The 281,006-nt window shown below is 51.9% G+C and overlaps 5 protein-coding genes and 2 long non-coding RNA genes across 15 annotated transcripts; 4 read left to right on the forward strand and 3 right to left on the reverse strand.

The window, feature by feature from the left end:
* Positions 1 to 1,023: 1,023 nt before the first annotated feature.
* ZAP70 (zeta chain of T cell receptor associated protein kinase 70) lies at positions 1,024 to 21,149 on the reverse strand. Its single transcript, XM_073324035.1, has 12 exons — positions 20,748 to 21,149; positions 15,821 to 15,981; positions 15,122 to 15,260; positions 13,571 to 13,652; positions 11,730 to 11,770; positions 10,292 to 10,346; positions 9,354 to 9,534; positions 8,193 to 8,399; positions 7,300 to 7,492; positions 4,372 to 4,512; positions 3,722 to 3,834; positions 1,024 to 2,138 (listed from the first exon to the last, which is right to left on the reverse strand). The coding sequence occupies exons 1-12, from the start codon at positions 21,147 to 21,149 to the stop codon at positions 2,009 to 2,011; spliced, it is 1,845 nt and encodes a 614-aa protein (XP_073180136.1). The 3' UTR covers positions 1,024 to 2,008.
* Positions 21,150 to 21,169: 20 nt separating this feature from the next.
* Positions 21,170 to 48,355, reverse strand: LOC140903168 (uncharacterized). Its single transcript, XR_012156173.1, has 3 exons — positions 48,218 to 48,355; positions 22,414 to 22,539; positions 21,170 to 21,203 (listed from the first exon to the last, which is right to left on the reverse strand). It is a non-coding gene; the product is annotated as an uncharacterized lncRNA (long non-coding RNA).
* Positions 23,390 to 157,691, forward strand: ADAMTS10 (ADAM metallopeptidase with thrombospondin type 1 motif 10). 2 transcript variants are annotated; one of them, XM_073324036.1, is made up of 26 exons: positions 23,390 to 23,440; positions 55,012 to 55,289; positions 73,155 to 73,612; positions 87,104 to 87,468; positions 94,440 to 94,599; positions 100,847 to 101,064; positions 103,121 to 103,204; positions 103,806 to 103,951; positions 108,376 to 108,419; positions 109,956 to 110,061; positions 113,419 to 113,565; positions 117,423 to 117,564; positions 123,413 to 123,520; positions 126,988 to 127,133; positions 127,298 to 127,361; positions 129,740 to 129,842; positions 142,021 to 142,154; positions 143,595 to 143,718; positions 144,192 to 144,272; positions 146,283 to 146,446; positions 146,924 to 147,050; positions 147,966 to 148,095; positions 149,524 to 149,728; positions 153,638 to 153,814; positions 155,159 to 155,315; positions 155,819 to 157,691. In XM_073324036.1, the coding sequence occupies exons 3-26, from the start codon at positions 73,492 to 73,494 to the stop codon at positions 155,926 to 155,928; spliced, it is 3,363 nt and encodes a 1,120-aa protein (XP_073180137.1). In that variant the 5' UTR covers positions 23,390 to 23,440; positions 55,012 to 55,289; positions 73,155 to 73,491; the 3' UTR covers positions 155,929 to 157,691. The 2 variants fall into 2 exon arrangements, with proteins under 2 accessions (XP_073180137.1, XP_073180138.1); XM_073324037.1 differs by lacking the exons at positions 23,390 to 23,440; positions 55,012 to 55,289; positions 87,104 to 87,468 and having other exon boundaries at positions 73,532 to 73,612.
* Positions 157,692 to 164,247: 6,556 nt separating this feature from the next.
* Positions 164,248 to 211,474, forward strand: MYO1F (myosin IF). Its single transcript, XM_073323651.1, has 28 exons — positions 164,248 to 164,408; positions 176,814 to 176,951; positions 186,201 to 186,290; positions 187,241 to 187,335; positions 189,557 to 189,644; positions 190,294 to 190,383; positions 191,258 to 191,389; positions 191,844 to 191,978; positions 193,694 to 193,826; positions 194,373 to 194,569; positions 195,616 to 195,696; positions 196,393 to 196,479; positions 197,002 to 197,088; positions 197,512 to 197,679; positions 198,619 to 198,704; positions 199,441 to 199,522; positions 199,611 to 199,717; positions 200,593 to 200,691; positions 200,900 to 201,044; positions 201,837 to 201,951; positions 203,256 to 203,425; positions 203,947 to 204,092; positions 204,698 to 204,844; positions 205,314 to 205,462; positions 205,997 to 206,080; positions 206,913 to 207,114; positions 207,717 to 207,883; positions 211,183 to 211,474. Exons 1-28 carry the CDS (start codon positions 164,406 to 164,408, stop codon positions 211,257 to 211,259), a joined length of 3,300 nt encoding a protein of 1,099 aa, XP_073179752.1. The 5' UTR covers positions 164,248 to 164,405; the 3' UTR covers positions 211,260 to 211,474.
* Positions 211,475 to 222,819: 11,345 nt separating this feature from the next.
* Positions 222,820 to 253,689, forward strand: ZNF414 (zinc finger protein 414). Of its 5 annotated transcripts, none has more exons than XM_073324278.1 (9): positions 222,820 to 222,966; positions 236,263 to 236,416; positions 238,133 to 238,243; positions 239,245 to 239,352; positions 240,465 to 240,570; positions 241,241 to 241,779; positions 242,815 to 242,865; positions 244,179 to 244,337; positions 245,177 to 253,689. In XM_073324278.1, exons 1-9 carry the CDS (start codon positions 222,964 to 222,966, stop codon positions 245,251 to 245,253), a joined length of 1,308 nt encoding a protein of 435 aa, XP_073180379.1. In that variant the 5' UTR covers positions 222,820 to 222,963; the 3' UTR covers positions 245,254 to 253,689. The 5 variants fall into 5 exon arrangements, with proteins under 5 accessions (XP_073180379.1, XP_073180380.1, XP_073180382.1 ...); XM_073324279.1 differs by having other exon boundaries at positions 238,136 to 238,243; positions 245,177 to 248,704; XM_073324281.1 differs by having other exon boundaries at positions 244,179 to 244,357; positions 245,177 to 245,264.
* On the reverse strand, positions 252,554 to 266,606 carry LOC140903275 (acidic leucine-rich nuclear phosphoprotein 32 family member B-like). Of its 3 annotated transcripts, none has more exons than XM_073324286.1 (7): positions 266,457 to 266,606; positions 259,850 to 259,999; positions 257,874 to 257,996; positions 257,132 to 257,333; positions 256,629 to 256,747; positions 256,082 to 256,118; positions 252,554 to 254,510 (listed from the first exon to the last, which is right to left on the reverse strand). In XM_073324286.1, exons 1-7 carry the CDS (start codon positions 266,508 to 266,510, stop codon positions 254,422 to 254,424), a joined length of 774 nt encoding a protein of 257 aa, XP_073180387.1. In that variant the 5' UTR covers positions 266,511 to 266,606; the 3' UTR covers positions 252,554 to 254,421. The 3 variants fall into 3 exon arrangements, with proteins under 3 accessions (XP_073180387.1, XP_073180385.1, XP_073180384.1); XM_073324284.1 differs by having other exon boundaries at positions 256,073 to 256,118; positions 256,629 to 256,744; positions 266,457 to 266,605; XM_073324283.1 differs by having other exon boundaries at positions 256,073 to 256,118; positions 266,457 to 266,604.
* Positions 257,874 to 263,315, forward strand: LOC140903276 (uncharacterized). 2 transcript variants are annotated; one of them, XR_012156206.1, is made up of 2 exons: positions 257,874 to 258,050; positions 263,105 to 263,315. It is a non-coding gene; the product is annotated as an uncharacterized lncRNA (long non-coding RNA). The 2 variants fall into 2 exon arrangements; XR_012156207.1 differs by having other exon boundaries at positions 258,003 to 258,871.
* Positions 266,607 to 281,006: the final 14,400 nt, after the last annotated feature.

The raw sequence follows: 281,006 nt of genomic DNA on the forward strand, positions 1-281,006 counted from the left end.
ACTGGGCCACTGCTCAGGAGTAACAGGGAGAGTGCTTGGGGCACGGTGGGGAAGCAGCTGGGGGAGCCTGCCTTAGCACGGGGGGGGGGCGGGGGGGTAAAGAGTTTTTTAAAAACCAAGTGTTTCAAGTGAGCTCTTTCTCCAGCTGGATGTCCACCACTCCCTGCCCCCAGGCCCTGCAATGGATTGCTCCTGAAAGTTCCTTATTCCTCCACTGAACAACTGATCCTCCCCCAAGTCCCCCGTCCCCTCCACGGCTGGCCCTGTGCCCAAAGGACGCCACACGGCTCCTCTACGGCTGGTGGATGGTACAAAATTGTCGGGCAGGCCCCCCAACCGAAACTGCTGGCTCTGATGTGGCACCCTTGAGGGGTGGGATTAAAGCCAGAGGCTAGCCAGCTCCAGAACTGGAGCAGTGAAGTCATGGCAGGCGGGATGACCAGATGTCCTGATTTTATAGGGCCAGTCCCAATATTTGGGACTTTGTCTTGTACACCACCACCTCCTGTCCCGGTTTTTCACACTCTCTGGTCACCCTAATGGCTTCAGCACTACCCAGCTGTCCTGGGACCCTGGAGGTTAGCTGGCGCTGAAGTGTAACCTGTTGCAGCTGCAAGCCCTAAGCTTGCTAAATTACACAAGCTCAGGGAGGCCTACTCAAACTGCAGTCTCACCCTGTGATTCCAGTACAGACCTACCCACTGTGACCCTGACACTAAATAATCCGTCTGCCTTTGATGGTGAGGGATTGGCAAAGGAGGTGCAAAGTCGTGGGGCTGAAATGACACAGACGAAACCTGCCACCCCACTGGAAACTTGCGCATTTTATTATGACGAGCAGACTAGAGCTCCCTGAACCTTAAACTCATCCAGGCCTCCCTGAGGTCTGAATGAGTCACCAAGGCCCTAGAGCTCTGCGATGCTACCGGCTGAATGGGGGCTGGCCAGACGCCTCACGCGTGACAGTCTGCTAGAAGAATCAGAATCCAAGGCCAATAGCAAGGCCCTGTGGACGTGCCTGGGTGCGAACAGCTGCCAACGTTTGCAGTAGTTGAATAGTCTGAGATGGGTTTCAGGGTAAGAACGAGCCTGGTTTATTTATAGGGTCAGCAGATCTTCCAGCTGAGAAAGAGCAACACTCGTCATGGTGGGGCGTGTACCAGGGTAGGGGCCGGAGGGGAGCACAGGGAGCTAAGGGGTTTAGCTGGTGGAAAAAGGTTTCACAGGCCTGGCCACAGACACTCTGGCCAGCCCTGGTGGAGGTGCCGGCCCTGCAGAGGCTGTGGCAGGCATGGGGGAGTGGGCTCCCGGGCAGTTCCCACCCCTTCCACGGAATGGGAGCAGTGCACGCTTCCCCAGCACCCACCTCCCAGTGCTGCTAGCAGGTGTGGAAGGAGCAGGTGTGGAAGTGGCTGGCAGCCCGTCCCCCAACCAGGCTCCTTTGGGGCATACAACAGCTCATTCTGTGCTCTGGGAGTGCAATATGCCAGCAGCCTCCTGCCCAGCTGCATGGGGCAGGGGCTGCGGTTCCCTGTCTTCTGCCCCCCACCCCTGTGCGCCCTTCACTGGAAAGGCCATAATCAGCCCAATAACAAATCGGGGGAGTTAGGGGACATGCAATGTGCAGCTGGAGGCGGGAGCCAAAGCGGGGAACCCCGGGGGAGCACAGGGCAGGGCTGAGGGCCGAGAGCCAGGGACGGTGGTTAGGTGGTGTGCAGGAGGGGGCTGCCGTACTGTTCTGCCCAGTCCCTCAGGTGGCACAAGCAAAGGCTGTAAATCATGGCCGAGAGATTGAACGATGGCTGAGTTCCCTTGGGAGCCTCCTCTTTGCCATGCCAGTCCAGCCAGCACCGTTCTTTCCGAAGGGCTCAGTTCCGTGACTCCCCAAGAAGCACCAGCAGGAGAAAACCAAACCCAAACTAGCCAGGGCATCTCCAGCTCCCTTCCCGAAAGACCAAGACTAGAGCGCGCACGTGCCGAGGACGCCTCTGGGCACAGAGAGGAAGACTCAGGGGAAAGCTGCTGTTGCCTTGTCCTCCTCCGTCTCCTCTGGCCCCTTTTCTGTCTTGGCGGCGATACTGTAGTAATAGGAACGGATTATGGTTTCCACCGCTGCAAACCCTGGGCGATCTTCCCACCTGGAAGAGAAGGGCGGTACTGAAGAAAGATCAGCAAGAAGGAGCAACGCAAATGGGCCAGGATGGGGGGACAGCCCAGGCGCTCCCCGAGAGGGCCCAGTGTCGGTGTCAGGAGTAAGACCTTCAGCTGCACCTGCTCAGGATGCCTGACGCCCTAACGAGCCAGCCACGGCGCCTCATGGCCCGCCCAGCCTGATTGGCTGAGGAAGCCAGCAGGCCGGTTCTTAAACCTAGCAGCGGCCACAGCTCGCTGGCTGCTCAATGCCCATGGACTCTGCCTCCCTGTGCTCGCCTTTGCAAGCCCTGCTCCACTCCTCCACAGCTCCAGCCAGACCCTGCCCTGCACCCCATCTTGTTCCCATCCTGTTCCAGCCACAGAACCAGCCCTGCTCCTAAGTTCCCTGACTCCTGGTAATCCGGCTCCGACCCTCGGCTCTGGCATTCGGCTCTGACTCCTGATATTGACTCTGTCTCGCCCCTGGGCTCTGGCATTCAGACTCTGACCACTAGGCCTGACCGCCTACGACCCAGTCCACTGACAGTGGGGCAGGGAGAGAGGGGGATGTGGGAAGAGTTCCTGGCACCACGTTTGCACCGGGGCTTGAGAGGAGAGTTTGGCCACCGTGGTCTATTAATCGTTAGCCTCTCTGCTGAGTCTGCAGGCAAGGAAGCCAGTTGTGCTAACGGGTCTGGGATGTGGACTCTGCGCTGAGAAGGCAGATGCCTGTCACGTCTGACCTGGCCTGGACTCAGCTCAGCGACAGGCTCTGTGTCCCGTGGTAGGAGACATCCAGCAGCACCCCAAGAAGAATCCAGGAATGGGCCCAAGCTGCAGAAGTTGGCGGAGTGGGAAAGCCACTGCTGGACTGTGGGAAACCACTGACTACTTTGGCTGTGAGCATTGATTCTGCTGCGTTGCCAGGCTACTGGGAAAGGGACCCTCATGGGTAGGGGTGCCCGCCCTGGGAGTTACCACCCCTGCTGCTTAGCACCCTGGTAAGAAAGACCAACAAGGCCAGTAACTGACTAGACCAGGCAGAGCAGAGCAAAGGGACCCTCCTTCACATGTCAGTGGCAAAGGGAGATGCCCTTCCAATTGCTCGGAAACCCCAGGAGGAGCAGAGAGGTGAGTCACCGAGAGGGGCTAGCCCTGAGGAGCTGCTATGTTAAATCTAGAGTTGCCCAAGCCTGTTTTGCTTTGCATCGTGGTACCTAATGACTGATCAGCTAAAACCCTGTCACAAACATCCGGCTCTTGTCAGTTTCATTTAGGGTCATCCCCAGGCACCTGCTGACCACAGATGCTGCAGCCTGGCATGGTGGCCTCCTTGGAGAGGCTGAGACTGTTTCTGAGACAGAGAGCCCCAGAGGGGCTCCAATCTTGTCCAGGGGAACTGCAGGCCAGGGGAGGGGAAGAACAAAAAGGAAATCATCACTCATTACAGACCCTGCAGCCCTCGCCAGAGGGAGATCAGGACAGGAGACACCCCCCCACACACCCGTCACCCTCCTGCAGACAATGTGCCCAGTCCCAAAGGGGCCTGCTCCAGTCAGCTGGGAGATTAGCCGGGGGAAAGCCTTACTTGTAGGTCCAACACTGCAGCATCAGCTTGTACATCTCTGCCGGGCAGTCTGCTGGGCACTCCATGCGCTTCCCTTGGTCTATGAAACTGATCACCTCGGGGCCTTTCATTTTCTAGGGTGAGTAGGGAAGTCTGTTAATGACCCTGCCCTCCCCATCAAGCACAGGAGCCGACAGCGCAGCTGAGAGAGGGCAGGTTAGACACCTCCACCCCCCAGGGCCCTTTTCACTGAGTGTGTAAGGAGCTAATGGCACTGGGTGTGGCCAACCTCCTGTGATGATGCTGTCAGTAATCACAGCACCTTGCGTTAGTATCTCATACCTGCCCTGGTACAGGTCTGACCCCCGTAACCCGGCCAGCATCCTGCTTTTTGGCAATGTAGGGTGGACCCCCTCACCATAACTGGGTGATTACTTTGGCTGGCCTCCTTCTCCCTGTCCTGGGAGGAAAGACATCCCAGAGTTCATTGCCCACGTACAGCTCTGTCCGCCTGCCCTCTGGGTACTCTCTCTACTATCGGACTGCTACCTGGGATGCACTGAAACAGCGGGGATGGGGGTGGGAGCACAAACTCGGCTGGGACGGCCAAGGAGCTGCCCTGGGTCAGTAAAGCGGACTCTGATTCAGCAGTGCGCCCTTGCTCTGCTCACCTTGTACGGTTTCTGCCCGTAGGTGAAGGCCTCCCACATGGTCACACCGTAACTCCACACGTCACTCTTGCTGGAGAACTTGTGGTACAGGATACACTCTGGCGCGTACCATTTCAGGGGCCACTTGCCAGCCGTCCTGGCCTGCAGCAAAGAGACAGAAAGAAGAGCGTGGCTTACCCAGAAACTGTCCGACACACTCCCATGCCCTGAGCCGGAGCCTGTTGTCTTGGGTCTGCGTTGCCGTATCTGTCAGTCCAATGAGCTCAAGACCTCTCGAGTGAGGGTTCACTGCCAAAGGCAGATTCAAAGGGCCTAGCCCCAAATCCTGGATCTGAGCAACCCCAGCAGGTCAGGGAAGCAGTGGGTCACGACCGGAACCAATATCCAATTTATAGAATAGAAGATTAGGGTTGGAAGAGCCCTCAGGAGGTCATCTAGTCCAACCCCCTGCTCAAAGCAGGACCAACCCCAACTAAATCATCCCAGCCAGGGCTTTGTCAAGATGGGCCTTAAAAACCATTAAGGACGGAGATTCCACCACCTCCCTAGGTAACCCATTCCAGTGCTTCACCACTCTCCTAGTGAAATAGTTTTTCCTAATATCCAACCTAGACCTCCCCCACTGCAACCCATTCCAGTGCTTCACCACTCTCCTAGTGAAATAGTTTTTCCTAATATCCAACCTAGACCTCCCCCACTGCAACTTGAGATGCCCATGTATAAGTAGGGGCATAGTGAGCAGATCGAGGGACGTGATCGTCCCCCTCTATTCGACATTGGTGAGGCCTCATCTGAAGTACTGTGTCCAGTTTTGGGCCCCACACTACAAGAAGGATATGGATAAATTGGAGAGAGTTCAGGGAAGGGCAACAAAAATGATTAGGGGTCTGGAATACATGACTTATGAAGAGAGGCTGAGGGAACTGGGATTGTTTAGTCTGCAGAAGAGAAGAATGAGGGGGGATTTGATAGCTGCTTTCAACTACCTGAGAGGTAGTTCCAGAGAGGATGGTTCTAGACTATTCTCAGTGGTGGAAAAGGACAGGACAAGGAGTAATGGTCTCAAGTTGCAGTGGGGGAGGTTTAGGTTGGATATTAGGAAAAACTTTTTCACTAGGAGGGTGGTGAAACACTGGAATGCGTTGCCTAGGGAGGTGGTGGAATCTCCTTCCTTAGAAGTTTTTAAGGTCAGGCTTGACAAAGCCTTGGCTGGGATGATTTAATTGGGGATGGGTCCTGCTTTTGAGCAGGGGGTTGGACTAGATGACCTCCTGAGGTCCCTTCCAACCCTGATATTCTATGATTCTATGATTCTATGAGACCATTGCTCCTTGTTCTGTCATCTGCCACCACTGAGAACAGTCTAGATCCATCCTCTTTGGAACTCCCCTTCAGGTAGTTGAAGGCTGCTATCAATTTATGAGTTGTCCGCTATCACTATACTGGGATGAACCAAAAGCCCAGGGCTGGAAACCCCTGCAGTTTGGGCTGTTTGGATCCGGATTGGAGTCCACATGGTGCACTGAGTCCATCGCTAATTCAAAGCTGAGCTATCGGCGCAGGGTCCTACTAGCCACCTCCTTTCTGGCTCTCCAGGGGAACAAGGGAGAGGGCTTTGTTTGCCAGAATGGATGGAGGATGAAAGTAAGAGGAAGTTCTGTCCCTGTCTGAAACGGAGCCTGGGAGCAGCCTGTCCTCCATGTGACTAATGAGCCGTTTACAGAGCCCCAGGGTGTCCTCTGGGGCCCCTGAATGCAGAATCCAATCCAGATATGTATTTCTCCCAGAAGGTGGGCTCTGGAGGCAGTGTTCCAGCCAGGAGCCACGCCTGTTCGTGATCCATAGCGCCCATCTCAGGATGGGTGGAACAACAGCTAATCCAGAGGACACGGTCTCCTGCGCGGCCTCTTGGACGCGTTCCAGATTCTGTGGTGTCACCTGGCAGATGCATGTGCCACTGGGTTAAAACATGACAAAACACACACACACACACTCAGAAATGAAACTGGGGCCTAAGCTGTGTCTGGAGAGATCACTGTGCGAATGGTGCCATCGTGTGGCAGGCACATCCGGCTATGTTGGCAATTGTTGTTACTTACTGTCTCTACTGTGGGATCACCTGGGGGCCCCACTTGGGGAATGGGGCTCCTTGTGCTGGGCACTCTACAGACCCAGAACAGAAAGCTGGTCCCTGCCCTGACAAGCTTCCAATCAACTCAGCATCGCTCCTTCTTCCCCTCGCTCTCTGGCTTCTCTGCTTCGCTCCTCACTTCTCCACATGGCTGCAGTGACAATAACCTTCTTCTCCCACAGCTCCACCACATCACCCACCGCCCCTGCCCCCCGTTTGGTTCCCTCCTCCCTTTGTCCATGTGTATTTCGAGCCCCTTGTCACCCTCAAGGCTCAGCAAAGCTCCCGGCTGCCAGCATCTCAGCTCTTGTTTCTTGCTTCACCCTCCTCCAGCCATTCCTGATACATACCTAGCCCCCCTCCCTCTTTCAGATCCCTTCACAGAACTCTCCTCTGGTGTGTGTCTTTCCTCTCCAGCATTATGCATCTTCATTCTTACCCCTGACCCTTAGCCTTCCATTGTATCTGTCTGTGTTGGACTGTAAGTTCCTTGGGGCAGGGACCGGCTTTCTGAACGTTTGCAAAGCCCCTTGTACAGCTATGGTATTATATAAACAACAGGCATGATAAGAACTCGGGGTGATCACAAGACAGAGCTCCTGGGAATGGCTCTAGGTCTCAGCAGCAAGCCAGAAAGGGTCAGGTCACAGGGTGTTCGGGGTGAGCGTCCCAACGGCATGCGTGTGAGATGCATGCATGGTTTCTGCTAACAGGTGGAGTGAAGGGCACAGACTCCATCGGGGCTGACTCTGTAGATGTGCCCCGGTCTGTGATTCCTCGGCTGTGCTTACACTTACCTTGTAATAGCTGTCATCAGCAGCAAGAGCCTTGGAAAGTCCAAAGTCACTGATCTTGGCGTAATGCTGGTTGACGAGCAGGACATTTCTGGCAGCCAGGTCTCTGTGGACGAAGTTTTTCTCCTCCAAGTACTTCATCCCTATAGACACTTGGTGCATCAGCTCTACCACATTGCTCACTGGAATCTCCTCTCTGGGGCAAAGGAAAAAGAGGGCAATACAGCAAGAAATCTCTGGAGAAGTAGGAAACTCATTACCATGGCCCTCGGAGCTTCACAGCCACAGTGAGCAGAGAATTCAGACTCTCCTACTCCAGAAGCATCAGCCCTTACTAACCAAGGTAAAAGAAAATCTCCATTAGCTATTAGCAGTACAGGGCCTGTGACACACAGCTGCATAGTTCTGGTTACACACAATAGAAGACCATGATATGCACACACTAGCAAGTACAATATTTTATTGGGCTGTTGATGGAAAGGCCCAACAGAACATTTTGAGCATTTTGATTCTTCCTTATTATTTGCATTGTGTTAGATGAGATCAGGTCAGAGGGCAGGCAGGCAAATGATACCTGAATGTGCGATATAAACGTCTCAGGAGTCTGAGATGTCGTCTCATCCCTTGAGAGGCAAAAGCTTGAGCGCATTCTGTGGGTCACCTCATATGTGTGCCAAGAACCCATTTGTCTCACCCCACCCGTCCTACATGTGCCACGCCCAGACTAGGCTAGGAATGCTTCAGAGAGCTCCCTAGTGTTTTATTGGGACTATTTTCCACATCCCTCCACCTTCAAAGCAAGTCATCTGCCATTACTGTGAGCCTGATGGGACAGTGCCCAGAAGGGGAGAGGAATCAGCCAGCCATGGCTATTCAATACCCCAAAGAACACTCACCTCTTGGAAGACAAGTACTTGTTGAGAGGCCCGCCCGAGGCCATCTCCATGACCAGCATCAGGGACTCTGCCTCGCAAACCCCGATCATGCGGACGATATAGGGGTTATCCAACTGGTGCATGATCTGTGCCTCCTTCATCATTTCATCCTTCACGGCCTTCTCGTTGTTGCTCTTCAGCACCTTGATGGCAACGTCAATCTGCTTCCTGGCCAGGGGGCGAGAGGAGGGGCACACATGGGGTGGGTTAAGCTGCAGATGATGGAGTGTTTCACAGCCAGTAACGTGAACCCCCGATCAGTGGTACCGTTTAAAGCTGCTGGCTCACTAGGCTGTATCTACAATGCCTGGGGTAATAATGATATTATTAGGGCATCTCGTTCCCAATTATGGTCATGGGCTATAGGTCTGTGAAGCAAGGCGATTGCAGATTAACTCTGGGTGAGGTGCTCCTGCGGCAGTGCCGCTGGGGAACCCTATTCGAGTATGCAAGGACAGGAAACGGTAGCTAGAGAAATAAAATGACAACAATTCTATCTCAGACTGTGCAATCAGGGGCAGTTAGTCTCTTCCCTCCCCCTTCCTAGCACAGTAATAACACGTAGCATTTATAATCTATAGTTCTGAAGGCACCTTACAAAGCAGGGATCAGTATGATTACTGCCATTTCACAGGTGGGGAAACTGAGGCACAGAGAGGGGAGGGACCATTTCCAGGGTCACACAGGGAGTCAGTAGCAGAGCCAGGAATAGAACCCGTCTCCTCCTTCTCAATCCCATACCCCATCTATTGGATCAAGGTGCCTTTCTTAAAACCATGAGCTCCCCCTCTGAATTCACCTCTGGCCAGCAGACACCTCTGGTGCTGGCAGTCAATGTGCGAGTTCCCATCGCTCGCCTCTCCAATGCTCACCACATTCCCCAGTGCACATGAAGTCGCTGTTGCAACTTTCACCAGTAGCTTTCCCATGCACGCGCCCTCCCCTCCCCCTATCAGCACAGACACTCCTGTCTCCATCCCTGTTACCACATCTGCTCTAGAGATGGGTCCGAACCAAAGCCCTGGGCCCAAACACCTCTGACATGGGATGGGTTTGGCCCATCTATATCCTAGGTGCAGTCTGGCCATGCTCCCCTTCTCGTCCCTTTTGGACAGCGCTTACTTCCGCATCTTGTAGACTCCTTTCCTGACACAGCCGAAGTTCCCTGACCCCAGCTCCACCTCGTCAATCATCAGGTGGTCCCTCTTCAGGAAGAGCTTCTTGTCCTTCAGCTCCTCTGGGTCACTGTAGGGACTCTCGTAGACGCTGGTGTCCATGGGCAGGAGGCGTGATTTCCCTGAGCCTTCCACAGGAGAACAAGTTCAGGGATCTGTCACGTGCCCCCTGCCTGTCACTCCCTCAGGAGAATCCAGAGCCTCCCCGTTCCCTCTGGCCACTGTCCTCCCTGCACTGACCTTCCAGCCTCCCTCTCCGTCACCTCTCGGCTTTCCAGCCTGTGCCGGCCCCTCCCACTCCTACTGCTGGGTGGAGTTGCGTATGTCAGTACTCCCACTATCCCGGGCCCTGATCCTAAACACGCTTGCCGTGTGCACGGCTTCTCACACATGAGCAGTGCCTCTGAAGTCGCATTACGCCCACGTTTCAGTGTTTGTGGATTCGAGCCCACAGATAGTAGTGAGGCGGGGGAAGGGGGGGGGCAGGACTGGGCTGGGCTTGGTTTATTCCTGGGAGCGATCGTTTAATTGCATTCATGCAAGTGGTTTGGGGCCCTGTAAAACAAATGGGTCCTTTGGATTGCCCTCGGGTGCCTTGAGTGGATGATTTAGTCGGGGACTGGTCCTGCTTCGAGCAGGGGGTTGGACGAGATACCTTCTGCGGTCCCTTCCAACCCTGATCTCCTATGATTCTATGAAAGCCTTGCAGCGCCTCTCTTAGCCAGACGGTGGTGCTGATGTGCATTGTGTATTGTGTATCGGCGTTGTGTAAACGCTCCCTTGCATTGTTGTAGCTGCAGGTTCACGGGGCATCGCTAGCTTGCGTCCCACAGCTTGGGCTGGATCTGTACCGACAGGCAGAGCCGCCTCTGCGGCGATACTCACCTATGGGCTCCGGGGTGTATCCGTCTGCGTTAAGAGCCCCCAGGTGTCTCTGGGCCTGGGAGAGAAACAGTCATAAAGTCAATGATGCATTTAATAACACAGGAGGGAAACCATCGGCGCCGACTCCGTGGGTGCTCTGGGGCTGGAGCACCCATGGGGGAAAAATAGTGGGTGCTCAGCACCCACCAGCCACAGCTGTTTGGCGGCGCCTCTGATTGGCTGATCAAGGTGCTGCCAAACAGCTGACTGGAGGCACTGCCAAGCGGCTGATTGGCAGCTGGGAGAGGGGCTTGGGGGAGGGTAGAAAGCAGCAAGCGAGTGGGGGCCTCGGGGAGAGGGGTCTCGGGGAGGCCTGGGGTGGGGGTGGGGCCCCGGGGCAAAGCAGGAGTGGAGCACCCCTGGGGAAAAGAAAAACTCAGTGCCCATGAGGGAAACAATTGGGGTGGGGGACAGGGACCCTCCAGAACCAGTGCCTTCCCGTGATCCCTACGGCTCTAGGAGATCACTGGTTCTGTGTGCCCACTCTCTGGCACATATGCAGACCTTTCTAGCTAGCATCATCTACTGGGGCAGCACATATACCCTGCCTGTGCCCCAAGGACACACAGAGAGGGCAGCCCCATCCACCATGCTGTCCCTTCCACCCCACACATCTGTAGACAGAAGGGGGTGGGGAGTAGGGATCCAGGCCACCATCTCAACCCTGGTAAGGAGCTTGCTTTTTCTTCTCCAGGCATGGCTTGTGTGCACCCCTGGGGCAGATCGGCTGGAGCCAGTCTGGGATCCATCAGGTGGCAGATATTCTCCTGCCAATCTGGAGTCCAGCTCTGCCCCCAATAAATCTATAGATCCCGCTCCTAGTGCTGGGGGAAGTGGATATTCCGAGGTGGATTCTTAGGCACAAAACCTGGAAGAAGGGGCAGGCTGTCTGGAGAGTCGAGTGCGCCCTTCTGTGATGAATCATCCTTTATTAGCCAGGCACTGAGACTCATGTACACGAATGCCCAATAGAGCTGGGAGTCCCCTTCCTCAGTCCTCCTGTGTGTCTCTCCCACCCCAGAGTCCTGAGACTCCCTGCAGCACTTTGCAGTCAGAAAGGCAGAGAAGGAGGAGCACAAAGATCGGGCCAAAAGCCAGTGGCTAGGCAGGTCTGCCTGAGTGTTCCCAGCCTCCGCCAGGCAGGCCGGCCTGGGGCTGAGCTTGATTCCCCAAATCATAGGCCCACATGTTGCATGGCGGAAACCAGCTTCCATCTCCAGCTGTATCTGTGCCCAGCCACTACCCCTTCCCCCTCTGCCCCAAAGCGGGAAGGGCCGCAGGGTTAAGCTGCCCATATTACATTCCAGTAAGAGAAAGGCAGGATTTTCTCCCCACGCCTAAAAGGCAAGGATGTGAGAAGCTCTGGAGGGATGGAGAGGAGATACTGCCCCAAACTTACGGTTCCGGAGGGGTGGGCCGGCGGGATTGGTGCCACGGTTGCTGAAAATCAGGAAAGAGAGGTTAGCTAGCTGCCCTGCTCGAAGTTCTGGGCGCAAAGGGGTTTCCATGCACCTCTTTAGCCCAGGCCTAATTCCAGTTCGCACTGCGCTGACAAAGTGGAGTCAATGAGGATGAGGCCCACAGACCTGGTGTGGGTGGGAGGAGACGGGTGCAGGGAACCCCGTGGCTAGCAGCAGGGACAGAGTGTTCTGCTCCTGCCCCAGGAGAAATACTGCAGTCCAGCGAACAGGGCACTGATCTGAGATTGACTAGACATGGTCCTGATTTGGGGGGCCCCGTTTAAGACACCTTAAAGGGGCCTGATTTCCAGGGAGCACTGAGCACCTGCCCTCTGAAAATCAGGCCCCTTTAAGGTGTCTCAAGTGGAGCACCCAAAATCATGAGTCACTTTGGAAAATCTTGCCCTGGGGCTCTCTTCCCAGCTCTGCCACTGTCTCCCAGTGACCTCCGGCAAGCTCCGGAGGCCAACGTTTGCCTAAGTGGCCACTAATTCTTGCCCGACTTGGAACATTGTGGCCCTGATTGTCCGAGGTGCTAAGCGCCCACATTGTGTGTCTCTCCTGACCAGAATGTAGGCATATTGGCTGGGTACGGTGCGGGGGAGCTTACCCTGTTGCTGCTCAGACTGACCCTGCTGTGGGGATAAAAGGCCTTAAGACTCCAGGGCTGTCCATCTGGCAGCACTCCCCAGCAGGAGATACACTCAGCTTAAACAAAAATGGGACTAAAACAGCCAGGGAGAGACAGAAACGAAGCAAATAAAAAATAAACCCTTTCCCTTCCTCTGGACACACAGCCAGAACCATTCAACATGCTTGGTGGTGGATCAGGAATCATGGGGCAGACAGAGCCCCTTGTCCTTCCTCCTTAAACGAGGGCACTGGGTGACTGATACCTCAGTGTGGAAATGAAAACCAGTGGCTGGATTCAATGGTGCTAAACTAATTTACGCCAGCTGAGGCTTTGACCCCCTCTGTCCTATCTCTGGATCTGGCTTCATCATCGCTGTCTTCCCTGTCTTTGCTTATTTCCACGATGTTCAGCTTTGCGCAACGGGCTACCTGTAGGTGCCTTGGAGGGACCAGTTTTGCCTTCATCTGAAATATCAACTCCCTTTCAGTTGCAGGGCACCAGACTGATTCAATCTGGCAGCAGTAGAATTCCAGCCCCGATGGACTAACAGCAGGCCAGACATCGTCCTAGCATGATGCGGGGGCTGGTTTGCTAAGGCAGAAGTTGGATAACAGACCAGAGCAGTGCTTAATGTGCAGTGAAACAGTCAGGAGAGCTCTCCCCGCAGCCACGGGAGAGGAGGGGAGCTGTCTCAGTGTGGAGTGCAGGCCTGGGAGCTGAGCTCCTACCTTGTTAGCCCTTATCATAGCCCTTGGCCAAGACGAAGTGACACTACGCTGTGGTTTAGCAAGAGCCAGGATAGGCCAATGCCGGAACCTGCTATGAAACACGCACACATTGCAATTTCTGTCCCGAGCCGATGAAGGGCCTTTCGCCCAGTATCCTCTGTCCAACACTGGCCATTGCCTGATTCTTCAGAGAGAGATGTGCAAAAATCCCAGAAAGAGACAGGGCGGGCAGGAGGCAGGATACTAAATGAAATGGTCCCAATGATCTGGTCTAATATGGCAGGAAGCAAGAGAACAGCTGAGCAGATCCACCAGAAAACTGAAAGAACCCCGGAGCTAAGGTAGATCCCCAGTATGAAGGCGAGGTTAGGTGTTCGCAGCCAAAGATGGCTGGTCCTGCCCTTAAGATTCAACTCACCTGCCGGCATATTGGGATTTTGGCAGCTTTCCTTCAGGAAATATATCAGTCCGTCTGGCTTGAGTTTCAAGTACTCCACCAGCTGGGGGAGGAATCGGGAAAAAGAGGAAAATCACCGCTTTGTTTTACAGGCAACATTTGTGGTTTATGGTATCTCTTTCTCTTAGGTTTGTGGCGGACAGGCCCCCATTAGCCCATTAGTTCCTCTCATCTGTCTACGTACTCGGGACCCTCTTTGCTCTGTATTTACAAACCCCACTGGCTGGGAGAGCTGGGGAGAGGGACTTGGGTTGTTACTACACAAAGGGAAAGAGAACAAGGAGAAAAGGAAAGTCTGTAGGAGTAGAACCGGTTGGAACATTTCCAGTTAAATGAAACGGGATTGAAGCCAAAACAGTTCACAGAGAGGTGTTGGTTCCCGTGATTGTGAGTAAGACTCTCATTTCACCCTATAGCCTGGTGGCTGGGCACGTCCCTGAGACACTAGGTCCAGGTGCCTGATTCCAAGTGGAGTTTCTCATCCCCCATCACTGGCTCATGCAGAACCAGGACTTGAACCTGGGTCTCCCAAGCTGGTGCTACAGCATATGAGAAGTTTCTCTGTCGCTCCACCCCCCCAGCAATGGGCAGTCAACACAATTCCATCTGTGTGAAAACATTTTGTTTTCGTTCAAATGCGGAATGAAAACACGTTAAAAACCCTCAAGACTCGCTCTGAAACGGAATGGTCGTCCTCTGGACAGCTCTGTCCAGGAGAGAGCATGGTGTGTGTCTTCTGTGCAGCAGACTGCAGCAGTTCTGAGACCAAAATGGCTGCTGTCTATGCACACGAGAGAGATCTTTGAAAAATAAAGGTGGCATTCACAGAAGGCAAAAGGAAAGGAGGACTTGTGGCACCTTAGAGACTAACAAATTTATACTCCTGTTCTTTTTGCGAATACGGCTGCTCCTCTGAAAGAAGACAAAAGGCATCTGAGTTCCCTGGCTACAGACACATCACAGCAGCAGGAGGTGGCTCACAGTAGGAGGGAGGGACAGGGGATAAGCAGGTGAGTCAGGCCTCATAGGCAGGAATCTCTAGCGTTATGTGGGCTGATCCTGTGGCTCGGTATGTGATGTATGCCCATAGAGTACAGGCTTAGTTAACAGGGCCACCTCGAGGTTCCTGACCATGAAAGTGTCGTGGCCAGGGGGCTAGAAATAAAGGGCATTGTTCCTCTCGGTTCCTTTAGAAACACAATGTGGTGGTGTCCTTCCAAGAAGTGCCCAGGGTGCAGCAAGGCAAGGGTTATTTCAGAGAGGCCGTGTTCAGATCTACAGCAGAGAGTGCTCCTATTATTGCACAGAACTGACTGGGGGATGGATATAGGAAGCAGGAAACTGAGGTCTAAAGGGTTAATGCTGCCTCTGGAGAGAGAGCTCTTCTCTCCTGGTCTGGCTGCACAAGGCTTCTGAAGCTTAGGCTCTATCCCCCAAGACAGAGACAAGAGAACTTTCCTCCTCCTGACTGGGGGCAGGGAGGGCTGGGGAGAGCGTCCCACAGTATCATACCTGCCACAGCGTGTCAAACTTGGTCCCCTCGGGGATGGAGTACTTGCCGGACTTGTCCTGGTCGATGCGGTAGTGATACACTGTTTTCCCATAGACGAGAGACAGTGCGTAGGTGCCATTTTCCTTCCTTTCTCGCAGTCTGGGTGGAAAGGAGGAGGGGGTCAGAGGGGCTGGCTTTGGGGCTCACCCCGTGAAATTACCGTGCGTCCTCACGAGGCTCCTGTACCAGAGCTCTGGGAAGGGTCACCCCTTCCCACCTGGGCCGCATCTTTCCATGGGGAGGTTGGATTTGCTCCCCGTGGAACAGGCCAGAAGCCTGGTTTCCAAATCCTGGGGCTCTCACATCTCCTGGATGGGTACTAATCTCAATGCAGAGATCTGGCGCGCCACACTGGCCCTGTCCTCGCCAATCTCCCTGCACGCACTTCACAGCAGCACTGTTCTGGTCCTTTCTGGGCCCACGTCTAAGTGTCAAGGGGAGCTGCTCCTGGGCCTCGAGCTCCCCCGTGGAGCTCCACAAGGTTCATTCCTCTGCCCCCCACCTCTTGAAATGTGGGGAATTGGGACACGGGCTCAGCTGCTGGCCCTGACCTGACAACACCCTCTCTACGTCGCCTCGGAAACAAGCAGATGGGGCGGAACGGGGTTGGGGGGTCACAGTAATAGGAGCAGGTATCTCCCAGCGCTTTGGATACTCACAGAAATTTCCCATCAGGCTGTGCTCCGGAATAGAGCCTGCGTTCAGCCTCCTCCCGGGAGACGTTGCCGTGGTACCAGGGCATCTTCTCATGGGCAGTGGTGGCAATGAGTTTCTCGACCTGAGGGGCCTGGCTTATGATGGCCTGTTCGAGGGCATCACCCTGCAAGGAAGCAAGAAGGGAGACCATTCTACCCAGCTACTGCTAGGCACCATGCCAGCTGCTGCAGGGCAGCGCTGGTTTTTATTGCACCCTCTTGGGCAGGTGATAGCGAACTCTCAGGAGACCTCAGAATCCCTCTCTTGGTAGCCGATAAAGCTCTGGATGCCCACACCATGGGAGTGATACTGGGCTGAATTCTGCTCCCGTCTAAATCCAGAGTGACTCCATCGTCCAAAGGTGTCCCTGTCCCTCCCGCCCCTCGCTACCCATTGTGGGGAAGGGAAGGGATCTCACCAACTTGCAGGTGAGAGAAGCAGAAGGTCATGGTGGCCTTTAGAAGAGGACTATTGTTAGAGCTGGTCACAAGCCTTGGGGTCTGTCTTCCATTGTCAAACCAGAGGCCTTTTAAAATCTCTCCTGGCTGCTCTGTCTCCCTTTACTTTGCTCCCTACTCCCTGTTAAGAGCAATGTAATCTTGAAGCCATTCACAGTGCACGGCAAGTTTATGACTTTATGATATGTGGACTATTACATTTTCTTATTTGCCTGTAGATGGCACACTTTATATTAACAACCTGGTCTTGTATGTAAGCACCTATATCTCCTTTGTGTCTGAGGGGCTTGTCTACACTACCGTCCGGATTGACGGGCAGCGATCAATCTAGCGGGGGTCGATTTATTGTGTCTAGTATAGATGCGATAAATCGACTGCCGATCACTCTAGCGTCGACTCCGATACTCCACCTCAACGAGACGCGCAAGGGGAATTGACGGGAGACACACGCCGCAGTGAAGACACTGCAGTGAGTAGATCTAAGTACATCGACTTCAACTATGTTATTCACATAGCTGAAGTTGCGTAACTTAGATTGATCCTCCCCGTAGTGTAGACCAGCCCAAACAGCCCAGCATGTGGATGATGCCCATCCTGCCAAGCCTCTCTATGACCCCTCTCGGATTGCACCTGGCGGCTACAAGAACACCAGGTAAGAACCTGTGGAGCACTCCAGTATTTCCCAGCCACCTTTGAGATTTATTGATTTCTGATGGGCAATGGGTACCCAAATCTCCTAGGTGATTTTGCCACCCCACCCTCAAAGGATGTCTTGTCATTCTTAGCACAATGGAGTCCTGGTCCAGGACTGGGGATCAGGCTCCTAGGTGCTCTTTTAATACTATTAATAACATAGACAAGCCATTGATTTGGTGATGCCTTTCTGTTGCAAGGCAGGGTTGCCAATTTTGGTTGGACGTATTCCTGGAGGTTTCATCACATGATATAATCTTTAATTAAAGATTGATCTTTAATTCCTGGAGACTCCAGTACAATCCTAGAAGGTTGGCAACCCTATTGCAAGGGCTTATTTCTTTTAGAACGGTGAGTGGGACCATATTAACCATTTGAGGCCGTATTTTGCTCTCACACCGCAATAGACCATGGAGTTACTGCATTGAAATCTATACATTACACCAGTGGAAACGGGCAAGGAATTTCAGAGGGAAATGGGAAACACAATAGCAGATGAAATTCATTGTTGACAAAGGCAAAGTAATGGCCATTGGAGGGAATAATATGAACTGGGTTCTTAATTGACTGTATCAGCTAGGAGAAAGGACCCTGGCATTGTTATGGACAGTTCAGTGAAGACTTTGCTCAATGTGGACCAGAGGCTGACAAAGCAAAACTTGTAGGATGCATAAAGAAGGGGAGGGAGCCTGATATTGAAATTACTGTAATACCACATATATATACAATATACAAATCAATGGTGCATCTGGCTCTGAACTACTATGTGCAGATCTGGTCACTCTGTGACATTCTGTACCTTGCGGGAATACCCTGTAACCCCCATATTCCTCATTTATATGTGATTGTGATCTTACATATAAAGCATGCCTTGTAAGGTATCAAGAGAAAGGTTATGACCTGCTGAAAGTCATTTCTCCATTCATATGTGTATATCATTAATGCATATGAAGTTATGAGAATTGTGTTGTATGGTGGTCACTAAGACATGCTGTAAGTTGGAGAATCAGCCAGACATTAGCTCCCCAGAGGCAACAGCAAGGAAAGTAGCCAGCACCCAGGTGGGGTGTCAAACCATCCATCAACAACCATTGTCCAGCAAGGGAGCTACGATACAATGACTCACCTGCATGAGGCCACATGAGGGGAATTTCTCAGCCTTGCCTAGAGACTCAGCAAGGCCCACCCAGACATGCCTGGACTTGTGTTTTCCAAGCATATGGACTGGGGGTATAAAACAGATAAAGTGGACACATACTGGGACTTTTCTCCTGCCCCAACCTACGCTACAAGCAACTAAGACAGTGAGAAGAAGACAAGACTCCAACAGAGGAAATAGGACCAGGTTTAAGGAACAATCCTGTATATTAAGGACTGCAATATCCAGTGGGGTGATAAAAACTGCTTAATCTAGTTGTTGCCCAGTCTAATAGGGTTGAGAGGTTAGACTGTATGCTTATATTTTATTTCTTTTGGTAACTAACTTTGACTTGTTGCCTTATCACTTAATATCACTTTAAATCTACCTTTTATAGTCAATACATTTGTTTATCTTTACCAGTGAATTTGTATGAAGTGTGGGGCAAATCTGCTCAGGTTTGACAAAGGCTGATGTATATCCATTTTCCACTGATGAAGTGGTGAACCAATTAATAAATTTGCACTGCCCATCTTGAGCAGTGCAATACGGTATATTCCTGGGGTACAGTGCTGGGAGCTGGGGGGATTCGGCTGGTGCCTTTCTCTGTGTGATTCATGAGTGGCTCTGGGAGCATTCATGCAATATAGCTAGGTGTGGGACTCCACATGTGGTTGTGCTGAGTGATCACAGCGCCTGGAGGGGTTTGCTGCTGGTCACTAGCAAGGCATTGTGAGAGACAGCCCAGGCTGGAGTGAGTCCAGGGGACACAGCAGTCCCACAATCCCAGGCTGCACCCCAGGGAACCCGTCACACACCCCATCTAAAAATAAGATATTGCAGAATTAGAGGAGGTTTGGAAATGGGCAACATGTTTAGGGGCGTGGAATAGTCTAATATGAAGAGAGATTGTAAAGTTTGGGACTATTTTCCTTAGAGAGGAGGTGAATAAGATGGGACGTAATAACATATACAAAGTATTGGATAATAAACAGAAGGTAGAGAGGAAACTTCTAATCATCCTCTCTTGGTATACAAGAACAAGGGGATGTTCAATGAAACAAAGTGTCAAATTTAAAACTGATAAAAGGCAGTATGTCTTCACACAATTATAATTAGCCTGCGGAACCTTCTGCCACAATATCTCATTCAGGCCAAGAGCATAGCAGATTTCAAAAAAGGATTGGAAATTTCTATGGATAACAAGTACATCCACCATTACATTAGACAGAGGGTAAAATTGTGTAACGGACATATGTTATAAGTCATTAGCCAATCAGTCTGCCTGGGGACTGGGAGAAATTTCCCATGTGAGCAGGTTATTTGATAATTGTCCATTATGGAGTTTACTGCATCTGCTCTTGCAGAGGATCTGGTACCAGTCACTGTTAGAAACAGGACACTGGATCAGATGGGTCATACTAATAATTAATATAAAACTTCTTAACTAGCATTTTTCATCCATACAACTCAAAGCACTTTACAAAGGAGGGCAGTATCATTATCCCATTTTACAAATGAGGAAACTGAGGCACAGAGCTGTGAAGTGACTTGCTCACAGCAAGCAGCTGGCAAGCATAGCTGGAACTAGAACCTAAGTCTCCAGATCCCAGTCTGGGGCTCGGTCCACGAGGCCACACTGCCTCTCTCATAGATAGGTCGTATGACCTATAAAGCCCTAAATGGCCTAGGACCTCCTCTCTCCCAGTACCATACTGCCGCAGCTGCAGTCAGCAGGGGCCTGCGAGCTGAATCTCCCTGACAGAGAGGGCCTAGAGATTTTAGAATGTGCTTTCCCCTTTGGTCTGAATTAGCCTGAACTTTTGGTGACCTTGTTGATGTGCTGCAAAAGCTGCCTGTTTGCGAGGGTTTGGGGAGAAGGCTGGCGGTGTGCTTCCCAGAGGAGGAAGGGCAGAAAGGAGTTCTGTGCAGGGCTGGCTGAGCCCTCGCTGACCTGATCAGATTAATGCTGCCGAGATCTAAATTGCATGCACTGTTGTCTGGTACATTGCCTAGAGCCTTGGACAGGTGTTATTCTAGTTTTTTCATAATGGGAATAAACAGACACATAGCTAGCTCTGTTTCGATGTACCAACTCCTGCGTCCACAAGAAAAACTCCCCGTGACTTCAGTGATGGAAGAACCAAGGAAAAGCGGAATCAGCATCTCAGGGTCTGGCTCTGTACAAGTCCTGTACAGCACCCCTGAAGCACAGCCAGCTTGGGCTGAGTACCCAAACAGTAGCACCTACCCTGCTGTAGCCAGGCTAAGGACACTGGGGCTAGCCCCCCTCTCTTATGCTGTGAGCTCTGCAATGGCCACGGAGGACAGACAGGACCTATCTTGTTAAGCCGGAGCAGAGGGAGAGAGGAATTTGAAGGCACAGGCAAAGGCTCAGAGCTATGTCTGCAGCGGGAACTGGAAAAGGGAGGAAGGTTCAGGGAGGCTTTTCCAAATGGCAGGAGCCCCAGTTGTGCTGAGCGTGTGGAAAGGGCTCGAGAAGAGTCGGTGTAAGACGAACGGAGGGAGGAGGAGTTGAGGGACAGTGTGACCAGCGGCAGCAAGACTGAAGACAGCCTTTGCCTTGGGACCAGCCAGTACCTCCAATTTCCACGTCTGCCGGACATACTCGCGCACCATGTTGTCCCGCATGTTGTCGAAGACGCCGGGCTGGAGCTCCACGCTGCTGGGGCGGTTGCAGGGCTTGCGGAGGGTGCAGCAGAGCCCGTCGGCGTCCTTGGAGTAGAATTCGCAGAGCTCCTCCGGCCCGCAGTGGGCCTTGCCCCCCGCGATGGCGTACGTGCCGTTCAGCTGGCGCTCGATGGGGTAGTGGTAGAACTGGAGGTTGTGGACCATGGAGAGGACGTAGCCCCCGAGGCTACGCAGGCACTGACGTAGGAGGAAGAGGCCGTCCGACATGCCGGCCAGTTTGAGGTACTCCTCGGCCTCCGACCGAGAAATGCTGCCGTAGAAGAAGGGCAGGTGGCTGGCTGCATCCGGCATCTCGTACGCTGACCGGGGCTCCTCGGACCTGCTCAGACGCTCTGGGTGCTGGGCCTAGGGAACGGAAGCAGAATTCCTCATTGAGACATCGCATGGCAACGCTGCCACAGAAAAAGGGAAGCTGTTGGCAGAGGACCCCTTGGGACTGCAGGGCCCGCGTCGCCATCTCCATCCATCTGCCCACAAGCCATTACCGCAGGGTCAATTAGTAGAATCTAAGGCCAAAAGGGACTATTCTGGTCATCTAATCTCCTTTCCTGCGTAACGGGCTAGATAATTCCACCCTGTGGTTCCTGCATCACGCCCCTAACTGCTGACTGAGCCAGAATGTGGTTTTTAGAAAGACACCTGGACTGGAGTTAGAGATTTCAGGTGATGGAGAATCCACCGCATTCCCCTAGTGAGCTGTTCCAATGGTTAATTATCCTCACTGTTAAAAAATTGCAGCCTGACATTGTCATTTGCCCTAGTTATGCCATTATTGTCTACATTAAAAAGCCCCCTGCTACCCAAAATCTTCTCTCCAGAGAGGTCCCTGTAGATCATGATAATAGGAAATACCGTTTTTTGCAATGCATCATTAACCTCTGGAACTCGCTACCTCAACATACTGTTACGGCCAAGAGATTAGCAGGCCTCAAAAAAAGGACTAGACAGTTCTATGGGTAATCAGAACATTGACATTTCCACTAGATAGGATACAAGTTTATAAGGGATATAAAACCCTTATGCTTCTAGGCATAATCCAACCGCCAAGTGGCAAGGGCAAAGAAGAACCTTTCCCTATCTGTTGCTGAATTTTTTGCATCTTCCGCCAGAGTATCTGGCAGTGGCCCCTGTCAAAGATTGTCCATTAGACGGACCAGTGGTCTGAGCCAGTTTGGCTGGTCCTCTGTGCCTGTCAACCCAGAGAAAGCTGTGACTTCAGTGTGACAATCCATCATTGCAGGTTGGATTCTGTGCGATTCTCCCACCCTTTTCCAACTGGAATCTGCAGATGTCCCCAGAGGCCCCTAGACTCACGACAGAGTAATAAGAGAAAGGGACTTACCGCCTATCCCGGTAGAGCCAGCTGTCAATAGGAACCCAATGCACCATGTCACGCTGCTGGCTGAGCCTGTGACGAGTCTCCTCCACCAATGAGCTGTTATCTGTGCTCTTGGTTTTGGTATCTAAATCCCACCCACAGACCCCGGCCAGTTTCCGTTAATTAATGGAAACACCAGTGAACTCCAGGGGGTACATTGGCTCCCTGGGCGCTGACCTTTGATGGGGATGTAGCGTGACGTGAGAAGAGCTGAGCTGGCGTCTCCTTTTCACAGACGTGTCGGTCACATTCAGAATACAGTCAACCCGACTCCTTGGGTTGCGGTGTCTGGTCTCCGTGCTTCTGCACACATTTTTAATTCATTATTAGTAGTAGTCATAGTATCATAGTGCCCAGGAGCCCTCATCAGAGATCAGGACCCAATGGTGCTAGGGGCTGTACAAACCCGGAACAAAAAGGACAGTCCCTGCCTGACAGAGCTGACAGTCGATCAGACGAAGATGGACACAGACAGACCAACAAGATTTTAAATTGTCCCAACGGCCAGGCCTCTTGGTCGACTGAGGGACAGACCTATTGCACACTAAAGGCCAGCACAGAAAGGACCAGGCCTTAGACGGTCATATGGCATTCTGAGCTGGGCTGGCCATACCCTGGTAGTGTGTGGGCTAGGCAGGGACTGTCTTTTTGTTCCGTGTTTTTACAGTGCCAAGCCCAGTTGGGGTCCTGATCCGTGACTGGAGCTCCTACGTGCTACCATAATACAAATAATCAATCATGATAATAAGCGTTGACCTTATAGATGATATACACTAGTGCAGTGGTTTTCAAACTGCGGGTCACGACCCAGTACTGGGTCACGGAATGGAAGGAGATGGGTCGTGGCGGCTCTGGTCAGCACCGCCAACTGAGCCATTAAAAGTCCCGTGGTTCCTACCTGTTCTGACACCACACTGCGCCCTGGAAGTGGCCAGCAGCAGGTCCGGCTCCTAGGCAGGGGGGCCATGGGGCTCCACGCACTGCCCCTGCCCCGAGAACCAGTTCTGCACTCCCATTGGCCAGTTTCTGGCCAATGGGAGCTGAGGGGGGCGGTGCCTGCGGGCGAGAGCCACTTGCACACCTCGGCCTAGGAGCTGGACCCGCTGCTGGCCGCTTCCGGGGCACAGTGTGGTCCATGGTGCCAGGACAGGCAGGGAGCCTGGCTTAGCACCCCCGCTGCGCCACTGACCAGGAGCCGCCCCAGGTAAGCCCACACCGCAATCCCCTGCCCCAGCCCTGAGCCCCCCCCAAAACCAGAGCCCCTTCCTCCACCCCAAACTCCTCATCCCCAGCCCCACCCCAGAGCGCGCACCCCCAGCCCAGAGCCCTGACCCCCCTGCACCCCAACCCCCTGCCCCATCCCAGAGCCTCCTCCCACACCCTGAGCCCCTCATTCCCGGCCCCACCCCACAGCCCTCACCCCCATGCCCCAACCCTCAGCCCTGAGCCCCTCCCACACCCCTCATCCCCAGCTCCTTTGGGTTGCGGGCATCAACAATTTTCTTCAATTGGGTCACCAGAAAAAAAGTTTGAAAACCACTGGCCTAGTGTATGTGAGATGGGGATGGAGGGGGATTGCTGGAGAGACGCCATCCTGCCATAACTCCCCCGCTTTGCTCAGGAGCAAGGCAAGGAGGTGCCTGCACAGGGAGCTGGATTTATGGCCACCAGCTTTTTTTGCCGGATTTGTTTTTTAACTGCCTGAAGCCCAGAAAGGGCCATCCGATAACTGAAAGCAGGCTGAGCAGTGGAGGCGTTTTACTATTGCAGGAAACCACGGCCGGAAACAGTCAGGGAGGTTTGCAACTTGGGTACAAGTCGTAGATTAAACTGTGTCAGACTCAGCAAAATTCAGCCTGCGTTGTGAAGCCCCTTTAATCAAATGCATGAAATGGGAGGATACGGAGACCAAATGGGCCAGCAAGCAGGATTGCAGGGGCAGGAGACCTGAGTTCGGAACATAGGAATTGCTGGACTGGATCAGACCAGGGGTCCAACTAGCCCAGTATGCTGTTACCAACAGTGGCTGATACTAGTTGTTTCAGAGGAAAGTGCAAGAAACCCTGAAGGAAACAATTATGGAGTAACTAGTCCCCCCGTTAAATTTACTTCCTGACCACTGATATTTAGGGAGTGGTTTAGGCCCTGACACATGTGGGTTTATATCCCTTCCAAAGTTTGTGTTTAATCTTGACTATTATAATACAACTATGGAAACTGTGGTATGCAGTGGTGTTGTTGCCATGTTGGTCCCAGGATATGGGAAATGTTTGTTATCTATATACATCTCTGGTCCTTTTCTGAATCCTGCTAAGCACTTGGCCGCAAAGATATTGTGCAGTAATGAGTTCTGTTCCTTACACTGCCACTTGCCTCACCGTGTGACCCAGAGCAACTCTCTTAGCTGCTGTGTACCTCAGTTTGCCTCTCTGTGAAATAGGCACAGCATTATTGTCCCCATCTTGCAACCATGTTGTGAGGCCTATATGGTGCTATGCATCTTCAGCTCCCCCCGATTGCTAAAATCAGGCCCTGATTTTTCAAGCTGCCTCTAAATGTTGGGTGGCAGTCGGGGCCTGAATTTCCAGAGGGGCTGAGAATCTCCACATGCCCAAAGTGTCTCAAGTCAAGCAACCAAAAACCAGAAGCACCCAAAATCAGTGGCCACTTTAGGACATGTTGGCCTTCATGTGTGAAGTCATAGAATCTCATTGGAGACCTCAGGAGGTCATCTAGTTCAACCCCCTGCTCAAGGCAGGACCAAGCCCCAATATTTGCCCCAGATCCCAAATGGCCCCCTCAAGGATTGAGCTCACAACCCTGGGTTTAGCAGGCCAATGCTCAAACCACTGAGCTATCCCTCCGGCCAAAGTTGCACTGAGAAAGGCCTCTCCCACACTTAATTAGGTCTGATCAAAACTGCAACCACATTTAGGTGGGCACGACAAACAGAAAGATCTCTGAGATATCTGTCATTTACAGCTATCTATAGCCAGCCACAGACCTCGGCATGGGAGAAAACTGCCAGCAACGGTGTATCGCTTCCTGACATCTAAACACAACAGGCTGGGCCAAATTCTGCTGTCTGTGACACTCGTGCAAATCAATCAGAGTCAGTGGGGTTGGATCCGTGATGCAGGGAGAAGTATGGAGCCTGTCATGAGGGCTGTTTATGTCTTCCTATTATTATTGTTGGCGATATTATTATTAGGATTTATGATTAACCTGGTCACAACAAACCCCAGTAATGTAGCTCTCACAGTGTGAGCTAGCCCTTTAAGATGGATGAGGTTCAGCATCACCTGTGCCAGGTGTAGCCTGCCTCCCCAGGTGAAGGGAATGGAGAGGGGCCGGGGCAAGGGAATGGGAGCGTGTGACTCAGCCCTAGGCCTGCTGAGGAATATAAGGCCAGTGGTAACTCTCTGGTGTGCTTGAGCAGAAGCTGCAGGGAGCCAGGCCAGGCCAGGCCAGGCCAGGCCAGGCAAGGCAAGGCAAGGCAAGGCAAGGCAAGGCAAGGCAAGGCAAGGCAAGGCAGGAAGAGGGTTAGTGGAGCCAGCACTAAGAATGCTGCCCCAAGGGTGTGAGCCAGCTAGGTGGGTTGAGTTGTGGGGAGATTTGTGAGTGTTTGACTGCCACCTTAGTAAACCAGGCTCCTGGAAAGAGGAGGCGTGTTCAGCAGACACCAACAATAGGGTGATGGAGATGGGAGAATGGAGATGTGCCTGAAGCCACATGAGGAAGGCCTGCTGCAGCAGCTCCAGGGCTGGTGTTGCCTTGAGGAAAGGCGATGAGGGTGAAAGAGAAATAATCCCCTTGACTGTTCTCTTGTTAGTGCCTCTTGCTGAGTCTGGGCTTGGCCCTATAGACTCCCTGTGAGTGCCTGTTCTCATCCCAGGAAATGCAGCAGGGATGAGGGTGATATTGGTGAAGATGATGCCTGCCTTCCCCAGAGCTCAGCTGTGTCTCTCTGGAAAGCCAGTAATGCTGGGGGGCGGGGGGGGTATTTTCTTGCCCCATTGCTTTTGATTTTCCTACCCTCCCTGCTGGAACATTCCTCCTTGGGTGACCAGATAGCAAGTATGAAAAATCGGGACCGAGTGTGGGGGGTAATAGGCACCTAGAAAGAAAAATCCCCAAATAGCGGGACTGTCCCTATAAAATTTGGACATCTGGTGACTCTAATTCCTTCAGAGCCCTAGTGGGGATGATACCATGAGGGAGTACCACTGGTAAAACGCCACTGGCTACAGTGGCCCCGGGCCCTGGGGAAGGCAAACAAGCCCCAGCCTGGCCATGGGCTTGAGGCAAAGGCCAGGAATGACGTGTGATCGCACTTGAGCGCAAGGAGGGGCTGTTTGAAGGGGCAGGTGCTTAAGGAGGAGAGACATGGTGGCAGAGCAGTGAGAGCGACCCGGGGAGGGAGGTGGAGACATGAGGCTGGAGAAGGGGGAGCAAGAACAGGGATGCAGATGGGGGGGCCCCTGTAATGAGGCACGAGGAGCTAGTCTGAGGGGAGCTTTTGGTCCATCTCCAGACCGCTTCCCTCCACCTCTGTGTTTGCTTACCAGGAGGCAGTGCCCTTGGAAGCCTGACATGGCCACATACCGGACTTGCTGAGCCTTTTCCCAGCAGTGACCGGGGTGAGTGGGGTAGGGCTGGCTCGTTCCAGGGTAGAAACTCTCCCCTGCTTGCCAGGCTCCCAACCGACGGCCGCGGCTTGCAACTGCCATGGAACCTTCCTGCTAGGCCCCGTGAGGAACTGCCTCGCCCTTGCCCCTGCAGCCGCGTGCACGGCTCTGCCATAGCCCTGGCCTTGCAGGGTTTGCACCAATAGGGGCGTTGCTGTTATCAGCTATTGCCAGGCCTTGGAAAGGGGTCCCTTGGATCATAGAATCATAGAATCATAGAATATCAGGGTTGGAAGGGACCCCAGAAGGTCATCTAGTCCAACCCCCTGCTCAAAGCAGGACCAATTCCCAGTTAAATCATCCCAGCCAGGGCTTTGTCAAGCCTGACCTTAAAAACCTCTAAGGAAGGAGATTCTACCACCTCCCTAGGTAACGCATTCCAGTGTTTCACCACCCTCTTAGTGAAAAAGTTTTTCCTAATATCCAATCTAAACCTCCCCCACTGCAACTTGAGACCATTACTCCTCGTTCTGTCATCTGCTACCATTGAGAACAGTCTAGAGCCATCCTCTTTGGAACCCCCTTTCAGGTAGTTGAAAGCAGCTATCAAATCCCCCCTCATTCTTCTCTTCTGCAGGCTAAACAATCCCAGCTCCCTCAGCCTCTCCTCATAACTCATGTGTTCCAGTCCCCTAATCATTTTTGTTGCCCTTCGCTGGACTCTCTCCAATTTATCCACATCCTTCTTGAAGTGTGGGGCCCAAAACTGGACACAGTACTCCAGATGAGGCCTCACCAATGTCGAATAGAGGGGAACGATCACGTCCCTCGATCTGCTCGCTATGCCCCTACTTATACATCCCAAAATGCCATTGGCCTTCTTGGCAACAAGGGCACACTGCTGACTCATATCCAGCTTCTCGTCCACTGTCACCCCTAGGTCCTTTTCTGCAGAACTGCTGCCTAGCCATTCGGTCCCTAGTCTGTAGCTGTGCATTGGGTTCTTCCGTCCTAAGTGCAGGACCCTGCACTTATCCTTATTGAACCTCATCAGATTCCTTTTGGCCCAATCTTCCAATTGGTCTAGGTCCTTCTGTATCCTATCCCTCCCCTCCAGCGTATCTACCACTCCTCCCAGTTTAGTATCATCCGCAAATTTGCTGAGAGTGCAATCCACACCATCCTCCAGATCATTTATGAAGATATTGAATAAAACCGGCCCCAGGACCGACCCTTGGGGCACTCCACTTGATACCGGCTGCCAACTAGACATGGAGCCATTGATCACTACCCGTTGAGCCCGACAATTTAGCCAGCTTTCTACCCACCTTATAGTGCATTCATCCAGCCCATACTTCCTTAACTTGCTGACAAGAATACTATGGGAGACCGTGTCAAAAGCTTTGCTAAAGTCAAGAAACAATACATCCACTGCTTTCCCTTCATCCACAGAACCAGTAATCTCATCATAAAAGGCGATTAGATTAGTCAGGCATGACCTTCCCTTGGTGAATCCATGCTGGCTGTTCCTGATCACTTTCCTCTCATGCAAGTGCTTCAGGATTGATTCTTTGAGGACCTGCTCCATGATTTTTCCAGGGACTGAGGTGAGGCTGACTGGCCTGTAGTTCCCAGGATCTTCCTTCTTCCCTTTTTTAAAGATAACTTACCAAGGCCATTCTTTCTAACCAAGCGGCTTCCTTTAGCGCAAGGGGCAGTGACCCCTGCTTTTTAGAGCGTTTAGAGGTCCCTGGTTCACTCCTGGCCCTCCTGCTGACACAAGCCAGTCAGGGTAGATAGCTTGCGTGTATGGCTGAGTAGCATTTCAGGGGCATGCTCAGCAACTGGGCCCTATTCTGCACAAACAAGAGCAGCACTTTAAGCTAGAGAACTGAAATATCGGCTAAGGAGCTGGCTTCGCTGACCTGCTAACTACGTAGGGCCGGATTCTCCACTGCCTCTCCTTTGGACTCTATTGGCTGTAATACCTGGCCCTGTCACTTGTATCCGGGCAAAGGGGGCATACGTTGCTACCATTCTGCACTCCCTCTGCCCTAACATAAGTAACAGGGGGATCGGGCTCAGCATCTTACACTGGGCATGGTCGTGCTTCGTGTCAAGGGTCTGCTTACAAAAGCCTAATAAGGAATACTTCCTAGCTATTGTAGGGCCTTTCGTCAGTGGGTCTCAACGTACTTTACAAAAGTGGTCAATATCGTTATCCCCATTTTTGTGGAAGGGGAAACTGTGGCACACAAGATGGATAAATATGAGCATGTTACAGTCATGAATAGTACGTTATACAGGGTTATAAGCGCATCCGTCAAAGGTGGTGTAGGTGGTTATAAGCTGTCTATTGATCAATTGGACTGCGTAACAATTGATTAACCTCTCATTAAAACATCTAACACTTGAAGCTTTCTGAGCTCCTGATAAATAGAACATTAGTATACAGTGTGGGCTCATTTACATTTTGCTTCTGTTTTTTTTTCAGTTCACAAGTCAAATACAGTTGAATAGATATTGCTAAGAGGAGTCATTTCTCCCTGGAAGAGGGTTTTATTCAGGCTTAGTCATTTCACTTAGGTCTGTGTTCATGTTTACAGAAACCCCTCAGAACAGATGTTGAGAGGCTTGTTCTCCAGGTTTTCTTTTGGAAACCTGCACCACTCGGGCTTCAGCTGGGACCTGGTCTTCGCTCATCTAAGGAAGTGAGCTGGTAAGGTTATTAACTTGGAGGATAGTACTTGGCTGTGTGTTTAAAAGGGTAAATAATAACTAAAGTCTGAGGTCTCTTTCATCTCTATGGATCCCAGACTGTGCAATTTGAGATCTTTCATCCACCATTGAAATGCAGCCACTTCTGGTGTGGAACATGGTGACCATTTTGTCCTAGTAATAATGCACCATTTTTAGGAAGTAAAGTGTAGAATAATTTCTCTGATACCATGGGAGGGAGGTTAGGAAAATACTATTCTAGGCAGGAAAATGAGGAGAAATCAGGGTTCAGTAAATATCCTCTCCTTCTCAGCTGTCATTGAAACAGGATCACTCTTCTGGGTACAGGGAAGGGTCTGTGGCAGGCAGCTGCTTCTGTGTCCTTGTCTGTATTGCCCACGTTCTACTTAGAGGATGTCTACACTGGAGCTGGAAGCGAGCCTCCCAGCCCGGGCAGACAGGCTCCAAAGCTGCAGCAAGCCTTCCCTGAAGAGCCGCAGCAGATCCCTGAGGGGCCTGTATCCATTGGGAGCTGAGCCAAATCACAAGCCCCCAACTAAATCCCCGATCATGGTGCCCAGACCCCTCAATTACCAGGATTTTATTTGTTCAATAAATGGAACTTTTGCCCAACGCGCTGACAGCCTGGGCCTTTGCTCCCTGTGGCACTGCTGACTGACCCACCGACTGCTCAGCACCTTATCGTCCCTTATGCCTCTTTCCATCTGTGATCTGGTAGCTCTGGCTAGCAAGGCTCTGTCTCGCCTGCACTGACCCCCTCTCCCCCACCCCAGCAGCTGCTGAGTTTACTTGCAGCTGGATGGGTAGTTGATGACTGAGGGGAAGCTTGTCACATTTGTGAGGGGGGAGGAAACTCACGAACCTTTATGCAAAGTGCACCCCTACACACAGACACCCCCCCCCATCTGCTCCCCCAGGCTCAGGAATTGCCACCTGCACACTTCAGTCCCGTCCTGCCCTTTCATCACGATTCATTCACTTTCTGCCCGTGCTTTGACACAGCCGCTCTGAGCTGGCAAGAGCCCCCTGATTCCGCTCGAAGGAGAGATCAGGTGATAAAGAATGGAAAAATAATGACACATTTGATCGGCGCTGTCAGATGGCAGTGAAGGCCTAAGCTTGCTCATATCCTGCTGGGGACTTTTTCTCTCTCTGTGGTTATTTGTCAAATGCTAATGAGCGGAAGCAATTAGCTCCCATTGCTGTGTGGGGAGGGAGGCAGGCCACCTGCATGGGGGGGGGAGGCGGCCTGGTGGGCATGGCTTAGTCGGCAGTTTGAAAGCACAATTCTCAGCCAAGAAAGCTTTGTATCTGAGCTGATTTTTGTGTGTGTATACATGGGTTGAGGCTTTAATGGTGAGGATCTCCTTGTTACAAGGATCAGAGTAACAGCCGTGTTAGTCTGTATTCGCAAAAAGAAAAGGAGGACTTGTGGCACCTTAGAGACTAACCAATTTATTTGAGCATGAGCTTTCGTGAGCTACGATGCAGTGAGCTGTAGCTCACGAAAGCTCATGCTCAAATAAATTGGTTAGTCTCTAAGGTGCCACAAGTCCTCCTTTTCTTGTTACAAGGAAGTTGTCTTCCATTCATAGAGCGCCTTTCATTTTACAAATGGATGTGCCAATTGTATGCCACAGGAATGAGTGGAATGCAGCCACCTCTGGGGTGGAATGTGGCAGCTGATTGGCAGGGCGGAGCAATGCTCCTATCAGCCGGAGGCTAAGGCAAGGACCGTTCTACGGCCAGGTAAATCTGGAGGGCAGTGTGAAGTCACCCAAGCTGGAGTTTGGCCAGTGCTGTGCTGCAAACAGTACCAGGGAGTCTTTAAAGACCCAGCAGTGGTCAGGACTGTCTGAGAAATAGCCACACAGCGTGCACCCACTGACTTGGTGGCAGTGTCCCTTCTTTGTGCTGACCCATCATGAACACCCCTTATTGTTGAGGGCTGCTGGCTGAGCAGGTTCCTATAGAGAGCTCCTTATGCTTTTACTTGTCTCCCTACCTAGCCAGGTATTCCTAGGCCCCCATCCATGTAGTATGGGAGACCCTGCTCAGTAGCACCCTCCTGTTCCTTTTCACAAATGCTCACTAGCTAATTGTCCCCTGTTATGAGGGGGAAGGGGAGGACAGCAGAGTCCACAGACATTAGCTTGATCTCTAAGGGGCTAAGCAGCAATGCAAATTTATTTGAGCATAAGCTTTCGTTCATCCGATGAAGTGAGCTGTAGCTCACGAAAGCTTATGCTCAAATAAATTGGTTAGTCTCTAAGGTGCCACAAGTCCTCCGTTCTTTTTGCGGATACAGACTAACACGGCTGTTACTCTGAAAGCAGCATTGCGTGAAACAGGAGAACTTATGTAACGTGGCTGCTTTCAGGCAGTCACTCTCTGCAGCGGTCAGTGACTGACCACAGAGTGGACCCAAACTTTTTCAATCGGATCCTGACTATTACCAAAAGTGTCTCCACTAAAGTTGCGACTGCAAAATACTGCCGTGGAGTAGCCATATAAGGTCCCTCTCCTGCAGCAGAATCGCCAGGCGATGGACCCTTTATCTCATGTAGGAACAGTAACCTAGGGGATCTCTTTGCAAAATTAAGCATGATTATCTCTCTTAGTATCATTGTCTGTATGACCAAGATAGTCGTTCCCCAGGGTTTTCATTCTGGGGCAAAGTCGTTGCATCTCAGTAAGTGGAGGGTTGGGATTCCTGGGCACAAAGGGAATCATGTCATGTGGCCTGGCCTTTGGCGTGTGATAGCGTGTGGCCATTGCATTTCTAGAGCAGTGTTTTCCCTGAAGTGGTAGGATGACTTCTGTCTCGTGACCCAGTGGTGGGATGCTCCAGATAAAGCTGGCACTGTGTACTTGTGTGCAATGCAACCATAACCTCCTGGGCTGAGTGTCCAAGTGAGTGATGTTCCTCCAGTACAGAGCACTGGGCTCCCAGACAATGGCACGTACTGTGCAAAGGAGAGAGGCCTGACAGAGCAGAAATGAGGTGGAAGGATGGGCCAATGGTTAGGGTGCTAGGCTGGGAGGAGGGAGGCGGGGTGCAATTCCCAGCTTTGCCACAGACTTCCAGTGTGACCTTGGGCAAGTCACTGAGCCTCTTTGGATAAAGGAGGAAAACAGTGCTTCCCACTCACAGCACCACCATAAGGCACTCGGGTATCCTGGTAATGGGGGCCATGTAAGAGCATGAGAGAAATGAGAACTATCTTTCATCTCCCACACTGACCCCAGTTGTTCTGATCATGCATTTAACAAGCTCCTTCTCACACATGGCTGGAGGCATCGCTGCATGCTGAAGAGGCAGCCATCCTTTGCGGGAGACACTTTACACCGCAGCCTCTCACCGACATATATGCCTCATGCTTAAGCAACTGTTAGAAATGTGTGCTTCCAACCACAAAATGACCCCGCCAGAGACCTAATCCTCTGCATGTTACAAGAATTTGGAATATTTTTCTTGTTAAAAAGGGGGATCTTTAAATATCCTGGGGTTGATATTTAATCTTCTAGTTTAGTTTTTTTGTTCGTATGTAGCGCCTAGAGGCTCCAACTGAGATCTAGGTGCTGTATAAACACACAGCAAGGAGCAGTCCCTGCCCTGAAGAGCTTACAGTCAAAACAGATGGCAGAGGGACGTGCCAAGGAGGTCACAGGTGGTCAGTGTCAGCTGCCAATAGATTCAAGGTTTCCTGATTCCTAGTTTGCCAGCCTAGCCACCAGCGCACACCGCCTCTCCTAATGGGACGCTGATCTCAAGTTGCACTGCAGTGCAAATAATACAAAATAATAATAATGCCCCTTTTGTTAATTGCATTCTGTATTGTCCTCCCGGGTTGTGCTCAAACACATGAGCGATACTCGGCTCCTGTCAGCCACATCTTCACCAATCTCTCGGCAAAATGATGCCTCCTTAACTGAACCCTAAGATTTCTAATTCTAGTCAGTCCAGCAAAGGCCAATAGATCATCAGGCTTAAAACGTGTGATAGCTAGAGCTGTGCGAGAACTGTGGGAAATCATGCAGTTCCAGAAAAAAGAAATTGTTCCAAGCTGGACAGAAAAGCTGGAAATGCAATTTTTTTCCACAGACTGGAAATATCTTGGTATTTACTGGTAAGTGGGCTGGGAAGCTGGCCACCCACAGAGCCTGGGACCCTGCCCACCGGCTGGCTGGCTGGCCAGTGGGCTAGCAGGAAATCAGGCTGACTGGCCAGTCTACCCGGCCAGTCTACCCACCTAGTTTCCATTGAAAGTTTCACTGGAATCGACACGGTCACAGAATGTTTCCGTTCCACTGAATCGGCATTTTCCATTTGAAAACTGTTTGTATCAGAAAACTTTTGACCAGCTTGACTGAGAACCCTGAGCTGGCTTCAGTATTTTTGTCATGTCCCTTCTTAATCATCACCTCAATCTGTTTCAGTCCATGCCACCCTACCTCCAAGTCCGCAAACTCCTCCATTCTAGTTATCTTGCTAATCTCCCTATGGTCCATTCCCTTCGGTCTAACTGTATCTGTCCTCCATTCAGGTAGGACAGATTGGAGACTTTATCCCAAGTGCAGTCTGAGAGGAGCTTTACTCCGTGATCACACAATATCCTTACATTTCTGTCTTGTGTCCCTGTGTGATAGAAGCCAACGATCTACTAGCCTTATGTACCGCTGGGACATGTGAAGTTGGGTTTGTCAGTACAGTGGAGCTCCTCCTCTGTCCTTCACTGTATTAACTGCTCTATTTCACTGCAGGGGGGCTGGAACTGTTTGTATAGTGGGGGTGCTGAGAGCCGTTGAACAAACTGTAAACCCTGTATATGATGGAAACCACTTCAAGATGGGGTGCTCCCGCACCCCTCATTCCAGCACCTCTGCTTCACTGCCTTAAGAGCTACTTAGCTTGGATGTCTTCTCCAGATGCATCCCTTTCCACTCATGTTCAGTTTATTCCACCTCTAAATCCATTCACAGCATTTGTCAAGATTAACCCACCAAACAGTCAAGTGCAGTAGACTGACTCAGAGATGCACAAAGATGAGGACTGTCTTTTTGTGTTTGTGCTGTGTTTGGGTAGCCCCTAGCACAACTTGGTCTGGTGGAAATCCACAATCCTGCAAAGGGCAGCAGGAGGTCTAGGCCTTACTTGTGATGCAATAGCCTTGTGTGCTGGTCCTCTCAATTTTACCCATTTGACTTCTAGGAGCAGCTCATTTTAGGACACCTACTTCTGGCTCAGCCCAGTGGAAGTGCTTCTTTCCACTCGCAGGGGGATCCAAATGTGTGTAGCCATTGGCTGGAGAAGTCCATTTTTTTTGGTCGTCGTCCTAATGTGACAGGCAGATAGCATCTTTTGTCAGGAAAGGTCCCAGAGCACTTTGCAAGTTGTTTATATGGATCATTCACCCACCTCTGCAATGTAAAGTTCATGGAGCAGAATGGCTGTGATGTCCCTCGGAGTTGGGCTGCCCCAGCCCTTCTGCTCCTGTGACCTTCCACAAGTGCCTGGGGAAGGGAAGAATACATTCTCCAATTAAAACTGCAGGAGGGGATGTAGAGCAGGCAAACATAATTACCCAAGTTGGAATCTGGCCAGGACATCACAGTTAACATCTCTACTCTTGCAACATGTGCCAAGAGATCTCTAATGATCCCGAGTCGCAAGGCGTTTGTATCCCATTCGAAAGGGCAGTCAAGCGGATCCAGCACATCCAGGCATGACGATACCTTTTATTTAGATAGCTTGTTTGTCACTAAGCAGTGTGCAGTTCGCTTGTAGGAACGCAGATGGTTGAGTGGCTGGAATGGAAGCCATCGCTATCTGGGGCGAAAGCCAGTAGGGCCTGGGGTGCATTCATCAGTTCTCAAACAAAGACAAGTCTTCTTTGTATGAAATAAACCTTTTAAGAAGTTGCTCTTTTAAAAAGAAGTGGACACCTGGCCCCTGATGCAGCTGCCCCGGCAAAGGAAGGAGCAAGGCATCCTGATCCTGCTGTTATTTCAGTTGGTATCTCCATATCAGAAAAATGTCAACAAACTAGCAAAAATTCAGCGAGGAGCAGTAAAACTGCTAAAGGGCTGGCGGGACTGATTTATGAGTATAATTCTCAGGAACTAACTCTGCACATGGTGTGTTGGCCAAGCATGACTGGGGGGAAAACGTGATCGCCAACTCCAAGCGCCTGAAGAGCTTGATCACTCAGGAGAGAGAGGAGGCAGTTTATTAACCTGTTCCAAGGGGGTATTGGTAGGAATGGCCTGATATTAAGCAAAGGAAAATGTAGGCTAATTATCAGGAAACATTTCCATTTGAGCGTGGAACCGTCTTCCCCGAGGGAAGTGGTGGAAGTCCTATTACTTGAGTCATTTGAAACTGGACTAGAAAATATACTATAGGGAATAATCCCACATTGGCAGGCCATGGATGGGATGAGCTAATAGGACTTTCCCATATCTAATTTCTGCAATTCTGCGAGTTCCACTTGGGGAAAATGATTCTCCGGATTTCTCATCTTGGCCTGAGCGTAAGGTCAGGCTCAGCGACTGCTCTTTCGAAAACTCTGGAAAAGGTTTGATGGAGAAATGATCTGCTTCCATAGGTTGGAATTTGGTCGCCTTTTCTGCTGGCTGTTAAAGAGCTTGAACTGACATCCCTGAAGAATGAGCTCCTCTGCCCACACGCAGAATGGGAACAGTGGGGAGAGCAGCAAATACAAGCTTTTCTCACCCCTTTCCTAGAAGGCAGCTCAGGCCTGACCTACAAGTCCGTCACAAGTGGAGAAAACAGAGTTCAGTCTCAGTGGCCTGGTCAGTCCTAGCCTTTGCATGTTCTGTGCTGCTGGTCCCGGGTGTCTGGTTTGAGTTACTCCAGGCCCTTCCTTGCTAGGATATTTATTGACTTGGCTCCAGAATGGCAATCTTCCGAAGCCTTCCCCATGTCCTCGCTGCTTCGCATACTTGGCCCCCTAGGCAAACTCACTGCAACCTTTAGCACATTGTGTTTAGAGGCTAATGTCCCACTGGGACATCTGCTCATAACAGGTCCCAGCCCCATTCTACTGCTGCACAGAGGCTGCTGCTGAGGTCAGCTGCCAAGGGTTAACGTTCTCCCCAGAAAACCCTCAGACCTCTGTCATCTCCAGCCACACCCTTCTGCGGTGCCCAGCAATGTCCAGTTATCTCACCAATGTGCAGGCTGCTCCTTAGATCATCTGGTGGTAATCCATGAAAATGAACTCTCCTGGGGGAACATTATTGCTCAAGGAACTGGGTGTTTGCCACAGAGTCTTTCACCTCCAGGTCACGGGCTTGAAGCCAGTTCTGATGAGAAGTGATTGGCTATTCCAGGCTGACAGCTGTTTGGTAGCCCAGAGGGGAAATGCATGCAATTGTCTTGGTCTGATTCATAGTGGACTAGTGCCCCCATCACAATGATTAGGTTGACACAATGATCTAGTTGACCCCCAACCCCCCCCCCCCCCCCCCCCCACACACACACACACACACACACAGCAGAGTCCAAGAACTGAATTGACTTGGGGGATTGAACTTGCCCTCTGAGGGAATCCTTCCAGGTCACAGTGAAGTGTGTTGCTTGGAGGACATGTGGAAGTTTGCCCTGCTACAGCCAAGTTGTTTTTTGTTTGTGCGTAGAGAGAGGACATTAGAGTAGGATTCTCAAAAGCACTCAGCATTGGCTTAACTCGGCGCCCAGTGAAGTCAATGTTAAAACTCCCACTGAGCACATCTGAAAATCTTTAGCCCTCTCTGGCAAGCCTCAGTCCAAAAGGAGGAAGCTGGACTGGGAGAGAGGGGGATGCGGTTCTCTATGACCATGGGGCCTTTAGCCAGTCTCTTGTCCATTCATGTGCCCGGGCAGTGTCCATTGAATCTGTTCTCAGAGCTCTGGACTTTGACCAGGGTTCTCTGCCCGGGGTCCCCCTCTGCAATGCTTGTTTTGATCCCGTGACCTGCACCCCCATGCCTATTTTGACATTTTGTCCTCCATAATCTGTTGCTTTTTGGACTCTATGGCCCCCTCCCTGATTTGAGGGCAGGTGGGCCAGTTATTTTGGTAGGCTCCACCCATCAACTCAGGGTTCAAGTGGGCTGGCACCTTTTGTCAAATGCCAAATTCACTTAAAAAACAAAGCACACTTTAAATAATTAATAATGATCAAATAGCCATGCTGGCATCTCACCTCTGCTTTCGTGTGTGTGTGTGTGGGTAGGTGATCACAATCTTCCCAGATAAGGAACAGGCCATATATGTGCACCGATACACACACAGTGTTCAGCTTCTCAGCTTTTTCCACACAAACATCTTGGGGGGAGAAGGGTGTAATGACTTTCACTGTGAAGTGTCATGGTGTTGAAATGAGAAATTCTTCTCAGTTTTCCATTTGCCCTAGTGACCCCTCAGAGGCTCCAGTCTGGTCTGCTGGAGAAACGTGCAATCAGAGGCGCTTTAAGCAGAACGACGGGAGGGAGAGGAGGCGGTTGATGGAGTAACAGAAAGGCAGGGAGAATGTGATGAATCTGTCTTTTTAAAAGTGACGCAACTGGCGTCATGCAAAGCTGGGGTGGATGAACCAGTCTGGATAGTCTCTTATGAGACATTGCCTTCATAGCCTCTTGAAGGACTTTGTCAACAACTTTTGGAAAGTCCAAATAACTGTATTCATTCATCAATTTTAAGATCTCATGGGACCTCACCGATCATCTAGTCTCACCGGCTGTCTAACAGAGACCAAAACCTTTCAGGGAGGGTAGAATTGGATCAAGGCCCACCATGTTCATTTCACACGTGCCACCAGATGTTCATTCTGGACCAGTACAGGATTTGAACCCATGCTCACAGCTGAATGGCACCATCCCTGTACCCCACCTGATGAGTCGTTCCTCTCCCCTCTCCTGCTCTTTGTCATCTCGTTCTTCATCCACAATGATTTTGCCACACGCAAAACATTTCTAAGCACTTTGAAATGGTACATTTTTGGCTGAATAATCATTGGTGCTAATTCTCCTGAAAAGTCGAGATTCGTTCACATTTTTCACTAGTGCCCAGCTTGTGGATAGTATAGCTCCAGGAATCCACGAGCTCAGTTGTTTTACCATGCAGCCTACCGAGTTTTGCTTACCCCGAAAGCTGTCTGAATTGGGATCGTTCCAGGAGCCCCTGGAAGAATCCAGCTCATCCTGTAGAATCCATCTCACGACTGGGCCTTGTGGAATTCTTCGAGCAGCCTACCAAGTCTCAGTGTAGATGAAATGGAAGGTGCAAAGTTCTGCTTTGGTTTTAACCCTTGTGACTGAAGGATTTTTCAATGTGCATCAAGGGGAGTGTTAAAATTCCTCTCCTCCTCTTTGTGAAATCTCGCTGTATTTCAGTGCTCCTGGCTGGAGAGCCCTGGAAGGAGCTAGAGAAGAGGGGCCCTTGAGAGCCAGGGGCTCCTTTCCCATTGACTGACAGACTTGCGGTAGATTTTACCTGATACAACGGGAAATTTGTATTTCAGAAACATTCATTCACTGTTTTTCTTGCTGCCTGACAGGTCTGTGTCATGTGGCTGTGTGCTACCTGAGAGGCAGGTGATGTGATTACTCATTCTGCAAAGCCCTTTGGGGTCCTTCAGGATAAAAGGTGCATTTATTTATATAGCAAGAGAGAATAGTAATAATACACTGGGATAGAAAAGACCGGCACTGCCCCAAGGGGCTGCTCCTACTTGCATCCGGCCTGGCCTGTTTATACATAATTATCCCTGCTAAACTAACCCGGTAACAAATTCTACTAAGCCTGTAAACCATTCCCGCTTCCCTTGAGCTCCAGCTTAACCATGTAGTTGCAGTCCACCTGCATCCTAGCAATTGCAAGATCAGGGGTGTAGGTCATGTTACAGCTTGGCACAGCCTTGCATGCATCTGCACTTAATTCTGCTTCCCACTCACACAGCTCTTCCCCCTACTCCTGAGCAATGTACAGCCCTCTACCAGCAGAGTGCCAATGTGGACGTAGAAGTACCAGTATAAGCAGTTTTCCAACAACAATCTCCCAGTGCAACTGTCTCGTCAGCATTGCACTGCCTGGTAAAGGCTTTGAACTCTGCTCCCCAGGGGTGTCAGTGCCCAGAAATACATGTGTAATACTGACAGACCCCAGTCGTCGGCCAACAGGCTTGAACCTGGGGCCGCTGGAGCTTAGTGCCTCAGTCTCTATTGCATGAGCTAAAAGCCACGTGGCTCTTAGCCAAAGTTGTAGCAGACTTATTAATCTCTAGATCAGTTGTTCTCAACCAGAGATATACGTACCCCTGGGGGTACGCAGAGGTCCTCCAGGGGGTACATCAACTCATTTAGGGATTTCCCTCATTTTACAAGAGGCTACATAAAAAGCACTAGCCAAGTCAGTACAAACTAAAATTTCATACAGACAGTGACGTATTTATACTGCTCTAGATACTATACACTAAAGTGTAAGTACAATATTTATATTCCAGCTGATTTATTTTATAATTGTGGTAAATGAGAGAGTTGGCAATTTCTCAGTACTAGTGTGCTGAGACACTTGTGTATTTTTGTGTCGGATTGTGTAAGCAAGTCGTTTGAGTGAGGTGAGACGTGGAGGTCCGCAAGACAAATCAGACTCCTGAAAAGGGTACAGGGGTCCGGAAAGGTGGAGAGCTACTGCTGTAGACCAGGGGTGGCCAACCTGAGCCGCATGTGGTTTCGGAGCCCCAGGTTGGCCACCCCTGCTCTAGATCAGGGGTCTCAAACACATGGTGCACAGGATTATTTCCTGCAGGCTGCCAAGCTCCCCTCCTGCCCTTCCCCCAGCGCACCGTGTCCCCACTCCTCTGCCTACCTCCAGGTGCTTCCCGTCGCCAAACTGCTGTTTGGCGGCTCTCAGCGCTTTCCAGGGAGGAGGTGGAGAAGAGGCGAGGATTTGGGGAAGGGGTTGGAATAGGGGAAGGGAAGGGATGGAAGTTGCAGTGGGGGAGGTTTAGATTGGATATTAGGAAAAACTTTTTCACTAAGAGGGTGGTGAAACACTGGAATGCGTTACCTAGGGAGGTGGTAGAATCTCCTTCCTTAGAGGTTTTTAAGGTCAGGCTTGACAAAGCCCTGGCTGGGATGATTTAACTGGGAATTGGTCCTGCTTCGAGCAGGGGGTTGGACTAGATGACCTTCTGGGGTCCCTTCCAACCCTGATATTCTATGATTCTATGGGAATAGGTGGGGCCTCATGGAAGGCATGGAGCAGGGGAGGGACTTGAGGCAGGATGTCAGTGATGCGGCCCTCGGGCCAATGTACTAGTCCTCATGTGGCCCCCCTGGTGATTTGAGTTTGAGATCCCTGCTCTAGATGGTCTAGGTGCCACTCGAGAGGGACAGAGCACCACATCCAGCAGGCATGGGGTTACACAAGCCTCCCATTTTAGAAGCTCAGTGTGTTGCTGGCAGATATATCTGTTACCAGCTCTATAGGCACTGGAATTTAGGGTGCTCCTGCACCCCTTGGCTTGAAGTGGTTTCCATCATATACGGGGTTTACAGTTTGGTTCAATGGCTTTCAGCACACACACACACCGCCGCCTTATACAAATTGTTCCAGCCCCCCTGCACTCCAGCTGCTTTGCACTGCCCCAGCAGTTATAAATCCATTTGAGCCGGTCAATTCCCCAGGCTGATGGCTCCTTTGTGTCAGCAGAGCACTGTAAAGCCGCCAGCGCATACTGCTGAACGTGACCCTGATTAGTTATGAACCCAAAGAACTCTCCTGCACCTGGTCTGGTGCTTGAAGGATAGGCTTCTCCTAGAGAAATATACATTTAGGCATTTACAGGAAGATTTTTCGAAGGACCTAAGGGTATATCTATGCTACCAAAAAATTGTGCAGCAGGGAGTCTCAGAGCCCAGGTCAACTGACTCGGGCTTGCACTACAGGGTTAAAAATAGTGGCGTAGACCGGGGGTGGCCAACCTGTGGGTCCGGAGCCACATGCGGCTCTTCAGAGGTTAAGATGCGGCTCCTTGTCTAGGCACCGACTCCGGGGCTGGAGCTACAGACGGTAACTTTCCAATGTGCCGGGGGGTGCTCCCTGCTCAACCCCTGGCTCTGCCTCCGGCCCTGCCCCCACTCCACCCCTTCCCGCTCCCTCCTCTGACCCTACTGTGGCCTTGGTCTTCCCCTTTCGAGCCTCCTGCACGCCACGAAACAGATGATCAGGAGGTGCGGGGAGGAAGGGGGAGGTGCTGATCAGCAGGGCTGTCAGTGCATGGGAAGCACTGGGAGCGGGAGAGGTGCTGATGGGGGGGCTGCCAATGTGTTACTGTGGCTCTTTGGCAATGTACATTGGTAAATTCTAGTCTCCTTCCCGGGGTGGCCAATCTGAGCCTGGTGTAGACTTTCCCAATTTGGACTGGAGCCTGGACTATGAAATCCAGGCTCTAAGACTCTCTGTTGTGTTTTTGTTGTATTGTAGACATACCGTAAGCAAACTAGGCACCTGAATCCCACTGAAAGGCAATGGGCCCCTAATTCCCTTCAGCTCATTTGAAATCCCAGCCAGTTGTGAGTGGAACTGGATGAAAAATGGTTTTCCTGTCCTGCGAAAAGTTTCAATCTATCGGAAAAACTTTCCCAACCTGAACTGGGACAAAAAGGCCCAATTTCAAAAATGTCAGCGAACCAAAATCGTGGGGGGTGCGGGAACGTTCAGGTTCATTGAAACGTTTCATTTCAGAGTGAGAGACACAAGGTGGGTGAGGTAATGTCTCACCGACAGAAGTTGGTCCAATAAAAAGTACTGTCTCCCGCACCTTGTCTGTCTTAGCCTGGGACCAACACCACTCCAGCTCCACCGAAGAACATCAGAACGGCCACCCTGGGTCAGCCAGAGGTCCAACTCGCCCAGTGTCCTGTCTTCCGACGGTGGCCAGTGCCAGGTGCCCCAGAGGGAATGAACAGAACAGGGAATCATCAAGTGATCCATCCCCTGACACCCCGCTCCCAGCTTCTGGCAAACAGAAGTCATTTCAATTTTGACCATTTTTTATTTTTTAAAGTGTTAGTTTAGTTTTTAATTTTGAAAGGAAAAGCCATTTTAAACTGGAACTCTAGAAATTTTTGTTTATAAATGTTGAAACCTTGTGTTTTGACCATTGGGAAACTCTTTCTTTCTTTTTGCCTTTTTTTTTTCGAGCAGAAAAATTAGTTGAAACTGGCCCTTTTCCGCAAAAGGTTTCCAATTCAACTCACTGGCGTTTGTCGACCAAAAAACCACTGTTTTGAGAAAGGCCCAGCCAAGTCTATCTGGGAGTGCTCAGCAACCTTGAAAATCAGGCCAATGATTTAGGTGCCCTAACGTGAATGGAAGGACAGGATGGTCACAAAGCCTATGGGAGTTAGGCACCCAGTCCTACTGAAATTGAATAGGAGTTGAATCGGATCTCTTGAAAAATCCTACGCTAGTTGCCTAACATTTGGGGGCTGGGTTTGCAAACAGTGATGCCAGCTTAAGAACAATTAAAGACAGCAGTGAATGTAGGGCTTGACTTTCATTTACACCTTAAGGGGCCTTAATATAAATAAGAATCACACTTCCTGTGCTCAGTCTGCTTTGAAATACTGAGGCTGGTTGTGAGTTACAGAGCAGTGGGGGATGGGCAGTGCACCGAGGAAAGACCTAAAAAGCTTCCATTTTTTTGGTTACGGTTCTAATTGGGGCAAATGAAATAGCAAGCCAGCCCAGACCGAATGATCATCTGGGACTAACAGCAAAAACCGATCAGTTGAGCCGACCGATGTGTCTCCTTGACGAGCCTTAAGTCATACGCTTAATTTATAGTTGATGCACCACTGTATCGGCAGCCCATACAAGTAGTGCAAGATTTGACTAATATTCACATCCGTAGCGAGTGATTGTCAAATGCCTGCTGGACGTGATGCAGGCTGGGACCCCGGTCGGCAGATCCACAGCTGGTGGGAAGGGCTGATTTGCCACATCCGTCTCGTTGCCCTGTGAGTCTGGAGGACAGCATGCCACTAACGCAGTTTTCTAAGCAGAAGGGTTTTTTCCCCTTTCTTGTTAATATCCAAAGATGCGTGTAAAACTCCCATTAACGCACATGCTTAAAAGACCCGTTCATGGGCTCTCTCCTTTTCAGCGGGTAGCATTAAGACACCAGGGGATAAAGATTCAAACTTCGTCAGCTCTGCTGCACTGGTAAAACACCATAGGCGCTGACGTGCAAACGGATGTTTGCGTGAGACCAGCATGCATTTTGTGCAAAGCCGGTGACTCCATGAAAATGGATGTTGGTGTACACTGGTCACTATTTCTTGTGTGAAAGGGTCCGTTCTGAGTGTGCAAATGCACGAGTGATTTTTTGCAGGCGAGGCCCAGTGGTCGTGGAAGTGGCTTGGATGTTGAATTTTGAAATATTGAGTCCTTAACATCCGCTGCATGGCAAAGGCTGAGCAACAAACATTTTTAGCCCTGATTCAGGGAAACAATTAAGCACGTGCTTGCACCCCAGGAAGCCAATCTTACGTGCTGCCTTGAATGGGGATGCTTTCCTATCCACGTTGGCCATCGCTAAGTCCTAGACACAGCTGCTTGTGGACTAAATTCCCATTGCCAATCTGCCCTTTTGCTGCATGTTCTGCACGTACCCAGGGTATATCTACACACAGAGCTGGGGATGTGATTTGCAGCTCGAGGAGACCTGCCGGTGCTAGCTCTCGTCGAACCAATGGGTAGCCACAGCTTCACAAGCAGCGGGAGAGGCTAGCCCTGCTGAGTACGTACCTATGGTCTAGGATGGGGTATCCCAGAGGAATCTCAGATTCCCCCATAGATCCTACCTCCTGTACTGCAAACCACACCCTAGCAGGGAGGATCCCTCTGTGCCCAGACAGCCGACACAGCAGCCTTACCCAGTGGATCTCGGGGCTACTTTGAAATAGTAAAATGCTTTGTGATATTTAATGGTCTGACAGACAAATAACCAGCCTGTCGTACTGCCCAGAAATGACAGCCACTTACGACCCCGTTCCACCCCAGCAGCTAACTGGCGGAAACCCATTAAAAATGGTGGGGATCTTCGAGGACCTAACATTGAGGCTGCTTCTGTTCCGTCTCGTGGGCCCATGCACAGATTGAGGATTGGGCTGTGATTGTTAGACCTCAAAGCTACGTCCCCCCCTGGACTGGGTCAGTACTGGACTGGGAGACTTTTAAGGGACATCGGGCTCGTCATGAACTGGCATTTCCAGTTCACTAGGCACCACTGTTCCCTTTGGATCAGCAGCGAAGCCATGCTCCTCTGGGGCAGTAGGGACACTAGGGGTGTGGACTTTCAGAAAGGGCTTATGGCCCGGGCCATCCTGTGTGGTTATCAAAGATCCATGGCGCTTCCTGCATAAACAGGGGTGTTTAACCACCGTGTATGTGGCAAAATATCCGCTTGGATAAGAACTTTTTTTTTCTGCCTCATTCAGTGGCTGACTTTTGTTCTCTGTTAAGAACGGTTGCTGTTTCACCCCAGAGAGGGCTGCATTTCGTTGGTAGATGAAGCAATCCCAGTGCCAGTGTGTGAGATAAAAGGCATTGAAAGATCAGTCTCACTAGACAATTTATCTTAGGGACTTAGCTGGTCTACATCACTTCACTATCCAAGCACCTCTCAATCTTTAATATGTTTATTTTCACAGCACCCCTCTGAGGTAAAGCAGGGCTGTTCTCCACATTTTTCAGAGGAGAACCAAGACACAGAGAGACCACATGTCTTATATAAGGTCACACAGGACGTTTGGGGTACAGCAGGGAATTGGACCCTGGTCTCCCAAGAACTAGGCTGATGCTCTAACCACTGGTCCATCCTTCTTCTTTAGGACCTGTCCTTTCCAGGAGAGCATCTTGCTTTCCTTCTTTTCTCCCACTGCAGTTAATGAATAAGTGACATGAACCTCGTTCTCCGCTCCCCCGCCCCCCCTACCAGCTGCTTGTATCTACAGTAGAACCTCAGAGTTACAAACACCAGAGTTGCAAACTGACTGGTCAACCACACCCCTCGTTTGGAACCGGAAGTGCACAGTCAGGCAGCAAAAAAAAAAAAAGCCAGTATGGTGCTGTGTAAATGTAAACTACCGAAAAAAACAAGGGAAAGCAGCATTTTAATTCTGCGTAGTAAAGTTTCAAAGCTGAATTAAGCCAGCATTCAGTTGTAAACATTTGTAAACTAATTGGGGGGAGAGCTAGCTCAGTGGTTTGAGCATTGGCCTGCTAAACCCAGCGTTGTGAGTTCAATCCTTGACAGGGCCATTTAGGGATCTGGGGTAAAAATTGGGGATTGGTCCCCCTTTGAGTAGGGGGTTGGGCTAGATGACCTCCTGAGGTCCCTGCCAACCCTGAGATTCTATGAAAGAACAACCATAAGTTTTTGTTCAGTTACAAACAATTCAGAGTTCTGAACAGCCTCCGTTCCCGAGGTGTTCATAACTCTGAGATCTCTACTGTACTTGTTTGTAGTCTAATATTTCGACCATAATCTCTTTAGGTCAGGGCCCAACATTTCCTTCTAGGGATGTACGGTGCCTAGCAAATTGGTCCTCGGACAGGGCCTAGGGATGGTAGTGTAATAGAAATGAAATCATTGGTGATCATTAGCCGGGATGAGCTAAATTTAAAAATACAGATTAATCACTGAGAGGCAGAGAGAACGATCCCGAACAGCCAAATAGAATAGCATGCAGCAGAAGCCATAATGCTGACCCTGTGTGTCGCAGTCTGTCTATTGCTTCGTTATGGTAGCTGGGATTAACAACGGTTCATAGGAAAGCAGGTGATCTACAGCATACGTAGAATTTCAAGTTATTTCATATTGATTCCACGCATTCTGTCTAGAAAGCCACACCTCAGTGGCCCCACGACTGGTGTCCTGCAACATGCTTACAGATTTCTTCACCTAGATGGATAGCAGCAAATACAAGCTTCCCTCCCCCCTGCCCCCGGTAAAATGGTTCAACTCTGACCTACAAGGCCCTCATTCGGGGTGAAAAATGGTTCAGTCTCACTGGCCTGGCCAGTCCCTGATCTCTTTGCTTCCTGTTCTGCTGGCCCCATGTGGCCAAGGTTTGTGTTAGTCAAGACCCATCCTTGCTAAGATATTTATTGCCATTCTTGAGCCAAGTCAATCTTCCCAAACCTTTGCCACTTCGGTGCTGCCTGCCGTACTTGGTACCCGGTGCAAAACGTGACGTGGCCCTTAACCCGTGTCCCACACACATCACGTTTACAGGCTAATTTCCCAGTGGGACATCTGCTCGTAACAGGTCCCAGCCCCATTCTACAGCTGCACAGAGGCTGCAGCAGAGATAGGTAACGAAGGGTTAACATTCTCCCCAGAATACCCAGGCGTTGGCCAATTAAAGGACAAATGTGCCCAGGGTATTGGTTAAAAGACAGGTGCCCAAGGACAGCAGGGACCTTGTCACGTTGCATCTCCTAATTATGGTCTTGGTGGAAAATAACCTTTATAAAATCTCATAAAATCCACTTTACAAATTAACACTTAATGCACTTGTGGCTTCATGCCTATTTGTTTATGAAAGTGTGTATTCAGTTTTGGTGCCAAATCATTTTACAGGAATATCAGCATGGCATACAGGAAGCTGTGCCACTCCCCGACGCGAGTGGAGAAAGGATAATGAATGGAAAAAATACAGAAATCAGACAGGGTTGACACAAACCTGCTGAGATCATCTAGTCCCATCCCCCTGCCAAGATAGGTGCCTTCCCTGTGATCTTTTCTCCAGTTCTTTGTCCTGATCTACTTATAACTGACCCACGTTGATGGGGTTTCCACCGCTTCCCTTGGGAGCTTATTCCACGGTCAAACAAATCTGACTATTAAGAAAGGTTTCCGGAAACTGAACCTCAAATTTCTTTTGTTCCGTTTTGTCCCATTACCAAGCTCGAATTGATGGGATTTTGCGATGTTGCCTGTGTTCACTAGACAAGTGCAGAGCAAGAAGAGATGCGATGACAAAGAAATTAAGGGAAATGGATGAAAAATTGCCAACAGCCTGTCTTGCGGAGTATAGTTTATGTCGATATTTGTAAGTGGAGAGCCTAGGAAGGCCCCCTCTTTATTTAAAGGTGTTTGTGAATAGGTGTCAGGGAATCTCAGCCAGGCTCTCCCTCCCATATTGCTAACTGGGATGAGGAGTTCTGGCTAGATCCCAATTCGATGGGAGAAAAGGCTCTGGAGGCAAGTCCTGGTATGGAAAAGTTTGAGTACCACTGGCTAACAGGATGTCAGGCCATGTTAATCACTACCCCAAGATGGCTAACTCCCCACTGTTTTGAAAAGAAAACTCAGGGACCCTGAAACACTCTAACCTTCTTCCAGTTTTGTTCTGCTGTAATGCTCCTGAAATCAACAGAGTAATCCTAGGGTAAAACTGGAGCCATGCAGCGGTGAATCAGGCTCAGTGCATTTAACAGGCCCCCAGTGCTCGGAGGACGTGTAGACAGACATAAGAGAAGGGAGAGTAGCAGCAGGGTCGCAATAACCCTGGAGCTGCGCACCGTAGCTTACCTGGCTTTGAGGATGGGGCGAGGGTCTCGGCTGGATTTCTTTACATCAAATACGTAGAAAGAAAGTGAACAACATTCCTGGGCATAAAAGCAACGTGATGGTTTCAGAGCAAAAGGGAAACGGGCCAGGTCCCAACCCCTGTGCGGACTGACATTCACAAACCCCCGCCTATAGGTTTCTTTGAAATGTGACCTATTTCCTTGTCGCAAAGACAGGAAAGGAAAGAAGAGAGAAGCTCTGCAGCTCTCAAGGGGTACAGAGTTCTGAGAACAAGCCCGACATGGCTGCATAACTGTCTGTTATGGAGGAAAACAAAATCAAATGAAGAAACTGATGTGCCCTGCCTGGAGAGCAAAGTTTATCCACGGAGCAGATGTCATCTGGGAAATGAGCCCTTTGGCACAAATGCACCTCGCTAACATGCCACAGCCCCTCACTTGGAAATCACTGGGAGGTAGAGCACAGCCGAGTCTCCAGAGGGAATCTGTGTCTGGCCACTCCACTGAGACCGCCAAGAAAGGGCCATTTGCACTGCCCTGCTAATGGCTTTTTGGGATGGGGACACCTGTCCACTAAGAGCTGGGCTGAGATCCACCAAACCCATTTCACGCTAAACAGCCTCGGATGGGAAGGACTCAGGGTTAGCCCTGCGCTGGCTGTAAATCCCTGTCCGAGAGGGGAAAAGATCCACATCCCATTACCCAGCCAGCCATCTCTATGCTATTTGTCAGCAGGCAGACCTTGCCTCCTTCTGAGAAAAGCTATCGAAGTATCTGTGTACCTTCACAGGGCAGTAGCAGTAATAACAGTAGCTCATTGCGAGCACCCAGAAGGCATGTTGGGAGGATCTCACATCCATTCCCTGTCATCCACTCGCAGCTTCTGGCAATCAGAGGCTAGGGACACCCAGAGCATGGGGTTGCATCCCTGACCATCTTGGCTAATAGCTATTGATGGACCTATCCTCCATGACCTTATCTAATTCTTTTTTGAACCCCGTTATACTTTTGGCCTTCACAACATCCCCTGGCAATGAGTTCCACAGGTTGACTGTATATTGTGTGAAGAAGTATTTCCTTTTGTTTGTTTTAAACCTGCTGCCTCTTAATTTCATTGGATGACCCCCTGGCTCTTGTATTATGTTAATGGCTAATAACACTTCCGTATTCACTTTCTCCACATCATTCACGATTCTGTAGACCTCTATGAAAACTCAGTGCCTCTTCCTCCATAGACGCAGAACAGTGACCGAGTTAAAGTCCAGCTTAGCTTTAGCTTTGTCCATCTTCTGTGCTGCTGCGTGGAAAAGACCCATGATAAGTGTCCCAGTCCTTTGGCTCACATAGCCCCTTTCTGCAGTTTCCCTGAGCATGCTGCAGGTATTTCACATCCTGGTTCTCCCAGAGCCTCCTAGGCAATGGCTCCTTGCCTTGGCAATCTTGGTTCTGTGGATGCATTTTGGCCTATCCCGTTCCTCCGTCAGACAGCGTTGTTGAGCCCCCCCCCCCCCCCCCCCGAAAAGACGTGCAGCAAAGGCCCTGTCCACACCACAGTCACAATGTGAGGAACAGAGCTTAGCACCTTTTGCCTCCAAAATCCCAGCCTTTGAGGATGTAGGAGAAGCTGCATTGGCTCTATGTTTTTATTTGGATTTTGGATTCGGTCCTCTTCATAGTCCTCCGGCCATGAGAGGGCAGCACAAGCATGAAAATGGCTCTGATTCAATCTACTAGAAGGCAGTGGTCACACAGCCCCTTCCGCCATACGGAAACCAGCCTGGGCCTCCCAGTGACCGGCATGGTCAAATAACTCCTGGGTTTGGTTTCTGTCTGTTTAAGGAAGGGGGCTGAGATGTTTAGTGGAGGGGTTCTGAACCTAGGAGGGTCACAACCACCCTGCCCTTCTCAGATTGGTCTGAGCTAGATCCCAGCTAGATTTGGAAGGTGATTCCAGGGAGGGTGTCCCGGTATGGAAGAGGGGAGAAAGGTACCAGTATGGAAAATGTTGAGGCATACCAGTCCAGTGGTTAGAGGTTTAATCCACTGATGTTTCTAAAATGTTTTAAGGTCCTCGGACGAGTGAAAGGTGCAATAGAAGATAAAGCAGATGGCAGACCAGCTGCCCGTGAATGTTGCTCCGCCTCTCCCGCCACGGGGTTTTATTGCCAGGTTTCAATCTGGGATTTCTTTTCTTACGTTAAATTCTGTAGCAGCATGAGATTGTAACCACCAACCTATATTCAAGGTTTAACACAAAACACAGGACTGCTACACTGCATACCATCCCCACTCAAAACTTCACAGCCTCAGTAGGGATAGGACCCAGATCTTCCTGGTCCAAGGCCACAGTGCACTTGAGCTCAAGGGAAGCCAGGGGTATCTCTCGGTAGTATAGGACAGTGGCTCTCAACCTTTCCAGACTATTGTACCCCTTTTAGGAGTCTGATTTCTCCTGTGTTGCAAGGCCTAAAATACTATCAGGGGCTCTTTAATTATCCTCTGAGTCAGAGCTGTGGCGCAGGCCCCTGAAAACTCAGGAGCACCCCCCAGATCTGGGGGAATCTGACAACAGTATCCAGCAGCGAAGACTGCCACGTGCATCAGGCTGTATGTGATCCCATTTACCACCTTTCAAGAGGGACGTGATCAGATTCCGTTTGGCAGCTCTGCGGGATCTCCGCGTTTAACTACTGGTGAAAACTAAGTGACCTGGACCTTAGAGCAAAAGTTTCTGTTCAGGCCAAATGCAATGTCACGTGGGGAAAAGATGAGAGGCATAGAGTGCATTTGAAATCTGATGGTAACCTGAATCCTTATAAAAACAACGAGGAGTCCTTGTGGCAGAATCCTTATGTGACTATTGCCAGTCATGGCCACATGAGGGCACAGTGTAACTGAGCATCTGAGTGTGTGCTGTTCCTAATTGCTGATTCTCCGGCTCCAAACGGTGACAGTCCAAACTAGTGAGATTGCAGCAAAGCCAGCGGGGTGGGATTTTGAGTGTCTCCTGGAAACAGGACAGAAATTCTTCATTGCGAGAGTGAGAGAGGCTCCAGAAACAACTGTGTGCGTAGTTAGTTGAATGGCGGGGTTTGCATGCCGGTCCTCCCCGAAATCTTCATTTCATCACCGCTGCCCTCTACTGGAGAGAATCTGAACTGTATAACTGTGTGTCTGCTGCCATGCACTGTTAACAGCTTGATGGAGGTTCTCCGTTTGCGCTAGCAACAAAAGGAGCTGGGTCTGAATTCTATCCCTGCTGTTGTGGATCTCCAAGGGGTCACAAGATGCAGGATAGGCCCAACCAGGAAGCTCCCAGATGTCTCCAGCGTAAGTCACCTTAGGCCTGGCCAGTTCTTAGGTTTGGAGGCACTATTACCAGGGGCAAGAGGGCCTCAGGTTTATGCCAGCCAGGAAACCCACTCCTCTCTCGGGCTGCGAGTGACAGTCAGTGGCCTGCAAGGAGAGGGAGACTGCATGGGCAGAAGATAGTCACCCAGAATGGCTCTGTGCTCGGATGCAGGGCTAGGAGGCTTTGCACTTAAGGCAGACGAGCCTACAACCCTGCCCCCTTGTATGTTACAATATGGTCTCTAGTGGCATCTCTGCAGATCAGTTGAGAAACCACAAAATCCAACCTCCAATACAAGGAGAATCTTTTCCCACAAGGGGAAAAAACAAGTATCGGGGTGGTGGGGGGGAGAGAGAATGCAGGGCAGCAAATTCCTGGGCAGGAAAGATGTATCTTTGAAACCTCCGTTCCTTGTAATCACCCATGAAGTGTGCTTGATGACAAGCTTTAGCAGAGAAGTCATTTGAAAGTCCTTTTGCCTGGCTTCAGGCCACGTTCAATGCAATTAGTGAGTTTTCCCCTGGCCCGAAGCAGTTCCATTCAACAATTAAGCCCCCAAATACTTTGTTTAGCTGCTCTTTTATGCATGTACTTTGGGGCTCATACAATGGCCAAAGCAGCATGAACTATATGGAGAGGAAGGAAGGAAGCCACTCTTCCCACCCACCAAGGGAGCTGGCCAGGAATCCAACCCAACAATTACCTCCTCTATTCAATAAATGGCCCATTCCTTTGGGGTTCTAACCTCTGTAAATGAAAAGGCGTTTTCTTGCCTGACATTTTCTGTGCTCCAGAGTCACATCGTGCAGAGACTCCAGCAGCTCTGGCCTCTGCTGTCTGTGCTTCCAAAGTATCCATGTGTGTGTGACCCACCTGCCGGCCCCCACCCCCCAGAACATCGGCCTGTTGCTGGGGCTTTCAGAATGAAATCATGGCTGCGTTGTATACAGACATCAGAGTCATAGAATACCAGGCTTGGAAGGGACCTCAGGAGGTCATCTAGTCCAACCCCCTGCTCAAAGCAGGACCAATCCCCAATTTTTGCCCCAGATCCCTAAATGGCCCCGTCAAGGATTGAACTCACAATGCTGGGTTTAGCAGGCCAATGCTCCAACCACTGAGCTATCCCTCCCCCCCTTGGCTTGGGTCCTTGGCTGAAGGGTGCATCGGCAGCATTGGGAATAGAACCAGCCAAGCCACTGCTACTTGAATTAAAGGGTGTCTTCCAGCCCCCAGAATAGGGCTTTTATCTTCTATAGCAGAGGCTCTCAACCTTTCCAGATGACTGTACCCTTTTCAGGAGCCTGATTTGTCTTGCAAACCCCAAGCTTCACCTCGTTTAAAAACAACTTGCTTACAAAATCAGACCTAAAAATACAAGTGTCTCAGCGCACTGCTTCTGAGAACTTGCTTTCTTTCCCATTATTACCATGTCATTATCAAGTAAATCAACTGGAATATAAACGCGGCACTTACATTTCAGTGTATAGCATTCAGAGTAGTGTAAACAAGCCCTTGCCTGCATGAAATTTTAGTTGGTACGGACTTCGCTAGTGCTTTTTATGTAGCCTGTTGTAAAACTAGGCAAATACCTAGATGAGCTGATGTACCCACTGGAAGAGCTCTGTGTGCGCCCAGGGGTACATGTACCTCTGGTTGAGAACCGCTAATCTATAGGCTCTTTTGGCCTGTGTGCACACTAAGTCACTGCACCTGATGTCTCTTTTCCAAGATGCCACCCTCTCCGAGTACACGGTTTGAGCTAGGAGTGTGGTGGGCTGCAGGATTTGGGGAGGCATGCAAGGTAACGGGCTGCAGCGCTACATTCCCCAGTTCACCCTCTCTGTCTGCTCCTGCTGGTCCCCAGCAGTCACGAAACCCTGCAGCCTGTGTTTCCAGACTGATAGGGGTAGGCCACGTGGCTAGAGTGACCCCTCGGTGGTCTCCCTGAGGCAATAGGGAAGCAGAAGGCTATTCAGAGCTAACCTTCCCAGGCTAGCGAGTGATTTAAGTACCACTGTCACGCGCAGCAGAGCAGACGTTTGTGCTGGGTCAGCTGGGCCCTGAACTTTTCCAGCAAGCTGGTGGGGGGCACGCACTGCGGACAAGGCTGCACTGAATGGGGGGAGGGACTTATGGGGGGAGGGGGGAGGGACTTATGGGGACTTATGGGGGGAGGGATAGCTCAGTGGTTTGAGCATTGGCCTGCTAAACCCAGGGTTGTGAGTTCAATCCTTGAGGGGGCCATTTGGGATCTGGGGCAAAAATTGGGGATTGGTCCTGCTTTGAGCAGGGGGTTGGACTAGATGACCTCCTGAGGTCCCTTCCAACCCCGGTATTCTATGATTCTATGAAAGGGTGGCAATCCCCCGAATGATGGAATGGCCCTTGCCATCAAACTCAGTGTTTTGTGATTGAACTCCAATGCCTAGTAACATGGAGAAAGGATGTTTTTGTTAAAGAACCAACCCCTCCCCCATCCCTTTTCGTAAAGGTGTGAGAGCTCATGATACATGCCTCGGAATGGTCCAGGGACGGCCAGATTTGATGTTTCTGATATTTCTATGGTTAAATTTTCAGTGGAAAAGAAATACAGACGTTTGGAAGGGCAGGACCTTTTCTTTCTTCATGGTGAAAAAGGAAAGCAGCTCAATTTCTAAAACACCTGTTGCACATCACCTTCCGATCCATTCCTCTAGTTCGGGGGCTCTCCACCTTTCCAGACGACTGTCCCCCTTTCAGGAGTCTGATTTATCTTGTGTACCCCTGAATTTCACCGCACTTAAAAATGACTTGCTTCCAAAAATCAGATATAAACATACAGAAGTGTCGCAGCGCATTGCTACTGAAAAATGGCTGACTTGCTCGTGTTTGCCATAGAATTATAAAATAAATCGACTGGAATATAAATGTTGTACTTGCATGTCAGTGGATAGTATCTAGAGCAGCATAAACACGTCCTTGTCTGACATTTTAGTTTGTACGGACTTCGCTAGTGCTTTTTACATAGCCTGTTGTAAAGCTAGGCAAATCTCTAGATGAGTTGATGGACCCCCCGGAAGACCTCTGCGTACCCCCAGGGATACACGTACTGCTCTAGTTTCCTGGTCATTAATTATTATAATTATTTACCATATGTAATTACGGTGGCCCTTAGGACCGCCAGTCACGGAGCAGAACCCCACCGTGATAGACCCGCTACAAACACAGCGCAAAAAGTTGGTCCCATTAAATCAAGTAAAGGATGGAGTGTTTCCTTTTAGAACAGGGAAACTGAGTAGTTTTATTCTGTAGCAGAAAAGGCCTGCCTTCTTTAGTGATTTCATCAGTCTGGGCAGGGCTTTTATGGCCTTGTGGGGTTTTGACTTTTCTGTGTGTGTGTGTGTGTATCCCTGGCAAAATTCCTGAGCGAGCGGTGATTTTTTTATTTTTTTTTTTAACAGCTCCTATCCATGCTGCCTGCAAGCTGCTCTCTGATTACCGCTCACTTCCTGAAAGGAGACTTTTCAGCAAAGCCTCTCACTCAAGAGCTGCCGACCTCTGACAGAAGAAGGCTATTCTGCTGTGACTTGAGCAAGGGCGACGCACACCCTGGCAGCCTGGAAAGTTTCTGACACACGCAGGAGGGAGAAAGAAGCTTTTGGCTGCTGCTGGGAAAAAGAAGAGATCCTGGCAGACTAGAAGGGGGGAACAGAAGAAAAAGGGGGAAAAGATAGCCAAGGTAATATGCTTTCTTAATAAAGAAATCTTTACAGAGCAAACTCTCAGCGGTTGGGCTTGTGGGGGTTACGGGAGGGGGGTTATGCAGATGTTCTTTGAAATCCAAATGGTCTCCGGTTGAAGGAATGAGGCTGAGGAATACTGCATGCTGGAAAAACATTTATGAGAATGAAAACCATGTTCACCCGTCTCCAACATTCAGAGTTTCCATAAAACCTCTGGGTTGTGTTTCAGAGTGTCTGCAAACAGCGGGAGTCAGGCATTTGCTCTCGCTTGCTCTCTGTCGCTCCCAAACACACCAGTCAACTGCTTTGACTGGGCTAAGCCCTCTGATTGCATGTTTGTTGTTCTAAAATCGGAGTCCCTTTTGCAAAGCGGCTACGGGGTGAAACTCTTAATTACCAAGCCCCAAAGCTGTAATCGTGCTGGAGAATTATATGTTCTTAGCTGCCCTCATTCCTGAGAATAAGCACACATTGCTTTCTCTCTCTCTCTCTCTGACTTCATGCACTGCCAAGGCTTGCTTTCCCTCCTGTACTATGTGGCTTATAAACTGTCTGCCCCCAAAAAGTTACAATGCCGCTAATTTTGTGAGCAGCATCTGGCGTTTGGCAGTTCAGACTGGTCATTTGTTTCTCTGCCTTGATTATATTTTTAAAGGGTTTTTTTTTTTCTAATTTAATCCCCTGGACCATGTTATTTTAAACATCAAGGTAAATATTAGCCATGGAGAAATGCCAGCAGATTATCTCATTAGGGTTTGTTGAGCTGTACTATAAATAGAAAGGAGTTTATAAAATAACCTTGGTGATCCAGTCCAACAAAATAAAATCAAGAGAGGCACTGAATGCTGGGCTGGTCTGAGCGCTGGGGAAGGGCTGCTACCCTCTGCCTTTGGCGCCAGCTAGGGCTGTGCGGCAAGATTTAAATTTTCAAATTGGGGCCAGTTTGGGGGAGGCTGTTCTCAGCAGTGATTTGGTCAAATATCAAAGTGGTTGTAAGCCTTGAGTTTTTCTAATGGCAGCCGCTACCTGTTTACATGGAAGAAGACTCCCTATCCTGCTCGGACACACCAGCCAGATGGGATTTCTGTCCCGGTTTTATCCATTTTTGTCAGTAGCGTTTAGACTTTGACAGCTCAGGGTCTGGCATCAGCTGTGCGGAGGGTCACGAGGGTTCTCGGGGTCTGTGATTTCTGTTGGTCCTTTGGTTTGGATCCAACATAGATGCTTGGAAGCTGTGGGAAAGGGAAATGACTTATTGGGCCATCTAGTCAATTTCCCCAGCCAGCGCAAGATTCCTCCCTACTGTCTGTTCGCCAGTGCTTTTCTCAGTCTAGTTTCAAATGTCTCCATCAGTGATGCTGTCGTCGCTTCTCTTGGGAGACAGTTCCACTGAATTATAGTTTGCAGTGGTGGTGTTGTATCTGTGTGTGTCCCAGCTGGTCCCATGTTTCCAGAAAATTATAGACGGGGGCATCATTTGGTATGGGGCAAGGGGGCAGTTGCTCCCCTAAACCTTGTTTTGCCCCTCTCCGACTTTTATAAGTCTATAGGCTTGATTATGTCTTCCACCCCAACCCCCACTATGACTTTGCATGACATAATATCACATATAATGTTATATTTGCTGACACAACTTTGTCCTGCCCCAGAATTTTTCTGAAATGATCCCCTGATTATAAATCTCACTGTCAGGAAGAGTTCCTTATATTAAACATACCAAGTGTTTCCTTTGCTCCATTTCATCCAATTATTTTCAGTTATACCCCTATTGGACCTCCCTGTACATTCCTTTCCCCTTCTTGATGTTTAAACCTTCCAGACACTTATATTTGGTTCTCTAGCCCTACTCACTCTTAGCCATATGGTCAAAATCACATAGATTTTTGCTCCTGTAATCTTCTGGGTAAACCAACCCCTTTTCCCAGTTCACAAGGACAAGGCATTGGAAGCAGAACACTTGTCATTTGGGCCTGGAATGTCCCAAACAAAACTCAGGATAACGAGAGCTGTTAGATTCAGGGAGGGCTATTGGCTGCCCTGAGGTTTACAGATTCCCCCTCCCATACAAGGAATATAAGTGTGCTTTAAGCAGCCACACTGAATAACCAGCAGTCCTTGACTTCCTGTACTTATAAAGCGTAGAGGTCACGGGTGTTGTCTGTTAGTTTAAGCAGCCGGCCACTAGATGGCAGCACCAAGTGCAAAGAACCAGGGACCCATTGGCCATAAGATGGAACACTGAGCCCCTGACAATGGAGGAATACAATGCTCTGGAGGAGTCGGGTGACCCAGAGGGGAGCATTTATTGCCACTGTCAGTCCTGGCTGCCCACCGGTCCAAGAGATGGTGAGCACTGTGCGGCTCTGAGGCGGCCTCTGCCGATGGGAGAGTCTTTTCATTGACTTCCAGAAGAATTGTATTGGGGCCATCGTGAGCGGAGAACATCAGTCAGTGGGATGGTTCCGTCCGTATCTAAAGCCTATCCAAAGCCCCCTTAACTCTGAAAACCTCCATAGACCAACTCTGAGTTCATGCCAAGCCAGAAATGCCATGGGAAGTGCCTCTCAGCCATTTGTCACTTCCCAGACCAACCGTGTCCAGGAAGCGCAGGGGCAGTGCCAATCGGGTGAAAACCCACAGAAAGCGAACCAGGCTTCCTCAACTTTCAGAAAGGTTCAAGGCGGATTTGGATTGTTATGGCGAAGTTTAGGCTCAGATGTCTGGGTGACACAGGAACCAGAAAGAACACAGCTTGGCTCTCCGATTCCGGGCAAGGTCTGCAGAGCGGCTAGTTCGGAAAACCACCTTCTGGTTTGTAAGCCGATCAGATCTGATGTGGCGTCATTCCTACATAAGAAACATGGGAACCCATGGGGCCATTTTGAGGGTCCGTTTCCAGAGCAGAATCACACTGAAACTCTCTTCAGACCTAATCCAAGGTTAATAGTAACTGAGATGAGAAATCCCTAACTTGATGGGATCCCTCCACAGTCAGCATAACTCCATGGAAGTTAGTGGCACTGCTACTTCAACTGACACGAGCTGAGGATCTGACTATTCTCCAGTGACGTGGGTTGTTTGTTTTTTGGTTTCAGTCAGCATGGGCCGTGAAAACAGATTATTCAGCGGCACCCTTACTAGTCGCTTTCACTTTCTGTTGATTGTCCTAGGCCAAAGCTGTTGCTTTTGGGTTTCCAACACTTCTTCACACAATGCACAGGCAACCTGTGGAACTCCTTGCCAGAGGATGTTGTGAAGGCCAAGACTATAAAAGCGTTCAAAAAAGAACTAGATAAAGTCATGGAAGATGGGTCCATCAATGGCTATTAGCCAGGGATAGTGTCCCTAGTCTCTCTTTGCCAGAAGCTGGGAATGGACGACAGCAGATGGGGGAGGGATAGCTCAATGGTTTGAGCATTGGCCTGCTAAACCCAGGGTTGTGAGTTCAATCCTTGAGGGGGCCATTTGGGCTCTGGGGGAAAAATTGGGGATTGGTCCTGCTTTGAGCAGGGGGTTGGACTAGATGACCTCCTGAGGTCTCTTCCAACCCTGATATTCTATGATTCTATGATCACTTGATGATTACCTGTTCTGTTCATTCCCTCTGAAGCACCTGGCATTGGTCACTGTCAGGAGACAGGATACTGGGCTAGATGGACCTTTGGTCTGACCCAGGATGACTGTTCTTCTGTTCCATTTTCAGTTAATTTTTAAAGAAAAAGAAAGTCACTAACAGGATTCTGCTCCTTTTAGGTTTGCAAAACCCTACTGAATGCAAAATCTTCATCAGTATTGGTCCTAACATGCGTTGAGCTTAGTGCATGCAATACCTAGAGTTTTGCCATGCAATGGCGCCAGGATTTCACCCTTCAGTTGAAACCAGAACAAAAGAACTAGTTCAATCCCCTGTCCGGCTAACAGCCCCAGATTCCAAAGCGATGAACCGCAGTGTCTCGTCAGTGACTAGGCACAGATAGCACGCTGCGTGGCCTTTGAGTTGCAGCTACCTCATTAGAAACCTACACATTTTGGCAAGTCTGCCCTGTCCCATCAAAACTAAATAGTCTGGCTGATATGCTTCCTCCATGGAAGAGCCCACAGATGGGGGAGAAAGGGACGCTTAAATCTCAGCAGGTGAGAGCCATCCGAGCTGACCTCTCATGCTCCCATCTGAAGAGGGATTTGGAGCCCAGAGCCAGAGGCAAGAGACATGACTTGCAAACCCTGTGACTCCATCAGATCCATCTAGAACTCAGGGCCCAGCAATGTGACTCCCATTCCCTCTGCAATGCTTCCTGGGCAGCACTCCTCCTCAGGCCCATACTGTCGCTGGTTCTCCTGCTGCTCCAAGGTACCTTTCCCCTTCCCTCCAGGAGCTTCTTGGGCCAGTGTTAACTCCAGCCTTGATTTCTGCTCACCGATCTATTGGGAGTTGAAGAGCACGGATGTTCCTTCCCTCACGCACCCCTCTTCCTTCAGCTCCCTCTGTCAGACACGCTCCCCCCATGACGTCTGGGACCTTTAGCCACCATCTGTCGGCATCTGACTGGGATGGTGTACGCCTCGGGGTGGTGACCACAGACATTTGCACAGGGCCAAGCTAGAAAAACCAGACTGAGAGTTACAGGGCCGTGGAGAAGGAAGTCCTCAATCAGTCACGCCCACCCTCAACCAGTGAGGCCTGGTTCCACGCAGTGTATTGTCCAGGCCATGTTTAAGTAATGCAAACAATGAAAGCAGTGACCAGTTCCCTCCTGTCAGCCTCGCAGATCTCAGCAGTGGGAAGTTTTTCCTGCTATTTAGTGTAGATTTTTTCCTTTGCTTAATTTCATCCCATAGGTCCTAGAGCGGTGATACTCGCTCAGAATCCCCTAGCCCCCCCACCACCCCCACCACCCCTTGTTATTTTAGGTAGCTAGCGCATCCCACAATAGTCAGAGATTCTAAGGCCAGAAGGGATGGTTGTGATCATCGTCTAGTCTTACCTCCTGCATAACACGGGTCATAGGATGTCCCTGAATTAATTTCTGTTTGAGCAGAGCCTACAGTACAGTCTTGATCCAAAATTTGCCAGGGGTGTTCCAATGGTTACTTACCCTCCTATTAAAAACTCGTACCTTATTTCTAGGCTGTATCTAGATTCTACTTCCAGCCATTGGATCTTGTTCTATCTTGATTGAGGAAACTATGATCAAAGTTCTGTTCGCCAAGCAGGTACTTATGGACTGTGATCAAGGCATCCCTTATCCTTCTCATGGTTAAGCTAAATAGATTGAGCTCCTGGAGTCTCTCAATAGAAGGCCGGTTTTCTCATCCTTCGATGATTCCCGTGGCTCTTCCCTGAACCCAATTTATCACCATCCTTCTTGAATTATGGCCACCCAAACAGGACACGGTATTTCAGCAGCGGTCGCACCGGTGCCAAGAGGTATAATAGCCTTCCTACTCGAGAATGCCCTGTGTATGTATCCAAGGATTGCATTAGCCCTTTTGGCCCCAGCCCTGGGAGCTCCTGTTCGGCTGATTATCCACCGTGACCCCCCCAGAGGTCCGAGTCGCCGCATTCCAGCACATCCCACGTTTTGAGTACAGCTGTGCACCCACTTTAATCCCACGCCACTTGCTGTCTTGGAGTGTCACTGTCCAGCATTAAACACCTGCTGCGCTCCACTCCAGAGAGAGTGAAGTGATTACACGTTCCATCTGTCCCATGTTCTCTCTCTCTCGCACACACACATAGAATCATAGAATATCAGGGTTGGAAGGGACCTCAGGAGGCCATCTGGTCCAACCCCCTGCTCAAAGCAGGACCAATCCCCAATTAAATCATCCCAGCCAGAGCTTTGTCAAGCCTGACCTTAAAAACTTCTAAGGAAGGAGATTCTACCACCTCCCTAGGTAACGCATTCCAGTGTTTCACCACCCTCCTCGTGAAAACACATGTTCCAGCAGACCCATGTTCTCTCTCTCTCTCTCTCTCTCTCTCTCTTTCACACACACACACACGTTCCAGCTGTCCCATGTTCTCTCTCACACGTACATGGAATCACAGAATCGTAGGACTGGAAGGGACCTCGAGGGGTCAGCTAGTCCTGCCATGAGAGCAGGGGGCTGGACTAAGTATTACATACACACGTCAGATAGGCAGGGCTAAATTTTCAAAAGAACTCAGGGTCAGATTCGCTGTATACTTGCGGTTAAAATATGTCGGGACCTTTGGGCATGACAGGTGCTGTGGAGTTGCAAGGCATTGCCGTGTCACTCGACCTGCGTCCCATTGTAGGGCTCAGTACTGAAGTTCTTCCTCTGAAGTAAATCAGTGGGACTTGTGCTTGAAAGAAGAGCTCAAGACTGGCTCTGTGGTGGCCTGGTCACTGTGCCGCCCAGCGAGCCCGTGGGCTTGATTCTCCATGGCCCCGTGCAGGTATTAACACCCGTGGACAGTGGGTGTATGAGGCTTGCACAGGTGTAGTTGGCTGCCCAAGGCTCTAGGCAGTGGGGAATCAGGCCATGAGGTTTTGTGTGTAGGAGGGCCGGGGGGAGGGGGTGGTGTTTCAATGTCTGTGTAGAACCATGAATGCTCCATCCTCTTCCGAGCCTCGACACGCTTATTGCAAGCCAAGTGGAGCCAGCGACGGTGCTGGGTAGCGCGGACGCTGCTGATTGCCAAGGAAAGGGGACGGGGGCAGTAAGAGGAGTGGGAGGGAAGCTGCCTTCACTGACACCCATGAAGGTGGGAAGTCCATATTTCCTGCCCACACCGAACCCCATAAACTGTTCAGAGCATAGTGGGGCTGCTCACAGTTGCACACGAGTGCAGCTTATGTCTGAGGACGGGACGCCGGAGGCGGCGATCCCGCTGAACTGCGAACCATGAAGCAGTCAACGATCCAGTTGACGGGAGAGGGTGCAGGGGCCGCAGAGCTAATGTGGAGGCCCTGAGTGCCAAACGATCAGTCTGCACAGTGGAACGGTAACAACTCAAGCAGGTGTTTGTGGCTCTGGATCCGGTGGAAATAGGGTTTGCTGATTGATTGATTTATTTTATGGTTGTATCCTGAAGCTCTCTTTGTCAGCTGAGACTGTAATAAACGTGTGTGTGTGTGTGTGTGTGTGTGTGTGTGTGTGTGTGTGTGTGGAGTATTACATACACACGTCAGATAGGCAGGGCTAAATTTTCAAAAGAACTCAGGGTCAGATTCGCTGTATACTTGCGGTTAAAATATGTCGGGACCTTTGGGCGTGACAGGCGCTGTGGAGTTGCAAGGCATTGCCGTGTCACTCGACCTGCGTCCCATTGTAGGGCTCAGTACTGAAGTTCTTCCTCTGAAGTAAATCAGTGGGACTTGTGCCACTCTGTCCCGTGTTCTCACACACACGGAATCACAGAATCGTAGGACTGAAAGGGACCTCGAGGGGTCAGCTAATCCAGCCCCCTGCTCTCCTGGCAGGACTAAGTATTACATACACATGTCAGATAGGTAGAGCTAGATTTTCAAAAGAACTCAGGGTCAGATTTTCAAGTGCTCGGCCCCTATAATTTTGTAGCCCCCCCCCCCCCCCCCAGCACAGGTAGCAGACAGGGACCCACATGTAGAGAGATTCATCTGTGTGGATGGAATACATACCTAGTCATTCAGGCGTGGGAGTGGCATACACACGGACAAACACACGTAGGTGGTATACGCCCACAGACATACATGGGCACAGTAATGTAGATGGCGCACATGCTTGTGCATGGATGACACACACACGCAGAGATGGCTCATATCCACGGATGTGTAGACAGCACACACGGACGTACACACTTAGGCATAGATGCATGCACACGTGGATGGCACCCACACACGCCCGAGCCGATGGGTTGATGGCTCGCACGCTTGTACAAAGGTGGCGTGTGCGTGCCCACGCTTCGATGGCATTCGCAGGCGCACGCACGTCGGTGGCAGATACGGTCGCTCAGCGACTGTCTGTTCTTTTTTCCTTGAAGCCAGTGGGGGCCAGCAAGTCTGGATCACATGGAACTGCTCCAAGCCGTTGCATAACTCCTGTCTGAGAGGGGACCTGCCTGGGAACGCTTCGCTTCATCTCCTTAAAGCAAAAGACGTCCCGGGGCCGGTGTCTCCTTCGAGGGCAGGAGCTTCCTGTGTCACTCAGTCCATAGCTGTCTTATCTCTGGCCTAGAGGGTTACCCTGGGTTGTCCAAGGACTAGGGTTCAGACCCAGTGCAGATGCTGCCATGTGAGGCAGGACAGGAGGTGCTGCCCCCATGTCTATAGCACCTCCTGGATCAGGCTCTCAAAGCCTGTACAAGGGAGCTGGGCAAGTAACATGATCCCCATGGGACAGATGAGGAAAGTGAGGCACAGACAGGTCAAGGCATGCCTCCAAGATCACAGAGCAAGTCAGTGGCAGAGCAGGGAAGAGACCCCAGGAATCCCTGACCCCCTGTCTTGGACTCGGCTGCCTCCCACTAAAATGCGGTGCCTTCTGCCCAGGCCCGGGGAAATCAGAGCCCTGCTCTCCTGGCTGGCGTTCTCTCCCCAGTGAGAGCAGGGCTGAGTTCTCAATGACTTCTACATTGGCTCCTTGCTTGAGGCTGTGGGTGGGGGGAGGGAAGTGAAGGGTAACTGTGTTCTCTCTTGTGGAGCCCGAACGGGCCTGCAGAGAGCTTAGGAGAATAAACACAAACGCCCCTGGCTGGCTGGCAGCACCGGAAAACTGAGACTGTCCAGCACTGCCCAGCTTGCGAGCAGCCAAGCGGCTGCAGTTGGGACTCACCAACGCCTTTCGGAGGCAGCTTGGTGTCTTCCTAGAGAGCCAGGAGCGTGCAGAGAGACAGCGGAGCGGGAGCCATGAGAAATGGGATCTGCTTTGAGGGCTTCATTTCAAAGGCAAGCAGGCAGGTTGGTCTTGAGAGGCTTTTTCTAACCCAGGCTTTTTCAAGTCCTTATGCCCTCACTTTGGCAGGCAGGAGACTCTCCAGCTCTGAGCCTGCTGGTGTCTCCTGCAATCCTTCCTCTGTTTCAGCTCCTTCCAGCCTTCCTGCACCCAGAGAGAAACTGATCCCAGTGCAACCAACCGGGCAGCTGTGGCCAGTCCAGGAGCCATGCTGCCCGCTGTAGAATGGACCGGTGTTGAGCCTTTCGTGCGCTGGGGATGTTGCTGTTGATTTTATGGGCCAGGCGTTCAGACACTGCCATGATCAGTGTCAGCAGAAACCCCCAGCTAGACAGCCACCTTCCAAGGGTGTAGTAGACCCCAGGCAGACGCGCACGCCATTCACTTCTGGGGCCGATACTTTGATTTCTCTGGTGTGTGAGTGGCAGGCCGGTTGTCTTGTTCCTCCAACCTGTAACAAACAACTTGCTACATTTGAGGCATGTGAGAACTTCGCAATGAGAGGCAAAGCTACTTGATGGAGTTTGGATGTGGTTAAAACCTCAGAAAAGGGCTCATTTCCCTCAACAAAATAACTAAAACAAAATTCAAGTCAGTTTTAAAATCCCTGTGTTTTATGAATTTTTCACTTCAAAACAGACCTTTCTGGCTGTGCTTCTCATCCAACTGAATGGCCAATCGGGTTCAGGCGCATGGAGCCAGGTGGCCAATCGGGTTCAGGCGCATGGAGCCAGGTGGCCAGTTGGAGTTGGTGACTTGGTGGTATTTCACCATGCGAACAAGCCCACCGGACAGCCTGTTTCTCCTTTCAAAGAGCAGAGAACAAAGATGTGCAGTTGGTCAGTAGGAATGAGTTTCACGTGTCTGGGAAATTAATGTTTAAAATAATGAACATCCTAATAAAGAGAGGCTTGACTAGGGGGTACAGCCCTTGAGGAAGGTGTCCTCTCTGTGGTACCGTGTCACTGATAGCTTAGGGGTGCTGTGCAGGTGGGCCATCAGGAATGAATGAAGGGCTGTCTCTGGAGATCTAGCCATGGCCTACCTTCAGCTACTGCCTGGCAAAGGTAACAGCAGCTCTGGCTTTTGGCTTTCAAGAAATGCCAGTCCCCCGTTAAGCAATTTGGAGTTCTCTTGGTCACAAATTTCTCAACTTTCACATTTTATCTGAATGATCCCTGCAGGTTTGTTCCTTTCATAGGAACACAGAAATCAGACCAATGGCCCAGCTCAGTATCTTATTTCCATCAGGGTGGACAAAACTCCACTCTTCGGGGGGAGGGATAGCTCAGTGGTTTGAGCATTAGCCTGCTAAATCCAGGGTTATGAGTTCAATCCCTGAGGGGGCCATTTGGGATCTGGGGCAAAAATTGGGGATTGGTCCTGTTTTGACCAGGGGGTTGGACTAGATGACCTCCTGAGGTCCCTTCCAACCCTAATATTCTATGATTCAGGGCTGATAATGGACAATTATGCAATAATCCATGATACTGGCCTTGGTTACTATATACCCATGAGCAGAATAACCCAGACTAGGTTTGGGACCGCACTTTGGGATGACATAGAACTACCCTTCCTTCACCTTTTGACTGGATTGGTCCATGTCTGCGAGCCATGTTTCAGCAAAGGCTCCAAACCAGAATTCTCCAGGTCTCCATGCAGCAGCTCTAGCATTTAATGAAAGAGGCTGGTTTTTAGAGAGAAGAGATTAGGATAATCTCAGGATGAGTCTATGACTATTTGGATGAATGCTGAACCTCTCCCGCTGCAAGGTCTTTGCTCTGCAGCAGTCCTGGGTCCTTCCTCAGTTCAGGTCCTTGCTGACCTACAGTGGCATCTTTCTGGTCTTGGTCCATAGCAGTGGTGATAGGAGTGCAGCAGATTGATGGGGCTATTTGGTTTACGGTGATTGTTTAGGATGAGAAATCTTGGCGTAAGGAAACTATCCGGCTGGATGGTGTCTACCTATGGTACTTATGGCCCTGAGCACCTCAATCTTTCATGCATGGATTCTCCGAGCACCCCTGTGTTTTGGGGAAGTGCTATTTTACTGAGGCACAGAGAGACTAAGGCTATGTCTACCCTCGCACTTTTGTCGGTCAGGGGTGTGAAAAACACACTAACATAAGTTTGACCGACAAAAGCACTGGTGTGGACAGCGTTATGTCGGCAGGAGAGGCTGTCCCACCAATACAGCTCCCGCCGCTCGTTGGGGGTGGTCTAATTGTGCCCGCAGGAGAGCACTCGCCTGTTGGCATAGAGCGGCTACACAAGAGACCTTGCAGAGTTACAGCCATGGCGATGCGAGGTCCAGAGTGTAGACATCGCTTGGGTGATTTGCCCCAGGTGACCCAGGAAGTGTGACACAGAACAGGGAATTGGAGCCAAGTCCCACAAGTTCCAACCTAGCACGTTAACCCCCTGGAACCTCCTCCTCCTTTGAGCTGTGTGCTCCTGATCTAATTTGAGGACTTCAATAGCTCAGACATAGGTTAGATAGAGGTTTGTTACAGGTGTGGGTGGGTGAAATTCTGTGGCCTGCATTGTGCAGGTGAGACTAGATGATCATATTGGTCCCTTCTGACCTTAAAGTCTATGATTCTATGATATCAACCACCCGCACTGGATCTGGGCAGCAGACTTGGTGCATTAACTAAGTGCTCTGTGGTTGAGTTCCTCTGGTTTGGAGAGTGTATCCAGCCTGCACGAACTGTTACTACGTTGTGATGGCATAGACAAAGGCCAGGTATTGATTCATTCATTAATTATTTAGCTGAGAGAACAACACCGTCTGGAAGTTCGGATTCCGGAGCTTTATGTTCTCCTTGTTTTCAGCAGCTGGCACTGCACATCAGGAAAGGTGTGTAGGTGGAAGGGGACAGGCTGGCAAGAAGGGCTCGCAAGTATTTCCTCCCACCGGGGTGTGCTGGAAGCAGAAATCTGCGTTTGTCTTTATTTCTCTCTCAAAAAGGGAAAGGGACACCTGAGCTCATAAATTGCAAACGCTGGATGAGAAACCTGGAACCAGCAAGCCCCTGCGTCTTTAAAAGTATTTAAGTTCCTCTCCTCTGCACTAGGAGGCACCTTGAACCTTCCTCTTGGGCCAAATCAGAGCCCATCTGCTTTCTATTACCTTCCCATCCAGCTGCCTCCCGAGCCAAAAAGCCAGGCTTTCAGGGAATTCTGTCTGCAGACCCGATGTTGAAATTAGTAACAGTTGTCCTTTCTGTCTTTCTGTCTTTCTTTCTTTCTGTCTTTCTTTCTTGAGAGCCAGGGATCCAAACAGCCGCCTTGTACTCACGCCACAACCCAAGAGTTCACACAGCGAAAGCCACCTTGGCACAGGCAGCTGGGAGTGTTAGCTATCAGGCAGCGCCCGCCAAGTACAATGAATTCCTAGGAAAGGAGCAAATCGGAACCGACCCAAGTGAGGCAGGCACGAGACCCGGAGAGGTCACGCTGTACCCTGGGCCTCATTACTGCTGGACATGGCCCCGCCTCATAAGAGCCGAAGATTCTGGAGCCCCCCCCCCGGTGCACAGAGCTGGGGGCTTCCTGCCTGTTTGTGCCTGTGTATTATTGACATCCTGAAGGCTAAATCTTGAAACGAACATTCTGGAAAACTTTATACATATTAAAGAAACTGAGGAGCCCACTGGTCTTCCAGCTTCCCTCCTCCTCTGCTCCTTGTTTTGGGTCTTTCCCTCCCAGAATAAAGGCTCATTGGGGGTCTCAGAGGTGGAGTGCTGTGGAAAAGGGGATGCATTTTTACCACCCTGTGCATCAATGCTTGGGCCCTTCCCCCACTGCAGTTCAGGGGAATTTTACAGCCCTAATTCCCAACCTGTGGTGCTAAAAACAGACCTTCCTCCCTGTGAGGTCAAGGGTTGAAGGGTTCTCCTTGCTCTGCAACCTCTCCCAGGCTTTGATGCCTTTGTGGATGAGGGAGCTGCTAACATAAATGAGAGGGGAAGGGGGAGGGAAAGATGGAAGAGGATAGGAGGGAGGTCAGAAGTCATGGCCACTGCAGCTCAGGGTCTTGGAGATGTGGAAGAGCGACAGGAAATAATAACTGCTTTGAGGAAGCTGGTTCAACAACGGAAAAACAACACAAATTAGGAGTGTAAAGCCCAGGGGAAATATACTTCAGCTGAGAGGCTTTCTGTCCAGAAACCTTGGAAGTAGGACAAAGTTTAAAAGCTGGAATCTCAAAGCTTAATAGAGTCTAAAAATGCTGACTTGGGAGAGCAAGCCCATGCTGGGCTTTTGTTTCCCTTCTCCCTTGTGCAGTTTAAATCATGCAGCTTTAAAGGGAATCATGATGGACAAACTCTGAGCTTTTGCGTCGGTTTGGCTGCAGGATTGCACTTGCTGTTCTCTGAAATTTACTCTCCGTTCTCTGGTACGTCTGGAGGTCGTGTTGCGATGTGGCAACGTCACTAGGTTGGACACCACTACGTCACTGCCTCGTGACCCCGTGGCATGGGCCACATCGGCCTTACTTTATTGAGAGGTGGGATCAGGAATAGTCCTGCCTATCAGACCCCCAGATTTCTCTGTTCTTGGTGACCAGAGTAACCCAAGGTCAAGCTTTGGCCAGCTGTTCTGCAGCCATGTACTTACTTCACTGGGGCTATGGCATAATTGGGAGATGATGGTTTCTGCGTAGGATGTGAAGGGCATAGACAATTGTGTTCTATCTGCCTACTCTTGGCATTTGGACCCAGGGTTTCTAATAGTCTTTTCGACATGTGTGAGAAGATAAAACCTTGTAGGACTCCTCCAATGAGAATTTAAGAGAGAGAACTGAAGATACCCATTACAACTCGGTTGGTTTGGACTGAGAGGAGGGCCTGGTGCCAGGAGTACACTTCCCCGCTGTCCATAGCAAAGAAGCAATCATTTAATAACACACCCAAGGTCATCTCTGAGCCATACCTGGCTTACCATTTAAAGGGATACAGAATGTTGATGGCAATCAGGTGTGGTTGGAAGCTTAGCTTCTCATCCACCTAATTTAGAAATGGGAGGTTAGACACCAGCCTGTAGACAGCCATACTGGATAGTTGGCCAAGTTTGTGTCAAGCGATCGTTTCTTAATTACTAGCTGGAGTTTGCAAGGCTTTGAGAGGGAAGACGTCTACATTCATCCAAGGAGCCCAAGAGTTACAGGCTGTCCTTAAGCCAAAAAGGATGTGGGACAAAGTTGAATGTGGTGTCTCTGAGAACTTGCAGTGCTTCCAGGACTTGCATCTGATATGAAGAGTCCAAATCCATGGGGACAGAAATGGAATCACGGGTTCTGTATGTGTCCGTCAGTATACCTGAGGGGTCCTCTTGGATTTTTGTGACCTGATCTGAGATCAACATTCTTTGCAACAAATTGCTTATGCTTCTGTTACCGTCTGTTCACAGTTTTTGTTATTGACCTTCATGCTTCCTTCCTTTCCACAGGTCATCTGAGAGCCATGGGTGTCTATGGAGTGATAGGACAGAGACTTTTGGTACTAAGGTTTCAGTGACAGTGGAAAGTATATGTTCCAAATGTTTGACCAGATCTCCATGCCGTGGCTGCTTATTTGGATGGCCAGTTTCTTTTAGGATGTTCTGAAAGTTGGCTGGCTTCCTGAGTCTATATGGTCAGACTGTTATCAGTAGGGTGAAAGAGCTGACGCTATCCTGGATGAGTTGACTGTCTAACAAGGACTCCCAGTGCCCAAATCCAGGCTAAAGATAATGTCTAGAGTGTGACTGGCCAAACAGCTAGACTGGACACTACCCGGGAAAAGCTCTGGGAGGAGAAGGTTGAGATGAAGCTCCATGCTAGTTTCTCAGAAGAGCTGCTCGGGCATGCACTGAAATCAGGAAGCCTTGGGGACTCCAGCATCATGCCTGGAGAATACTTCTCTCAGTTCTGCCAGGACAGCATTGCTTTTTGGAGATCCCAGACGTTTCTGGATTCACAGGCCAAGTGAATAATGGGCTCAGGGGACATTTTGTTCTTGCTCAAGGGAACCTCTCTTGCATGGAGGTGGGATGGGAATGACACAGCCACCCTGCCCCAGGCTTGTCTTTCTCAGTTGGTAGTGGACAGAGTAACCTGAGAAAACAGGGTGAGCCATGACGGGGTTTGTGATGTCAGCTAGTCAGGCTGCAGTGATGGGGCCAGGGGGGTCTTAAAGAAACTTTGAGACAAATTACACAAATTACAGCAGGCTCTGCACCATCTCCTGTTTTTCCCCCAGATTCCCTCTAGTGTTCACAGATAGATACTGCATCATTCCTTCTCCTGTCCAATTAGTATTTAATATAACAAAATATTAACTATCATAATGTCTGAAGGAACCACTTATGGGACTAAACACAAGATTGTGGTATTTAAATTCTTGGGGGAAATGCCACAAGGAAGCTGTGTCTTTGGTTTATTTTATCTTTCTAAAGCAAAATTAACTCCCCAAACCTAGAAACAGAAGTACAAAACACAGAGCAATTCAGGTTTCTTCCCGTTCTTGCAGAATGCACAACCCTACTGTGAACTGCAGGCCATTCCCTTTACCCATCACCTGCCATCCTCCTGTTAGCATAAAAGCTCTTTCTGTTTGAATTCACGTATTCTTCTACGCAGCCCATCTTCCGCAGCCTTTTGCCGGAGCATTCACACGCTCTATCTGTTTTGTAGCATCCCAGTCTGTCACCCCAGATCTGGCAGTGACATCCCAAATGCTGCATAATGCATCACCATGCTACAGCAGGACCCAGGGAGTGAGGGGTGAGAGGATGGTGGCTCTTGGGCCAAATTCTTGCTTATGATCTGGGTGTAAATGGACAGTGGAGAATCTTAAGATATAAAATAATATAAATAATATTAACTCCATTTTCCAGATGGGGAAACCAAAGGACAGAGAGGTTAATGACCAGTCTGAGACCAAAGAGCGAGTCAGTCAGTGACAGAGATATGAATAGAACCCAAAAGTCCTGACTCCCCAATCCTGTAGTCTATCCACTAGACTATACCTCCCTCCTTTACTAATTAAAAGCATAAGAGGCGTTAAGAATATGGGACAAGACTAGTGGTTAATGATTCAAAATGCTTCATTATTCAAAGTGTTCAGAGGGATGAGTAGTTATTCAGATCTTTCTGGTTAACATAAAAGTCACTCCCATTTGCAGACCCTCAGTCAAAATTCTCACTCGGACCCAAAATAACTATCTTAAGGTTGAAAAAAACACACCTTCTGCATTTCCCATCCAGCAATGGAGTAGGCCATTGCTGGAATTGAGCAAATACTGAAAAACAATGTCCGTGACTACCCGTTCAAATTGAAATCCAGTTTCAATTTGATTGCAGCTTTCACCCTTTTGTGTTCTCTTTCCAGGAACATTTGTGCTTGGTTAGAGATGATACTTGCAAACAGGACATTTAAAGTCAAATATTGTTAGGGAGTACATTTGGAATTCTGTATCCAGTCGGTAAATTTGTGCAGCATTGGTCAGTTGCAAAGGCCATCCAATCAGCAAACAGAAATGAAACCACGCCCCTATATAACCATCCAACCCCATGTGAATTCCTTACATTGCCATTGCGGATAATTGATATTTCTGTGTGGAATTGATCCAGAGGCCAAGACTCTTCACAAATCATTTCAAATAAATACTATCAAGAATCTCCTGATCTACTTAGGAACAGCTCAAAAGGCAAAATGCACTGACTGCATCCTTTAGCTCTGACTGAGTACCCTGACAGAGGTGGCTGTGCTCACAATACTGTGGAACCATTACAGCAGTGACACTCAGACTGAGCCTCGGGAGCCGCAAGTGGCTTTTTAATGCATCTCCTGCGGCTCTTTGCAGCATGTGATATTAAAACCCTGTGTGATTGAATATATAGCAAATCGACAATGAATTCACACGACTGTGGCTCTTTGGGGTAATGATGATTGCTAATTTGGCTGCCGAACCAAAGAGGTTTGAGTATCACTGCATTACAGAGTCAATGTTTCCCACATGATACCATTCATTTGTTTCATCTGTTTCTTGTTCTAAGGACTGAAAATGGTGGTGGCATCTCAGATGCCACTGGGTGGTAAGTGTTGACTTTTTCATAGAGACCACTGGTATTGCCACCTGGAGCCGAATGGAGGATATGCCAAAACTTCCAGCCCCGTTATTTAGACTGAAGATGGCCTGATAAGCATCTGAGCAGTGGGGTGCTCTCTGGACTCCCATGGCCCATGAGCAATTATATTCCCCTCTAGGGGACACATGACATTCTGAGGGGAGACTGCCCTAGGGCGTGGATTTGAACTCAGACCCTTTGCTCCACCTTGTGCCTTCTACTTCTGCTCTGCCCTGTTTCTCTCTCTTGAGATCTCTGCTGCTGAGCCAGCCAGCTCGCTGTGTTGCTGAGGGGATTCTCTGAGCGGCAGCTTCTGAAACATAACCCTTGCGCCTCCTTAAAACGTTTCTGCCAGAGCAGCAGTGTTGTGCCTGCATTGGTCATTTGTTTTGAAGAGATCAAGTAGATCTTGGGCCTGGTGCTCCTTTGCCTGGCACAAAGACAAGAAAGGGGATGGGCCTCGTTTACACTAAGAACGACTGATACCATGTTGGCAGGGCAAAGGGGCCTCAAAGTGGGTGCAAATGGCAGTTGCCATTACTTTAAGGTCCCTTTACATGGCCCAAGCAGTATAAGGGACCTCGGTATAGCTGAGCATTCAGGCCGGCGGGTGCAAAGGGGGTACAGCGCCAGCCAGTGAGAAAGGCAGCCACTCTTCACTGGTATGAATGATGACCCAAAGGGAAGGATCCCGGAGATCAGGCCCCTTGACTAACGGGGCTTTAATATGCTATGAAATGACGGGGTTGATTTAATTTATACCCTTCCCCCGCCCCCACCCCTCTTTTCCTTTCCTTCTCTGACACACTCACTCTTCCCTTCCTGCCCACTCTGCTTTCCCTAGCTTCCCCTGCCTTTTTTTCTCTCTCCTTTCCTTCTCCATTTTTCCCCACCATTCCCTCTCTCTCTCCTTTACTCCGCTTCTCTTTCTCCCACTCCCTCTCCTCACCCTCTCTTCCGCAGAGGCAATGCCGCCGAGAGCCTTTGATTCTAATTAGCACATGTTGAAGCCATTACGCCGGCCCGGGTACAGCGCACTACAAAGACCCTATCGGCTTCGCTGCTTTGGGGAGAGCACGGAGCGGCTGAGGATGTCTGGGAAGAGACCAAGGACTCCTGTCTCTACATAAGCGGTGGCCCAAAGAGAGACATGTTGGGACAGAGCCCTTTAGGCTGGTACAATGCTCCCTGCGCTGAGACGAGCATCGCTAACCATGGCAACAGCTTGGAGGCTTCTGACATGGACTCTCATCTTCACCACAGCGGTGTGCGACTCTCCCGGTTACAAATTCCAGTCACAAGGTAGGGATTTCCCCCAGGGGAGGGGAAGATGGGCTGGAATTGGGGGGCGGGGGGGGGGGGAGAATCCCTAGTGGTGGCTCTAAGGTGGGAAAACCTGCAAGCTAGTCCTGCTGTAGTAGTCTAGTGGTTCTCAACCAGGGGTACATGTACCCTGGGGGTACTCAGAGCTCTTCCAGGCGGTCCATCAACTCATCGAGATATCTGCCTAGTTTTACAACAGGCTACGTCAAAAGCACTAGCGAAGTCCGTACAAACGAAAATTCCATACAGTGACTTGTTTATACTGCTCTGATTGATTTTATAAGGAGAGGGTAAAAATGAGAAAGTCAGCCATTCCTCAGTACTAGCCTGCTGTGACACTTGTATGTTTAGGTCTGGTTTTGTAAGCAAGGGGATTTTAAGTGAGGTGAAACTTGGGGGTACACAAGACAAGTCAGACTCCTGAAAGGGGGACAGTCGTCTGGAAGGGTTGAGAGCCACCGTGCTAGGGAACCCCTGGATCCACCTCTGCTTGGCCTGCAGTAGGGGAATCCCTAGGGCTGGCTCTGTTACACCTGTAACATAGATATAGACCCCTCTCTGCCTGTGAAAAGAGAGATGCTTTGTTGTGGGATTTAATGCTCCTTGATTTTAGGCAGTGCTTAGCCAGCAAATCGATAAGGGCTGTATCAAGCCCCAGGATGACAGCTAGAGAGAGCAAGAGGTAGGTGCCTTTTAGCAAGCAGAATGAGGGTCCTCGCATTGCACTTCAGTGGAGTGGAGCATCCCAGTATGAGTAAGAGCTTTATAGCGAAGAGCCTTATGAAAAGGGAGACGCGTGTGTATGTGCATATCGACGTGTGTGTGTGTTTGCAGGCATTTCTCTGTGTGTGCATGTCTGTATTAGCATATGAATGTCTGTGTCTGTGCAGATGGCTGCAATTGTGTAGGTGATTTTATGGGTTTGAGCGTGCTTGCGTGTGGGTGGTACTTTTGTACCGTCTGTGTACTTTTGTGAACATGTGCGTGTCATCTGGCAGTGACTGTTTGAATGCATTTATGAGTTAGTGTGTGGATACGGATGTGAGTATTGTCGGTCTGTATGCAGTGTGCATGGGTTTAAGTGAACTTGTACAGGTGTTGGATTATCCCCAGGGAATTGTGTGCACTCAGGGTGATGGGGCTAGCTGCAGTCGGGCTAAATTCAATGCTATATTAAGGCCCCTCGCACACATGGCTAATGCCATCAGGCTGTGGTCTGCTTGTTACACAGAGTTCTAACAGAGATGAACAAAGAGAAAGGACAAAGCCACAAAACTATTCTGAGTTCTGAATACAGTCCGAGTGCCACATCTGTGCTCCAAATCCGTGGGACGGCCTCCTCCAGCTGCAGCCTGTGCGGGGGTAAACTAAGAGGTGACTGAAAGCAGAACCACCACTGTTGCTGTGCAGTTCACAGTTTTATAAAGGCAGAAAAGAAATTGAATCGGAAACAAACACAGTTTCTGGTGCTTTTAGCCAAAGGCTCTGGCAATTCCTGTTCTGAATGTTCTGGGCTTCCTGCATCAGTGAGTTCACACCTCGCTCCAGTTGCGTGACCTTATTCACTGCACTAAATAAACTCCAATGAAAACTTACCTACCCCATGCAGTTCTGTCAAAGCACCTCAGTTCTCACCTGGAACACCCCCTGCTGCCAAGCGTTGGCCCCCACTCAGTTCTGTCCATGCATCTCAGTCCAAATCTACAGTACCTGCTGCAGCTTCAGTCCTGGGATCTGGTGCAGTTCATTCAGCGCACCTCACTCCAGAGCCCTGACCTGCAGCACCCACTACTCTTTTAGCCCTGGACTTATGCAGAGCAGAGACTGCCAATTCTGCTACACTGTAGAGTTGTTTTGGTGGCCTGCTGAGATCACCAGAGCCCTGACCACCATTTGACCTGAGCCAGGATTTGAAACCCAGTCTCCAGACTTGAAAAGTTGATGGACTTCTCTGTTGAGTAAATGCCTTTGTGACGACCCCTGGGGTTGGACCCTATGGCGTTTTGAATGGGTATTTGGGATGCGGGGCATCTGAATACCAAATCGTTTGGGAGGTTGCTTGCTAACTCACACTTAAAGAAAAGGAGGACTTGTGGCAGCTTAGAGACTAACCAATTTATCTGAGCATCAGCTTTCGTGAGCTACAGCTCACTTCATTGGATACATTCCCAGTTGAAGTGAACTGTAGCTCACGAAAGCTCATGCTCAAATAAATTGGTTAGTCTCTAAGCTGCCACAAGTCCTCCTTTTCTTTTCGCGAATACAGACTAACACGGCTGCTACTCTGAAACCTAACTCACACTTGGAACAGATATTGTGGATTCCTTTTGTGAAACCAAAGGCAGGTTCTTAATCGTCTTTTCAAGGTCATGTTTCCAATAGGGATGTAAAATATTAAACAGTTGACCGGTCAGCATTAGTCTTACCATTAACCCATCCTAACCATTAACCCCCAGCCCCAAGCCAGCCAGAGCGACCCCAGCCCTGGGCCGGCTAGAGCAGCCCTAGCCCCTCCCCCTTTCATCAGTTAACCAGTTAAACAATATCATTTTAATTGTTTAAATGGTTAACTTTTTAAATGATATTTACATCCCTGGTTTCCAACCTTGTATCAGCCCTGTTATTAAATGGGGCCAGAGACTCCTCAGCCTGTGGCTAGTGGAATATGATTTCTGCACCACTTGAAATAGACGCCAGGGATGGTCTTAGATTTTCATTTTTTGCAGCAGTTGCCAGTAGTAACTACACTTTTTATGAACTAAGAGCTAGGATTTGATCCATGCTCTCTTCAGGGGCTATATAACCCCCTGTTCCGTGGCAAGGTTCTGCAGCAAGGCCCCCTGGTTGTGTGAGGCGCTGGAAATTCAGCGCATTTGGAGCGAATTTGATGTGTCCGTGAAGAGTCAGTCAGGACAACAGCCCCGAGGTTATTGATTTTGATCATCAATTCAGTTTATTTTAAGCTGCCTCAAATGTTTGCTATACCCCAGAGTTGTGCACTGAAAACACACAGCTGCATTGGAGCACTTGTCATGGGCAGCCAGGATTCCCGGTGCTCAGAGCGGCGTGGGAGGAGGTTGAGGCTTGGGGCAGTGGGTGTGTCTCCCCTTCCTCTCTCCTTTTACAGGGCAGAGCACAAGCCAGGTCAGTAGCAGAGCCAGGAACAGAACTCTGTCTCCTCATTCCCAAGCCCGGTGCCCTCTCCACGGGACCACCCAAACCACCTCTTGGTATCAAAATATTTTGATAGGCTGTCTCCCTCTTGTGAATTCTAGGCTCCCTGCTAGGAATAGTAATCCTTAGCATTTAGCTTCACAGCGCTATCCACAGAGGGAGTAAATAATCCTCACAGCAGCCTTGGAAGGGGCAAAGTAGCAGCTTCCCTGTGAGAGGGTGTCCACCTCACACTCACCCTGAAGGGGTTAATGGGGGCCAGGTGGGCCTATTAAGTGGCAGGCTGGGAGAATTAAGGCTGAGAGGAAAGCCCTAACTGGGGGAAGCTCTCCTATGTGGGAACAGGCGGGGCTTCTATAAAGCCAGGGACCTGATAGCAGAAAGGGGCTGCAGGGATTGGAAAGTAGGCTGCAGTCGCTCCCTGAGTGAAGAGACGTGTGTTTGGGGTAATATAGAGGGTAGTCCACAGTTACTCCTTGGGAGGAGAGGAGTTTGGGCTGGCAAACTCAGAAAGGTGGGAAAAGCAGCAAGAGATACGGTAGGGCAGACCCTGGCTGCTGATGAGAAGCCACCTGAGCTGGAACCTGGAGGAGAGGGAGGTCCCAGGTTCCTGTACCAACTGCTGAAGAAGTGGCACCAGCTGGGCAGTGACTGGGAAGACTGCCTGAGCCCATTTGTCAGGAGATACTTTGGTACCCTGTAAGAAGGAAACCTGGCTAGTGAGCTGGCTGGAGGGTCAAGTCAAGAAGAGGAGACTGCAGCTCCCGGAGAGAGCGGGGCCCCAGAGAGACAGCAAGGGTGAGAGTGGCAGAAGGGGGCCTCAGACCAGGAAAGAGCTAACCCCCAGAGCAACCAGGAGGAGGCACCATCCGCAGTGAGTGGATCCCCCGACACTCCCCATTTGGCAGATGTGGAAACTGAGGCACAGGGCAATTAAAAACCAACATTTGCAGGAGCACCCACTAGTTTTGGCCTGTGTGATGTGCCCAAGGCTGCTCAGTTAGTTGGTATCAGAGTAGGATTAGAGCTCTGGATGTCTTGGCTCAGGGTTGTGTGTTTTTCTAAAAGATGTGCTCTAGTTTAAGCAGAAATTATTTCTGAGCAGTTATCTGGCCAGTGTTACACACGAGGTCAGACTAGATGATCAGATTGGTCTCTTCTGCCCTTGGAATCTATAATATCCCTGTGCTCCAGTCACGAAAGCACACTGCCTTTCATTATAGGTGGGACCCACGTGTAAATGCATTTAGCCAGCACTCTCAATTGTGGAACATTATTTTGGTATGATTTTGCTGGACTAGGCATGGTGCCAGAGCAGTAATCTGATCTGATCTGATCCTGGTCTAGAGCAATCCAAGCTGCTGCCCATATTCATGGGATAGACATCCACCAATTTATGGTACCACGGACAGTTCCTGTCACTTCTGCAAACTAGAGGTGGATTGGGGGGCCCAGCTGTTCAGATGCAATCCAACCCATCAGTGGAGGTGTAGATCAATGTCTGTCAAAGGGAGTCAGAATATGACGGGAATAGGCACTATATTACTTCTGTGTTTGTAACCCCTGTGACTGCTACTGGAATACTGTGTGCAGTTTTGGTGTCCACAATTCAAGAAGAATGTTGATGAATTGGGAAGGGTTCAGAGAAGAGCCACGAAAATGATTAAAGGCCTGGAAAACATACCTTTTAGTGATAGCCTCAAGGAACTTGATCTATTTAGCTTCTCAAACAGAAGATTAAAGGTGACTTGATCCCAGTGTCTGAGTACCTACACATGATGAACATTCTAGCAGACAAAGGTATAAAAAGATCTGATATCTAGAAGTTGAAGCTAGACACAGTCAGGATTAGATCATTTATGGACAGACTAGAGAGGAGTGAGGTGAGAAGCAGGAAGCCCAGGATCAGGGACTGCAGTAGTCAGGGTGTGAAACAGTGAAAGCCGTTCTGTGGGAGTATGGAGGAATGGATGCCCTAGAGACAGAAATGGCAGGATTTAGTCAGTGTTGGTGTGAGCAGAGGAAAATAGAAAGCAGTGGGAGATGACTTGAGACACATCACATGCATAGATGAACACGATATGTTGGGGAAGAGTCAACACAACTTTTGTAAAGGGAAATTATGCCTCACCAGTCTATTAGAATTCTTAGAGAGAGTCAACAAGCATGTGTACAAGGGTCATCCAGTGGATATGGTGTACTTGGACTTTCAGAAAGCCTTTGACAAGGTCCCACGCCAAAGCCTCTTAAGCAAAGTAACCAGTCATGGGATAAGAGGGAAGGACCTCTCATGGATCAATAACTGGCTAAAAGATAAGAAAGGGTAGGAACAAATGGTCCATTTTCACATTCGAAAGAGATAAATAGTGCTCTCCCACCAGGATTTGTACTGGGACCCTTGCTTTTCACTATATTCATAAATGATCTGGAAAAGGAGGTGAACAGTGAGGTGGCAAAATGTACAATGATACAGAACGACTTAAGAGAGTTAAGTCCAAAGCTGATTGCAAAGAGTTACAAAGGGCTCTCCGTAAGCTGGGTGATGGGACAACAAATTTGGCAGATGAAATTTAATGTTGACAAATGCAAAGTAGTGCGCATTGGAAAATATAATCCCAACTACACATACAAAACAATTGGCTCTAATTAGCTGTTATCCCTCAAGAAAGAGATCTTGGAGTGAGCGTGGATAGATCTGTGAGAACATCTGCTCAATGTGCAGCGGCAGTCTAAAAAATTAACAGAATGTTAGAGACCATTAGGAAAAGGATTTATAATAAGGCAGAAAATATCATTAATGCCTCTATATAAATCCATGGTATGGCCACACCTTGAATATTGTGTCTAGCTCTGGTTGCCCCGTCTGAAAAAAGATATGTTAGAATTGGAAAAGACACAAAGAAGGGCAACAAAATTGGTTAAGGGGATGGACCCACTTCCATAGGAGGAGAGAGTAAAAAGACTGGCACTGTTCATCTTAGAAAAGAGACGACTAAGAGGGGAGATGATCAAGGTCTATAACATCATGACTGGTGCGGAGAAAGTGAATGAGGATGTGTTATTTACTCCTTCTCATAACACAAGACTATGGGGTCACCCAATTAAATTAATAGGCAGCTGGTTTAAAACAACAAAAGAAAGTATTTCTTCATGCAACTCACAGTCAACCTGTGGAACTCCTTGCCAGGAGATGTTGTGAAGGCCAAAAGTATGACTGGGTTCAAAAAAGAACTAGATAAATTCCTGGAGGATAGGTCCATCAATGGCAATTAGCTAGGATGGGCAGGAATGTAAAACCATGCTCTGAGTAGCCCTAAACCTCTGACTGACGGGTGCGGGGCCTGGATGACTGGGGGTGGATCACTTGATAATGGCTGTTTTGTTTGTTCCCTCTGAAGCACCTGGCACTGGCCACTGTCAGAAGACTGGATACTGGGCTAGATGGACCATTGGTCTGACCCAGTACTGCCATTCTGTGTTGCCAAGCTGACTCAAGGTGTGGGGTCCCAGAGCACATTTTTCTCACCGATCCATTATGAAACGTGTCAGTGGGCTGCTGCCGGGGCTCGTCTCTGCTGTGGTAACAAGGCCAAGGAGGCTGTGGCTTCCTTTAATCCCATAATCCCAGCGGTGACCATGCGGTGGTACGAGGTGCAGGAACTGAGACAAGGTCCTGGGCTATCTGGAAAGAAGGACGCCACTTGGTAGGGAGCTCCTTCCCATCTCCCCTTCCCTGGTCATGCTCACTCTCTTCCCCTCCTTGGGCCGCCTTGGCTCCCTCTTTCCCAGTCCCCCTTCACCTCTTTCCAGCTCCTCCTCACTGTCTCCCTTCCTCCCCACACTCCTACTCTGTGTCTGCTGCTTCCTCTCTGTCTATCTCTGCCCCCCTACCTGGACCCCCTCGCACGCCCTTGCAGATCCATCTTCCCTCTCTAGGTGGGAGGGGAGACCTCGAATGGGGGCTGAGCGTGTTCCTGCCCTCCAGCCTGAACATCCTACCGGGTTCTGTTCCCCCGGGGCTTAGTATGGACTCCCTCTAGTAATGTGCTCGCTGCTAGAGAGCTTGCTGGAAACAGCGGGCGTCTTATCACCTGTGCAAACCTCTTTGGTACAGGTGGGCACAATGCTACGTATGTCTGCCAAGGCCTATTAATACAGCATGAGTGGCTGCAAGGGGAGAGAGAACAGGACTGGATTTCCTGGGAAGAACAGGGCTGGCTAAGGGCCAAACAGGCTAGTTCTCCTGTAACGCTGGGCAAGGGAAGTGGAGGGGCCCCATAACGCCAATAGGTGGGGAAGCCTCCGTTGTCCCCCAGGATAGGAGGGAGCAGGGGAGCCCCTGTAATGCAGCAGGGCAGAGCTGGATAGGGGAGCCCCTACTGTGAAGCAGGCCAGGGGGAGCCCCTGTAATGGAGCGGGGCAGGAGGAGCGGGGGAACCCCTGTAATGGAGCGGGGTAGGAAGAGAGGGGGAGCCCCTGTAATGCTGCAGGGAAGGGAGAAGCACAGGAGCAGGTCCCAGGGGCAGATGTATCTAGAGCTGCTAAACCACTTTCCAACAGACGTGCAGCCTGTGAATGGACAATACCCCTTTAAGAGAGACCACCAGACATCTGATCGCTATTAAGCAGGGCTAGATTCCAACCAGTGGCCTACAGCAGAGAGTCTCTGTGGCCGATTCCCAGCCCCCAGTGTTCTCCAGCCCTCGTTCAACGGGAGCCTTTGGATTGCCTTGCCGGGCGTGAGCTTGCAGCATGTCAGACCAGCCCGTGAAATCCGTTCTCTCCCAGGAACTGGGGGGCAGGTGGAGGTCCCTCTCCTGACACCTACCAGTCCCACTTTTCTAGCTGCTTGAATCTCGGGGGTATAATAGTAACTTTGCCCCTCTTCTAGCTGAGGATCTCAAAGCACTTCCCACACATTAATAAACCCTCATAACCCCCTATCAGGCAGACTGTAATTTTTATCCCCACTTTACAGGCTGATAGAAAGAACCTCTCTGTGTCTGTCAGTCTTCGGTACTTAGATTGTAAGCTGTTCGGGGCAGGATCTGTTCTGTGTTCGTACAACGGTTAGCGCAGTGGGGTGCTGGTCTTTGACGGGCTCCTAGACGCAATAGGAATACATAGCCCCCTATCTAACCACCTCACAATCTTTAATGTATTTATCCTCACAACCTCCCTGCTAGGTAGAGCAATGCTGTTCTCCCTATTTTATTAATAGGAAACTGGGGCACAGAAAGGCAAAGTGACTTGACCACGGTCACACAGAGTGTCTGTGTTGAACCAGGGACTTGAACCTGGGTCTCTCTCAGCCTAAGCTAGTGCCCTAACCAGTGGACAGTGCCATCTCTCTGTTCTGTGATTAGCCTCACACAACAAGTGGGTGGCAGATGTTGTACTTAAAGTACTGCACAGGGTCTTTTCAGGGGGGATAAGTTTATTGGTAATCCATGTATCAATCAACACTGTATCATATGCATATGATATATATTACACTCATGCTCTCTCTCACACACACACGCACACAAGCACACTCTGTCTTGTTGTTACCAACTAGTCTCTCCCCTTAATTTCGCTGGCCAGATGAGTTTGATGGGGGAGGCGTGGAGCCGGGCTTCTGCCGATCCAGATCGATGCTCCGATGTTGACAAGACGAGACCCGGGGTCCTCTGCAAGACACCTCACATTTATAGCAGCTTCCCTCTCACGCAAGTCTATCCCAGATCCAAAATCTGTGTCTGTGTCAATTGGTCATCTGTGGCGTCTCCCTCTGGGTGTTGTCTTAATGCTGCCATATTTACTTTCAGAGAGGGTGTTTTTCAAAAGAAGGTGCTCGTGTCTAACTCTCAAGGCCGTCAATATGTCTGATCTTCTTTAATGAGCCCATTTGACAAGTTTTATTGTTCTTGAGTCTGTCTTCCATCCGCTCTCCAAGGGTTGCAGCTGTCTGGAGGTGCTTGCCTTCCACGCCTTGCTCATTCACACCTCATTCATTCAACAGGGCCACTGATTAAAAAGGGGGGTGATCTTATTCTACTCTTTTAGCAACATTTAGGTATTTTCCACTGCATGCATCCGATGAAGTGAGCTGTAGCTCACAAAAGTTTATGCTCAAATAAATTGGTTCATCTCTAAGGTGCCACAAGTCCTCCTTTTCTTTTCTGAGCAAAAAGACATTTTTCTTCTATCTTATTCTATCCTTAGGGGCTATAACATTATACCAAGGCTCAATACAAAGCTTCTATATAAGGATTTGATACAAAGTTCCCATTTACCAAGGCTCAATACAAAGTTTTCATGAAAACAGCGGTCACACGTGGATAGACCTAATACAAGGTTATTTGAAGAGGCATAATACAAAGTCAAATGAAGTTATGCAAAGATGCTTAATACAGAGATTTATCTACAGAGAGAGCCCAGCTCCTGGCTCCCAGTCCCCTGTTCTCCTAACCAGGCTTCCTTCTGCCCATGTGGCAGGCTCGAGAGGACAAAGAAAAACAAAATGTTTCCGGTAGCAGCAAGTTTCTCCAGGCTTGCAGTCATTCCTTAAGTGGAAATAGCTTTTCTTGTTTGCCCGGCTGCATCGCACAAGATGTGGTCTGATGTGGGGGAAGCCGAGGCAGAAGGAGTGAAAATAAAACCATCGCTTCTGGTTGGTCAGGCCAAAGAATAGATGCCAGAGGTATTTATGGTTTGGAAGGTCGGGACGTAACCCCTAGACCCAGCCAGTGGGAAGGATTGTTCCATTAGCCGTAGCCGAAGAAACCACTCTGTCAAGATCCCACGCTGGAAAATGCATTAGAAGGAAAGTAAACGTTCCAGAACTTGGCATGTGGCGACAGTGTAATTTGGAGTCCAAATTTATGATGGCTTTGAAGATGGGCATTGTGGAGCCAGGCAAAATGCAGCCACGCCAGGGCAGCCTGGCTTCTCCCTGGTTGCTTAGAAAACAGCAAGGAAAAGGATGCAAACAGAACAGCAAGTCCCTTGGACAAAATGTGTGGGTGAGTCCAATCAGGTAGAACTTCTCCTGATCCAGGCCATGAATAGCTCATGCTTCAGGGCATAAGTCAGCCTCTAGCTACTGGGGGTTAGGAGGACATGCCCTGCAGGTAGGTTACCCCAAAACTGGATACTGGGCTCGCTAGAGCACAGGTCTGAACCACTCTGCCAATTCCTGTGATGGTTTGCTAGCTGCACGAGAAGTTTCTCTTGATTTGTTAGTCTCTAAGGTGCCACAAGTACTCCTTTTCCTCTTGAGCAGTGTTTTCCAAACTGTGGGTCATACTGCCGGGAGGGAAGGAGGTCATGAAAGAGCATCAGGAGGTCACAGGATGTGCGTGCTGAATTGCAAGGGCAGCTGCTTGCCCTGCTCCAACTGTCCAGCACTGTCTGGCTGCGCCGTGTGGGGATTGGCACAGCAAGGTGGTGGCAGCCAGCAGGGATGGGGCTTGTAGCCACCACTGTGCCAACCCCATGAGCAGGAGCAAGGGAGCTGACCTAAGCCAAGCCCAAGGGGGTCAGAAGACAACCTGGCCCAACTAGGGTGATTCGTTGGATGGAAATAAGGGGAAACCATGTGAAAAATCTGGGACAACATTTCATTTTTAGGGACATTTTAGGGAAACCCCAGTTCCCGTAGCACAGCATGGATTTGTCACTGAAATGTACATTTCTACTGTCCTTGAGTACATCATGCAATTATCATATGCTTCAATTTCATCTTTAAAATGGTATCCGTCATTATCCATTTTGATACATTTCAATACATTTTAAAATAAGGGACCGGTGGTTAACCTAGATGCAACCCGAACCCAACACGTGTAGTCTGGTCCCAGAGAGTCCCGGTTGGGTTGCAGGGCTCTGTCTCAGACCCTGGGGCCTGGTTAACACAGGTGAGCCCAGAGGGGGTCGTGGTATGAAAAAGTTTGGGAACCAAGGCACTAAAAGTTATCTGGAGCCAATCTCTTTGATGGAGGAAGGTGTTGTGTTCCCCTGCAAGTGCAGTCAGACGTTCTGGACTGTGACCTTGTTAGATCACATGTGATAAGTGGTGTTAGACTGTTTCAGAGACTGAAGTGTCATAGGAGGAGGTGATAGAAGAAGTTGATAAGTTAAAGTGCAACAAGTGGCTGAAGTGGCAGAAGTGCCTAGTGGGTAGAGTACTGGCTGGGGCAGGTTCTATTCTTGATTGTGCCACTAGCCTGTTGTGTGATCTTGAACTCTGGTTTCCCTTCCCTTTGTCTCTCTTATTTTGATTGTAAGATTTTCAAGGCAGGGACCCTCTGAGCATGGTTTTGAATCATGCCTACCACAACGGGGTCCAGATCTCTCTTGGTACTACCGTCATATAAATGATAAGAATAAGAATAAGAACAGCAATGAGTCATCAGGACCAGATGGGACATCCCAAAGTTCTGAAGGAACCTAAGACTGCTTTTAGCTGAGTTGCTAACAGAAATGCACGTAAGCTTTCGTGAGCTACAGCTCACTCACAAAAGCTCATGCTCAAATAAATTGATTAGTCTCTAAGGTGCCACAAGTCCTCCTTTTCTTTTTGCGTATACAGACTAACACGGCTGCTACTCTGAAACCTGTAAAAATGCCCAGTCGCTTATCAGAATCGCTGGCTATGCTGAAGGGTTAGAACAGCAGCTCTCAACCTTTCCAGACTATTGTCCCCCTTTCAGGAGTCTGATTTGTCTTGTGTACCCCCGAGTTACACCTCACTTAAAAACGACTTGCTTCCAAAATCAGGCATAAAAACCCATAAGTGTCACAGCAGGCTATTCCCGAAAAAAAAATGCTCACTTTCACATTTTTACCATATAATTATAAAATGAACCAATTGGAATATAAATACTGTACTTCCATTGTAGTATATAGAGCAGTATAAAGAAGTTATTGCCTGTATGAAATTTTGGTTTGTACGGACTTCGCTAGTGCTTTTTATGTAGCACTGTTGTAAAATAAGGCAAATGTCTGGATGAGTTGTCTTCCAGGGGGGACATCCTGCCTACCCCTGGCCCATACAGCAATATGGGAAAGGCAGCAGGGTGATCGCGATCCCTTGACACCTCTTTGCAAGCCCAGAGCCCCAGGGTATGAACCCCCGATCTAAGAACTTCAGAACTAAATAGCTGTAATTTGCCAAAAGAGAATGTGGCTTTCTCCAAGTACAGCACACTCAAATGCCCCTCTGAATCTATCCTAAAAGATAGATGGGAAAAGCCCTTTATGGTCATTCAGTCCATCCTCTGGCCAGAGCATAGGTGGTTCCTCACAGCGGGCTGTTGTTCAGTCTAGTTTAAATAACGCAAGCAATCAGGCTTCCATCCTTGCCCTGGGGAGATTGATCTGCAAACTAATACAACTGAACTATAAGGAAAATTGGCCCAGTTTCCTTTGCTCGGTTTTAGCCTCTTGTTCCTAAGGTTTGTTGCTCCTCCTCTGCTATTTACACCTTTCAGGAGCTTGTAGGTAGATGTCACCTTCTTCCAGCTTCGTGGTCACCGTCTGGATTAGCTCTGCCTAGTTAGTGCTTTTTAGCCCTCCTTGCCAATCAATCCTCCCGTTCTGCCTTCAGCTTTCCAGCTTACCTGGCTCCCATTCCTGTGGTGTCTGAACACTGGGCAATTTGCAACATATTTATCCTCACAGTGCCCCTCTGATGTAGGGAATTGTCCCCATTTTAGAGATGAGAAACTGAGGCACAGAGAGATTAAGTGACTTGTACATTCTAGCGCTGACTTTGGTATAAGTTAAGTCGCTCAGGGGTGTGGAAAAGCCACCCCTCTCCCCCCGCCCCCCCCGAGCAACGTAAGTTACTCTGACCGAAGCGCTGGTGTGGACAGTGCTATGTTGGCAGGAGACGCTCTCCTGCTGACAGAGCTACCATTGCTCGGGGAGGTGGAGTCGTGATGCCGACGGGAGAGAGCCGCCCATGCAGCTGCGCCGCTGTAGCGATTCTCGTGTAGACTAGCCCTAAGTGACTTGCCCAAGGTCTCACCGGAGTCTGTGGCAGAGCAGGGGATCCTCTGTCTCAGGCTTGTGCCCTAACCGCTCAACCATCCTTCCTGCCTCCACTGGGCCATCCTTGCTATTGAGATGTGCAGCACTGAGTGCATTTCCCTAGCTGCAATCTTGCCAGACCTCCATAGAGAAGGATGGTCCTCTCCCTACTTCTGACATGCCCCTGCAGCTGAGAGCTGCATTAGCTTTTACTATGCCCCTGGGTCTCCTGGCCTCCCTGTCTCTCCAGAACGTGACTGTCACTGTGTTTGCTTTGCCCTCCAGAGGAGTTCCTCTCCAGCCTCGATCACTATGAAATCGCTTTCCCCATCCAAGTGGACCAAAACGGGGACTTCCTCACCTTCGACATGAGAAGCCAGCTGAAGCGGCGTTCCCGGCGCAGCCTGGGCTCCCTGTCCTACGAGGCCGCTGAGCGGCGGGTCTTCTACAAAGTCTCCGCCCACCGCACCCAGTTCCTCCTCAACCTGACCCTGCACTCCAACCTGCTGTCCGAGCACTTCACTGTGGAGTACTGGAAGCGGGACGGGGTGGACTGGCAGCACGACTTCCACGAGGACTGCCACTACGCAGGCCACTTGCAAGATCAGTACCTGAACTCCAAAGTCGCCATCAGCAACTGCAACGGACTGGTGAGCTTCCAAGGGAATCGTAAGACAGGCCCTCCCAGTTTGCCCAGCCAAGGGCGGTATCAATAATTAAGACTGCCCATAAAATGGAGCAGATTGCAGCTTCCCTGATCTTCATTACAGAAGTGCAACCTACTAAGGTTACTGGTCCCAGCATGCAGTGCTCCGTTGTGATATGCTTGGCCAAGCGGGAGGAGCTGAGATGGGTCTCCATTGGCCATATCTCTCTCTTAAAGCTGAGGGTGACCAAAAACTAGGAGAATTCCCCTGGAAGTCAGTCAGTTTCCATTCACATCAATTGGCATGGGATAGGGAGACATTTAGACCACACTTTGGTTACTTGAGCTGTAAGAGACCTCAGCCCTGTGCTCCTTTGTCTCTTCGCCGCGTTCTGCATATACTAGAGAGCCGTGAATTCCAGGAGGTTGCAGGATGCTCAGAGATAAGCACTCAGATGCTTATCCAGACCTGTGTAGTTAATAAATTGTCCTTAGGGATTGCCACCCAGTTGTGTTTTAACTGCTGGAAAAAAAGAACTGCCTAGTGATGCCAGACAGCTGGATTGCCAACCTTGCATCGCTCTGCCCTGACGATGCCTTAATGAGAGGCAAGGTAGTGCTGTCACATTGTGACATTAACGTTGCCGGGCGGGGATGCAGTGTGTAGTCTGAGCGGAGTCACAGAGAGGATATATTGGGCTGTGAGACGGTCCCAGTATCCCCAGTGCCTCCTGCGTGGACGAGGGCTGCGTCCAGCATTTCACTGGTCACGTTAGCATTTACTTTGTCACCTTCTGCTTCTGGTTTCTCTAGGGTTTCCCCACACATGGGGTTTGGTGCTGCCTCCAGAGAATAGCTTGCCAAGTATGATACCCTGTTGCCCCCAGAGAGAGGGATGGAGCAAACATGCCTTTAGTGGGGTAAACATACACAGGAATCGATTCTGTGGGCCTGATTCTCCTTTATGCCAAGGCCCCTCGGGCAGTGTAAAAGGGCATTAACATGGGCATGAATTTATACCGCCTTTAATGCAGCTTTATGTTGCCATTGAAAGGGCCCTAGTGTAATGAGAATCTGGCTCGTTATGTCAAAGATCCTTTTACCATGTTTCCACCCTGCCCCCGCCACCAGGATGCACCTGGATCCTTCCCCCCACCCCTCCCCTGATTGCTGCATCAGAGCGGGCTCTCCAGGTGTCTGGGGGTAAGAGTTCCAGTGATGTCTTAGTGGATTTACTAGGACTCATTGGGTGAGCTGGTGGGTGCGTTGGGCACTGCTGGCTCATAAGGGATCTGGTGTCAATGCCTTTCCCACAGTGGCCCACGCATCTCAGGACACCTGATGGCCAGACAGTACTTTGACCAAGCCCAGCATGTCCCAGGGAAAGGGACGGGGGATGGAGAGATCCCGATGACAGGCTAACGCCCAGCCCCTCCTTGGGAGGGTGCGACAGGGCAGGAAATAAACCCTCTCCAAGCACAGAAATCTCCGCATTACCCGCTGTCCTGACGAGCTTATGGACATCAGTGTGGGGGATGGGGGAAGGGAGTCTAGCTGCTTTGGTGCGGGGAGTCTGGCAACATCCCAGCTGCACCCAGCCACCCCACAGGGCAGCCTTCCGGGGAGCTGACCCCATCAGGCACTGAACACCCCACATCACCCCCTCGGCCGTAGTGCGTCCTCCCCTGGGCCCTCAGAGGGCAGGCAGCTAGGACTGCTTGGCAGAGGAAACAGGATCCTAGATGCCAGAACAGAGCCCAAGAGCTTCTCCCCTTTCCCACTCTGCTGTCTCTCCTCACTGAACAGAACTGTCCAGCTGTCACTCCCAACCGCCCCAGCACCCTCACCCCCCAGTCACCCCCAAACTGACATGACGAGAGAGGGTGAGAAGGGGTAACCTAAATCAGGCCATCCCTTGCTCTCTGAATTTCCCGCTACTCCTCCCCTGTCGTACCCACCACTCCCTCAGCATGTAAGTTACACCAGCTCACGCCCACTTAATGGTGTATAACTCACACTTTATGTCACTTCTGAGTTGGCCCACTGATAATGACATAGCTACACATTGACGCAAATTGCTAGCTACCTGTGTGTACACACACCCTGTACCCTGCTATCTAAACACACACTGAGACATCTACACCACACTCACAATCACAATGATCTGAACACACACGCAGAGCTGAACACATCTATCTATTGTATCCATTGCTACCCACAAAGGCGCACACATCCCAGGACTGAGAGCTCCCTCAAGCAATGTGCTCTTTGCTACGCTTCATTTTGAACAGAATCAAAGTTACCGAGGCTTAAGTTGTCGGAAGCGAAGGGCAGAATGGTCAGGCTTCCAAAACATGCACAGGCTCTTCGCTGCCAGCAAGGAAGGCCGCCAACAAGCCTGCAACGAAAAACAGCTGGAGGTGACAGAAAGCAGCCCCAGCAGCTCTCTCTGCCTGGGCCCTAAAGGGGACCTGAAAACCTTGCATTACACAAAGCAATATTTCAATCCACTGGCTGTTTGGGATCCCCGAGACCCAGGTGCCTGGGAGCACCACAAATAACCTCAGCTCAGAAGGAAAGAGTTGAAAATCACACTTTCCTTCCTTTGCCTCCCGTGACCTGAGTTCACAAGACATCATTCCCCCTGTCGCTGCTAGGGACAAGGAGCAGCGTAGTCTGCTAGTTAGGAAAGTTGGCCTGCAAATCAGGATGCATTCTACTCCCTCCTCTGCTGTTGAATGGCTGCTGGCCTTGGGTAGGTCACTTTGCTTCCCTGTGCCTCAATTTCTCCATCTGTAAAAAGGGGCTAATGCTGCTTACCCTCCTTTGTGAAGTGCTTCGGGAGCTACGAGTGAAAAGGACTGGAGACCGGGTAGGTATTAACATTAATATTCATGGGGAGGCATAGCATGTGGAATTCTGAGCTTTTGACAGGGTTAAAAAACGTTTCAGTTCCTCCTTAACTCTAATTCTTAACGGGTTTGAGAAAGAGTTTGATTTAATTGGTCAGTTATTACTATTATGTGTTGTACTGCAGTAGGGCCTACAGGCCTCCGATCCAAATCAGGACCCCGGTGTGCTGGGGGCTGTACAAACACAGAGTAAAAAGCAGCATCCATTCTTGCCTCTGCCCAAAAGAATTCCATGGTTTATAATCTTGCAGTAGAGATAGGGACCGATAAAACCCTATGATGCAACATGCTATCCCTGTAGACCAATAAATACTGTAGATTGTAAGGTGTTTGGGGCAGGGACTGTCTTTTTGTTCTGTGTTTGTGTAGCACCTAGAATAGTGGAGAGTGGTCCATGACTGAGTCTCTTAAGTGCTACTGCAGTACAAATAATAATAATTAATAAGTACGCTAGTAATTGGAGCTGTGTAAATACTTAAGACAGGCTGTGGGGGCCCTCCTTTGCTGTCAGTTCCAACTGACAGTCAAGGAATATGGAGTTAATTATTGTGCAACAGTTTGATTTTCTTTCTGAATCTTGAATTTTTCAGGCCTTTGCATTTGGAATGAGTAATACTTGGGGTCAAATTCTGCTCTCGCATTGGGGTGAATCAGAGTGATTCTGCTGACTTTGTTGGAATTAACTCTGGTTTTTACACCAAGGGAAGTAAGAGTAGAATCTGGCCCTTTTTATCTGTTGATGTTGGAGGTGGGGATAATTTCCTGATTGCAACATTTTTAATTTCATTAAGACTCAGGGGCTGGGAGGAAAAGACCTTGGAAGTAAAAACATCATTCGCTCTCCATCCGAGTTAGACCCAAGACCTCTGCTCTGGTGAATTTCCCCCCACTTCTGGCATAGTCAAGATCATTATCTGATTTTTCACTACTGGCCCCTGTGTCTAGACTGAGCCTGTCTGTCTTTCTCATTTTTGTAAGGCAGCCCATCCCCCTAGTGTTTGAACCCCTTAGTGCTGTGGCATCTGAGAAACTCAGCCCCCAACTCCAAACTTCCCTGTATTTTGGGAAAGTTTGGATCCAGAGCCTAATCCAGACCTGAAATTTGTGGCTTGGATCCCTCGCGAGACAAAACTCGTAAGAATGACAAATCAAGGCCCAGTCCTCCAAACATAGGTGTGCTAAACTTTACTCATGAAGCTTATATAATAATCCCGAGCTCTTATATAGCACTTTGCATCTGCAGATCTCAAAGCACTTCACAAAGGAGGCAAGTGTCGTTAACAATATCTCGTGTAAGTGTTTGCCGGCTCAGCCCTCAAACCCCCCCAAGCCTGGCGATCAGCGAATGGGATAGACCTGTTCAGAGCCCATCCCTGCTCTGCAGGTGACTTGAGCAAATCGCAGACAGGATATTTCAGCTCATCTCCCCCACAAACCGCAGCTACATCTCAAAGGACTCCGTTCCGCCCCCTTTCAGCCACCAGAGGTCATGTCAGCAACCCAAGCCACCCAGCCTGGCCCATTGCAGAGCAGCTTTTGGACCCCAGAAAGGACAGAGCTTCACACACGCATGGGCAGGAGAGGTGGTGGCATCCCCTGCACGCTAGAAACTCTGCATCGGCCCCAGAGATGATGTCTTGGGCAGATCGGTAGGGTCCTTTTCTAGCAGCACACAATTTCCAGGCCGTTCTGTGCTCTCCCTTCCCGCTGTTCCACCATAAGCCGGCGGTGACCTCCTTCCCCCTGTCCCACAAAGCCAGCAGCCAGCTGGCTTTGCCGGCCGACGCTTGGCTTTCTGTTGGAATCCTCGCCAGGCTAACCTCACACTACCTCGCTTGTGTATGAAAAGGTGGAGCCGGGCCAAGAGCAACAGAGCTTGGTGCAGAAGGAAATCCCCCAGCACTCGGTGGAGATGGGGACTTCGCGGCGCACACACTGCCCTGATTCAGCTTTCCTAGTTGGGGGGGGGGGAGAAGGAGACAGAGAGCCCTATTAAGGAGGCAGCCTAGACCCCCCCCAAAGAATGCTCACCCCAACTTTCCCAGCAATCATTCTTTTACTTACATAGCACCTTCCATGCAAGGATCTCAGGGGGCTTTGTTGATCTCCAGTCTCACTCCACAGAACGAGAAGCTTGGGGTCAGAGGGGTGAAGTGACTTGCCAGAGAACAAGCAGTGGGAGAGCTTGGAAGGGACCCCAAATGTTGCTATTCCCAGGGCTGTGCTCTAATCATTAGCACCGAGAGGAAGGATCACCCAGTGGTTAGGGGATTAGCTGGGGAGACTCAGGTTCAATTCACTGCTCCACCACCAATCTCCTGCGTGACTTTGGAGAAGTCGCTTGGGATTTGTCTACCTGCGCAATTAGTCTGTGGCAAGCCAGGCCGTGAATCTCCCACAGACGGACTGTCTGGACCCATCTGAACAGTTCTTTAATGCACTTTGATCTACTCCTGTTTCAAAAAGGCTCAAAGTGTATTAATGTGCACCAGCAGGGTCCACACAGACAACTGGTCCGCGGCAGGCGACTGCAGGGCAGATTCACACCCTGACTTGCTGGGACCTAAAGGTTTGTGTAGACAAAGCCCTTAGGCTCTTTCTGCCTCCGTTCACCGATTGTGAAATGGGGTTAGCAGCACTTCGTACCTTACAGGGGTGGGGTGAGGATAAAGACATTATCAATTGTGAGGTGCTTGTGTACAAGCATAAGGGTGACCAAATAAGCACGTAAGATAGATAGGCTTCCCCCATACCATGCAGAGCTGAACTGATCATTGAATTTAGGCTGGCAAAAATCCTTTTAGGTCACCGAGACCATTAGTCTGGCCTAACGAGCCGAGCCGGGCAGGCTCTCGGGAAAAGTATTCGCAGGCATACTGCTGGTTCTGAATTGCACGTCGATTGGTCCCCACCCTCTCTTGACTGCTTTTCACAAGGGCAGAGTTTTGCTTGCACACCTGTTTGCAGAAAGCGAATTGTGCACCCAAAGCTGAGATATGTTCAGTCAAGGGGCGGGGGGGAATCAGACGTGGAAGTCAGTCAGTTAATCAGGGACCAGAAGCAATGCCATCGGACTTGGGCCACGTTTACACTACAGCACTCTGTTAGCATTGCTACAGCACCTTAGCTGTGCCGGCATAACCCCAAAGTGTAGATACAGCCTAGACCAACCAAAGGGGTTTGTTGGTGGGGGTAGGGACACCACGTCCACGAGCAACGGTACCTAGGTCGGGGGAAATATTCTTTCATTGACCTAGCTGCGTTTACACTGAGGGTGAGGTCAGCATAGCTCTGTTGCTCAGGGTGTGGATTTTTCATACCTGTGATCAACGTAGCTAAGTTGACCTAAATGTTCAGTGTTGACCAAGCCTTAGCTGGCCAATCACCTAGTGTGAAGGAAGAAACATAATGAGGAGGCTGTGTGGCCTAGTGGGTAGACCCCCCGGCCTGGGACTTTTGAGACCTGGGTTCTATTCCCATCTCTGCTACTGGATTGCTGGGTGACTTTACGCTCAATTTTCAAAGGTATTTAGGTGCCTAGTGATATTTTCAGAAACATTTAAGTCTCTAGTCATCTAAGTACCTTTAAAAAGGAGAGTGGGGCTGAGTTTAGATGATGTTTCAGGGTATTGGGTCTAATGTTAGGGCGGCTGTTTGCAGAGTGGGGCTGAATTTGGAGGATAGTTCAGGGTGTTGGGGCAGCTGTTTGGGGGAGTGGGGCTGAGTTTGGAGGATGGTTCGGGGCATTGGAGCAGCTGTTCGGGGGAATGGGGCTAAGTTTGGAGGATGGTTTGGGCTGTTTGCGGGAGTTGGGCTGAGTTTAGGTGATGGTTCAGGGCATTAAGTCTAACATTGGGGCAGCTGTGGGGTTGACTCTGAGTTTGTGGTGACACTCAGGGAGTTTGTGGTTTAAACTCTGTGTGAAGGTTCAGTTCTGTTCTGATTTCATCCACAGCAGCTGATGCCTCCCTCTTTGTCCCCTGGAGGGTGGAGTTTTGCAGATGGGAGACAGCACCCTGCTTCCCTTTCACTTCCCCCTCCCTCTTCCTCTCGCCTTTTACAGCACGGGGTGATCGTTGCCGACGAGGAAGAGTATTTCATTGAGCCTCTCAGCCTGGGAGCCAACGTGAGCACAGAGAGTGAAGGCGAGGGAAGCCCCCATGTTGTGTACAAGCGATCGTCTCTCCAGCACTCGCACATGGACGCGGCCTGCGGCGTTTTAGGTATCGATGTCGACAGACAAACCCTCAAATCCTCCCCAACGCTGTGATATTCACTTCTGTGTATGCCAGATAATCCCGCTGATAGAGCCAAATTTCTCTCCCGTCCATGAGAACCTGGCGTTGCCGAGCTGGTTTCAGAGAGGCCAGGAATGCTGACTCTGGAAACCAAATGTAAACCAGTCTATCGCACTGTACGTCTGTCCCCTTCTAATGGTTAGGCCCCAAATAAAAGATCACGAGTCAGCTACTGCCTGTAAACTAATGGGATTGGTTCTTTAGCTCAAAGAGATTTTAGATCCAGAGGTCATGAGTTCAATCCAGGCAGATGACTCGACTAGGGACATTGTTCCAAGTGCCCGTACAGGGACTAACTCTGTACACATGCCATAGTCACTACACGAGGATGAAGAGTCCCTTCAGTATCAGCAGGGATTACATGAAGTTATGATAGTTATAGGCAGGGCTGGCAGCACCTGGCTATAATTAAGGTTCCCTGACACTTTTCATTATAAGACCCAGTTTCTTGTAACTTTACATTTCAGCCAACGCAGTTCAGCCTTTTCCGAGAATGGGCGCAGTACAGAATGTATTGCTTTGCTCACGTAAAAAAATTCTGGTGACCGTTTTTCTTTGAGAAGCTTTAGCAACCCCACGCTTTGTAGCAGGGACTTGAAGTTTGGCAGGCGGGTGGCCTTTGTGTCAGGGATGTGGCTTTTGCTGCCCCCATGAAAATCCACCCAAATTTGGCCAAGTTTTAAGCCTTTGAAAAATTCCAGTTTGCACATGCTCGGTGGAGACTTTCATAGAATCATAGAATATCAGGGTTGGAAGGGACCCCAGAAGGTCATCTAGTCCAACCCCCTGCTTGAAGCAGGACCAATTCCCAGTTAAATCATCCCAGCCAGGGCTTTGTCAAGCCTGACCTTAAAAACCTCTAAGGAAGGAGATTCTACCACCTCCCTAGGTAACGCAGGGAGCTTTGGTGTTAAATGCCCTGAAGCTTCCGTCCACACTGAACAGGACTTGCCCTGTAACTGCAGCACTGGGCTGCTCCAGGCTGGGCCAGGTCTTGGTTCGGGCATTGGAATTGAGAGCTGGGAACCAGTCTCAACTCTGGTCTCAATGACCCCCTCCCCCGGCTGAGCCCAGGCACTGGGGAAAAGGAAGCCACCTGACTCAAATACAGACGGGGACAAGAGCTGGAGTTGGGGTTGGGGCCTTAGATTGGGACAAGGAGCTTGGAGGTGTTTAGGGGAAGACTGAGGCCAGAGGATGGTGGGAGGGTGGGGGGAGAGGGAAACTGAAACTGGGTGTTTGGGTGAGGGAGACTGGGAGCCAGTGGGTGCAGGAGAGACTGAGACTGGATGAATAGCATGCAGCGAATAAGGCCTAGGGATCCACATCGAACAATAACAGAAGCTGGATATGAGTCAGCTGTGTGCCCTGGTTGCCAAGGAGGACAACGGCATGTTGGGCTGTGTTAATAGGAGCATTGCCAGCAGATCGAGAGAAGTGATTATAACCCCTCTATTTGGCACTGGTGAGGCCACACCTGGAGTATTGCGTCCAGTTTTGGGCCCCCCACTGTAGAAGGGATGTGGACAAATTGGAGAGAGTCCAGCAGAGGGCAACAAAAACGATTGGGAGGCTGGGGCACATGACTTACAAGGAGAGGCTGAGCGAAGTGGGCTTATTTAGTCCGCAGAAGAGAAGAGTGAGGGGGGATTTGATAGCAGCCTTCAACTACCTGAAGGGGAGTTCCAAAGAGGATGGAGCTCGGCTCTTCTCAGTGGTGGTAGATGACAGAACGAGGAATAATGGTCTCAAGTTGCAGTGGGGGAGGGCTAGGTTGGATATTAGGAAACACTATTTCACTAGGAGGGTGGTGAAGCACTGGAATGGGTTCCCTAGGGAGGCGGAGGAATCTGTATCCTTAGAGGTTTTTAAGACCCGGCTTGACAAAGCCATGGCTAGAATGATTTAGTTGGGGATGTCCTGCTTTGAGCAGGGGGTTGAATTAGATGACCTCCTGAGGTCCCTTCCAACCCTAATCTTCTATGATTCTATAATTCTAATGAGGAGAAAAGAAAACATGGACTAGTTGCTCATTAATTGAGCACCATCCATGCCATGCACTGAGTGAGGCAGGAGTGCTGTGGAAAAATAGCATGTGCTCATGTAATTAAAGGATGCACATGCACAAGGGGGTAATGATTAATAATCTGAAAGTGTGTGTGTGTGATCAAAATATATATAGCTAGGGTTAAAGAAAGGAATCCCTCCTCATCTCATGCCCGCCCCTCGCAGTCTGAGAATGAGCCTCTGAGCTGGTGAGCATGAGTGTCTGTGTGACACCGATACCCCCAAACCATAGACCTGGATCCAGACTTTGCATCTTAGGTGCCATCTTTAGCATGTCCTGTGTGTGCGGGTATCTGTGTATGCCAGTGAGTGTTCGTGGGCCTCTCCGTTCTCTGTGCGTGAGTGGTTGTTGTTATGTTGGGGTGAGCACAGCTGAGAGTGTCTGTACATGGCATGAGGAGAGACTGTAGATTGGTTTCAGAGTAACAGCCGTGTTAGTCTGTATTCGCAAAAAGAAAAGGAGTACTTGTGGCACCTTAGAGACTAACCAATTTATTTGAGCATGAGCTTTCGTGAGCTACAGCTCACTTCATCGGATGCATACTGTGGAAACTGCAGAAGACATTATATACACAGAGACCATGTCTTCTGCAGTTTCCACACTATGCATCTGATGAAGTGAGCTGTAGCTCACGAAAGCTCATGCTCAAATAAATTGGTTAGTCTCTAAGGTGCCACAAGTCCTCCTTTTCTTTTTACTGTAGATTGGGTGATTCTTTGTGTGGGGTTAGGTACAAGGTGGGGGTGTCTTTATAGTACCAGGTGTTTTGGTGATTGGGGGAGCAGTATCTGGGGGGAAGGGGTGCCTGAAAGGGAAGTTCTGAGGGGAGAGAACCTGGGAGGGAGGTTCTGGGGGGAAGGGAGGTTCTGTCGGGAGGGGATCTGGGAGGGAGGTTCTGTCGGGGGAGGCGCGGAGGGGGGATCTGGGCTGGAGGTTCGGGGGGGCGGGGCTGGGAGGGAGGTGCATTGTGTGAGTATCTCTGTGTTGGGAGTAGGGGTCATGTCTCTGTGTGGATGTGTTTGTGTGGGGTGAGGCACTGTCTGTTCGGGTGAGTCTCTGGTGCTGAGTGTGTCTGTGTGTGTCTGTCTGTGTGTGTGTGCGTGGTAGAGGTGTGCTCTGCGTATCAGTGCTTGGTGTCTAGGGGCACACTCAGGGCAGAGGAATGTCAGTCCGTCTGCGGATGGTGCTGCTCCTGGATCTCTGGCCCCGGCTGCAGCTCTGACCTCTGCTCACCATGTGGGCTGAGCCCAAGGCCTGGCCCATGTTCGGGCTAGAGTGTTACGCTTCCCTTTGTCAGTCTGAGTCACATTTGTGTCGCTCGGCTGTAGGATGCTCCATGGATAGGGTGAGAACGCCGGAGCCATTCACAGGAGAGACCACAGCAGCTCCCGAGAGTTACCGTAGGCTCTGGGAGGTATTGGGAAAGGAGGGCAGTTATGTAGTCACCTTCCTCTCTTACCCCTCCACTGGGAGGCCCTCCCACTTTTCCTCCCCATCTGTGTTCTTATGATTGGTGCCCGAGAAGAGCATACGACAGGACTCCTTTAGAGGTGATGAACCCCCATGTACGTATGGCCCAGAGGGTGCCGGCAGAAGTGTCCTTTGCAGCTGCAGAAGCCTTCAACTTATGCCGGCCTCCTTTCTGCAGAACGATGCTGAACCGCAGAGGACAGTCCCCGTTTCGCTATCGTGAATCATTTCTGTCGTGCCAGCCCGTGCCAATCCTCAGTACTGTGCAATCGCAGGCCTGCAATCAGCCGGCAGAGAACTGCTCCCTGCCACAGAGAGCCTACAAACGAAATGATCTGATTTTGCATCATATTCTAATGAACTCTGTGGTGTATGCACACGTGTGTGTGTGTGTGTGTGTGTAGATGAAGAACAGTGGTTAGGGCGCTAGCCTGTGACCTGGGTCACCTGCGCCCTTCTCTACCACAGACTGCCTGTGTGACCTTGGGCAAGCCACTTAGCCTCTGTGACTCAGTTTCCTCTCTGTGAATGGGGAAGAGCAGCACGGCCCTGCCTCCCTGGGGTGTGGTGAGGAGAATACATTAAAGATTGTGAGATGTTTGGATATTATCTATGTACCTGAAATACATTGTGCGTGTGGTAGGTCCTGCAGTGGGAGGAGAGATTCTCCTTTGGGGCCAGGGCTCTGTTTTGGGAGCAGGGGGATCTGAGAGTCATCCCCATTGTCTGTAGTGTGTGGCAAGGTGACAATCCCAACCCTAGGCTGCCCTGTGTAGGCTCCTGCTGATCGCACTAAAGGAAGATGAAAGGAGAAGCTCCCCCCGGCAGGGTTCTCTGACAGAGTCATAGTATGCAGAGAGGCGGCTGCTCCCAGCTGCCCCAGGCCCTTGGCAAGTTTGAGTGTTGCCGCAGGATGCGTTTGACTCCGAGCACGTAAATCCAGCATCTCCCTGACCCGCTGAGCAAGCGCAGCTGTAAGGGCTGGTGCCTGAGGAGAGGTCTGAGGAGAGCTAAGTCCGCTGGAGCATCAGGAGATGACCTGGACTCTCCTGGCCCCGCTCCTCCCACCACGTTACGCGAGGCAGCCAGCAGAGTCCCCTTGTGCTGACTCTTTGCCACATTCCCCGGCTTCCAGACGAACGCGAGCCTGTTCCCAGTTGTTTCTTGGAAAGCAAAGACCACAGAGTAAGAGCCACAGGCCAAATACAGCTCAGAACAACCACAGCACAACTGGCCGCAGCGGCGACTCTCCCTCCCATCCCCTGCACCCCTGACCTGCCTGAGCAGCCCAGCCTCACCTGTGTGCAACAAAGAGCTCTCCCCCATCAGCCCCAGTGAGCCAGCCCGAGCTGCCGCAAGGCAATGACTGAGAGTCACCTCTCCCTGATGGCCAGCCCACTCCCACCCGGGGGGAATTTTTGGATTGAGTCCCACGTCGGGGCAGAGAGGACATGAATTCACCCTGCCTCTGGTTTCCCAGTCGGTGAGGTCAGTGGGAGCACTGGCCACAGCCTTCCAGCAGACCACAGCTCCCAAAGTCCCTTGCAAGATGCTTCTCCCTAGGGGACTTCACCATGGGTGTGTGGCGGTGGGGAAGGAGCATGCCCAGTGAGGTGGTACCCATTGGGAGGCAGTCAGTTGGGGGGCAGAGGGCTCAGTGCACCAGCTGGTGGCACCAACCGCTCTTGAAGCTTGCAGCAAAATACCACAGTCCTGCTTCAGGGTACGTCCAAACGGCAAAATACAACCCCCAGCAGTGAGTCTCAGAGCCCAGATCAGTGGACTCAGGCTCCTGCTGAGAGGATAAAAATAAATAACCCCATTGCTGGGTTTCAGAGCCCAGGCCCCATTCCCCGAGCGGGAACGTCTACGCTGCTATTTGTAGCGCTGTTTTTAACATGAGCCCTGCCAGTCCCAGTCAGCTGAGCCGGGGCTGAGATTCGCTGCTGTGGTTTTGTTGTTGGTGGTTTTTTTTTACAGTGTAGACCTACCCTTAGAGCAGTGGTTCCTAATCTGGGGTGCACGCACCCCCTGCGGGGGCGAGATGCCCTTTCTGGGGGTGCGAGACAGGCCAGATTTTTTTGGAAGGTAAATCGTCGAAAACACAAATTAAGCACAGGCATGTAAATACAACTACTTTGTTTCAGAAAATCTCTGTCTTTATTAACAGGAGACATTTTTTAATGATTACTGTCATATACAAACAACAACTATATCTAGGTTTAAAGAACTGACCTCCTTCGATGATTTTTGATAAGGGGTGCGAGAACACGTTTTGAGAACCAAAGGGGTGCAGGGTGCAGCAAAGGTTAAGAACCATTGCCGTAGAGGTTGCTGCTCTTGCTGCAGGGAAAAGGGAAAGAAAAGGATTGGTCATTGCCTTGTTTTCAGGATATTTCTTTGTAGTTTCTAAACCTGCGCAGCTGCTCCCCGCGCTGGGGAGAGGGCTCTGGCTCGGGGCAGCAGAAAGTGTCCCCTGCCTCAGCATTGAAGTGCAAGCACAGATGGCGAGGAGGGTGGATACTAGGGCTGGGCGGCAAGAGGAACTGGCAGGACAGGGTTGTGATGAATCCCATTCACGCGCCACAAAACACACCCCAAAGCCAGAAAGCCCCTTTCTCTCTCTCTCCTCAGATGAGAAGCCCTGGAAGGGGAGACCTTGGTGGTTGCGGACACTCAAGCCCCCCCCTCTGAAACCATCGAGCAATAACAGCCAACGAGGCCAGCTGCCCCTGAAGAGATCCGTCAGCACCGAGCGCTACGTGGAGACCCTAGTGGTGGCCGACAAAATGATGGTGGGGTACCACGGGCGGCGGGACATAGAGCAATACATCCTGGCCATCATGAATATTGTAAGTGTTACACCCACTTCACAGCCCCCTGGGGTCCCTGTGGCCCCCCGGGATGGGAGCCATGGGGATAGCCATGTGCCCACGCTGCTGGTGAACCGGGATAGGCTGCCAGGAAGCAGGTGGGAAGTAGACTGCAGAGTGCAGCACTCAGAGGGCCCCCCATCTCCTGGAGGATCATTGGCAGCCCTGGGACAGGTCACAACTGAAGTCTAGACATGGCCTGGTCGGCCTAAAACACGGTGACCCAAAGCCCAACTTGTGTATTTGCTGCGGCGGGGGGGATCACACCAGGCCAGACTGTGCCCGTATCTCACTCGGCCGAGCAGGGCACAGTGAGCAGGAGTAAGCTCTGCCCCCACCTCCTTGTTCAGGCAGGTAATATTTACCCAGCCAGCTCTTGGGTCCGGGTTTAGTGTGGGGCAGACCCAATGCTCCCACTGCCAGCACATGAATAGGGAGAGGCTAGAGAGCACTGGGGAATGGGCGGACCCTTTGGAGGCCTGCAGTAACTTACTCCCCACCTCCAGGGTGAGGGGTGTCGGGAGCAGAAGGCCCTCAACAGCTATAGTTGGGGTGGAGCGATTACACGCCACCTCTTACTCCAGGCAGAGCCTAAAGTTCTTCGTGTAGCCCATAGGGACCACTTCTGGAGTCAGGTGCTAATGTATCTGAGTAGGAGTGGCAAAGTCTAGCCCCATACAGCCATGCTGTAGGGCAGTGGTTTTCACCCTGGGGTCCGCAGACTATGGCTAAGATTTCCAAAGGGGTCTGCACCTCCATTCAAATTGTTTGAGGGGTCTGCAAACAAAAATAGGTTGAAGCCCCCAGCTGTAGGCTAGATCTCATGGGGGGACCAAAAGCCATTCTCTAAACAGCACCTCCCTTATGATCCGCACTGCAAATAGGGCAGGAGAAACGGCGAAACACGTGGGAAAACAGAGGGGCCATCATTATGCTTCAGGGCATAAGCTGATTAACATGAGGGTTAGGAAGGACTATATCCCATCCCTCCATGCAAAGCTGCTCAGGTCTCCAGGTGAGTTATAGACAGGGAAGGACTTCCTCTGCAGCACCTAGCGATGGCCAAAGTGTCCCTCTACAACACCAAGGAGAGGAGGTTGTCTGAGGGGGTTCTCTGCGACTGTGGGGCCTATTTCCGATCCTCCCTCTGTTTGCGCATCTGGGCAGAGTTCCTCTGGGTGGCATCAGCTGGCTCCCTTGACACCTTCGAGGAGCAGTGGGCGGTGTCTGGGGTTCTCTGCTCGATGGTCCCCTTCAGGTTCCATTTTTTTTACCCTTTGATGTTCACACCTGCCCTTGTTCTATTTTCTGTTGTCCCCCGTAATTATTTGAGTTTCCAGACTCAGTGAATCCTCCCCAGAACCCAATAGGACCAGGTGCAGATTATTAAAGAGGCAGGATACCAGGCTAGATGGATTAAGGGGGTGAGCTGGGTGTGCTGACTCCTGTGTTCCTGTGAGGGGGAGACAGGCTGGGAAGTTGTTGACAGCATGTGTGAAAGCCTGTCTTTGCTGGCTCTTTGCCCAGTCCCCTGCAGGACATTGTTTAACTAGACTGGGGGCTTGCTCTGTGTGTGGTTTAAGGTGGGTGCTAGATTTTAAAATAAGCCCATTTCTGATTGTTGCATGTGGTATAAAACATTCACCACGTTGTTCCCAGCACTGCTCAGACCCAAGGACAATGCAGCTCCAAAGCCAGAGGCCTTCACCCTCTGAGCTCCAGCAGAAGATCCAGAGAGGTGGCGCTTTCTGTTAGATTCAGGGCAGAACCAGAGCCCCGATCTGAACATCCTCAGCCTTTGTTAGGTTCCGAAATCCAGATCCCAATGAGATGGCTCAGGCCCATTGCTGGCCACCATCTATCTTGAGTTCAAGCCTCCCCATGGGAGGGGGGGGGCGAGACCTCTACACACCAATAAATGCTAGAGCAGACCTGGTTCCTTCCAGCAGAAAGCAACAGTGGGTATGTGAGACGCCATGTCCCCAGTGATGAGCTCATTTTTAAGACTTGTCTTTTCTTGTTTCTTGGAGGTCAGGTTGCCAAACTTTTCCAGGACTCAAGTCTGGGCAATATTGTCAATATCCTTGTGACCCGTCTGATTCTTCTCACTGAGGACCAGGTAAGGTGGCAATGGAGCTTCTGGCTAGTGGGGAGCTTTGCCAAACCCCCACACGCACACCCCCCAGCTGTGCAGCGTCATCATGACCCCCTGACTGGGGAGTGCTGCCCTGGCTTTGTGAAATCTTGTATTTTTCCTGTGTGGTAAAGCTGTGAACTGCTGCTGAATGGTCCAGGTTCCATGCAGCGTGCACCTGGTGCGCCGCTCAACAAAGCAGGTTCTCCCTGGTGCAACACACCTGCTGGGCATGTGCCAGCTACCTGCTGTGCTAGAGACCAGACCGTGTCTTGAATCGGAGCTCACCTGCTGTGCCCCTGAATGGACCTGGGTATTTACTGGGGGCTTGATTCTCTGTTTGGAGTGGAGTGGGGGTTGCTGCAGGGAGCCAGTTGCAGTTCTATTTCCATGCAGGACCTTAGGCCAGCAGAGATGTCCCACATCTTCTGCTGTACTTTCCCCGCCTCTGCCTGCCAACTAGTCCTTCCCCACAGCCCCACTGTGCAATGGGAGAGGGAAGCAGTGCTGGACTTAGCCCCCTGCTCATCTGGGGAGGGGCAGTGCACCTTCCCCATGTCATGCTCTCCTCTTGCTTCTGTTCCAGCCCACCCTGGAGATTAACCACCATGCTGGGAAATCCCTGGACAGTTTCTGCAAGTGGCAGAAATCCATTGTGAACCGGAACGGCAATGGGAATGCCATCCCTGAGAACGGCATAGCCAACCACGACACTGCTGTGCTGATCACCAGGTAAGGCCCCCGCTGCTGGGCTGTGCTCTCTGGGTCCATCTTCGCTGCAGAGGTGACCCAGACACTTACCAGGTGTTGCCCCTAAACCTCTTCCCTCCAGACACAAAACCCCCTCTCCCGAGCGTGGAGCTGCTTTACCCCAAGGTTTGAAAGCCCAAGCAAGGCTTTCGCCCAGGCTGGGAACCCACCCGCTTTGCAGTGAGGATGCAGGCTAAACGACGTGAGTGCTGACAGTCCTTTGATGCCTTCCCAGAATTCGCCCGGCCTGGCCGGAAGGATATGTGCTGAAATCAGTGGGATATAAGCACGTGTCTAGGTGCTTTGGGCCATACTGTTCTGCCTGTGAAAGTATGACCACAGTGCAGATATGAGAGCTGTGCAGGGTTTTACTAACCTGGGGCATTGTGTCATATGCTAGCCCCACCTGGAGTGCTCTGCTGAGCCATGCCATGGCACAACAGGCCCATCTGCCTCAGTTTCCCTCCTTCGGAGACCCAATAACTCTACTCCAGGTTCTGTTGCCTCAATAATACCCTTCCCACTCGAGTTTATTACAAAAACATTGTGCAAATATCCGAAAACATCAGTCGCAACCCATAGTCCATTTGTCACCTCCTGCACATAGAGTCCTTAAAATCCCAGGGCTTCTAGGCCCTTGGGGCCCCACGTTCCACTCTCCAGTGTATTCTGTCATACCTGGCTTGGTCCTCTCCTGTCCTTCTGCCAGGGCAGCCACCCCAGTCCTTCCAGCTGGAGTGTAACCCCACTCTTCCCAGTGGGACCCCCACTGCCTCTCTTCTGGGAGATCATCCTCACCAGGGGAGCATCCCTCACTCCCCTGGTCCTCCCACTCTTCCCTGGGTCCAGCTCTGCGGCAAGGAGACATCAGCAGATAAGTTTCTCCACTGCCCCTCTGCCTTCTCCAGCCCTTGGCTTCAGCTCTCCAGGTTAGATGCCAGCAGGCAACTCCCTCTGCTGCTTTCTGGCCTTCAGCCGTCTTCAGCCCTGGCCCTCTGGCTAGGGGAAGTCAGCCAGCAAACCCCTCTTGCCGCTCTCCTGCCTTCTCCCAGGAACCAACCACTGCTTACTTTGGGGACCTTCCAAAGCCTCCTGGTCTCTGGCAGCTCTCACCGGCCCTGTCCTGACTAACGCAGTCTCTGCTCTAAGCCAAGCCCGCGGTGTCTCTTAGGTGTCCTTGTCCCCATCTCCAGCCTCCTGCCGCTGTACTAGTGGTTGGCCAGGGAACCGTACACTGGGATCCAGCCCAGGGATCCTACAACCCCCAGCCAAGGTCTGCTCAGTCCAGCTCCTCGGTGCTGCTTCCATAGGCTTTTCTTCCTAAGGTGACCTTTGTCAGGCCTTCTCCCCCACAGCCTCTCTAGGTTTTCCCGTCCTGCAGAGCTGGGACTCTCAGGACTTTCCCCTGGAATTCCCCACAAAATCCCAAACTAGAAGTATAAACAATAAACCCCACTTCTGCCTTCCTTGGGCTTGACTTTTCATCCCCCTCGTTTTCCTGGCTCCAGTCCTCATTTAAAGGCCTCCTTGCACCCTCCCCTGAAGTCCAGCTCCTGCCCTTTTATCGGGGCTTTACCACTGGAGCCTGCTCCACTCCCAGCAGCTGCTTCCGCCCTCTCCTTTCTCAGGTTCACCCTGATCCTATATTCTCTTAACTGGCCAAACAGGGCGCACCTGTTCTGGCACTGGGATGCTGGACCTGCTTCGCTTACTGGACCCAGCCACCTGTGACATGTTGGCTGAGCAAGACAAAAGTCTGGGGGCCCTGAGAGCCCAGGACTGAAGGGCACCAGCCGGACTGTTATGGGGCGTGAGACTTGCATGTCAGTGGGTGCTGACAGGCACATTTGGACGGCTTCGGCACGGCTTCTCGATGCCCGCCCACAGCCAGCCCTGCCTGCCCCTCGCCTACCTGAACACTCAGTTTTAATGGCGGGGGGCTCAGGGTGGAGACAGGTTGGGTGTGCCAAGTTTGGGGCGACTGCAGTGGGCTACAAGCAGGGAGGGGTTGCGCCTTCCTTTTTCCTCCAGGAAGTGGGGGGAGAGGGGGGAAGGTCATAAAACGAAAGCAGCAGGGCCGGGAGTCTCCAAGCAGGAGCCGATTCTTGCTGGCTTCCCCAGCACGCTGCACTCTCGCTCCAGTTCCCTTCAGCTGCAGGAGCTGCACAGAGCCTGGCTCATGTCAGAGGAGCTTGTGAAATTTTTGATGGCGGGGGGGGGGACAAGCCAAAGCCCTGTCAGCCCCGACTTCACCTTCCCTGGCTCGCAGCGGCTGCTGCGTGTGGGACGCGGACGCTGACTCCGAATTCCTCGGCCTCCTGCCAGATGTTTGAACTAACCCTGAGAGACGCTCTGGGCCCGAGTCCCCGGGGCCAGCTCCCGCACCAGCCCTTGGAAGGGCCTACCGCATCTGGAGCTGTCTGTAATAAATTCCCCGTCTCCCGATAACATCTTGCTGAGCTGTGGGCTTTTTTCCCTCCGCCGGAGACGTGTCAAGTCAGAACCTCCGAAGGCTTTAGCGGAATCCGCTCGAAACAAAGCGGCGAATGTTTTCCCCTCGCTCGGTTTCCTGTCGGGGGGCGAGGGGTTTGGACGCCTTGAGCAAGCGGGGAGGCCAGAGGGCCAGGAGCCATCTACTGGCAATTGTCCCTCTTAACCCATCACCTGCTGTACACTGGTTTTCTCCCCGGTTTCAGGGTCTGTGAGGCAGTAGCAAGGCCGATTTACAGTGCTGACAGGCACCTGAGCTTCCCCCCTCCACGGCTCTGCCTGGACTCAGCGTCCTCCATGCTTTGAGCCCTGGGCCCACACGCAGCCCTGCCAATCCACCTCACTCCTGACCAGCAACACCTCTGCTGTTGCAGCCCACCCGCCACCATCTTCTCTCTCTCTGTCACACACACACACGGATAAAAATTCAAGAAAGGCCCATATCACTGAATTGTTAGTTCCCAAAGCCCATGCGTATTCCTATCTGGAGCTTGGCTCTGGCCTTTCTTTGGACCTATGCCCCCAGCCCTGTGCCCCAGGTGAAAAAATCCTGACAGACTCTATGCGTCCCGCTCCACGCCTCGAAGCTCAGTGAACGTGGGCTGGGGCTGACTAATGGGGAAAGTGGACTGCAGAGCCAAGCCCTGTTCCAAGCCCTCTGTCACCTCCCGCTCCAGCCGTGCTGAGATCAGGGTGGCCCGAGAGATCTTAGCTGTCGTAAAATTGTCCAAAGCGGCCCCGAGTTTGCTCGGGTCCCCCAGTCTGAGCCTGGGTAAAGGACTCCTCCGGAAACCGAGGTGCACAAAAAGAGCAGCTGTTTTGGGAAACGTAGGCCTTGCCGGAACCTCCCTGTGCGTCGCTTTCCCCATCTGTGAAAAGTGGCTCACAGGTAGTCTGGGGGGGGGGGGTAAATGAATTGGGGCATGTGAGGCTTTTGGACACGTGTGTGACGGGGGCTATGGGAAAGGCTCCTGGGGAGCCTGCAGTGCTTCGTTTGTAATTAAAAAGGTGCCGGGACTCAAGCAGTTTTTTTTACATTCACAAACCCAGAGGTGCCAGGGGCTGTGAACTGCCAGGCCCAGAGGTACCGGGGGCTCTGAGCTGCCAGGCCCAGAGGTGCCGGAGGCTCTGAACTGCCAGGCCCAGAGGTGCCGGGGGCTCAGCCCTGGCAAGGCCTGGCACAAATCAAGCACTGGGATCAGTGCCCCGTGGGTAGCAGGTGCTACAGCTGGAGAGAGGTCAATGAAACAGGTGCTGTGATTGGCTATAATCCAAATCGCTGCCCGCTTCCTTCTTTCAATCTCAGCATCATGTTCTTCTCGATCAAATGAAATAAGGAGGGTGTTTTCCATCTGGAGGGGCACTGCTGCTGCTCGGTTCCCAAGATCTCCTGGCATCTCAGGGGACGGCTGCACTGCCATAAATAACACCACCGCGCCGGTCAATTGACAGGTTTGCAGGGCTTGGGCCGCGGGGCTAAAAAATAGCAGCGTGGACCTGTAGGCTCAGGCTGGCATCTGGGATCTCTTGCAGCGGGTGGGGGGGTTCAGAGCCCAGACGCCAGCCTGAGTGTCTACACTGCAGTTTGATAGCTGCCCTGCCTGGGCCCCATGAACTGGAGTCAGCTGACCCGGGCCAGTTGCAGCCATGCGGTGCAGTGTAGACAAACCTTCAGAGCCCCAGGCTGTGATAATACAAGTGCTCAGAGCTGCTGGATGACAAATATCCAAAGGATCTGTGCACACCTATCCTAGGGGGAAATCCCATGGGGTTAAGATACTTTGGCAATTAGCCAGAAAACCATGTTCTTTTTTTCCCACTGGGCAGAAACTATGGAGATCTAATGAAAGCTGCCATCTTTTCAGCCTGCACAGGGTTTTGGTTTAATTTAGTGTTTTTCCTTTCTTCTCTTTCAGATACGATATATGCATCTACAAGAACAAGCCATGTGGCACCTTAGGTAGGTAAGAGCCCAGCTCAGAGACTCTGTTGTAACTAATTCTTCGCTCTTCTCTAGCGCTTTGCATCAGTAGATCTCAAAGTGCTTGACAAAGGAGATCGGTATCATTAGCCCCATTTTACAGATAGGGAAACTGAGGCAAAGAACCGCAAAGTGCCTTGCCCAAGCTCACCCAGCAGGCCTACGGTAGAGCTGGGAACAGAACCTTGGTATCCGGAGTCCCTGTCCAGTGCTTGATCGTCTAGGCCACACTGCCTCCTTACTTCAATAAGTGTTAAAAAAAAAAATCTACTTCATGCCAAGGGTCTGGTGACTGGCTTTGGACCATTTCACTGTTCTATCCCTTGTTCAGTTCCAGCCCAGTGACTCAGAACGGTTCTCGTCTGAAGGTTGGTCAGCAGTCTCCCTGGCTGCAAAGGAGAGTGCTAGGACTCTGTTGTGATGTACACAAAGGGAATTCTTTATTGCCGCTGCTGGACACAGACCATGTAGTTCTGGCTCTGCCCTCTTGTGCTGTCCATACACAGGGTCTCCTTAAGTTCTGGTCTAAACTGAGCGGTCATGGAAGGGAGGGCCGAGTATACTCCCCCAAAGTAAAATAGACAGGGTGGATCTCAAAGCAACTTCTTAGAGGCTAGGTGATCCAGCCGGGAGGCCAAGAACTGAGGACGAACTCCTCACTCATCGTGGGATTGTGTCCTGTTCTGGTAGGTTGGTGGGGTAGGGTGGGAAGCTTGCACCTGCTCTGTAGGTAAAAGAGGGTTACCTTGTCTTAGTATGGCACCTGTCGGTAGCAATCTATGCTCTTAACAAATAGCCAAACTCCCCCCCTCACCCCGCTGCCTTGTTTCCGACTCTGCGGGTGGGAGGGTGCCCAGCATTGAGGCACAGTGCCTGGGGCGTTCTGTGTGCAGAGGTACAGAGGAACCCAGAGATATTTCCGGGGTGCTGAGCAGCACAGATGGACACAGGTTTGATTCTAGTGGTGATGGGCACCAATCAACCCCCCCTCAGTGGAAGCCCAGGATCTGGGCTTTGTCTCTCTCCAATGGGCAGTGGCAGGACTGTGGCTTCAGCCCTTTATAGACAGATATTCAGTCTGCTGAAAACAGGCTTTGGATGGGCCTTTCTGTCCCCACTGAGCTCATCTGGTGTGACCAGCCCCGCTTCCTCACTGTGTAGACAATCTGGGGAGCAGATCTGAAGTCTGGTGGAGTTTTATTGGCACTTGGCATTTCCAAGCCCTCCTGCTGTTGCCAGCCATCTCGCGGCAAAGCGAGTTCGTGGCCAGCACTGGGAGTAGCTGGAGACCTGGGTGCCGGAGCCCAGCAAACCACTTTCCTGTCCTGCTCTAGTGCGTGATACACAATCCACTGAAGTCAATGAGAAGAGTCAGGCCCTCCAGGCCAGGTTAACGCGCCGAATAAACATTAAGCCCAAAGCACGCTGTTGAACCCTGAAACGTGGCCCGTGGCCTGGCACCCCGCCACCAGTGCTCCTCACTGTCCCCGTACCAACCGTAGCTGCCTTTCCTAGGGCTGGCCCCAGTGGGAGGAATGTGTGAGCGAGAGAGAAGCTGCAGCATCAACGAGGACATCGGGCTGGCCACTGCCTTCACCATTGCCCATGAGATCGGCCACACGTGAGTGTTACACCCGGAAGCGTTCCCCCGGGGAGTCGCTTAACAGGAAAGACCTCCCCTTTTTGGCTGCTCTCACCAGTAACCAACTGGAGAATCGTCTTCAGTGTAAAGACCTTGGAATAGCCATGCGAGGTGGGACCAACAGTCCATCCAGTTCAATATCCCACATCCACACCAGAACAGATAGGCCAGTGTCCCCACTCCGGGCCAAAGCAGATCACACCAGTAGTGCATGTAGTCTGAGATCTCACCTTCTTGCTCATGCTGGGCCAGGCCAGTAGTCCACCTAGTCCATCATCCTGTCTCCAGCAGTGGCCAATGCTCCGTGCATCATAGGAAAACTTGTGATGCCTCATGCACCTGGACCAATGTCCGGCCCTATACTGTGGGGAAGGGAAATTTGTTCCTGACCTTAGTGATGCGCTGGTGTCCTGAAGCCTAAGCACTAATAGCCCCTTGACACTTTATCTTCTCTCGTGTAAACTTTTGGAGTAGGGACTGTTGTTTGTTATATGTTTGTACCACACCTTGCACGGTGGGCCCACCCAGTTACCTCACATGTACATGCTCCTCAGTAGAAATATTTAATAATAATGAATACATTTATCACCTCCTCATGTTTAATCCTGCTTAGCTATGTGCCTCAGCAATGACAAATATCAAGAATGACAAGAATAGCATCCTGTAGTTATGTAGGTCTAAGCTAAGAGCAGTCAAATCTCATGCTCCATGTCTTCAGTTGCCACCTCCATGGGTCAGGAAGGAATTTTTGCCCCACATGCTTTTATGCACAGTTGTCGAGGTGCATTGTGGGTGGTCAGGATTATTACACTATCCTCTGGAGCTAGAAGCAGTACACTGGACTAGGCAGCCCAATGGTCTGGTCAAACAGAGGAAATGCCATGTTCCTATAATACTGTGTTACAAGCCCAGTGCAGAGTGAGTCTCATTAATTCAGGGGAGGGGAGACTATTAGTCAGTAAGGGCCCAATCCTGTGAAATGCTGTGGCAACACAACTCCTGTTGCCATCAACAGGCGATGACCCCGCCGGATCAAGCTTTCAGCACTCATTACTCAGAGACTTACTTTACCTTAGACCTTAGCCCATCCCGTGCTTTGCTGCACATTGGGCTACACACCGTTGCCCTCCTTGCCTGTCAACTGTCCTTCTCTCCAAATCTTCCCATTTCATGCTGAGGTACTTGATGTTCGTTTCCATGTTATTCACGGTCTTCCTCTCTTTCTTCTTGCATTTTCTGGCTTCCATCAAGGGCGGTATTTGGTGAGCGCTCTTTTCCCCATGCTCAGCACAAGTCCCAGCCACTGAGGTCTTCTTTTGTAGCTTATTTATGAGAGGGTGCCTTGTCCAGTAATGTTTCTGACTGCTTCGTTCATCTTCCCATCTCTATATGTTATTCCCAATATTGTTCTCAGACATTTGTGATGGAACGCATCCAGCTTTTGCGTACCTTTCTTGGTAAGTTGCCATGTCTCTCTGCTATATGTTGTGATGGCGATAACAATTGCTTTGTACGTTCTGTTTTGTCTTGAGGGAGATGTTTTTGAGTCTTCCAAATGCAGTGTTTGCCTTCCCATTCTTCTTCTTTCCTCAGAACTAGTACCATCTTGGCTGATGCTACTTCCAAGATACGTAAAATTGTCCACCTTCTCCAGTTTCTCTTCTTCAATTTTGATTTCTGTCCCTAGAGTCTCCATTAACATGACTTTACATTTCTTTGCATTGTATCTCAAAGATATCTTCTCCATTACTTCTTTTACTTGGTTGTGCATTTTTGTAGTCCGTTGGCATCTTCATTGATAAGAGCGATGTCGTCAGCAAAGTCGAGATCAGATAGTCTTGAATTTTTCCATTTTAGGCCATGTGTATCACTGTCACATTGTTTTAATCCATAGTCGATGACTAGCATAATCAAAAAAGGAGACAGGACGCACCTCTGCCTTATATCTGTCTTGATGCTGAATGTCTTACTCAATCCATTTTCCATTTTAATGCAGCATTTTGAATTGGCATAGAATGCCTTCATAACGTTAATTAATTTTGTTGGAATTTCATATTGTTCCACAATTTTCCACATTGTTTCTCTATTTACACTATCGAATGCCTTTTGAAAGTCCATGAAATCGATGGCAAGACTGCCTTGGAATTCAATTGTGTTCTCAATAATCAGTCTCAGGGTGAAAATAGTGTCTGCGCACAATCTCCTTTGTCTAAATCCGGATTGTTCACGTAGGATGGTATCCATCTTTCCTTCCATTCTGCTCAGGAGGACCACTGCTAATACTTTTCCTGTGACATATAGAAGTGTTACTCCCCTCCAGTTTGAACAATTGTTTAGATCACCTTTCTTTGGTAACTTGATTACGATACCGAGGGTCCATTCTTCCGGCACTTTACCTCCATCCATATTTTGTTGCACAGTGAACAGATGACTGATTCCACATCTTTGCCTCCATATTTAAGCATCTCAGGACGAATGCCATCCAAACCAGGTGCCTTGTGGTTTTTCAGCTTCTGCAATGCTTTTTTTACTACTTCGATTTTTACCTCAGATACATCTATATCTAGGTCTAATGGTTTATCATTGTTAAATTCCACTCTTGTCATTGGTTCTAGTTGGTTTAGCACTTCTTGGAAGTGTTCCACCCATCTATTTTCTTGTTCCTCCTTGACAAAGCAGTAAAGAAACAATGCAAAAAAAGATAAGTGAAATTGGATAGAAAGTAAGGCTAGTGAAGCTGAAGAAGCAGAGGAAAGAAACTATACGAGAACAGTCTCCATGATCCTGAAACAGTTAACAGGATATGGAACTCAGAGACTAGAGCTGAGTAAACTCCTCCCCAGTCCATCTCCCTCCTCCCAGACAGAGTCCCACTCCCTCCCTTTGACCAAGTGAGGTTCCGCTACCTCCCAGTGAATGCCAGGACACACCTCCCTACATCCCCCCCGCCATCTTCTCTGCCACCAGCCCTGTCTCCCCACTCAGCCATGTGGTCAGATCCTCGCTGTTCTTCCCCGCTCCCGTTCTTCCATGCTTTCCCACTCCTAGTCCCTCACCTGAGGGAGGGATCAGAAACCGGAAGCGGTGGGAGGCCTGGAGAAAGAGGGCGTACCCAGGAGGGGCAGGCAAAGCTGACCGGTTGCACCCTAAAGTCCCCACCTCCCAGGGCACCTTCCATCGGCACAGCATCCCTTATTGGCTTCCCCCACCCAAGGAGACTGGCCATCTTGGCATTGTCCGGCCTCCCGTGGCTCTGTGCACAGACATGCTGGAGGGACGTCAGCTGCCTGTAACCGCAGCTCGCGTCTTTGTCGTTGTTGTTGTGACCTTTTCCAGGTTCGGCATGAACCATGATGGAGTTGGCAACAGCTGCGGCTCCCGCGGACAGGAAACAGCCAAGCTCATGGCGGCTCACATCACCATGAAGACCAACCCCTTCGTATGGTCAACCTGCAGCCGGGATTATATCACCAGCTTCCTGGAGTAAGAACCCTGGCCAGCCCTGCCCACCCTTTCCCCCTGGGAGCAGAGACTTCTCCAGCCTCTGACAGTGATTTCCTTGCCCATCCTCATAAATTACCCCACATGATCATGCCGCGTGTACATTCTATTCCCGGGCCCCCAGGATCCATCCCTTTCCCAGCCAAGAACGCATTTCCCCTCCCCTCTGTACATTTGTCTGTGGTTTGCATTATCATCTGCTAATGCCACTAACCCTCCCGACTAGGGTGACCAGACAGCAAGTGTGAAAAATCCGAACAGGAGGTGGGGGGGGTAATAGGAGCCTATATACGAAAAAGACCCCAAAATTGGGACTGTCCCTATAAAATTGGGACATCTGGTCACCCTACTCCCGACTTACCTGGCCCTGCAGCATCCAGACCTTTCCATAGATCTCCTCCTCCCTCCCCCCCCCCCCCCCTTGTAGGAATTTCCCAAATAAACCACCAGCTTTCTGAGATGTTTCAAAGGATTTTGGTTGAGCCAGGAAGTGCGGAGAGGGGGTTGTGTGTTGAGGAAAGGTGCCCGGGAGATGCAGCTCCTCTCTTTATCCACAGCAGCACAACCTGCTTCCCCCATTCGCTGTGGAAGGGGATTTTCAGATGTAGCTAAGCCAGGGGTGGGCAAACTTTTTGGCCCGAGGGCCAGATCTGGGTGGGGAAATTGTCTGCAGGGCCATGAATGTAGGGATGGGGCAGAGGGTTGGGATGCGGGAGGGAGTGTGTGGTGTGGGAGGGGATATGGTGTGCAGGAAAGGGCTCAGGACAGGGGGTTGAGGTGCAGGAGGGGGTGCAGAGTGCGGGAGGGGTCTCAGGCAGGGGTTTGGGGTCTCAGGGCAGGGGGTTGGGCTGTAGAAGGGGGTGCAGAGTGCAGGAGGGGCTCAGGGCAGGGGGTTAGGGGGCTCAGGGCAGGGGATTGAGGTGCAGGGTGCAGGGGAGGTTCAGGGTGCGGGCTCCTTCCCAGCGCCACTTACCTCGAGCGGCTCCGGGGTGGCAGCAGTATGCAATGGGGCTAAGGCAGGCTCCCTGCCTGCCCTGGTCCCGCGCCGCTCCCGGAAGTGGCCAGCAAGTTCGAAAATGGCTCCTGGGGGTGGGGTGGGGCAGAGCAGGCGGCCCCACCATGAGCTGCCCTCGCCTGCGAGTGCTACCCCGGAAGCTCCCATTGGTCGCGGTTCCCCCTTCCCAGCCAATGGGAGCTGCGGGGGGTGGTACCTGTAGTGCATGGATCCCTCTGCCTCCTCCTCCCCCAGGGGTCACAGGGACATGGTGCCGCCCGCTTCCAGGAGCGGCACGGGGCCAGGGCAGGCAGGGAGCCTGCCTTAGCCCCGCTGCACCACAGGACTGGCAGTCCCGTGGGACAGACTGAAAGCCCTGATGGGCCAGATCCAGCCTGTGGACCGTAGTTTGCCCTCCCCTGAGCTAAGCAACTTAGGAGCCACAGAAGAGATTTTCATAAGCACCTTTTGGGATTTAGGTGCACAAGTCCTAGTTACTATCACCAAGATTTGTGCACCAAAGTTCCTTCAGTAATTTTGAACTTCTCTCCCCTGAGTCCCATTGAATATTGATGGGACATGCGCTCCTAAGCCACTGATGTGCTTTTGAAAATCGCCCCCATCCTAGCAATGCACTGCAGACCTGCTCAAGAAGGACTCCCAGGGACAAGAAGGCTCCATTTTTGTGGCCATGCAGTCCTCAGCTTTCCTATCAAAGAGGCCCTGGTTAGCATCAGTTGCGATGGTGGGTTGTTGGTGTGATGTGGACCCCTGTCTCTGCTAAAAAGATGGTGTTAACTTTAAACCGAAGCTGGATAGGAGCAAACAGTGTACTGGGGTCATCAGCCACTGGTCCAGTCTTAAAAAGGTCCAAGCATTAAAGCCCTCTAGAGTAAGGGGTAAAACAAAGACTCCTCCAGTTGCAATTTTTAAAGAATGTAACGAACACAAACCTTTCCGATGGGACCCCGAGGGCCCAAGTTTTCCTCCCCTTGGCTGGGACATGAGGCTTTACCATGAAATTCCAGTTCTGGCAGCTCGTGTTTGGCTGCAGTGAACTCCTTCCCTCTTAGCCCCTTGATCTCTGCACACAGAACATGGCAAAGAGTGTTCCCTTGATAGTGCTGGAGAAATGTGGCCTCACCAAAGAGGTTTCCGTTGTTGTCACAGAGCCCTGAAGAGTCTCAATTGGTTGGCGGGGAATGGGGAGTTGACTTTAGTCCCCTTTGCCATCCCTTCCATCCACCCCCACTTAGATGCATGGACCTGCACGGTCCTCTTGTGCCACAGGACACGGCCATGGAACCCAAGGCCATGGGAGTGATGATTGGAGACTTGATTTCAGAAAAGAACATGGCAGCCAGGAGGGACCGTGGTTCGGGAGGAAAAGGCATAGTTCTTGCAAAACTTGGGCATCCCCACAACGGCCTGGCACACACAGGGGCAAGCTGGGAAAAGCAGGAGTGTTCCAGCCATTGTTAATTGTAGCATTTTTGTGCCATGTGGCTCCTTCTGCATGAAGGGCTCCAGCTAACTCCAAGCACCTGATACTGGGCCCTAGAAGCACAGAAGCTCTGCACTCAGACCTGCTCCTTCCAGCCATGCATTCTCTGTCGGATCTGATACCCAACTGGCCAGCTGTCAGAGTGGATCGCTTAGCGGGGTGGGCAACAAGACACAAAGCCCATCGGCTGGTGCTTCAAACCCAGCAGCCCACACAACCATACTTATATACCAAAATTTAAGGATGTGCTGAATCAGAGCCTTAGTACCTTGCCCTTACAGAGGGTGGGTCTCCAAGCACTTTATCAACATTAAGTAAGTCCCAAAATTGCCCCTGTAAGGTAGGTCAGTATAATTATCTCCAGCCTACAGATAGAGGGCTGACTTTTCAAAGGGCCCTGTGAGAGTTAGGCACCCACTGAAAGTCACAGCGAATTGGGCACCTCACTCCCCTCCAGAGAGATTAAGGCCAACATTTGCAAACTTAGGTGCCTAAACTTAGCCCATATTTCAGTGCCTAAATGGAAGCGGCCTGTCAGAGGAGCTGAACACACGCAAATCCTGCCGCAGCCGCTAGAGGCTGGGTGTGTTCAGCATCTTCAGAAACTCAGGGGCCCAAACATGGATTTAGCTGCCTAAGTTTAGGCCAACCTGTTTGACAACCTTGCCCTAGGTGACTTGCCCAAGGTCGGCCAGCATGTCACTGGGGACAGACCCCAGTTCCTCTGAGCTCCAGCCTTGCGTTTTGGTCACAGGACTAACCTTCCCACTCCCTTCCCTTCTCTTATTCTCTTCCTTCTGCCTGGGGGCCCGTGGGAAGTGAGTGCATCAGTCCAGACTTCACAATGGGTAGACCTGAAACCCCAGTACCATATGGCCTAGAGTTCAAGAAAAGCTTGAAACTCAGATCCAGGCTTTGCAACTCCCGTCTGAGTAGCAGGAGAACCAGTCTGAAGCTCTAGGTCCCTGTGTCTATGGTATCTCCACTGCTACCATCACTGTAATATTTGGGTCCTTGCCGAAAACTCAGATGGATCCTTTTGTGAGGTTCCAAAGGGTTTGGTTCATTTGTCCGCCTGTTTCATGTCAGTTTCCCAGCAGCCTCTGCACTTCCCAGCTCTGTCTGGAGGTGGAGGCGCTGCATGACCTGGACGAAGCCTGTCCCACTGAGGTTTCCATCCTGGTTGTGCAGACTCCAGCTGCTTGGTGAGGTAGCCCAGGCTCACCTGAGCCAAACCTCCAAGCCGGTAGCTGTTTGCCCACCACTCGTTCTCAGCCGGCTGGTTATAACCCCATTTGTCTGCACAGGTTTCCCATCTGTGATTCTCTATTTCTTCTCCAGCTCAGGCATGGGACTGTGCTTGAACAACGCTCCTCCCAAGCAAGACTTCGTCTACCCAACGGTGGCTCCCGGACAGGCCTACGACGCGGATGAGCAGTGCCGTTTCCAGTACGGAGTTAAATCTCGCCAGTGTAAATACGGGGTAGAGAGCCTTCCTGCTTTACTATCGGTTCTGAGGGGGCGGAGGGCTGGGCCGCGAAGGGCTTGGGCCGTCGGGGCCGTTCTTCCACCTCCCACGATGCTTTGCTGGCTTGCGTGAAACGAAAGCGCTTTCCCCGTTAGCTTTGCTGGGAAAGGGCGGAAGGGGCCAGGTCAGGTCTGCGAAGGGTGAGCTCAGCTCAGCTCGGTTTCCATCTGCTCAGCTCTGGCAGAAGCAAATCGCTCGCCTGCTTCACCTGCTGCCGAGGGGGCACCATAGTCCTCACTGGAGTCCAGGTGGCAGTCTTCTCATCTGATCCACTCTGCAGATGGTGGGTGATGGCCGGGGTTTGGTCACACTGGTCATTTTCATCGCGGTTATTGGGAGCTGGCTGGAGAAATCCCTCACACACGTGCGATTAGGAGGAGAAACCCCTCCTGTGAGAATTCGTTCCTGGGGAGACTGGCACATGCCCTTCACAGAGGATCGGTCTCGCTCAGATGCCAGCAGTGAAAGTGCTTTGGAACATGAACCAGCCATTGCCTTTTCCCGGAATTCCCCTCCGCCTCTGTCACGCTCAGCCAATCAACTCAGGGGGAAGCTGCTTGAAGCCAGGGAATGTCTGCTGTGGGAGGCAAGGCTCCTCTGGAGGTGAACCGTATCGGCCACCGGGCCTGTCCCTGAAGTGATGCCTGCCATAACTGATCCATTCCCCTCCTGCGCTGGGTCTGAACAGCCCATCTGATTGGAACTTCAGCTGGGAGGCCTGTGCACCAAAGGGTTAAATGTGGTGTGTGAAAGGCCCAGTTTCCCATAGAGGGGACAGAAGATTCACCTGGGTAGGAGGCTGAATCCAGCAGTAAGGTGCCTCAGTAGCTCTGCTGTCAGGCTGGAAGGGATGTAGCTGGACAAGTGCAAGTGTGTCCTGTTAGTGGGGGGAAGCAGGACTCACCCTAGATGGGGAAGGAGGTGGAGGGATTCAAAACTCACTCATTTCCAGCATGAAAAGTACAAGACTCAGACCATCCCAAGAGGAAGGAGAAAAGATGGGCTGGGTGCTGCCTTTCAGCCTGGGGATGTGGCCTGGGATTCAGGCCTCCACACCGATCAATGGAGGAGCGGTTTGCAGGTCTCAGAGGGCATCACACAATGGGTCTGTTCAAGCTGTTGGCGTTGGGGAGGCCAAGGAGAAATGAGGAGTAAACTGCAGAGGCTAAAGTAAAATTACCAGCTCTGCTCACCACTGGTGGGTCCGTGGGGGAAGCCAACATAGGGTTAGAAAAGAAAAACAGCCCGGAAGAAAAGACAGTAAGACCAGATCTTGATTTCAGTTACACCAATGTAAATCCAGAGGAAATCCACAGAAGCCAATGGAGTGGCTCTGGATTTACACCTGTGTAACTGAGATCAGAGTTAGGCCCGTCACCTGCTCTAGAGATGCACAAAGAGCCCCTTGGATGCAATTCACTTACTGCAATTATGACCCAGAGGACGATTCTCTAATGATGGCGTCTCTGCATCCATCAGCAGCTTCCACGGCAGTTCACTCTGCTTACAAGGCAAAGTGAGTTTCTTTTTCATTGGCAGCCACCATCAGCTCATTGTGGGGATCTGATGGCCACGCTGGTTTCTCTCTGCTTCTAGCATCATCAGCAACCGAAACGATTCTGATATCAGAACTTAACTGGTCATTTGACCTGATGCTTAAGACAGAAGAAAATCCTGCTCACCCTCCTGTGGCCGTGTCAGATCTGTGGGACTGGCAGGATTAAAACAGATGATTATCAATCAGCTTGGACTCATCGGGATATCTCACCGGGGTCTGTAATCTAGCAGAGAAAGGAAGAACACAGGAACTGACGGTGGGAAGCTAAAGCCAGATTCAAACTAGAAATAAGTCCCCCGTTTCTGACAGTCAGGGTGATTATCCGTTGGAAGAAACTACCAAGGGCAGTGGTCGATTCTCCATATCCTGAGGTCTTCAAGGCAAGATGGGAGGCTTTTCTGTAGCGTGTGTTCGACTAAAGCAGAAGTGACTGGGCTCAATGCAGTCAAGGTTGGTTGAAATGTTATGATCTGTGTTATACAGGAGAGCAAAGTAGATAATCTAACAGTCCCTTCTGGCCTTAAAGTGTCTTAAATGAATCCATGGACAAGGGTTGATACTAGCAGAGAGGCTTTGCTGATTGTTACTGTACTTGCAAATGTGGACTGGAACCTTTCCAAGTTCACATGCCCATTCCCCAGCTCGTTTTTAGCTTATGTAGATGCTTCCTGTGTGAAAAAAGAAAAACAAACACCTGCAGTATCCTAGAGTAATGGGGCCAAAGACTACAGCTTCCCATAACCATGTGATGCCCAAGGACCTCCACATTCCTTATTCACCTTAATGAATTCAAGTAGAGTTCTACCCAGAACAGCGACTACAGAAACTGTGTCTGTCGATGCCATGTTTATTTCTCTCTCTCTGAGTCTAGATCCAATGTGCCCCGTTCATGTGTGAAAAGATTTCTGTTCTTCTTGCCAGCCCTGCAGCCTGGAATCTGAGAGCAGCTGGGTTCTTTCCTCCTTGCTCCTCATCACGAGTAAGGAGACTTGTGTCCTCATGTGACACCTTTGCAGCCCTACTGGGAGTTCTGTTACTATAGTGATGGGCGTCATGTAAAAAGCAAGTTACTACAGAAAGGTCATCTTCCAGTTTTGCCCTCCGTTGGTCTGTCTACACTGCACACTAAACCCGGGTCTGTGCTTTTGTGTCCCCACTGTAATGTAAACCTGGGTTTACAATTGCTGGAGCTGGGTCTCCCAGCTGTGCTAACCTGTCCGTCCTGCATCACACAGACCACCTATCTCAGGTCTGTGGCTCAACCTGCGTCCACACTGCAAAATGACAGGGCTTGGACCCAGTCACAGTGGGACTCAGGCTTTGATCCACTCCCCTAGCAGGGTCCTAGAACCCAAGTCCTAAGTGTTGGGTGACCCAAGTCAGACTGATTGGTGTGGGGACCTAAGGGGGCTTAGGATCAAACCAGAGTCAGAGCCTGGGCTTAGTGTACAGTGTAGACGCACCCAGTGGTGCCTGTGGAGCCTCTGCCCTTCAGTGGGCTGCCCAGATGTATCTGGTAGAAGCTTAGCAAGTAATTCTGTTGATGATGCACAAGAAGGAGCCGACTCCCTCTCCCATCCCCGTATCGGCGAACAGGCATGAAGAGTGTTAGACACATCAATAAGCAGAGATGACTTCTCCTTCCTCTAATCAGGGGCAGTAGTTATGTTATAGGCTGGGATTTGCCTAAGGGAGTTAGGCGCCTGCCCGCATCCCACTGAACCTCAGTGGGAATTGGGTGCCGGAATCCTTTACAGACCTTTGAGACGCCCAGCCGCTGTAGGGTGTTGGGCCATCACCGCAGGATGCTGCGGTTTTCTTGTTCCTTAGTCCCCTCGTATGGTAACTCTAGTAACAACGGGAGCAGCACCACAGTGTCCTGCCCCCTTCGGCACCCATCAGGAGGATTTCCCGCTTGCTGAACAAGTTCATTGATGATCACAGGGTGTCGGTTCCTGTTCTGAGCGCTGCCTGCACTGGGGCCAAAGAATTTCCTACTGAAGCGCTCCGAGAAGAGAGGAAGGCGGGATTAATGGCCTATCACCTGACTGCAGGTTGGCGGCCTGCATGAGCGTGGTACTGTCAGGTCCTGCCGCTTTGGGGATGCAGGGGGAGGCCAGAGTGGGGGAGGGTTTTGCCTCGTTCTCTATCAGCAGCACCGGTAGAGTTGCCAACTTTAGTCGGACAGATTCCTGGAGGTTTCATCCGACGACTTAATCTTTCATTTAGATTAATCTTTAATTTCTGGTGACTCCAGGACTATCCTGGAGCGTTGGCAATCCTAAGCACTAAGCCTGTAGTGCTGATGAGCGAAGGCTTTCTTTGGCTGAACATAGCTAAGGCCTCAGCTCTCCTGCTCGATCACAGCCGGCCGGGCTGAGAGCGTGATGTGCGTGCCACCGGGTCCTCCGTGCCGTAAGCCCCGTGTCTCTGATGAAGTCCTGATTCTGTGCGTATGGCACTGGATTCCAAATCCCATTGTCCCTGCATCTCTGGGGAAGGCCCAGCAGCCACCTTCCCTAGATCCTGAATCCCATTTGGTCCTCCCTCTGTATTAGCCAGTGGCCTTCACTTCTCTGCTGCCAACCTCCTTCCAGCACCTGGTCATCTTGGCCGCTGCCAGACTCACCAAAGCCAGTATCTGCGGCCACAGCAAGTGCTGCTTACCCCCCCCCCTTCCTGTTTGCTGGGACATTGCCAAGCGGGTCTGCCGCTCTGTTCATGCCGTGTAGTGGCTGGAGCAAAGGACTCAGCTGGTAGGTGGCAGTGTTTTAAGAGGTCTTGCAATCCACGCCATAAAGTCTTTATTCACCACAAGCATACCGGATATCCCTGCCCTGCCGAGGCTGGGTTAATGGAGGGCCATGGCCCTTTAGCTCCTGTTCTCACATCTCAGGCCGTGTTTCTACCATAATAAAAAAACAAACTATAATTTTGTTTTAAATACCCACAAACCTAGTTAAACTCCCCCCAGGGAGTCATTTTCTGTGTAATAGGCTTGTTCTAATAACCATAGGGCCACCATAGAGATCCGGCAACCAACTCAGCCACCCTCCTTAGATGCTGCGTTGCGGTTTGCAAGTGCTGAAGTCTGGATTTAAAGATTGGGGCCCAGAGCAGGTTCCGAGGGTCTGCGTTTTCCAGTTGAGCCGCTGTGATGGATTTGCAGAGTCTCTGTGATAGAACTGACTTTTGGGTGGGGTTTAAATGGACTGATGGGAGAAAAGGCCCAGCCGAGGGGAGCTTAGCTCGCCTGGAGCCCAGGAGGGGTCATGGTGGGACTGGGTTTGAGAAGCTGGAACTTGGATAGAGAGCTGCTCCAAAGGAGGAGTGGGATTTTAGGGCCGAGATGCACTCAGGACAGGACCTGATGAGAGAAAAGGCGAAGGAGACTCTAAGCCAGCCTCTGTCTCCTCCAGTCCTGGAGCTGACTGAAGGCCAGTTCAGCACCTGGCATAACTGAGAGCCTCCTAAAGGCAGATCTAAATTCTTCCAGCGGGAACAGTCCCCTAAGGACCGTTACACCATCTGGGGACAGTGGACTTCCTGTGGTGTTTGGGGGAGCCAGGAGAAAAGTGGCATAAACCATCTAAACCAGCTTTACACCTCTTGGGGATTCCCAGTTGCCCTGTAAACACAGATCTCCATCCACCTGGCACCAGGAGGGGCCAGGATCTGTTCCCTCGTGTTTATCATTCATAATGGAGATCCAGAGAAGGAGACATTCCCGCGAGCATCACCCCAGAAGGAAAGGACTGGGAGAAGGGGAAGGGCTGGACGCACTGGGTTAGAATTGGATGTACCGGGTAATCCTGGGAGACACTTTTTCTGCGAGGCATCCTCTGTTAAAAACTGAGTTCAGATGTGGTGGAGGCGCAGTTTGTTGCCTTAGTGCCATTTTGGTGCTTCCAACACAGGTGCAAATCTTTGAAAGCTCTGCTCCCATGTCTCCGAATGGACAATGAATGGCGTCCAAAGAACCAGAAATATCCTCAGGCCAGATCCCAAGAGGGGCTGAACTCAGTGTGCGTTGCGAGGTCTAAGCGCCTCTCCAGATATGACCCCATCTTTGTATTTTCCCTGCTGAAAATCTTTCCATTATGAGAATGTCCCAGACCAGCTGGAGCTTCTCAAAGACACCAACATGCTGCTACTGCAATCCTAGCTGCTGCGAGCACAAGTGATTCCTAATCTGTTTGTTTCTTTTTTCTCTTTCCTCCGCCCCGACCACGTCTCCCTTTCCAGGAAGTCTGCAGTGAGTTATGGTGTCTGAGCAAAAGCAACCGCTGCATTACCAACAGCATACCGGCTGCTGAGGGGACCATATGCCAAACCAATACCATTGAAAAGGGGGTAAGGAAGCCCAGGGCCCCAGAGTGAGTTGACAATGCATGGTTGAAGCAATTGTCGGATGATTCGTGTGATTACTGTTTGCATTGGTGAGCGATTTAAAAGCACTGTGTGCCCACCCCTGCCTCTTGCATCCCAGTGTGGAGGGGAGATTAAGGCTGGAATCTACCAAGGAGCACAATTGAATTTCAACTCATTTTAGGCTCAAGTGAGAGACTATATTACCCCCCTCATGAGGCCCAAAAAGTCTATTGATGGCAGAATTATCCACAGCACAATCCAGCGGTAGGTAGGCCCTGTGGTGTAATGGATAGACTCAGGAGATGTGGGTTCTGTTCCCACCTCTGGCCTGCTGGGTGGCCTCGGGCAAGTCACTTCTCTATGCCTCAGTTTCCCCTTCTGTAAAGCAAGGATAATGGCTTGTGAAGCGCTTTGAAATCTACGGCTGAAAAGGGCTAGATAAAGCTCAGTGTTATTAACCCATCACTTTTTCCAGTCAGCTGAGCGTGGACGGTTTTGGTTTTGGTTTTTGCCATGGCTATTTATTTGGAAAGTGAGTTGTGATTTGGCAGCATCCACGCCACTTCTGTGTTCGCTCAGGATTTCCATTGCCGATATTAGAGTAAGGTGACGTTTACGGCTATTTGCTGAGTGCTAACGTCAGGCTGTGAAATTGAAGGTCGAAATTGAAGGTCGTCATTCACGCTGTGTTGGTTAGCTGCTTGCCACCCAATCAGGGAAGAGGATCAACACCACGTGACTAGCTAACCCAGCATGAATTTCAGAGCTTGACTACTGACGTCCTGGTTCTCCATTGCCCGGGACCTCATGCAGACAGGGTGACGAGGGTGACTAAATCTGGCTATTAATGACTAACGTGCCGTTTGCAAGATGTACATGATGAAGAATCAGGCTCTGAACATTCACAATGAAATGGACATGAGTTTCTCCAATAGGGGGAAATTTGTTGCAAAGAAATTCAAGAACCGTTTCAAATCATTAATAGGTTTGTGAGTTTCAGGCAGAAAAAGAGGCAGAAATTGATAAGCCTGTTGTTCCTTGCAAATGGTCCACTCAGTTCGGCTGTAAATCAGATTGAAATGTATTAAACAGCACCTAGAAACTGGGCATTCCTGCTGGTCAGGCTTGGCCATACACCATGAGAAAAAAAAATTTTTCATGATTTTTTTTTCTAGTAATTTTTTCTTTTTTTACCCTTTTCTACCAGTCATTTTTTCAGCTAGTGATTGGCAGCTTTCCAAAGAGAGGCAATGTGTCGAGGAGTTAGAGCACCCAGGACTCATGGGTTCCCAGCTCTGACACAGACTCACTATATATCCCTATGCAAGTCACTTCACCTCTGTATGCCTCAGTTTCTCCATCTGTATTATGGGTATGATGGTACCGATCAATCTTTCAAGATGGAATGTGAGGCTTAATGTATTAATGGTTATGAAGTGTTTTGAGGTCTTTGGTTGATATAACCTTCAACTGAAGGTTGCTTTTTCAGAACCCCGGTTAGCCAAAGTTCCTGGTAATCCAGAGTTTGGCTGTCTCCCTCCTTGGTTTGCTTGCTGGGCCAGCCCCGAACTCTGAACACCTTGCTAGATCTGCACCTTCAGGTCTGCGCTGTCTTTTCCCCTTTTGGCTGGTGGGGGAATAAGGATCAAGCTGTAAGAAACAGCAAAGGGTTTTGGCTATCAGAGATTGGACTGAAGGGGAAAGAGGCGCTGCTGTGCTCTAAGTGGTACATAAAGATGTCTTCTGCCTACTCTCTTGATTCACCAGCCTTCTGGGTTATGGCAGCCCTGAGATTTCTGCATAATCCAGATTCGAGGCTCTCTGTGTTATTTTCCAATGGACTGTCGTAGTTGCTCTCTGGGAATCGGCTCCTGCATGGTGTCTGGTACCAAGAGCTGCTGCTGCTCACGCTTACCCCAGGGTCCAGGCCATACTGCCTGTTCTGCTCCTTGGCACCCTCTGTAGGCAGATCGCAGAAGAGCTGGGGAGGGAGACATGAGTCAGAGAAAAGAAGGGCAGGACTCTGGGGTGTTGGAGCTGACATAATCTTTGCCCCGTGTGACTGGGCAGGCTTCTTTCCTTCCTCCACTGCTGCTAGGGTGACCAGATGTTCCGATTTTATAGGGACAGTCCCAATTTTGGGGGCTTTTTTTTATATTGGCACCTATTACCCCCCACACACACACACCCCCGTCCTGATTTTTTACACTTGCTGTCTGGTCGCCCGACTGCTGCTGGTCAGAATATGCAAGTGCTGGGAAGAACAGGCCAGCTAGCCCTGGGCACGGGGAATGGATACATGGCCACTGTCTGCCTCAGTGGCTGGATGTGGCCTGGGGCTGCCGATCCAAAGGCTCCTGAGCAGCAGTGGCTCATGGCAGGAGGGTCAATCCAGGCCCCAATATCTTCACTTTTGCCCTTCCCTCCCTCTCTCCGCCCCCCACCCCAATGCTCTGGAAATAGTGGAAATAGGGCTCCTCCTCCCTTTCCGAATGGCTAGGCAGCAGTTCTGCGGAAAAGGACCTAGGGGTGACAGTGGACGAGAAGCTGGATATGAGTTAGCAGTGTGCCCTTGTTGCCAAGAAGGCCAATGGCATTTTGGGATGTATAAGTAGGGGCATAGCGAGCAGATCGAGGGACGTGATCGTTCCCCTCTATTCGACATTGGTGAGGCCTCATCTGGAGTACTGTGTCCAGTTTTGGGCCCCACACTACAAGAAGGATGTGGATAAATTGGAGAGAGTCCAGCGAAGGGCAACAAAAATGATTAGGGGACTGGAACACATGAGTTATGAGGAGAGGCTGAGGGAGCTGGGATTGTTTAGCCTGCAGAAGAGAAGAATGAGGGGGGATTTGATAGCTGCTTTCAACTACCTGAAAGGGGGTTCCAAAGAGGATGGCTCTAGACTGTTCTCAATGGTAGCAGATGACAGAACGAGGAGTAATGGTCTCAAGTTGCAGTGGGGGAGGTTTAGGTTGGATATTAGGAAAAACTTTTTCACTAAGAGGGTGGTGAAACACTGGAATGCGTTACCTAGGGAGGTGGTAGAATCTCCTTCCTTAGAGGTTTTTAAGGTCAGGCTTGACAAAGCCCTGGCTGGGATGATTTAACTGGGAATTGGTCCTGCTTCGAGCAGGAGGTTGGACTAGATGACCTTCTGGGGTCCCTTCCAACCCTGATATTCTATGATTCTATGATTCTATGATTCCAAAGAGCTGACAAAATTCCAGAGCCCACCCTGCCACCCCCTAAAATGCACCTCGGAGGCCTCCCTGTCCGACCCATCCCTGCACCTCCACAAGCCGAACTGGGCCCCGTGCTTAGTGTCACTCGCTCCTGGCCATCTCACATTGCTCCATCCCGGCTGTCCCCTGGGCAGCGCCGGCCTGACGAGCTGCCCACGAGGAGGCCATGCGCTCTCGGACGCTGACGCTCTGTGTTTCCCCAGTGGTGCTACAAGAGGGAGTGTGTGCCCTTCGGGACGCGGCCAGAGGGAGTGGACGGTGCCTGGGGGGCCTGGTCCTCCTGGGGGGAGTGCAGCAGGACGTGCGGGGGAGGCGTATCGTCATCCATCCGCCACTGCGACAGCCCACGGTAGGTAAACTGCTCGCGCTCCCCAATGCAGCCCTTCGCCTTGGGGAGCACCCTGGATTCCTGCCCTGCCACCGCAGTTTGCGAGCAGCACAGGGCATCCTTGCCTTCACAGCACGACCCATCTCACTTCGCCCCCTCTCTCCCCTCTTGTTCTCTGTTGGAAGGCCGACCATTGGAGGGAAGTACTGCCTGGGCGAACGGAAACGCTACCGGTCATGCAACACTGATGTAAGTAGCAAAGGTGCTCTCAGGGGGGTGGTGGACGGTGAGGCAGATATGGCTCTGCAATGGGATACGACTACAACCCAGGCCAAAGCAACTGGGGGAAGGGTTACATCGCACAGCAGGGAGATGGTCGTTCCTCTCTGCATGGCTCGGGGGATGCCGGGTACCGTGCTGGCATCCACAGAAGCAGAAATACCCTGACAAGCTGGGGGCAGTGCAGAAAAGAGCCACAAGACGATCAGAGGGATTCAGTTGTGACTGAAGCTTGGAGTGATGTGGCTAAGTGAGGAGATGGTGCAGCAACATCTTACACATACTGGCAGGGGTTCAGCACAGGGACAGGAAAGGAGCTATTTGGTGTGGTCGATGGAGTCAAGGCCAAGGAACCATGGGGTGAAATTAACGAAGGAGAATTTGAGGGGAACTCTCTGACACTGAGATAATGCTGATGACTGTGGTGGAATAGCGGCTCCAAGCCCCAGTCAGGGACCATGACCCCACTATTCTAGGGACTGAAGACAAACATAACAAAAAGTCCCTGCCTCAAATCTTCCATTAAACCGCAGAGCAGTGTCCCAAGGGAAGGGGTGAAAGCCTTATAAGAGGCCAATGGAAAGTTAACGTAAAGCTAGACTAGAAGGCATCTGGTAGAGGACAATCCTGCATCTGTCCCAAGGACAGTGACTGAATGGCCTAGAACAGTGGTTGTCAACCAGGGGTGTGGGTCCCTCTGGGGGTGTGCAGCGGTCTTCCAGGGGGGTCCATCAACTCATCTAGGTAGTTGCTTAGTTTTACAACAGGCTACATAAAAGGCACTAGCGAAGTCAGTACAAACTAAAATGTCAGACAATGACGTGTTTATACTGCTCTAGATACTATCCACTGAAATGTAAGTACAATATTTATATGCTAGTCGATTTATTTTATAATTATAGGGTAGCAATGAGAAAATCAGCCATTTTTCAGTAGTAGTGTGCTGTGACACTTGTGTGTATTTTTATATCTGATTATGGGAGCGAATAGTTTTTAAGTGAGGTGAAACTTGGAGGTACACAAGACAAATCAGGCTCCTGTCTGGAAAGGTTGAGAGCCACTGAATAGAGCCTTTGCCATCTCTTAACGTCTATGATTCTGGGATTTCATTGCTGCCAGCTCTCAGATCACAGTCTGTATTTGTGCAATTCTCCAACCATTGTGACTTTTATATTCATTTGCAGGCTGCTAGTGACATTGATGGCATTAGTCCGGTGGCTCTCTAACCTTTTATATTGGTGACCCCTTTCACGACACAAGCCTCTGAGTGTGAGCCCCCCTTATAAATTAAAACCCCATTTTTATATTTAACATTATTTGAAATGCTAAATTTATGACCCTGTTTTTTAAAATGAATGTACCTTTTCTTGCCACTTTTAAATTAAGACTAAAACACGTTTGTATTGAATTATTGTTATAAGCATTAAAGTTTGTTTTTTGTAATGATGATTGTTTAATACTGGGGGGGCGCGAAGAAACTTTGCCAGTCTCACTTTTCACAGCAGACTTAGCACTCCACTGCCACCCTTACTTCTGCGCTGCTGCTGGCAACAGAGTTGCCTTCAGAGCTGGGTGGCCCGTGATCGCCACCTAATAACCTTGCAATGCCGAGGGGCCACGACCCCCAGTTTGAGAACCTCCCCCTTCGTCATTGAGAGCCTTCCCATTGCCTTCAGTTGGCTATGTATCAGGCCCCTAACATGATTCACAAATGATTCCACAGAGCTGGAGCACCCACGGGGAAAAATTAGCGGGTGCTCCGCACCCACGGGCAGCCAAGCTCCACCCGCCCCCTCCTCCTCCTTCCCTGTGCGCGCCACATCCTTGCTCCTCCCCGGCCCTCCCAGCGCTTCCCGCCCACCGCCTAACAGCTGTTTGGTGGCAGTTAGGACTTTCCGTGAAGGAGGGGGAAGAGTGGGAACACAGCGTGCTCAGGGGAGGAGGCAGGGCGGGGCGGGGACTTGGGGGAAGGGGGTGGAATGGGGACAGGGCCAGAGTTGGGCAGGGGTTGAGCACCCACTGGGCAGAGGAGAAGTCGGTGCCTATGCTGGTTGGGATCCAATGGCAGGTGCCATTGGCCTTCATGCTACCCCTGGGTTTAGAAAGAAGATGCCCCTCCCATGCTATAGCACTCTACAGTTGGCCAGGGACATCACTGGCAGGGGTTATTGGCTTTCTCCTTGACGTGCCAATCATTGGCCATTGTTGGAAGCAAGATGCCCATTTGAAAGGACCATGGGTCTGCTTTGATACGGCAGTTCCTCCTTGTAGGTCTTATGCATGGTCAACCTGGCTCTCCACTAGGCTCTAGGGAAGCCACTAATCTCACTTGAATCTGTGTCCCGCAGGACTGCCCTCCAGGTTCCCATGACTTCCGAGAGCTGCAGTGCGCCGAGTTCGACAACATCCCCTTCCGAGGGAAATACTACACCTGGAAAACGTACCGAGGAGGTGAGTGGCACAGGACTTGTTCGGCAATGGTCCTCTTGCTGCTTCCCCAGTGCATCTCTGGGCCTCAGGAGCTCTGGCAGCCGGAGTTGGAGCAGAGTCTTATTAATAGGAGCTCACTCACACCTTCTGCAGGGATGTGCAAACTCATCAAATTTGCAGATTCGCACATTTCGTCAAATCTGTCTTTCCAGGGGTCCCCCGTTCCTGTGGCATCCCAGTCCCTTTTTAAAAGCTGTCTGCATCCACATTTAGAGTGACTCTTGCGTGACAAGTGGAAACACACTTCGCTGATGGAAGTATTGTTCTCCTCCAGAAACTGGCATGATGACACTACCTAGCAGTTCTCCTGCTCTTGTTCGTGTTACTCTATGCAGTTGCTTTTTAAATTCCTAGCTATGCAGACAAAAATCCAAAAGGATAGGGGCTGTTTAGTTTATTTCTTTGGATCCGATTGTTCCTTAATCTCTGAGTGGTATAAACAAGAAGACCAGAGACATAAAACCAGGAGTTGCGTATTGACTGCTCACTTTAGTTCACTACCCAGCCTCTGGCCGTGGCCAACACTTGATGGGCATAGAGGGAAAGGGAAATCCTCCCATAATTAGGGCTAGATGGACAATTGGTGCCGGGGCGGGGGAGGCAGGGTATTTTTGAGTCAAATGAAATGAGTTTTTCAGTGTTTCTTGTCAGAATGTAAAACCAGACAAATTTTGTTTGGGGTCGAATGAAAAAACAAAACATTCCATTTATGGGTACGTTTCTACCCTCTGGGGAGTTGTTTAGAGAAATTTAGCTTAATTTCCAAATGAGATGTTGTTCCTCAATGAAAAGTTGACCCATTTTATATTGAAAAATATTGAAACGGTTGGACTACTTCAGAATTCCACCCACCCACCCCTTGGGTTTTTTTCTGGCCTAAATTATTCGACCGAAATTGGTGGACCATTTCGGTTGACCTGAAGTTGTAATTTTCAGCAAATAAACTATTCACTGGGAAATGTTTGCCCAGCTCTTCCCATAATGCACTAGGCTCACTCACACGCACAGATTTCACGTTTCACCACCTGGCATTTTAGACTGTGTCCAGCCCAACTAGGGAAGAGAGCGGAGTCTACCCTCTGAGATAGCTGGTGGCTAGCAGTGCCCCCCTCGTCTCTTCAGTCAGTTCTAACGGGTCTTGTAGAAGTGACTGGCTAAAAGGGAGGAGGTAGGGGGAGATCTGTGTGGCAGAAATCTTTTAATAACGAGAAAGAACAGTGCGTCTCCTTCATGTACTTAATGAACTTGACTGGGGAACTCCTTTGCAGCTGTGTAAATAAGCTTACCTCCCTGGGGGGACCCTGCATCAGGAACAGATGTGCTGTGGCTGCAGGGAATGGATCAATAAAAATGTAATAAAATGGCAAAGCAATAAGTCAGACAATGCCCCCGAGGGATTTCACAGTGGAAAATGCAGTTGAAATACTTGCTTGGACCTCTTGCTCCGTGCCAGCTGAGAGATAGGCGTGGCCTAGTGTCTGACTACGGGGCTTGGTGCAGTGAACTATTGGCTGGTTGCATTCCAGTCTACCTCTGACTCTGATTTCTTCTGTGACCTTGAGTAAGGTGCTGCCCTGCTCCTTGCCTCAGTTTCCCCATCTGAAAAATAAGACGATAAAACTCCTCTTCCTCTGAGGAGGACACGAGACATCATAAGTTAATGTCTGCAAAGCACTGGGGAGTTGTCGCTCTTTAAAAACATCCTGGTTTTGCTGTTGGCTGTGATGATAACTAATAATAACAATACTTTGCTCTTATGCACCCTGTTCATGCACAAACCTGAAAGCTCTTTGCAAAGACAAGTCAGTGTCATTAGCTCCATTGCACAGATGGGGAAAGCAAGGCACGCAGAAGGGAAGCGATTTGCCTATGGTCATGCCAGCAGAGGTGGGAATACAACCTAGGTACCCCAAATCCGAACCTACTGTCCCAGCTACTGGCTAGATATTACCAAGGTATTCCATCTACCTTGGGAACAGCCAGGCAGTACTGTGTCCATTGTGATAATGCTGTCTAGTTTACAATGACAGAGAGCATGTTGAATGGTGACTGTTGTCAGTATTATTAGAGGACACTCCCGACCACCAAAGTGCAAGAAAGGGAAACTGAGGACTGAGAGGCAAATGCTGACTGGGCCCCGTATGAAGGCCCCAGAGTTCAGTGGGGATGGTGGCGCTAGCCGGACTATCGCAACTTGCTTTGCGCATGAGAATACCAGTGGCTGGTTTGAGGTGACCCTGCCAGCAATGGTGCCTGGCCGGCCAACTCCCCAGGGATCAGGGTAGCTCAGAGGGAGTGATGCTGGGTGTCCTTTGGGAGTGGGAGCAAGTCTGCTGAAGACCATGGTGCGACCCCAGAGGGGAGCCTGCTACGTGTCTGTCTGGAGGAGGAAGAGGTTGTCTCAGGCAATCCCATCTGCCATGTTGTTGTTTTGAGCGAATAAGAGGCAGACTCAACATTCCCAGATATAGGAGGCCGAGTGGCCTGTCCAGGTGCCTCCATTTGCATCTGATATTTTTCCCTCAGAGCTTCCAAGGATCCGTCAGGGATTATGCTCTTCTCTCTCTCCTTTTCTGCCGCCCAGCTGGTCTGGGGTGTGCTCCCTCCTGTCTGGCTGCTGGACAGGAGAGGGATTCGGTCCCCTTCTCTCTCCCAGGCATCAGTTCCACCCTTGGGACATACTCTACTCCGTCCTGGAGTCTCTTCTGAGTTCCCATAGTTCTCTCTGCTCGTTCAGCTGGTGCCATCTTGGGATAGACCCTCTGGGAGCTGCTGCCTCACCCTGCAGGGAAATCTGGTACCCAGCACCTGGTAAAGCCAGCTCCAAGTGCCTCTGGCTCCTTGTTCCCCCTTCCACTAGCTCCCTCAGATAGGCTCCTGTCTGAGGTAACCAGCTTCGGCTCTCAGATCTTGGCCGGCTCCCCCAGCAAGGGTCATCAAGATGTCCCGCGTGTGATTGCACCGGGATGCCACCTTTTCGCCAACATGGCTGCCATTGCATGGGACAGGGAGGGAGGGAGGCCCTGTGCTGGGCAAGATCCTGCTTAGGGCCAACCCTTGTCTTTATTAGCAAGGTTTAAAGGCACAGAGCATCCCTGTGGCTCAGCTGGGGGAGGGAGCCGGTTCCCAGGGAGGGTAGGAGCAGTCAGCTGCAAGCCTGGCGCCAGCTGCCGGGTCACTGGCGAATTGAGGTTGGGTGTTGCATGGGGCCGGTATGGCGTGTTTTCCTGGTGGTGATTTATAACAGTCCTGGAACCCAGACCCTGGGAGTGCAGGATACACAGACCCAGTGAGAAGCACTGAGCTCAGCCTGTCCAAGTTTAACAGTCAGCAGATACCTCTTGGAATGTGGCTTTAATTGTTTGTTTATTTTGTTTTATTCACTTAGTTATTCATTTGGCTCTTGGCAAATGTCAGAGCCAAGGGAGCGGGGAGCAGCTCATGGGGTCGGGGTGGGGAAGCGGGGTCTGCTGAAAACAGGAGAGATTGCTCATCATAAGCTATTATGCACTTTAATTCCTTCCTGGGGGAGGTAAGGGGGGGACGGGAACAAAACACGTCCTCTGCGGCAAAGCATTGTGGGTAAATGCAAGCACCCATGGCTGTTCTTTCTTATTGACTTTGGATGGACCGGACCAAAGTCGAAGAACACACATCTTGGTGTTCCTGATGAATGTTTTGTGGATCAGCCTAGTTTTCAAAATATGGAATTTTCACACCATTTACCCATGATCCTTTGTTGCTCAGGAGCTTCTGTCCCATCAGTCTTTTTGGTTTCCCAGCTGCCTATGAGCTGGTGCAGAATAACACCTAGAAAGCCAACAAACCAGCATGGTTCTGCCCCGAAAAAGGAGTGGGGGAAAGTGGCTCCTTCTTACACAGCAAACCCACCCCTTGGGTATATTCAGAGCCAGGGCTGCTCAGCACAAAGAAGCTTTCAACCCTATTCGCCCTGCAGAGCCAACTCGGCTGGGAGAGAGTGAGCTGGATTCTCTCCTGGCTCAGCATGGCCAACACAAGTGGTTACCTCCATTCGAGATGCAGGGCCAAATTCTGATCTCACTTAACCCCAAGCAATTGCAATGAAGTTGAAAGGTTGCCTAGTAAGAGAGGGCCAAATTTGAAGACAATAGGGTAACAAAAGATCTGCCATCCTTGGGCCTGATTCTTCTCTTGTTTATATACTTTTACTCCCGTGTAACCCTATTAACTTCAGTGGAACTGGTTTACGCTGCTGTAGGAGGGAGCAGAATCAGGCCCTTTGTTTGTATGTTGCATCCCCTGGCCTCTTTCATCTATCTTTGGCTTTTAGGTATGGATGCCCTTTGGCACAGGGACTGATTCTCTGGGTTTGGAAAGGGCCTAGCACTTTTCTTTAAATTAATACATAGTAATAATTAAGGAAGGCAGGATTCAGGCTAGTAGACCTTTATTCCTGGCCAGGATGTATGAGAAGTAAAGAGTCCCACTTGAATCTCAGAGCCCAGTTGAATTTGTAGTGTTGGTAGGTAAAAAACAACAACCAATAACCCATATCATAGAGTTGACGGCCAGAAGGACCCATTAGATCCGACTTCCTGTATAACACAAGCCATTAATGTTCACCCCTGTATTAAACCCAAAGGCCTTAGTTAAACTAAGCTATTTCAGTCCTCAGGTGACTGGAGTCTATGCCACAGGCAGAGAGCAGGAGAGATCAAAGAGCCCACTGACTTTGAAATGGCAAGGAACTGATTAGATGAAATGCACCCAGATGATCCCAGCAGGTGAACCACACGGCACAGAAAGGCGACCCCCCCAACCACCACCCCATTCTCATAAACTGAGCAATCTTAGCATGGAGCCTGATCCCATTGTGCCATTTTCCAGAGTCACCTTTCAGAGCAGGGCCACTTTGCAAGGCCCCAGATGAATCCCGCAGTCAGTGGCTTCTCAGACAAGCGCAGGCCACGTGACGTGGCCGTGCCGCTCGCAATGAGCAGCAGCGTTACTCCTGGTAGACATGGCAGTGTCCCTCTTCTCAGGGCATGGTCACTTCAGCTGGAGTCAGAGCCAGGGCCAGGTTTTCAAAAGAGCCCATCACCCAGCACTGACTCCTGCGAACAATTCCCCCTCCCTGTCCCTTCCACTGAGAACAATGGGAGCTGCCAGATACTGAATGCTTCTGAAAATCTGGCCCTCAGCTTCCACATGGGGGAAGCCCAAAGCATGCCCCGATCCCTAAAGGAGCATCACAGGACCCTACAGTATGACCAGCCCCTGCCCCTGCAGTCAGGAGAAAGCTGATCATCAGCAAAACTTCCCTGCTGGTCAATGCAGCCCACGAGCCATTTCGATTGATCCAGCCAGAAAGATGCAAGTGCAAACAAATATGGCAGGTAATACAGTGAAGTGCCTTTAGTTGGGGATGAGCTGGATCCAAACCCCCTTGAACGTGGGGAGAATTCAGGACTGGGTTTGAATTTTGCTGTTTAGAAATGTCTTTCTGAAATTCGCAAGCCAGTTAGATTCCCAGCAAGCTGTCAGCAAGGCCCCTGGGGTCACCGATTTGGTCTCTGTCTGTTCTCCCACTGAGCATGTTCGCAAAGGCCCCCCCAGAATGGACTTTAAGAATGTGGAACTGGGCCACTCCCCCCACACACACACACACACACACACCAGGGGCAGAAGTCACTCCTCCATTCCTTACTGAATGGCCTGGGAGCCCTGCTGAGCCAGCTCAGCTACTCCACAGCATCCAGTGCTGAGGGAAAGAGAAACCGCAGCATCGGAAACCCCGGAGAGCAGCAGCGACAAGTCGCAGCCGCTCGGGTTCCCCTGCCCCCATCCCTGGGCAGTACCTGCTTTTACACACAGGGTGGTGAAAGCCACCTCTCTGAAGAGTGCTGGTGAAAGCCACGGCCAGCCACCAGCGGGAGTCAGGCAGGTCGGGACGAAGCACGGAAGACAGAGACGGCAAAGCGCTAATCGGCCCCGTGCAGTCCAGCCACTCCAGCCGCTTTGTTCCACGCGGCTATGCCCAGTCGGTTCTCAGTATCGCTGTTATTTCGTTAATTTGCATTGTCATCGGAGGATCTCCAAACCCTTTGCAAAGACTGAGAAAGCCCCATAGCGTCCCTGTGAGGTGTGTAAGGGATAGACAGAGATCCTTTGACCCCCCCATGGAAAGGCAAGGGGCGTGGAGTGAGCCAGCACTCCTCAGAATTGGGACAGGAAGTGAGGAGTGTCACAGGAGCCCAGGGAAGCAGTGGGTGCGAATCAGTTAAACAGAATGGGACAAGTCTGGCACTGCCTGCCCTTGTGATCCCCTTGGAGTCTGAAGGCTAACTCTGCCCTTAGTGACTCCTGTCGCTGGTTCAACTGGTGTAAGTTAATGCAGAGTTTGCCGCAGTGGCATGGCCCAGCACGTCAGCCAGGGGAGAATTTGGCCCATTGCAATAACCCAAGTTGGAATTTGGCCAGGACACCAGGATTAAGGCTCGCCAAGTACCATGAAATTCCATTTCACCTCTCAGCTGGATGATGGTATCTAGAGAGCAGCGCAGCACCCCCCAGAACCAGGCTGGGCCATTGCCGCCTACTTCCTAGCTGGCACCTCTTCTTGCATCGCTCAGTCGTTCCCCCCGCCAAATACAATTGTGGCTTGGCCCTGCTGTTTACGTGATCACAGCAGAATGTAGCCTGGCGGCAGCCCGCAAATTAACCATTGGGGATCAGTTCATTTGCACAGCAGCTCGCATGCTTTCTTTTCTTTAAATCTTCCCTCCACTGAGGAACCAAATACATGAACCACCACCAGAATCGGATCCGCCAATCCGAAGTAACTCCGCCACCAGGCTTTACACCGCTGCCGGGGAGATCCAGATCGGGTCCCAGCCGCAGAGCCGTTTCCCATTTAGCAGTGGCTTGTTTGTGCCCCGATGGACGGCGAGCTCTTCTGCCTTGTGTGTGCACGGCACGAACCGAAACCGGAGCTACCGATGCTGCAAAATCATAAACAGTCATTGCGGGAGAAGGGACGAGTCTTTGTGCTCCGTGGCCCGTGCTGGGGCAGAGTGGTCTAGGAGGGACCATCCCTGTCTGAAGGGGGGTGATCAGGATGCCCGCGGCTAATGCCAATAGCAAGAAGGCTGCAACGAGCTCCCTGTTTTCTGGCTTAGAAAGGAGCCGAGCGGCTTTGCTTCGTGGCCTGTTTGTTTATTTCTCTTGGAGGCTGCGCCGGGATACCGGCCGGTGCTGCCACCGATTCGCAGGAGCGCAGCCTGCTTGCCATGAGCTTCCTTGGACAAATACAGCTTGGGAAGCCTTCGCCAAGCGGCGTGCTTAGGGGCTGATCCAAAGCTCGTTGGGGTCAGCGGAAAGACTGTCGGGGACCTCAGTGGGCTCTGGATGAGGCCCTGAGTGAGCGAGGCAGAGAACCGTGTGGGAGAAGGTTTCTCTCTCAATTTCCTTGCACTTAAAACCTTTTTTTTTTTAACAAAAGCTCTCCCAGCTGCAAGCCTTTCTCAAATCCCCCGCCAAACAGCTGGCCAGGGGAAGATGCCAATAAACCATCCTCTGCTCACAGGGCGATTTCTCAGACCCTGGGCCATCCTGAGCTTTGGCAGGGAGCAGTCTGTGGGAGGCCCCCCGAGATGTGCTTCCTCTCAATAGATCAGCTCTTTTGCCCGCCACTCCACCCCCCAACCCCTCCACACCGGAACCCAAGCCGTAGGGAACCGTAGGATGGCCCAGGGCGTGAGGCATAAAGGGGGATGCATCATAGCCACGGGGAGGCATCGTGGTCCCGTGGTGAAATGTTCTGTGTGTGACAATGGTTTCCAATTAAATCAGGGCCCCGTGTGCCAGGTGCCACACAGACACAGAGTGAGAGACAGCCCCTGCCCCAAGGAGCTCACTGTCTAAACAGACAGGACAGGCCAAGGGCAGGAGTGGAGACAGATATAGGCAATGACTTGCCCACAATAGGTTAGCAGCAGAGCTGGGAATAGCACCCAGCTCTCTTGACTCCTAGTCCGCTGCCCTTATCTACAAGACAAACCTCTCGGGATGGCACAACTTGACACTAGCTGCTTGGTATTTGCATATAACCATGCAGGGTAGCTGGTACAAGCAGCCAGGGAAAGGGCATAGACACCCACTGTAGGAGCTTCTGTTCCATTTTATCCTGGATAATTCACCCCGGTGAGCAGATCTCCCATGCAGTAGCCCAAGCTGGCTTGCTCCCTTCTACTGGGGCATCTTGCCCATTGAGCTGGGCAAATGGGTTGTCAATTTGCCTAACCGGTTACAACCCAGTAGATCAAAATGAACGGTTTCCAGTTTTACTTTCCCCTCAGATAAAATTAATAAGCTAGGCACATTTAGCAGAAGGCCGGGAGGCCTGGGATTTTATAGTCACCTGAGCGGACTAGCCTGCTCGGCCAGATTGCCTGCCTGCTGGCTGGGCTCCCTTTGCACATAGCCACCGCCAAGACATGACACAGGATGCTGGTGTTCCATCGGCAGCTGAGCCTAAAGGGAGTTTACCCCTGATTGACCTGCTAGGAGCCAGACTCTGCTGGCCTCAGCTCGAGGACTCGCTCGCTCGCTTTTTCTAGTTGCTGATTTCCCTTGGAAAGAAGGTTGAATTCTGAAGGATTTAAGCGAAAGAAAAAAACCACCCTCCTGGGCTGTAATGTGGAGAAGGCCAGGAGGAAACTCCAGAGCCTCCCCCCAGAGCTGGATCCACACCTGCCAGCTTTTCCCTCTCGCTCCCGAGTTCTTACGCCCTGCACCGTTCTGTAGGTGCTGCAACAAAGCCAGGGCACTTGAGGCAAAGGAAGAAATTTGGCCTTCACGCCACCAATCCCTGATCCCTTTTTTTTCCTCTTCGTTGTATTACATTTTTCATTCCCATTTTCCGTCTTGGCTGCTTTTTTGAGCCCGTGATGATTCCGCCGTGGGCCAGTTGCGGCTAGGTGTTTGGGCCACTGAAGGCTGGGCATAGGACAGCGGCAATCAGAGAGTATTCTAGGAAAGAGCGAGAGGACCCCACAGCTGCTGAAATGGAGAAGGAGACAGGGAAGGGGGAGGAAGCAAGGCTGTGTCATGATTTAGCTGCTTTCCGGGGGGAGGAGGGGATAATGAGGTTCCAGCGGAGGAGAGGCTGCAAGGGCTGGGGTGGTTTTGTCTGGAAGTGAGAAGAGTAAGACAAGGGTATCAAATACATTCAGTAAAGGCCAGTCAAAGGTGCTCCTGTGGCCATGGTCTGGGCAGGCACTTAGCCCTTGAACTAGCCCAAATCACTAGACCCTATCCTCGTGGGAAGCCACCACCTGCTGGCACTAAAATACGTCAAGTAACAGCATGCAGACTTGTCTCGTACGGTAATGGCTCTCGGGGAAGGAACTCTCGGACACAGGAGCTTTGGGATGCTGTGGCCAAGAGAACTAAACTAGCGGCAGAGGCCCAGCTGTCTCAAGGGCTAGAGGGTGGGACACTGAGCCTCTGACCTTCCAGTCACAAGTTCAAATCCACCCAAGGGTAGAGCCCACCTAAAGGCCTTGCCCAGCTGTCGGCTGCCTGGTGGCCTCTGTGAAATGAATTGGTGGCCTCAGTGGAGTGCCCAGCGGATGGGGGTCGGTGTGACAGAGTCGATCGCCACTCCTGGTGAGCTCAGACAGGAAGCTGAGGATTGAATGTGCTGTGGAGTCGCTCTCCTTTAAAAAGGATCCCCCAAGCCAGCGTCGAGGCACATTGTGGTGAGCCTGAAGGAGAAGCTTGTATGGCTCCTGCCCATGTTGTCCCTGGCCTGTGATTTGATTGTAGCACTGTCAGTCCAGCATCCTTCAAGGATAGAGGGGAGGTCAAAGGGAAAGAGTTTCGGTAGATGATAGTCCTTGGCTCTCAGAGAGTCCGGGATAATGCAACCCCCTTCACCAAGTGCCTAGCCCAGGCATCATTTTCAACGGCTTTGCCCGGAGCTAGCTGAACTCCCCTCTAACGGCCCCCCATGTAACTTCCCTCTTCCTTCCCCCTCCATCTGCTTTCACTGAACTTGCAGGCTCCCAGACAAGCAGCTGGGCTGCCTCTTCCCTCCATCTGCCCCTTTGATCTTCAGTAACAACTTGCAGATTTCAGTTGCTGGGGTTCTCACTCAGCTAGGTGGTTCTGAGCTACTGTCTCCTGAGCATCGCCGGTACCGCAAGGAGGAAACTGCCTGTGTCCCAGCCCTGGGGGATGCCTCTTCCCCTGAGTCTCCTACATGTTGCTGACCTGCCTTAGGATACTGCGGTACTGAGTGAACACCTGAATGCACAGGTCCAGTCGGGAGAGAGAGAGAGAGTGTGTGTGTTTTCTAGCCACTTTGAGCCTCTTCTTTTTGTCCCCAGACCCTAGGAATCTGCTTCTGCCATGAGTCTAGTCCCATAGGCAGCCTTCTTCCAAAACAGATCGGACCTGCTCGTCCCTCTCACTGATATCCCACTTCCTGCCAGGCTGCTTCAGATCACTCCTGGAGTCTGGATGAGCGCCTTGGCTCTGGGCCCTACCAGAGGAGTGAGGCCACTGGTCCAGCCAGTCCTGGGTTCTGCCAGTCCATCTGGTCTAACCTTGCCACTTGGCTCAGAATTTGTTCGCTGGATGAAAGTTCTTCTGCTGCAATTTCTTCCAGAACTGAATCTCAGGAAAAATCCCTCAGATCTCCTGCCGCTGCCCTGCTTAGTACCAGTGCTGCGGAAGACGGTGCAGGTGAAATCATAACACACCATAGTTGGTAGGAGACAGGGTACAGCCTTCCAGTCACCGGCAGATGCTCAGCTGCTCTCTGAAGGCTGAGATCTTGTCAAATGACACACGCTACAGTATCTGCTTCAGGCCCGGTCCTGCTCCCTTCGCTGGCCCGTAGGAGCTTTGCCAGTGACTTCCATGAGAGCTAGGTTGGGCTATTCCTGGCTCTGCGTATGCCGGGCTGTGGGAGGTTGGGTAAGTCTCTGCACCTCCCACCCTTGGACTGTCTGCTCTATTTAGCTTGCAGGCTCCTTGGGGCAGGGGCTGTCTCTCGCTGAGTGCCTGTACAGCACTTAGGGCGATGGGGCTCAGGCTCGGCTGGGGGCTCAGGGCGCTGCCATAGTACAAACAGCAACGCAGTGGGGGTGCTCTTGTGTCACAGAGATGTGCACTCTGAAGGGAGGAGGGGCGAGTCCTGGCTCCCAGGGAGCTGGGGCTCAGTGCGGTATGAGCCCGGAGGAAGAAGACCCTGTCAGGCTGGAGGGCTGCACGGCTCTGAGTGGCTGCTCCCAGAAGGCGTGGGGGGGGGGGGCTGTCTCTGCTCCGAAGCCCCACAGGGTAGTTAGCGACAGGCCTGACGCTGCTCTGAACTTGCTGCCTGGCAGTGGGGCCTCCTGACCCCTCGGAGCAGCCTAGGCCAGGCACAGAGTGGAGGGCGTCAGGAGAGCAGGGGGAAGCTGGCTGGGTGGGGAAGCTCTATCACTAGGGTCTGACCAAATTCACGCACATGAAAAATGCGTCACGAACTGTGAAATCTGGTCTATTGTGTCCTTTTACCCTATACTATACAGACTTCACGGGGGAAACCAGCGTCTCTCAAATTGGGGGTCCAGACCCAACAGGGAGTTGCAAGGGGATCACAAGGTTATTTTGCGGGGGGGGGGGCGGTATTGCCACCCTGACTTCTGCGCTGCCTTCAGAGCTGGGCGGCCAGAGAGCAGCGGTGGTTTGCCGGGCGCCCAGCTCTGCAGGGAGCAGGGCAGAAGTCAGGGTGGCGAGACCGTACCAGGGCCATCCTGACTTCTGCGGTGCTGCTGGCGGCAGATCTGCCTTCAGAGCGGGGATCCCAGCCAGCAGCCGCTGCTCTCCAGCCGCCCGGCTCTGAAGGCAGCAGCGCAGAAGGAAGGGTAGCAGTACCGCAGCCCCCCCTACAATAACCCCCCCCAACTCCCTTTTGGGTCAGGACCCCAACAATGACAACACTGAAATTTCAGATTTAAATAGCTGAAATCGTGAAATTTACCATTTTAAAAGCCCTATGACCACGACGTTGACCAAAGTGGACCGTGAATTTGGGAGGGCCCTAGCCATTTCTCCTCTGGCCGTCGCTGTGCTGGAGCAGGCGGCACCACCTCCCTTTCTCTTGCAGGGGGTGTGAAATCCTGTTCTCTCAACTGCCTGGCTGAGGGCTTCAACTTCTACACGGAGCGGGCAGCGGCCGTGGTGGACGGGACGCCCTGCCGGCAGGACTCCAATGACATCTGTGTCAATGGGGAGTGCAAGGTACTTGCCGAGGTCAGGGGGTGCTGGGGCGGGAGCTGGGATGAGGCGGGGGCTTCCCTGCAGGCACTCAGCCCCTCTCCTGTGCTCTGCGGGCCCTTCTCATGTGCCTTGGCTGTCAGTGGGGAGTTCAGCTGCCCCCTCACGGCACAGCAGTTAAAGAGCAGAGCCAGCTACTCTCCCACTTGCCTGGGGTCTCATGGACTCAGCTCTGCTGCTGACTCTTTGTGACCTGGAGCAAGTCAGCCCACCTCTCGTGCCTCAGTTTCCCCATCTGTGGAGCGCGGGCTATAGTCCTGGCGTGCCCTGTCTGGGAGTGCACTGTGGGTGCTTAGCATTACTGTGTGACAGGCTCAGGGCCTGAGGCTTCCCCCACGTGAGTGGGTGAGTGGGTGGCCATGAAGGTAGCTGTGCATTGCCCTGAGAAGAAGACAGACAAAGCCCTCAGAGCTCTGGAGAAGGTATGCGGGACCTGGCGGAGCCTGAGAGTCCCTCCCGGGTCTGAGAGGACATGGCTACATAAGCAGGAGTCTCTGGGAAGTTGGAGGTAGGCCCAGCCTACCCCTTCCAGCTGCTGGGGCCTGTGCTGTGAAGGACCCCAGAGTGCGGTGGAAGCCCGGCAGGAATCAGCCTGTCACACAGGGGCTGCTAATTACAAGCACAGGGCGTCCCTTCCTTCCTCCCTTTGAAAATGTCGCCTTCCTCCTCGTCCTCCTCCCTCGGGGCAGCTGCACGTTCCGCCTCCAGCCGATGAGCGTTCAGCATCAGGGCCCGGAGACACGCTGGCCTGACCCTGCGCCTGCAGCAGGAGGTCCAGGACCCAGCAAGGGTGAAGGGCCCAGCCTGGCCGGAGGACAGAAGGACCATGGAGCCTCTCCTCATGAGATTTCCAGCCAGGTGCTGCAGAGCCAAGCCCTCCAGATATCAGGGACAGCTTTGGCCGTTGCCAGAGAGACCTGGGGCATTTCCTTCACGAAGTGGCAGGGCTGTGCACGGGAAAAGGGGGCACCCCTCATACCCAAATGGCCTGGCATGGAGAGGGAGCTCCCGAAGCTCCATGTGCCAGGAGCCTCCAAGCAGATTGTGGAGAGGACGCGCTGAATCCTCCCCCCGGTAAGGAGGGTGGATTCCATCACGGCATCCCACACACACATGCTCAGCCCTTCACCCAGGGCACTCGGGGTGCGGATGGGGAGAGGCGGATTTCGTCCTTGGGCCCCATGCTCACACCCCTTTCTCTTGCCAGCCCCCAGGGGTGGCAGAAAGACAGGGGAGCCGTGCTGAGCCCCCATAGCTGGGAGGGGTAGGGGGCAGGAGTAAAAGGGAGGCAAAGGGGATGTCTGAACCCCCCCACGTGACACCAGAATGGCCATCTGGAGGTCTGGTCAGTTGGAGGCCAGCACCCCCTGCAGGCGCATAATCCCCCCTGCTTTGTCCCTCCAGCACGTGGGCTGTGACCGCGTCCTTGGCTCTGACTTGAAGGAGGACAAGTGCCGCGTGTGTGGGGGAGACGGGAGTACCTGCGAGACCATCGAAGGCATTTTCAACCAGTCCCTGCCTGAGGGGGGTAAGGAGCGTCCGGCCCAGCTGGGACACAACAAGGCTTGATTTACCCACCCCTCGTTTCCTTCTGGTTCAATGCCTCTATCTCAGGAGATGGGGAGGTTGGATACACCCATGGGCTCCCTGGGGTGGGGTTGAGGGGGTCGGGTACGCCTGTGGGCTCTCCGGGGTGGGGGATGTCGGGTACACCCGTGGGCTCCCAGGGATATGGGGGTCAGATACAGCCATTGGGTCCCCGGGGTGGGGTGGGGGTCGTCAGATACACCCATGGGCTCCCTGAGGTGGGGGTTGGATATGCCCATGGGCTCCCTGCCCTGGGGTGCCGATATGCCTCTGGGCTATTCTGGGGTCCTTGACTTGATTTCCCTGCGCTGGGCTCAGGTGGTCTCCTCCTACCCAGGCAATCCCACACAGTCTCTCCAATCCCAGCATGGCTTGGTTGCCCTGCTAACCCCACGCCCTGGGGTTGTCTTCCAGGTTACAGGGAGGTGATCTGGATCCCCAAGGGCTCGGTGCACATTGATATCCGGGAGCTGAACCTCTCTCTCAACTATCTGGGTGAGAAAACAGCAGGGTCTGCAGCTCAGGGGTGACGCTGGTGGTCAGGGAGAGTCACGATGGAGAGCCAATGAAATCCCAGTCAGACGCCTGTTCAGTGCCAAGGCACGCTTCTCTGTGGGTGCTGTGTGGACAAGACCTGCCTGGCAGATCTCCTCTGGAGGGGGAGCTGGGAGGGTTTTAGGTGCCAGCCTGAGGGAACAGTTGGGTGAAGTATTCTCAACACTCGGTAGCTAACCACTGAGAAAAGCTTTTCCCCCTCCCCAGGGGTGGCATCTGCTGGCAAAGCCTGGTGCCTGGTGAGGTTTGCAAAGCATGATGGGGGAGCTGTTTCGGGGCCAGTGGTGTGTTTGTGTGTGGTCTAGATGCCCCCTATCTCGCTGCAGCTCCACCTCTGGTCAGCAATGTAACCCCACACAAACCCCACGCCCCGGCTCCTTGGCACTTCCCTTGGAGCCAGCATGTTCAACTGGGGGTTCAAAATGAGACCGTCTCGCGTTTTGCTCAGGCTCGGCTTTCCAGCCAGACTCTGGCCTGTTAATTTTCTCAAGCGATCGGCAGCCATTACAGCGAGGGGAGAGGAAGGGAGGGGAATGTAAACATCCCCTGGCAGGTCACCTGCCAGGTGAGCTTAAACCATGGCAGATTCCAGAGCCTGCACTGAGGTCCCATGGGAGGGAGCTCCCTTAAGCTGGGGTTTCCCTGCAGTTCTGGGGGGAGCAGCATTTGCCAACAGGGCCCGCGCTGGTGCCGGACCGGGTAAAGGACCCCTCGGGCCGGCTCCCTTGTGCCGGTTCCAGGGGAGCAGCGTCCCGGAGCAGAGCCTGCCCTGGTGTCGGACAGACCGGGGCTCCCCTAGTCTTTCCAGTCCATCAGGAATGATTTACTGGTGCATACACGTCACCGAGGATGTTCCTGGCTAAGGTGCAGGCTGGGATTTTACGCCCTCCTCTAATGGGGCCTGCCTGGCTGGGACACTTGTGAGCCCATCATACCTGTGGAAAGGCACTACCCAAACCTGCCTCTGTCCCCGGGGTAACAGCCAGCATCTCTCCCTGCGGCCAGCACAGGACCGTGGAGTCCCCTGCAGCTGCGGTGCCTGTCCGGGCAGTGCTCGTGCGATTTCCAGCCTGGAGGGGAACGAGTCTCCCCCGCATTTCTCACCAACGCGGGACCATCCACCCTGCCCCAAAGCATCATGGGAAAGAGCACATTAACAACAACAACAGTGCAACCATTACAAACTTACCCGTGAACCTTCGTGTAACACACGGGCTGAGTGTGGGTGTGTGAGAGAGAGATCATGTCTCCCTTTAGTGACCGACTTCGGCGACTACAATAGCCAGCTGTAGTCCCGCCCACTCGCTCACCGCCCACGGGGTATTCCTTTAGCACAGGGTCTAGAAGCTGCATTTCGGGCCTGGAAGATCTCGAGTGGGGTCCCAGCTGTGCTGGGGCCTCTGCGTATAGCCTGTGGCCACTGTTTTACGCTGCCGGGGTATGAACTGCCATGTGCTAGTCTGGTGCCCTGGTTACTATCCCCGGTGCCACCAAGCTGGCTGGTTAAGCCCTGTCCCACTATGGCATCTTTAGTGTGGCTTGGGCACAGACTGTGAATCCAGATACTGGGCTGCTAGTCCCAGCTCTGTCCCTGGCCTTGACCAAGTCACTTAATTTGCGTGCACCTCAGTGTCTCGATCTATAAAATGGGGACAATGGTACTTCCCCGGCTGTAACAGTGGATGAAGAGCAATGGCTGGAAAGCACTGGATGGCAGGCTAAGCATTGTTATGGTGTCACGGGGGGTGGAGGAAATCCCAGTGCCCTGATACTATGGTGTGGGGTGTATTAGAAGCCAGGCCCTGTGATTCCCATGGCAGAGCTGCTTTCAAAGAGACTCCATAGCCTCCTAGCTTTACCCATTAACTCGGTTGCGGGAGGCAGTGCAGGCTGGGAAATAGCTGGCAGTCCCCTCCGCACTGAGGACCCTCGCCTTGCCTGTCCTTCCAGCGCTGAAAGGGGAGAACGACGAGTATTTCATCAACGGGAAGCTCTCCATCGACCCGCCCAGGCACTTTGATGTCGCCGGGACGACATTCCACTACAGGAGATCTCAGGATGACCCCGAATCGCTGGAGGCCTTAGGACCTACCAATGCCACTCTCATTGTCATGGTTGGTAATGGCCCTTTCCGTCCCCCTGGCCCTGCCTGCCTGGCCACGGCTAACCCATCCCAATCGATTATCCCCATTCCTGACACATGCATCACAATTAGCGCTAATCCGGGATACAGGGACACTGGCGTCATAGGGGCCAAATTCTTCTCAGATCCCTGCCCTGGAGCAGAGGGCCCATTACACCACAGAGCCAGGCTTTGGAAAGAAAGCGGGTTTTGGCTGCCCCGGATCCGTGGTCCCTCCTGATCACTGCTCTGCTGAGCACACTGGCTTCACGCCTCCATGCTGCCCCGCTGCACCGTGGCCAGAGTCGATGGATATCGACTCCTGGTGGTTTCAGAGCTGGGAAGGCAAGGGAAGCCCAGCAGAGCTTGGAGAGACTGGTGGGGGTCCTGGGACACACCACGCGATGGGCCCACGCTCGGCTCTGGTGGCGCGTTGGCCCCAGTGCACTGACAGCCCCTTTCTCCACAGGTTCTCGTGCGGGCAGAGCTGCCGGGGATTCAGTACAAGTTCAACGCGCCCATCACCCGAGGCTCCTTGACCCAGTACTCCTGGCACTACACCCCATGGACCAAATGCTCAGCTATCTGTGCAGGGGGTGAGAGGTTTGACTGTACTTTGGCAGCAGTGTAGTGTCTGCAACTCCCTTGACTCCCAGGCACAAGATGCCACGCATGGGGACTTGCTTTGGGAGCCATATTGGTCTAATGGGGCTCTCAGACCAGGACCTCACACTCAGCCGCTTGCAACTCAGTGTCAGTCAACAAAGCTGCATGGACAATAGGTCTTGTCACATGTCCTGGACATTGTTCTTTGGCTGGACCCCAAGAGTGGCTGATAAAGGTCACTGGGTTGAAATGATACACTTGAAATTCAAAGACGTGTGTTAGGCTGGAGGTTGGACTAATGGTCCCCTCTGGCCTTTAAATCTCTGCATCTGTGAACTGGTCTGCCTCAGACAGATGCTTCCCAGAATCCTTTGGGCTGAAGCCGTGGTTTCTGTGGGGTGTCTGGCAGAACCTGGCTGCGAGGTCTGAGCAAATATTCAGAAGAAGACAGAGGCACTTTCAAAACCAAGGCTGAGTGATCTTTCAACTTTGATGTTAGGGGCCTTGGTTTTGCACGGGGCAGCAGTCCTCAGCAAGGGGATTGCAGGATAGACCCCCCTAATCCTCCTCAAAAAAGGGTTACAAGACTTTCAAAACCAGGTTGTTTTTTTTCTGGGTGCACGAACCCCTTGATCAAATGCCCTCAAATTTTCTCGACAAACTTTGCCCTGGGCCCTGACCCGACCTACCAGTTTTCAGCCCAACCTGTCAGGTGTTGTAGATTTTAGAGATGATGGAAAACTTGGCTTTAAATAGAAACTTAAGGGCATCCTTGTCTCTGGAGTGACAAGTGGTTGTGCCCCCCTGTAGTCCCAGAGTGAGCAGCTGGGTGGTGCATCCTAAACTCTGGAACCAGGCCAGAGCTATTCCTCTCTTCCCTTTCCCTTCCCCCTGGTCTCCCGCAGGCAGCCAAGTCCAGACCGTCATATGCAAGAAACAGGCCGACAGCTCCACAGTCTTCAACCATTTCTGTAGCCCTGAAACCAAATTACCGGAGAAGGAGAGGCCATGCAACACTGAGCCATGTCCGCCCACGTGAGTGCGGTCACCGGTCTGGGAACGGTGTCTGCTGTTGGGGATCATGGGGCGGCTGGGCTGGGGAACTACTGGCGGGGTTCTCGGCTGGAGAAGCAGGGCTGGATCGAGGTGGAGAATGGATGTAATGCCTGCTCTCTCCCTGAATCAGCGAAGCAGGTTCTCCCATCTTTTTTCTTCCCCCGAATCAGTTTCTCCCGTCTCTCTTCCCTCTGGGAGAAAGGATGATCCTTGTGGTTCCGTTCCAGACATGGCCCCAGGCTCCTGGGTGGAGTCAATCCAGCCTCTGGGGGTGATGATCATACTCGGCAAGGCACTAAAGCCTGTGTGGCACCACTGGGCTCCCCAGAGGAAAGGTGTCAGAGGATGGCAAGGGTGTGGTATTATGTTATCTTTCCACTCTCTCACTAATAATAATATCCAGAGCTTTTCACCTCAAAGTGCTTCACAAAGGAGGACAATAGCACTGTCCCCATTTTACAGTTTTCAAGTTGCAGGGGGGGAGGTTTAGACTGGATATTAGGAAAAACTTTTTCACTATGAGGGTGGTGAAACAGTGGAATGCGTTACCTAGGGAGGTGGTGGAATCTCCTTCCTTAGAGGTTTTTAAGGTCAGGCTTGACAAAGCCCTGGCTGGGATGATTTAACTGGGAATTGGTCCTGCTTTGAGCAGGGGGTTGGACTAGATGACCTTCTGGGGTCCCTTCCAACCCTCATATTCTATGATTCTATGATACAGCGGGGGAAACTGAGGCACAGAGCGGCAGTGACTTGCCCAAGGTCAGTGGCAGAGCCAGGACTAGAACCCCAGTCCCTGTCCGGGGCCCTTATCCACTAGACTAGTGCAGGGGATGGGTTCATCGAGTGGGGGGGGTCTGCTGGCCAGAAGGTTCATCGGTAAAGCGGAATTTCTCCAAGAGTCATTGTACCCCCTCTCCCCACCATGTGCCCCTCTCCCCGCAATATTAGCATCTTCTCTGTGCGTCTCCTTAGAAACATGCACAGACCCAGCCCCGCAAGTTGGTGTTATTGTCCCCGCTGTACGTGCAGAGATTAAATGACCGGTGCAAAGCCAGTCCGTGCAAGGCCGGGGAGGACTCGGGGTATGTGTACTCAGCCTGTGGGAGCCAGCCTCTTAGCCCAGAGGGTGCAGACAGCCTAAGGGTAGCAGGACTTGTATAAATAGCTGTGTAGCTTCAGGACCCGAGCTCTAGCCCGAGCCACAACCTCAAGGCACTGTCTACACAGCTGTTTTCAGAGGGCTAGCACGAGCCGAGCTAGCCAAGTCTGTCACCCCAGGCTCGGAGGCTCACTGCGCGGGCTGCGTAGATGTACTCTGGGGTTGCTGGCTCCTAGTGCTGGGCTCAGACAACGGCTGCCCAGGGTCAAGCTTTGCTCCTAGCTGCCAACGCTTGTCTCTTTGCCCAGCTGGGTGATCGGGAACTGGTCCGAATGCAGCCGGAGCTGCAACGAGGGCGTCCACACCCGCAGCGTCGTCTGCCGCAGGAAAATCGCTGCCACAGAAGAGAAAATCCTGGACGATGGCTCCTGTGCCCAACCCAGGCCCAAGATGCACGAGCCGTGCAACAATCAAACGTGCCCCCCAGAATGGGCTGCTCTGGACTGGTCAGAGGTAAGGCCCATCGCACAGGCTCTCAGAATCCCCTGGCTCCTTATAGCTTGGGCCCTGCTCTTCTCCATTCATTACGGCTCCATTCATTAAGGCTGTCCAGGGCCTACAGTGCCATTGAGGGAGGGGTACTGCCCCATGCAGGGCACAGTCCTGCACTTACCAAGGAGATGGACTAGGTGGGACCTAACGAGGCTTTGCCACTGGGTGGGAACCTGGGTGACTTCACAGTGTCTGCCCCATGCTGAGCACTTGGGCTGCATCAGGTCCTAAGAACGGCCAGAGTGGGTCAGATCAATGGTCCATCTTGCCCAGTATCTTGTGTTCCAATAGTGGCCAATGCCAAGTGTGTCAGGGGAAATGAACGGAAGAGGGCAATTATTGAGTGATCCATCCCCTGTCATCCACTCCCAGCTTCTGGCAGTCAGAGGCTAGGGACACGCAGAGCCTGGAGTTACATCCCTGACCAGCTTGGCTAATAGTCATTGATGGACCTGTTAGGGGGCTTATTCCTTCACCCACTTACTTCCCTGGTCCTTCTCGCATGAACAGAGAGCAACAATACCCGAAGTCCAAAGGTGCAAACAATTCGATGTTTATTGGGGTGAACTTCCAGCAAGCATGATTCCAGTTTCCTTCCTTAGTATCCTGCTTCCCAGCTCTGACACCACAAAGCCTTACACCTGTGTCCCTGTTCCCATTCCTGCCCTTAGCCAAACATGATTCCAACTTCCTTACCCCCATTCCCTGTTCCCATTTCCCCCTTTAGCAAAACATGATTCCAATTTTCTTACCCCCATTCCCTGTTCCCATCTCACACACCCACATGCCCACCCCCACCCACACCCCCGTCACTTCCTCATTGACTACAGATTATATAGTAAAACTTGAGTTCTGCTTAGCTATACCTTAACCAATCATTTTCCTGAAATTTAACTAACCAATCCTAACATATTGTAACATGATTATGTAACCAATTATATCCCACCACCTCAATTAGTTTACACCCAGCAAAATTAATTATACAGCAGACAGGAACAATCACAGAACCAGACAGAGATTATACAGACAAACAACAGCAAAGTGGGAACTATAATGACAAAACAATACAGAAGTGAGGATTTCACATCCCAGCTATTGATAAGTGAGTTCTTGCCAGACAGGATGCTATCAAACTAAGTTTCCTTTTACATTTTCTAGGCACTTCCCTTTCTCTGGAGGTGATAGGAATACAATCCTGTCCTGATAGTGCCTAACAGCCCAATAGCACCTTATTTCAATGTGACTAGTTTGGAATGTGAGGATGTGACCGTTCGCTTCCCAGCTTCCCCGCCTCTGCTGCTTAGCCAAAGGCCTGAGCCTAAGCACAGGGCCACAAACTGTCACAGTAAGAGAAGGCCCTTACACTGGCAGACAGTGGTTTTGATTCTTTCTTTTATACCTCTATCACTAGCCAAGTGATAAGAATACACCTAAATTCTTAGAGTATAGGCCTTTACAGACAGGCCTGAATATCTATATCCTAACAGGACCTACCTAGTTCTTTTTTTGGACCCCGTTATAATGTTGGCCTTTGCAACATTCCCTGGCAACGAGTTCCACAAGTTGACTGTGCATTGTGTGAAGAAATACTTCCGACTACCCCTCTGATTTGGTTCCTTTTGTTTGTTTTAAACCTGCTGCCTATTCATTTTATTGGGTGAGCCCCTAGTTCTTGTGTTATGAATAAGGCTACGTTTTAGACAAGGGTATTTTAGTAAAAGTCATGGACAGGTCACGGGCAGTAAACAAAAATTCACGGCCCGTGACCTGTCCATGACTTGTACTATATACCCCTGACTAAAACTTGGGCGGGAGCCGTGGGTGCTCCGGAGGGGTGCTCCGGGGGCACCGCTGGTGCTGGGAGAGGTGACCCAGGATCCCGCTGGGGGGAGTGGGCAGTGGCGCGCAGCCCAGGACCCCCCCCTGGTGCTGGGAGCGGGAGGGTTGGCCGGGCTGGCAGGGGCTCCCCACCCAATCCGCGTGTCCCTGCAGCTCGTAGGCAGCGCAGGGGCCAGGGGGCTCTGCTCGCTGCTCCCGCCACAAGCGCCAGCTGCGCAGCTCCCATTGGCTGGGAACTGCAGCCATTGGGAGCAGCAGGGGCGGGGCCTGCAGGCGCGGGCAGCACGAGGAGCCCCCTGGCCCCTCCACCTAGGAGGACCTGCAGGGCCATGCCAGTGGGAGCCGGGGAACCCCGAGGTAAGCACCCCCTGCACCGCCCGACCCCTAGCCCTGAGCCCCCTCCCACACACCCAACTGCTGCTGCTGGCCCAGGAGCTGCCCGGCTCACGCAGCCCCTGAGCCAGCACCGGCCGCTGCAGACGTGACGGAAAGTCACGAAATCCATGATGGACTCGCAGCCTTAGGTCTGATAAGGAGTAAATAACACTTCGCTATTCACTTTCTGCACCCCAGTCTTGATTTCATAGACCTCCAGCCTATCGCCCCCTTTAGTCGTCTCTCTTCAAAACTGAACGGTTCCCGTCTTTTGAATCTCTCCTCATACGGAAGCTGTTCCATGCCCTGGATCATTTTGGTTGTGCTTCTCGGTACCTTTTCCAGTTCTAAGTTTTGCCATCCTCTGAGCTGGGAGGGCCAAGCCTAGGGCTTCATTAGCTGACATGTCTAGCCTAGTGTTACCACAAACTTCTGAGAGCTAAGGTAGCGCGGAGGGTCAGTACGTCCCTAGCCTCTGACCACAAGTGAAATGAGTTTGGCATCTCAGCCCGGAATGCCGAAGCAGCCAGGAGGGATAAAGCTTGCTGGCTTTGTGGCTTGCCTCAAGAAGGGGAAATCCAAAGGTACTGAGCCATCGCTTTAGAAACTCTGGTCGAAGAGACCCCCCCATTCGAAACAAGGTCCTGGTTGGCACCTAATTTAAAGAAAGTGTCATTTATTCATTATTTTATTTTTGTATTACTGTAGCTCCTAGCAGCCCCAGTCATGGCCCAGGACCCCCCTGGGCTAGGCGCTGGACAAACAATGGAAGGACAGTCTCTGCCCCAGAGAGCTTCCATTCTAAATAGACAAGCGACACCCCTGGGGCACAGACAGATGGGGGAGCGCAAGGAAACAATAGGCCGTATTGGCCAGCGTGATGGGCAGTGGCCCAGTGGCACAGCCCAAGGCCACGAAGATGCTAATACTTGACTGTTAGTGGACCAGATACTGCTCTGTGTAATGTCATGTGTGAGCCTGGGGTGTACATGGTCGGGAGTGCTGAGCAGGATGGGAGTGCCTTGAGCTCACAAACTCAGCTGTGCTAAGGGAAGGGATCCCACGGCCTTTGTAAGTTTCCTGCATGACCCATATTTGCCTCCCGGAGTTGGGATCTTAGGATCCTAGAACTGGAAGGGACCTCGAGAGGTCATCTAGTCCGGTCCCCTGCACTCGTGGCGGGACTCAGTATTATCTTTTTGGCATGGTGTCTTCTTCACTTAGGCATTGGCAGGCTGAAATGTGTGGGTGACAAAGGGCATGGGGCCTGCTGTTGCTCAGACCTTTACCTTGCACGCCCTTGGGTGGAGAGGGAATGGGGAGATTCTCCATGCGCCCTGAGATCAGTATATCTTTTCTTTCCTCAAAAACAAAAGGAGTACTTGTGGCATCTTAGAGACTAACAAATTTATTTGAGCATAAGCTTTTGTGAGCTACAGCTCACTTCATCGGATGCATGAAGTGAGCTGTAGCTCACGAAAGCTTATGCTCAGATAAATTTGTTAGTCTCTTATAAGGTGCCACAGGTCCTCCTTTCCTTTTTGCAGATACAGACTAACACGGTTGCTACTCTTAAAACTTTTTTTTCCTGTGCCCCCTAAAGCTGAGCCTGCCCTTTGCAGGGCACCGCAAGTTTCATGGGTCTCCTCTTTGCAGTGCACCCCGAGCTGTGGGCCTGGTTTCCGCCACCGCATTGTGCTTTGCAAAAGCGGCGACCACAGCACGACCCTGGCAACCTCGCAGTGCCCTGAGAACACCAAGCCCCCGACCAGCATGAGGTGCAACCTGCGACGCTGCCCGCCCCCGCGGTGGGTGACTGGCGAATGGGGAGAGGTACTGAATGATCTCCTGCCACAGTCCCAGGAGTTCCCAGCCCACTCAGTGGCCTTGGGGTGGGGAACCCAGGTGATCTCCCATGATATCAGCGACGAGACGTTGGGTCTGGCTGGCATCCAGGCTGAGACCCGCCCCCCTCATGGAGTCCCAGAGCCCAGGCTCCAGCCTGAGCCCAACGTCTGCACGGCAATTTAGCAGCCATGTAGACGTGCCCTTGGAGTCCGCAGACAGACACCCGGCTGCATGCCAGGGAGCGCTCTGCTTCCAGTGGTCACCAGCACGGTGGCGGGCGGTGGCTCCTGGTCGTCTGGGCCAGTTTTGCCTAGGCCTGGCTGGAGTCCCTGCTTGGCTGGCGGGGGTTTGCTGCGTGTGCCCCTGGGACGCCTCTCAGTTGAGCCCCGCGCTCTGCCCTCCTCCAGCTGCTCAGGCCTTATCTCTTGCCTGGTCCCTGGGGTCCCTGTGCTGACTAGCCCACTGGGCAAATGAAACGCCTCCCTTTGCGAGCTCAGAGCTGCTGCTTTGCCACCTTTGGGGCTCCTTCTCCCTGTCCCCCTTCCCCGGGGTAGGTGGAGCGATCAGGCTGCCTTGTGTCCCAGCCGCCAGGCCCCCTCCTGGAGTCAGCCAGGCACCTTCTTCCTACTCAGCCCTGAAGTTTCAGCCCCTGCTTCTTGCCTGCAATGGGGAGAAGTGAGACAAGGAGCCCGCAAGCCGTGGCCAGGTGGGAGCCGGGCAGATAAAGGGGAGAGGTGCCCTTAAGTCTGTTCCTCTTTCCTTCCCAAAAGGGGCCCTTATTTACCTGGGCATGGCTGTTGTCCCCACCCCCTTAGCATCCCAGCCCCTTCCCCGAGAGCCCAGGAGTCCAGCCTTTGAAGCCCTCTGCTATCAACCACTAAGGGATGTCCAGCCAGGGAAACTGAGCTGATGGATCTTCCCTCCACTCGGGCACAGGCAGGCCGCCTCTGTCTCCGTGGACTAGGCAGTGCCTCAGTTACTGATGGGTGGACGGCTGGATTAGTAAATGTACCAAGAACTGGGCTCTGTAGTTCAGGGCAGTGTAGGGGTGGAGGGTTGGACTCTCCAACATAACAGCTATTTAGGGGTGTGCAGGGGGAGGGCCAGTAGGCTTGGATCAAGCCTATAAAGGCAGCTGGACTGCATTGATCCACTCGGTGCATAGAAATCCCTGTAGCCAGCTGGAAACAGCAATCTGCAGCCCTCAAGGGTTGGGTTAAACACAGTGGCCGGGCTGCAGCCCTGGGAGAAGCCAGGCCCAGCCCCCTCCCCATTAGCGGTGCACCGCAGGGCAGGTCTGACTCTGCCCTGTCCCCCGTCCCCCCACAGTGCTCCGCCCAGTGCGGCCTCGGCCAGCAGAGGCGCTCCGTCCAGTGCTTGACCCACATGGGGCAGCCATCCGGCGACTGCGGGGAGAGCCTGAAGCCTGCGGGCATGCAGCAGTGTGAAGCGAGGTGCAAATCAGGACCTACCGAGAGCCCCGAAGGTACCGGCCACGCCGATGCAGGAGAGAGAGCTTCAAATCTAAATCCTGTCCGTTGCTAACAGCCGGGTTCGAAATCTCCCCTCTGGGTCTGTGCTGACCCCAATCTCCCTGCACGGAGCTGTGGGTCTCAGTAAGGGGCGCTCTCCCCTCTGGGTCAGCCCTCATGGGGGGCGGGGTGAAGTGGCTCCTGCATGTACTTTGTCCGGGTGAGCCTGCCCAGCACTGTGGGACCCCTGGGAAAAGAGGCCTCGATCTCCCTGTAAGATTCCCCATCCCAAGCTTGGTTCATTGCCCTTGTGTGGGGTTCACCCCACTTGCTCCTTGGCAGCCAGTCCATGGAGACTGGGCCCTGAGCAACAACACTTTCCCAGAGTTTGGGGGAGTTCCGCTCGGGGGGGGGGGCCTGCTCGGCGCCCATTCTCTACCCTGCTTATGTAGACTAGCGCCCCCGCCCCCAGTGCACAGCTGGGTCTCTAATCCCTTTCCCTCTGGGCTCCCTGCAGAATGCAAGGATGTGAACAAGGTCGCCTACTGCCCCCTGGTGTTGAAGTTCAAGTTCTGCAGTCGGACCTACTTCCGACAGATGTGCTGTAAAACGTGCCAGGGGCATTAAAGGAGCAAGGCGACCCCTGTAGGAAAACTGGAAGGCGAAAGCAATGCCGGAGGGCAGCCGAGCCGTGCCGTGCCGTGCCGTTCCCCTCCACCCCCGGGAATCTCCAAAGGATTCAACCCAAACACTGGTCGTGCTTCTGGTGGGAGCCGGCGACACCCCCTCACCCCCCGACCCCAACCCCACAAGAACCCCCGTGGCGGGAGCCTCAGTTAAACCACTGCCAACGCGTGTGCCACTCCGGAGACCGGCAGCACAAAGCACGGGAGGAGCGGGGAGATCTCTGCAGCCACAACGGAGCCGGTCACCGTGCCGGGAGAGAGCAGAGCTGGGGAGAGTGTGGCAACAAGGACATTACTTGAAATTCTGACATTTGTTATTTATTTAGTAGCACAGCTGGGTCCTGCGGGCACCAGCCAACAGCCTCCAGATGGTGCCAACAGCCCTGCCCGCCACACTGGGGAGGGCAGGGTGGTCCTCGACAGCCAATCAGCATGCTCTGGTCCTGCTCTCGCCTTGCTCCGTGCCAGGTCTCCTGAAGGGCATCGCTGTCTGCCTCTGGGAAACCGAGCGTGCTCCATGGCTGCCATGGCGCTGGGAAGCAGGCCTCGGGCCGGGGAGGGGGACTGAGTGAATGGAGCAGTCCGTCCTGCCCTATGCCAGCGGGAGCCCGGGGAAAACCAGGAGAGCAAGAAGAGGAGAAAGATTTTAGCTGTGTGGAGCATCAACCTGCCAAGGACAACCCTTGGCTTGTGCCTTTGGGCTTCTTTATGATGGATGAGGCAAGACTGCTGGGGTGGGAGGGGCGGGATTGTTTGGTTCGTTCAAGCCTTGTCTCCCCTGGAAGACTCTGTGGATGACTGGAGAAGCGGTCGGATACTGATCGTCCCCAAGGAAGTGACACCGGATGAATTGGGAGGGGAAGGGTGTTAAAAACATGGGTTTTCTGAAGCCTTTTATTATTATTTGTATCACAGGGGTGTACCTAGAAACCCCAGCTGAAGTCAAGGCCTCGTGGTGCCAGGTGCTGTACGTGTACATAATAAGAGACAGACGAGCTTCCAATCTAAATAGACAGGACAGAGAAAGGTTGGAAGAGGAAACACAAGGAGGAAGTGATTTACCCAAGGTCACCCGTAAAGCCAGGAATTGAACCTGGGTCTCCTGAATCCCAGTCCAGGGCCCTGCCTTCTGGGGCCTGGGGCCTTAGCCGTGGAAAGCAGAGCTGTCTCCTGTCAAAATTCAGGTTCCGCTGCCTTGCTAAGTGTGGTGTCATCATCTTGTGATTTTCCCCAGCTCTCCACAGCGTCTTCCAGGAAAAACAGGGCTAGACAGGACCTGAGTTTCCAATGTGGAAAGAACATGGATTTTTTTTTTTTTTAAATCCCATCATAACGAAGCAACACAAGGCCCAAGCCCGGGGGTCTGTTCCATTTGCAGACCGCCTGTCCGGTGCAGGAACAACGAACATCTCTCTCCTCCCTTGCCCCAGTGTCTCTAGCTATTAATATACCTGCTACAGCATCATCCACTCACCAGCCAATCACAGCCTCTCGGGTGCTGGCTGGCTCCTGATAGGCTGGCGCGTGGGTATTAATTGTCTTCCTTCCTGGTGGAATGTTCCATTCCGACGCTTACTCCGGGGGGGGAGGCGTTGTTTTCACGATTTTATATAAATATATTATAACAAAAATTGTTTAAAATACTAACTCTGAGAAGAAGGCGCAAAATACCGGCATGATTTATAATAAAGGAGTAGCTACCATCCCGGGCAGCTTCTGGTCCGAGTGTCATTTCTCAGCTCGCCCTGCACCTGCCTCGATGGCCTGGAGCCCTGCGCTGGGTGCTCAGCTGCCTCCCATCTGCCCAGTGGCCCGTTCCAGGCCACCCTCACCCACCCTGCGGACTCCCCCCCCATCCCCCTCCACCCTGGGGAGCAGGACGTGTTTTGGATTGACACAGGACTGCGCACCTTTGCCATCCCTGTCCTCCCCTGACCCAATCGGCATTGCGGGGGTTCCCCCATAACTCCCAGGCAAGAGAGGATCTAAAAGTGTTTACTGTCAAGGTGGGGAAGTGGACTGGAGAAATTCCTCCCCAGGGTCTCTGGAGCGGCCCGGGACAAGGCGAGCTCTGGATCCCTAGAGGCACAGAGGAGGGTGGATGATTGCTAAGCTTGGGGGCAGGACACATTGAATTTGCACCTGCTTTGCTGCCTCCTTTCTGCCAGGTGACTTGCCCGCTCTTCCCTTCCCCTCCTGCCTTGTCATTGGATCCCAGCCGGCTACTCCCTGCAGGTTTGTCTCATGGCTTCAGCCCATAGGAGCTTCCCACCCATCTCTGGAGCAGACGACGCCTATCTCTGCACCGTGCACACACGCCATGACCCTGAAGGATGGACCAGGACATCACGGTGAGTGGCAGGTGGGGAGTGTTTTACCTGGGTCCTGCCTGGCTGGAATGAGGAGAAGGGATGAATGCAGCCAGTCTTGCGATCAGGCAGGAGCAAGAAGCCAAAGGAAAGACACTGAGTATATGAGAAAGTGGCCAGCTTAGCTCAGCATCCTGAGGCTCCCAAAGACATTATGTGGCCAACTCCATGGGTTCAAAAATGAGGAATCAGACCCCCCAAATCACAAGATTCTTTTAATTAGTAAAGGGGGGGGCTTTTAATTTGCATTCTCATTTCTGAGCCTCTCAGGTGCACTCACCTCACGTTTTCCATCTCTGTTGCCATGATGGCTGGAACCTTTTCTTTTGAAATGATCGTGGGGATTCTGGCAAACTAGCCTGATTCCAGGAGCTGGAGCTTTAAGAAAACCCCCAAATATCCCCAGCGCTGGCAACACTAGTTGCCTCTGCCCAGCTGCAGCGAGGATCAAACCTGAACTGCTTCAGGAATTGGCCTGGGTGATTCAATAGCTGTCACCGTTGTCCAACTTCTGTCCTCCAGACGTAGCCAGATGATCATCTCAGGGAAGGAAACCGGCCTGTAGGAACCTGGGGTGCCGTGCAGTTATCAGCCACTAGATGTCCTTCCGCAACCATGCACAACACTCCTCCAAGTCTGAAATAGTTTCGGGGCAGGAAATCCTGCTTTCTTCTTATTCCATATGAGAGAAACAAAAATCAAACCATCACTTGCCATGGCCAGATTGCCCAACAGGAGGCTGAGTTTCTTAGTGCTGGTTTATAATGTTTTCAAATCTAACAGCAAAGCCTGAGACACTAAATGACCCTTAACACAGTGGTGGAGCTGAGGACTTTAGTTCATTTGATCACCTCTTGTTCCAGCTTCCCCACTGGCCAGATTTATGGCTTCTTGGGTTTTATGGGTTTTATCCCATCTCTGCAACATCCCTTCCTCCCACCCCCTAGTGCAGACATCCTGCACTGATGCACTATGGGGCTGACCCCGTATGGCTTACTCTGGGTTGCCGCTACGGTGTACAATTGCAGGGATGCAGATATCCCCAGCATAGACAGGCCCTGCAGTCCTGGTTGCATGCTAAAGAATTGCAGGTGTGGTGGGTTCACTACCATTTAGAGGCTGGCATTATAACTCTGTTCTTACGAATGGGCAGGGATTTGTCAGTGGGCAGGCGGAATTTAAGAGACTTATTCCATAATATGGTCCTGTGTGTGGAGCAATCAATAGCAGGAGGGTGACCTGTCCCAGCTCACCAGCATCACACTGCAGAGACACAGAAGAACAGCGCCCTAGTTATGTGGGTCTTGCTGTAGTGTTCAGAGCTTGGTAGATCCGTTAACCCTGGCTGCTTGTTTATTCTGGGCCCCTCCCTGCCCTGGGAGGGCGTATCACAGAGTCACCCCTTCACTTGCAGAGATGTAAGATCCTTCTGAGATAAGCCCTTACGCTTCTTAGCTACTCTTTGCACCTGCTGAGCAAGGACCGCAGCAGTGCATGTGGCTTTCCAAGCGATCGCACGTACAATCCAGCTCCTTCCACGGGTGTTTCTTTTCTTTGCCAAATGCTACTAGTTATCCCTTGTGAGTGATGGCCCCAAGCCGTGAAAAGGGGCAAACACAAGCCAAAATGTTCAACCCTGAGGGCCCACAATTGGACCCCTAAATCCATAGGTGCCCTTCCCCCACTGCCTAATTTCCTTAAAGAGCCTTTCAAAGCCCAGGCTGAAATAAGCAGTCTGATTTGCTGATTGCCACCCCCCGCTCCAGCGGGTTTGTGCGCATTCGGTGCCTCTGCAAATCAGGCTGCCTCTACATGTGGGTGGCTACGTTCAGCTGGAGGGGTCTCGCTCCAGGCAGCTGAGTTTGAACGTTTCTGACAACAGCGCATTTGAACGACAAGGGGCTTGAGGGACTTGAGCCGCTGCGGGACTTGAGCCTGGTAAATGAGCAAAACTCCAGCAAACCAACAAAACAACTGGGACGTTTTTTGCCTGTCTATTTACCTGCCCGGAGATCATTAATTCCTCCTGGGTCAGATTGGACGCCTGCTGCAAATACAGGCAACGGTATCGTTTCCTGAGCATCCAGCTGCACGAGGCTATGACTGTAGCCCAGTTACAGGAGCTCTCGTTTGGCTCGAGACTCTGCGGCCTGCACCCGTAGTGGTGATGGGCCAAGTTTCAATCCCTGCTAACGCCCATGGGGGCTGAGCGGGTACGTAGCCCTTTGTTGGTTACGCTGTGACCGGTGCCTCTGATCATCGCCCTGGGGTTTGAGACTAGACACAGTAGGCGTTTCTAAAGACCATCTCTGCCTGGCTATTCATAGTGCTCCACCCGTGGGTGTACCTCAATGGCGTCCGTTTCCTGTGATTGTCAGTGGTTCTTCGTTGATCATTTCCCTTTGTTTCTGCACAGACAAGGTTAGCCGGCATGCAGCTCCCAGGCTGGCTTAGGCGTGTCAGTTGCCTACCAGCTTTTTCGCTGGCATTTGGTTTCACACGCGCCCCTCCATCATAGACATCCGCCGAACTGACCCGCGTGACATAACCCTTTAATGCGCCGCCATCGGCGCAATGAGACATGCAGCAGCGCAAGGCACAGCTAACCGATGCCCCAGAAGCCCAGCCCTGTCCAGCCCCTTCTCCCCTACGGGTTGAGAAAAAGGCCAGTCTTGTTCGCTGGGCCGATGAGCGGAATCGCTCAGGCGCTGCAGAGAGGACAGCTCCGCAGGACAGGACAAGCCTCTCCCCAGGCACGACCCATCAGCGTCCTCCACCAGTGGGAGCAGCAAAGCTGGTCGTTATCTGCCAGTCCTTTCCTCGCTGACTTTGCCAGCGAGATCAGCAGCAGCCTTTTGGGGTTTTACAAGAATGTGGAGTCAAATAAAGGCTCGCAAGCCCCGAACTGCCCTGTTTATCCCCAGCCCCAGCCCTGCTTCACTCCCCTTTGACTCAGCCAGTTGGCCGGCCCGCCCTGGGAGTGAGCGTCTCTGGATGCGAGAGGGGAGGCCCGACTCCGCAGCCCAGTGCTGGGGCCTCTCTCACGAGGCTGCCGACGAGGGGGGACAAGTGTGGGGCTCCCCTAGGAACTGCAGCGAATTCACCCACACTTTGCACAGGCCGCCCAGAGCTGTGCGACGGTAACGGCCGTCAAACACTACTGCTCGGGGGTCAGATCGGCACTGGCTAGAAAATGCACACACATGCATGCGTATGGACACACACACACACACACACTTGTGCTTGCTCACAAACACACGTGTGTGCACACATCACATACATGCCACACACATACACGTGGGCACGTACATGCACACGCTTTGCAGGTCCCACCTTGAAAGCGGAAGTTTGCAGACTCTTGTAGACGGCAGCAAACAGCGTGTGCCAATGGCCCAAGGCCCAGGAGACCTGCAATGATTTGACGCTTTTCCCTTGTCCCTCCCTGATGCCAGGCATCAAACTGCCCCATGAGCATGGGATGAGCTCAACAACCTGCACTGCTACCTGGGAACGGCTCTAACAGCCTTAAACCTCACACGGGCTACCAGGGAGTCCTCGGCACAGACAGCGGACCAGCTTTTACAAGCATGGAATTCAAAGACTTTCTGAACAAACATGGGATTAAACCTATGCAAACTTCCACATCTCATCCAGCCTGCAATGGCCTCACAGAGATTGCTGAGAGGATTTTAAAGAGGGGATGAAAAGATGATTAATGGCAGCTCGGGAATGAAGCTAGCTCGATTTCTCTGGAAATACAGAACCAGTGCTCTGACTGCGCTGGGTGCGAGCCCACCTGGCTATCGATGGGCAGGAAGATAAGAGCTCATGTGGATCTAATCCATCCTAGCCTGGAGGGGGAAGTGCTAAGGCAACAAGCTTTCCGAAAACAACCCCATGCCTATTACACTAAAGACAAAGAGCTGGGCCCAAGTGTGGAGGGATAGCTCAGTGGTTGGAGCATTGGCCTGCTAAACCCAGGGTTGTGAGTTCAATCCTTGAGGGGGCCATTTAGGGATCTAGGGCAAAAATTGGGGATTGGTCCTGCTTTAAGCAGGGGGTTGGACTAGATGACCTCCTGAGGTCCCTTCCAACCCTGATGTTCTATGATTCTATGACATGGGATGGGCTGTACCCAACGTTTCAATACACTCCAGCCAGCGTCAATTCCAGGTACCATCCTCGAGCAAATTGGCCCCTTGTTTTTTCAAGTCCAGTGAAGCGATGGTTGGATGGTAAGGCCCTTGGGAGCAGAATGACGTGCAGGCACCTCCGTCCTTGGGTGGCAACCATCTGGAGGAGCCAAGGCCAGGAACAGATGCAGTTTTGCTGGGAATGCCCGAGACGGGGGTATCTACAGAACTGGTGGACCAGGAGCCTGGGGGAATTGGACCACTGCTCCCCACTGCCACAGAGAGGTGCTCCGCTGTGCGTGAGAGAAGAGCCCCTGGTTATTTATAAGGCTATATCCGGGCTGTACATTAAGAGGGATGCAGTAAAGTGGTCACCAGAGTATTATGGGCTGGAGCCATGCCATGACTTCCTGGTTAGTTAGCAGGTGATTTCCCCCACTGTCTGTCTGCATTTGAATCAGGGGGCGGCCCTGGCCCAGCCAGCGGCGCCGTCGGTAACGTGCTGCCCAAGCAGGGAGCGGCCCCTTTGCAGAGGGAGGAGCCCCAGGGAGCTCACTGGCTGGGCGCTGACGAAAACCTGGCCCATTGTCTCCAAAGCCCATTGTCTCATTGCCCATTGGCCCATTGTCTCCTGGCCCATTGTCTCCATTGTCACCGATTGGGGCTGGGCGGAGACAGTCGGTTGTGATGTCACAAATGGGCAGGGCTTCACTAGGGGCTGTTTTCACAAGTACATTAGCGGCTCCTGACTGAGCGTGCTCAGAAGGGCTGTGGCTTTATTAGCGATGGCCCTGAGCCTCGCACCCAGGACAAGAGCAGCCCTAAACATCAGGGGGCTCGGCCGAAAGCTGGGATCCCGGCTCCGGTGCCTGTGGTGTATTCCTGCAATGAACTGGCTAGTGTGTGTGTGCACTTACCTGGACCACTGTCCTTGAGCAGATGGATTAGAAAGATTCAGCTGTGTAGCATAGGCCCCGTACTGCTTAAAGGAGATTCACCTTTAGCAGATGAGGCAGGGGCCTGTGCTTTTGCCACAGGGGGGATGTGAGTTCGGCCCCTGCTCGGCTGCAGCGTGACACATGGCAATGCTTGGGAAGTGCTAGGCAGCCATGGATTTGTTCCCGTTTTAGCCGGGCCATTTTATCAAGCATGGTCCCAGCCGCAAGCCATGCTCCTTGCCGAGGGCTCTGGGCAGGCGGGTGTCAGAGCGCAGCCGGCTTGGAGTTATCTCTGCAGCCCACACCCAGAGCAGCCATCAGTTCTGCAGACAGGAAGGGGAGGGCAAGAGTGGGGTGGGGCTCAGCCAGTCAAAACTGATCCAGGAGATTTTGCTCAAACTTTGCACAAGCAAAACAGTAGATAAATTAAACCATAATCCGCTTGAGCCCGGAGGCTCATTTCGGCCCAGAATCCATGGGAGTCGGAAAACAGCTGCTTAGAATGGAAATTGTTTTGTAATCTCAACTTCCAGCAGGCACTGCTCAGAGCCCCTCCAGAGCCATATGCTTCCCCAGGCAGCTAGCTGCTGCCCAAATGCCAGGCTGTTCGAGAGCGCTATTCCTCGGGGCGCTATTCCTGCTCCACACCCCAGGCATGGGTGCCCAGTGGGTGCTTCCCCGTGCCCAGTGCCAGCTCTCACAGGTGGACAGCACTTGCTCCCCCCCTCCCCTTCACCACTCAGCTTCAAATGAGGAAGCGGGGGGGGGAGGGGTGACAAAGGAAATCAGTCCTCATTTTAGTTGCACTTTTGTCAGTTGCTGCAGAAAAGCAAAGTGAGGAGAGTCAGTGTCAGGGAGTCACCATGTTCCCTGATCCCCAGTGACAGGAGCCCAGAGCAGCCCCTCCCCGAGGACCCGATCCCACCCCGTCTCGGGGCTGCAGCAGGAAGAGCAGGACCCCCAGGCTGCAGGGACACCATGGTAAGTAGAGCAGATCAGAGCCATGCTGCAAAGGCCAGGACACTGCCCCCTGCTCTGCCACTGTTGGGCATCCCTGCACCCACTGGGGTCACTGCACCTGGCCCTGCTCTGCACTCACCGCGTGTCACTGCGCCCTGCCCCTGCACCTACTGGAGTCATTGCTCCCTCCCCAGTAACACCCTGGGGCTGCCAGGTGAGCCCCTGTGGGGCTGGGGATGAATGAGAATTAACATCCCTGCGTCATCCAGGTCTGCAGGGGAGGGCCAGGGAAGTGGGGGGCGCTGGGGAGCCCAGCGGGCTGGATGCTGACAGCAGGGGGGATGTTCTGCTTACTGGCCGCACGCTGGCTTGTTCCTTATCTGTGGCTGTTGTTCAGCTGGATTCTCACCCGCAGCTGCCCAGGGTAGGGCCTGGCTGTCGGGGGCTGTTTGCACTGGGGGTGAGGGACTGATGGTGATGGAGGGGTTCAGGCAGCGTGGTGCTTTTGATTTCCCTGGCCCTGCCCACCGGGGCCTGTGAGCTACCCAGGGGGCTGGAGGGACCCTGACGTGCTGGCCCTGCTTCTCAGAAGAGTTCCTGCTGCTTCGGCTTTTCAGCGGCCCCGTCATCTCCACGCACGAAGAGAGCAAGGCAGAGACCACAGCCCAGCTCGTGCTCTGCCAGCTAGGCAGGTGTGAGCTGTGTCGGTGTTGCAATGGGGGACCTCTCCGCTGCTGTCAAACCTGGTGTCAGGAGGTGCCATCTCTGGGAGCTACAGAAAGCTGTAACTCTTTGGCCAGCTGTTGGGCATCACAACATGACCGAGAGGGAGCTCAGTGTTGCCCTCCAGAGATACAGATGGGAAGGCCAAAGCAGGGAACGCCTAACGTCCTGACTCCGAAAAAGACGTGGGGGCGTAGGAGAGAGAACCAGCGAGACAGATAACCGGATAAATTCATGGAGGTTAAGTCCATTAATGGCTATTAGCCAGGATGGGTAAGGAAGGGTGTCCCTAGCCTCTGTTTGTCAGAGGGTGGAGATGGATGGCAGGAGAGAGATCACTTGATCATTACCTGTTAGGTTCACTCCCTTTGGGGCGCCTGGCATTGGCCACTGTCAGTAGACAGGATACTGGGCTGGATGGGCCATTGGTCTGACTCAGTGTGGCCCTTCTTATGTTCTTATGACGCGATGTGGTGCTGTGGCCGGAAGGGCTAATGCAATCCTTGGCTGCATAAACAGGGGAGCCTGGAGTGGTAGGCGGGAGGTTATTTTACCTCTGTATTTGGCACTGGTGCGACCGTTGCTGGAACAGTCCATCCAGTTCTGGTGCCCACAATTCAAGAAGGCTGCTGAGAAATTGGAGAGGGGTCAGAGAAGAGCAGAGAGAATGATTAAAGGATTAGACACATGCCTTATAGTGACAGATGCAAGGAGCTCAAGCTATTCAGCTTAACAAAGCGAAAGTAAAGGGCTGATTGGATCACAGTCTATAAGACCTTGGGGGACCCACGTTTTCTGATCCCTAGGCCTGTCCTGTAGCCACAAGACCATCTCTCAAGGCTTTGACCATCAAGGAGCCCATGACACGTTTTGGAGGAGTCAAATTTGTAGGCAAAATTCCAGCTTGGACAATCCCATTCTGCCTCCCCAGGACGGGACACAGCAGCGAGTGTGAACACAGAGGGTAAAGCGCGGCCGATACTGAGGCAGGGGCAGGCCCTGTCTCTCGAGGGGATTCCAAAGACCCCATCCCCACAATATCCACACACCAGGAAAGGTCCCCTGGGTGGGGAGCAGTGTGAGACTTGCCCCTACAGTCAGGCCTTTGGCTTGTCTGGTTTTAAACGACCCCTATGCACCCCACCAGCCTGGCTGGTCTCAATTGAAAGTCATTCTGAGGCTGCCCTAGCCTGTGCCAGGAGATCCTGAATAGGTGAGATGCCAGCTGCCTCTGTCCCAGTGTCGGTGCAGAGCTGAATCTGCCCCTGGGTTAAATACAGACAGCGTGAGGATGGCTCTCAGTCATGCCGAGAGGTGTGATTAAAAAAAAAACACCCCGAACAAGAGAAGCAGCAGCACGGTGCACCTTTTCAGAGTGTGGTTGCGGATACAAGCAGGACTCCTCCCCCAAGATACATACTCCCTCTGTGTCTTCCATCCTTCCCTTCTCCTGGTCCTGCAGAGCCGGGGGAGCGAGCTAGAGGCTTTGCCACCCCCCACCCCCCTCCGCATTAGCTGGCTGCCCCGCAAGCTCCGATGCTCCCCGCTCCTCTCTGAGCATCTCAAGGCACTTCACATAGCTCTCCCACCCCTGCCCTGGCGAGGCGAGTCAGGCGTATCAGCCCCCTTTTGCAAATGAGGAAACTGAGGCACGACGTTGTTCCGTGACTAGCCGAAGGCCGTACAAGAATTTGATAGCAGAGCTGGGAACTGGGCATTTGACAGCCCCCTCTGTGCTCTGACCTCAAGGTTACTCATCCTTCCTGTCACTCGTACTCCCGTAAGTGGCAGATCAAACACACCTGGGTTCTCAGGTCCTAGGTGGGGTTTTGTGCTGGGGCAGTTGGACACCCCGTTCCTGTTTGCTCTAGTCATTTGGATTGGTTTTGATTTTCCTGGCTGGTAATGCACTATCCTTCTCTCAGTCTTTTGGATAGTTCAGGGGGTATTAAGTTTGCCCCCCTTTTGGAAGTGATGCTTTGCCCCGCTTTGTGCTGTCTTTGTTTTTCCTTCTTGCTTTCCCGACTGGAATTGCACTTTGAAACAAGGCTGAGAGGGTGTTCAAGATCGCTGGTGAAGTTGTGTCAGATCTTTATCTGTGCAAAAACTCTGAGCTGTCGGGGAGAGTGGGGGGAGAGGCAGTTAGCAAATGTAAGCGCCGGTGACAGCCAGTGATGAAGCATCGCGTGTCAGACTAGGGCACAAACAAGTGGGTCTAGAATCCCCGCTGCCCTGCGTATCGTATCGTCACTGACGGCATCAATTTAGCAGTATTTTACACCCTCTGCATCCTGTCGTGAATGGCTGGCTGCACAAGGTGCCGCGTAATGGGGCATCAGGCCCTAGGTTTCGTTATTAGTGTTCACTCATCGCAGCTAACAGATGAGTAGCAGCCACTAGACTCACACCTAAAGCCAGCTCCTCCACGAGGGTGTGGGAGAAATAGTCGGGCGTGAAAGCCAGACAAACTCACATGAGAAATAAGGCAGAGAAATAAGTGAGGGTGATTAATCAACGGGGCACGCTCCCAAGGGAAGTAGTGGATTCGCCATCTCTTCAGATCCAGACTGGCTGCTTTGCTGGAAGAGGTGTATTAGTCAAACACATGTTACTGGGCTCAGTGCAGGGGTAACTGGGTGAAATGGAATGGCCTGTGTTATACAGGTGGTCAGAGTAGATGATCTAATGGTCTCTTCTGGCCTTACAAAATCTGTAAATCTGATCTAGACTCATTGGGCTGGGTGAATGCAGGAAGGCACTTGCCGTTGGGCTGGGATGACACTAAACGTACAAACTGTCTCCCAGTTAAATGAGGCGGTTTCAAAGAGAAATAACAGCAGAAGAGAGAGAAATTAAGAAGCCAGGGAGACAAACTAAGTGCTAAATTCCATCGCCTGGTACCTTGTGTTGTCATTTGCACCAGTGCAAGGTGGGCGTGAAACACAACCTCTCCCAATCATTGGAATGTCAAATCGGACCCCCCTGGCTCCAAGCCAAGGGTCCTCGACTCGGGTCCTCAAAGGTACTTAGGTTCCTAACTTCCACAAAAATCAGCTGAGGATCGGGGCCCTAGTAATTAAAACTACCAGTGGGAGGCCAATCCAGCCCCTGGGAGCCTTACAGAAGGTGGAACCTTTTCTGATTAGAGTGATGATCACAATTGTCATTACTTACGTGTTTGTATTGCAGTCGTGTCTCGGCACTCCAGCCATGGACCAGGAGCTTGTGGCGCTAGGCGCTGTATGCTGAACTAAAAGACAGTCCCTGCCCCCAAAGAACTTGGTCTCTGAGTCACGTCCAGGGTATCTGAAAGGCCCCTGCTGTTGAGAACGTAGAGGAAAAGGACCCTGGTCGGGCATTTTCTGCCCCCTGGCAGTGAGGGCTTAACCCCTCTCCTCCCGGGGGTGGGGGGCTGCATGTATGTGACTGTTCCACTGACATCATCTGAAATGCTGCAGGCAACATTTTCAAGCCCTAGTTCTTGAGTTCTGGGATTTTGCAAGAGGCTGGGCCTGAGGTTTGTGCTGCAGCCACAAGATGCTACTGCGGAAGGAAAAGGGGAACTGGGGGCTAACAGTTGTGAAAGCAAACTCACTTATTGCCCCCTTCTTGGCTGATGGTTACTTAAGGCTGCCAGTAAGGGGGAGCCGGAGCCTGGGAATAGAGCCTGGGCCTCCTGGCAGCTAGCCCTATGATTTAAGCCCTAGACCAGAACTTCCTTCTGTCCAGTCAGAAGCTAGCTATCCTCCAGCCGTGAGCATGTGAGTTCCCTCAGCAGGCCTAGCTAGCACGGAGGGGCCTCCCTTCACCCTGTAGCTTTATTGTGAAGAATGAGTCAGATTCACAAACTTGTGTTCACAGTTTTCATTGGCAGGGGTTAGTATGTGACAGGGAGGGCGTGCGGATAGTGGTCAGGACCACAGCCTGCACATCACACATTCCAGACTCTGCCACTGATGCACTGTGTGACCTTGGGTGCGTGACTTGCAGTGTGACCTCCCTGTGCCTCGGTTCCCCCACCCGCAAAAGGGGATGATGAGGCTGACCTGCCTTACAGGGTATGGTGAGGCCTAACTCACATGGAGTTGTAAAGGACTTTGAGCTCTTCCAACGGAAGGTGCTGTATAAGTACTGTCATGGGGACAATTCCTGCTCCCGCTAAAGCCAGTGACAAAACTCTCATTGTCCCAGGATTGTCCCATTGCGGCTGTTTACTGAGGCACATTAACTCCATCAGGGAGCCACCTATGCATGTGGGAGCAGGAAGGCATGTGCAGGGTAGCTTGGTCAAGAAACAGTGAGTTGTCTATGTCTAAGGGTGAGAACCAGCCACCTGTCTGGAGTCCCATGGTGTCAAGTGTGTGGCTGAAATGGATTGAGTGTATTATTGATCAAAAGCCTGTTTGTGATACAGGAAACTGAACTATTTGCCGTAATCCTTTAATGCAGCAAGCTCAGGATGCGCACACCAGATAACACCACTCGCCTGCCTAGACTGACCAGTATCCTGGCTCTGGTAATGGCCAATCCCAGAGATCTGAGAGGAAGGCCAGAAAGCCCCAAAATGCACCTGGCCCTTTGCGAATTGCTGTGCATGGAAGAACAATCCCTTCCTGACCTTTGTCAGGACCAGCTGACCATGCCCTGAAGCATGAGGCTCGATTAACCCCTTGCTTCGCTTGCACAATTATAAATGCTATGAATAGTCATACAACTGTCCAGCTAATAATAGCATAACAGGAAAACAGCATGATTAATCTGAACTAGGATCCCATCTTCACTGGAAGAAGAAAAGGAGGACTTGTGGCACCTTAGAGACTAACCAATTTATTTGAGCATGAGCTTTCGTGAGCTACAGCTCACTTCATGGGATGCATACTGTGGAAAGTGTAGAAGATCTTTTTATACACACAAAGGATGAAAAAATACCTCCCCCCACCCCACTCTCCTGCTGGTAATAGCTTATCTAAAGTGATCACTCTCCTTACAATGTGTATGATAATCAAGGTGGGCCATTTCCAGCACAAATCCAGGGTTTAACAAAAATGTCTGGGGGGTGGGTAGGAAAAAACAAGGGGAAATAGGTTACCTTGCATAATGACTTAGCCACTCCCAGTTTCTATTCAAGCCTAAGTTAATTGTATCCAATTTGCAAATGAATTCCAATTCAGCAGTCTCTCGCTGGAGTCTGGATTTGAAGTTTCTCTGTTGTAATATCGCAACTTTCATGTCTGTAATCGCGTGACCAGAGAGATTGAAGTGTTCTCCGACTGGTTTATGAATGTTATAATTCTTGACATCTGATTTGTGTCCATTTATTCTTTTACGTAGAGACTGTCTAGTTTGACCAATGTACATGGCAGAGGGGCATTGCTGGCACATGATGGCATATATCACATTGGTAGATGTGCAGGTGAACGAGCCTCTGATAGTGTGGCTGATGTGATTAGGCCCTGTGATGGTGATTGGTCAAACTGGACAGTCTCTGCATAAAAGAATAAATGCACACAAATCAGATGTCAAGAATTATAACATTCATAAACCAGTCAGAGAACACTTCAATCTCTCTGGTCACGCAATCACAGACATGAAAGTTGCGATATTACAACAGAGAAACTTCAAATCCAGACTCCAGCGAGAGACTGCTGAATTGGAATTCATTTGCAAATTGGATACAATTAACTTAGGCTTGAATAGAGACTGGGAGTGGCTAAGTCATTATGCAAGGTAACCTATTTCCCCTTGTTTTTTCCTAATCCCCCTCCCCCACCCCCCGCCCCAGACATTCTTGTTAAACCCTGGATTTGTGCTGGAAATGGCCCACCTTGATTATCATACACATTGTAAGGAGAGTGGTCACTTTAGATAAGCTATTACCAGCAGGAGAGTGGGGTGGGGGGAGGTATTTTTTCATCCTTTGTGTGTATAAAAAGATCTTCTACACTTTCCACAGTATGCATCCGATGAAGTGAGCTGTAGCTCACGAAAGCTCATGCTCAAATAAATTGGTTAGTCTCTAAGGTGCCACAAGTCCTCCTTTTCTTTTTGCGAATACAGACTAACACGGCTGTTACTCTGAAACCTGCCATCTTCACTGGGTTTCTTTCATAACTTCTTACTAGGAAGAAAGAGTGTATGGGGGAGTGAGGCAGAGGAAGGAACTCAAATGAGGAACTAGAGAAAGAGGGAAGAACAGGCTGAGTTCTCTGAAGGGTCTCTCAAAATCCTGCCTACACCGAGTCCTTCCTGCTAAGAATCCCGGCTAACAAGCCGCAATCCTGCAACAGTTCTGTCTAGCAAGAGTTTTGTGCCCCAGGGACCCGGAGGGAGGTGGAGTTGGGTTTATATGGAATAATGGCTTTTTTTTTTCCTTCACGCTTCCCATTGCATGACTCTGCTTCACGGCTAGTATTACAGCCCCACAGCAGGTCCTGAGGCTAGTAAGTGATGTGGCTCGGGTCACCGGGGAGGCACAGTTTGGTGGCCTCCATCTGTCTCCACCTAGGGACTGTATCATTTCCCCCTCTTCCCCCACCCCCAACCTCATGTGACTCAGGACAGGAGGGGGCCACGCTCATCCCCACTGATGTCAGTACAGTTACAGCAGGGCTGAACTTGGCCCATGAAGTCACATACGGTGGCCTACGACTAACCCCAGTGTTCCCTGGGGATCTTGCTATCCTAGTCTATTCTAGATAGGTTCTTACACCGTGCTCATCACCTGAGCACCTTCCAGTCGTGTATTAAGCAATTAAACAGGGTTCAAAAAAGAACTAGATAAATTCCTGGAGGATAGGTCCATCAATGGCTATTAGCCAGGATGGGCAGGGATGGTGTCCCTAGCCTCTGTTTGCCAGAAGCTGGGAATGGCCAACAGGGGATGGATCACTTGATGATTGGGGCACCTGGCTTTGGCCACTGTCAGAAGACAAGACACTGGGCTAGATGGACCATTGGTCTGACCCAGAATGGCGGTTCTTATGTTCTTTTGACCAGCTTCTACCACATGTTGGTTGTCCTCTCCCCAAGACGCATGTGCAGTGGAGTGTTCTGTTGTTTATAAATCTACACGGTGCCATGTCGTTACACTGGAGAAGGCAAGGGCAAAGAAAGGCGCCTTGCACTTGGAACAGGAGGTGGGGAAGTTTGCGATGGGCCTCGGTTTCTCGGGGCATTCATTCCACAGTCTCAGGCCAGCCCCCGAGAAAGTTCTGTCTGCTGCACGAATCAGTTGTACCCTTATTGTCGAGAGTTTCACTGGGCTGGAGAGATGCATTGTACCCGCATTGTCAACTACAAGTCCTCATCCTGCAGCTTTAGTCGCTTTCCGATTGCCTGGGCCCAAGCCGTGACGTGCTTTGAAGATAAGCATTGAGACCTTGAACCTGATTAAGAATTCTGCGGGGAGCCGATGCAGAGAGCAGAGGACAGGTGTGATGAGCTGCCAGGAGCCTGTGTTGCTGCATCCTTCTACACCAGCTGGAGTTTCCTAAATACCAAAGGCTTCATGTCCCTGGCTGCGTCCAGCCGAGATGCATCTGCTGGCCCACGAGGCAGGTGACACAGTGGAGAAGGTACAGGAATGACAAGGATGGGAAACGGGCTGATCCGCACGAGTGGATGTGACCTCATCAGAGAATGCCTGAAACCAGCTGCTCTGGCGAGGTCCGGCTGCACAAGAGTGGTACGTGTGAGAGAGGAGGGGACAAAGGGAGCAGGTGTTTGGGACACACCGGCTCTGATTTCCTGTGGGAATCAGGCTGGATCCTTGGGCCAGAGTTATAGTAATATGTGGCACAGTCTGAAACCAGGAGTCCAAAATCAGCTCTGTGGCTCCAGGAGAGAGAGGAAAACAAAGCAAAAGAGGAAGAGAAGAAAAAGGGGAAGCGGAAGAAACAACTGGCTGACGGGAGAAGTGAAAGCTGGGGCTGATGCACGTCAAGTGAAAAAAGGAAATTCCGGAGCAGCAGCAGCCACATGCAGAAGATTCACTGAGCTAGGGACTGCCGGATGGCTCCTGCTTTGAGTGAAACGTAGTGAAATTTGCTAGAGCAATGAACTGGGCTGGAAAGGAAGAGACCAGCGAGGAGTGACCAAAGCGGGGGTCAGCCTTGAAACAAATAAATGGTTGTACTCTCTACAGCTCCACCCCCATAGCAAACTCCTCCCACAGGCCAAGCACAACCACTTTGTGACACCAAAACAAGATGCTACTCACAGTGGACTGGGCAGCCCATCACACCATAATAACCTGAGTTCTTTCTTGTCTGCTTTGACCAGGTTCTAAGTGATGAACAAAGTTGATATTTAAATTGTCATTAGTAAGTTTCAGAGTTAACACCCTATTAAGACAACCTCTCTCCGGGCTGTTGTTTCAGGCTGCCTGCAGACTCAGGTAGGCATCATTGCATTTTTAGTTTACACTCAGGTCACCCTCTGGAAGGTTTTCTTTGCTGCCTTAAGTATTAGATACTTTTTTTTAAAATGAAAGTTTAGCACAAAATGGCAGCCACCAAGGGAAAGTAACTTGGCACAACCCAGTTCATTCTGATCCCCTTTGCATAGCCTGGAAAGTCCTAAATCCCAGGCCGCAGCTTCCCTCCCAACCAGCTGCCATGGGAGTACAAAGATAAATAGACAACCTCAGGAGACTTCCTCCATGATACACTGAAAAATGGAAACAAGCAATTCCTACTCATCTCTCACAGAGAGGAAATGATTCTGTGGCACCAGTGGGAGTTAGGGGGCTCAAAACCTTCGTGAATCTGGGCCCAAGTGTCACAGGGAGACTGGTTCCTTTAAGATGGAACAGGTCCAGTTCACTTGCGACTCGTCAGCTGCCTCTCATAGGGGCCTGATAGAGGGCACCTGGCTGCTATAAAGAGCCATGCAGCCGTTCAGGGAAAGTCATAAAACTATTGAACGGTTGGGCTGGATGGAATCTCGGGAGGTCGTCTAGTCCAGCCCCCTGCACTGAGACAGGGCCAAGCCAACCTAGACCATCCCTGACGGGGGGTTTGTCCAACCTGTTCTTAAAAATCTCTGATGACGGGGATTCCACAACCTCCCTGGGGAGCCTGGTCCAGAGCTTAAATCCCCTAAAGTTAGAAAGTTTCTCCTGTTGTCTAACCTAACTCACCCCCTTCTTGCAGATGGAGCCCATTGCTTTTGGTCCTACCTTCCATGGCCGTGGAGAACAATTGATTGCTGTCCTCTTTCGCCCTTAACATATTTGAAGACTGTTATCAGGTCCCCTTCTCGGTCTTCTTTTCTCAGGATTCAACACACCCAGTTTTCGTTCACCTCTCCTCATAGGCCAGGTTTCCTAAAACAGGACAGAGGGTGGGCAAAACTGAGCATTTGTCCCATTTGCTCTTGCCAGCTGATCACCAGTTGGCAAAAGCAAACTGAACAAATACACAGTTTCGCCAAAACCGTGGGGTGCGACCCCTAGCGGGGTATGGAGGAACATGTGGGGGGGCAAGCGGCAATGCCAGCCCTGCACTGGAGCGGGCAGCGGGGGGGCTTAGACCACCTCACACGCAGAGGAGGAGAGGGTGGCCTCGGAGTGGCCCAGCGTGGGCAGGAAGCTGGGGGGGCTTGGGTCAGCCCTGCGCGTCGGGGGCAGGGGGAGGAGGACCTCGGGCGAGCCCCATGCGGGCGGGAGGCAGGGAGGGCTCTGGACAGCCTGCATGGGTCGGGGGGTGCTTCGGGCCAGCCCTGTGGGAAAATATGGTCACCCTAATGCGGGGGTGGGTCCTTGAAGAGAGTGGCAGGGACCTGGGCAAGCAGGAGTTGGAAGCTTCTGGGAGGGAAGAGGAGCTGGTGTGACAGACCTGGGGAACCCCACTAGGTGGACGAGTTCTGCGGGGGGCCCTGGGTAAAGGGGAAGAACCGGCTAGCACAAGGGTGACCCCCCCAGGGGGGTCTGCCGGCGGAGGGGCCAGGGGCGTAGAACTCTGTGGGAAGCCTGCTCAGAGGAGCCCTGAGGCGAGGGTTGTAGGGGAACAGTCACAAGAAGTGTGGTAAAAGACCAGTGGTGTGGAAGCCGTGGAACAGGAGCGTGGGAAACTGTGAGCCGGGGTTTGTTCACTCTTGGGCCGTGAGAATGGGGCCTGGAAGAATGACGGAGGAACTGGGTGCAACGCAGCTGGAGAAGGCTTTGGGGTTAGGGTGGCCAGAGAGCAAGGATGGGGGTGGCGGGAGGGTAACAGGCACCTGTATAAGACAGAGCCCCCAATATCAGGGCTCTCCCTATAAAGCCCCTGTTTGGGGTTGATGAATTGTCTTACTCTGAGAGAACGGCTGAAGCTTGCAGTTATACACTATGCCCAGGAGTGGGCATTTCCCTGGACTTGAAGGAGGACATATTTCCTTTCCCAAATAGGTGAGATGGCTGGTGACTGGATAACTCAGTCGGCCCCAGTGACCAGGGGAAACGGAGGCAGGACCCATCCTTTGTGCTGTGGCTGGCTGCCTGGGGTGCCCTGGTGAGGGGTGAGGTCTGCTACACCATGTTTGAGTCAAGAGGTAACTGGTGGAGACAGGCCGATATGGGGTGTGGGAGAGCACAGGGCATTGGCGCTATACAGAGAAGCATTCTCGTTTGTGAGCTTAGTTTTCGATAGCGTAGTGGGGTGAGATTTGTATGCAGCTCCTCCGGCTTGCAGCCCAGCAGGATGGAAGTGGGCTAAAGCCAAGGCTGCCGCCTGGCCAGGTTTTCCCAGGATTGTCCGGTTTTTGAGGTATTGTCCCAGGAAATCGGTCAGGGCGCTCAGTACACGCTGCCTGTTGTCCAGTTCGATGGGCTTGGGCTCATCCCACTGTCCTCAGAAGTGGCAACACCAGCTAAAGTGTACACTGCAGTTGCTTCCTCCTGACTTTGGACTGCTCTGGGGGCCAAAACAAGGTGGCCTGGGGGCCAAAACCAGACGGCGGTAACATGGCGGTTCTCCTTGGCGTCATCTTTGTGAGACTGGGCCTCTCCAGCTTGTGATTCACAGGAGGGGAAGGAGGCTCTGGTATCGGGGCGGCCTGGGATTTCAGATTCTGCAGAACATGGCAAAGCCTGCACCCAAAGCAGGCCTCTGCTTTTTCTTTCTCCCCCCACACTCCCAACCCTCGTTCGTTTCCCCAGAGGAGCCTTTTGAGCTTTTTGGATGATGTTGAGCAGCAGGCCCCAAAGGCGACGTGTCCAACAAGTGCTGCTTGCGTGATACGGCCTAGTGCCAAATGTCAGGCCAATCTCTGCGATACCACGCAGGCGGGGTGGGGGTGGGGGTGTGGGGGTAACAGTACTTGATTTAAATTAAGGGGCAAATTCTCTGCTCTTGCAAATTGGCGCCGCTCCCTTGACTTTGCTGTAGCTGTGCTCTGTTTTACTAGCAGAGACTTTCGCTTTTAATATCTTGGAAATGAGTTAGAACCATAAATAATAGGGACACTTTGCTCTTATGTAACTCCTGTGATCTGAAAGCACCTTATAAAGGGGCCTGAACATTATTATTCACATGTTCCTGATGGGGAAACTGAGGTACAGAGGTCACATGGTGAGTCAGTGGCTGCGAAAGGATCAGACACACACATACACACACACCGGTCCTGACTCACAGACCCGAGTCCTAGCCATTGGACCACACTGCTTTCTCAAAAGCATTTCCTTTGCATTGCTGTATGCAGTAATTCTCCCCCATCTCTCCACAGGGCAGCAAGGAGCTGTTTCACTGGCAGAGCCACAATGTCAAGCAAAGCGGAGTGGATGACATGGTCCTTCTCTCCAAAATCTCCGAGGACGCTATTGTGGAAAATCTTAAAAAGCGCTTCATGGATGATTACATCTTCGTATCCTTTCCGGGGGCCATGCTGGGGGCACTGGGGCATCTCATAGAAACCAAAACAGGCCATGCTTGGGGTAGCAAGGCTGCACCTAAGTGCCTTTCAGTGGAATAATTCTGGGGTCTGTTCTGGCCATTCTAGGTCTCCCCTTTATGGGTGGATCTAGCGGTAGCCCTGTAAAGGGGGGCTAGCTCAGGCTCTCATATCAGCAATGTCTTTCCAGGGTTGGAGATACAGGGGGAAAATAGTTCCCAATTGTCCTGTTGTCGTCGGAGGCGTAGGGATATCTCCTGTGAGTCTCTGAACAATACTCAGCAGTGGACGCAGGCACTCTCAACAGCAGCCACAAAACCAGATGCCTGTCTCAATCTGTGTATGGAAGCTCCTGCTTTTCGCATAGGAAGGCAAGAGAAGCAATGACACCTGGTGTTTCTGAAAGGCTGAATGGACCAGTGCGCACTCCCCCTGGGCCCCTAAGGGCAGAATTCTCCGGCACTCAAAATCAGGGCTGGAATTTCAAACGAAGTCCGCTCCCTTTTACGCACCAAAACAAGCGCCTGGATTTTCAAAAGAGCTTTGCCCATGGGGTGCTGAGCTCACTTGAAAATGTTCCAGGTAGTGTCTCAGTGGGTGTTTCTGGGTGCGAAGCGCTTCTGAAATTCCAGCCCTGAGGTATTTGGATATTTTGGCCTTTGGTGTTAGCAATCGGGCCAGGTGCCCTTGGAAAGCTCACTTCCCCCAGCTCTGCAGGACGGGCTCAGTCGGACCCGTGGCCTCCATGTCGTGATGATCTGGCCATTTGAATCTTTGGTGAAATATTTTGGCCAAAAACCAAAATATTCTAATTGAAATGGGGGCAGCAGTGCCTCATGGGAGTTATAGTTCTGGTTACTTATGCTCCCATTCTCCTCTTTGGATCAGTTTTTGTTCAATATCTTCATAAATGATCTGGAGGATGGTGTGGATTGCACTCTCAGCAAATTTGCGGATGATACTAAACTAGGAGGAGTGGTAGATACACTGGAGGGGAGGGTTAGGATACAGAAGGACCTAGACAAATTGGAGGATTGGGCCAAAAGAAATCTGATGAGGTTCAATAAGGATAAGTGCAGGGTCCTGCACTTAGGACGGAAGAACCCAATGCACCGCTACAGACTAGGGACCGAATGGCTAGGCAGCAGTTCTGCGGAAAAGGACCTAGGGGTGACAGTGGACGAGAAGCTGGATATGAGTCAGCAGTGTGCCCTTGTTGCCAAGAAGGCCAATGGCATTTTGGCATGTATAAGTAGGGGCATAGCGAGCAGATCGAGGGACGTGATCATTCCCCTCTATTCGACATTGGTGAGGCCTCATCTGGAGTACTGTGTCCAGTTTTGGGCCCCACACTACAAGAAGGATGTGGATAAATTGGAGAGAGTCCAGCGAAGGGCAACAAAAATTATTAGGGGACTGGAACACATGACTTATGAGGAGAGGCTGAGGGAGCTGGGATTGTTTAGCCTGCAGAAGAGAAGAGTGAGGGGGGATTTGATAGCTGCTTTCAACTACCTGAAAGGGGGTTCCAAAGAGGATGGCTCTAGACTGTTCTCAATGGTAGCAGATGACAGAACGAGGAGTAATGGTCTCAAGTTGCAGTGGGGGAGGTTTAGATTGGATATTAGGAAAAACTTTTTCACTAAGAGGGTGGTGAAACACTGGAATGCGTTACCTAGGGAGGTGGTAGAATCTCCTTCCTTAGAGGTTTTTAAGGTCAGGCTTGACAAAGCCCTGGCTGGGATGATTTAACTGGGAATTGGTCCTGCTTGGAGCAGGGGGTTGGACTAGATGACCTTCTGGGGTCCCTTCCAACCCTGATATTTTATGATTCTATGATTCTAGTTGGGCTTTTGGGCCAGACTACATCTCCCATGATGCATCACAGCCAGGGTTTCCTATGATTCTCTCTTCCCCTCACCAATAAGGTAGAAAGCAGTGCATCATGGGAGATGTAATCCAGCCAAAAAGCCTGGCTGGCCATAAGAGGAGTATAAGGAACCTGAATATATCTCCCATGGTGGACCACTTTCTACCCTGCTGGTGAAGGGAGCTGGTGATTAGGAGTCCCTAGCTGCGATGCATCATGGAAGATGTAGTCTGGCCAGAAAGCCGGGCCCACAGAGGAGAATGGGAACGTACACCACCTGAACTGCACCCTTCCCAGGAGACATTTTTAAGTGAAATGTTTTGTTTTTTTACGAAATTTCTAAATTTTCTGCAGAAACTGAACACTTTTCACACACAAAAATTCTTTGGTTGAAAACCCAATCTTCCGTCAAAAACGGTTCCAACCAGTCCTAGCGAGAACATGCAGAACAATCTCTTCTATTTGCGGCCAGCCCACTGCAGCCTTGGTATAAATTCCCCGGTGCAGGGGGCTGGCTGGAAGACACAGGGTACCAGGGTGTGGGATAATGAGGCCAAGTATAACTAAGCTGACTAGAGCTGGGAGCCGATCTGCCAGAGTCCATCTGCGTTATAAAAGGATGAGTATTTACACCGCAGCACCAGGGCATGTTTCATGGGAAAACACATCGGCACTTCAGTTAAGCCTCTGCCTTTTTGTAGCTGGCTTGAACCCCCCCACTTGAGTTTGGCATGGACAGTACCGGGAGCCTCAAAAGAAAGCAAGGCTGAGTGATGGGAGAATCCGGAACCTGCACCAAGGGGAAAGCCGGCACGCAGAGCTGCATCGCCGTAAAAGAGTTGAATGTATTCCTGATGGGAGCCAACGGCCAGCTCCCATGAGCTCCAGCCTTCAGACAGACAGCAGGAGCACACCTGCTGGCAACAGAGCCCGGGAGAGAGGCATCCTCTGAAACACCTGGGGCACAGACCATTGCGGTACCTGGCATTGCCCCCGATATGAATGGACAGCCAGTGCAGAGTATGGTGCATAATGGAACATGCTCCCACCGCCCTGCCCCGCACAGAAACCGGTTTACCTATCGTTGATGCTACTTATTGCCTTGGTGCCTCTCAGTCTGCTCAGATACAGAAACCACACTGGTCAGTTTCACTTCCTGGCTCTCATCCATTGGACAGCATTTTGGGGTTTTGGTTCCCAGCACTGCAGCAGGACAAGATATAAAACAACCCCAATCGTGAAATAACGTTGCCATTTAATATCGGTTTACAGTCAGGCAAGTATCATCACTCTGTGGGCCAGGTGCTGTGTTGCCCTGTGACTTGTGCCAGTGTTTAGACTGTGCAAAGTGGTGTCAAATCTTCCCAGAGCTGAACGGTTGTGTTTTGCACTCCCACTGCACGGGTGTAAATGAGTGCACAAGAGGCAGGATGATGGAGAATCAGGCCCTTTCTGTATTTAGCAGCTTTATCTTTACAAAATCTAAATGTTGGGCCTCCGATGCACCATGACCGCTGCTGAAGGAATTCATTTCAGTTCCGCATCCCCTTATCTCAGGGTGGACTGGCTCAAGTGGCAAGATCCGCACCCCTGCTGGGTCTGGACATCGGGGCCCTATTCCTTGCCTCCTTGCACCACCTGGCAAATTTTGCAGGCGGTCCCTACATTCAGGAGACTGTTCTGCCTCCTTCATCTCTGTGACAGGGAAGGTGCCCTGAGCTGGGAGCCAGGAGACCACGAGAGCCAGGCTCATCTCTTTCACCCTCCACTTGTTCTGTGCAACCTTTACAATTGAGCGAGGCTTCGTACCGCTCCCTATGAGACAGGCAAGTGCCATTCCCTTCATTTTACAGATAAAGTAACCTCGGACAGAGCTGAGAACAGAATCCAGTTCTCTGGTATAGCACACCCAAGTCTCAACCACACTGTGTTTCAGAAAGAATCTGCCCAATCTATGTGCTTGGCTATTCTCTGTGCAACCACCAAGGCCACGCTCCTCTCCCAGAGCCACGGACAGAACCCAGGAAGCATGAGCCCTGCTGGTTTTTTCTGCTGTCTAGCAAATAGCTCTGCAACCCAGGATAGCTAATAGTGTCCTCAAAAAAAAAACCCCAAAAAGCAGCAACCTCAGCTAGCCCCCATGAGCTAAGCTGTGCAGTCCCTCTCAACTCCTGCCCCCGGGCCTTTGTGCGTCACACCAGAGCTGCTGCCAGACAGGTCCTTGGACAGAATTTTCCTTGAGGGATTAAAGGGAGGAAGCATGGTTGTTATTTCTTTCCATGTGGTGTCCTCCTACCTTGCACCCCCAGCCTAAGGGCTCAGGCTCTGGGGCCGGTACTGGAACCCTTCCCAGATCCCAGTGCCAAGACCATTAGCCCCCAGCCCAAAGTTTCTGTGCTCTGTGGCACAGGCAGACAGCCCTCGCTGGCCTGGTTCCTGCCCCTGGTCCCCTGACACAGCTGTGTTTCCTATCAGCCCCTCACCTTGGCGGTGTGGCTGTGCTCCCCCATAGTACTGTGATCCAGTGGCTGACTTTGTGATTTATGCTAAGGCCTCTCGAGTGGCCCATAGCTGCTTCTCTGGCGTCAGCCATTCTAGAGAACAACGCTTTCCACTGCTCCAACCGAAGGCTATTTCCAAAATGGGGGCCTCTGCAGAATCCTGGGACTGCCCCAGTGCACACAGCATGCTCGGCGGCTCTGGGGCTCTCGCTGATTTCACGTGTCCCTGTCAGTGGATGCCAGCAAAGAGAGCAAATCCAGCTGAGCAGGCTCAAGAAGTGGCCCCGGGCTTCTCTGACGCGATCCGGGAGCGCTCTGTGGCAATGTTGTGTCGGGGAGGGGAAGCACTTCCTGGATTTGGGGAATAGGCTAATGGACTCCAAAAGTCGCTTCAGCTGTTCCTCTTCATCTGGCATGTACGGGCGGCAGCTGGCTCTTCAGGGCGGAGAGGGGTGGGGTGTGAAACAGGAGAAGATGGCGTGGAGGATTTCGCAAGGTTATGGGCAACCTGACTGCAGCTGTGCTGATGGGTCTCAGTCCCTGCCCTTGCGCTCCCCTTGCTTTTTGAGTCCTGAGCCCTCTATGCAGCTCGGCCAATGCAATTTTAGCAAGCTTCCCCTGCAACACCCCCTGCCTTTCCAGTCCTGGCCTGCCCCACATCTCTGCCCATGCACCCCAGCCTTGTCCTTTGGCACCTGTTAGACTATACCAGGGTTCAAAAAAGAACTAGATAAGTTCACGGAGGATAGGTCCATCAATGGCAGTTAGCCAGGATGGGCAGGGATGGTGTCCCTGGCCTCTGTCTGCCAGAAGCAGGGAACGGGTGACAGAGGATGGATCTTTTGATGATTCCCTGTTCTGTTCTTTCCCTCTGGGGCACCTAGCATTGGCCACTGTTGGAAGACAGGAGACTGGGCTAGACGACCAGCATGGCCGTTCGTATGTTCTTATTCACACAATGCACAGTCAACCTGTGGAACTCTTTGCCAGAGGAAGTTGTGAAGGCCAAGACCCCCTGCTGTCCCAGCCCTGATGTCCCACTGCACCTCACGCTGCCCTGCCTCGCCTCCATCCCTAGCCCAGCTGGTCTTTGAGGACCATACGCAGCCAGATGCTCGTTGGCAGCCCAGCTGTTGCTCAGGGTTCTAGTTCTGTCACTGCGATATTGCTTAGCCTCCTGCATTGGGATCTCAGTCTCATGCACTTCCCTGGCGCTCGTCCACATGGGGCACTGCACCAGGGAAGGGCGAAGGTTTCTGTGAAGGGCTGAGTTGCCTGAAGCGCCCCCTCCTGCTCGAGTCTCTGACGGCCGCCTGGCCGTGGATGTTGATCCTGCCTATATCAGGGCAGTGGCGTTAAGGAGCTCGCTGCGAGGCCAATCGGAGGAGACAGTCAGCACAACCCTGCAGGGTCGCTCTTTGCTTGGCTAGTTCCTTGCTCACCAGTCTCAGAACATAAACTCCCCCTGACCTTCTATTTGATTATCATGGGGTTTGACCCACAGAAGCATGAGACTGAGCCTGGCCCTGTGCCCAGACAAGGGCCTGCACCATCCCAATGGCCATCCAGAGCGCGCCTTTTGCTCCCACGTCCCATCCCTACTAGGAGGCAGCCAGCTGGCAGCAGGGAAATCTTTCTAGGTCTGGCCGAGCACTGAATTCCCTGGCTATCAGGCTGGAAACAATGTTCCCCCGCAGGGGAGCTGGGAGCAGTGAGCTACAGCAGGTCTCAGGGAAGAGGAGCACATCAGAGAGAGAGCTCACTGCGCTCAAGTGGGCTGCGGTTTCCACCGAAGGCAAGGCTGTGTCCTTACAAGGCTGTGCTCTGCGACAGCTCGGAGCGGGTGCTCCTCCTGCCTGTGACAACAGCCCAGAAAGGCTGGAGCTGCTCATTTGTTTGGTCTGCTTGGTTTTTTTTAGAAAAGAAGCAAACCCCAGAAACCTGCTTCTTCCGTTTTTTGGGGTTTTTTTTTTCCTGCTGCTCTGTAAGGGCCCAGTGTCCAGCCATGAGTCAGTCCAGAGCACTTCTGCATTACCCAGGAAGCACCAGCCCCTCCTCCTCCTCTTACATCACCCTTTCCCATTCTGTAAGAGACACGCTATTCCCCACTGTCACTCCCTCTCTTGGGGGACAAGCCACACCTGGCCTCTTGAACCAGGTGGGCATGAAGGGGACAGGTCCTGCTTTAAACATCTGCTGCAGGGAGTGAGGCTTCTCCTAGCTCTGTATGACCCCACACGCTGTCCCGTCGTAACACCCACCCTCCTCTCCCGGAGCCCTCCATTGCAACGGTCCCCCCTGCTCTCCCCAGCCCTGCTGTTCTCATAGCCCCTCCCGCTCACCACCTCGTATCTGTCCGCCTTTGGGGTCTCCTGTGCATGTGCCTCCATCTTTGGTCCACCTTGGGCAGATACCATGGGGCAGGTCTATAGGAAGGAGGCAGCCCAAGTACATGCAGAAGGTGCAGCTGTAGGAGTCAGGACACGGGGGTTCTATTCCCCAGCCCCGCCCCGGCTCACTAAGCAAGCCGTGAGGTGTCTCCGTGCCTCAGTTTCCCCATCTGTAGCAGGGCAGTAATTGTACCCCCTTTATAAAGGGCTTTGAGACCTACGAAGTGCTGAGTGTCGGTCATAACAACTGGGCGAAGTGCACACAGAGTGTCGTAAATGTCATTCGTTAGACCCAGATCTTCAGCCAGCGTGAATCCGCGTATCTCTACCGACTTCAGCGCTTTTTATAGGGGTTTTGTGCAGACAGGCTTGCTGTACATGGAGCTGACGAGGAAGGAAGGAACTCGGGCGACCAGATGGGCTGCAGAACACAGAGCTGTCATCACCGACAGGGGCAAGTGTCGCCGAGGTGGCCGGAAGTAGTGGTAACGTGTGATGAGCAGCAGAGTGCTCCATCCCGACTGTGCTGCACACGAACCCTCCCCTGAGGACCCTGGCCAAGCCACAGTGACTGGGGACCCTGGAGGGTGCTACTGGCAAGAGTGCTGTGGCCAGTTAACCTCCAGGCTGGAATGACGATGCTCTGCTCCTTGCGCAGAGCCGGGCCTCCTGCCCCCTTCATGTGGCACAGCTGTTCTGCCACATCAAAGCAGTGCTGGGGGCCGCCCTTCCAAAACAGGCTGCGATTTTCACCGCTTGTTTCGCTTGCGACATACTCGCTGGGGAGGCCACAACTCAGAGGTGGTGGGTGCCTACAAACGGGGTCATCACCTGTATCTGATCTTGCAGGGCGGCCCCCGTTTTCATGGGCACTCGTCCAGCCCGAGGCTGCAGAAAGCTCCTGTTGAGCTTGGGTAGGAGGCGAAAACTCTGCAAATGCATCATGAGGAGAGGTCTTAAGAAGAGAAGAGCCACCTTACACTGGACCAGACCCTTGGCCCATCTTCGCCCAGCGCCCAACCTCCTATTGCATAGGAGATGACCACTGGTCTGTCTAGTGCAGTGTCCTTTTTCCAATACAGGCTCAAACCCACAGTCTACCTCGGCCAGCCTTCTGCATATTCTGTGGTGGCAACGCAGCCTCGCCACGGGGTGATGTCATGTGAGTGGAGCCCGTTTCAAGACCGCCACAATAACGCTTTGTTATTCCGCAGGACAAGGCTTTGGAGGGAGACCACCCGCCAGGTGCTGCTGGGCAAGGGCGGGCTTCGGGAAACCTCCTGGCCACAAGGGGCAGAGTTTTCACTCATGCTCCACATCAGCACCTACAGCTGGGGCCCGATTTCCAAAAGCACCGGCCCTAAGTGGGCAGATTTTCGAAAGAGCTCAGAAGTCCGGCGAAAATCCAAGCCCTTCTCGAGGTGCCAAAATGGGAGCCGAACACCTGAAATGTGGCCCTTGGGTGGCACTGAATCCAATTTTCCTTCTGCCTTTTGAACTGGTCCCAAAGAACAAACTCCTCCAACATTGCCCCTGGCGGAAATCCAGTGCCTCCTTCCTGCAGTCCCATGTCAGAAGTTGCCAGGAGGGACAGGGGCTGTGCCATTAGCCCTCTGTAGGGTGACCAGGTATCCCAATTTTATAGGGACAGTCCCAATATTTGGGGCTTTGTGTTGTATAGGCCCCTATTACCCCCCCATCCCGATTTTTTCACACTTGCTATCTGGTCACCCGAGCCCGCTGCAGCCCGGCTCTTCCCTTACCGTGAGCAGGGAAGGCACACCATGTGTTTTACTTACTGCCAGCTGTGCTGGAGCTAGGGGTGCTGGCTTGAAGTAGTAATAACAAACACCAACTACACGATTCCCATGGTTTCCCTCCTCAGCACCCCGGTATAAAAATTGTTCCAGCACCCCCGCTTGCTGCTACCCCTTAATTCTCCTGCTGATCAAGGTGCAGCGTCATGGCCCCTTCCCCTGGGGTGGCAATCTGTGTGACCAGTCCGTGGCCCCGGGGTTAGAAGGAGCCAGAGAAGCCCAGAACTGTCCATCTGCCATCACTCTCCTTGGGCCTTAACTGCGCCATGGGGAGATTTTTTGCAGTGAGCCCCCCCAATAAGCTGCCAAGTTCCAGGGGTGTGGGAACAATGTGTACAGTGGGGGTGCTGAGAGCCATGGAACCAAACTGTAAACCCTGGATTTAATGGAAACCACTGCAGCACCCCTAGTTCCAGCACCTCTGCCAAGTTCTGTTCCAGATCCCAAATCCCCCCAGGTGGGGGTGGGGGAGCTGGTCTGGACCCATACCTTGTATCAAAGTCCTCACCGCGCTCCTGAAGCTACCGCGGTCCTTTTGGGTCTTGTTGGCTTTGGGTACCATGGCATGTCTGGTGCGCAGGGCTGGGTGGGAAGGGGGAAGGAGAAACACGAGGAAAGCTGATGGACCTTAACAAAGAGCTCAGACCTACATTGGCTCGGTTCTTATCTCAGTCAATCCCTTCAAGCAGATGCCTTACTTCACGGACCGGGAGGTTGAGCTCTACCAAGGAGCGGTGAGGAGGCTGGCTGGTCTTGGGGGTTAGAACTGCGGCGGGGCTGTTTGACATGACTCCTTGTTCGGGCTACTCTGTCTTGTACCTTTGGATAACGTGCAAGGCGTGGACACATTTCTAACGGATTGTATAAACGGGCCCCAGGCTAGGCTAGGGTCTCGGACTGGGAGTCAGGAGGCCTGGCTCTGGTCCCAGCTCACTCTGTGATCTGCTGAGTGACCGTGGGCAGCTCCCTGGGTGTCTTTCTCCTCTCCAGCTCTGGGGCCTATAGGGGTTACAGCAGTATATATTTCCAAATAAAACCTGTGTTCAGGTTGAAAGTACATGTCAGCAACTTAGGTAAAAAAATATTACTGAGCAGTTGAAGTTATTCCAAAAAACAGCTTTATAAGCCCAGGAACTTCAGAGTTAAGGTTACACTTAAAAAAACCCCAAAGGTATTAAGATATGGAAATTCACAGCTAAGGCCCCACAAAAAACCTTAATTCTGCCCTGAAGGGGGGAAAAGATTTAAAACCTCTAATGTGTCTTTAAAAATCAGTTTAATCTAACCTGGAGTCACAAGCATTACCATGCCACTGTCATACTCAGTGATTCTCAACCTGTGACCCGCAGGCTGCTTGCAGCCCAGTCAGGTACACACAGCGGCAGCCCATCTGACATCCTCAGGGCCATACAGGTAGTATATATTTTGTGTGGATGCAGCCCGCATAACACACACAGTGCTGCATACGAGGCCCACAATGGTCAGTAGGTTGACAGCCACTGGTCATACTTGTATAGTTACCACATGGCATTGCTGTAGGGCAGAGTTAAGGTTGTTCGACTGCCTCACTGGAGAAGGGAAGTGGAGGGAAAGTGCTGCTCACCGAGAGGGTTCTGGTTTATGCGTTAGACTCTGCGTTGTAGTTAGTAACCACTGTTCTCGTCGTCTGTTTGTTGGCCTCTAGGCTCAGTATGAAAATCCGCCCCACATCTACGCTCTGACCGACAACATGTACCGGAACATGCTGATCGATGGAGAGAACCAGTGCGTCATTATCAGGTAGCAAGAACGCCGACTCCCAAATAAGAGAGACTTGGGTGGAGGACGTGGGGGTCGATCTCCGTTGTGGAGCAGGGTCAGGTCTGTTTCCCAAGGCCAGTACTGACCCAATACCCCACTGCGGTGCTATAGGGAGCGGTGCCGTCTTCGGGAGAAGAAGTAAACCAGAAGAGTGGGGCTAAAGTCCTGCCCCCTTGGGGTCATTAGAGATTCCACGACACTTTTCATATGGTCAGGGTTGTTAGTGCTGGTGTCTTGGCTGAATTCCAGTCCCGCCTCCCTAAATTCCTCTTCCAGTTTTGACTGGGTACAGCATTCTTCACTTCCTCTCCTACGTTGCTATGCGCCGGGAAGCCGCGGGTAGGCTGCCTTGCAACGGCAGCTGCCCTGCAGTGGTGGGGTGCAGCGAGCCCCGTGGATGTGTGTAATCTGCAAAGTGCTCGGGGATGGAAAGCCCCATCGCAGTGTGAAGTTGTTCATCAGTGTTGTCATCAAAGGAACTGGCAGACGTCCTGGACTCTGCATTCCTAGCAGGGAGCACGTTGGTACGGTGTCCAATGAAACGCTGGGCTAGGAGAGGGTCTGTGTCCTGCCGTCACCGGTCATCACCACTAGGCTTTTATATGTTGTGGTTCCCATCCACTTTAAAGAGAACAAGCTTCCAGACCAGCCCAAGGGGAAAGTTGGAGCAGTATAAGCGAAGGTGTGAATTTAAACTGCTAGAGTTATACCTGTGTGTGTGTGGACACTGGTATAGCTATCGCGGTTTTAACTAGACTATATAGTGGTATAACTAGCTAACCTTTCCCATGTAGACAAGCCCTAATGTATTTCCTCTCTCACATGACCCACCGCACTGCCACTATGCATGCTTCATTATGAAGCAAGATCATGGCTCCCCGCTGTTGTGCCAGGAGCTGTATGTACACCTAGTAAAAGACAGTTCCTGCCCTCAAAGGCTTTCAGTCTAAGCGGACAAGTCAGCCAAAGGTTGAGAGGGGAAACTGAGGCACAACGAAGGGCCACGACTTGCACAAGGTCATCCCGCAGGTCTGCAGCAGAGCTGGGAATAGAGCCCAGGTTTACTGAATCTGAGTGCTGCATTCAGTCCCCTGGACCACATTGCTAAAAGCGAATATGACTGGCTGGGATGCAAGAGGACGGCAGCTCAGCACAGGAAATGACCTTGACGCAAGTCATGTGTCTGTTTGAATATTGCAAAGAAGCTGTCCGGATGTGGGCAAGTCCAGAGACTTCCCTTCCAGGTACAAGGCACCAGGACTAGTAACAGTTCAGGCATCAGTGTCAGCCAGGAGCCAGAGTGTGCGGTGCTTGGAATCTCGTCGCCACCCTGCTGCAGTGCCGTCAAGCCAGGATTACATATCGCTGCACACCTCCGCTCCTCCTCACTGCAATACCAGGCACAGGGACTAGGAAGAGCTATTTAACTCAAAACTGGACCAGCCTCCTGTACCCAGCAAGAGCTCCCCTTCCGCAGACACAGAGAGAATACAGAAGGGTCTACGAGTTATAAAATTATTTATCATTTCTATTGCAATGCCCCAAGGGAGTTCTGGCCCCCTATTGTGCTGGGCGCTGCACAGAAAGAACAAGAGACCATCCCTATCCCATAGTGTTTACCTAAATAGACAAAGGAAGGTCAGGAAAACAGGCCCAAAGAGGAAAGTTCAGTCATCAATGGACGGTTGTCACTGTCTGCACCCCGTTCTAGGGTAGGAATGAATATTCTGTCTTTGGGCAAGGAGATACCTTGCCCATCTGCAGTGGCGGATTAGCCACTGGGCCAACGAGGTCCATGCCCAGGGGCCCCGGCCAACTGCGGGGGCCCGTAAAAATGGGCGCCCCCGCACATGGATCAGCTCTGCCCGCCCGCCCAGCGCTCCTGCCGGGAAGCGGGGTCAGGGTGAGGGGGCTTGCCCTGCTCTGCCCGCCCGATGCTCCTGCCAGGAAGCTGGGGAAGCCCCCATACCCCGCCCCCTGGCAGGAGCACGAGAGGTACGGGGGGCACTGCAGGTGGAAGGGGTGGGGAGGGCCCCCCCTTGCTGTGGCCCAGGGCCCCACAAAAGCATAATCTGCCTCTGAGACCCACAGCAGGCTTAGAAGTGATTGAAACCTCCAGCAGGGCAGTGGTTCTGTCTGGAAATGTAGACACTGAGCAGGTTATTTCACTTTCCCCTGTTTTGTTTGAATGTTTCTGCAGTGGGGAAAGCGGGGCTGGAAAAACTGTGGCAGCCAAATACATTATGGGCTACATTTCCAAAGTGTCCGGAGGTGGAGAGAAAGTGCAGGTACGGCTCCCTCTGCAGCCCGGGCTCTCTCTGACCCTCTCTCTACTCGTCTTCTCTTCATTCTTGCTCTCCATTTCCCCCGCCTCGCTCCATCCCGTCCTTCCGTCCCACCCACTTTCCTAGGTTTGAATCGTCTTTCTCTCTGCCAGAGGACAGCTCCTCTTTCCCCGTCTTCTGCAGCTCCTCAGCTCTCCCCGCCGGCAGAGATCACATTAGGTTAGCCCGGGAAAGGTGATGACGTGCCAGGCAGCAGACCATGCTTCCTCTTCAAACCCTGCCCTCCATGCTCAGAGCTGGCAATGCCTGCCTTGCTCTAATCCAGGACTTGGCCCTTCCAAACCAACCGCTCCCAACAAAGATCCGGCAGCGCTCCCCCACACGCACACTAAGAAGGAGCTGGCAGTGCCCGCCTTGTGCCAGCCTACCATCGAGCAATGCCCTTCCATCCTACTAACCCAGAGCTGGAAATAGCAAACCCGCTCCAAGCCAAGAGCTAGCAATAATCCCCTGCACCTAAACAGTGAAGTGCAACGTTGCCAGCTTTCTGGCAGCCCTTTGCCATTGCACCTCACCAAGCTGTGACTAGTCCCCCAGGAGCCAACGGACCTGCCCCGTCTCTGACTTGCCCAGTCTCTGCTCTAATCCTCAGCATGTGAAAGACATCATCCTGCAGTCCAACCCTCTACTGGAAGCCTTTGGGAACGCCAAAACTGTCAGGAACAACAACTCCAGCCGATTTGTAAGTCTCCAGGGCCAGATTTCACTGCTAGTCGGTCCCGGGGAGGGGTGTGCGGATAGGGAGATGTGATAGTTCCATGGGAGACACTGGTATCTGGCTCATTTCTGCAGCCTACCCATCCCCTGGGGAAGTCTGATAGGAACAGAGCTGGCCTGAAGTACAAGCAAAGCAAGTGGCTACTCGGGACACTTATCCTTCAGGCTGCGTGTGCAATCTCTGAATCCCACAGACTGGCTTATATCCCTCTCCAGCACTGGGACTCACCATCAGAGCCCCATACTCCCATCAGCAACTCATGGCTCAGTTTCCCCATTCCAGCAGCACGGGCTCTTGCTCGGGTTGCTGCCAGTGGGAAGGCTGGCTCTGTGGGCGGTGCAGCCTGGAAAGGGATCGGGGCAGTGTTTGTAGGAAGGACCTAAATAAGCATTGCCCTTGTGGATGGTCAGCGCCTCTCAGGGTTGGGCCCCAGATGAGGGGAAGGAAAGATAACCCTTCAGGGGACAGGAAGAAAGTCAGAGATGAGATGACCCAAAAAGAAAGACCCTGCCCCGAGTCCTGTCTATTGCTATTATTTGTTTTACAGTAGCACCTAGAAGCCCCGATCAGGAGTCAAAAGCTTGGCGTACTAGGTGCTGTACATACATGTAATCAAAGACAGGCCCTGCCCCAGAAAGCTGCCAGTGACAAGAGACAGCAGGTGTGGGGAAAAGAAACATGCTGAGGCCTGAAGGCAGAGGGTCTTGGGAGGAGGTGGGAGAGACTTCCATAGACGGGGGGGGGGGGTGGCCCCTGAAACAAGATGGCCCAGCCTCTGGCTGGTGCCCAGAGAACCGCAGCCCTGCAGCCTCACGGCTGAAATGTCTTCCCTCGGCAGGGGAAATACTTTGAAATCCAGTTCAGCCGGGGCGGTGAGCCGGATGGAGGGAAGATCTCCAATTTCCTGCTGGAGAAATCCAGGGTGGTGAACCAGAATGAGAGCGAAAGGAACTTCCACATCTACTACCAGGTACCCTGACAAACCAGGGCGCCCGCTGCGGTCAAGTGTGCATGTGAACAGGAGCGTGAACGTGGCTGAGTGTGAACGTGCACGTCAGCACGTGGGTGCCAGACTGCCTACGAACGTGCGAGTGTGTGTGTGTGCGCGTGCAAGTAAGTGAACGTGCATATGCGTTCACGTGGGCACCGTGGTGCGTCTGAGTGTGCAAATGGACTGGCCTGTGTATTGGCATCCGTGCATGGAAATGAGCGCGCGTGCCCCTATGCGTTGTTTATGCCGTGTAGTGTCTCTAGCAGAATTGTGCCCTAGAGCCGCTGATAGGCCTGAGTTTCTGGCTGAGCAGGGGATGGAACTCCAAGTGGGGACAGCCGGCCCCAAGCGGCAGAGCAGGGGGTCCCTGAGGGCCGGTTCGTTTCCATGAGCTGACCCCAGCCCTGCTTCTGCACCTCTCCTTTACCGGCAGCTCATTGAAGGGGCCTCCCAAGAGCAGCAGCAGAACCTGGGGATCATGACCCCCGATTATTACTACTATCTGAACCAGTCCGAAACCTACAAGGTGGACGGCACCGATGACCGGAGCGACTTCCACGAGACCATGGTGAGTGGCCCGGGGGGACGGGAGGGTGGTCACAGTGGGGCATGTTAGAATGTGTCTCTGTACATTTTGGACTGATCTGACCTAACCCAGCTTGTGGATGAAAACAGGATTGACCCCCAAGAAGGCAGCTCTTTGGGCCCCATCTTCTCCCACTCCTGAGGCCCTCCGGCCCCGTATTCCAGAGGGGCTGGCTGGAGCTGAAAGAAAGGGCTGGACATCCAGGTGGGGACAGTGGCAACCTGCCTGCAGCCACATGCCAGATAACAGCTCATCAACAGGACCGGCTGGCGGAGCTGGGCCTCCTGTACTGTGCTGGGCATGTGCCGAGAGCCCATGGCCATATGCAGCCAGGCTGGGCTCCCTGCATGCCGTCTGAGAGGGGGACACTTGGAGATGGGAGGGGGTCGGGCTCTGAACCAGGGGTGCTGCCATCTTGTATTATTTCCCCAGCATTCGCATGGCAACCAAAAGCACCCCTTAGGGGCAAAGCTGCCAAGGGCCTCCAAGGTCCACTCAGCCACATCTGTAGGAACCCAAGATGGGAAGGGACCTCCTGGGTCACTGGTCCAGTCCTCTGCTGTCACGGGCCACCCCGTCCCATTTATAAATGTACCAAGCTCCCTCTTAACACCAACTCGGTTTCCTGCCTGAGGCAGGTACCCTGGATCCCAGGCTGCTTTCTACACCTGGTTGATCCCGCCTGCTCTGCGTGTGCAGGAATGAGCCCCTGGCACGTTTTGTCAGAGGTGTGTCCTCTGCCAACGTCAACCAGCCACTACTGTGCAGGGCGCTACCTGCCACCTCGTCGCTCTCTTCCCACCCCAGAGGTGGCTGCTTTTCACTAGTGCTGTCAGCGTGGTGGTAGATTGATACAGCAGGGCTGATCGTGTCCGGGTTTCACTGTGTCCCGGGAGCAGAAGCTGCTTTCTTCTCGGGCAACATTTCTGAATGTGTGGACACGCCTATACCCCTTGGGAGTCCCGCAGGACACCCCAACCGTTTTCGGTGTCAAAAAACCACATTCTTTTTTTTTTTTTTTGGCTGAATATTCCATTTCCGAAATGTTCATGGCAGGTTTATTTTTGCTGGTGTTTTTTATTTTCCAAATCTTCCCAAGATAAGTTTACAGCCATAACACCAGGGACTCATAGAATATCAGGGTTGGAAGGGAGCACAGGAGGCCCTCTAGTCCCACCCCCTGCTCAAAGCAGGACCAACACCAACTAAATCATCCCAGCCAGGGCTCTGTCAAGCCTGACCTTAAAAACTTCTAAGGAAGGAGATTCCACCACTTCCCTTGGTAACCCATTCCAGTGCTTCACCACCCTCCTAGTGAAAAAGTTTTTCCTAATATCCAACCTAACCCTCCCCCACTGCAACTTGAGACCATTACTCCTTGTTCTGTCATCTGCTACCCCTGAGAACAGTCTAGATCCATCCTCTTTGCAACGCCCTTTCAGGTAGTTGAAAGCAGCTATCAAATCCCCCCTCATTCTTCTCCTCTGCAGACTAAACAATCCCAGTTCCCTCAGTCTCTCCTCATAAGTCACGTGCCCCAGCCCCCTAATCATTTTTGTTGCCTTCCACTGGACTCTCTCCAATTTTTCCACAGCCTTCTTGTAGTGTGGGGCCCGTCATCTAGTCCAACCCCCTGCTCAAAGCAGGACCAATCCCCAACTAAATCAAGCTGATGGGATGTTTTCTCTGCCCGCTAGAATGCCATGCAGGTGATAGGCATCGCCAGGGAGGACCAGCAGCTGGTGCTACAGATCGTGGCTGGAATCCTGCACTTGGGCAACATCAGCTTCCGAGAACAGGGCAACTATGCCCAGGTGGAGAACCCTGACCGTGAGTCCGGCAGCCTGAATCCGTCTCCCCCCCGGGAAAGGGCCAGTAGAGAAGACTAGGAGGCAGCTGAATGAGCAGATTTCCATCCAGTGTCAGGGCAGATAAGCAGCTTACAATATCCAGGCGGGATTTAAAGATGGACAGAGAACCGGAATGCCTCAAGCTAGCCTTTTCAGTTTGTGAGATCAGGTGGAGATGCTTTTAATAATGCTTTGAACTTGTATGCAAATTCCTTACCCGGCAGGTCTCAAAGCACAATACAGACATGGCTGAGCATCACTGTCCCCATTTTAGAGATGGGGCAATTGAGGCACAGAGAGAGGAAGTGAATTGGATCGTGGTGACTCAGCAAGACATTGGTAGAGCCAGGAATAGGACCCGGGAATCCTGGCACACAGGACCTCTGCTCTAACCACTAGACTACAGCCACCCCTTGTCCATGAGGGTGTGGCTAAGCTGGGGAACAACAACTAACGGCAGAGGGAGGGAGTTGTATGGGCTGATGGGGTGTCTAGAGACACCCTGACTTTCACTCCCTGTGCGCAGTGCTCGCCTTCCCTGCCTACCTGCTGGGGATAGATAAGGACAGGCTCAATGACAAGGTCACCAGCAGGAAGATGGACAGCAAATGGGGTGGCCGGTCAGAGTCTATCAACGTGACCCTCAACGTGGAGCAGGCGTCCTACACCCGCGACGCCCTGGCCAAGGGGCTCTACCTGCGGGTCTTTGACTTCCTCGTGGAGGTGAGGGTCGTGCCCCAAGCTCCCAGGTTAACCAGAGCCTGTGGGTCCCTGGCTTTGTGTGAAATCTCTTCTGTGGCTGTTCCCGAGTCCTGGCTAGGAATCTGGGGGAGATCAGCCCCAGGATGGGATGCCCCTTGGAAACTGAGTCCCATCTACCCAGGGGTGGTTTCAGGTTTCCCATCTCACCAGCTGTGGGTCCAGCAGCAGCTGCCTGAAGAGGCCCATGGCCGGGGTTCCCCTCAGCCTCCCTGCCCCAACACTTGAGGGGAAGGCAGAGGATATGATGGTCCTATCTCTCCCCCTTCAACCTGTCTCTTAAGCAGCAGCTACTCCGCCTCCTCATCAAGAAGCAGCTGCTGGCCCCTCCCTTACAGAAGTTGTCAAACCATGTCTGAGTATGGGGCAGGGCTTCTGGCTGGCACTCAGATACCAAGGAGGAGGGCGGGGTATGGGGATAGATAGATAGGTAGATAGATAGATAGGGTATATGTAGATAGATAGATATGAGGGGTATATGGGGATGGATGGATGGATGGATGGATGGATGGATATGAGGGGTATATGGGGATAGATAGATAGAGAGGTATATGGGGATGGATGGATGGATGGATGGATATGAGGGGTATATGGGGATAGATAGATAGAGAGGTATATGGGGATGGATGGATAGATAGATCCACCCTCCAACACACTTGGGATTAGCAGTGGCGAATGGTGTGTTGAATTGTGACGGAGGGGACGTGTCTGACTTAGATTTCACGTTCTCCGCTGGGTACGATGTCCCTGGGGCCAAAGCAGCCACTGTGACTGGCTTTCATTTTAGGTGTGATGTGAGTAAGGGACAGGGTTTGGCTTTCACCAGGGTCCCTCTCCCTTCCCCCAGGGCCAGGGTCAGCCCATGCATGAGAGCCGCGAGGCCAGAAAGACGCACTGTAAAGTGTTAGAGAACTAGACGTCCTGGTGATGAAGCTCTCCCTGCTCCTCTCCCACTTCTCTATCTTGCTCGCTTGCTCACTCACTTCCTCTCTCCGTTTCTTCCCCTGCAGTCCATTAACAGGGCCATGCAGAAGCCCAATGAGGAGTACAGTATCGGGGTGCTGGATATCTACGGCTTTGAAATATTCCAGGTACTTCTTACACTTGAAGGGAGGTGCCAGCTCCCCCCTCCCGTAGGGCATGATCACTCCGTACAGAACAGCTGAGAGGGAAAGGCGGGGGTTCCCCTTGCCGCCTAGACTGCCAAGAGGGGTTCCCAGATGCAGAACCCAAAGGTACCTCCCTTGCAGAGTCACTGTTTCCTCACTAAGCCTTTTTTCCTCCCCCTCCACCTGCCCCCTCTCCCCCAGGCTCCTTCTTGGCACACACCCCAAAATGGTGGCACACACCTCCTCCTCAGGGCTCCACTGTTCTGGGGACTGATCTGTGTTTGCCTGTGAGTCAGCCCCGCCGCTGTATAACACCCAGTTCTGCACAGACCAGCCTGCCAACTGCCCCTCCTGGTGCCCGTCCTCCCCACTGACTGGCCCTGGAGTCAGTGGCCATCACCCTAGACCCCCATGCCAATGTCTCCCCTTGCAAGCCAGCTGGGGAGCCAATCGCCAGGCCTTGCAGAGCCACAGTGCCCGTGGGACCCACCAGCCAGGAGAGGGAGAGCCCCGAGCTGGAGCTGGGTGTTCTCACGGGGAGCCCCCTGCAGAATGCTGGTTATTCTCAACGCCCCATAAGGCCCGACAGGAGCGACCTGGGAGCGGCAGGGTGTGAGTGGGGGGAGCCAACCCCCCAGCTGGGATCTCACTTTTTCTCTCTCTTTTATAATTCTGTAGAAAAACGGCTTTGAACAATTCTGCATTAACTTTGTGAATGAGAAGCTACAGCAGATCTTTATAGAGCTGACCCTTAAAGCGGAGCAGGTACGGTACACGGTACACACCGGGGCAAAGCGCTGTAGGGCTGGGGAGAGAGCAGAGACAGACCCATTAAGGCTGGAGGTTCTGAAATCAGGAGAATTTATGCAAACGAGGTAGTGCTCTGTTTGCATAATTGTGTGTATGCATTACCTCATTTGCATATGGTCTTTTCTTTTCCGTGATGGGCCCCCTGGCAGAGTCTAGGGAAACGGGGGCGGGCTGCAAGGTGCTCGGCACTTTTGCAAAGCAGGTGCTTCCGTATGGATGTAGGAACTTCACCTGAGGCCCCCACTCCTGAAAATCTTGGCTCAAAAGTCCTGAATGCATCTGCAGTAAGCCCAAGGCCCAGAGACAATTTTGCGCCTGAGGGAATTACTCTATGTGCATGAAAGGAAGGCAGGTGGTTTGCGCCCCAGAAAGGAAACTGCCCCCCTCCCCCATCAGCTTGTGCCCCAGCTGTGGGTTCCAAAGCTCCGTCCTTGCCTGGCACAGCTGGATCAGCTGGGCCTCTCTTGTCTGTTCTAGGAAGAGTATGTGCAGGAGGGGATCAAGTGGACCCCGATCCAGTATTTCAATAACAAAGTGGTGTGTGACCTGATAGAGAACAAGCTGGTAAGAGAGTGGAGTTCTGCTGTCATTCCTGGTTGGGGCGGGGTGGGGGGGGTCTGTCCCTGAGGAAGGTGCTTAACCCACTGGGCGCTGAAGGGGGCTGAAGCCCCTGTGCAGTGTTCAGCTGCAGAACGGCAGGGAAAGAGCCAGCGCTGGGGAGAGACTTTGTTCCCCACATGCTCTGCATAAGGGGTTAATTCGCTTGACCTGAGTGGAGAATAACCCCACTCAGCAGGTGGCTGGGCTGAAGCGGCCAAAGCCTGGCACGGGGATTGGCCTAGCGTTCAGGGGCAATCCCTGACACTGTGCGACTGGCATTCCCTGCACTGCTGCTGGCAGCTCCCAGGTTTGCAGGTCAGTGATGCAGCGAACACAGGGCCCCTCATCCACGTTCTTCCTTGCTTTTGTTTCTGCTCTTTCTCCCAGAATCCTCCTGGGATCATGAGCGTCCTCGATGACGTCTGTGCCACCATGCATGCGACGGGGGAAGGGGCGGACCAGACCCTCTTGCAGAAGCTGCAGGCGGCGGTGGGAACTCACGAGCACTTTAACAGCTGGAACTCGGGCTTCGTAATACACCACTATGCAGGCAAGGTATATTGCATGGACGCAGGGCCTAGCAACATTGTACACGGGTACACACGCCAGCACGCGGGATGGATACCTGTCCGCTCACGCTGCATGGACAGGCGTCTGCATCTAATCCGATGGGAGTACACACACATCACGTGGACACAGCCGCCCACTGCATGGATACCTGGGGATATGCAGCGAATGGCTAGGAAGGGTGGTCTGGTGGATAAGCTCTTAGGGGCTGCCCTTCTGTTCAGTGTTTGTACAGCACCTAACACAGTGGGGTCCTGATCCGTGAGGGGGCTCCAAGGTGCTACGATAATACAAATAATAATAAATAGGGCACTGGGCTAGGGCTCAGGGCACCTGCTTTCAGTTTTACCTCTGCCACAGGGGTGAATCCCTCAATCTACCCTGTACCTCTGTTCTCCAGCTGTAAAATGAGGATAACACCTCCCTAGCTCACAGGGGCGAGGTATGATGCGGGTATGATGGTGCGAAGGACCAGGTAAGTGCCCAGAGAGAGCGAATGATGCGCACCTGTTGCATGGATAATGTCCAGCTGTCCCATTGATTCCCGTGTATACATGTGGATATGCACCGTATGGACACATGCAGTTATTACTGCTCCGGATCCATAGACTGCATTTAGTCAGGCACCTCAGCAAAGCTGCAGTCACCTGGCATCAGAGGCATTTGTTCCAGATGCCTGATTCCAAGAGTGACGCTCGTCCTGTCATAGGGAGTGCTCCCCACAGAGAGCCTGCAAACAGGCTGTAGACCCAGCATGACCCGAGGGAATCGCTGGGGGGATAACGCGGAATAAATGCAAGAAATATGCGACCTGCTCATGGGACGTTTGACGGCAAATGTGTATTTCTTCCAAAGCACGGGGCGCTGCGGCTCATGTGACCAGTCGATCTGGTCTGCAGAGGGCTGATTTCTGACTTTTCCTTCCAGGTCTCCTATGACGTGAATGGCTTTTGTGAACGGAACCGGGACGTGCTTTTCACTGACCTGATTGAGCTCATGCAGAGCAGCGAATAGTGAGTGCCGCACTGGCCATGTAGCCGGTCCCATCACAGGGGTCTTGTTAAAGTTACTGTCCTGAGTTCTGTCTACGTGCAGCCTCCGAAAGTGCCTGAGTGCAAACTGCTGAGAGAAACGAGCCCAGCTGCACTCAGTGAGCCCTGTCCCTGCAGGGAGGAGGACAGGACAGGGCTGTGACTCCTCCCTACTCCCAGTGTGGAGCCTGGCCTTCCCAGTGGCTTTCTCTCCCTTCTGTCTCCCAAACAGCCCTTCCCCAGAGCTTAATTGAGGTTAACCCTTTGTTGGCCTCGGACAAGTGGTGTCCCAGCCCGCTGGGTTATACACTGGCCTCTGGCATAGCAGCTCGCAGGGGTCAGGCAAGCGTCTCCCCTTCATGTGCAACATTGCACCAGTCCATTAAGGGAGGGTGGGGCTCATCTTCCTGGGGTGCATCAGGTATTAGCTAGCGTAGGAAGCAGGACACTGGACTGGGTGGACCACTGGTTTGATCTGATAGCGCATCTCCTATCTCCCTATTCCCATCTGCTGCTGGTCAGCCCCCTTGGGAAAATTTGGGGTAAAATTCAGCCCTGGTGTAAACAGGTACAGCTCCCGTGAACTTCAACAGCAGCTGCACCTGCCTGATCCAGAGCTGAAATGAGTTCATTGAGCTGGCCAGACCCTGCCGCAGGGAGCTCCGAAACTCGGTGGGTCCCTGATGGTTTCATGCTGGTGACTTTTTCTGCCTTCTAGTGCTTTCATCCGGATGCTTTTCCCAGAAAAACTAGATGCCGACAAGAAGGGCCGACCGACCACAGCCAGCTCCAAGATCAAGGTACGACAGGAGGTTACGGGAGAGCTTCTCCCTTCCCTCGGGGAACTGGTGAGACTGTTAACACTGTCGACGTCGGTCTTTCCAACAGAAACAGGCCAACGACCTGGTGAACACGCTCATGAAATGCACGCCACACTACATCCGCTGCATCAAACCCAATGAGACCAAGAGACCCAAGGACTGGGAGGAAAGCAGGTGAGAGAGGCCTTCGCCGTTCGTTACTTGCATTACAAGTAGCGCCTAGGGGGCCTGTTGTGCTTGGCGCTGCACATACACCTCGTGAGAGAGAGTCCCTGCCCCAAAGAGCTGATGGTCTAAACAAAGGGTGGGAGGGGAAACACCTTCTCCGAGGTCTCTGAGGAGCAAAACAGGAATGGCACCTAGGTTTCCTGAGTCAACACCAGTGCCTCCTGGGTCAGACTGCTCCTCACTGCGGGTGAGTGAGCAAGAAGCCAAAGATTAATTACTAGGCAGCTCCAGGGGACTGCCCGCAGATCCAGAAAAACCGTTTATCTGCACACAAAAAAACCCAAAAACCCACTTTGATGGGTGTCAGGCATTTCATCTGTTCGGGTGCTTTGGACAACCCCACGATCCTCATCTTTCGGGGCCTAATTGCCTTTATGAACCTGGCCCCTATGAGCCAAAATTTAATTGAAAATGAGTCTCTTCTGAAAATAGGCTTGCACTCCTAAGTCCCTGAAGCCCTTTTGAAAATTTCACATGAGGTTTTTTCTCTCTCTCGTTTCTGTGATTCCGGACAGGGTTAATACTAATAATAATAATTTTATACAGCGCTTGTCATCGGTAGATCTCAAAGCTTTTACAGAGGGGGAAACTGAGGCACAGAGCCCACAGCCAACCAGCAGGCCAGGCTTATGCAAACACTCACATATGCTCCTCCATACATGCACACACTCTCATTCCTACACCTGCATGTACATGCCCACCCCCACGTTGCCAGCAAGACTCGGCAAAATCCAGGTGGCACCCCTCCAGTCCGAGAGTCCATCCGCAGGGCGCGTCGGTCACCTGCGCTGAGCGTCTCTCTTCCCCTCATCGCTTTTCAGGGTGAAGCACCAAGTGGAATATCTGGGGCTGAAAGAGAACATCCGCGTACGCAGGGCAGGATTTGCCTATCGCCGGGTGTTTCACAAGTTTCTACAAAGGTAAGGCCATCTCCGTGAGTGCTGCAGGGCCCCCCCCCCCCCGGCACGGTGCCCTCTGCCAGGGCTGGGCCCCCACCCACTGCGCCAGGAATCAGTGCAGCTAGATCCTCACCTGGCCTGGGAGCTCCAGAGAGGACCTCTTGTTTCTGAAGGCATCTGAGCTGCAGTCACCGGAAGCCCGTCAGCTAACCTGCCCCTTTCCTGGCAGGTACGCCATCCTGACGGCGGAGACGTGGCCGTGCTGGCGCGGGGACGAGCGCCAGGGTGTGCAGCACTTGCTGCGGTCTGTTAACATGGATGCCGACCAGTATCAGATGGGCCGAAGCAAGATCTTTGTCAAGAACCCAGAATCGGTAAGTGTCCCTGCTCCGGCCCATCTCCCCTAAGACTGGAGCTGCCTGCTGCAATGTGGGTTCACCCATTGCCCCCCAAGGATTATCAAGGATTTGGGGCGGGGGGTGGGGCAATGGATGTGCTAAGCAGCCCCCATAAAATCACCCGACTCCAGCCAGCACAGATGCCGGAAGGGGTAGCCGGTCACCAGCCATCGCCATGAAATTGGGGCAAAGGGCCTCCCGCCTGGTCTCAGTGACTCTGTGTTGCTCTTTCCCAGGGCTGCCCTGCAGCTAATGGGTGGAACATCAGCAGAGGGGATCTAAGGAATGACAAAGCATTTCCAAGAGAGGAGGGTTCTGCAGAGAGCTCCCGGGCTCGTTAATTTTGGGGTAAACACCCAACATTAGAGGGTGCAAAAAAAAACGTGAACTGAATCGGTGTCAAATGTTTTCATCAATTTCCCCAGCCTTTGGCTTACAGGGGCTCAGCTGATGGGTAGAAGGGAGGAGGCTTTGGGGAGGCTGCAATTCTGGTTCCCACCCCCCGTGGGGAATGAAGAAAACTGGGCGCAGCCCCTGTAAAGCCAGCTTGGTGACCTCTATCATCCAGCGCAACCTAGAGGGAGTGATCGCTGATACAGAGAGAGGTTTAGATGAGATAGAAACCTGCCTGTCTGTCCGTCTTTCGACTCACACCATTTCTGCAGCCCCTAAGGAGAGCACGGGTTGGCCTCTGTCTTGCGACCCCGTCTCTGCATAGGTCTGGCTGGGTCTCACGCTCCCTGTGCGTTTGTGTTTTTCTGCCACCAGCTCTTTCTGCTGGAGGAGATGCGGGAGCGGAAGTTTGATGGCTTTGCCCGCGTTATCCAGAAGGCCTGGCGGAAGCACATCGCCATCCGAAAGTACGAACAGATGCGAGAGGAGGGTAAGAGGGCCGAGAGCTGTGCCAGCAGACCCAGGGCGGGAAATTCTGTGGAGACACTGAGCAGGGAGCTGATACAACCTGGGGTAAAGTGCACTTAGCCCGGCTGGGCGTTCCACCTTCTCGCCTGCTGGATTGCACAGGGAGGAGCAGCTGGGGAGCCATTTGGGGGCGGGGGACAAGCAGGCAGGGCACAAAGTTAGCCCTTGCCAACTTTTGTCAAGGCCTTTTAATACATTTTTGTTTAAAAAGCAATATATCTAGCATTTGGGGGACTGGGAAGCAGAACTCCTGGGTTCTATTCCTGGCTGTGGGTCTGGATTGAGAGAAGTGGGAAGCAGGACTCCTGGGTTCTATTCCTGGCTGTGGGTCTGGATTGAGAGAATTAGGAAGCAGGACTCCTGGGTTCTATTCCTGGCTGTGGGTCTGGATTGAGAGAATTGGGAAGCAGGATGCCTGGGTTCTATTCCTGGCTGTGGGTCTGGATTGAGAGAATTGGGAAGCAGGACTCCTGGGTTCTATTCCTGGCTGTGGGTCTGGATTGAGAGAATTGGGAAGCAGGACGCCTGGGTTCTATTCCTGGCTCTGGGAGGGAGAGAGGTAGGGGAGTGGGAGGCAGGAATCCTTAGCTCTTTTACAAGCTTTCTGTGATTTCTTCTGTGTTTTCCGGAAAGCCACTTATTTCTCCATGCCTCTGTTTCCACTGGGGTGATAAGAAGCTTAATTAATTAATAAACGTTTGTAACGTAATATGGACGCGCAGGTATTCCTACCTGTACTACTAATACCACTGCAGATGTTTACTAATACTCTCAAATTGTTCACGCCAAAAGCGAAAGGAGATATACAAGCACCTAAAATGATGGTGCAAAGAAGGCCAGGCATGCACTCCCATTCCACAACACAAGCATTAGAGGGTAGTCAGCATCGTTAAAAGTTGACAAGCTTCAAACAGCTAAAAGAAAACACTTTATGTGACTTATAATTAACCTGTGGAACTTGCTGCTGCAGGATGTTGTTGAGCCAGCAGCTCAGTGAGATGGGACATTTATATGACCAAGAATAGCACTTGCAGTTAGAATAGCTAGGACAAAAATCCCATGAGCTATAAATCCTCAGGCTTCAGGTCATACACTGTGGGTCAGGAAGATATGTCCACCCCCATGGCATAGGGTTACACAGTGAAGTATTCTGTGGACTTTTAACACCATCCTCTGAAAGCATCCAACACAGGGACGACATACCTGCCTGGACGGGTCACTGACCCGCTCTGTGACTGACTCTTGTTGATGTGTGTCCCTGCCCAGCTTCCCACATCCTGTACAATTTCAAGGAGAGGAGGAAGAACAGCATCAACCGGAATTTTGTGGGCGATTATCTGGGCATGGAGGACAGGCCTGAGCTGCGTCAGTTCATGGGGAAGAGGGAGCGGATAGACTTCGCTGACTCGGTCACCAAGTACGACCGGAGATTCAAGGTAACTGGACTCATCCGGGGCTGGGGGCAGGGGCCAGCGGAATTCCTCCTCCTCTCAGAAAGGGAGAGGCAAATCCCAGGCTGCGCTGTAGGGACGGGAGAGTCCTCTCAAGGGCCCTGCTGTCCGTGGGATCCCATACCCATTCCTCCGGCAGGGCTGCAGTCGGTCAGATCTCAGATGTGTCCATTGCTCCCTCCCCGGGAGCTGGCAGCCGCTGGGTTTTGAAAATGGGCTCTGCTTCCCCTTGCCCAGATGGAAACAGAGAGAGATTTTGGAGGGGCGTGGGAGCGGGGTGGGAATTCTCCCCTTCTGAAATCTGCAGACAGTTATTGGTTTAACCACTTCTGCCCCAGCAATGACCCTAAAGTGCTGGCCTCCCCTCCCCAGCTTCGCCCGCTGTTGCCCTGGGGTCGCCGGTGCTGCTCCCTGTGAGACGTGGCAATTGACTCCCCGGGGTCGGTCCAGGCTTCTCCCACTGTCGCTCACCTCCCCTCATACTGCTGCCCCATCTCTCTCCGCAGCCCATCAAGCGTGACTTCATCCTGACCCCCAAGTACTTCTACCTGATTGGCCGTGAGAAGGTCAAGAAGGGTCCCGAGAAAGGCCAGATCAAGGAGGTGCTGAAGAAGAAGGTGGAGATCCAGGCCATCTGCAGAGTCTCGCTCAGGTGACCCCTGCAGCTGCCAGGGCCCCTAGTAGCCTGGACCTCACCCACCCCCACAGCCCCCTGTAAGGTCTTGGGACCACAAATATGGGTCTGGTTGCATGTGGGCATAGTGACTCCTCCTCCAGAAGTCCTCAGCTTCACCCCCCACCACCAGGGAACCAACCCACTGCTATGGCCTCAGCCCTATGGGCACCCAGCTCAACCCCTCCTACCAATGCCCCGGGCCCACAGCACGGGGCGCATTGGTGGGCGGGCTCTCCTGCTGTCCTTTCCAGTGTCTCCCTTCTTCCTGGTGGCCACCCCGCATTTTGCAAGAACTTCTCCAAAGCCTCAGGGCCAGCGTGGCAGCCGTGGACACTTCCCTGTCCCTGCTGGAGATGAAGATATCACAGACCGGGGTGGGGGTGCAAGGAAGGGGTTGCAGGGGGAGGCCCCAGGCAAAGCGTCACAGTCCGTGGACACCCCTACAACCAGGGGCAGCTTCACAAATCGACAGCTCCCTGGCCCTTGTGGCCTCCAGATGGGTCCGTGTGGCCTCCAGCCAGCCCTAGGGTTCCTCCCAGCTGGGCTCTGACACCCTCTTCTCTGGTTCTTTGTCTGGCCAGCACGAGGCAGGACGACTTCTTCATCCTCCACGAGGAGGAAGCCGACAGCTTCCTGGAGTCCATCTTTAAGACCGAGCTCATCAGCCTGCTGTGTAAACGCTACGAGGAGCTGACCCAGCGCAAGATGCAGCTCAGCTTCGCTGACACGTGAGCGGCGGTGGGGCAGGGCCGGGGGGTGGGGGGGTGCAGCTGGGGCCAATCTGCCCCTCGGCTCCACCAACGTATTAGAGAGCCCAGTGTTCCCAGCGCTGGGAGGAGCATGGGGGCTACTGGTTCGAGGGGCAGGGGGATTGGGAGGCAGGACTCCTGGGTTCTATTCCCAGCTCTGAGACGGGAGTGGGGGCTACTGGTTAGAGTGGGGGGGCGGAGTGGGAGGCAGGACTCCTGGGTTCTATTCCCAGCTCTGAGACGGGAGTGGGGTTGTAGAATGGCTGGTGGGGGAAGTCATTATTTTAGTCTGGGGGCTCTGTGGGTAGTTAGGGGAAGCCTGTGACCCTGATTTGTCAAGTTCAATGGCACTAGGGCTTTTCAAACAAAGACTCCCCCCCCCCCCGCCAGGTGTGGGGGACCCCGGTTGAACCCTGAGCCCTGACAGCCTTTCTCCCCACTTGCTCAGACTACAGTTCCGGGTGAAGAAGGTCGGGTGGGGTGGGGGCGGCACCCGCAGCGTGACATTCCTGAGGGGCCAGGGCGACGTGGCCGTCTTCAAAGCAGGAGGCAAGACCCTGACCATCAGCATCGGGGACGGGCTCCCCAAGAACTCCAGTGAGTGTCTGCGGCAGGTCCTGGGCTTTGCACTCAGGGGGCTGTTCTGCAATTAGCGTGGGCTGCTGGGAAGGTGCCTCTTTGGAGTCCCAGCACCCCCCCGTTTCTGCGCCCTGGTCTTGTTGTCCCGAGCGCTTGCACGGAATCAGGCCCTTTGTTCCAACACCGACTGCAGGCCCTTCCAGCTGCGCGATGGTGCCCCTCCCTAACAGCAGCATAGGCCCACCTGGAAACCCGCTGCGAGCCGGGTTGGCAGGGGTTCCGCTCAGCGCCTGGCGTCCTGCACTCCCCAGTCGTTGGGGTCAGGAGGAATGTCACACAATTTGGGCTTCTGGTCTCTGTCCCGCATGGCTAAAGTGGAGGGGGGGGGGCAGGGAGGCAGGACGCATGGGTTCTATCCCCAGCTCTGGGAGGGCAGTGATGTCTAGTGGTTAGAGCGGGGGGGAGGGAGGGGGACAGGGAGGCAGGACGCCTGGGTTCTATTATGAGCCTGGGACCAGCCCCCATCCACCCTGCTCTCTTCTGTCCCAACAGAGCCCACTAAGAAAGGGATCCAGCAGAGCAGAGGCCACCGCAAGCAACCAGCGCCCTCCAGAAGTGCCCCACAAGCCCCCAGAGGTGAGACGGACAGAGCCAAAGGGGGGCACTGCCTCAGGGGCCATCCCCAGGCAAACCTTCGGGGGTGGGGGTGGGCAGGAATGAGTGGCTCTGGGGATTGAGACGGGGGATACAGAAGTTTGCTCCTTGGCACCCAAAGCTGTCGCCATCTGATGGCTGTTGAGTGGCACATATGAAATGAGTTGCTAGTTCTCAGACCAGCCCCTGTTGAGCAGGTGACCCTGTTGCAAAAAACAACTATCTCAGATGGTTCTGGCTGACAGGCCTGGTGCCAGTCTCCGCAGAGGGGCCGAGCTTTGGCTACGGACGCTGAGCTCCTATCTCAGCCCTGCGCAGCCCAGGTCAGAGGCGGCAGCTTGCCTTGAGCTGTCCCTCTTCGGTGGAGAACTTAGAGGGCTGTCTCCAGTGCTGTGAATTCAGCCCCAAAGCTCACATTAAAGGGGCAAGATTGGGCAAAGGCACTTCAGCAGAGCCCCTATACTCGCACCCCCATTTCGGAAGTGTGCTGAGTGTCCACGGAGCCTCCGAGGGGTTAATTCAAGTCAGAGAATAGATTCAGGGAAGATTAGGGGTGGAAGAGACCTCTGGAGGTCATCTAGTCCTGGGCTTTACCTTTTCAGAAGGAAAAGGCAGCGGGCCCAGTGGCCAGCAGCCCCTGGATTGGGAATCAGGACAACCGGAATCTAGTCCTGGCTTGGCCACTGACTCAGATTCCCTGTCTGGGAAATGGGATACATAAGGCTGCGGCACGTAGATCTACGGATGGCACTGGCTGGCTGGCTGGGTGGGAAGTATTCCTGGGTAACCGATCCCCGTCTGGTGGTTCTTTCAGGGACCTGCAGGAACGGAGCTGCCCAGTTCCCCCGTAATGACAACAGGCAGCGGGAGCAGATGTACTCCACGACCCAGAAACAGGCGCGGGGGCCTCCCTCCGCCATGCTGCCCAAACAGGGCATGAGCCACAGGACCAGGGCACGACCCCCCTCTGAGCAAAACTTGGAGTTCCTGAATGTGCCCGACCAAGGGGTGGCAGGGTAGGTTTTGCAAAAGTCGGGCCCCTCTTGCCAGCCTGTTCGAGATACTGCGTGCTACCACTCCCTGGGTCCTCCCTGGCCTCGGAGCTGGGCACTGGGACATTTCCTCTCCTCTTTCTAATCAGCTCCCTCCTGCTGCATTCATCCGTGACACAGCACAGCCTGCCCATTCATCACAGTGCGGGAGATCAGCATCACATCTCCAGCCCCGGGCTGTGTGACCTTGCAGAGAGGATCCAAGAGGCTGTTTAGAAAGAGAGTTTCTGTCACATCCTTCTCCCTTGCAGCTTTACCCCCTGGGTGGTGACCCTACCAGCTCCCATGCAGCCTGGGAATGGGAGACTTCGGGAGGGAAAGTCCAGACAATGGCACTAGGGAATAAGCAAAGAGCGTTCTAACCTGTGTGCCCCTCTGGAAAGCCTCTTTCCCTTTTGGATGCTCGGGGTCAGGGGAATCCACCCACAGGAGCTTGTGACCCTCCTGCCCTTGGAAGGGAAAGGTAGCCAGCTGTGCGTTCTGGGTCCCCACTGCCCTGTTCCTGCCGCATTCTGCTGCTGCACGGACCACGCTGAGCCGGTGCCTTTTGTTCTTTGCCCCTCTAGCATGCAGAGGAAGAGAAGCATGAATCAGCGGCCCCCTCCGGCAGGACGCCCCAAGCCCGAGCCCAAGGTCACCGGCCCACGCTGCCAAGCTCTGTATCAGTACATCGGGCAGGACGTGGATGAGCTCAGCTTCAACGTCGGGGACGTCATAGACATCCTGCTGGAAGGTACGTATGAGGCACCTGCTGTCCGCCCCCCACCCCGTGTCATACACCTGAGCAGGGGCAGGCAGTGCAGCCCAGTGGGTGAAGGGATGTAAGGAAAGGAGAGGAGTCTATGGACGCAGCAACCCCGCCTTGGTGTAGCATCCTTCCTCCTCTGCAAGCTGGGCTGCCAGGGAATCCGAAGGTGTCTCTGTGGCTGATTAGCCACGTCCTCGTGTCTTTAGAGATCCCTCCTGCTCTGGGTCTTGGCAATACACAAGCCATCAGCAGGGATGTCCAAAGAGTGTGGGATCCTGCTCAGTGCAGGTGGCCTTGGCATGAGGAACGTGGCTTTGTCAGCTAGCTGGGACACCCTCTTCCCTATCCCGTGTGGCCTTTGCTCTGGGCGATGGGACATTACACACTTTTTGGCTGCCCACTTAGCAGCTTTGCATAGTTCTCGGACTCTCTTGGGAGCCTTTTCCATTGCTTAGTTGTTTAAGAACTTCTCAATAGGCACCTTAGGAACATGCTCATCTCGATTATCCTCCGCCATCGGGGCTTCAGTGCCAGCCACTTGTGCTGTCATGAGCAACACGTTACGCACTGGCCGTCCGGCTGGTTTATCGTCAGTATATCGCTGTATGCGTGGAGGGTTAATGCAGCACCGGCTCTTTGCCTGTTCATTGTGTAAGGGGGGACTGTTGCCCCCTTACTAACAGTCAGTGCGGGTGTTTTACTTGCTAGCTCCCAGTACTAAAAAGGGGGAAGGGTCGATGGGGAATGGGTGGATGGGGATGACAGCCCCCAGGAACAATGCGGAGAGGCCAATGCTCCAGGTCAGCCAGAATGACAGGGCAAGCCGGCTAATCAGGGAGTCAGGAGGCCAGGGAGGTCCCGTCCCTCAGTGTGAGCTGGATTTGCCTGGGTCAGACAGAGTGGGGCCGAGCTAAGGAGAAAGCAGGGGCCCGAGCTAAGCTGGGGAGCAGAGCTGGGCCAGATCCAGAGGGACCAGAGGCACAGCCCAGAGAGAGCAGACCCTGTCCTGGGAGCAGAGCTGCAGCCCCAAAGCCAGAGGCACAGCCCAGAGAGAGCAGACCCTGTCCTGGGAGCAGAGCTGCAGCCCCAAAGCCAGAGGCACAGCCCAGAGAGAGCAGACCCTGTCCTAGGAGCAGAGCTGCAGCAACCAGAGCCAGAGGGGCCAGAAAAGCAGCCCAGGGAGCAGGTCAGTGCTGGGAGCAGAGTCACAGAAGCAGCCTGCAGAGCAGACCTGTCCTGGGAGCAGAGTTGCAGCCCCAAAGCCAGAGGGGCCAAGAAGCAGCCCAGGGAGCTGGAGGCAGAGCAGCAGCAGCAGTGCAGAGACCGAGTGGTGGAGCTGGCGCTGGAGCAGTCCGGAGCTGGGTGCGGTGAGCAGCGGAGGAGACCGAGGGGGACCCTGGGCAGCAGGCCCAGCACAGGGAGACGCCTCAGCCAAGAGGCTCTGCAGGCCAGGCTTGGATCGTAACCCCGACAGGGCGGGGGCGACACAGGGCAGAAGGGTCCTGCCACTTAGAGCCTGAGAGCGTGTGGCCACCGCCAGAGCGAGTGTCCAACCCACAGCATCCCTGCAGCACGGCCAGGGCCTGAGCAGGAGGCCTGGGACTTACGAGGAACAGACTGTGAACTGCCCTGATGTTCCAGAGACACTGTTTGTGATGTTCCCTGCCACCGAGCGGGGTGATGTGTTTCCTTTAACCTTTCCCATTTCCCCTTATTCTTTTTCAAGTTAATTGTTGATTAAATAACTTGCATTTGCTTTAACTTGTATGTAATGGTCAGTGGGTCAGAGAAGTGTCCAGGGCAGAGAGAGTACCCCGGAGTGGGGACGCCCTAGCCCCTGTCCTAGGTGACCACAGCAGGGTTGGGGGTCGAGCCCCCCAGGAATCCTGGGCCCAGCCTTGTTGGGGTTACAAGGACTCTGCCAGACAGGAGAGGGGAAGGGGAGTCCTCAAGGGCAGGGAGGCCACTGGGTAAAGGAGGGGGGAGCGAGGACTCAGATCCTTTCGCTAGCCCACTTCACCGGGGTCGTGCAGAAGCCAGGAAAGTTCCCCACAAGAGCGGGACTATTCCCCCGCTTACAATTGCACCATCATAAAGCAGAGGAGAAACCCACCACATGGCTTGGGTTGGATCCTTATGTCAGGCACATTCCAAATGCTCCCTCTCCGCCCACCAGGGCATTGGCCTGAGGAGTAGCTGCTTCACCTCACAGTCACGTGAGAGGCTTCTGTCTAGGTAAAGGAACCTGGACATGGCGCCCAACAGAGTATCGCTTAACTGGGTGACAGTGGAGGATATGGGTCACCTGCAGACAGATGCCTCAGATGGACAAAAAGACTAAAGAACCAAAAGGAAGAATCAAGACCAAAGAACTTAGCAGAAGCATAGAACCTGTTTGCAGAGACTGGAAAATGTAATGGAGCCATCGGTGCAACCATCAGGGAGTATTTCCATCTCGGGGTCCCTGCTGCCCTTCGTACCAGCTGACTGTGCTGTACTGAATGCCTATTCACTTGTTCAGGAGTGGGACCCTCCATGGACAAGCAGAGCAACACAGGGCTGAGGACACACCCTGGCTTCCTGCCTCTGACCAAGGAACCAGCTGAATTGTCATGTACAATCGTCTTCCCCGTGTTGTGGTCGTGGAATTAACACACGATGTCGGAGAAGTGTGAACTACCAAGGACAATCTGACTTCCCCAGGGAGTCTGCTCATAGCCTCAGAGGTCTTTGCTTGCTCCCTGGGAGCCGCTGCGAGGGGTTGGTGATGTGTGCAGTTGTATTTCCATAGCTGGCTGGCATGCGATCTATTTGGAGAACATTTCACTCGTCGATTTCTAAGGCCAGACGGGATGGATACAGTTCTGTCTTCTGACCTCCTGTGTAACCCAGGCCAGAGAACTTCAACACAGGCCATAGGATTTTGTCAGATGGCTAATGGTTTTGCCAGGGTGGTAATCTTGCTGGTTAAGGTTAAATTGGACAATAGTTTCTAACCCCTTCCTGAAAAGGGATGAGTAACAATCCTTAAAAGGGCTGCTTTCTTAGCCAGGTGGCTACTGAGCTACGTACTGGGTTTGGGCCGTACCCATATAGGCTTGCTACGGTGAGCCATGGGTACATGTACCACTCTGCCATGCAGCTCACCAAACAAACACAGACATGTACCCAGCTCTCTGCCTCTCGCCCACCCCTGCCCGAGTAAGATGGAGATTGCAGGGCATGCCAACAGCACTGCTCTTGCCCTGCATTGAATAATAATGATCCCATCAATTTTTTTCCAGATCCCTCTGGATGGTGGAAAGGTCGGCTTCATGGCAAAGAAGGGCTCTTCCCTGGGAATTACGTGAAGAAGATCTGAGCAAGCCTCAGTCTGCAGGCTGCCCAGGCGGGTGGAGCAGAGAGAGAGACAAATGAATTCATCCAACCTCATCTTCTGATCAAGAGAAAACAGACCCTGCCCAGTGAGCATCGGCTCCCCTTCCCGACTGGGCTGGGGAGAGCAGCTGCAGGCCAGATGTGTAGCAGATGGACAGCTCTTCAACAGCCAAGTATGGTGCAGAGACTATGGCACGAGCGTTGTTTGGATTTCCAGACGCTGGCGTTGTCAGTTATGCTTGTATTTAAAGTTGGGTGGGTGGGTGGGGGCAGAGTTAACTCCAGATGGCTGCTGGCAGCTGCTTGTTGTGCCCTTCTGCTGAAGCTGCCATTTTACCGAGTGCTTCGACTCCCTTTCCGGTTTCCTTTCCCTTGCGGTGTGGATCTGCTGCCCAGCCCGAGCTGCTGCTCTGCTGTTGTCCGTGACCTGGAGCCACATTGCGTTGTCCACGGAAGTCACCTGCACTGATTTCTGTCGCGAGTTAAGATTGTAAGCTCTTGGGAGCAGGGACTGGCTCTTTGTTACACATCTGTGCAGCTCCTAGCACGGCGGGACAGGAAGAGGACAAATAGTAAGTAAGAATGATGTTGCCCTCACTTATAGCAGTGGTGACTTTGACCGTGTGACTTGGCACACCGCGCTCATACATTGTTGCTGTTGCACAGTGAATCCTGAACCCGGAGCTGTGGGGAAAGCAGAGATGGGGGATCCGAAATTTCAGCCATGGTTAATCCCAGCAATGGTTAACGACTGATTTCCTCAGGGCCCCCTGCAGTGATATAGAAACTCTTGCCTTCCAACCTGGGACCAACACAATGGGGATGCTCTTCTGAGACTGCACAGTTACCTCAAAGAAGACGATTCTGTATCTGTAACGATTTCTGTAACGATTTTGCTGGAGGGGGTGGAGCAAGGAAACTGGCCATTCTCCAAAGATGGCGCAGGTACAGTCTCCTTTCGATACGTCTGAGCAGCGCAACGTTAGGCTGAACTGCTCGGGCAAACCATGTGGGCCCCACGGGGGATCTGGATGCGTATTCGTCAGGGAATTCTAACAACGCTACCTCCGGAAAAGCACGGGCTGTGCGAGAACCTGGGCAACCTGGTGTCACAGAACCGTGTGTGTGTGTTGCTGTTATCTGACTACCTGGGGAAAGAGTCACGGGGAATATTTAGCAGAAGTGCTGCGAGCCAATTATTCTCTGGGGAGGGGAATTTATTTTCAGGCAAGTCCGGTCTCATGGCCCTGGTTGACTGGGATGCTCCAAAAGCACTGGCTCAACCGATGTAGGGATTTGTCATGGCTAATAAAGAGCTTGGACTGCCCCAAATTAGCAGATCAATAAAGGGAGAATTTTGCTTTCTTTTGTATGCTGGGCTGAGTGTGAATGGATGCTCATCTTATATGGTCAGAGGATTTCTGGTGGGCAGCCTGTGTTGATTTATCTTCGTCAGTCTCATCCCTAGTAAAGCAGGAAACACAGACTGAAGCTGAAACAAAATTGTTCCGAATTTGCATTGTTCTTCCCGTGCAAATGTCACCTTCAGGATCTGGGAAATGGGTTTTGTTGTTTTTCTCCGCATGGGTTGAAAGCGTCTCAGCTCACACCCTCAGCACTTCGGCTGGATATTGTTTCACACTCAGTTGCTGAGTGGTTTTTGTTGAGAAACAAGGTGGCAAAACTGTCCTTGTGGGTTGGCTAAAACTTTTTCCTCGTTCCTGTTCTTTTCTGACCTGACATCCGTGTAAACGGGGAGTGGGAGTCTCTGCGGGTGGCCGGTAAGACCTGGGCCCGCACAGGTAGTGTGCGATGTTCTGCTGTAGGTCTCCCACAAGTTGTTCCACTCTAACTAAATCACTGAATAACCCAATATTAATTGGGCCAGAGAAGGCGCAAGAATCGCTCTAGCCCAGTGCTAAGGGGCCTCACCTGGGAGGTAGCAGATCCCTTCTCATCGGGCAGAGCGGAGATTTGAATTGCGGGAGGGGGATGTCCCAGGTGAGTGCCCTAACTGCTGATCTCAAGGCTGCAAGGGAGGGCAGGCTGCCTTTGCCTCCTTGTTGCTCTTTTATGTGGTGTTAGGCAGCCTCCGAGCATGTCGATTGCACATAAGTTAGGGGGCATAGGTGCTGACTTTCTAATGTGCCAGGGGGTGCTCCCCAAGGCCCCACCCCTTCCTCTGGGCACACCCCGCTCCTCCCCCTTGCCTCCCCCAGCGCCTCCTTGCTCCCCCCCCCCCCCCCCGCTGATCAGTGGGGCAGGCGGGAGGCGCTGGGCAGAGGCTGATGTTCAGCACTCAGCTTTTCCTGTGGGTGCTCCGGGGCCTAAGGCAAGCAGCACCTGTCATTCCCAGTTTGTGGCTTGCAAGCAGCGATGGGGGAATGGGGCTTAGGACATATCCCGCTCCTTGGCATCTCCCAGTGGCTAGCGTAGGCAGCTCCCTGCTCTGCATGCTGGCTGTTTTGGCACCTATCACACAGGGCCCGTAGGCACCCAGCTCAGGCTTTGTAGGGCCCGGTGTTGTTTCTGTGAGTTTCCAGGGAGATGTTTGCAGGCTCAGTGTCACAATGCCTAAGTCTCTTTGTGGGTCGGGGCCTCACCTGCTGGGCTATTCCGTGTGCTGTAAAGACTGGGCTCTTTTTCAGCACTGACAACTTGTGCTCTCCCCTCGTCTCTCCTCTTCTCAGGGTCTTACGCTGTTTGCTACAAGGTGGCAATCTAATAATTAGCTCATCTTATCCATAGATCTCAAAGCCCCTTCAAAATAGGTTAGTAGCATTAGCTCCCTTGTACTGCTGGGGAAACTGAGGCACAGAGCGGGGCAGTGACGTGCCTAAGGTCCCCAAGCCGACCTGTGGCGGAGCCAGGAATAGAATCCAGGTCTCCTGAGTCCCAGAACAGCACTCTGTCCACTAGGAGGAACTGTTTCTTTTTTGCAAGACCTCTCGTGATGTCTGCAGAAGCCTGAAAGATGGGCATGAATGCAGGAAGGCCTGAGCAGAGGGAAGCGTGAATCTGGAGGAACCCCAACATAACTATCTCTTCCTGACCCCCATGCATGCTCCCTTCCCTGCTCCCAGGACTTTCCTGTTACACACACACACACAATACACCATGGTATCCCCTGCAGCCTCTTATCCCAGAGGCCTCCCCTACTGCTGTGACCCTCTGGGGTAGTAGGAAGGGGAGTGGGGATGTTTGGGGGAGACTGAGATGGGTTGTTTCAAAGAGGGGGAGCTGTGCTGGGGGCAGGGGCCAGCCCCACCAGGCCTCAGTGCTGGTACCTCATCTTTCCCCGGTACCAGCTGAAGGCTCTTTGCCCGGGGGGGGGGGGGGGGGGGGTGTGCTCCAAGCCGTCGGTCCCATCTGCCCCACACACACACCCCGGCCCCACTTTGTATGACCTTTGGGTCTGTCTTCACTGCAGCATTAGCCCAGCCCTGTGCCCAGGTGTTGCCCCAACCCCCTCCTGTCCACACACACATTCAGTGGAAAATACAGTGGGGAGCTTTATATACATAGAGAACATGAAACAATGGGTGTCACCATACACACTGTAATGAGAGGTTTCCACTGGATGCATCCGATGAAGTGAGCTGTAGCTCACAAAACCTCATGCTCAAATAAATTGGTTAGTCTCTAAGGTGCCACAAGTCCTCCTTTGCTTTTTACTGTAACGAGAGTGATCACTTAAGGTGAGCTACTACCAGCAGGAGAGTGGAGGGGTGGGGGGTGGGGGGAACCTTTTGTAGTGATAATCAAGGTGGGCCATTTCCAGCAGTTGACAAGAACGTCTGAGGAACAGGGGGATGGGGGGAATACACGTGGGGAAATAGTTTTACTTTGTGTAATGACCCATCCACTCCCAGTCTCTATTCAAGCCTAAATTAATTGTATCCAGTTTGCAAATTAATTCCAATTCAGCAGTCTCTCGTGGGAGTCTGTTTTTGAAGTTTTTTTGTTGAAGAATTGCAACTTTTAGGTCTGTAATCGCGTGACCAGAGAGATTGAAGTGTTCTCTGACTGGTTTTTGAATGTTACAATTCTTGACGTCTGGTTTGTGTCCATTTATTCTTTTACGTAGAGACTGTCCAGTTTGACCAATGTACATGGCAGAGGGGCATTGCTGGCACATGCTGGCATCTATCACATTGGTAGATGTGCAGGTGAACGAGCCTCTGATAGTGTGGCTGATGTTATTAGGCCCTGTGATGGTGTCCCCTGAATAGATATGTGGGCACAATTGGCAACGGGCTTTGTTGCAAGGATAGGTTCCTGGGTTAGTGGCTCTGTTGTGTGGTTGCTGGTGAGTATTTGCTTCAGGTTGGGGGGAGAGTTGGTGGCCGCACTCTGAGGCCATCAAAAATGTTCTTGTGAGACCCCATCACCCAAGTTAACTCTGTAGTGAAATATTCCCCGTGGTGTGAAGCACTTCAGAAGATCTGTCAATGGCTATTAGCCAGGATGGACAGGGACACAGCCCCATGCTCCGGGTGGCCCTAAACCTCTGACTGCCAGAACCTGGGAGTGGATGACAGGGGATGGATCACTCGATAATTGCATGGTTCTGTTCATTCCCCCTGAATCACTTGGCACCAGCCACTGTCGGAAGACAGGATACTGGACTCGATGGCCCATTGGTCCGAGCAGTCTGGCCGTTCTCATGTTCTTACGATCTTATAACACGCGCTCCACAGAACAGAGAAATGGGAAGATGGGGCCACCTGACAGGACATCTCTTGTGTTCCTCCAGCCGCTCCATACACGTTTACCATTGCTGCAACTACCCTGCCCATCCACTGCCGCTGGCATTCTGCCACCCTATGGCTGCCCGCCCCTCAGCACCCCCTTGGGCCAAAGTAACTCTTCCAAACACACTAGGCTGGCCTCAGACTCCCCCCTGCCTCCACCCTCCCCTTCCCAACGCTCTGTGGGGCAGTGGGGCAGAGAGCTTGTTGGTGCTGCCGGACAAGAGGAGGGTATGCTTTGGGAGGAGGGGGTTTCTAAGGGCCGAAATGGCTGTGGGTGGGGACAGGGTAAAGACCCCAGGGGCTGGGGGTATCACTCCTCACCGCAGCCCTCTTTCCTTCCTCTCTCTATCGTTATGCAAATGTATATATGCAAATGTGTGTACATTTGCGATCTGCTGGTTGTGCTTTGAGGAAGTCTGCAGGGGGAAGGTGATGAAAAGGTCAGTGCTAGCAGGCGCAGTGCTCCCTGCCTGGCCAGCCGGCAGAGGGGCTGGAACTAGGGGTCCCGGGGGGGCTGCCGCACCCCCTGGCTTGAAGTGGTTTCCATCATGTGCAGGGTTTACAGTTTGGCTCAATGGCTCTCCCCACCCCCACTGTGCAAACAGTTCCAGCCCGCTGCCAGCCAGCCGTCGTCGGACTAGTAACCCCTCCAGGCCCGCTTTCTCTCTGCCCCCCCGCCCAGTTCTGCTCCCCATCCCCGGGAGCCCTTCCCCGCACATTCAGCCCCAAGCCTGCCAAGCAGATGCTCCACTCCGGAAGTGAGGGGGGCGATGGCATTTTCTCTAGGGTGGGGCAGACTCTCTGAGGTGAGGAGGGAGATGCAGGAGCAGGGGCTGTGGGAGCTAGTCGGGGTGACCCGAGAGCAAGTGTGAAAAATCGTGACGGGGGTGAGGGGTAATAGGCGCCTGTCTAAGACAAAGCCCCAAATAGCAGGGCTGTCCCTATAAAGTTGGGACAGCTGGTCACCCTAGAGCTAGTTCTCTCTAGGGTGGGGTAGATTCTCTCTCTAAAGGGGCGGGGAGTGACAAGACACAGGCACGGGGGTTGCTGGGAGATGAAGTTTTTTTCCCCCCAGGTTGCTGCAAAACTGACTTTGGAAAAGGGGAGGAAGGAGATGAAAGAGGGGGCAGGGGACAAGGGATGGAGGGTGGGAGACCAAAGGAGGGGGGCAGGGGACAAGGGGGTGGGGGGGTTGCTCAATGTTTGAGGGAGGGTGGTGATTTATAGGTTCCAAAGCCAGACGGGACCACTGGGATCATCTCTGACCTCCTGTATCACACAGGCCAGAGAACTTCCCCCAAATAACTCCTACAGCCGAAACAAACCCTAACATCGTTTGCCCTAAATTACTGATCTCCCTTCTCAGCCTGACCTCCACCTCAATGGAGCTTTTGTCAGGGAATTGCCTTGTTAGATTTTATTAGAAAGCGCCCATGAACACTAAACAAGAAGCCCGGCGAGGACATTACCATGTGATATTTCTAATGATACGAAGAACAGTAGTAACCTTAAAAAGAACAGGAAGACTTGTGGCACCTTAGAGACTAACCAATTTATTTGAGCGTAAGCTTTCCTGAGCTTCAGCTCACTTCATCCGATTGTATCCGATGAAGTGAGCTGTAGCTCACGAAAGCTTATGCTCAAATAAATTGGTTAGTCTCTAAGGTGCCACAAGTCCTCCTGTTCTTTTTGCGGCTACAGACTGACAGGGCCGCTACTCTGAAAGTATTCAGAGGAACAGCCGTGTTAGTCTGTATTCGCAAAAAGAAAAGGAGTACTTGTGGCACCTTAGAGACTAACCAATTTATTTGAGCATGAGCTTTCGTGAGCTACAGCTCACTTCATCAGATGTTTACCGTGGAAACTGCAGCAGACTTTATATACACACAGAAATCATGAAACAATACCTCCTCCCACCCCACTGTCCTGCTGGTAATAGCTTATCTAAAGTGATCAACAGGTGGGCCATTTCCAGCACAAATCCAGGTTTTCTCACCCTCCACCCCCCCACACAAATTCACTCTCCTGCTGGTGCTAGCCCATCCAAAGTGACAACTCTTTACATAATCAAGTCGGGCTATTTCCTGCATAGATCAAGGTTTTCTCACATCCCCCCCACCCCCATACACACACAAACTCACTCTCCTGCTGGTAATAGCTCATCTAAACTGACCATTCTCCAGGTTTAAATCCAAGTTAAACCAGAACATCTGGGGGGGGGGGGGGGTAGGAAAAAACAAGAGGAAACAGGCTACCTTGCATAATGACTTAGCCACTCCCAGTCTCTATTTAAGCCTAAATTAATAGTATCCAATTTGCAAATGAATTCCAATTCAGCAGTTTCTCGCTGGAGTCTGGATTTGAAGTTTTTTTGTTTTAAGATAGCGACCTTCATGTCTGTGATTGCGTGACCAGAGAGATTGAAGTGTTCTCCGACTGGTTTATGAATGTTATAATTCTTGACATCTGATTTGTGTCCATTTATTCTTTTACGTAGAGACTGTCCAGTTTGACCAATGTACATGGCAGAGGGGCATTGCTGGCACATGATGGCATAGATCACATTGGTGGATGTGCAGGTGAACGAGCCTCTGATAGTGTGGCTGATGTTATTAGGCCCTGTGATGGTGTCCCCTGAATAGATATGTGGGCACAATTGGCAACGGGCTTTGTTGCAAGGATAAGTTCCTGGGTTAGTGGTTCTGTTGTGTGGTATGTGGTTGTTGGTGAGTATTTGCTTCAGGTTGCGGGGCTGTCTGTAGGCAAGGACTGGCCTGTCTCCCAAGACTTGTGAGAGTGTTGGGTCATCCTTTAGGATAGGTTGTAGATCCTTAATAATGCGTTGGAGGGGTTTTAGTTGGGGGCTGAAGGTGACGGCTAGTGGCGTTCTGTTATTTTCTTTGTTAGGCCTGTCCTGTAGTAGGTAACTTCTGGGAACTCTTCTGGCTCTATCAATCTGTTTCTTTACTTCTGCAGGTGGGTATTGTAGTTGTAAGAAAGCTTGACAGAGATCTTGTAGGTGTTTGTCTCTGTCTGAGGGGTTGGAGCAAATGCGGTTGTATCGCAGAGCTTGGCTGTAGACGATGGATCGTGTGGTGTGGTCAGGGTGAAAGCTGGAGGCATGCAGGTAGGAATAGCGGTCAGTAGGTTTACGGTATAGGGTGGTGTTTATGTGGCCATTGTTTATTAGCACTGTAGTGTCCAGGAAGTGGATCTCTTGTGTGGACTGGACCAGGCTGAGGTTGGTGGTGGGATGGAAATTGTTGAAATCATGGTGGAATTCCTCAAGGGCTTCTTTTCCATGGGTCCAGATGATGAAGATGTCATCAATATAGCGCAAGTAGAGTAGGGGCTTTAGGGGACGAGAGCTGAGGAAGCGTTGTTCTAAATCAGCCATAAAAATGTTGGCATACTGTGGGGCCATGCGGGTACCCATAGCAGTGCCGCTGATCTGAAGGTATACATTGTCCCCAAATGTGAAATAGTTATGGGTAAGGACAAAGTCACAAAGTTCAGCCACCAGGTTAGCCGTGACATTATCGGGGATAGTGTTCTTGACGGCTTGTAGTCCATCTTTGTGTGGAATGTTGGTGTAGAGGGCTTCTACATCCATAGTAGCCAGGATGGTGTTATCAGGAAGATCACCGATGGATTGAAGTTTCCTCAGGAAGTCAGTGGTGTCTCGAAGGTAGCTGGGAGTGCTGGTAGCGTAGGGCCTGAGGAGGGAGTCTACATAGCCAGACAATCCTGCTGTCAGGGTGCCAATGCCTGAGATGATGGGGCGCCCAGGATTTCCAGGTTTATGGATCTTGGGTAGTAGATAGAATATCCCAGGTCGGGGTTCCAGGGGTGTGTCTGTGCGGATTTGATCTTGTGCTTTTTCAGGAAGTTTCTTGAGCAAATGCTGTAGTTGCTTTTGGTAACTCTCAGTGGGATCATAGGGTAATGGCTTGTAGAAACTCGTGTTGGAGAGCTGCCGAGCAGCCTCTTGTTCATATTCCGACCTATTCATGATGACATGATTACTCTGAAAGTAGTAACCTTTACATCACTTTAATTCACTGCAGTTAACGCTAGATGGCACCATGCGCCCAGCCAGAAAGCCCAGAACCTCACCAGCCAGGAGGTGAAGCAGACGCAATTGTTTAATCCCTTGTGCTACATTTTGATCAAACCTCTTAGGCACCCTTGGCGGCTGGGAAAGTGCCCCACGGTTATGCTGATCAGGGGAAGGGGAGCCCCCATCCTGAACAGACCGGGGCATCTGGTCTGGATGCTTCCCTGCACCTGCCCTCTCCAGCAGCACAGCTCCTGCAAGGGTTCTTCAAGCAGCAGAATCTCCCGGTTAAAGAGCTGCTCAGACATCAGCAGAAGCAGGGGGTGGCCTGCTCTGCCCCACCAGGCCGCAAAACCCCCTGGCAGGGGAGATTCTGCAGGGAGGGGACACGATACCAAGGATGTGGCTCTCCCCCATGCCATGGCCTGCACTCCAGGTCCCCCAGAGCTGAGAACCCTTCATGCACAGGCGTGGTGGGTCTTGCCCACATGCTCAGGGTCTAACTGGTCACCATATTTGGGGTCAGGAAGGAATTTTCCCCTGGGTCAAACTGGCAGAGACCCTGAGGGGGTTTCACCTTCCTCTGCAGCATGGGGCACAGGTCACTTGCAGGCTTAAACTAATGTCAGTGGTGGATTCTCTGTAACTTAAAATCTTTACACCATGATCTGAGCACTTCAATAACTCAGCCAGTCGTTATGGGTCTATGACAGGAGTGGGTGGGTGCAGTTCTGTGGCCTGCAAGGTGCAGGAGGTCAGACTAGATGATTATAGGGTTCTCTTCTGGCCTTAAAGCCTCTGAGTCTATACTGCTGCTTGACCCCACATGCCCCTTCCACCCAGAGCCATGCCTGGTAACAGCAAAAACTACCCTGTGGAACTTCCTCAGAGCTAAACATGCCTTTGGTCTGGGAATAACTGGAGAAACTTCGGCCCAAAGGGCAACTCAGAAAATGTACAAATGCCTAAGAAGAAGGACTTACTGTGCATTAATCATAGGCCTCTCCAAGGGGCTGATGGCTGTAATAGCTAAGCATCTTCTGTACATTAAAGACCAAAGGCTCCTCACCGGAGGGAAGGATGGAAGGGGTGTTATCTCCATTAAGGAGCAGTGGCCTGTCCAAGGTCACACCACATGTCTGCAGTATAGCCAGAAACTGATCCCAGGACTCCTTTTAACAATACTAACCCCTAGCTCGTCACTCACCCTTTGCATCAGCAGCTCTCAAAGCACTTTACCAGAGAGGTCAATATCCTTATGCCATTTTACAGATGGGAAAACTGAGATACAGAGAGGGGAAGTGACTTAGCCAGGGTCACCCAGCAGGCCCGTGGGTGAGCTGGGAATAGAAGAGCCACGAGGATCTCTCTTAAAGGAGCAGAGCTACTAAACATGGGGCCTAGTCTCCCTTCAGAAAGGTTTGTACAGCTCCCACTAAGAATAGCACAAAGGTAACCTAGGACAGAGGTTTCTTCTGTATCTAATAAACACATAAACATCAGTCTCAGCCATTCATCTCATTCCTGCGAGACCCATTACTAAGAGTTATTGAAAACTAGACTGGACAAAGCAGTAGATAATTAGAGGAAATCCCTCACTATCTAGTGGATGACCCAGGTCAGCGGGCCACAGACTGGTTTGCGGTCCCATGTGAACATTTTCTAAGGCCCCAAGGTACCAGGATTTTACTGTACAATTACAGCATTTACACAGCATTATGCTCAGTCGCAGTGTTTGGGGATATGGAGGGAGGGGCTGCTGGTCCTTTTAATAATGAGAAAAGACATCTTTGGCTTTGGCAAGTGTGAGAACCTAATATTCTCCTTTTCTGTCACCCAGGATCTGTGAAAGCCCTTTGGGGCAGAGGCTGTCTCGTGGTTCTGTTTTTGTCCAGTATCTAGCACAATGGGGCCCTGAACAGGATTGGGGCTCGGAGGGACTTCTGCAGTACAAATAGCCATGCCAATTCAACCTAGTCAAGCCTAGCAAGTTCTTAAAGAACCTAAAATGTAATCATAAGGTGGGATTTTCAAAAGTGCCTCAAGCAATGAGGTGTCCAATTCCCACTGAAGGTTGACAGGAGTGGGGTGCCTAAATCCTATAAACTCTTTGGAAAATCTTGCCGCTAGGCCCTGAAGTGGTAGAGTAGAGGGTCCATCTGCACGGACCTTGTTGCTGGCTCAGGGCTGTTGTGAGATGGGCTCAGTTACGAACAGACGTGGGGGCGTCTCACACGCCTGGCCTTGCACAGAGCAACACCTGCCAGCGAGCCGCAAACCCCACGCCCGCGACAAACACCCGAAAGGTCAGGATGCTGCCGCCATTTTCTGCACCTGGATGCGATGGCTCGGTGCACATCGGCCACTCCGTGCATTGCCCTAAACAAAGCCCGGGTGCCCCATGGCCTGGGCGGAGCTTTGGGGCTGGAAAGGGGGAAGACGGGGATCTGCCCCCTTCTATGAGCACCATCACCTCTGGCCTTTAAACAAAAAACGAAGGGGGAAAAAAGGAAGCAAACAAAAAGCAGGAGAGAAGCACATGAGAGACACAACCATGTGATAGGAGAGAGGGAGGAGGGGGGACCAAGGGGGTAGGGCGCTGGAGTCACCGCCTCTTGGGTTTGTGTTGGAGTCTTGTCAACTCCAGGAGATCCCCCCCCCTTTGCTAAAGGAATCTAATCCCTCACTTCCCTCCTCTAACAAATCCCTCCCCCTTCTCCCCCCCCCCAATCACCCTCGGTCTCGCGACAGCTGCTTAACATAAAATGGCTACAATGTAACATCTTTGCCTTGTGATGTCTCTCGCTGCTGCTCCGGGAGAATTTGGGATCTAAAGCCAGAACAAAAGCCCCGCCCCTGCAGGACCTGCCAGAGAAATGGTAGGTGACCTCTGCTAATCCAGGAGCAGCCTTTCGTGTCTGTCTATCTGTCTGTCTGTCTGTGTTGGGGGGCAAGCCCCTTCCCCCCCCTTCTCACCTCCCTGATCCTGGCCCGGCGAGACACGAAATAAACGAGCCCGGTACAGCAGAGGGAGCCTGAAACTGACCCGAGGCAGCTGGGCTCTCTGCCTGTGAAATAAACCAGAAGGGGCTGAAAGTAAGTGAGGAGGAGCTGGTTGGGGCGGGGGGGGGGGGGAGGTCGCCCCCTCCTCACCCCCACAAAGAGAGAAGCAGGTCATGCTAAAAAAAGGGGGGGGGGGTAGCGTTACATATTCCCCCCCACCCTCCCCTAAAATAATCCACCGCATTTGTGTTTTGCAAAGGGAGAAAATGTCACCCCATCTGCTAGGGTGGAGTTGGGGGCGGGGGGATTCAAGCCCTGGTGGGGGAGGAGGGGTGCGGGCCTGCGGGGGAGGGGGCGCCCTCGGTGGCCTTATGTCCTTTGGTTATGACAGGCCTGGTTCTGGGGGCTCCTGGATTTGGATACAGGACCCTCTAAACTAGCCCGCTGGCTAGCAGCTTCTGTACTCCGAGGGGAAAGGAAAACTGAAACTGGCTGAGCCAGGCAGATGGCTCCTGGGGGGTGGAGAGGAGTGGCACCATTGGGCAGGGGCCCAGTCATTACAGCCATTCTTCCCCCCCTGCCCCAAGGATGATCATGAGCCAACCTGGTATAGGGTTGCTAATGGGAATTCACGTTGTACTGTGCCCTGCCCATTGTACCCTCCCGCCCATCTGTCACACGGACCTGGAGTGGCCCCGTTTTTTCTTCCCAGGAAGCTGTTTGTTTATTTCATATTGATTTTTCTTTCTCCTTTTTATAAATTGTCTTTGTTTGCAAAGGACACCCCTGGGAAACCTCAGTTTCTCTCCCCCACCCCCAATCCCGATTGACTGCACATGTTAGCTGGCTCCTTGTCCGAGAGCTGCTTGCACTGGCTTTGTTATTGTCGTCTTAGAGTCGCTGGCAGATGCCCTGGGATGCTACAGTTATTCAGAGGGCTCAGGGCGGCCTGAACTGCTTGCACGCGGTGACAATGGGTGGGCTGTTGCACCGGTTTGGGCTGGTGGTGGCTGTTTGTTGGGAAAACTGGGGTTCAAGCCTTTGTTTTGGGGGGGGCAATTCTCCCCCTCACCCCCTATTGCTGTAATGCCCGGTGTGTGTATGGTGAAGTATGGATGCATAGGAAGATCCTGCAAGCTGAAATAACTTCAGATGGGCCCTGCGTGGAAGGAGGCTTCCTCTGCAGCTTAATTTGCAGGATAGCACATGGGGCTGTGGTAACCGATCACTGTCAGATGCGGGGTGGAGGGGGAAGGAGAGCGAGAGAGGCTCTTGGGAGAAGGTTTCAGAGGTAGCCGTGTTAGTCTGTATCGGCAAAAACAACGAGGAGTCCTTGTGGCACCTTAGAAACTAAGAAATTTATTTGGGCATAGATATCTATTTATACTTTATAATATTTTATTTAATAAATTATTTATGCCCAAATAAATTTGTAAGTCTCTAAGGTGCCAGAAAGACTCCTCGTTGTTTTTTCTTGGGAGAAGGTGGTTTTACCGATGATGATAGATCATATCATCTATTCTGTTTCCTAATGCCTGATTATTTGACTTACATGACCAGGTGTGTGAATAGGCAGAGATTAGTGATGAAAGGTTCCAAATTAAGGCCTGATCTACACTTAAAAATTTTTGCACTCCAGGTAGGTGGACCTAAGCCTGGTGTAGACACGACTTGGTCAGTGGAAGAATTCTTCTGCCAGTCTAGCTACTGCCTCTCGGAGAGGTGGGTTAACAACATTGATAGAAAAACCCCTTCCATCCATGTAGGAAGCGTCTATGCCATGGTGCCGTAAGCTGCTCCACTAGAGCATGGACATGGCCTAAATGAGCTATGAGGAAGGATTTGAAAGAAGCATTTTCAGAAGGACTATTAAAAAGATTGCTTAGGGCAAGTCACTTGACTTGGGGTCATTAAAAGCTGGCATAGAAATGGTGAAAGCATCATAAATGTAGGACCCTGACATGCAGCCCCCTCTGAAAATAATTAAGAGCAGGGGAAATGCTGTAATCCACCATCACAGCCGCATTTATTCCAGTGACTAGATCTTGAAATTAACACCGAGGTATGATCACGGCTTGGTGCAGGGAGGATTCAAAGCAACTCTGTGTGTTCCTCTGACTAGCATGGGTCAGATGCTTCATAAATAAGAGTGATCTCCACCGAGAATGTATTTAATCACGAATTCAAAGTTCTTGTCTTTTCCCCTTGTCATTTAAAAAGAAAAGAAAGGAAGAAATCTATGTTTAAGGCTGAAATAAGGAAAAACAAGTGTCGTCATCTGGATCCATTATAAACTGTAGATTATGGCGTTGAAGTTCAGGGTCAGCCCCATGCGATAATATAAAACACACGTGTGGGGGGGGGGGATGAGTCAAGGAGACTTTGGAAGAGAAATCTGAATTATCTCACTTTCATGCAATTTGAGCTCAGTTGTAGTGATCTTTTAACATAGTTATTTTTATTTAACGTGTACGTAATTAACCCTGTGATCCCTGGTCTGCTTGTATACATAAGAAAGGAAAAGGCTTACCTGAGACAAATTTATGCTTTCCAGATTGAGCAGGAAACACTGAGCGAGCAGCAGCCAGAGCTGTGGGTTGAAAGCTCAGCAGAACGATCAGTGAAAAAGCCGCTCTGCTGTCATAGCATTTATTTCCTGTATCTCTAGGCCCCTTCTCTTTTATTACATTTGTAGTGAGTGATCAGGATTCCCTGGCTCCAAACCCTTTGTCTCTCATCTCTGTGTGTGACAATATGTGTTTCAGAAATTGTATTAAACCTCTGGCTGCAGAGCATGGTGTAGATCCTCAAATAGGATTATTTGTTCCATGTAGCCCACTGCTGTGGATTCGTGAATGTCTTCTGTTAGCTGGTCTGAAGGAGCCCTCGTGTTTGCACTGGGGAGCCAAGCCAGGGCAGTTAACAGACGGGGCAATGGTGACTTCTCCCCTCGTTAGGGCTGCGTAGTTGCTGTGAACACCTCCCCCACGAACCTCCCCCACGACCGTTTGTTCGAATTTTGTAAAGGACCGTGTTCTGGCTGCGTTTGCTTCCTGCAGCTGTTCTAGTGAGAGAGCTCACTAGTGGAAAGTCTCTCCGGCTGGGGGTGGGGAATGGTGAATTTTTGCACAACCAAGCGGAATACTTGCAAAAAGTGACTTCTGAATTAGCAATCGGGGCTGGAATCCTGACTCGAACGGTGTGTCTACACGGCAGTCTGAGGCGTGATTGCAGCGTGGATAGACCGACCTGAGCTGGCTCAACCAGCACTCATGCCGCTAAACAGAGCAGTGATGATGCAGTGGCCCGGGCTTCCGTGCGGGCTGGCTAGAAACGCGAGCGTTTCCCCGGGCTCCCAGCGTGCTGGTACAGCCCATGCCACCACATCTACATTGCTGTTTTTAACCGTGCGAGCTCGGGTGCGTCTGCCTCTGATTGTGCTGCAGACATACTGTAAGAGTTAAGGTTTGGAGGACAGAAATACACTGAGGAGTTATGGCCCTGATTCCCATGGCCCTGATTCCCATGGCCCTGCACCATGTGCCGTCCCACCAGGGCATGGTCTGATCTGGAGGCGGCCGAGAACACTCCCATTCTGATCTGGTAACATGCTGCCCCTGCTTTGCACTGAGGGTGAGTGGGCGCAACAAGGAGCGGGGACCTGGAGAATTGGAGTTGGGGGAAGGGGAGGGTTGCTGTTCTGTACCAGATACTGAAATGGGGGCTAACCCCCAGGGGAGATCAGGCCTAAAATTCTCTCTCGCCTTTCTCTGGCTCTCAAAACACGGTGGCCGTTTGGGGAGGAGCTGATGCAGTGTCCAAAGTGAGGAACGAGGATCTGAAAAAAAACCTCCCTATTTCAAACACCCGACCGCCGCTTCCCTTTCTTAACTCGGAACATTCTGCGCCCAAAACTGGATTCTCCCCCCCGGCCCCTTCCCGCTACGCAGGCGCACGCTCGCTGCTTCCTGTGGGGCTTCGAAGATGCTCGTTCCCTGCGGTAGATCGAACCCCTGAAGAAAGGAGGCTGAATAGGTGTTGCCATAGCAACGAGTGGTGCTGCTCCCAATGGAGAAGCCTGACCTGGGGTGCTATAAATCAGCAGGGGAGTCTGGGGAAAATCTGTCCTGTTACCTTCCCCGCGCCCCACCCCAAATCAGCAGGGTTTTCTCCATCCTCTTACTCCAAATCTGCAGGGATTGTTCGGTGGTTCACTGAGTTCTCTCCACTCCCAGCGTGCCATGGACAGGGCAGAGGCCATAAAGCTCATGGAGAGCCATTCAGAAATACCCCTGGCTTTCAGAGAGAAGAAGAGTGGAGGCTCGCTGGCCCCTCCCCTGCAAACAGGCCTCCAGCTCCAGATCAGAGAGGAGATCTAAGATCCTCTAGGGCAGGGGGCTTCAACCTTTTCCTTTCTGAGCCTGCCCCCACCACCATGCGCTATAAAAACTCCACGGCCCCCCTGTGCCACGATAGCTGGCTTTCTGCATATAAAGACCAGGGTCGGCGTTAGGGGGTAGCAAGCAGGGCAATTGCCCGGGGTCTTGCCACAGGGGCCTCCACGAAGCTACATTGCTCAGGCTTCGGCTTCAGCCTCGGGTGGCAGGGATCTGGGCTTCAGCCCCATGCGGCGGGGCTTTGGTTTTCTGCCCTGGGCCCCAGTGAGTCTAATGCTGGCCCTGCTTGGAGGCCCCCCTGAAATCTGCTCGAGACTTCCTAGGGCCCCAGACCCCTGGTTGAGAACTACTGCTCTATGGCACTCGCTCCTGTCCCCTCATCTCCAGCTCCTCCTGGGGCTGTCCACCGGTGCTTGGGGTTGCAGCTGGATGGGACCTCAGGAGGTCATCTAGTCCAACCCCCTGATCAAAGCAGGACCAACCCCCAGTTTTTGCCCCAGATCCCTAAATGACCCCCTCAGGGATTGAACTCACAACGTGCTGAGTTATGTGGCTGTACGGTTTGTGCTCGGCACCTGGAGGTTTACACTAGAGCTGGTGGAAAATCTTTTAACAGAACAGGTTTCCTTTGAAATCCAGAAGGTTTTGTGGGAGCTTCTTAACGTCCATGTAATTTTTTGGATGCGGGGGGGGGGAAGGCAAAACTTTTCATTTTGACAAAGTTGCGTCAGTTTGCTTCTTCAGGCTTTTATATTACACAATGTTTAAGATTAGGTAGATTTAGTAGATTGAGTTTTTTAATACAAGTCAGAATGAATCAAACCATACTAAAGAAACACTTTGATGCTATCGAAATGAAATATTTTGATGGTCCTGAATCTTTTTATTATTATTATTATTTTTATTTTACTTTTTGTTTTGTAGGAAATTCTGAAACTTTGTTCTTCGTTCCCAATTGGAAGAATTTTTTTTTCTAAACATCTGAATTTCCCACAGAACAGGAATTCTGGGTCCCAGTCAGCTCCAGTTTTTTCACTGGTGTGACGGGCGTGCTTCAGGCCTGATCTAAGCCCCAGGATGTTGATGGAACGATGCCCATTTGCTAAAGCAAGCTTTGGAACAGGGGCTCAGCAAATGAGGAGCCCTTGTCTCATTGCATGTGCAACTTGCATGGGGAAGGGGAGCACAAATCCTATTGACGTGCAGTCGGACTTGTGCTTTGAAGTCAAACGGGTGCTTTTTAACATCCCAGTTTAGCCACTCCACCTTAATATTGTGCTAACCTTGACGTAGAACCTTAACTCTGTCCCTTTGTGTATGTGCATCATGATACAGGCTTGAATCGGTCACGAGCCGTTCCCAAATTTAATATTCTGCAGCTTACATCTTACTAGCCTACAGGGGATAAATCTAGAACACCAATTACTTTCAGTGTGTCTGGTTCACAGTACCCCAAGACTAGATATTGACACAGTCCTTGAAACATCCTATATGTTGTCCTATCCCCTCTCTCCCCCCTCCTGCTCCTTGTTTGTTCCATTTACCTGCTGTCTTCTCTCTTAAATTGTAAACTCTTTGGGGGCAAGGACTGTCACTTATGTGGTCTGTCCAGTGCCCAGCATAGTTGACTTTCAATGGGATTTAGGTCATAAGTCTCTTAAGTGCTCTTGGAAAACTTAACCCTTTACCCTAAGGCACATACGCAAGTGGGGGCAGAGCTAAAGTTGTACGTGCAGACTTCGCTCTGGCAGTCAGATGACTCCGTGATCTCTGTGGAATTCTCTACGCACTTTGAGATTACTTTTAGCTGGAGGTGATTGTCGGTCTTTGTTTCTTGTGTGTCCGTGGGACTGAGCCAAACCAACCTTGGGGATGGCCCAGTGTGGACGGAATGATTGACTTTCCCTCAGACTTGTCTGCTATGCAGCATTTTTGTTTTTTCTACCTCCGGGGGGTCATTTGAACATTTGCACGTAGGGATTTTTTTTGACCTGGTATCTCTCGCTTTTGTTGTTTTAAAAAATTACCCCTGCAGAGATTGTACGTGGCGGAGGGGGTGGGGGGTTTCAACAGAAACTGACGATCGCAAATGCACAGACCCGCAAGCTGACGCTATGGCTCATGGTACTTTGTGTGTCTCTTTACTCTATTTTTCCAAAGGAGGAGATGTGCTGAAAAGTTCACAGCTTACAAAGCAAACACCCCCTGGGGCCTTAGACCCCTGCTGGGGGTTTGGGCAAAAATTCTTTTGCCACCTGGGGAAAACCCCAGCCTAAGGGTAGAGAGCATAGAATTTCCAGCCCCTGTATTGGTTTGGGGGGGAGGGGGAGGAGTTCCGATCCCTGGGGGTGGGGGGGGGGTGAGAAGATGGCAGAAGCATCACCTCTGAGCTAAGTCCCAGTCGCCCCACTGAAAGATTCCCCCTTTGCTTGTGTGTGGTTGTTGTAGGCTGCTTGGTTCCGCTCGGGGTCTGTGGCTTGGTCCAGGGACCGCTCTAAGGCACCCTTGATAGAGGCATAGCCCTGTGAGGTGCCTTACGTCTCCCCATATGCCCGGTCTGTTCCCCTCTTTGGGATTTAAGGAAACACTTGGAACGTGTCAGGGTAACTGGAGCGCCGTGATCACTCACCTTTGTCCTAGGTACCACTTCTCAGGCAAGTGGTGTAGGCACCTGAGCTGCTGGGCCCTGAAGCCTTTGCACCTGATGGGTCCCAAATATCCATCTACCAACTGCACGCGTCCCCGCTACTGCACCCCTGGCTCTGTCCTCCCAACTGCCCCCGAACCTTCCCCTCCTGGCCTCTAAGGAGGAGAAGTAAAAGAGCAGCAGCATTCGCCTCATTGTGCTGACCCTGTGAGGGCTGAGATGATTCACCCCATAATCAATCCCACAGTGTAGCGGCAGCAAAATCCTCTAGACAAGGCCAGGGAGTTTCTGGCTTTAAAGGCACAGACTGGGCAGGTAGCATAACACTATTGCTGATGGCTGCAAAGAGGCCCCCAAACCAGCAAGCGAACAAGCTGAGCCCCCTAACTTCCTAAAACTGACATCCAGCCTAAGAGGAAGGCAAGGTGGCCTAGTAGATCGGCCACTGGACTTGGACTTGGGAGATCCCAGTGCAGTTTCTGGCTGTGCCACTGGTTTGTCTGGTGGTCTGGCCTTTGCCTTCCCATGCCTCAGTTTCCCCACCTGCAAAAGAAGGATAGTGATTTCTGTAAAGCACTTTGAGCTCTCTTGATGAAAAGAGCTAGATAATTTTGGGGGTTTTGTTTGGTGGTTTGTTTTTTTTGGTTTTGTTTTTTGTTTTAAATACAAACCCCAAAGTTAAGCAGCCAGCCTCGGATCAGTACAATTTTCAGCCCCAATTCTGCCAGGGCTTAAGATCATGCTTAAATGCTTGTGGTGAACAAAAGGTGAGATGTCACCCAGCCATAACCTGGAAGTATTTTCCTGCACTATACCTGCAAATGGGAAGTTGCTGGGCATGGCGAGGACGTTCTTCTACCCGGGTTCTTCCCCTGTCGCTTTTACTTTTCCATGAAAAATCCATGAGGGGAATATGGCTGACTAAGACAGGAGGTCAGAGTGGTGCTTGGGCGATGGCTGGCCCACGAAGGCCAATGAACCTGCTACGGCCCTTTGCCAGCAGCTGGGGGAGTTGTTAGCTCAGGCAGTGGGCTGCCTGCTTTCCGAACCAGAAGTCGCAGGTTCAATCCCCACTGCTGACAACTCCCATACAGTGCAGCTGGGTTGAGAAGCCACGTGGCAAATTTGTTGGGGCAAGGTCCTTATCTCCTTCCATCTCTAGCTGGCGCTGACTGCGATGCTTGTCACTGCACGGGGCCTGCGTTCGCTTGGGGAATCCCTAGCCCCGACATGCTCTATAGCAGCACGGCCAGGAGGGGAAACAGGCTCCTCTTTGTGTGCCACAGAGCAGGCTTTTAAAGTTTGCTGCCTCTGTACAAACCAGGACCGAGCCTCTGCCCGCCATTAGCCTCGCTGCTCAGAGGCGCCTGAGGGGGTCTGGTTCTGTGCAGTACCAGCTGCCCCAAGCACCGAGCTAAGCATGGCAGGTGCCATACTCACCGGTGGCTTGCAAGTGGCCTGGGCATCCCTGGCAGCGAGGGATCCATCTGTGGCCCTTTCAAGAGGCATGGTTAGGGTGCTAGCCTGCCATTTGGGTTTAATTCCTCGCTCTGCCACAGGCCTCCTGTATGACCATGGGCATGTCATCTGTAAAACGTCAAACCTCACTGGGTGCCAGGAGGAGAAACACATTGGATACTAGGGGGATGTGGCGGGTATCCTGGGGATTTTGGCAGTGGGGAGCCTTGCACTTCTAGGTCATGGATTCAGATCCTGTCCAGGGCAATAATGATCAAAAATCATTCACCTGACTTGTGGTTTGCATGAAAATGAGTTTAATGGTGACAGACCAGTTCCTAGTGGGGCAAGTGTCCACAACTGGCAGAAAGGCCAGCATCAAGGAGGCCATGGAGCAACTTATGTGACCCTCCCCTGTGGTCAGGGCTGTGGGGTACTCCGGCTGCATTCAGGCCTGGTACAGAGTAAACACCAGGCTCTACTGGAAACAAGTTAGTGAGTTGCACCACGGCGGTGCCCTGCTCTTGATGTGCCAATGTGAACCAGAGCTACACGCCCATGCCCAGGGGGGAAGCAGCCCCACTGGTCCAAGGACACCTGCCCAGGCAAACCAGAAATCCAGCTCCAGCTCTAATGGTGGGCGCTTTGCCTGGAGTGGACTGGCCCAATGGTCTCCCGCTGGACCTGCCCTGTAGTTAGTAGCATTGGCGTTAGATTTTCATCCCTGCACGAGAGTCTGAGCAAAGGGTGAGCTCTGGCACCTCCTTGTCCCCAAGCAGCTGGGCTGCCCTGAGCCCTCCATGGGGGGGGGGGGCAATGAGCCAACTGATGGAATGGCATGGGGTCCCCTACACAGCCCTGTCCTCTACCTCCCACTGCTGCCTCCCTGTGCAGGTGGGGGGAACAGCCCAGTCCCCGACATGAGAGAGGAGTTCACAGCCCAGGGCTAATGCAGCCACTCTGCAGGGGTGGTTGATTTCAGCACCATCCTAAAGAGCTGTTCTGCTCTGACAGCTTTGGGGAAATACATTTGGCAGCTTGGCCTCATTTAGATGACAAGCTCCTCAGGGTGAGGACTGGCTCCCCATCTCGCACAGCACCCAGCAGTGTGTGTGTGTGTGGTTCCCTGCCTCGGCTCCCATCTGTCTGTCAGCCTGGCAGCTGCTGCTCCTCAATGCTTCATCCTCGCTGCAGCTAACAAAACTTAAAATGGCTTTTCAAGACGGTCTGTTTCTAATAGGCTTAGGCTGGGACCCGCGTAGGGAAGGCCTATTTCCCTGGCCCTGTGGGGGAGAGAAAGATAAAGCAGGCTCCCACCATGCACTGCTCCGTCATCAGCTGTCCTGGCAGGCAGATGACCGACCAAGCCAGTGTCTTCCTGCATCTGATCCACCTTCCTTGCCATGGGGAGGCGAAGGGGTTTTTGCAGCTGATCTACCTACTCCTCGCAGGAGCTTAGCTGCAGGCGCTGAGCTCGCGGATGTCTTCAGTGCTGCGTGTGGGGAAGGCTTTGCAAAAACTGGCCACTGGTGGGTGCGCGCCTCTGAGGCCAGCGCAATCCGTGGGGCACGCACTGTGCGTTTGGGTGCACACGCTGGCTGGGAGGAGCAGGCTCCTGATACGAATGCAGGGTATCTTCCAATGGCCTGTTGAGGGCTGCTCAGCAGAAGATCTGGATCCTGAGAAAATGCGTAGGAGCTCAAAGAACTAAACATCCCTGGGGGGGGTGGGGGAAAGCCCTCTTGCTTCCAGGCTCACCCCACCTCTAACTGCCAGAGGGTGGGGAAAACATCCTTACAGGCATATTATTCCCTAGCTGTCCACTAGGGAGGTTCTTGCAACTCTGCATTGTCAGGGATGGGGTACGGGCTAGATGCGTAGACTATGGGTATGTCTACACCGCAAGGGAAAACCCACAGCTGGCCCGTGCCAGCTGACTCAGGCTCACAGGGCTGTTTCGTTGCTGTGTAGACTTCCGGGCTGGACGCCTTGCCAAATACACGCCATTTCAACCCGGTGACCTTTACGATGCACTCTGAGGGGCCAGCCGAACAAATTCTCCAGTTTGTTTGTTTGACAAGACCTGTTGTCCGTGAAGCTGACACCGAGTTTCAAGCGTGGTGTCATGATATGAGAGCCCCATTAGAGCAACATGTCAAATGGGGTCCTTATTCTTGCTATTCCTATGAGGGTGGTGCCTGTTCATAGATGATCGGCTCTCGGTGCTGGGTGTCCAACCAGGCCCCAGCTGGGAGCCCACCATGGGTCTGAAACCCCCCCCCACTCCATGTGATACTCTTCTGTGCTCCCTGTTCATCCCCTACTCGCTTGGCTAAGCATGTGGCCCTATTTTGTGAGAGTCTCCTAGTTTTCAGGACCGTCTTGGGGTCTGGCTAAGGCTGGCCAAGATCCTGGGTTTCGCTCGGCCCCCAGCAATCCTGGCCACCTGCTGCACTGATCCAAGGAGAATCTAGGAAAAGCAGGTCTGGAAGAGGGGACCTTGAGAAATCGTCAAATCCAGCCCCCTGCACTGAGGCAGGACCAAGTAAACTTAGACCATCCATGACAGGGATTTGTCCAACCTGTTCTTAAAAACCTCCAGTGATGGGGATTCCACAACCTCCCTTGGGAGCCTGGTCCAGAGCTTAACTACCCTGAGAGTTGGAAAGTTTTTCCCTAATATCTAGCCTAAATCTCCCTGGCTGCAGTTTAAGCCCACTGCTTCTTGTCCTGCCTTTAGTGGACATGGAGAACAACGGCTCAACATCCTCTTTGTAACAGCCCTTAACATGTTTGAAGACTGTTATGTCCCCTTCAGTCGTCTTTTCTCAAGACTAAACATCTGGGTTTTAACCTTTTCTCATAGGTCGGGTTTTCTAAATCTTTTATAGTTGCTCTCCTCTGGACTCTCCAGTTTGTCCACCTCTTTCCTAAAGTGTGGCACCCAGAACTGGACACCATCCTCCCACTGAGGCCTCACCAGTGCCAAGTACGGTGGGACAGTTACCTCCCGTGTCTTGCATACAACACTCCTATTAATACATCCCAGAATATTGGCCTTCTTCAAACCTGTATCACATGGTTTGACTCCTATTTAATTTGTGATCCACTGTAACCCCCAGATCCTTTGCAGCGGTATGACCACCCAGCCGCTATTCCCTACTTTGTAGTTGTGTGTTTGATTCCCCCCCACCCCCCCCGCACTTCCTACATAAAGTACTTTGTACTTGTCGTTATTGAATTTCATCTTGTTGAATTCAGACCAATGCTCCAATTTGTCAAGGTTGTTTTGAATTCTAATCCTGCCTCCCAAAGTGCTGGCGACCCCTCCCAGCTTGGTGACCTCTGCAGATTTAAGAAGCATCCTCTCCACGCCGTGATCCAAGTCATTTAATGAAAATATTGAACGGTGCCGGACCCAGGTCTAACCCCTGTGGGACCCCCCCTACCCCTCCCAGTTTGACACTGATCACTACGACTTGAGTGCAGTCTTTCAACCACCCATTTTGTAGTAATTCCTAGTTTGCTTATGAGAGCGTCATGTGGGACAGCCTTACTAAAATCCAAGAGATCCCCCATCTACAGCTTCCCCTCTATCCGCTGCGCCAGGAGCACTGTCGAAGAAGGACATTTGGTTGGTTTGATGGGATTTGTTCCTGACTGGTGCTGCCACCCCACACCCTGGCCTGAGGGAGCAGTATAGGGTGTCCCGATTTTATAGGGACAGTCCCAATTTTTGAGTCTTTTTCTTATATAGGCTCCTATTGCCCTCCACCCCCTGTCCTGATATTTCACATTTGCTGTCTGGTCACCCTAGAGCAGGAAGCCCCTGCCATCTGCTCATGCCGAGAACCTGACCCAGCTTTGTAGGGGCAGGTCCTTCACCAGGCCCTGAATGAGCAGCAGTCCCCACCCACCTCACCAACCGTCCCCTCCAGCAGCTCCCCCTTCCTTTCCTTCCCCAGCACCATGTGCTCCTGTCCACCCCAAGGTCCTTCTGCCCAGCTGCTGCCCCTGTCCAGCTCCAATCCAGCCACGCTGGCCTCTCCTCGGTGGTGGGGGACAAGGGGCAGGGAAGGGTGAGTGGCAAGGGAAAGCAGAATGCTGGTGGGCCAGGACAATTCCCTAACCTGCCTCCCCACACAGACTAAAATCTTCCCTGTGAGCCCCTCCCCTCCCCGTTGGATGGGCCTCCCGTTTTCTCGCTGTGGAAGTCTGATGCTCCAGTGGCCACAGGCCGAGGTAAAGCTACCTCCTTAGCACCCAAATGCCCCAGTAGCTGAGGAGCAAATAGGTGGATGGGGGGGAATTGGTCACCGCTGTTCAAGCAGCTTGTCCCATGCCACACTCGGGAGGGGCGGGGCAGGGGAAGCTAAAATGTTTTAAGGAGCAACTAGTTCGGGGGGCAGAGGAGGCCCTGCTTTTGGGGGGCAGCCAGCGGTTGGCATGATGTTCAGAGGATGTGGTGGGCTCCCCGCTTCAATGGGCCACGCAGCTTTGTATCCCTCCCCAGACTAATCACCCCTGGCCTTTTCAGCCTCCTCTCCTAAAGAACCTATCCCCTGCAGGAGTCCATCACATCTGGCAGCTGGGGAGGGGAGGCGTCGGTCTTGCACGTTCACAAGACCTCTCTGTGCACGGCTGACCTTGTCCTCTTGTGTCTGGTTTAGCATCACCAGGAGAAGAGCCCCTCGCCAGTGCCCAGCATTGCCCGCTCCGCCTCGGCCCTCGCTTACCACGAGCACTACGCCTCGCCTGGCCCTGTCAAGAGCAAAGCCCTGAAGACGGAGAAAGACGCAGCGTTGCCCTCCTTCTCCTTGGGCGGTAAATACGTTTGAGGGAGCAGAAGTGTCTGTGGGAGATGCGGAGGGTGGATGCAGGTTGCAAGGCAGTTGGCATGGGAGGGAAGAGCCACGGGCTCTGTGTGTGTGTGGCAGGCTGCAGAGTGAAGCCGTCCATTCGTGGAAAGCCCCCGCTCACAGTAACACACAAGCGGAACCCGTTGCGTGGGTTCCCCCCACGAGGCTCTGCTCGAGGAGGTGTCAAACGTGGGATATCGGGAACCATGTGCAGAATTCTCCTGCTGACGCAGCTGAGCACTCCTCTAGCATGGTGTGCGTCTCATGGTCATTGCTGCCACCTCCCACCCGTGTTAAGACCACATGTCCCTCTTCAGGTTGGATAGAGGCCGTGATGTGAGCTAGACGAGCGCCAGGCTGTCTCCCTTCCAACCCCCCATCTTCCCATTCTGAAACCTTTCTCCTCCAGTCCTTCAGGCTTGGACGGGGTGGGCAGGTGACTTAATGGATCAGACTAAGACGGTGGAAAGATCTCTCCAGCTTCTCGCTTGGAATTATGGGAGAACAGGATAATAAATGCTTTTCCCACTTGAAAAAATGTCTTACCCTCTTCAGTGTAGCTGAATTTGGACCTATGAACTCCCCGCCCCCAGGTCTGGACCGTGGCATAGCCCTGGTGGTGAAGATCTAGTGTGTCCCCTTAGTTTTCGGGGGGGGGGGGGATCCATTTGGGTCAACGAAAGTTCTGACTTCCAAAGTGCATCCTTCATGTGCTCCATGGGACTCGTCCCTAGGCGAGAGACGCCCATGTGTAGAACTTTTCTGGGCATGCCCTTCTTGGATCCAGGGGCTAACGAGTTTTATACAAAGAATAGCTCTTTGCTCCAGAGCAAACAGAGCCTCAGAACTTAGTGCATGAGCTGGACATTGACTTTTAAATGGCCTTGAGGCCTTCATTCCTGCTGGCCTCCAAAGGTGGGATGTGGAAGACCTGGTGCCTCAGAGCAGCTAGGAAATAGAGATGAGCCAAGACGTGACCACAGAGCTGGTTCCTTGTCCCCAGATGCCCTGTGGAGGGGCCTGCATGTGGCTCCCTCCCAGCATGGCTCCCAAACCTTTCCGAGGTGTTAAAAGCCTGGCGTTCCGGCTGAGAGCCTATGTCAAGAAGCTCAGGTGAGACCCATGCCGGAATGATGTACTCGGAGGTAGGTCTGTGCCATGGCTGGCCTGTGCCCTTAGCCTGAGTCAGCTGGTCTGTTTAATTGCAGTGTAGATGCTCCCAAGCTCTGGGATCATCCCACCTTGCAGGGTCCTAGATCCTGGACTCTAGCCTGGGGCCAGACATCTACACCGCACTGAAACCGCCCCATAGTCCGAGCCCCCAAAGCCTGAGTCGGCTGGCACGGGCCAGCCGCGGGTTTTGAATTGCAAGGTAGACCAGCCCAGATGCTTCCAATAAAACCAAAACCCAGGTTCAACTTGAAAAGGAATCCAAACTCCTGGAAGTGGCACCCAGCAATGGCCTTGATCGAAATACAGAACTCTGAGACCGCCACGACGGCTGAAATATCCCACTGTGCCTAGCGCACTCCTGTTCTGATGGCCTCTGCCTGGTGGCTGACTGGCAATAGCTTTGCTATGCACTGGGCGACATTGCTCTTGACTGCAGCTCGGCCTTGCCCGGCTGCTAGGAGTTCGTCTCTGGTGGCCACGCGCCCGTCGTAATTCAGGATCTCTCCAGCAGGCGACAATGACCCGGCAGTGTCGGGCAGCCAGATGCACCCAACGGGAAGTGGAGGCAGCGGGGCTCAAGCTCAGGACCTGCGGCTCCCGAAGCGCAGACCCCTCCCAGGTGAGCTCAAGGGAGCAGCAGTGCATGGAGGGGGGAGGAGGTAGAACTGTGATTCCCAGCAGGTCCACTCTCTTCCAGCAGAGGGCACCGCTCCAGGTACATTCAAAGGGCCACGACCGTTCATCCGTTTTCTCTAGGGAGACTAACTCGAACTTGTCCCTTAAGTGTTCACCTGGGATTCTTGCTAGTCTGACGTTGCCCCTTCTCGGGGCTTTCCATCTAAGCTAGAGAAGGGGGAGCGGTTTGGGTTCGTGCCGGACTCCTTTACTATGTTCCTGGGCTAATCTGCTAAACTCTTCCTGCTTGCCATCTCCTCTGGGTCTTCTCCCTGGCACCGTTCTCAGGGCAAGGGAAAGCAGTGGCTACCTGGAGCAGGGGAGAGAGACCAGGCAGTGGCAGGAGAGAGGCAGAGGTGGGAAGAAAAGAAAATGGGGACCACACTGTAAAAGGGTCATGATGGGATCTTTCTAAGGGAGAACTGAAGCTCTGGACCCTTTGTCTCTGGTCCAAGCAGAGCCCAGGCTGATAGGGACTGGAAACTGTTGCCATCTGACCACTCAGCAGCCTGTATGACATCAGTTTGGTGGGTCTCCTCAGGGACAGTGCAAAAATCGCCATCGCGCCGTGTGAACTGGCCCTGTTGGTGGCTCATCTCGGCAGAGAGCCCCAGCCTGAATGAGCCATTGGGGATCCCCCTAGGTCCGGGGTGAGGTATGCTGTGGGGGGAGCAAAGGGCCGTTGCTGCCATCTGCGCCCCTTTCCTGGGTAAACCCGCTACGTGTCCCATCTGCAGGATCTCTGGCCCAGATCTCTGCGAGAGGCAGCCGGCCGTGTTCTCACGGGTAGCTGGCTTGGGCATGACGCACATCAGCCAATTCTGACGCCAGCCGCGGAGGACCAGCGAGGCCCTGCACTTCTTCTGGGGAAGAGGGAGGACATGAAGGGAGGGGAGATACTGGGGCTTGGGAGATAAATGACCCGGCGGCTCTCTCTCCTTCCAGGGAAGCACTACCCGTGCTCGAGCTACGGCTGCAAGCTGGCCTTCCACAGCATGCAGGAACTGATGGATCACATGAGAGTCCACTACAGACCCACCCAGTCCCTGGAGGGTAAGACCTGGGTTGCATATCATCCCAGTAGGGTGCTGGGAGAAGGGGGCCTTGCTGCCGAGAGGTGGGGTGCCAGGACACCACGTGCTCGGGCAGGCTGGATGGGGAGGCCTCGTTATCCCTTCCCAGTGCTTCCTCTGGGGCATCGGCCCTGCTGGGCTACTTCTAAAGCGTCGGTTTGCTGTTGATGACTGAGCAGCTGGTGACGAGACTCCAGCCTGCGGGTTGCTTGTGGGTGGCTTGCGTGAGTGTTTGTCGGAGCTGTGATTGTCCACTGAAGTCGCATGGTATCGCTACCCACTGACCGGCTGGTTGGAACTCTTGTGCAGGGAGAATTGTAACATACAAGTTTGCAAGGCTGGGTTTACGTGGGCTTGGCTCCAGTACAGGTGTGGGACTCTCCCAGGAGCTCAGTTCTCCGTTGCTCCGACAAGGAACAACGGGAGGTGCTGGGTACTCTGGTCGTAACTTTTTATAGCGGTACGTGGGAATGGGAGCTCGTAGCTATAAAACTGGAGGGTGGGGGGGGTGGTTGTGTTTCAAACCCCCCCTCGTCCCCCAAGACAGTGTGAAGCGGCACTCGCCCAGCCAAGTGTCCGCAAACAGCAGCTTGCTGATCCCAAACGCTCAGCCCACTGGCTCTGATCGTACACATGCTCCCCAACGTGCCCCCGCTCTGTGCATCTGGCTGCTTGGGACCTAGATCAAATCTGCCCCTTGGCTATCAGAGGAGAAGCTAATTCACTAACTTCCCCACCTCCAGGTTCTCTTCCAAACCCCCTCCCCTCATCTTATCAGCCACTCTCTGCCGAGCTGCTGTGCTGGTAAACTGTATAATTAACCTTTTTTTTTTTTTTTAACGGGGCGGGGAGGGGTTTGAAATGTGCCTTGCTGTGATAACTGGGTCCCCTGCCTTCCCTGCAGAGGGTTACTGGCAAATAGACATTCTGTGCGTGTTTGCAGAGGTGAGCACTGTGCATGACGAAGGGGCTGGGCTCCATAACCACTGCGTAGCTGGTTATAAAGAATCCCCTAGATATAAGTTGAGACCGTTGTGTCTAGGGTGGACCTGACGGAGTGTCTCACCGACCCCTCTGCCCCTCTTCTGCCAGGTAAAATATTCCACTGCCCCACCCAGGGCTGCACGGAAACTTTCCCCAGCATGCAGGACCTCGTGGCTCACATGAAGGTGCACTACAAGCCAAACCGCTACTTCAAGTAAGTCCCCTCTCCCCCACCGACCCCCTCACTGGTCCCAGCGAGTCCAGAGCCCCCAGATCTCCTAGGCAGGGCACTGCACCCACCAAGCTATTCTCCAGGGCACTGTCGTAAATGTGCCAAGCAATGGGGCTCTCTCCTGTGGCTTGGGGGACTGTTCAGGAGGCAGTGGGCTTTGCCCTGCAGGGCATAATTTTTTCCTCCGCTCTGTGCTGTCCCTCTGCTTGTGGCCGTGCCCCTGAGTGATCCGATGGGCCAGTTCTTCTCCCTCCTTGGCGCTGGCTTTGTCCCCTGCAGTCTAGAGCCCCACAACCCAACAGGACCCGCCTCCGAGGGTCAGGCTCTGTGCTGCGGAGTGACCGCCAAGGTGCGCAGCGCTTGGGCAGCGCAGCAGTGGGGCGGCGGCTGACGAGAGGGGCCCGTGGCCGCTGGCACTGCTGTGCCAAGCCCAGGGGCAGGAGGCAGCCGCAGCTCTGACTCCGGTTTGGCAGGGGGAGGTCGGGTCAGAAAATGGCTCCACCTCTGGCCATGTGCCTGGAATGGCTCCTTTCTACATGAGAGAGAAAGTTCCTGGTCCACTCGGCTCTTGGCCTCTCTGCTGAGCCTGCAGGATGGGGGCTTCCCCTCAGGCCAGGCTGTTGTGGACTCGCCCTCTCCTGTCGCTCCCCAGGTGTGAGAACTGCCTGCTGCGTTTCCGAACCCACCGCTCCCTCTTCAAGCACTTGCACGTCTGCTCCGACAGCACCAGCAGCCCGGCTCCAGCGCAGAAAGCCGAGAAGCCCACCCCACCTGCTACCTCCGGCCTGGAGAAGGACCCCCCGGCCAAGCCCCTGGAGGCGCTGCCCAAACTCCAGAGCGTCATCCGGCACATGGAGAAAGAAGCCATCCTCCCCAGCATGGACGCTGTCTCCACCGCGGTGCCAGCCTCACTCCCCACTAGTCTCCCTGGTCTCCACGGCTCCCTGGAGTCCATGCCTCTGGTCTCTCCGGCCTCCCACCCGTTCCCTCTGCTGGAGCCCTCGCTCTTCGGGCCATCGTCCTTGACCCGGTTCTCGGGCCAGCCTCACTCCACGGTGCCGGGGCCTTTCCTGTCCTACATGCACCCGTCTCCCTACGGCTTACCTCAGGCTTCGGTTCAGCATCGCCTCAGGCCGTACCTGCCCAGCCAAGGCCTCCCAGTCTCCAATGCTGTGTGGAAGAAAAGTCAAGGTGAGAACACAGGGCCAGCAGGTAAATCTGTCCTCTTCAGTTGGGAATCACCCATGCTACAGCAAACCTCCTTCCAGGCTCGCCCCAGGCTGCTGCTGCGAGAATCCACAGGTGGGCAGGGAGGCACTTCCAGCCGAGGACGCTACCCACCAGCTGCCTGGTCTTCCCCCTGCCACCCTGAGAATGAGAGAGATCCCACTTGCTCAAGCTCCTAGGTTCCCTCTGTCCCGGACTCCATGGTGGGTGGGGTGGGTTCCAGTGGCCATTTCTCCGCCCCTCGTCCCACGATCTCACCCCCAACAAACCAGCTGCTCGACGGGAAAACTTGATCACAAGGCCCACGTCCCTCCTGGAGGGCTCCCCAGACGTGGGGCGTGACGCAGGATCCCCTTTGCCCTGCTCTGTTTGCCAAGGCCTGGGGGCATATTGGGCTGAATCCCCCGCTGGCTCAACCTCAGGAGTTACCACGCCAGCTGAGACTTTCCCTCTCGTTCTGTAACCGAGGTCGAGACTCCTCCCTGGCCTGTTCCTCCCTCGCTCCCTCCCGCCAGCCTGTGGCCGCTGTGCTCAGCTGGTGAGCCCCGCTCCCTTTCCTGTGATGACCGTGGTCGGTCTGCGCTGGGGACTCCTTCGGCACAGGATCTGGCGGGAGGAGGAGCCCCGGTGACAGGCTATTGCGACTGCTGCCCAGCTAACGCCCTGGCAAACCTGCGGATGGTGTGGGCACCGGGGCGTGTTCCTGGCTCTCATTTGCTCCAGTGTGAAAGTCCCTCCTTGTGCTAAAAAAAATCCCAGTTCAGCTTCCCCACCCCCAATCTCCGTCCCGCTTCCCGCCCCCTGGAGATGTCCGTGGAGTCCTGCAGGGGCAGCGCGTGGAGCGATGCCCCCTGGTCCTGTCAGCCTTGTTCTGAAAAGCCAGTGGCAGCTGGACACCGCTGGCATCCGAGCCAGGGCCTCTCGGTCGCTTCCCTTCCCCCCCCCAGCCAAGGGAGGGGAAGGCCTAATGCTTGTCTCGCCCCTCGATTCCCTTCGCAGGTGTGTGCGTCGGCCCACGCCTCCCATGCTTTGGCTCAGGTGTGACTTCAGGTTAGTCCGGCACCTCTCGGCTTTGGGCTGCTCTCTGGTCACTGGGTGGTGCTGCTGTGCAGTGAGGGGGTGACCTGCCCTGGGAACAGGGGAACCCCAGGAAAGCAGGGAGGAGGGCTTGAATTAGCCACGTCACACAGGACAGCAAAGGGCTCTTAGTCCTTGGAAGGCCCAAGGGCACCACCCAGGGGGCAAAACAACCACAATACGTGTGGTTGGGAGGCTTAGTCCAATAACGGTTCATTCCCTCTGAAGCACCTGGCATTGGAAGACCGGATACTGGGCGAGGCGGCCTGACCCAGTCTGGCCGTTCTGGCGTTCTAACCTGCAGCCACATGCCCTGATTGCCTCTGCGCTGCAAGCTAAGCAGGGCCAAGACTGCTCAGTCACTGGATGGGGGACCTCAGAACCCCTCGATAAGGGACATAATACAGAGGCCTTGTACGTCAACCGTTTAATATCTCTAGCTGACAAGGGAGGGTGCTGCCTGCCCTGGTGGGGGGGAAAAGTCTATCCGTTGTCTGGGACTGACTGCTGCTGTGGTGTCTTGATGGACAAGACTTCTTGTTTAAACCAAACCCTGTGCGGGGCTGGCTTTGTTACCCTCAGCCTGAGGCTGTGTGCCATGTTGCTAGCGTGTGTCTGGGGGGCGCTGGCCCCGATACCTGGGGAGGGAGAGTGGCCCTGCAGTTTCTGGGGGCTCTGACCATTTGCAGAGCAGGGATGGTCTCGGAGGCCTGGCAGCTCTTGAAAGCAGCGTCTGCTGGCCTGTCCCTGCTGGGCAGCGTGGGAAATCGGCTGCTCTCCTGCCTTACCAGGGAGGCTTGGATTTCCCCAGCCGAGCCAAGCATGCGGCAGTGAAGGCTTTGGGCAGGGGGATGACCTGCCCTTTTGGGGCTTAGCTGGAACAGCCACTGGCCCAGCCCCCTGCCCCTTTTCTATGTTAGGGGCGTTACAGTAGCCGTGAGAGGCACCAGTGACCCTGGCCACCCTGCTGGGTGCTGTCCAGAGAGAGACAGTCCCTGCCCCAAAGCGCATACTGTCTCAAGAGACAAGACAGGCCAAGGGCGGGAGGGGACCAGCTGGTCAGTGGCAGAACTGGGAATAGAACCCAGGCATCCTGAATCCCCGTCCAATATACCATGCTGCCTGCCTTGGCCTTCGGATCTCCCTTCCTGGCGGCCATCAGCTGCTGGGTGCGTCCCCAGGTGCTGCCCAACAGCTGAGCAAGCCCGAGGGGGGATGGCCGTGTGACCGCTATCCCAGGGCAGCAGCGAGTCAGGGCCCATGCTTTCCACCCCCCTGTGCTGCAGGCCACTCCTCCAACAGCCGCATTGTGTGGGAGCACACGCGAGGACGCTACACCTGCATGCAGTGCCCGTACTCCAGCGCCTCGCGGGAAGAGATGACGCTGCACATTGAGGATCAGCACAAGAATCCGCCCCTGCCCAGCCGCCTGGATGGAGAGATGGGTGCGGTCCAGTGAGGGGAGGTGGGGGATAGGAATCTGCCATGCTTGCTGGTGGGAGCTGATCTGGGGATCCGGATCCCTGGAATTCAGCCCAGATTCCTTCGCATGACAAGTGTGCCTGTACTCTCAGGGGGAGGAGTGGGTCATATCCCAAAGTCACACCCTTCCCCAGAGCCTGACAGGGCTGCAGTTTGCCCCTCCTGGCTGGAGAAGCAGGGAGCCTGGCTTGGTGAGGTTTAGGGGGGGAGAAAAACTTCTCGCTGATCTAGGTAGGGGAGTAAGCCTCAATGCCCAGGGAGGGGAGAGATGGGGCCACTGCTAAAGCTGCCATAGAAATGGCCCCCTGAGGTTAACTGCTTCCCCACTTGTCTGAGTGGCACCATCTCCATCCTGCAACCTGTCTGGGAAACCTGCCCCTTGCCCGGGTGTCCTGGCCGAAGTGCTCCTATAGGGGCCAGTGCATTGACTCCAGCTCCACCCATGAGCCCAGAACAACTGGATGGTTCTACCAAACTGCAGTGACCTTAGACTTATCATTAGGCTTTAGAGTCAGGTGAGGTGCCTGGAGCAGATAACAGCCTGGGCCTTTCTACCAGCTCCTGTTGTATTGGACCTGACCAGGTTTTCTTGGTCACCAGCTGGGCTAGAAGCTTGCCTTCTACACCAACCCAACACCGTGGGCCTCTGCTGAGATGCAGCAGTGTGGCATAAAGCCAGAGCACTGGCCCCACATGAGCTAGGAGGCCATGCCCCCAGTGTCCCACTTCCCCACAGCCTCTCAAGCAGCTGCCAGGGAGGATTTCTTAGCGCTGATCCTTCAACCTTGTGCTTCTCTTGCAGACTTTGGCGTTGGCCTCGCCTCCTTCCACTCAAAGCTCCCGCCGGAGATGGAGAACTCCCTGTACTCGCAGCTCTGATGCTCCTGCTGAGCCAGGGGTGGGGAGGGAGGGAGGTGTGCATGGGAATGCAGTAGGAACGGGTGTATGTAAAAGCCAGTACTGCAGCAGGAACCTACCCACCCTCCTCTCCCTTCTTCCCATGCTGTGTTTGCACCGGTCCCCTCAGCGGTAGCCATGCCACTGACTTCAAGCTGTGCACTGCAAAGAGTTTGAGCAGGGAGGGGGCTTTTTCTTGGGTTTGGGGTTTTTGGGGGGTTGTTTTTTTTTTGGAAAACTTTAATTTAAGGCCTGGAAGCTTGTATGTGTCATGTCTCCCCCCACCCTGCCCCGCTCCAGCTTTTACTGCTCCAGGCACAAGGGTTTGCTGTAAAGCCTGGTAGAGTTGCTCAGGAGTTAGTGGACTTCCTCTCGGGGATGAGGTCGCTAAGAAATAAATGGGAATTGGACAGAAGGGGGCTGTGTCTGCTCTGTGTCTCACTGCCTTGGGCATGACCTCTCCCCAGGCGGGGAGCAGGGGGCTGCTAGGCAGGGCTCTGAGCATGGGCTGCAGCTGGGTAGAAACCGTTGGGAGTTTCCCTTGGGGGATGGAGCTGGATGGGGGGGTGGGCCTGCCTGCCTCAAGGCCAGATAATTGACTTTTAATAGGGTAATAATAGCAGGGCCTGGCTCCCTCAGAGCACCGTGGCAGGAGCAGGGGGACATGGTCGACCTGCAGGATTCTGCTTAGAGCGAAGGAAGAGGCTGACAGCATCAATCCAGGCCGAGGGAGCTGGCCTGAGCAGGAGTGCTCTGTTCTAGCGGCAGCACCTGCAGGCTGGAACTTGCTGTGTAAACACCCAGCCCCTCTTTGCCCTTTAGAGCTTCTGCTCTAAGAAAACACGGCCCAGCTAGCCCTGTCTCACAGCAGAGGAGACAGAGACAGAGAGCGGGTGGGCCTAGTTTTCAAAAGTGCACCCCCCATATGCCACATGCTCTGGGTGAAACCAAGCCCCTTGCTCTACACCTCCCAAATCTGACCCGAAGGGACTTGCCCAAAGTTCCTGAGGTAGCACCAGTGTGTAGACACTTCTGGCAGTAACAGGTTTTTTCCTGCCAACTGGTTAATCCAGCTCTCGGGGATGGGAGAGCAAGGGCGCCAGAAGCCTTGTGCTGCTGAGCTAGCTGTATCTACCCAAGGGGGGTAGGCTAACCTGGCTCCGGTGCTCAGGGACTGGAACTGAGCGGCTCAAGTACAACCCCAGGCCAGAGGGAAGTGGAAATTCCCTCCACTCCAAGTGCAGCTGGTTCATGGCTCACACTGTGCCTAGGGGCTGCCTTTTCCTTGCAAGTGAGGTTCACTGAGCCAAACCTGTCAATATGTGAGGGGTTTTTTTTTTTTTTGCTCAGTTAAACCCCTTGAGCCTGGCTAGGTGAAAATCCTCCCTAGTTCAGGGGGGGCTTGTAACTCTTGGCAGACTGGTTTACAAAACCCTAAGCTATTTCCTATTATACATCCAGCCAGCAGTTGATACCCACCTACCTCTTCTAACTCCAACCAGAGCCTGTTTCAATCTCACAGGGGGGTGCATAAAGAAGATAGAGAAGCTACTTTTAAACACTGCTCTACACAACCTGCAGGCTGTTTGGCCTCCCCTGTGAATTAGTTGTATTGAAGTGGTGCCCACAGGCTCTGAGCAGGTGGCTTCCCCCCCATGCTAGGTGCTCTACACCAACACTCAGAAGGGAGAGGGGTCTGGCCCACAGATCTCACAATCACAACAACAAGGAGGCAGAAAAACAGCTAGCCTGGCCAGATGGGGAAATCGGGTGCATGGCACAGCCCCATCAGTTACTCTCTGCCAGCCTCTTGTTTACCACCCACCCACAGTGATCAAGTAGCAGCCTGGAAGCAGCCACAGTGCTAGGTTCACCATTCGTAAGAACAGCCACATTGGGTTAGACCAAAGGTCCATCTAGGCCAGTAGCCCGTTTTCTGACAGTGGCCAATGCCAGGTGCTTCTGAGCAAATGAACAGAACAGGTAATCAAGTGATCCATCCCCTAGAACCCATTCCCAACTTCTGGCCAGAGGCTAGAGACACCATCCTTGCCTATCCTGGTTAATAGCCATTGATGGACCTACTCCCACCCCCACCATGAACTTACCTAGTTATTTTTTAAACGCTGTTTGCCAAAGCATGCTGTGAAGGCCAAGACTGAGTTCCACTGGGCAATGGTATGAAAATACTTTTTTGTTTGTTCTAAACCTGCTGCCTATTCATTTCATTTGGTGACCCCCTCGTTCTTGTTTATGAGCTGGAGTAAACAACACATAAGTATTTGCTTTCTCCACGCCCATCATGATTTTATAGGACCTGCCTCCCCCATTTATATCCCTCCTCCCTTAGTCATTTGTTTCCCAAGCTAAAAAGTCCCAGGTCTTATTAATCTCTCCTCATGGAGAAGCTGTTCCAGCCTCCTCATCATTTTTGTTGCCCTTTTCTGTACCAGTTCCAATAGATCATTTTTGAGCTGGGACAACCAGACCTGCATGCTGTATTCAAGCTGTGGGTATACCATGGCTTTAGATAGAAAAATATCTGTCCCTTCCCTAATGATTCCTAACATTGGTAACTTTTTTAGCTGCCCCTGCACATTGAGTGGCTGTTTTCAAAGAACTATCCACAATGCTCTTTCTTGAGTGGGAACAGCTAATTTAGACCCTATCATTTTATATGTCATTGGGATTACATTTGCCAATGTGCATTTCTTTGCCTTTATCAACATTGAATTTCATCTGCTGTTTTGTAAGGCCCCTTTGCAGCTCTTCACAGTCTACTTTGGACTTAACTAGCTTGAGTAGTTTTGCATCATCTGCAAATTTTGCCACCTCCCTGTTTACCCCTTTTTCTAGATCATTGATTAATATGTTGAACAGCACGGGGTGGGGACACCACTACTTATTGTTTTCCACAGAGCAAAGTGTGGCCCTTGAAGTGGCCCAACAACAAACTGAGCCAGGGCACCATCTCACTCCCCGACCTGCTCCACAGGCTGGGGCTGGGAAATACAAACAAGGACACTATTGTCCCATGGGAAAGCCACCCCACCTCAGCTGCCCAGGGTGAATGCTCAGCAGAGGACTGAGCCAAGCTGCCGGAGTCACACCCCCACCTGTGGGTAAGGGGCAGGCTAATGCAGGAGTGAGGCAGCTAGTCTGCCCGCCACAGGGTCTGCCCCAGCCCTGGGGGACCTTGGACAAATTTCTCTTGCTGGGCCTCAGCTGTAAAAGGGATTTAATACTTGGCCCTCTGTAGCTTGGAAACTGGCCCTCCAAGGCTCAGTTCTGACTCCGGCTGTATTTGCCTTCACTAGGTGAAGCAGATCAGATGCCAGGGACTCAACTAGCACTGCTAGGCAGATGGTACCCAGCTCTAATTCTCCTTCCCCCATGGCTCAACCTGAGGAAGGCAGAGGTGCTGGGGTGCAGAGAGGAGAGGAGGCACATAAGGAAAGCACTTTGAAGAGTTTGCAGCTGTAACGCAGGCCCTGATTGAAGCTTCAGCCCCACAACTGGTCAATTCAGGAGGCTCACATAGTAACGCTTGCTATCATCGCCAGTTGGCTGGGAGCCTGTCCTATCCTGGTGAACGATGCTCTGGCATCAACTTATACCAGTCTTCATCCCCACTCAGCTGGACCATAGCAACACCCTATTCCTGGGCAGGAGGCCACCAGCCCTCAGAAAACCCTCACTAAGAACACTGCACCCAGCTCCTCAGCAGCACAGCCTAATGTGAGCACATCAAACCTGTCTGCTGCTCTCTGCACCAGCGTCTCAGTCCTTTTCATCAAGGCACGCCATGGCCTGGACCAAGCACATTTCTCTGACTTGCCTGCTCCAGCATAAACAGAGCAATGGGACCAGTAAGACAATCCAAAACAAAACCCTATCAAAAACAAACCGCTCCACCCACCCTCAAGTTTCCCCCTGGGAAGAGGACAGGAGCAAACAAGACAGATGACGCACATCACACTGCTTGACACACTAGTGCAGGGCTCAAACTTCACTGCACTGTGACTCCCTTCTGCCAAAAAAAAACAACAAAACCACAACTATACCCCAGGAGGGAGGACCAAAGCCTGAGTCTGCCCAAGTCCCACTACCCCAGATGGGAGGAGCCCAAAGCCTGATCCTCGCTGCCCTGGGCAGGAAGGAGTCAAAGCTCAAGAGCTTCAGCCCCAGCCAGGTGGCCTGTAACCTGAGCTCAAGGCTGTGGGGCTCAGGCTTTGGCCCCAGCAAGTCTAAGCTAGCCCTGGCAACCGCATTAAAATGGAGTTGACAAGGGATTTAAAATATTAAATGGTTAGCCAGTAAGTATTAGTCTTACCAGTTAACCCACCCTAAATGTTAACCCCCAATCCCAGGCCAGCTGGCCCACCAACCCCAGCCGCACTGCCCAGAGCAGCCCCAGCCCCTCTCCCTTTAATCAGTTAGCCAGTTAAACAATATAATGCACTGCTTAAATGGTTAACTTTTAAACAATATTTACATGTCTAGTCATGACCCACTTTGGGGTCCCAACCCCCAGTTTGAGAACCACTGCTCAGTGGAAGGCATTCACATACCACAGTGGTGAGTGCCGTATGAGAACAGGTCCCAGGGTATTGTGGTAAGGGGGAACTATACAGTTACCTTACGCAGGGGTAGTCAGAGAGAAGGGGTAGGCAGCCACTCTGGGCTAGGAGTCTCCCTGTACCCCAGCACAGCTGGTGAGCAGTTCCTCCAAGACCATGAAGGGTTAATTTACCTCCTTCTCCCCACCTCCTCCAGCAGCTATCTGTCCAGGCAGCTTCAACTGCAAAGCCTTCCTCAGACTTGCCTGTGGCAACTACACCCTGCATGAGTCAGCCAGCAGGAGAGCCAGACCCCTCTTCCCTGCTGGCACACAGCTGAGCCCTCAGCTCCCAAGGAATTCACAAAGGGGGGGAGTCTGGCACAATGTAGAGGCAGCATAAACAGAGAGCCCAGAGAGCAACAAGCCCACTCCACCCAGCCAGCCTGGAGGGAGCGCAGCTGTGAGGGGCTGGGTTGTGGGAACAGCTTCAGCAAGTCGGCTGGGGAGGGGAGAGGAGAGGACATGCCTGCATCTTACCAAGATGGATACCACAGCAAAGGGTATTTGGGGCAGATCAAGGAGTAAATAGACAGACAATCAGGAGGAACTTCCTGCCAGTCAGGCTGTGGGACCCTCTCTCCAGGGAAGGGAAAGCCGCTCTCAGGAGGCAGCAGCATATTGATCAGGCCCTGCCTGGGATCCAGGAGAACTGGTTGCATCACTGAACTTGGGCAAGTCCCTGTCATTCTTGTGCCTCCATTTAACCTATCACCTTTTGTCTTCTCTATTTAGACAGCAGGGTCCCTGGGACTGTCTCGTGTCTGTACAGCACCTAGGACATCGGGATCCTGATCTGGTTTGGGACCTCTGGGTGATACTGTAATTAAATATTTAGAGCACTGGCCTTTCCCTTTGCATTGAAAAACCAAAGTGGGCATCCCAGCCATCTGACAGGCCACAGGTTCCCTTTCCCACCAGCTCCCAGAATCAGCCACAGCCCTGTTGGTGCTATGAAGGGAAGTTGCTATTCACCAATAGCAGCTTTGCCCACACAGCTAACTGGATGGGGCAAGCACTTCCTAATGCTGCAGAGCAGCAGGAAATAGAGTGGGAGCAGGGATTGTTCACGGTCCCTCACCTCAATCACCCTCACCCCAGAGATTGGGCCCAAGCTAGTGCCTTCCCCAGAGATCTGCCCACCTGCAAGGCTCGTGGAAAGCCCAGGCCCCAGAGAGAACAGACTGCTGGGACGCACAGCAGGAGACTCACAGCTGCCTTGATCAGGGCTCTCTCCCAGCAAAGGGCCAGATTCTCCTATTGGCCACCAGAAGGGAAGCAGAAAGTGGGTGTCTGACCAGCAGAAGGAATCAGAGGCTGGCAAAACAGGACTTCCCTTGCCTCCCAGCAGCCTCGAGGTGGAATAGGAAACTAGCCAAAGCAGCTCTGCAGTAGACCAGTGCTCAGGACCTGCTGCAGAACTCCCCCTCCACTTTTTCCTTGTAGATTGTGGGCCTATTGGGGTGGTGCTTTTCTCCCAAGCCTGGATCTCCTATGGGAATCGCTCTAGGTTGTCTGTCCATCCTTCCTGGGGGTACCTGCTTCCCAACTCGCAGCTGGTCTTGGGTAAGTGTGAGCACTTGCTTTTGTCCTCGAACAGAGTCATGGTTGCCGGTCTTCCCACCTTGCTGTAGCAGCCAGGCCTTCTCCTGACAACATAAGGTAGCTCAGCTGGCCACAGAGCATGCAAGATTTGGGGGCCCCTACAGATCCCAGACAAGGAGAGTTTGATCAGTCACTATTGGGACACAACCTCCTCTTGTTTACAGCAGGATGGGGCAGGGGGAAGAGACAGTTTAAAGCCAGCAAAGCAAAACCCAATATACTAGAACAACCCTGCCCCTGTTATGGGGGAGGGAGGAAGATTGAAATTCATCTGGTAAGGTTTTTTCCATCTCATTTTAGGAAGCTAAACTTCCTTTGCACCCAGAGTGGCCCTGGCAGTAGGCTGCAGGGCTGGAGTGCAATTCCTCAGACAGGGTTATTGGAAGGGTCCTTGCAAATCAAGACTACAAAGGCGTGAGTGGTCTAGGCAACACGTTTGGCCAGTGTCCCTTTAAGCAAGTTGGCCATGGCAAAATGCTCTGCAGGAATTGTGTTGTGGGACAAGTGTGGATGTTACAGAAAAGCCAATCAAGCAGGATTGGAAAGAAAGCTGGAATTTCTTCTGCCTCCCCACCCAAACAACCTGATCCCTTTCAATACACCTGAAAGTCAGACTCTTCCTATGGAATTTAAGGGCATCTGCCCTATGGAGCTAATAAAGTAGCACAAGCCCTCCAGATTTTAACCAGATCTTCCATTCCAGCAAAGAGATAAATGAAGGCTCCATATTCTAGTTATTTCAAGAGTAAAAAGCAGAATATTTCTAAGCCCAAGGTGATCTTGATACATCATGAAGGAACAATACAGAGCATGCACCTACATTATTAGCTATTAAAGGTAACCAGAGACAAAGTAGTCATTGGCTTCCCTGAAGAGATCCTGGCGTTCACAAGAAAAGCTAACCATAAGCTGTGCTTCTAGATTGAGGAGTCCTGGAATGAAAACCCTGCTCTGAGCAAGAGTGGTCAATACACTCCCTTGTCTCACATCCAGCGCTGATTTCCTCAAGAAATGTAAAGTTTCCCAAGAAGCAGTGAACACACCATCCATTACAATAGGTTTTTAAAAACTGAAGTCTTTATTAAAAGTTTTATCCAAATTTTGTAACAAAAAAAGATACAAAAGGGGTGAAGATCCTTATTTCTGGGACTAGTCTGACCAATCAAAACCTGACAGTTACTAGGCTAATATAAAATCCATACAATCTGCTGAAAAAATGCAAGGAAGAAATTAAAAATATCAACTGCTGCTCTGAATTTTTTTTTTAAATTCCTTTAGCATTTATAAGTTACTCAGTTTGCATTTTACAGAAGTTTCATCTCTCAATGGTTATAGCTACTGTACAATGCAAGAGACAAGGGCAGGGCTAGAAATCCAGATGTGCTGCAGTACCCAACGCACCTTTGCAAAAATTGCCTTTTACAGGAGGGGGTGAGATTTTTCTCTTCTTGCTGCAAGAGGAATACGTGCAACTGCTGGGTGCTGACATATTTGCCCACAGTGGCTGAGGGAGAACCCTGTTAAGTGCCAAAGCATCTGCGTTAGTATAAAGCCTCAAGGAACACCCCACAAACCTGGTGAAAAGGTAGTTACTCTCCCCCACTCTCACCAACCTATCTGAGCAGAGATCACTAGGCACTCAATACTGAAGGGTTGGTTAATGCCCCTGATGCCATGGGGCCACAGCCCTCCTTAGAAACTAACAGATGTATCATGTGAACTCAGGTCAGAAATCCCATGTTGCACTTGGCAGGATTCCACCCTCTCTGTTCTAAAAAAAATGCCTCAAACCGGTCAGAGAAGCAGTGGCTCCACTCCTACGAGCTGGGGTGAAGGGGAAGAGAGACAGCTGTCACAGCACACAGTGCATAAATGGGAAAGAGCTGGACTTCTCATCACTCTGAAAAGGAAAAGGAGAGGTGTACATGCACCAGGCTAGCGACTGAGGCCACTGCTGAGAGCTGTTACTGGCTAGCCAGAAGGACCCTGAGAATATTTAGGCTAACACGGTCTCCCGGTGAATGCCGAGTTAGGTGTATCACAGTGATAATGGTTATTCTGTACAGTGACAAATGCAGTTTGGTAGCAGTGCAGTATCCCCTTGCCTGATGTTTCCTATCCTTCCTTGAAGGTGTAGGTTGGCAGGGGGTGGAGAAAGCCACCTTATGGCAAGTGAAGATATTCACAGCTGCCAACCAGAATTGCTTTGCAGACATCCAAGAACTGAAAGCTACAAAGTAGTAGCTAATGGCTAAAAAAAATTCCAGTTTATAAAAAAAATAGGAAAGCACGAGACAAGGCTACTGCAAAGTTCCTCCTAACAGGTCTGAGATGCAGCAAAGAGCAGATTCTCTCAGGGACTCAAGCCCTTTCCCCCAACCCCCAAAGTATCTTCAAGCATCTCCAACTATCACACCACTATTGTGATTTCAGTTCACCTTGGGTGACTGTTTGCTTTCAGTGTCCACTTTCATGAGCAGAGTTTGCATCCGCTGCTCAGAATGCTTGCAGCTTCTTCAAATGCTGGACTGAGGACATGTATGCAGAGGTGGTGAGCGCTCGCCACTTGTGGTCATGTGGGATGGCAAAGGGTTGCTGGAGCTCTCGGTCCCATGTGGTAAGGCTGATTTCAGACATGAGAGATGCTCTAGGAGGAGGAGAACTTTTTTTTTTTTTGCAAAATGCTGTGCAAACCACAGAACGGAGAAAGCCTTTGGTCATAAAATACTTGACAGTGAGTCTTGTATGGAAAGATTCCCCTGAACACCTACGGTATTCTACATCTTAAAAAAATATACTGTGGACACTGCAGCCATACAAAGGGGGGAGGGGCCAGGAGAGGGGATTTACAGTCTCACATGGACACAACGGGGAGGTTAGGACAAGCACAGTCATAGTCCGTAAAACTGATTGGCTCGCGAGGATTATCAGTCATCCTCCTCATCCTCTTCATCTTCTGGATCTTCCTCTCCCTCATCCTCTAGGTCTCTTTTTCTCTTCTCTCCCTGTGGAAGGTCTGCAGGGAGGGAGTAAGAATTAAATTCTATTCGCAGTCTTGCAGAACTGCATTTGATCTCATTCTTCACAGGCTATTTAAGCTACACATCTCGCAGGTGAACAAGTATGAACTAGAATCACAACAATTGCTGTACGGAGTCCCACCCACTGTTCCATTTTACATAGCATCCAAGCAAAAGCCTTGGGCAAGATTTTCAAGTGACGAGTGATTTTTGGTGCTCTTGAGATACTTCAGAGGGCCCAAATTTTAGATACTGTGACCACCTGAACTCTAATGTCCCTTTTTTCAAGATGTGAAATTGGGAACCCAAAAATTGAGGCACTTAAAATCACCAGTCACTTTTGAGACTCTCAGCCAAGTTTATTCTTGGTGATTTGTCATTCAAGAGTTGCGCCAACCTCCATTTTCCTATAAATACCCTTACAAATAATCAACTATATGTAAGCCCATCCAGATCCAATCTTCAACTATCTAGGGAATTTTCTTCAAAGTTAGAAGATGATGTCCAGGGCTTTGTTGTCTAGAGTGAAGTGAGGCCCCAGCTAGAGTATAAAAGAAACCACAGTTCCTAGAACAAGTGCTTTATAAAAATGTTAACACAGCAGAGCTTCCATTAGAGCCTCTCCTCCTTCCAGAGTATCATATTGAATTACACAGAACTGGGTTATTTTGCCAATCTACCTATCAGCTTTTTAGCAATTGACAACCTATTAATACCAACTGACTGTTTTAGATATCTTGGGATGGTGGTATAATTTAGTTCTAGTGTTAACCAGTTTCTCTTGGGCTGTAGATTCATGCTTGGTCTCAGTCCAAAGCAGTAGTATTTTGGTAAGAGTGCAAAGTTAGGTCAGCCATTTCCCCATAAGTCGCAAAAGAAACAGGGACTCCAGGATCTGAGGCTAGAAGCTACAAAACTTGGCTTGTTTTATAGAGCTCACTGAGGAAGGAAAATGGATTCTACCTGAGACTGATTTAATCTGAGTTAGCTGCACTGAATGTTCAGTCAGCATGTTTACATTAGCACACTCTGGGATCTCACCACCCTCATTCAATAGTGGTTTAAAACAATGAGCACCTACAGTTAAAGACCTACTAGGTCTTTTCCCTTAAATGTGCAAATCAAATGCAAAAATTAATGCAGCATTACGGCTGGAAAAAACTATAAGATAAGGAAACTCAAAAGTTCGTGTTTCTAACGCTACACTGACTGCAACAACACAGAATGTGCAATTTGGGATGGCTGTTTAGTGCAACTAATACATTCCCATGGAATGCACAGGATGCACTGAGTAGCAGAGTGGAAGCCCTAACTTTGAATTTCCTGACTTGTGTGCTTTGTTTCCCAACCTCAATACTTAACATTTTATTTAGCTCTGGGACAGTGTCCCAGTTCGGTGGTGACAGGAGCGAGACTTCCTTGCCATAAAAGATAGAAGTGTCTAGTTCTATTGCTCAGCCCCCAGAAGGAGACAGTGACTTTTGGCATCAGAGTAATGGATGGTTAATGCTACCTTTGTGAGTGCTGCATCTTAATTAGGAGAATTATATCTACTCACCCTCCTCACCTTCGTCATCATCTTCATCCTCCTCATCCTCTTCCTCCTTGAGTTAAAAAAAGAATCTTTGTTTGTACAAGGACCAAGATCCAGTGACTAGAGATCTAATTCCTTTTCCACTCAGTCATCATTCATGGTCTCTTCAAGTATGACTTCAAGACACTGCCCTCTGGCAGCACAGGAACTCAAAATGGCCAAGTAACAAAATTAACCCCCATCTTTGCACCCTGTTGCCTGCTCCCCTTCCTCATCCTTCACCCCACAGGGACAGGAACTCGTGGGCACAAAGAAGAGAAATTGTAACGTCACCTGGAAACACAGCAAGGTGTTTCCCCCTCATGCCATCCCCACCTACAGCATTAGGAATCCAGACATCACTTCCCAGAGCAGTTGACTACCTAGCAAGCACTTTTCAGGAAAGGATACAGCATACTTGGTCAGATTACAAAGTTTCTCAGGAGGACTGATTTTCATCAGCAAGAGCACAGATGAAGTATTTACTAACAGGCAGCCCCAAAGGCTCATGCTGATGTCAAGTCAACAAGAATAGCCTCACCTCATCATCTACTCCATCTTCTTCCTCTTCACCTTCCAGATCATCTTCATCCTCCTCCTCGTCATCAATGACTTCCTCATCCAACTCATCTTCCTCATCATCATCCTCTTCCTCACCTTCTACCACAACAGAGGGAGATGAGTGGGTTCCCCACCAATGTGCTCAAAGCAACACACCAGGGACAGGGAGCCAGGAAATGCTCCCAGACATCTTTTTGCACAGCTGTGCCAACTCAGAAAGAGCAACTAACCCAGAACAGCCCCACTGACATTAGGTAAAACCCTGTGCCACAGAACAGACCTATGCACAGGAGGTATGTCAACTGACAAGCCCAGCTGGCTCAAATAAGATTTGGTTTTCCAGTTCATGCTTGCGGGAGATGGGATTACCAAAGCAAGATTAGACTTTGGTAATGAGTTCACACCACTATGGAGGGGTCAGTGGGGTCAGCTAGTGAAATGGGTGGGAGGCAATGACAGAAAGCCACTCTAAGCCCCCTTTACCTTCTCCGTTCTCATCATATTCATCATCCAGCCCATCACCATCTGCTTCAGGGTCTGAGTCAGGGGCTTCCTGGTCATCAGCATCAAACCCATCCAAGTAGGTGAGCTGGGGCAGAAGGGCAAACATGCTCTCCCGGTAGTTGATCAGCATTGTCACCTCGCAGTTGAAGAGATCCAGGCTATGCAGATTCGGCAGTTTCTTCTGCAAATATTAATTTGTTAGGCCATTAGGAGACCATTCTGGTAAACTTGCTATGAGCAAAGGGATGAGAGAGATAGAAGGATGTGCCTGGAGCAGGTGGTTTACTACCTGACCTATAGTAAAGGAACTCTTTCATGCATACTATTTTTTATAATATGTGCCCCTTACAAAACCTAGGACTGATGTCAGACACCCACTGGGGGCCAAGCAAGTCCTCTCCATGACACCCCCAGGTGCCACCTACCTCAAACATCCGACCCCTTAGCAGTCCTTTCCCAGGTGGACACTGAGCACTACATCCACAGTTTTGTTCATCCAGCCTAATTTCATGTTCCTTGAGCAACTGGCTGCTGGTTTTCCAGACAGAGGCGCCAATAACTATTAGCCCAGCCACACATTGGGCAACTTGTCAGTTCACATGAGAACCACGAAGTACTACTGGAACATTTATCAAGATAGTTTGACTTCAGCTGCACCCACATGACCCCCAAAGGGAACAGCATCTATCAGTTAGATCCATGCACCGGGCCTTTCACTCACCAGGGGCTCCAGGGTGTTGATGTCCTTGATCTTGTTGCCACTTAGATTCAAGTGGGTCAGGTTAGGGGTCCTCTCTGCTAGAACTTCAAGGCCACCGGAGATCCGGTTATCGCTCAGCTCCAGCTGCCAGGAAACATTCAGAGGCATTGCTTTAGAGGATCTCAACACTTGACATAGGTGAGTAACATTACCATTTTACATATGGGTAGATGGGTAAGTCATTGACTCTCTAAGGCCACAAAGTGAGTCAGAGCATGGACCAGAACATAGGAGTCCAGACTCCCAACCCCATTCTCTAGCCACTAGACCTTGCTACCTATAAACTGCAGTTTAAGAATCTATTTTAACTTCATTATATAACCCACAGCAGGCAAACATGAGCCCCTCTCCTCCCCCTGAATATTTGCTGTTTGGAAAGGGAGGGAAATAAGGAATCAGGGCAGGGGACTGGGCAGTTTTCCAGCACAGCTCTGATACCCCACCCTCCCTAACACAAACAGCAGAATGATCATGTCAGAAGGGAGTTCTATTGAGCCCACTCAAGGCCGTATATGGCACACTAGTAACAATCCCTCAAGTTAAGAAGCAGTGCCAAAAAATCCAAGTTAAAAGCAATAATGTGAGGTTTACTCCTCCACTCTCCTACATGCCTGGCGTCGGGGGGAAAATCACTAAGACTTCAGCTACAAGGGGCATGTTTACACCAGTCAGAGCACAAGGTCAGTGATATGAAACTGCCAAGGATCTTTACAACCTTGGTTACACTAATCCTTTCTTCCAGAAGATTTCACACCACTGCATCTCCACTGGTGGTAGGGCTACTGCAGACGAGACTCCAGGCAGCTGCCTGCATTTCAACCATTGTTTCACAAAAAATATGGTAGTGCTTAAAATACCCTACCACATTCAGCCACTCCAGAGGTGTTTGCAATGATGGAAATTTTCAGAAAGAAGCTAGCGCAGCCAGCCATTCACCAGGCAGCTCCCATCACAATGAGGTATGCCCCCCAAAGGCAGTGTTGCTTCTAGGATCAGAGTCGCAGGCATCTGCTAAGACCACAGTGCTTTCCAGCAAATTGGAGTCACATGCACATAGAGTGATCGCCATCACATATATGATCTTCAACCTCTCAAAGGAGGACAGAAGATTATTAAATGGTTAAATGAGACTGTACAGTCACCCTGCCTGGTTACTGCTCCCACCACTATTCGATTAACCCCCATATAAACATCATGTGCAGCAAAGCAGCTCCTGAGAGGCTCAGGCCCCTTCCCCACACAGCTGAGAGATGTAAGGCAGCACCCACAACAGGTGTCAGCAACAAGTTCCCATGCTGGTTTAGCTACAGGTGTAGAGAGGGACATGCCGGGGACAGCAAGAGTTGAGAAATCATTGCAAATGCCTGAGAGGAAGACAGCCCCATGGCTTCTGAACTGGTGCTGAGCCAGTTGTTAGCACCCAGGACCAGCAACAGAATTTTTCTAGTGTGGTCCACGCATATGGGCTAAGGGGAGATTAATTTAGGCTTCAGGCCTTTCCTGCTTTTTAAGAAATGTTTCTTTAACATACTTCAGTTTAGAAAAGGATTTTTGCTCAGCACTTCAAAGCAGTAAGATAGCAGCAGCACCAAAAGAGGCATAACGGCCCTGTGATGGGAGAGGCTTAGGGAAGAGGCCAAGATTCTCAGAAGTGGTCTCTAGTTTTGGGTGCTCAACTTGAGACACTCAGGTGTGCTCAGAATGGGTCACGATGCAAGGGTAACCCTATCACAAGGGGCTATTCTAGCACACATGTGCATGAAAGCAGGAGGCAGGCACTGATGCATCTGATGAAGTAGGACAACGATACAAGGGGATGGAGTAATCGCTATAAGGGAAGCTCAGCTCTAATGCCAGCCACTACTGCCCCATTTGCCAGAAAACTCATGGTAGGGCTGCACAGCCTCACACCCGACTGGCACCACCCCTTAGCTTACCTTGCGGAGTTTGTTGAGCTTGGGGAGATTGGAGACAGACAGCAGGTTGACATTGATCATGCTGAGGAACTCCAGATTTTCAAAGTCCGAGGAAAGGCCGACGATCTTCCCATCGTCCGAGCGGCAGTTATCCAGCACCAGCTCCTTCACCTACAAGAGGAGGGAGAAATACTCAGCAGCTGGCACAAGGAGCCATCACTGTCACTTACAACCTCTGGAGTGTCTCAGCTCTAAAATCAATTTGTATTAACCTATCAAATTAACCCATTAATATCAAGCTCCTGAGTGGGACCAATTTAAAATTGAAGCGCCATGAACCAGTCTAAGGCCAAATACCAAATAACCCCCCCTCAGCCACCCTGTTAAGGGGGTATGCAAGTACTCCACTATTTGTAAACCAAGTTTACCTTAGTGTGGGTACAAGGTGCCAGACATGGCAGTCCCTACATACCACAGTCCTACCCATAGTTAAAGAAAAGGCAGTGGTAATCTTCACTGCCACTATGCCATGTCACCAAGATATGGTGGGATCACCTCTAAAAAGGGTTCAGTCTCTGTGGCCCAGCTAATTCGTGGCTTCTAAGCAGCGAAATGTTAACAAGGGCATCAAAACTGAGCTGAACTGAACTATCTCAACTCATTTCACATGGCACCAAAGAGCTTTCATATGACAATTATTTTCATGCAGATTTGAAACTACAAGGTTTTATCCAGTTACTAATCCCCTTTGGGTCCCATCTCTCCATCCATCTGGATTTCCCTCTTATGCTGGAAAAATCTTTCAAAGTAGCATTTCCAGCCTGGCTCAAAGGCCAGACTCTCCATCTACGTTGTGCACTAGCCCCCAGCCAACTGAGGAGCACAACAGCACAGGGGGGTGCATGACAATTCCTCTGCTCTAACTTTTTTTTTTATGAACAGGTTCTAACATGGTCAGCTCACACTCAGACCTCACATCCACTCAGTATTTACCACAGTAAAAGAATCTACTCCCTTCAGTTGATGCACATGCACCCCACAGCCACACATGCTGCTTCTGATGACTTGTCAGATAGGCAAACATGCATGGCAAGAACCCCAGAAACAAGTAGGGGTCCCAGTACTCCAACAGCAGTTGTTACAGGCTCAATTCCCAAAGTGGGCTCTTGTCCTACATGTTCTTCAAAGCAGGCCAAAAGTCACATCCTTGGCTAAAAAGCTACTGCTGCTCTCCAAACTCATCCTTTGAATCCCACCTTGCTTGGTTCACATTGACCAGAAAAACTGTTTAACCTATTTTAGAATGATCACATTAACCCCACATTTAAAGACAGTTTCTTATCAGGCACATTAAAATTGGTAGTGGGAAGAGTTTCTTAGAGTCAAGCAGCAAGCACAAGCCACCCTCTTTGCCATTTCACGTACTTTAGAGTTTCCTACTTTCTGCTTGCAACATTTGACGGAATGAGTGAGTACGAGTGACTAATGTGCTGCAAAATGTCAAAAAATACTCCGTTTGTAAAAGACCCAGGGTACCCTGCAGTAGATTGTAAGTTTTATACCCCAGTTCCTGCTATTACTGCCTCCCCTGCCATCCCACCATCTAGAAAGCATTTTGTCTAGCCCGAGTCAGGTCCTATTTAATGCCCACAACTGTCCTTATGTCCCTAGCCTTAAAGTTGATCCACACCATTCCTCTGGCTTGCCATACAGTTGTGGGTGAATCAAGAGCAAGACCGTACCTCCCTACATAAATGTTACCTAGACTCAAGATTGTCCCTAGGTAAGAGGAAGGCCTTGTTATAAGCAAAGCCTGGTACTTATAGCAAGTCAAGCCAGCACCCATGAACCCAGGCATGAAAGACAAAGCACTTTTGAAGGATGCAGAAGTCCAATGCTCAAGATTCAGCTGCTCAGCTGTGTTGAAGTACTCCAGCAACAATGCAGTTGAACTGGCCCCACCACAAGGCGGGGGCAGCATTCCTTGCTTGGCTAAGGAGGTGCTAGCCACCAATAGCTCTGCTAGACAAAAGATCAGCCAACCAGCTGGCTGGAAAGAACAGCCAAGGCAACTGACTAAGATTACAGAAAAGGGAGAAGTTACTCAAAGAAGCATCTGATCAACCCCTCTCCCCAAAGATCAGGCATCACCAGAGATCCCCAATTCTTTATGCTGACCCTTCCATATCCTGTTGCACCAGCCATCCCCAAGAGATTTAACTCCTCCCACTGCAGGAGACCTCAGTTTTGTAGGGCAATTTCACCTTGAGACCAACAGCCAGGATCTCTCCTACCCAGCCACAGCACTCAGTGTCCACTTATGCCTCCACATTTCCCTATATTAAGAAACACATAGGAACAGCTCCCTTCTCACCCCTAACATATTCAGTTACATTTGGGGAGACGCGGGAGAGGTTAGAGTTCTTTATTCCTTTCCCCATTAACTCATTTGCACTAGGCAGAGAACACTGTTCTGCTAGCTTGACTTTTTCCCAGCTCACAAGGTGAATTTTTCAGCTGCCCCAATTCCAGAAGGGGAAGAATCACATAGCCTGGAAGTATCTCAAGCGGGGCTGGGGGAAGAGGGTCAGCACTTGCTCCCTGGGGCTTGAGCACTGGGCATGACATTTCCTCCAACCTTCAATGTGAGAAAGTTCATTTCACTACCCTGTGGGTTCAAATGGTGAGCTGAGCAGCAGGAACCCCTGCACTCCTTTCAGTAGCCTGGCAACTCAGCTCCACTCCTATACTGCAAGGTGTAGCCTCAAGCCCAGCACCTGGACAACAGCCAGCTAAAATTGAGGTGGCTACAGCAGAGGATCAGAGCGGAGCATGGGGGAAGAGTGCAGGGGAAATTAAAGTTAAGTGCTCCGAATGAGCACTGGGGAAAACAGCTTAGGAGCAGGAGGCTGCTCTCTAGAGAATTGGGTCTGAGAGACTAGACCAAAGGGAGCCACAGTGCCAACAGGCTGGCCAAACACGGGGGAACCTAGCAGAGAATCAGACTAGGTTTTAAACAGGCCACAAATCGCTTCCAAATTGCAGGTTACATCACCAAGAATTCCTACAAATCAACAGGCAGGTCAGGTTGTTCCAATCCTTTTACCAAGCACCAACTAGGGAATTTTAAATGATTCCTCACCAGCTGAACTCGGCCCCAATAGTCCCCACCCTCAAGGCAGATTTGCCTAGCTCTCTACTGCACTGCATCTCAGTGATTTCAATACCCTCCAATGCTTTAAAGCCATCAACGTTTTCATTCTTCTCTTTCTCCAGAAGCCTACAAACAGCTACCAGAGTCTTGTTCGCTCTCCAGTTCCTTCGAAGACCCCCTGCATGCTCACCTGCAATTCCAGGCCATGACAATACCACTGCTGAGACCGTACCAATAATGATTCTTTTGTACAACACCTAGCACAGTGGAGTCCTGACCCATGACTGGAGCTCCTGGGAGTTACGACAATACAAATAAAGGGACAGTCACTAATGTGCCCTATCTATGTTGCTGCTTTATTGTTTACATTTCACTCCTTTTGCTCAGTGAAAGACCGACCAGTCACTTGTCCTTTCTTCTGCCCTTTCAATGCTGCAATCCTGACATTGCAATCACTGCAGTGAAGGGATAAACCTAGCAAAACACTGGCTCCACTTTATTTCATGAAAATGTTTTTATTTTAAAAATTGCAAAACGCCTATGGTATTAACAAAAACCAAGTCTGGGGTCTCAGCCATCACATTGGAGCATGGATCTACCCCATTCTTCACCTTTCTCTCTGACTTTCTCACTTTTCTCCCATACTACTCCCAGTCATCAACAGCATTTTTACAAGGTGGTTAAACAGCTAAGAAAACCCCACAAAAGCCAGGTTTGAGGAGCCACTCATACACTTTCTAAGCCACTTTGGCTGTCATCTAGACTAGCACAAAGGGTGTCAAACCCCCACACCTGAAATGAGTTTGCTCAATAGTGCAAACTTAACTATCGAAAACACCACTAAAAATGCAGACAGTTCAACACCATTAGCACTATTTTAGCAGTTAAAAACCTAATCAAGTGTTAACTGAAAACCCCAAGGAACACCAACACCAGTCAAAATAGACTCCTAGCCTGAAGAAAGGTGTTTTTATTCCTAACCTAGCCAAAGTTGTTGGTGACAATAGCCCCAACCTCCAGTAACAAAAAAAAAGTGTCCACTTGAACCACATGCAAACAATTAGGGGAGATAATGGAAGAAATGGGTTGTATTAGCCTGGGTAAGCTTCAAAGACAAATCCCTGATTCAGAGACCAGGAACTGCCCCTGCCAAGCATCAGTGGAATCCACTTTTGATGTCACAAGACATCTGGTATATTATTTTCACAAGCAGTCCATGAAACCAGCCAACACTCACCACAAACTCTGAACAGGGCAGGAGGCCTGAAATAAATACTACAGGGGGCATCAAAGTGTCAGAGGAGCCAGATGCCACACATGGTGCGGTTAGGAAAGGCCATGAGGGATAACAGGGAGGATGCAAAGCAGTCATGACAAGCTGAAGTACACCAGGGAGACTCAACAGGATTATTCATGTGGGTGATGTGGAGAAAAGCGGGGAGACAGTTTATGAATAAAGCTCTCAAAAAGGAGAAGAGCTCTGTGTGCCGCTACACTGAGTGGGGAAAGGCCAGTCACTGCTCAAGGAATAAACATCAGTTACATAAAATGGAAAAAAATTATAAAACCCCTTGGCTAATTTTTAACCAGTAACACCAAATTCCAGGGCAAGAGACGTATGCAACCTTCTCCGAGGACAGATCTAACATGGCTGAGTGCCACATGTGCGTTTCAGGTGCCCATCCTCACTGGCAAGAGGGCACTCTGCTAACACTGTCCATGGTTAGACATCAGACTCGGATATTAAGGTCAGAAGGGACCATTATGATAATCTAGTCTGACCTCCTGCACAATGCAGGCCACAGAATCTCACCCACCCACTCCTGCAATAAACCTCTCCCCTATGTCTGAGCTATTGAAATCCTCAACTCGTGGTTTAAAGACTTCAAGGTGCAGAGGATCCTCCAGCAAGTGACCCCGTGCCCCATGCTGCAGAGGAAGGTGAAAAACCTCCAGGGCAGATTGGCAGAGGCCCTGGAGGAAAATTCCTTCCCGACCCCAAATATGGCCATCAGCTGAACCCTGCGCATGTGGGCAAGACTCACCAGCCAGACACCCAGGAAAGAATTCTCCGCCGTAACTCGGATCCCACCCCATCTAACATCCCATCACAGGCCATGGGGACTATTTACCATGAGTCGTTAAAGATCAATTAATTGCCAAAATCATGTCATCCCATCATACCATCCCCTCCATAAACTTATCGAGTTTAATCTTGAAGCCAGATAGGTCTGTTGCCCGCACTGTGTCCGGGCTGGGGCCACCAGATGCAAGTTTTACAGACTATTTTAAAAAACCACCCTGTTCTAGAGCCGTGGTTCTCACCCCAGGGTGCGCAGGGGTCTTCCAGGGGGCGCACCCGCTCACCGAGATACCTGCCTAGCTTCACAACAGGCTACATAAAAGGCACTAGCGAAGTCCGGACAAACCGAAGCTCCCTACAAGGACTTGCTTTTACGACTCTACATTCTGGACCCTGAAGTGTCGATCCAAATCGTTACAGGCCAATTGATTTTACACCTCCGGGATGGAAATGGGAACGGAAGCAGCGCTTCAGCGCCCGTGCGCGGTGACACCCCGGCGCTTTTAGGTCGGATTCCGGTGAAACTTGGGGGGGGCACAAGCCGCAGCAGACCCCCGACAGAGGGGACCAGCGGGCTGAGAAGGCCCCGCGGACCTGGAGCCGGCATGGCTGGGGCTGCAGGCACGTCACGCTTCGGCCATATTAACAGGATCTGCATTTCAATGGCAGCTGCCACCAGCTCCCCGCCAGCGCGGGCGGGCCCCGGGACACACGCGGCTCCGGGGCTGGGGGGGGGGCTGCTCAGCGTCCCGTCCCGTCCCCCCCCCCCCCGGGCGCCAGCTCCCCCGGCCCGGCTTTCCCCGCAACGCTCGCCCGAGCGCCCAGGCCCCGGCCCCGGCCCCGCCGCACACGTGCGCGGCCCGGCTCCTGCCCGCGGCCGGCCCGGAGCCCCGGACACGCCGCCGACCCCAGCCCCGGCCGCCGGCTCTCAGGCCCGCCAGCACGGGAGCGAGCCTGGCGCCGAGCCTCCGCCGCCGGCCCCCCCGGGCAGCCGGGCCGGCCCCGCCACGCGCGCCGCGCCCCCCCCGAGCCGGGGCCGGAGCCTTTTCCTGCCCCTCCCCCGCCGCCAACCGCCCCCCCCCGCCGGGGGGGGCTCTCCGGCCCCTTCCCCCCCCGCCCGGGGGCTCTCCCCCTCCCCCACCCGCCCCGCCGGGGGGGCTCCCCGGCCCCTTCCCCCCCCGCCCGGGGGCTCTCCCCCTCCCCCACCCGCCCCGCCGGGGGGGCTCCCCCGCCCCACAGAAAGGGCTACCCCTCCCCCCGCACGGATTTCACCCTCCCCCCCCCCACCCGGCGGCGCCCCTCACGGCAGCCGCCGGCTCCACGAGACGCCGGCCCGGCGGCCCCGCACCCGGGGACACGTGTCGGGGGAGGCCGGGTCCGGCCCCGCTCACCTCCGCCGGCTTCTTGTTCCGCAGCTCCAGCGTGAGCCGCTTCTCCATCTCCATCCTGCGCCGCCGGCCGCGCACCTCAGACCCGCCGCCGCCGCCCGAGCCAGGAGAGCGCCGCCGCCGCCCGAGCCGCTTATATAGAGGAAGGCGCCAAAGGCAACAAAGGGGGAACCTACGGGGCAGCGCCCCCTGCCGGCCGGGACCCGCCACCGCGCGGCTGCCCCGCGGCGCCCCCTGCCGGCCGGGACCCGCCACCGCGCCGCTGCCCCGCGGCGCCCCCTGCCGGCCGGGACCCGCCACCGCGCCGCTGCCCCGCGGCGCCCCCTGCCGGCCGGGACCCGCCACCGCGCGGCTGTTCTGCGGCGCCCCCTGCCGGCCGGGACCCGCCACTGCGCCGCTGCCCTGCGGCGCCCCCTGCCGGCCGGGACCCGCCACCGCGCCGCTGCCCCGCGGCGCCCCCTGCCGGCCGGGACCCGCCACCGCGCGGCTGTTCTGCGGCCCCCCCTGCCGGCCGGGACCCGCCACTGCGCCGCTGTTCTGCGGCGCCCCCTGCCGGCCGGGACCCGCCACCGCGCGGCTGCCCCGCGGCGCCCCCTGCCGGCCGGGACCCGCCACCGCGCGGCTGTTCTGCGGCCCCCCCTGCCGGCCGGGACCCGCCGCTGCCCCGCGGCGCCCCCTGCCGGGCCGGGAACCGCCACCGCGCGGCTGTTCTGCGGCGCCCCCTGCTGGCCGGGACGCAGCCACTGCGCTGCCACCCCAGCGCCCCACAGCACCTCCTGCTGGCAGTCACCTGCCACTGCCCTACCTCCTGCTGCCCTAACCAACCCTCCCTGCAGCGCCCCCTGCTGGCTGGGACCCACCACTGCACCGCCACCACTGCCCCTCAGGCTCCTGGCACCCCTGGCTGGTCAGGACCACCACTGTGCTGCCTCCCGGGCCCACCCACTCTGTGGCAGCCTCTGCTGACTGACTAACCACTGCACCACAGCCCTGGCTCACCAGCCTGGCAAGGAACTGAGAGGCTGGAACAGGTCTGGCGTAGCCCCCTGCTCCTCTCCTCTGCCATGAGTGCACAAGGATAGTGTTGTCTTGGGAGTGCTGTGCTCCGTCAGCCCCGTATCCAACCCACTGCTGTGCAAGATCCAACCATCGGTCCCTATAACCCTGTATCCAATCCCCTGATACGCCGGATCAGAGCGTCCTATCCCTATAGCCTCCTATCCCTATAGCCGCCTCCCATGCTGTATCAGACCATCAACCCCGATAACCCCGTCTCTGACTGTCTGTCACGCCAGATCAGACCGTCAGCCCCTGTAGCCAAGTCTTCTACCTCTGGCAGGGGCCAGAAACTTATGCTTCAGGGAGAGGCAAAACCCTCCCATCCTCAGACTGACCTACAGGGAATTTTCCCAGGAGGCCCCAGGACTTGGCCCCTGTATCCCAGATGTCTCCAAGCAGGGGGAAATCAGAGGAGACAAGTGGCTCCCACAAAAATTAATACTCAAGTTATTGTAGCCCAAGAATCCTGGGGAAGGGTGACTACGTTGGGGGGGTGGGGGAAGAGAAGCTTTTGGCCACTGGATAAACTCACGTCTTATGACCACTTGCACAGCTGCAGCATCACAACCTTTGGCTTCTCCCTAGCTAATCTGGCTAGCCGTTAATGCTACTCTGTGCTCATTGCTCAGCACCTTACCTGCTCTCGAAGGAAACCCAAGAAGGAGTCCCTTTCTCTCTCTCCACTCCCATGTATTTCTTTTGTCCTTCCGTGTTGACGGGCAAGCCGCACCAATGAGCCTGGATCCAGTGGAGCTGGTATGATGGCCCAGCCGCCATCGAAATCAGCAGGAACCTGGGGAAAACGTGGCTTGCCCAGCAGGTGTTCGTAGCACAGCCGCTGCCCACCTTGGGAGAGATGGAGGTGGAAGGGTCGATGGGTTTGTCCTGGAGGCAGTGGGCCCTTGACAAGGAAGTAACATCTGATGGCAGAACTTGGAAGGGTCATCACTTTTGTACGGCCTGCCACAGCCTAACCCTGCTGCTATTCCTCTTCACCTTCAGATCCCCACTGCTGCATCCTTCGCTCCTGCCCTTAGGTCCAAATTTGCCCTCCTTATAACACAGTAATTTCCCCTAACTCAAAAGCCGCTCCAGTTTCTACAAACTAGAGAAACCCCTGGGTCCCCAACTCTAGTGCAGCGAGGGCCACGTGCTCATGGAATGATTGGCTCATAGGCCTCACCTCTTCCAGCCTCCTTCGCCACCGGGCACAGGATCCCTCTGGCGATGACAGCAATCGCCTTCAGGACAAAGTAATATTAGGAGAGTGTTTGTGTGTTTAATGGGAGAAGGATTTCACCAGCCCACATCTCGAGCTGGTGTAACCCTAGTCTCACCAGTTCAGGGTCTGGCCCCCTGGGCCTGCTCTTCTATCTGCCCCGCTGCTTGGGTCAATACTCCCGTGTCAGACCCCCTCCAGCCAGGTCAGCAGGAGCCTTGTACACCCTCACTGCACAGCTGTGAGTGACTGATACGTGAGCCCTGGCAGGCACCAATCCGGCTCACTGCCTGCTTTCACTCTTCATTTCATCTCCCATTCCCAGCTGTTCTGTTCCTCTCTCCCCTGCTGCCCCACCACCTCGTCCTCCTCTCCCCCTTCACATGGTCCCCTCCCTATGCAGGGCCTCTTTGCTGGCATCTCCTTCCTACCTTTATAACAGCATGGGTGCCCCTTTAGTTGGTACACTACAGAGTTTTAGGTGTGGGGGGTGTCAGGGCCTGAGAAGGGGGTCAAGTCAAGCAGCTCATCAGGCTGTTGTGGTTTAAGGCACCTCAGTTTCCATAGCCACAACACATAAAGGGAGTGGTGTGGCCAGCATCACATCTACCCACCTTTGAGGTCCCTACCCCTATGGGTCAGGTACCGTTTTTGCAGCGGGGGGGAACTGGAGGTGGCCTTTCACTGAGATCAAGCAAGACACGAACCCACGACCACCACAACTGTAGTCTAGCCCCTTAACCTCCCTGTATCTCAAAGCTGAGAGAGGGGTGGGGGCAGGGAATCAGCTACAGTCCTTGGCACTCTTCCCTGCAGCTCTGCCTGATTGCTGTGTAAATGTAAAAGAATCAGGCCAGGAGACAAACAGCTTGAAACTGTATTAACTCCTTAATCTAGATCCCCTTGGTGACTCCTCCTGCTCAGCTGCAGAGGGATCCAGCCAGAGCTATTGTAACGCAGGCTTACATCGCGTGGTTCTCTGTCTCCTTCTGTAGCTCTTGAAGGCTCATGCTCAAATAAATTGGTTAGTCTCTAAGGTGCCACAAGTCTTCCTTTTCTTTTTGCGAATACAGACTAACACGGCTGCTACTCTGAAACCTACAGAAGCACAGTAACTCCTGCCCCTGAGAGGCAGTAGTTAGGCTGGGGGAAGAATTCTTCCATTAACCTAATGTGGTGTCTATACCAGGGCGTATGTTGGCTTAACTATGTCTTTCATGGGGGTGAATTTTTAACACCCCTGAATGACATAGGTAGGTCAGCCTAAGTTTTAGGTGTAGACCAGTCCTTGCACTGGGTTTACTATAAAGTTGAATTTTGGCCTTGTCTATACTAGAAAAATTGCACTGATGTAACTAAATTGATTTAGAATCAGGCTAGTTAAATGATACAAGCTCCTACTGGAGAGGCACTTTAAACTTTGCTTCCATAGATTTAGCTTACATCGGTAATTCACCAACAGAATTGACATGAATTTAAGGGCTGGGCTATTCAGGATCGTGAACCAAAATAACTATATTGGTAATTCCCATTGGCAGCTGTTTCAGTGCAAGTCTGTGTGTGGACACTTATTTCGGAATAAGAAAGCCATATTTTGGTATTACTAACACCATTTTTTTTATTGATTTAGTTATTCTGGTTCCAGTTTCCATGTCGGCAAGCCCTAAGATCAAATTTAATACTACCCAAAAACCAGTCACCACAAATGATCTGACCTAAATGGCTGTCTCTGAATTACGATGGCTTTCTGATCACACAGCCTCAAAATAGGAACATAAGAACTGTCAGATCAGATCAAACCAGTGGTGCATATAGTCCTGTATCCTGTCTCTGATAATGGCCAGTACCGGATGTTTTAGAAGAAGGTGTAAGAAACCCTGAAGTAGGTAATTATAGAAGGACCACAGGAAAATCTCTTCTTAACCCCCATTAATTAGAGGCTGGTTTATGTCCTGAAGCAGGAGAGTTAATAACTCTCCTACTTTTCTCCCCTAGCATAATGCTGGATGTTCTCATTACCCATCTAAATATCTTTTGTTAACTCTTCTAAGCTCTTGGCTTCAAGCACACTTGTGGCAGGGAGTTCCACAGGTTAATTATATGTTGCATAAAAAAGTATTTCATTGTATTAGTTTAGATTTGCTGTCTTTTCATTTCCTGGAATGCCCCCTTGTTCTTGTCTCATGAGTCAGCATGGACAGAAATTCTCAATCAGTATTTTTCCATGCCGGCCATTACTTTGCATAGCCTGTCCTCTTCATTTCCTAGCTATAGAAAACAGCCTCAGTCTTTCCAATTTCTCTTTATAGGGAAGCAATCATCTCCTACTTCTGAACCCAACCATCTTCTTCCATATCTTTTTTTGGGAACTGGTGACCGGAACTGGATTATGTTTCAAGGGAAAGAATGACAACATTCAAATCCAGAGCAAAGCTTATTTTTAAGGAGCACCCTCCCAGAATGTTTCAATTCCTGGGACAAAACTCTCATTTGTATCACCGGGTCTGCTCCTTTGTTTATCTGATCAAATGCTTCTCAGTAGCTACTTACTGGGGAAAGATGGTGAGACATTAAACAAGGGATGTCTCTTAAAATACAGGATGAAGGTTCACCTCCTAGGTGATCCCATAACCAAAACCTTTATATAGTGATATGCTATTAATTATTAATTATTAATTATTATTATTTATTATTTATATTGTGGTAGATCCTATGAGCCCTAGTCTTAGACCAGGACTCCATTGTGCTAGGCGCTGCACAAACAACATGATGGTCCCTGCCACAAAGAGCTTACAGTCAGTGTTGCCAACTCTAGCAACTTAATTGCAAGTCTCACAATATTTGGCATTTTTCCAAAAAGCCCCAGCTCCTGGAGGCATGTGATTAGGTGAGAATGTCAGCTTTCACTAAAATATATATATTTCTATATATATATATATATCACTGAGTTCCTCTGATGGTTGCAAAGAAAAGCTTGAAAATATGACCTGGGTGCACCCTAATGACTCAAGAAAGCAAAAAGCAAATAAAGAAAACCCAAAATTGATTAGCTAAATTGATTGGACCCTAACTCATGCTATTATAATGCTTGGGGTTGGCAAAACACATAGCTGCATAGACTTTAAGGCCTAGTTTGCTGGTCCTTCTGGGTCAGTGTCCTCCCTTCCTTTATCAGAGACACTGAAGACCAGATTTCAACTGGTGTGAGTGGGCCTAGTTCCATTGCGTTAAGAGACAGCTGAGATTCTAGCCCTGAGCTCTTTGCAATGAAAGCCTTTCCTAGGCTCCATTGTAACTGCAGAGATGTGCTGGGACCAGTAAGGGGAGCCATTTCCAAGCAATGTAAAGGGACATTACCTTGCAGTAAAACTCCATTCAATCTTCTCCTCGATAGAAGGACAGAGCCTGGGATCAAAGACACTGGTGTTCCTGGAATAGATCCTGCCAAAAAGGCAGGAGGGATGCAAGATGTTGGAAGGGGTCAAGGATTTCAAAGGCAGCTTGGTGCCTTGGGCTCCTTACAGAAGTTAATGCCCTTATGAAAAGAGAACTCAGAGAGCTGGTGTAGTCAGTGATTTCTTAGGGTATGTGTACACTTCTACATCGATGGTAGGGGGTTTTCCATAGATGTAGTTAATCCATCTCTCAGGATTTAACCACACAGGGACACTCGGGAAAATTAATTAAAATTAACTAAAACTGTGAATTTACAGTGTGTTAGTTGAATACCATTAAATGCCTGTGTAGACACTCTCACCAGGTCTACACTGCAGACTTATATCAGTATAACCACATCGCTCAGGGATGTGAGAGATCCACATCCCTGAGCGATGTAGTTACACCAACCAACCCCCCGGTGTAGACAGCGCTAGTTTAGTTTAAATTCACTTCCAAAGTGAATTAATTTGGTTTAGTTTCATTCACTCTGGAAGTCAATTCACTTTGGAATTCAGTGTAGGTTCTGGCTCAGGCTGCAACCCAAGCTCAGGGGCCCTCCTATCTCACAGGGTCTAGAGCCTGGGCTCCAGCCCAAGCCTGAATGTTGACACCGCAATGAAACAGCCCCTTAGCCCAAGCCAGCTGGCACTGGTCAGCCACATGTTCTTAATTGCAGTGTAGACGTACTTTTGAGCTGGACTCTGCACAGGTGGAAGCAGGCAAAGCTCACCTGAAGTCAGTGTAGCTTCGCGCATCGTGGGATGATTTTAGCCCTTAAAATTCAGCCCGTGAAACCTGCAGAATTAAAACCACTGATCTCTAGTTGGTTTAATTATTTAAAGGGTGTTTTAGTCCCGTCCTCCCAGAAGATGGGGGAAAGGGGAACCCATTTGAGGAATGGAGACTAGTTATAATAAAAATTAAAGTGAATTCAGTGCTGGTGAAAAGTGCCAGGTAGAGTGATAGATATTCAATAAATTAGACACATTCAGGACCACATTTTCAAAAGGGCTTTCCAGCTCTCCTGGACATCTGTTTTTTAGTGACAGACTGAGAGCTGCCCAGCACTTTGGAAAACATGATCCATAGATGGCAGGGGCAGTGGAACTAGGGGTACTGGGGGTGCAGCAGCACCCCCTGGCTTGAAGTGGTTTCCATCATATGCAGGGTTTACAGTTTTGGGCCATGGCCCTTAGCACCCCCACTATACAAACTGTTCCAGCACCACAGGATGTGAGGTTCTCTGTTCATGGAAAGTGGCACAGTAAGTTTCCCACTGCTACAGTGCCTTACCCCTGATCTGGAGAGACCAGCTCTGCTGAAGAAAGATGAGTTTGCTCTTCATGGATCATCCTTTCCTTCCTCTCTCTATAAAGGCTGCCAACAGTGGGGCCAGCAGGTGCCAGCTGGCATGAGGACAAGGGGGTAGTTTTGTCATGTGGACAGCTTGGGTAAGACCACTGACATGACACACACACAGCCTTCAAAGGGAGACAGTCTTTGATTGCTACCAACCTGGACTGAATGCAAATGGGTGGCCTAGCAGTGAAAGGAACCTCAGCTGTCATCAGCTGCCCCTCAGCCCTTTAGACCACGAGTGAAAATAATTTGGTGGCAATCACTCACTTGCCACCAGGCAACTCTGTGATGCTTCTCCACCCTGGCTAATAGTGAGGGCACGGCAGTGACAGAAACCTGGGTGCTAATTCTGGCTCTGCCACTGTCCTCCTGTGTCAGTTTGGGAAGTCATTTCCCCACTCTTTGCCTGTTCAGACTGTCAGCTCTTCTCAGCAGATCTAACACAAAAAAAGCCCCAAATTTCGTTATTACTGCGCAATAACAAATAACTGTAATAACAATGGCTCTGAGGATGAATCTCATTGTGCCACCAGACCACTCTATTGATAGTCAGGGTGACATTATAACGGCTTATTGTATTTTACCTGGTGGCTCCCAGACCCCCTCTCCCTCAGCTTTGTCCTCACAGGTCACCTGGTGAAAGATGGAGCAGGAGGCAAGGCAGAGTGGTAGAAGTCTTGGGGGAGGGAATCTCTCCTGAGTGTGAATGTTCCCTCCCTTCCTTCAAAACCTTAGGTGATTTTCACACCCTGCCCACCACCTAGATTATTCCCAGACAACGCCTGATGGCATGTTTGGGAGATCAGATGCCTGGTTGTTTTCTGGACTCTGCCACTCACTAGCTATGAGAATCTGGGCAAACCACTTAATCTCTCTGTCCTTTAATTTCTCCTCCAGTCAAAGGGGGCATTCACACCTTCCCAGCTTTACAAAGAGCTTTGGGAGTGTCAGCTGAAAGGTGTTATGCAAGTCCAAAATGTTATAAAGTTTTTACAATTAAGACCTAAAGCTGCAGGCTCAGACTAAGTGAAAATCCCCCAGGGATTTGCCCATATGTTTACATGTAATATCTGCAGCTCAGAAGGGAAGACAAATCATTAGCCATTTCAAATCTACGTATAAACTTGGGACTTGATTTTATTGAAGGGTGTCTTTCCACTCTTTGGCTTGTCTATTTAGTCAGCTTTCCAAGGCAGTAATTGTCTTCCACTATGTGTACGTACAGAACTGTGAGGTCTTGATCATGACTGGGGTTTCCAGGTGCTTCTGTAATATGATTTCTTCCTTCTGAACCAGATGGTTCATATTTTTAACGATAAATAGGATGCTTCCATTCTTCTAGAGAGAGACAGATTTTTCTGCTTGGCAGCCCATATTCGCATCCAGCAGAGCCTCATGGGATACAGAAGTGGAAGTATCCATGAGTAGATATTTTTCCACCAAAATGCTATTTTGGCAGCAACAACAACAAAAACTCGCAGGATTTGGCAACACCAAAACATTTTGCAAATTCATATGGACTTTGCCAAATTGTTTCAGTTGGGGGGGACGGACTTTGAAAAAAAGTCTGAAAGAAATGAAGCTTTTTGATTTTTTTAAATTCAAAACAGCTTTTTGTTTCACAATTTTGATGAATTACAAAATCATTTAAAAGCATGAAAAAATAATCAAAATCAAATGTTTTGTCTGATCCAAAATTATTTTTTTAACTTTTTGATTCACCAAAAAGTTTGAAAAGTTGCATTTTTGGTTTGACCCAAAATTAATTTTTTTTTTTGTCCAATTTTTTTTGGAATTGCCAGCTGACTGAAAAATCCACTCTTTGCCCAAATTTATCTGTGGTGCCTACTTTGTTGTACGAGGCTTGTACCCAACTACAAATGCCCAGTGCTACAGATGACACAGCAGTGTGAGACCCTGTCCAAAGCCATGTCTTTGGTGTGATCACACCAGGTTGGTGCTTTAATTAGGACTTTAATAAACCGGATAATTATTTACTTAATTCGAGCATCTGAATTTAAATCTCTCTTTAGTTGAATGCTCCATGGATTTAAGACACAGGATACATCAGACTGTATTAGGTTACTGGTTTAACTGTATTAGGTTACTGGTTTAACTGGTATAGTACCTTGCCTACAAGAGTGGCTAATAAAGTGCTGACCTATTGTACAATAATGCTGTATGTAGCTGGAACGGTGGGAAAATTCTCAGAGACCCCCTACAGCAATCAAGTGATTGTCAGCCTAGTTTGAGATCTGATAAATTGTAATGTGGCTTGCATAACCACAGATACAATGATGTTGTAAATGAGTTCCAGGCATTCAAGTTATAAAAGCCACACCTTGCACTGAGTGTGATCTGTCTTGTCTCCTTTGCCTCCACTTTTGTCTTTGCATGGTCTGGGGCATGGACCTTTCGCTGGACCACAGATATTTACAGTCCTATAAAAGGAATAATAATGGGCCAAGTTGTGTAAAACAGGCTCGTAAGATGGTGATACGGTTGCTTTTCTCAGCTTTGGAAAGGGCTTCAAGATCTGTTTATTAATTGTTATTATTATTTCTACTAGGGCCATAGTGTGGTAGGTGGCTTCCAGAGGAGAAGGCCTGGTCCCTGCTCCACAGAGCTCATGAATAAAGAGCATTATATACTGTAAGTGCTAAGTATTATAAAATGCAATGTAACAACACTACAGGGTCATATCACCTGCACATGGGTGCCAGGTTTGTATAATTTTTGGTGGTGCCCAGAACGGATCCAAGTCCCACCCCCCACACCTACCTAATAAGCCGATATATATCCTTATCCCTGTCCACCAGCCCTCCAGCTGTGACCAGGAGCAGGGCCACGTCTCCAGGAGGGGGGACCAGGATAGGGTAAGGGGGCCGAGCCCCAGGCCGAAGCCAGGACCCTAGCAGGGCCAGCAGCAGAGTCCTGAGCATCAGCCAGGACCCCGCGTAAAACATGGGGGTGCTGCAGCAGTCCCTGCATCCCTAGTTCCCGCACCTATGAAAATAAGTTTAAGCGGGCCCTTCAAGTTGATGCTCAGTGGACAATTGTGAACAGAGGTATTGGTCACATCAAAATGTATGTAAAATATAGGCCCAAACATTGGTGGAGCCCTGCTCACGTTCCTAAATATTGGTGGAGCATGGCATCGTGGGCCCATATAACTCACCGCCTATGCGTGACCGGCTGCAACTGAGCAGGGGGGCCTTCAGCAGCTGAGAGCAGAAGCTGCTCCTCGTTGAACTAAAGCAGCATGCCCAGAAGGGAGGAATAAATAGTAAACCACTATATGGGACCTATCCGTTTGGGATGTGGGGGGGGGAGCGGGGGACGCAGAAAGAGACACACTGTGATACTCATCAGGGTCAACTCAGGATTTCATGGCCTGGAACTTTCCTTGCTAATGCAGTCTACATAGCTGGACACACTCTGTCTCTGTTATTTAAGGTTGGGTAGGGGGAAAGCTATTTTTTGGGCAAGGACTGACAAGTGATTCCTTTGGTTTGAATCCAGAGTGCCCCTTTCCCTTCAGGGGGAAAAACTTGTTCAATCCGCTGGCTCATGGAACCTGCTGGGTTCCTTTCCCCCAGATCAAAACAAAACAATACAATAACGTCCCACACACACAGTCACACCCCTCTGCCTTGGAGGGGTGGAAGAAGAAAACAGACTTTGTTATTCCAGCTTTACACATATCATGACTGTGTGCAATGCTTAGATACTGCAGTGAGAGCTGATGCATAGAAACCTAAGAGAGGCAGTCAGCAAAGAGGCAGTGTGGTCTAGTGGCCAGAGTACTGGAGTGGGGTCAGAGACCTAGGGTCTATTCTTAGCTCTGCTAGGGACCTGCTTTGATCCGACTTTCATCCTACCTCCGTTTCCCTCTCCCACCCTGTCTATATAACGCATAAGTTTTTCTCAACAGGAACTGTTTGGACAGTGCCTAACACAATGGAACCCCAATCCCAGTTAAGGCTTAAAGGTGCTACATTATAAATAATCACAAGCAATGGCTCAGAAGAAGAATACCACTGTGCAGAGAGAACATCTCCTGACAAGTAGGGCTGCTATTACCACAGCTTGTTGTTGTCTTTGACACGTTGGCTCCAGACACACTCGTCTCCTCCAACTTTGCCCACCTACTTGCCATGGTAGGCAGCAAGGCGTAGAATGGCGGTAGTCACGGGGAAAGAATCTCTCCTGAGCCCTGTGTGTGACATGCCCTCCCGTCATTCAAAATCGTAGGTAATTTCTGCATCAAGCCTATAACTTTCGTTCAAGCCATAGCATGTCATTTAGCAAGACATCCAGTCTTGACTTAAAGACCTCAAGTGACGGAGAGTCTACAACATCCCTCAGAAGTTGGTCCAGTGGTTAATCACTCACTGTTAAAAATTTTGCATCCGATTTCTCTTTGGAATTTGTGGTGCAGCTTGTGCTGTGTGTAGATGCTGAAAGGGAACTATACCGTATGCACCAGATCTTCCAAAACAGCTTCACTCCCATTAGGCACCAAAATAAGTGGCCCGATTTTCAAGCCAGCTCAGCACATGTGGTGACAATTTGTCTACAAGTATCACAATGGGAGCAGCTTGGAAAAATCTGGCCCCACTTGTCTTGGGAAATGCAAGAAAGGATGTGGAACGGGATGAGAACCTTAACCCTAGCCCCAAGTCCCGTACTCATAGGAACCCTAACCCTAGGGCGGGAAGCCATACCCATAGGAGTATTATATCTCGTCTCCCTAATCAGGTAAACTCAAGCTGTGATAATCCAGAGACTAGTCTACCCACATGTGTCAAACTGGAGAAACAATTCCCTTGACAGAGGTGCTCTATTAATAGAAACAATAAGGCAACTGTATGTGAAAAGCCGGCTTTATACTGCCAGTCCTTGGAGATGTTTTAGAGTAACAGTGTCTGAATTTAGATCTTCAGAGGGAGGCTTTGCTTTCTGATCTTGAGTCTTTGGAAGAGGGACACATACCCCACTAAAGAATGTGGTGCTGTCTAAGGAGGGGGGTAGCTTGGATCTTTGGAAGAAAGGGTTTGGCTTCCTATGGGGAGTGTGAAATATCATCCTGCATCTCCTGCCAATCAATGGTAAGAAGTTGTGCTGGGAACAGGCAAAGACACGGCCCCCGACAAGTTGTTCTCTTTTATTCTAGGATTAAGTGCAACAGAAGAACCTTCTGCTTTTCCTCCCCTTCTGAGCCACCTGACTTCTTCCTACCCTGAACTCCCCTACCTTCAGACAAGACCACACACATGGCCTTGTGGGCTCTGCTGAAATCAGCTTTCAGATTAGTCTAGCCCCTCTCCAGCAAGAATCCTCTCTTTGGCCCAGCCCAGTGCGCCTTCCCTCTGGACCAAAGGTTATTTCGATGGGGGAGAGGACATGTGATGGCTGCTGTCTTGGCTATCGCAATTTAAACAGGGAGCTCCAGAGCTAAAAGCATGAGCTGCTGTAGCTTGAGCTAAAGAGTCCAAGCTTCGGAGCACATAGTCGTAGCAGACTTGCATCCTCTGCAGATCAGGCACAGAGGACCCAGAGGACTCTGAGTTACTACAGTGAATTCTTTCCCAGCCATCTGGCTAGTGGGTCTTGCCCACCTGCTCAGAGCCTAAATGATTGCCATATTTGGGGTCGGGAAGGAATTTTCCCCCAGGTCAGATCGGCAGAAACCGTGGGGGGGTTTGATTTTCCCCTGCAGCATGGGGCACGGGTCACGTGCTGGAGTGGGTGGGTGAGGTTCTGTGGCTTGCGATGTGCACAGAATAGATCACAGAATAGATCACAATGGGCCCTTCCTGTATCGATGGCTCCATAGATGTTAACTTATAAATGTCCAGTCCTTCTCTGACTCCTGCTAAACACTTGGCCTCAGCGAGATCTTATGGCAGGGAGTTCCACAAGTCAACAGTATGCGGTGAAAAAGTATTTCCTTTTATCAGTTACCAATTTGCCACCTTTTGAATTCATTGAATGTCTCCTTCCTCTTACAGCAGCAGAAAAGGGGAAGAGATGTTCCCGCTCTACTCGCTCCATGCCATTCATTACAGTGCGTTCTTTTATCATGACACCTGGAGCTGATTCTGCTCCAGGTTCAAACCCCCTTATTTTGCAGTGGTGCCCATCACCCCAGGCGGGACTGGGGCCTCATTGTGCTGGGCACTGTACAAACACAGATGAAGAGACAGTCCTGGCCCCAATGAGCTACCTCTGCTCACCTACTTGCTTCCTTGTGTAACACACTGGTGAGTGCATAGGGTCCCATCTCTGGCCATCGGAGATATTTGCTACTAGCAGTCACAGATGGGCCACATGGCATTGTAAGCAATCTCATCACACCATCCTCTCCATGGTATTTGACTCGATTTAAGATCTATTTTATTCATAGGGAGGTGCTCTGATGGAGGAGCTGCATGGAAAGTTGCACATACCCATGAGATGGTTTTGGGAGGAAATTATTATAAAGAGAGTTATCTTATGACAAAAATGCCACCTTCCGAAAGATCCCCGACCTCTTTACTCAAGGATCTACATTTAAACAGAAAGACAAATTAATTTCCTTTTTATTGTTAATGTGCAGTACAAAATCTTGATGCTATTAGAAAAATGTGATTTCTCCTCCTGTGGACTAAATATGGACTGTGCTTGTAAAGGAAAAGCTTTCAAACCAAGTCTGTACACAAGAAAAGCACCAAAAAGAGGAAAGGTATTGAGAAATTTGCTTACCCTTTTTAGCATACTCAGAGGAGGAGGAGGGCTCCCCAGCCAGCAAACCACAATCCTTAGCCAGGTTCTTTGAACAAGTAATGTATGATGTGTAACTTTGCCTTAACAAGAAGTTTGCCGGGTTTTATGTTTGGAGCGGACTATGCGCCATTTTCAAACCTCATGATGATTGTTGATCACTTATTTTTGGAAAAGGATGGGATAACAAGAACATTCAGAGTGATAACAGTAAATAATAAATAAATAAACAAACAGGAAGTTTATAAAGGGATCTAAACCCATCTGCTTCAGAGCATGAGCCAGACCCTAAAAACCGGGGTCAGGAGGAAACAGGCAGGTTATCCCACACTTGCCTACTGCAGGGGATCTTTAATCTTCCCTGGAAGTAGCTAGGGACAGAACACTACACTAGATGGATCCTGCTCTCATCCAGTCTGGTAATTTCTGTGATGCTAAACTGGCAGTTCTACATAACTACAATATTGACTTTTGGGGAAGCTTTCATTTATCACTTTTTTTTTTTGTGACATTTAAAATCAAAATTGCTTTTAGTTGAAAGCACTCTCAAAAATGTTATGTTTACCCAACCCCGAGTTCTTTTCTTCTTCTTTCTTTTTTAGTAAGTGGGGAAAAAGCAGTTGATCAAAAAAATCACATTTTTTCTTTTGCAAACACAATATCTGGTAGTCACAAACAAAATTTTAAAAAATTGAACAATGGATTCTATTTCA

Source organism: Lepidochelys kempii, chromosome 25, assembly GCF_965140265.1.
Source record: "Lepidochelys kempii isolate rLepKem1 chromosome 25, rLepKem1.hap2, whole genome shotgun sequence".
In the NCBI taxonomy this organism is placed as follows: domain Eukaryota; kingdom Metazoa; phylum Chordata; order Testudines; family Cheloniidae; genus Lepidochelys; species Lepidochelys kempii.

Bases quoted from the DNA above. Each gene is read 5' to 3' on its own strand.
- LOC140903275 (XM_073324283.1), bottom strand. From the start codon at position 266,510: ATGGAGATGGAGAAGCGGCTCACGCTGGAGCTGCGGAACAAGAAGCCG. The intron at 260,000-266,456 runs GTGAGCGGGGCC...CTCCTCTTGTAG, and splicing joins GGAACAAGAAGCCGGCGGAG to GTGAAGGAGCTGGTGCTGGA. The intron at 254,511-256,072 runs GTGAGTAGATAT...CCCTCCCTGCAG, and splicing joins TGATGACGAAGGTGAGGAGG to ACCTTCCACAGGGAGAGAAG.
- ZNF414 (XM_073324278.1), top strand. The intron at 239,353-240,464 runs GTAAGACCTGGG...CTCTTCTGCCAG, and splicing joins ACCCACCCAGTCCCTGGAGG to GTAAAATATTCCACTGCCCC. The intron at 240,571-241,240 runs GTAAGTCCCCTC...GTCGCTCCCCAG, and splicing joins AAGCCAAACCGCTACTTCAA to GTGTGAGAACTGCCTGCTGC.
- MYO1F (XM_073323651.1), top strand. The intron at 196,480-197,001 runs GTACGGTACACG...TGTCTGTTCTAG, and splicing joins TGACCCTTAAAGCGGAGCAG to GAAGAGTATGTGCAGGAGGG. The intron at 197,089-197,511 runs GTAAGAGAGTGG...TCTTTCTCCCAG, and splicing joins ACCTGATAGAGAACAAGCTG to AATCCTCCTGGGATCATGAG.
- ADAMTS10 (XM_073324036.1), top strand. From the start codon at position 73,492: ATGCTCCCTGCGCTGAGACGAGCATCGCTAACCATGGCAACAGCTTGG. The intron at 129,843-142,020 runs GTGAGTGGCACA...TTTCTCTTGCAG, and splicing joins CTGGAAAACGTACCGAGGAG to GGGGTGTGAAATCCTGTTCT. The intron at 144,273-146,282 runs GTGAGAAAACAG...CTGTCCTTCCAG, and splicing joins CCTCTCTCTCAACTATCTGG to CGCTGAAAGGGGAGAACGAC.
- ZAP70 (XM_073324035.1), bottom strand. From the start codon at position 21,149: ATGCCGGATGCAGCCAGCCACCTGCCCTTCTTCTACGGCAGCATTTCT. The intron at 9,535-10,291 runs GTGAGTATCGCC...CTCCTGTGGAAG, and splicing joins ATACACCCCGGAGCCCATAG to GCTCAGGGAAATCACGCCTC. The intron at 3,835-4,371 runs GTGAGCAGAGCA...TACTCACCCTAG, and splicing joins ACGGGCAGAAACCGTACAAG to AAAATGAAAGGCCCCGAGGT.